Source organism: Microcaecilia unicolor, chromosome 4, assembly GCF_901765095.1.
Source record: "Microcaecilia unicolor chromosome 4, aMicUni1.1, whole genome shotgun sequence".
Taxonomy (NCBI): domain Eukaryota; kingdom Metazoa; phylum Chordata; class Amphibia; order Gymnophiona; family Siphonopidae; genus Microcaecilia; species Microcaecilia unicolor.
The window spans coordinates 219,016,314-219,264,337 of record NC_044034.1 but is presented as its reverse complement, the minus strand read 5'-3'; the positions used below and the strand labels follow the sequence as shown (position 1 = coordinate 219,264,337).

The following is a 248,024-nucleotide window of genomic DNA, read 5'->3' as shown; positions in this document are numbered from 1 at the left end:
ATGCTTCAAAACACGCATGTGGTAGAGGGTTTTGTGGAATATGGGTGGTGCACTTCCACCTAGAAACAAAAATCAATGGCAGCATGGATCACCAGTTTGCATATTAAATTTCTCCAGTCATTCTGCCTACTATCAACCATGAATGTTTTGCTGTTTAAGATAATTAGTGTTAGTCAATCATGATCAATGAATTAAAAACGGCTGCTTTTGTAGACAAATTATACTCCTGGGAGAATTGTACACAAATAAAAACCGTAAAAATTCTGCTCAAATTTTAGATTTCTGCAAAATTCTGCAGACTATTTGCCCACATAATATAACCATCACTTTTGAGTTACAAGTCATTGAGGATGCAATATAGAAAACATTACATCATAAAATATAGAACTTTGTACATTTTCATGCAAATTGTATCATGTGCTGACCTAGTCCACTGCCTTCAGCATTCATCTCATCCTTCCCTTAATTTGACCTTACTCAGCACACATACATAAGAGTTTTCCTCTCACCTTAGCTGTTTCTCCGTCCTCTCCAGACTCAATAGCCTCACCCCAGTTTTCTCTCTCCCAATCCCGCCAGCTCTCACTGCATACACCCCATCCACAAGGCTTTAACTCAGTGCAGTATTCTTTTTTTCCAGGTCCCTGAAAAATCCCCCAGTTTGCTTTGCATTGACCTGGCTGCTTCTCTGGCTCTTTTCATCCTCCCTAGCCAACTACCAGCCTATTTTTTTTTTTTTAGATTGCTTCTGAAAGCTGCACCTTTGCACCTTAGTGTTAAACCACCAGCAGGGAGACTGAATCAGCCCTTAAAGACAGGAAGAGGGAGGCCACTGTTGTACTTTAGTGAAAATACACCTATTCATCATCCAACCAGCTCTTTCAGCTCTCAGGAGCATTCAAATGGGGGGTGAGAAAGGTGCAGGAGGTTGCATTAGCCCCTCCAGCGAAACAAAAAAAACAGTAGATGAAGAACATATGGCCTATCCAGTCTACTCATCCATCTACTATCGCTTCCTCCAAGATCCTAAATGCTTAATTAATGCTTTCTCGAATTCCTAATTATCTGTTTCCACCACCTCCATCACCCTTTGTGTAGTATTTCCTTAAGAGTTACTCCTGAGACTATCCTCTTTCAGCTTCACCCAGAGTTTCCCTTTCAATTGAAATACCTGCCTCCTATGCATTTACACTATGGAGGTATTTAAATTTCTATCCTCTCTCTCATCTTTCTTCCAAAGTATACACAAGGATTGATACTGACATCTATCCTGTTCAATATCTACCTCGAGCCACTAGCCGAGCTGATTAGGTCAATGGACACTCAGTTCTACATCTACGAGGATGATGTGCAGCTATTCATACCCACTGAACCTGACTTACCTACAGATTACCTGTCTAACATTAATTCAAGAATGGGCTAAAACAACAAACAAACTGAACCCAAGTAAAACCGAGCTTCTCTGGATCCCTAACTCAAGAGGACACGTACATAAGTATTGCCATACTGGGAAAGACCAAAAGTCCATCAAGCCCAGCATCCTGTTTCCAACAGTGGCCAATCCAGGTCACAATATACCTGGCAAGATCCCAAAATCAGTTTTTAATTAATTGATCATGACTAACACAAATTATCTTAAGCAGCAAAACATTCATGGTTTGATAGTAGGCAGAATGACTGGAGAAATTTAATATGCAAATGGTGATCCATGCTGCCATTGATTTTGTTTCCAGGTGGAAGTGCACCACCCATATTCCACAAAACCCTCTACCACATGCGTGTTTTGAAGCATCTGTTCTTGAGGAACATATCTATTTTCATTTGCACCAAAACACAAATGCAATTAAGGATACTGATTCAAAAAGCCCTCAAGTGCTGTCAGTTATTCCACATGTAAAAACATGTTGGCACACAAAGCAGCACACAGGCAGTGGCATCCTTCATGGTGGTCAACGTCTTAAAGGATGACTGGGTGCCACACGGGGGGTACAGAGCTTTCCCACATGCATCACTTTGTACTTGCTCACATTAAATGTCATCTGCTATTTAGACGCCAGTCTCCCAGTCTTGTAAGGTCCTGTTGTAATGTTTTACAAACCTCCCGCGATTTAACGACTTTGAATAACTTTGTGTCGTAAGCAAATTTTATGATCTCACTAGATACTCCCAAATCTAGGTCATTTATAAATATGTTAAAAAGCAGCGGTCCCAGCAGACCCCTGGGGAACCCCACTAACTACCCTTCTCCATTGAGAATACTGACCATTAACCCTACTCTTTGTTTTCTATCTTTTAATCAGTTTTTAATCCATAATAGGACAGTACCTCCTATCCCATGACTCTCCAATTTCCTCTGGAGTGTTTCATGAGGTACTTTGTCAAACGCCGTCTGAAAATCCAGATACATATCAACCGGCTCAACTTTATTCACATGTTTGTTCACCTTCAAAGAAATGTAATATATTGGTGAGGCAAGATTTCCCTTCAGTAAATCCATATTGGCTTTGTCTCACTAATTCATGCTTTTGAATATGCTCTGTAATTTTGTTCTTTATAATAATCTCTACCATTTTGCCCAGCACCGACGTCAGACTCACCGGTTTATAATTTCCTGGATCTCCTCTGGAACCTTTTTTAAAAATCAGTGTTACATTGGCCACCCTCCAATCTTCCTGTACCACGCTCGATTTTAAGGATAAATTACATATTACTAAAAGCAGCTCCGCAAGTTCATTTTTCAGTTCTATCAGTACTCTGGGATGAATACCATCCAGTCCAGGAGATTTGCTACTCTTCAATTTGTAGCACTGCCCCCTTAACATCCTCCAGGTTTACAGAGAATTCATTCAGTTTCTCCGACTCGTCAACTTCGAACACCATTTCTGATATCGGTATCTTCCCAAATCTTCCTCGGTGAAGACAGAAGCAAAGAATTCATTTAATCTCTCCGCTATGGCTTTGTCTTCCCTGATCGCCTCTTTTACCCCTCGGTCATCCAGCAGTCCAACCGATTCTTTTGCTGGCTTCCTGCTTTTAATATACTTAAAATCTTTTTTACTAGTGTTCTTGCCTCCAATGCAATCTTTTTTTCAAAGTTCCTCTTAGCCTCCTTATCAGTGCTTTGCATTTGACTTGACATTCCTTATGCTATTTCTTATTAATTTCAGTCTGTTCTTTCTTCCATTTTCTGTAGGATTTTCTTTTAGCTCTAATAGCTTCCTTCACCTCACTTTTTAACCATACCGGCTGTTTGGTCTTCCGTCCTCCTCCTTTTTAATACGTGGAATATATTTGGCCTGGGCTTCCAGGATGGTGTTTTGAACAGCATCCACGCCCGATGTAAATTTTTGACCCTCTAAATAGTATCAGAGACTTACATAGAGACAGTAGCACCTAACATTCTATTTGCTTTTTTTTTTTTTTTTTTTTGCAGCTACATCATAATGTATTGTCCAGAGTGCTTGCATTAGGGGGGTGCAACTAGAGCAAATTGCCCTTTACCTGAGATCTAGCCTGCAAGTGGGTCCCCCCTAATAATTTCTGCCTTGGGCCCCATCATGTTTAACACTGGCCCCCAACTGTCCACAATAACTCCGTCTTGCTTGGGTGCAAACTCCTAATTCAGAACCCAGTATTTTTTTAAAACTTGTAGATGGGGTATTTTTCACCAACTGAGTGAAAACAGCCAGGCTGAATCACAACAGTTGCCATCTCCACCACCAAATAGAGGCATTTAAATGTGCTATTAAATGTCTTCTGAACTATTTTTTCCTGTTTTTTTTTTAATCACAGAGTTTATAAAAAGCAGTAAGGCATAAGTGGATAGTATTACTGAGCTTGCGTCATTATGGGGCCAGAATCAATGGTCTGAACAACTGCAAGGAACATAGCCATGGTGCATAATGAAGATATATAAAGTAAACATCTCTGTTTAATGTATCATTTTGTACTTCATATTCCCAGTCAAGCACACTGCTCTATCATCAAAACAGGACCTTTACTTAATAGAAACTATGTGGTTTTGTGTTAAACAAAAATATTGAAGAGTCCAGTTTCTTCCTGCCATAGAAGTGAAACGGAACTGGCCACCGTCGGGTGTTAGCTAAGTGCTCAAATTTTTTTTCTTCTAGAAATAAGATTAACATAAGCATTTTTGGAATAAATAATAAATGAAAGTTATTTGCAGAGGAAGAAACAAATAATTAAAAAATACATTTACGTTTTAAACTAAGGACTAAAATGTAATAAATAAAAACGGATTTAAAAAATATAGTACGACGTTTTAAGACCGATGACCACCATAACCCCAGTGAAAGATGCTAGAATTTAAGTTGGCGTTTGGGTGTATTGAGGTCTTTTCCTTGTGTTAGCAAGAAAAGTATATATCTTGCATCAACACTGGTCGTCAATTTTTGTCTAATTTGATTTTTAGAGCCACAGTTATTTTTCTCTTGTTTTTGTTTCTTGTGTTAAGCCATCAGTTTCCAAAATTGCTATGTGGGTTGGGGAATGATTAACTGAATAAAGACACCTATTCTAGGTAAAATAATTTAGATGTTAAGTGAATTTTGAAATTTCTTTAGAAAAGCCTCAGAGGAAAACCAGACATGCATAGCACTTACAATCTCTTCCCGGATGGAGTAATCAGCTGTCTCCAGGTAATTCAGCATCTCAGCCACAATTTGCTGGGCATTGCTTCGATCACACATGGCATACAGGAGATCCACTGCTCTCTGTCTTACGCTCACCTCTCTCCGTCTGCAAAAGCAATCAAAATCATTTGATGACCAGAGATAGCGTAGGGTCTTCCACACTATGGTTAGCTCAGAAGCATCTAGCAAATAAATAGAAAAAAATTGTCCCATATTGCTCTCTCCCATAAATACAAGCTTGAGACACCCATGATCAGTTTTCAGTGGAAGGTTTAGAATACAATTTCATACATCTAGACATGTCAAATAATTCATATATTCAATGGAACTACATTTATAGTAAAGGTCAACCCCAAAATTAAATATATATATATATATATATATATTATATATACATACTACACACATACATACACACGTCCCACTATTCATATAGTTTATACAACATAGAAAAACAATAGTAAATTGAGTGATCAGGCCAGAAGTATAAGCTGTGTGTACAGCAGCCGGAAATCAGTGCCTATACATATAGCTTAAACCAGTGGTTCTCAGCCAGGGTGTTGCAACACTATTGTTTTGCAAGGATCTGGGAGGGGCACTGAGGCTGCAGTGGCAGCAGGAAATGCAACAGCAGGAGACATGATCACAGAAGCCCCAGCATTTTGTTGTGAACTGCACTCCTTCCCTGAGTCACAGCAGCAAGTGGCACATAATATGCTTTCACTCAGTGGCGCAGGAAGGGGGGGGGCGGTCCGCCCCAGGTGCACGCGCTGGGGGGGGGGGGTGTCGGAGCCGCTGGTTACCTGCTCTCTTTGCCCCGGAACAGGTTACTTCCTGTTCGGGGCAGAGAAAGCAGGGAACCAACAAAGCCGACGCAGCTCCCAGAGACGACGTGCACTCGGCAGGGCAGAGCGCCAGCGGTAAAGATGCACTCCGGGGGGGGGGGGGGGGGGGGTGTGGAGCGGCGACCTGCCCTGGGTGTCAGCCGGCCTCGCTACGCCGCTGCTTTCAATTCCTATTAACTCGGCATTGGAACTGAAATCAAATTAAGTGTCACGTACTGCTGTTACCCAAGGAAGGAGCACAGCTCACAACAAATTAACAGAGAATGCTGGGGCTTGTATGGTTGGGTCTCTCCTACTGCACTAGAGGAGAGATGCTGGGCCGCAGAGCAGTGAACAGCAGAGATGACAGGAAGATGTTGAATCATAGGGGCAGAGAAGAGGAAAGAGAGAGAAATTCTGGGTCACAAGGGTAAAGGGATATGGAGGTGTAATGCTGGGAATGGTGGAACCATATATGGGAGAGATCATAGCAGGCTGCCAAGGAGATGAGTACATGGAGAGCAAGAAGAAAGAAGAAAACATGAGGCCAGTGAAGAGTGAGAGAGAAATAGAGAAGCTAGGGAATGAGAGAGAAGGGGACGGAAGTCACCTAAGTCACTAATGACATCGGAGCCACCACTTGCTAACAGTTTCTTGACAGAGTGGGATGATTACCATTGCCTTCCGCAGTCATCTTATCTCCCAGCCCCCCCCCCAACAAGATAAGGCAGTGTACTCATTTATTGACCAAGTGGATGGAGAGATGATATGGCCAGAGGCTATACTACTAACAGAAATCCCATGCAGGATTCAAGCTCAGGTCGTGGGCAAGCAACCTACCAGCTGCACCATGAGGGCTCATGAGGAGAAGGAGAGGAAGATGGAAAATTGATAGGTGAGTGAAAATTAAAAAGGGAAAGATAGATTAGAATGAAAGAGGGTGAAATTTGTGTGGACAGAGGAAGAAAAGGGAGGAAGAGAAAAAGAGGGACAGAAAAAAATCAGAGACTTGAGAAATGGAAAAAGAGAGGAGAAAATGGTAAATGGACAGCAGGCACTGGAAAGTATTAGCAGAAGACAGGCAGGAAAGCTAAAAAAGAGAAACTGGGACCAACATGTCTGAAAAATACAATGTCACAACAAAAGGAGAAAATCAACTGCAAAGTAATGCAGATAAAAAGCAGTAGTAGTGCGGCAGCTTAGAAAGGCTCAAAAAGGTGCTTTTGGTATCAGGTGAAAAATAGCCAGATTTCCACAAAAGTAGCTTAGCTTGACATATATCATCCACCTATAAAATAAACCAACCAAAAAAGCTACCTAAACATTCTGAAAAAAAACCACTAAGACCATAAGAACAAAAACACGGGGGGGGGGGGGGGGGTGAATATGTATGTACCTTACAAAGGTAAACACATATTCACCCTGTTTCTATTTATCTAAAAAATAAAATGTCTAAAGAGAAAAAGATTTATTTTGAATTTATTTTTAAAACTAACTAGTTATGTTAGAGCTTTGGGAAATGCACATCATGGATGTCTTTGTACTTGTTCAGTACAAGAGGAAATGCATTTCTATTATTTCTCCAGCGTTGTGTTACGTGCCACATTTGACTCCTCGGGGGTTCCTAGTTCAATTTTTGACTTCATATTTCTATGTCTTAATTTGTCATTCTGTATTTGGTGAGACTGCATGCAACTGAGGTGTGGTACTCTGTTGCATGCAGTTTTTGTGTAGAAATTTGTAGTAGTCTCACTTGTTTTGGTTCACCAGTAGTAGAGCTCAGTGTCATTTATAGTGCTGCCTATTCATAGGTAGGGTTCTTGCTGACTGAATCAAAGGAATTTGCGCTGTTGTATGGCAGATTTGCTACATCTATGTAGAGTTGAGATTTTTTTTTCAGGTTTTGTATTTCATAACATGCCTGGTTAGTGGAGAGATTTATATTGTTATTGCTCCAATGACAAGAGAATCAGAATAGTTTTTGTATGGTGACTTCCATGGACGCATGTCCTAGTTCTGATCTGCACCTGCTGATTTTTGTGCATGTAGAATCTTTACATTTACTTGTAAGAACTGCTATACTGTGTCAGACCAAAGGTCCTTGAGGGTCATGCACGCAATGTGTCATATATGAACATCTTCTGGCAGGGGTGTCCCAACTAAAAAGATGTTGAGAGCCACTGGTTTAAAAATATAAGACCTCTCTTACTAAACCGCAGTAGCGACGATTCCTGGTGCGGCAATGCAGACAAAGCCTATTCACTTTGAATGGCTTTGTCAGCATTGCCGGGCAGGAATCGCTAGCATGGTCTGGGTAAAAGAGGCCCATATTGCGCCCACCCCTGAATGCCCTGAACACACCCCTTTTGCTCTACCTATGATCACTCTTCTGGGTATTGGCTTTGCTGGGTTGTGTTCAAGATCGCCTTTATCCCCTATTTTGTTCAATATACTTGTACTCGGGTAAAATGTTGCAGAAATTGGGATTAAAATATTTCATATATGCAAATATTTATATTTTTCTATTCAATATTCCTTGGAAGACATTATCTACACAGGTTGGCAAGAATTCGTAAGATGGTACAGTGGGATGAGGACACATTCTTAATTTGAACACAATACACTGATTTTATGGGTAGGAAGGCAGGCTCATTCTACCCCTAAAAAGGGTCCTATTTGGAGAAAAGGAAATAGCATTAGAATCAGTAATTTGAATGGTAGGAATTCTGATTCATCACTGTACAGCGCTGCGTAACCTGAGTAGCGCTCTAGAAATGTTAAGTAGTAGTAGTAGTCATTTGAACAGTTTAACCTGATTATTGAATCTTGTTTTTGTAAACTGTAGTTATGTCAAATGTAAGATTGTAAATCATTCAGTGAAAAAATGATAATTCAGGCTCTGACCCATTGTAATAAACTTCTCTTTTTACCTAAAAAAAAACAACTTTTAGACAAAGCCACCAAAATCAACGTACTTAAGAACAAATACGATAGAGTAACAGCTCCACCTATAAACCTTGCATTGCTTACCTAAGGTTTTATGTTTGGCTTTTAAGATCATCAAAGGCCTTTGTCCTCTATTTATCCTGATATTTAACATTTCAATCTAGATTTTGTTCTTCCCATCAGATGTTTACATACCTTCAATTTCCTTTCGTTTCTTTGATGAGCAAACAATAGTGGAGTGGAGGAGTGGCCTAGTGGTTAAAGCACCGGTCTTGCAATCCAGAGGTGGCGGTTCAAATCCCACTGCTGCTCCTTGTGATCTTGGGCAAGTCACTTAACCCTCCATTGCCTCAGGTACAAACTTAGATTGTAAGCCTCCTGGGACAGAGAAATATTCAGAGTACCTGAATGTAACTCACCTTGAGCTACTACTGAAAAAGGCGTGAGCAAAATCTAAATAAATAAATACATCAAAGCTACTATTTATGGGAGCTATGCTTAGAATGTAGAATTTTCTCCCATTACTGATATGCACATGTTTTTTTCTATAATTTTAAAATGGGGATTTTTACTCAATACTATTCTCAGAAATGTTTAGTTTTGATAATCCCTTTGTTAGGATTAGACTATTTGTATTGTATTATATTTACAATACTATTTTAACTTTTTCCTTTTTTAAAAAATTGTTTGTATCCATTTTGCTGTTTTTGTAAACTGCTCTGAACTATACACAGTCATAACAATATATAATTATATGTATAATGGCATATGTATAATTCACATGCATAATGCTGACAATACACACAATTTTTTTTTTTTTTAAAGAAAGTCAGTTTTATGTTTGGTACAACTGCTTTCTGAATACCAGGCATGCTCAAGTTTAGCTTGCTATTAATGAATCTTCCCTCAAGAAAAATGTTCAAACCTTTTTCGAACTGTTATTCTAATTGGCCTTAAACCCATCTTCCAATAACCACCTGCAAACTAAGAATGCACTGACTAAAAACCACCATTAAATGTGTATTAAATCTGCTACCAGTTAGTACTAGGTCTAGGGAACACACCATGAAACTCTGATTTCCTAAACAGTTCCCTAGTTAACTAGTCCCACACTACATAATTTTACAAACCTCTGAATCAAACCCCAACTGATAGGTCCTAAGCTGTTTAGCCATTCTTCACATAGGAGTCCATCTATCCCAGTAATTATTTTGTTTCTAGCTCTGCTGCATTTTTCCTGTATTGCAACCATAATTGCATAGGTGTGGCTGCTTCATGGATCAATACAAAGGCACTATTGATTTTTAATTTTATGCCCAATTTTGGTCTGCATTCCTTACAAATAACATTTATTTACTTTTTTTGACCAATACTGCACAGTGAGCTAAGAATGTCAGTGTATTGTTCACAGTAACTCTAAGACAATTTTCCTGGTGGTAATTCCTAATTCAGATCCCAGTATTGTGTACACATACACTAATTCTGATCATTATCCTCCACCAAGGGAATAGGTCAGAATGTAAAATGTGTTATTAAAATTTCCTCATGCATATTGCTTTGCACAAATCCATATGAAATGTATATATTCCATTTGGTTGCATGGGTTCCCTGGTTCATAAAGCAACCAATTCCTCACAACCTGCCTTTGTTATTACCCTCCCTTGAATACTTGCCATCTGCAAGTTCAACCACTTTGCTCATTGCTCCTTTTTCCGGATCATTTACTTTAGGTAGTGAAGGTTTTTGGGGCCTCCACTATTCATTTCTTCACTCTGGAAAACTCATCATTGAGTCCTAGTTTAGTTTTAGTGTTTAACTACTTTTCTATAGATATCAAAGCAGTATACAATATTAAAAACCAAGAAAATGAGAAATGTAAACATTCTGAAGTTAGAAGAAGAAAAAAATTTGAGGAACGAGGAAGAAATGAGGTATTTATTTATATACTAGTAAAAAAGGCCCGTTTCTTAACGCAATGAAACAGGCGCTAGCAATGTCATGAGTTCCTGCCATTAATGTTTCCACGGTTGTATTCTGAATGTAATTGTTGTTTACATGTGTAAGATTTCTTTATATACAATAGTTTTTGTGTAAACTGTGTTACAATGTGGTAAAAGGTTTCCTTGTTCAGGCCCTTCAATCAGTTTAACAATCACATCAGAAGAGCTCCTTACTCGTGAGAATGCAACATACAGTTGCCCATGTGAGAGACAGAGTGACAGAGTGTTTTACAGACAGTATAAAAGAGAGATACACAGAGTGATTGTGTGTGGGTATGTGTGTGATGTCTGTGTATGTGTGTGTGTGTGTATGTGTGATGTGTGAGTGACAAAGTGATTAAATGTTTGTCTTCCCTTCCTTCCGTTCTGTGCACTTGCCTCCACTGATGTTCCTACCTCCCTGTATATGATTGTTAAGAGATTCAATCCACTCCACTTCCCTCCTCCAAGTTCCGTTCTGTCTGATTGGTTCTTCGATCCTGTGATGTTGCGTCTGTTTGCTTGGCAACTATGCAGCGTTCCGTTTCCTCGACGTGAGGGCGGGGACAGTGAAAGCCAATGAAACACTGAATGACAGACTTACGAACCCTACACTGCCACGGAGTCAGCTTCAGAATGTTGGAGGTGCTTTTTATTATATAGGATATTTGCTCACACATTTTTCAGTAGTAGCTCAAGGTGAGTTACATTCGGGTACACTGGATATTTCTCTGTCCCAGGAGGGCTCACAATCTAAGTTTGTCTGAGGCAATGGAGGGGAGGGTTAAGTGACTTGCCCAAGATCATAAGGAGCAGCAGTGGGATTTGAACTGGCCACCTCTGGATTGCAAGACTGGTGCTCTAACCACTAGGCCACTCCTCCACTCCAACAAATTGCCCTTCATCACCCTCATCTGGACTATAAGCCATTGTAGTATACCTCTAATTCTTGCTTAAATTTTAGAAATGAACTCTCATTTCTCAGGTAGAATGAAAGATAAGTTGCAAAACACAAGGGCCAGATAAGAGAAAGCAGGGCCCTCAGCAAGGCCACTATTACAGAAGTGAATTAAGGGCAACTGCCCTGGGCCCCAGGCTACAGAGGGCCCTCAAGTTTACCTGAAGCTGAAGGTACAAACCTGCTAGTAGGCTTTGGCAACCTCTGCTAAAATTACTGCCTGGGTCCCAGCATGTTTAACACTGGCCCTAGTCCTAGTCCTCACTGATTTGGAAGAGAATGAATAGGTAGGAGGGAAACAAGAGTACCTTCTGTCACGGTGGTGACTGTTTCCTTGTCTGTGCTCACCTCGCCCTCTGGTGGCCTGAACTGGTGGCTGCTATGAACTGTCACACGTTCAGCCCAATCAGATCCAGATCTTCCGGGCTGCCAGACTTGCTTTTCTTGTTTGTGCCTGAACAGCACCCGTAGCTGTCTTGTGATTCCTGCAGCTAAACTTCAGCTGCTGATGGGCTTTATTAGCCACCTGGAAACTTTTGTGTTTGCCTTTGCATCGTCTAAGGTCACTGGTATGTGGGTGTGTGCACTTCTGCCTAGTCCAGTTCTAGTCTGAGTTTCTTGCCTGGTTCTAGTTTGTTTGTGTGTAGTTAGCTTTGGTTTTATTGCTTAGTTCCTAGTCTTATTCTGGTCTGCATTTCCTTGTCTTGTGTCTGTGTTCCATTTTAGTGGCTGCTTGGCAGCTTTCAGTCCTGACTCTCACCTGTCTGTGTTTCTGTCTTAGTGGCTGCCTGGTAGCTTTTAGTCCTGACTCTGTTGTGTGTTCCTGTTGGTATCCAGTTCCTGCCCTGTAAGTCCTGCTGGCCGCCTGCACCCAGGGGCTCAACTCCTGGGGAAAGGCGGTCAAGCCAGGTGAAGTCTAGCTGTTCCTGCTCTGCCTGTCCCAGCTTGTTTGCCTCTGCTGCAACTCCAGTCCGGGGTTCCAGTCCTGTTCTGCCTTGCCTCTGGTTTGGGGGAGGTTTTGCCTGCCACTGCCACTCCACAGCAGTGGTCCAAGAGCACACAACCCCTGTGCTTCTGTGAGAAGCGTGACACCTTCATTCACTTTTGAAGTGTAAAATGAATTTTATCTGGGCTTCTAAGATGGTATTTTTAGATGGTCTCTAGCCCATGCAAATTTTTAGGTATTGCCACTTTACATTTTCGCCTAATTCCCTCATATCAGTCTTCCTTTTCAAACTACTGCAATAGTTTCTTATGAATGTTCCCTCTATTACAGTAAGGGAAAATTAGGTTCTTACCTTGGTAATTTTCTTTCCTTTAGTCATAGCAGATGAAGCCATTACGTATGGGTTGTGTCCATCAACCAGCAAGGGGAGATAGAGAGCACTCAACTTTTCACAGTGCCTCATGGCCAGCCAGCTCCACTACCTCTTCAGTATTTGAAGCTTCCAAAGCAGCATGGCAAACCGCAATGGGAATAACATGAACTTTCCTCACAGCAAACGATGGCCCTTAACAGGGCGATGAACTCAAAAGGAGGGAATGAACACATCCTCCTGGAGGGAATAAACTCATCCTCCAAAACATAAACTGGAGGAATGGACTCATCCTCCTATAAGTGAACATGAATCCTGAAGACTGTTTTTCCAACTTTCTCCCAAGGAAGGAACTTCAGGAAACAAGAACAGAACCTAAAACAAATTCACAGCATACAGACAATCATACAAGGAGGGCTCATGGCTTCATCTGCTATAACTAAAGGAAAGAAAATTACCAAGGTAAGAACCTAATTTTCCCTTCCTTGTCATCAAGCAGATGAAGCCATTACGTATGGGATGTAACAAAGCAATCCCTATATAGGGTGGGAACAGGTCACACCACGCGCTAGCACTTGTGCTTCAAAATGCGCATCCCTCCTAGCAGCCACATCCAGCCTGTAATATCGGGCAAAAGAGAGCTTAGAAGCCCATGTTGCTGCACTGCATATCTCTTGACGAGAGAGTAATCTAGTTTCAGCCCAAGAGGAAGAAATCGCTCTGGTAGAATGCGCCTTAAAGGCTACAGGCGGAGACCGGCCGGCAAGCAGATAAGCTGAAAAGATAGTTTCTTTGAGCCAGCGGGCAATAGTTGCTTTAGATGCTGGAGACCCTCTGGGAGGACCTGATAGCAAAACAAACAGATGATCATAGATCCTGAAAGAGATAGTAACTCGCAGATACTGCAGCAGAGTCCTGCGCACATCCAACAGGTGCAACTGCCCAAAAGATTCTGGAAACTCCTCCTTATCAAAGGAGGGCAAGAAAATAGGCTGGTTTAGGTGAAACGATGAAACCACCTCAAGCATGAAGGAAGGCACGGTCCGAACTGTGACCCCGGACTCTGAGAATTGCAGAAATGGGTCTCTACAGGACAGCGCCTGGAGCTCTGACACCCATCTCGCCGAAGTAATGGCCACAAGAAAAACTGCCTTTAGTGTCAAATCTTTCTCCGATGCTCGCCGAAGCGGCTCAAAAGGAGAAGCCTTCGGGGCCTTCAAAACTAGCCCCAGGTTCCAAGCTGGACAGGGTGCTCGTACGGAAGGCCGGAGCCAAAGCACCCCACTAAGAAACCGTGCCACATTTGGATGAGCAGCTAAAGACACGCCTTCAACCTTACACAGAAGGGAGGCCAACGCTGCCACTTGCACCCACAGGGAATTATAGGCCAAGCCTATTTGTACACCATCCTGCAAAAAGTCCAGAATCGGCGAGACAGGAGCCCGCATGGGTGTGATCGCTTTTGAAGCACACCAAGACTCAAACTGGCGCCAAATCCTGGCATAAGCCACGGAAGTGGAACGCTTGTGGGCCTGCATGAGAGTGGAAATGACTGTGTTTGAATAGCCTTTGTCCCTCAATTGTGCCCTCTCAATCGCCATGCCATAAGACCAAGCGGCAGGCGTCCTCCATGGCTACCGGGCCCTGTGACAACAGGTTCGGTACCAGAGGTAAAGGAAGGGGAGCCTCCATTAGCATCTGTTGGAGGTCCGCATACCAAGGCCTCCTGGGCCAATCCGGGGCGATGAGGACCACTTCTCCTGGGTGCAGCCGAATCCGCAGGAGCACGCGCCCTATCAAGGGCCACGGAGGGAACACATATAGTAGGCCCGGAGGCCAGGGCTGAGTCAAGGCATCCAACCCTGCCAAGCGAGGATCTCTCCGTCTGCTGAAGAAGCACGGGACTTTGGCATTTGAACTTGTCGCCATAAATCCATCACTGGCTTGCCCCATTTGGCACATATCTGCAGGAATACTTCATCTGCTAGTTCCCATTCTGCTGGATCGATCTGATGCCTGCTTAGATAATCAGCTTGCACGTTGCTCTGACCTGCAATGTGAGCTGCCAACAGAAACTAAAGATGCAGCTCGGCCCAGTGGCAAATCTGTTTCGCCTGTGCGGCTAGTGCTCAGCACTGAATGCTGCCTTGTCGATTTATGTAGGCCACTGCTGTCGTGTTGTCTGACATCACTCTGACAGCCAATCCTTCCAGGGTCACTTGAAAGGCCAGAAGCGCCTGAAACACCGCTTTCAACTCCAGGCGGTTGATGGACCACTCCGACTCCTCGGGTGTCCATAGACCCTGGGCATGCTTCCCCTTGCAATGTGCGCCCAGCCCTTCAGGCTGGCATCTGTCACTACTAGACACCAATCGGGGAGCTCCAGCGGCATTTCTCGCCGCAGCATGCTGAGAGCCACCACTCCATGCTGAGTCGGGCCGCAGGGAGCCAAGAAAGTCTGCATTGATAATCCTGAGAAACTGGAGACAATCTTTAAAGTAGGGAATACTGTAGAGGTCTCAGGTGCGCTCTCGCCCAGGGCACCACTTCCAATGTGGCTGTCATCGATCCCAGGAGCTGGACAATGTCCCAAGCTCGCGGGTGGGGCATCCTCAGGAGCAGACGGACCTGATTCTGAAGCTTGCACCGCCTTAGCTTGGGTAGGTATACATAGCCCGAGTCTGTGTTGAACCTGGCCCCCAAATATTCTAGAGATGCGAGGGGGTCAGGTGACTTTTGGCCATATTGATGACCCAGCCTAGAGATTGAAGTACTGAGACCACTCTAGCTGTAGCTTGATAGCTCTCTATTACAGAGTCTGCTCTGATGAGCCAGTCGTCTAGGTACGGGTGAACCCTGATACCTTCTCGCCTGAGCAAAGCAGCTACTACCACCATTACCTTCGAAAAGGTTCGGGGAGCTGTGGCGATGCCAAAAGGCAAGGCCCGGAACTGGAAATGTTTTCCCATCACCGCAAACCTCAGAAACCTCTGGTGCGGGGGCCAAATTGGTATGTGCAAGTAAGCTTCTTTCAGGTCTAGAGACGTGAGACACTCTCCTGGCTGTACCACAGCAATGACGGCGCACGCAGGGTTTCCATGTGGAAATGCCGGACTCTCAGGGACTTGTTTAATTATTTTAAGTCCAGAATAGGGCGAAAAGACCCACCGTTTCGCGGCACCACAAAGTAGATGGAGTATCGGCCGTAGCCGTGTTCGGCGGGAGGTACCGGGGACACGGCCCCTAACTGAATCAGACCTTGCAAAGTCTCCTCTACCGCCGCCCGTTTGGCGGCAGAACCGCATCGGGACTCCACAAGCACGTATCTTACTGGGGCGTTGAATTCTATTCTATAGCCATCTCTGATCAGGTCCAGAACCCACTGATCTGAGGAAATATTGGCCCACTCCTCGGCAAAGAGGGAAAGACGTCCTCTGACGACAGGAAGCGAGGAGGGGGCCGGCGCACCATCATTGAGAGGGTCGCCCCTGAACTCCAGGCCTAGTGGCTGCGGAACGCTTGTCCGAGCGAAAGGAGTTCCTCTGCTGAAAAACGGGCATGAGAAGTGAACCCAGCAGAACGCCCCGGGCGGTACCTTCTAGCTTCACGGAAGCGAGGTCTAAAAGAGGAGTGGACCGCCTGGCCCTTGGAGGAAGGCCTCGGCCTATCTTCGGGCAAGCGCTGGGGTTTAGGATCTTCCAGGCCTTTAACAATTTTTTTTTTCCCCAACTATTCACCAAATAGGAGAAGGCCTTGAAAGGGCAACTTCACCAACCTTTGCTTAGAGGCCATGTCTGCTGCCCAATGTCGTAGCCAAATAAGACGGTGAGTAGCCACTGCTACTGCCATTTGTTTAGCCGAAGCTCTGACAATATCATAAAGGGCATCAGCCAAAATGGACAAGGCCGACTCCACCAGCGGAGCCACATCCGAGAACGGATCTGCTCTATCTCCGGGCTGTTCCACTGCCTGTTGCAACCACGCCAGGCAGGCTCTAGCAGCATAACTACTACTATTTAGCATTTCTATAGCGCTACAAGGCGTATGCAGCGCTGCACAAACATAGAAGAAAGACAGTCCCTGCTCAAAGAGCTTACAATCTAATTGACAAAAAATAAATAAAGTAAGCAAATCAAATCAATTAATGTGAATGGGAAGGAAGAGAGGAGGGTAGGTGGAGGCAAGTGGTTACGAGTCAAAATCAATGTTAAAGAGGTGGGCTTTCAGTATAGATTTAAAGGTGGCCAAGGATGGGGCAAGACGTAGGGGCTCAGGAAGTTTATTCCAGGCGTAGGGTGCAGCGAGACAGAAGGCGCGAAGTCTGGAGTTGGCAGTAGTGGAGAAGGGAACAGATAAGAAAGATTTATCCATGGAGCGGAGTGCACGGGAAGGGGTGTAGGGAAGGACGAGTGTGGAGAGATACTGGGGAGCAGCAGAGTGAGTACATTTATAGGTTAGTAGAAGAAGTTTGAACAGGATGCGAAAACGGATAGGGAGCCAGTGAAGGGTCTTGAGGAGAGGGGTAGTATGAGTAAAGCGACCCTGGCGGAAGATGAGATGGGCAGCAGAGTTTTGAACCGACTGGAGAGGGGACAGGTGACTAAGTGGGAGGCCAGCAAGAAGCAGATTGCAGTAGTCTAAACGAGAGGTGACAAGGGTGTGAATGAGGGTTTTGGTAGAGTGCTCGGACAGAAAGGGGTGGATTTTATGGATGTTGTAAAGAAAGAAAAGACAGGTCTTGGCAATCTGCTGGATATGAGCAGAGAAGGAGAGAGAAGAGTCAAAAATGACCCCAAGGATTCGAGCTGAGGAGACAGGGAGAATGAGAGAGCCATCAACAGAAATAGAAAACGGGGGGAGGTGGGTTTGGGGGGGAAAATGAGAAGCTCGGTTTTGGTCATATTTAATTTCAGGTGGCATTGAGACATCCAGACAGCAATGTCAGACAAGCACGCTGAAACTTTGGTTTGGATGCAAGGTGAGATATCAGGGGTAGAAAGGTAGATTTGGGAGTCATCAGCATAGAGATGGTAGGAAAAGCCATGGGATGAGATTAATGAACCAAGGGAAGAAGTGTAGATAGAAAAGAGGAGGGGACCAAAAACAGAACCCTGAGGTACGCCGACAGGCAGAGGGATAGAAGTAGAAGAGGATCCACCAGAGTGAACACTAAAGGTGCGGAGGGAGAGGTAGGAAGAGAACCAGGAAAGGACAGAGCCCTGGAATCCAAGTGAGGACATAACAACTGCATGCAGACGCCTGAACAGTAAGACCTACAATTTCAAAGGACCGTTTAAGTGCTGCTTCCAGCCTACGGTCTTGTATATCCTTCAGGGCAACTCCTCCTTCCACAGGGAGGGTAGTTCTCTTTGTCACCGCAGTGACTAGGGCATCTACTTTAGGCATTGCAAGGCGAGCCAAATGCTCCTCACGCAGAGGGTATAATTGCCCCATAGCCCTGGAAAATTTCAAAGGTCCCTCGGGGTCAGCCCACTGAGTGGAAATAAGCTCTTGGATGGAGTCATGCAAAGAAAAGGCTCGAGAAGGCTTTTTGGTACTAGCCATCCCAGGATTCACAGAGGAGGCCGTGCCACTGTCAGGCTCTTCAATAGAAAGGACCTGTAGGGCATCTGAAATAAGCGCTGGCAGCTCATGGTGGAAATCCTCACCGCGGAGGGATCATCCAGATCCTGTGGTAATTCTGCACCTGACTCTGGCTCCTCAGACCACGAAGGCCTGCCAGAACTCTCCGAATCCTCACAGCCCGATCACGGAGGGGGGGGGGGGGGGGGGGAGAGGAGGTGCACCACAATCTGAAGGGGAATTAGCCCTTCTACGCTTTTCTTTATGCCAATTATCAGGGAAAATAGCCTCAGTGGGCAGTCCCAGGCCAGAATCCACCGGGGGGACAATAGAAAGGGCCTCAGACGACCCTTGAGGGAGAGCTCTTTTCAGCATGTATTCTTTTATGCCATAACAACACAAACTCAGGGGAGAAGAACTCGCCCTGGGCACCCAGATCCCGTCTGGGGCTAGCCGCTCCCTGAATAGCCTCAATTCGAGGTCCCCCCCCCCCCCCCCGGGCTCAGGGCTCTCCGTCTCTACGGAGGCCGCGCCATGCGGAGAATTCAAAATGGCGTCCGCTGCCAGCTCTGAGCAGGAAGAATCATCGCTCGCCATGCTCGGGCTGGCTCTTACACCTGTACAGCATGATTTACAGAGCCCCGCTGCTGATTTGCGTTTGCATACCGGGAACAGCGCTTTACATTCTCTGCAGCCATCGCCGAAAACGGCGGGGAAATTCAAAATGGCGGTTTCGCGCCAAAAACCCCCCGATCTCGGGCCCACCCCGGAGGAGTTAGAAAACACTCTTACCTCACCGGACCGAGTATCACAGCTCCGGTCCCATAGAAGAATCAAAGGAAAACCTCTTCCATTTTTTTTTAAACGCTGTGAGGAAAGCAGAGGTAATAAGAACTCCGGAGGCTCAGATGAGTGGGAAAGGCAGGGAAAGGCGAACCAATGTGCCTGCATCCACTGAGTGGGAAAGGACAAGGAAAAGCAAGCTAATATGTCCACATCCACGGAGGCATGGGTAAGGCAGGGAAAGGGCCAACCTATGTGCCTTCAAAGTGAAGCTCTAACACCCCGGCTAACAACTGGCAAGCCAGGAGCCACCCCCAGGCAGATTTTTCATGGAGCTCGAAGAAGCTGCAGCCACCCTGCTTGGGGAGGTAGAGAATACTGAAGAGGCAGTGGAGCTGGCTGGCTATGAGGCACTGTGAAAAGTTGAGTGCTCTCTATCTCCCCCTGCTGGTTGATGGACACAACCCATACGTAATGGCTTCATCTGCTTGATGACAAGGAAATGTGACTTCAAGTGACCCCTACCACCTTTATTCCTTGAACCAGGGCCCTGCAATCCATAAAACTAGATCTAAAATATCTAACCACGTCTCACCTCTTAAAACCAGTTGCTCTATGAAGCAGTAATTTGTCATTTAGAAATTTTATTTCCCTAGCATGCCCCAATAAGATATTCACCCAATCAATACTAAGTAAATGAAATACATTATTCTATTGTTTTTTTGTAATTTAGATTTTTAAGTTTTTCACAGTACAGTAGAAAATACGAAGACAACTTTTGCAAAGTCCAATAATCAGACAGAACCAACAATCCCTTTTCAGATATCTCCTTAAATCAATTGTTAATTTTATTAGTCTGTCTAATCTATAAACATTTTAGCATTTCATCATCCTGGCTAGGCAAAAAGTTTGTTTCCTTTATTACATTCATTCCCATCTTGCAAGCAATTTCTATCCACAGAGGGCAGTTTGCTACTGAATTACCTTTGACTCTGCCACCTACAGTGCTATCCCACCCAAATCAATCTGTCCTGCCATTGCCATATATTTTGTATACTGGCTTGACGAGTACCATACAGATTCTCTATGAAATTCCTTATTATGACTATCTTTATTTAACGCTACAAAATTTTAACTCTAATCTTTTTTATGGCATGCATATATACATTTTTTAAATCCCTATTCAGCACCTGTTTGTTAGCAATGATTCAGTTAAACTGGAAGCAATCATATTTGCTCTTCATTTCAATCCATCTAAGCTGCCTCAAATTTTACTTCACTTTTTATATTGGGACACTCTGGCCTCTTAACAGTATCCTTCAAAAACAGTCACATGACAGTATATGATTTCAAGTGAGAGCTGGTCTTCCCCCATAATGTAACAAACAATAAATGTGTGGTTTGCTCCCAGACAAGAATAGCCCAATGGTTAAGCACAGAGATGAGAACCAGAAAAAAGTTAAAATCCCACTGCTGCTCCTTGGGCAAGTCATTAACCCTACATTTTTTTCACGTACAAAACAGATTGTAAGCCCTCTGGAGACACATTTTATAAACAGGAAATTAGGAACAACTTGAATTCAAATCGTGTAGCTCTTTGCCCCCCCCCCCCCCCAACCACACCCAACAGAAGATCCTTCCATAACTGTACAGAATATTTTGGAAAAATGCTACAAGAATTGAGGACTGGTATTACAATTTCATATAATGGTTTTCTTCTACCAATTACCAGCAAATTCTATTTTTGCTAGAATTAGCTGTAACAAAGAAGCTTTTCTGACCAAAACCAAATCAAAGTGAACCAAATAACCTCTATAGATAGGAAAATGCTTACTTGCCTTGAGCTACAAAAAAGTATGCTAAATCCCATATCCCTTTCCTTCCCACAAAAACAACTCTCTCAAAACATCAGAGAAAGTTTTGCAAAAACACCTGAAGCAAATCACCAAGAGAATTTAACAGCCTACTTGACAAGTCCTGCCTTTTATGGTGCACATATTTGGTTTACCTTTAATGCGTTGATCACCGTTTCTATGTGTGTTTTGACAGCCTCGTGCGAGAACTCAGAGCTGGCAAGGGTGCACATGCTTTCAAGTGCCAAGTAACGGAGGTTAGTCTCTCTGTGTTGTAGAAACTGGCCCAGCTGGTTGCAAGCTCGAACCAATAGGTTGGGTTCACTGCATATCAATGGTTTGGGGGGGGGGGGGGGGGAGAAAAAAAAACAAACAAACATACCATAAGCGGCTCACTCTGGGAATGAGTGATCTTATTCGTTCTGTGAAAATCAGAGATCTGAACACATGCAAGGGTGCCTTTATCACAGATAGCAGGTATGCAAACTGTAGCCAGCTACCAAAGATTCCTCCTATATTAGCATCCTGGAGGATTATTAAATCTGTATGGTACAAAACACTAACACTGTCTCTTGTACGGAGATTCTGCAGAATAATGGGCAACATTTCTGAAGGCAAGCCACACAGTTCACAGGAAAATACCAATGTTCTATAAGCAGATCAGACATTTCCACAGATCTAACATTTTAGTATCATATATAACATCTGTGTGTGCCCCAAAAACAGTAAGAATTATACAGAAAAATGAACTGCAGCTATCAGAAAAATATGAAAATCACATCAATCTAGGGACAACAGACCATCCACTCCGATACAATGAAGTAAGACGTGGCCAACAAAAAATTATATCTTACCTGATAATTTCCTTTCCTTTAGTCATAGCAGATGAATCAAGAGACTTGTGGGTTGTGACCATCTACCAGCAGGGATGGGAGAACTCCAGTTTGTAACCCTGTTTTATTAGTTCCAAGACATAGTGGTCTGAGGTAAATTTTGGTTCACTCACAGAACCTGGAGGCGTGTCCTGCTATTATGAAACCCAAGGAGTGAACATAGACCCCATCATTAGGAGGTGCAGGAGGCATTAGTAGACCTGGAGTTTGAAGCAGAGTTCTTTTCGTCAGTATGACAGAAGGCTTGTCTTTGTTGAAGTGGGAACCCTGAAAGTTAAGATTTGCCTGATCTGTAGCACTTGGCCTCATGAAACCTAAGATGAGACAGAGGATTTAAGAGAATCTTTAGGCTTCTCCTCTGGCAATCTCTGAGACTTGGATTCCCCTAGGTCTTTAACCAACTTCTCTAGATTTTCTCCAAACAAAAGATACCTCTAAAAAAAGGTATCTTGCTAAATGTGACTTAGAAGGCTGATGCGGCTGTGCACTAGAACTAGCTGGCATGACTGACTGACTGCTAGAGCTAGATGGAGTAGAACATGGTTGTTTGTACCACTGTGCACTACTGATGGTAAGCTGCAGTGAGACTTGAACTAGCAACCTCTGGATCTCTGTGCTCACTCTCAGCTGGTTGCTTTAACCATTAAGCTATTTCTCTACACTGCCCCTGTATAAGTGGTTGGTGAGACCCCACCTGGAGTATTGTGTTCAGTTTTGGAGGCCGTATCTTGCTAAGGATGTAAAAAGAATTGAAGCGGTGCAAAGAAAAGCTATGAGAATGGTATGGGATTTGCGTTACAAGACATATGAGGAGCGACTTGCTGATCTGAACATGTATACCTTGGAGGAAAGGACAAACAGGGGTGATATGATACAGACGTTCAAATATTTGAAAGGTATTAATCCGCAAATGAACCTTTTCCGGAGATGGGAAGGCAGTAGAACTAGAGGACATGAAATGAGACTGAAGGGGGGCAGACTCAAGAAAAATGTCAGGAAGTACTTTTTCACAGAGAGAGTGGTGGATGCTTGGAATGCCCTCCCGTGGGAGGTGGTGGAGATGAAAACGGTAACAGAATTCAAAAATGCGTGGGATAAACAAAGGAATCCTGTTCAGAATTTTAGCGGAGATTAGGTGGAAGAGCCGGCGGTGGGGAGGGCTGGTGGCTGAGAGGCGGGGCTAGTGCTGGGCAGACTTCTACGGTCTGTGCCGTGAGGATGGCAGATACTAATCAAGGCCAGGTATACACAAAAGGTAGCATATATGAGTTTATCTTGTTGGGCAGACTGGATGGACCGTGCAGGTCTGTCTCTGTCGTCATCTACTATGTTACTATGAAGTAGCTCTGTAATATCACTAGCTGTCCAATACAATGAAAAGGTACAACAGAAGCTAGTGGTGGCTGGAGCTGGTATGCAATAGTTTTGAGAAATGTAAGTGCACAATACCAGAGAGCAGAACGTCTGTGGAAAAGCAACACAGCTAACCTTTAGCATTGTAGCTTAGTGTTAGCTGTCCAAGACATGCAATGAACTGCTTGTCAAAGCAAGCAATATAGGAGAGTGAAGTAAAATAAGCCCCCTTCAACACAGAGCTGAGCTCAACAGTTGCTAATATGTACAAACCAACCTTGAACCTGTGGCCTTCAGGTTGAAAGGCAACCACCTTCCAGAATAAACTATTCTGCTTTTCAAAGCACTGTAAACACTGCACCTAGAAGATGTTCTCACTGTTCTATGGTTGACAAGGAGAGACATGGGAACAGTGCTCTAGTCTCAGGAAAAAAAAAAAACCAAAAATCAAAGATGTAAAATTCTCACAGAAACATGGAGCCAACAGCACTAAGCCTGACTCCATATTAAACTCCTTTGTACAGATAAAGGAATACTTGTACTGCCAATATAAATAGAGTTCTGGTAACAAAAAACAAAATTCCACAAATGAAGTGAGGGAAGCTTTCAGGGTTTTATTTTTTTTTTAAAGTACCAAGGGGACTCCAAGCTCTCTAAATGAAAAGTATAGAAGAACATGAACGCTAAATAGACCGTTTTAGAAGACCTAACACATATGGTGCGTTGCCCTGCTGCTTGTTCGCTGCTCCCACACTAGAAACAGCATTTAACCAACTCTGGAACTGTAAGTAAAATCTTAACTGACCACAGGCAGCGTGGTTGTCTTTGGTGACTGCTGCCACCAATGAATCCACTTTAGGCAAATGTAGTTTTTCCAACTCAGGTGTGGAAACAGGATAAAGACGTGACACAGCCTTCGTCACCCAAACAGTAGTGTCCAGGATGACCCAATGAGCAGTGATTTCCTGCATAATCTCATGCACTGGAAAAGACTTAGGCAGTCTTCTAGTGCTCAACATTTTAGAATTAGCAGGCATAGTAGGGTCAGAAGAAATATTAAGACCCTGGACAGCCTTAGTTATAAAGGAAGGCAACTCTTTCTTATGAAACACCAGAATTATGGTGGGATCATCAAATTTTGTAAATAGCATTCCCTCCTCCAATTCTTCCTGCATCTGTGCAGAGACTACCCTGACATGACTCCCTAGATTGAGAGGGAGAAGTGGGAGCAATAGACCCTACTTCTGAGCTGGAGTACAACGGTCTCCCCTTCAGAGCAAGGTCCTTAAGTGGAGAAACTGAGGCAGGGAAGCAAGCCAGAAATCTCCAAAGTCTGAGCTAAAAGGAACTGTCAGTTTCCCTACCAACCTTCAACATATAGGCATTATGTAGCGGTAGAATGAAACGGGGTGAAAAATTTCAGACCTCCACCCCCAGAAAACCCCCTGGAGCGGCCGATATCTGTGTAAGGACTGCAGAAACAGTGCCGGGTAAAGAAGCCACCAGCAGTGCTGCTCCCGAATCACACCACTGTAAAATGGCTGCCAGATCACTTTCAGCACCATGAGAATAGGCCTGTGACTCTCCCGTGCAGGAAACTAATAAAGCCTCCCCAAACACCCAGACATTGCCCCGATGCTACTCTCCACTTCCCATAGTGGGAGCAGCATTTGATAACTTTGGCAGCCATTACAAAGAAAACAAAAATAAAACTGCAACTGACTGGAAGTTGAAAGATAATTTAAAGATAAACTCACCCTGGGAGAGCCATCCGTCAGGAGTCCTGCCTGTCATACTCAGTGCTGCTGGAAGCAAACTCACACCCTCTCCACTACTAAGCTCTCTATACTGGCCAAAGCCAGTATCTCCCCTGCAGCCAAGACAGTGGGCTTGAATTATGCACCAATTATTTTTTCAGTGAGGAAGGAGAATAGAGGAAGGGCTAGAGGGGGGATGGACCTGGTATCACCAGGTGTACCCCCTAAAAGCCAGCATCACTCAGCCACACACTGCAAAGCTCCACTGAACTGAGAACCCCAGAACAGGAGCCACCATCAGATGAGACCAGGAGTTTGTAAGAGACCAGCCATCCGCTTGCTCGAGATAGAGAATACTGACCAAGGAGCACTCCGTCCTATAAGACAGTTCAGTTCAGCACTCTCTTCACCTGCTGGTAGATGGTCACAACCCACGTTTTTGGTTTCACCTACTACGGACTCTAAGGAACTCCTGTTTGAAAGCTGTCCTACTGGAGTGCTTCAAAAATATTATATATATATATATTTTTTTTTCTAAGCTCAGAGAGATGGCTCACCTGTCATGATGGATAATTAAGCTTATGGCTTCAAACAGGACAGCATTCTTTGCATTAGAGTGTTGCACTTTTTTGGATTTGGGGGGCTCCTGAGCTTTATTCAAGATGGTCTCAAGGCACTCAGTGAGGCGGCCACGTACTGCAGGGTCCTCTGTAACAGGGAGATGGGGGTGGGGTAGGAGGACATGGAGAGATTAAAAAAAAAGTGACCACCATCATCACCTGAAAACTAATTATACATTGTGCTTTTTTGCATGAAGCAAATAAGTGCTGATAAACTCAAAACTTGGCAAAGTAATTCCCAGTAATATGAATCAAGAGGCACAGAGTTGAGTATTCCCCATCTCTCAGGAGCAGCTAACAGACCAAGATGTGGACTGAATAGAACAAAGTATATACTGGGGCATACAGAACAGAAGAAACCAATTCTTCTTCTTTGAGATTCATGCTCCTAGTTATGTGCCACTACCAGTTTACCCTTAAAGCAAGTAAAATTTTGAAGGACACACCAGTGTTTTCTTAAGAATTTTTAGTGTCAGTTGCCATGTGAGAACACTGAATAGTACATACTAATTCAGACTCATTGTTAAGCTTCTTGTTTGCTAGGTGACTTTATTGTTTCAGGCCCTTCTGTATGCATAACCTCCCTCTGAATCTGTTACTCATTTTTTTGCTTGCATTTTGAAATCTTTTCAGGTGGTACACAACCTTCTTAATCTTAAAAACTGTCATTTGTAAATATCCTTTATACCAGTGGTTTTCAACCCAGTCTTCAGGGATCACCTAATCTAATCTGCAGTTTATATACCAAACAAATCTCAGCTGGAGGTTTGATGTGGTTTAAAGAGTAGAAGTTACTCAGAAGCAGAAGAACAGAGACACAAACTAAGAATTACAGGAAGCAGAGGTTTCAGAATTACATAGCCACAAGAGATGGGTACTAGGGTATATAGGACAACGATTTAGAATGTCAAAGAGCAAAGTCTTCACTTTCTTTCGCAGTCTCATGTAGTTTGATTCTTTTCGGATTGCGATGGGAAAGGAATTCCATTCACTAATGGCACGGTGGAAGAACAGAGTTTACCTGACATTTGAATCTTATATTATTCAAAGCCAGGTATTTCAGTAGCATACTGTCACCCAGCCTATTCGATTTGTAGTAGCATTGAAAGAACAGTTGGATTCAGCAGTCTGGAAGAATTCCCGTGAAGAGCTTGGAATACAAAGCAGATTGATTTGAAGGCAATTCGTGCCCGGATGCGTAGCCAGTACAAGTTTCTCAGGTGGCCGGAGACGTTTTTGAAGTTCCTTAATCGGAAAAATCAGCCGCATCATTGTGTTCTGAATAAGCTGTAATTTAGTGAACAGTTTGTTACTTAAGCCGATATATAAGGAATTACAGTAATTTAAGTTAGAAATGATCAGCATCTGGACCAACAATGTGAAATGTGATTTTTGGAAAAAAGGAGCATATTAGCCTTAGTTGGCGCATTTGAAAGAGGGATTTCTTCCAGACTAGACTGATTTGAGCCTTGAAGCTTAGAGAAGAGTCTAATTTGATACCTAGGACCCTTGACTCTTTGGCTACTTTTAAAGTAGTAGGTTAGGTGGAATTCAGTCATAATAATTTGCCTTGGTCTGGTTCAGTTGGAGCATGTGATCTGAGACCCATTTATGGATTTTGCTCATAGCTCAGACAACTCTTTTCAGATGTGTCATGAAGTGTAGGTCTTACTGGTATTAGCATTAGGATATTGTCTACATATGACAGTATGCGCTCGCCATTACCCAGAGCATAGTAACATAGTAAATGACGGCAGTCCATCCAGTCTGCCCAACAAGATAAACTCATTTTACATGGTATGCAATACTTTATTTGCATACCTCAGTTTGATTTGTCCCTGCCTTTCTCAGGGCACAGACCGTAAAAGTCTGTCCAGCACTGTTCCTGTTGGAGAACCATATAGGCTCCCTGTTTCTCTTGTTTTTGTTTACTTTCCTTGCGTAAAGATCAGTCACCATATTTATAGCAGCCTTCAGCTTTGACCACTGATGTTCCACTTCTCCTAAGCCTTCCCACTCCAACAGCTCCTTTTTCAGGTATTCCCCCATTTTATCAAAATCAGTACGCCTGAAATCCAGTACTTCGAGTTTTGTGCGCCCATACTCCGCCTTCACCCTTATATCAAACCGTATCGTGTGATGATCACTATTACATTGGTGGGCACCCACCCAGATATTAGAAACACTTCCTCCATTCGTGAGCACTAGATCCAGCACTGACCCTTTCCTTGTGGGTTCCATCACCATTTGTCTGAGGCAAGGCACTTTGACAGGCATCCACAATCCCCCTACTTCTTTCCAATCCCGCAGACGGGACGTTTCAATCCACATCAGACAAGTTGAAATCTCCTAACAGTAGCACCTCCCCTTTCATACCAATCTTTTGAATATCCTCTATCAGATCCTTGTCTAGCTTCCCCATTTGTGCCGGAGGTCTGTAGATACCCCCGTGTGGATGCAGGTTCCATCTTCTCTTTCCAGGACGATCTATAAAGCTTCTTCCTTTCCCCAGGAGCCCCGTATTTCAGCCGCTCTGATATTGTCTCTCACATACAGCGCCACTCCTCCACTCCTTTGGCCTTCTCTATCCTTTCTAAAAAGATTATAGCCCGATATAGTCACATCCCATTCATGGGAATCATTGAACCACGTCTCTGTAATAGCAACAATATCCAAGTTTTCTTCAGACATTAGGGCTTGCAAGTCTTGAATCTTTTTACATAGACTACGAGCATTTGTGCTCATTGCTTTCCATCTACATAGTGAGTTTAGGTGTTTTTCTATATTTAGATGACCTTTCCCTCTGCCATCAAGTTTATTCTTGGGGTGACTTTCCAAATTCCCTTCTTTCCTTTTGTCACCCCCGCCTTCTAGTTTAAATGTCTAGAAACATACTGTCTGAATTTCTACCCAAGGTTCCTTTTTCCCCATCACAGAAAGATGTAGCCCATCATGACAGTACAGCCTGTAAGGGAGAGGGAGCTCGTGAACAGATTGAATAGCATGGGTGATAACAGGGAGCCCTGAAGCACGCTGCAGGTGGGTGTCCAGTTTTCTTGACATTACACCCACTTTCCAGACTGTACAGGATCTATTTTTCAGGAAGTCTTTGGACCAGCTTAGTATTGAACCAGATAGTCCCAGGTCACTAAGTCTACACAGCAATAGGTTATGCTCAACAGAATCAAAGGGTGCAGAAACATCACACTGAAGTAAAATAATCTGTTTATCCTTACCAGATAATCCCTGACAGTAGTAGTTAGCACCCCCCACCCCAATTAAATAGAAATATGTGTTTTAAAAGGTTTAAAAAATTCCAAAAAATACTTTCATAAAATGTCTATGATGGAGTAAAAATAGCACACTAGTCATCCAAATTTCAGTTCTAAGGCTTTTTTCTCCACCTTGGTTCCTTCTGCTTTGTCTGCACTGTTTGTAGATTTACATTGATGAGTATGTGTTTTGGTTAAGAGATTTGCATACCGAGAAGGCAGTGCATGCAAATTTCACACATATTCATTATGAATATCCTGAAAACCTGACTGGCCTGGTGGACCCTGAGGATTAGGTTGAAAACCACTGCTTTAAACTGTGTACATGGGAAGCTCTGATACTGCAGAAGTTTGTTCCCATCAGTGAACGTCCTTAAAACTGTAGTCTCAATACAATCACTCTTCGTTTTGATAATATCTAAAGGATATTTTGGAACCACCACAAGTCAATTGAAGTTTTAGATGTCACTATTCAGCCACTGAAAAACTGTCAAATTGCTGATGGATCCCCTGCCATGAAAATAATCTCTTCCACAGAAAGGCATATGCACAGAAAGTGAGAATTAAGGTCTCTTCAAAATAACACATAGTCGTTATCTGGGGCCATGGTAGCTCCCATAGCAATATCTTAATCTGCTGATAAAGCCTGCCATAAAATTTGTAAGTTTTTGTTGAAGGTTAAGCCAGTTAACCACATGATAAAATCAGCAGAACTGTGTGTGGATCTTATTGAGGACCGATTGGATCGCAGAAAGAGCATCTTGTGGAATGCTCATATAAAGGGATTTCATGTCTGATGGAGTTTGGTTTTGTGGGTTAACTGGCACTAGGACTGTTTATATTTTTCAGTATACCCTGTAAGGTTATTTTTCTTTTTCTGAGAAGATGGGCAGGGCTCTTCTACTAGTCTTCCTCCCTTTTTTTTCCTCCCTATTTGTTTTTCATGTCTGATGCAGATTCAGTTTCATAAATGTGTCAACTTAACTATGATTTGAACATTTTTTGTGTGTTTTTTCCTTTATATTTCTTCCTCTGTCTCCTGTGTTTTAGGTGGTCTTACTCTGTTTATTGTTTGGATTATAAAATGCTACTAACACAGGTGACCCTTGCTAAAACATGTGAAGCTGCTGAACTAAAGTAACATTAGACTTGCGAGTTCTATACCTGCTTGGTAACTGATAAAGGGCTTTGTTTTACTCAGTCAGCCTCTTGGTCGATTTCTGCTCCTCTGGAGTCCCTATTGACATTTACAGCTGCAGTGCCTCTGGTGTACTCCCCATCACTTACAAAACTAATCAGCACCTGCAAATTAGATGCATCTTAAGTCCATCAACAGGTCCTGCTTACTACATCACCACCATACATTGGCTACATATTAATGCCAAATACTTTTCAGACTTAAGTTTGCTTTGTGCTTTTATAGAGAACACTGCATGGATTTGGTACTAATATTTATAAAATATTACAACAAAAAAAACATTCTTTTTGTAGCAGATCTAAACATCAGCTACAAGAGGTTACTACTCACATTCGTTTTCACTTTAAACTCCATAAACCAAGAAATAAACACACGTTTGCATTCTAAACAGGTGTAATTTGAAATAGCAATAAATTCCTGTTGACAATCACCTATTCTCAATGAATTAATTTACCTGTGCCTGAAATGCATGTTTTATGCTTATTCTGTATCACCTTCTGCAATCAACAGTGCTGTTTACAATAGACTAAGCATACACAAAAGGGAGATAATTTTTATTTGTTCATCTTTGACTTTAACCAAGGGGTCCTTTTACAAAGGCACAGGAAAAAGTGGCCTTAGCACATTACATACCTTTGTTTTATTCAGTTGCTCCCTCCCATCCAACCCAGCCATTGCAGCTGTACACCATGAAGCGCAGATGGTACCTGGGGATCAGAATCCCATAGGACTCTTGTGCAGGTGGACAAATCTGCTGCAGTACCATCTGTCTCTTCCAGGCCAATGATTCAACCTAAGTCTTCCATATTAAGCAGATTGGGAACCTGTGTCCACCAGATTACGAGAGTATAAAATTGAATATGTTAAAATGGGGGGTGGGCGGAACAAGACACTTTTTTAGAATGGTTAGAAGTCTCACAATGCCACTTTTGCTCTAAGGTGAAAGGGAGGAATATGTACAAATTGATAAAGATACAGCGGAATTGCTTAAATTTCTGTTCTGTGTTCACAGCTGAAGGGTCAGCAGGAGGACTGCAGAAGACAAAAGCAAATAGGAATGGTGAGGTGGTAGTCCCTCAACGATTTTCAGAGGACTGTGTTTGTGAAGAGCTGGCTAAACTAAAGGTGGACAAAGCGATAGAGCTGGATGGCACACATCCAGGGTACTAAGGGAAGTTCTAGTGGTTCTGCTGGCTGAGCTTTTTCCATGCTTTTCTAGAGTGAGGAGTGGTCCCAGAGGACTGGAGAAGAGCAGATGATGTGCCTTCTCCACAAGAGAGAAATTAAGGAAGAGGTTTGGAACTATAGGCTGATAAGTCTGACTTCTAAAGAAAACACATAAAATAGTAAAGGTTTTGGAATCAATGAATTACAGGACCCAAGGCAACATGGTTTCACTAGAGGCACGTCTTGTTAGACAAATCTGATTAATTTCTTTGACTAGGTGACCGGAAAGTTGGATCAAGGGAGAGTGCTAGATTTGGTGTATTTGTATTTTAGCAAAGAGACACGGTTCCGAATAAACTAGTAAATAAACTGAGTGCCCTCAGTGTGGCCCTAAAGTGACTGGGTAAGAACTGGTTGAGTGGAAAGCGACAGAGAGTAGTGGTAAAGGAGCTCATTCTGAGGGAAGGGATGTTACCAGTAGTGTGCCACAAGGTTCAGTTCCTGGGTAGGTTCTTTAACATTTTTGAAAGCGATTAATGCTGAAAGGCTGTCTGGTAAGTTTTCCCTCTTTGTGGATGATACCAAAATCTGCAATAGGGTAGACACCTCTGATGGTGTGGATAACAAGAGGAAGGACTTAGTGAAGTTAGAGGAATGGTCTGGAACTTGACAGCTAAGATTTAATGCTAAAAAAACTTTTGTGTACGAAAGAGAAGCAGAACTTGGGTGTGAACATTTGTGATCTTAAAGTGGTAAAACAGGTAGAAAAGGTGATGGCAAAATCTAGAAGGATGCTTACACGTGTATAGGGAGGAGAATGGGCAGTAGGACCACCAAGGTAATCATACCCCTGTATAAGTTGCTGGTAATACCTCACTTAGAATACTGCGTACAATTCTGGAGACCGTACTTTGAAAAAGATACAAACAGGATTAAGTTGGTCCACAGAGCAGCTACTAAAATGGTCAGTCAAAATGGTCTTTGTCAAAAGCATATGGGGAAACTTAAAGATCTCAATACATATATTTTGGAAGAAAGGGGGAGAGGGGAGATATGATAAAGATATTTAAATACCTATGTGGCATAAATGCATAGGAGGAAAGTCTCTCAACTGAAAGGAAGATCTGAAATAAGGGGGCATAGACTACTACTACTACTATAAATCATTTCTATAGCGATAGACTCTGAAGTAACCTGAGGAAATTTCACAGAAAGTGTGGTGAATTCATGAGACAGCCTCCTGGTGGAAGTGGTAGCTACGAATACAATATCTGAAATCAAGAGAGCTTGGAACAAGTACATAGGATCTCTAAGGAGTAGATGGAATGGATAGGCAGACATTTTTCTTTGTTTCTATATGCTAAGGTCACTTTCTACCACAACACTAAAATAGCCAAATTTCCATTTTATTTTATTAATCACCACATGATGTTGACATTAGCATGTGAGCAGTTACCAACACCTATTTGTAGAGATTAAGGGTTTATTTGTAAAAAAAAAAAAAAAAAAAAGGCACTGCATTGTTAGACATTCATACAATAAGTGTAAGAATCAAACAAACACGCTAAAACAAAAAAACAGTTCAGCTGGAAACAAATTATACACCCAATGTATAATGGACAATAAAAGATTCTCATTGAACAACCAAGCAGAACTCAACTACAGATCTAAATATGCTGCCATAGAGAGACACATTTCCCAAGGAATTGCTAATAGTCACTTGATTTATATTATGCCTTTTACCCATACAGCATTCCTACATAAATTTACATAATGGTGCTCAGAAACCCGACCACAGAAACCTCCAGGACAGTGGTTCTCAAACCTGGTTCTGGTAGCACCTCAGACATCAGGTTTTCAATGAATGTTCATGAGATAGATGTGCATGCAGTGAAGCACGTGAATGCAAATCTCTCATGAATATTCATTGTGGATATCCTGAAAACCTAACTGACTGGGGTGCCTCCAGGACCAGGTTTGGAAACCACTATTCCAGGAGGAAGAATTAGCAATCAAAGGGGGCGAGGAAATAAGAAAAAAAACCCATTATCAAATTATGTACTGGAATGCAAAGAGATCTAGGAAAACGGAAAAGCCATGCCTCAGATCATGCAGATCACTGGCATGGTGACCAGATTAAGCGAGATGGGAATTACAAGCAAGGTCTTTAATTGGTTCATAGCATTTATGAAAAATACACCTATGTTAGAAAAAATGGGTAATCTAGTTTTTGGCCATCAACCTGTGGGGTCCCACAAGAATCTCCGTCACCTTTGCTGTTTAATGTATACTTGAGTTCTCTGGTTAGATATTTGCCTGAACAAAATATTTTTTTCCATTATCCTACCCAGAATAAAGCACTTTTGAAGATACTCTGCTTTACGTGAAGTGTTATTTTACCACAGTAAATAACATCTACTCATTCTACACCACTCAGGATTTTGTAGGTCTCAATCATATCTCCCCCTCAGCTGTCTTTTCCACGCTGAAGATCCCTAACCTCTTTAGCCTTTCCTCATACGTGAGGAGTTTCATCCCCTTTATCATTTTGGTCGCTCTTTGAACCTTTTCTAATTCTGCTATATCTTTTTTTGAGATACAGCGAAGAGAACTGAATGCAAAACTCAAGGTGAGGTTGCACCATGGAATGATACAGAGGTATTTAACCCTACTCTCTTTCTTCTGTCCAATAACCAATTCATAATCCACACCAGAACCTTGCCTCCACTCAGACTCTCTAATTTTCTCAGGAGTCTTTCACGAGCTTTCTGCCCCAGCTCCCATTCCCCAAGATCCAGCCTATCGTAGCTGAGAAAATCTACCTGAACTCTCGTTGCCACTTACAAAGACATGACAAGACCAGGTAGTTTGCTTCTGCCCAGTGATAAAGGGCTGCTGCTTCCAGGGCTACTAACTGACTTATGGTGTTTACCTGCTTGTTGATATAAGCTACTGCCACTCTCTTCGTGGTCGGCTTTTCAATCAAAGTCCCTTCTGTCATTGACTAAATCTATTCCTCTAGTATTGAGAAACTTGCATTGGTTGCTATTTTGAGCTCGTCTTGTATTGTTGCTTGTATGGTATTTAAAGTCTCACATGGTGGTTATTCCATTTTTCATATTCATTTATTAACACCTTCTGCTCTTTAGACCCGTTCCCCTTCTTCTTGGCTAAAAATCCCAGAATTTCAACTCCTACCACAGATTCTCTCTAGTTAACGCTAGCCTGTCATCTGGACAGATTTCAAGTTCTCGGAAATTTGCTGTAGTGTCGCCCATCCTGAAGAAACCCATGCTTGATCCCCAAGTCCTAGCAAATTACCAACCTGTTTTCAAATCTATGCTTTCTGTTTAAGATTTTAGAGAAGATGATATATTTACAATTATCCTCATTCTCTGATAAAACTCCAGCTCTTCATCCTAGACAATCTGGTTTTAGGGCCCACCATAGCATGGAAACTGTTTTAACAGCTATTTTCTCTGAAATATATGCTCATTTGGAAAAACAAAGTAGTAGTAGCCATTTCTTTAGATCTCTGCTGCATCTGACCTGGTTATCATAATTTATTACTCTCACAACTCTCCTCTCTTGGCATTTCTGGAGTATTTCTCACTTGGTTCCAATCTTTTCTTGTTGGCCGGGTCTATGAGGTTGTAACTCCTAACTCATCTGCTGCACCGCACTCTAACATGTGGTGTCCCCCAGGACTCAATATTGTCCCCTCTTCTTTTCAATATGTTCTTAAGCCCACTTGCTGCTCTTATACAACCAACTAGTATTTCTGTCCATTTTTATGGAAAATGATATCCTTTTAACTTTATCCCACAAGTTTCATCAGGCCATGAGGTAGATGACAGGCTGCCCCAACCGGTCCAGGAGGACATGAAAAAGAACATAAGAACATAAAAGTAGCCGTGGAGGGGCATAATCGAACGCCTATCTCCAAGGGCGTCTATGTCCGAAAACGGGTACGTGAAGAGGCGGAACAGACCGTATTTTCGAAAAAATGGACGTTTTTCAGCTGGGCGTTTGTTTTTTTTAGCGATAATGGAAACTAAAAACGCCTAGCTCAAAAACGTCCTAATCCGAGCCATTTGGTGGTGGGAGGGGCTACGATTCATAATACACTCGCCCCCCTGACATGCCAGGACACCAACTGGGCACCCTAGAGGTCAGTGCGGTGTACTTCAGACAACGTTCCCACATGCATAGCTCCCTTACCACGGGTGCTGAGCACCCAACCCCCCTCCCCCAAAACCCACTACCCACAAATGTACAACACTACCATAGCTCTTAGGGGTGAAGGGGGCACCTACATGTGGGTACAGTGGGTTTTGGAGGCCTCCCATTTACCAGCACAAGTGTTACAGGTAGGGGGGATGGGCCTGGGTCCACCTGGCTGAAGTGCACTGCGGTAACCACTAAAAGTGCTCCAGGGACCTGCATACACGCAGGCCTCTAGGACTTGTTGCTGCTATATAACATTGGCACAGCAGTTGACACCTGAAGACTAATCTCTCCGAAAACGTCCTTAATTGGAATAAGCACGCTTACTCACAGTTAACTGCAGATCAGAGGTTGTGCCCCACTGGCAATGAGTCTCCCTGGTATTGAGATTAGCAGTAGGTCAGAGCTGGCAGAATGGTGCAGCCACATCCAAGGTGAGAACTAAGTTCTGTAATGTGGCTAACACCTGAAAGGGATCCAAAACTGGCTTACAAAAATGGCCACTACCTCATGGACTACCGGAAACAAAACAGGGCACACTCTGACCCAGTAAGCAGGGGGAAAGCACCATGGGAGTAGAGCCTACCAACTACCAACATCGTGAGCATTTGCCACAAGCTAGTGGAATCACGGAGCCCAGTATCCTACACCCACCACAATGCATTGCTGACGTGACTCTGCAGTGCGCACAACAGAAAAGGTGTCACACTCACCCGAGAGCCATATCAGAACCAGGGAAAGGCTGTCACAGGATAGAACACATTCTGCTGTCATGGAGGTGGGTACGGCATTTGAGGCTGGCATAGAGGCTGGAAAAAAAGTTTTTAAAGTGGGGTTTTTTTTTGTGGGAGGGGGTTAGTGACCACTGGGGGAGTCCGGGGAGGTCATCCCCGATTCCCTCCAGTGGTCATCTGGTCAGTTGGGGCACTTTTTTGGGACCTGTTCGTGAAAAAAAGGGTCCAAAAAAAGTGACCCAAAATCGCGGTAAAACGCCTTTTTTTTCCGATTATCAGCTAAAGACGCCCATCTCTCCTCGGCCAATAACCACGCCCCAGTTCCGCCTTCACTACGCCTCTGACACGCCCCCATCAACTTTGCCCGTTTCCGCAACGGATTGCAGTTGGAAACGCCCAAAATCGGCTTTCGATTATATCGATTTGGGCGCCCACGGGAGAAAGACGCCCATCTCCCGATTTGGGTCGCAATACAGGCGTTTTTCTCTTTCGATTATAAGCAGGATAGTGGGTCAGACCAATGGTCCAAAGCCAGGTCACAAGTATGCTAGGCCCATTACAAAACTATTTAGATTTGGTCTCAATGGTTTTCACATCACAAATTGGTACACAGCAAAAGTCTGTGGCCCGTTGTTTTTCTGGTGGCTCGACTGTTCCTACCTACTTCTCCATTTTGTTTCTTTGGTACATCCATCTTACCAGTTGATTCCTTTCGGTATTTAGGAGACATCCTAGATTCTCCTCATCTGACTTTATCCTCTTATGTATCATATCTAAAATTAGTTTTTTTGTTCTCCGTCAATTACACACTATATGCCATTATACTGACCAGAATATCTTTCACTCCCTGGTCTTCTTTCTTCTAATCTCAAGATTACATTATTGTAATATCATTAACCTTGGTTGCTACCAAATGAACATTAAGAAATGCCAGTTCATTCAGAATGTAGCTGCTAAGCTGATCTGTTACTCTAAGAAATACGATCAAGTTCTCCCCCCGCCCCCTTTTGCAACACTTTTATTGGTTACCTATTGAACAGTGTATTATATTTAAACTCATATTGACTTTTATGGACTTTAGAGCTGGGACTCCAAACTATCCATTCCCTATTCTCCTGTATGCTTGATTAGTTCCATCAACGATTTTTGCCTGGTATTTCCAGGCCCTAAATCTGCCCAACTTGAATATACTCATCGCCGTGCTTTCTTATTGCCCCTTTTTCTGGAACACTCCCCCTCTGTTTGGGGCCCTTTTACAAAGCAGCGGTAAGGTCAATGCAGGCTTACCGCTCACTAAAAGGGAAGTACCTCCAGGTTACTTCAGCAGCCCGGCGGTAGCTCCCACTCCCAGCACGTGCCATTTCCGGCGCTACAAAACTATTTTTGTGGCCCCGGTGTGTACCCAGCGGTAATTGGGCAGCATGGAAGCCCATACTGTCACCTCAATGGATGGAGGTAAGAGTTCCCACCTGAAACGGGCACACAGCTTCACTTGTCGCACATCCATTTCTTTAAAAAAAAAAAAAAAAATCCGGCTTTTACCTGCTGAAGTAAAAGGGGGCCTGTGCTGGTGTTGGCACGTGTTTTTGACGTGCACCAAGGCCCCCTTTTACTGCAGCAGGTAAAAGCCAGATTTTTTTTTTTTTTTTTTTGAAGACATGGATGTGCGCCCGTTTCAGGTGAGAGCTCTTACCTCTACTGCTTTGTAAAAGGACCCCTTTTGTTAGGGCTGAACCTTCTTTTAAAAACTTTAAAACTGCATTGAAAAACCTGGCCATACCAACAAGCCTACAACAGAACCTTCTGAGTAGTGTTGTGCTCATGGCGCTTTCACCGACTTTCTCTATCTTCCCATTCCCCTCCATCTCCTAGTCTTTTAGGGTATTTGTTTGATTCTTGCACTTACTGTATGAATGAGGAGCATCTTTCCTGTCTAAAAACAGAGTTCCTTTCTTAATCTTGTTTTGTTTTTATTATTTTATGTACACCGTTCAGGTCTGCTAGTTAGAGTGGTATATTAAATTCTAATAAATAAATAAGTTATCGGTCATCACGCTGCAGGTACGTCCTTGGCAGTTCAGAGTGCCTGCTGATAAATTTGGCCGGATCTAGAAACAGGCTGACAACTAGATATCAACTATGTGAATATTCTTTCCTCTGCACCTTCTTCCAGCATGGCTAGAAATACAGGCCACTAAAGAGAGTCATACCAGCTCACCGTGTCTACTGCTGTATAAGGCCTAGTTAACTCTCACAGAGGATGAAACTGCACAACCAATTTGAGATTACCATGTGCCACGAAGCATTGGAGGCTCCCGAGAAGATGACCCCATCATGAACCAGTCCTGACCAGTCAACATGGAGGATCCAAGTAAAGGAGCTCCCACCACTGCATACCTCAATCATACATGAGTCCCCAGCAGTTAACATGTCCAGGAGCTGTTAGGTTCTCCATAGGGACATACAAGACATCTTATCTATGCATACTATTACCTGCAGGTGGTCAACATAGCCCCATCCAAGATACGCTGGACCTGACCCAAGAGGACTCAATCTGGAGCCACTGCATATAGCTGCTCTGAATAAGAAACATTTTATTTTTTTTTAAAGACTCAAATCTTTCTACCATGAAGGTCCCTGAAAGCTGTGCTTTTCTAAATTATGGTGTTACATAAGGACAACCCTCCCATACTGTGCCCTCCCCTCCCACCCCCTATTGGTATTGCAACATCTTATTTTCCACCAGGAAGAGAATATAGAACCAAAACTAGAATCAGATATTACAGCCCGAGATGTCATCTGTAGTTGTCAAATGCTTAGACTATTGCAACTTGCTTCTCACAGGTTTCCCACTAAGCCATCTCTCTCCAATCTGTTCAAAACTCTACTGCACAACTTATATTCCACCAATGTCGCTATGCTCGTATTAGCACTCTCCTCGTCACTTCATTGGCCCTCTATCCATTTCTGCATTCAATTCAAATGCCTCTTATTGACTTACAAGCTCCTCAGTACCTCTTCATTCTTATCTGCTTCTCAGTACCACTCCACTCTTCTCTCCCTATACTCCTTCCCAGGAAGTCCTTTCATTGGGTAAATCTCTTATCTGTACTCTTCTACTCCACTGCCAATTCCAGACTCTGTTCCTTTTATCTTGCTGCACCATATGCCTAGAATAGACTGAGCCAGTACATCAAGCTGGCTGTCTTCAAACCTAGGCTAAAAGCCCTCCTTTTTTAAGCTGCTTTTAACTCCTAACCCCTATTCACTTCTACAGTACCCATGTCACATCATTCCTTTCCTTAGTAATTCTCTTATTCCTTATTTGTCCTGTTTGTCCGTCTTGATTAGATGGTAAGCTTTTTCGAGCAGGGACTGTCTCTTCATGTTCAAATGTATAGTGCGCATACTTCTAGTAGCACTGTAGAAATAAGTAGTAGTAATAGTAGAAGCACTTTGGTGGGGGGGGGGGGGGGAGGTGAAAGAGAAGCATATGACCACCCAGAAATATAGGATCCTCCCACAGAATGATATTTGATGGCCGATTCAAGAGCTACTTGGAGATCAAGTCTTAGAAAATAAAGATCAGATTCTCTCCCCCATGTTAATCATTGATTTTTTTGATTGTATGACCAAAGAACATGTGCGCATGTGCTAGATGTAATCTACTTGGATTTCAGCAAAGTCTTTGATACGGTTCCTCACAAAAGACTCATGAATAAGCTAAGAGGGATGAACTTAGGACCCCCAAGTGGTGAACTGGACTGGAAACTGGTTGACTGACAGGTGACAGAGGGTGGTGGTAAATGGAATCCACTCAGAGGAAAGGAGAGTAGTGGAGTGCCTCAGGGATCAGTACTGGGGTCAACTCTGAGCAGAGTGCTTGAAAACACATTTCTTGGTTGCTTGTGTTACTGTTCTATTATACATTGTAGTTCTTTTGCTTTTAATTGTATTGTTAACTGTTTGCTCTGCTTGTCAGTTAAAGCTGCATATCAAATCATGAATAAATAAAACATATTTGAGAGAGACACTGCTGAAGGATTAGACAGTTTGCCTTTTTGCGGATGATACAAAGATTGCTAATATAGTGGATAGCCGAAAGGGAGTAGAAACCATGAGAAGAGATCTCCAAACATTAGAAGAATGATCAAAGGTCTGGTAGTTAAAATGTAATCAATATAAGACACATTGGTGTACCAATATATGTCCAGTTTCAAAAATATAAATATCTCAAAACATCCTATGAAACTCATCATTTTAAAAAAATTATCCTTTTATTTATTCAATCATATATTCAACTGATGTATGTAATTGAATGTTATAACTACGTGGTTAGTCCTCTTATTCAGCAATACTACTACTACTACTACTACTATTTAGCATTTCTATAGCGCTACAAGGCGTATGCAGCGCTGCACAAACATAGAAGAAAGACAGTCCCTGCTCAAAGAGCTTACAATCTAATAGACAAAAAATAAAGTAAGCAAATCAAATCAATTAATGTGTACAGGAAGGAGGAGAAGAGGGTAGGTGGAGGCGAGTGGATACAAGTGGTTACGAGTCAAAAGCAATGTTAAAGAGGTGGGCTTTCAGTCTAGATTTAAAGGTGGCCAAGGATGGGGCAAGACGTAGGGGCTCAGGAAGTTTATTCCAGGCGTAGTGTGCAGCGAGACAGAAGGCGCGAAGTCTGGAGTTGGCAGTAGTGGAGAAGGGAACAGATAAGAAGGATTTATCCATGGAGCGGAGTGCACGGGAAGGGGTGTAGGGAAGGACGAGTGTGGAGAGATACTGGGGAGCAGCAGAGTGAGTACATTTATAGGTTAGTAGAAGAAGTTTGAACAGGATGCGAAAACGGATAGGGAGCCAATGAAGCGACTTGAGGAGAGGGGTAGTAAGAGTAAAGCGACCCTGGCAGAAGACGAGACGGGCAGCAGAGTTTTGAACCGATTGGAGTGTTTAAAAAACATGCTGCTTCTCAACTGTTTACATAATGCGATACGAGAACGCTACTTGCAATAGGTACAGTATTCATCAAACATATAAATGACAAGTGACCGACTCACCTGCAAATGCACAGTACAGACTTCCATCTCTGTCCCGCCCTCGCGTCAAGACGTGATGACGTCAGAGGGCAGAACAGAGAGGGAAACGGAGTCGGACGCTGCCGCTGGAGCCTGAAAACGATCACGTGCACCAACCTCCACCCTCCCCCCATCCCCGCCGCCGCTCCTGCCCCACTCCGTATTGGGCCCCCTGCACTGACCTGACAGCGCCTCTCACCTCCGTGTGGAAGCGCTGCAGGCAGCAGCAGAGCGATCTGCTGCTGTCTGCAGTGCTTTCACACGGAGAGGCGCTGCCAGGTCAGTCCAGAGGGCCCGGCACGAAGGGGGGAGAGAGCGGCGGCAAGGAGGGTAGCTGGAAATCTCGCCTGTTTTAACGGGCTTAACGGCTAGTTTTCTATAAAATGTGCATTGACTGATGTTTATTTGCTAAGCTAGCATTTTAGGGACATCCTACAGAAAACTTCTGAGGCAGACCTCTGTGGCTGAAACACAATTTGTAAAAGTCTTTGAATACTTCAATAAACCATTGATACTCTGGACATCATCTAGTCTTCAGTCTTTTTTGTCGCCTTTGCTGTGTTGGACGCTCTCAATTGTTTAAACATCATTGACTCATTATTATATTCTGCTGTTAAAATTATAGAGAACAGAAATCATACCATATACTATCGGTTTATCTTGTTGGGCAGACTGGATGGACTGTACAAGTCTTTATGTGCTTTCATCGACTATGTTACTTCCTCAGATAGGCACCATCCCTTTCTGAAGAAGTAACCCCTATCTGTCTGTCAAACTGGCTTTCTCCTTCTCCTCTTACCCCAAATCAGTGGAATGATCTAGCACACTAAACATTGCCAAAAAGGTAATCTTTGGTTCTATTCACACAGGAACACAATTAGGGATGGGACCATACAGCATCATCAAACTCTCTACCTAAGCAACTAAGATGTACAGATGATTAAGATCTCACAAGCTACTAAAGCCATTTCTGTTCAGTACTCAACTCATAAACTAATACCTTATATTAATATCTGTTTCAACTAAGCTAATTCTCTAGACATCTTTACAGAGAAAATATGTAATCTTTCGTGATATATTAAAATTTATCTTGATTGTACTAGTTTTTCTTTCATGTAAGCCACATTGAACCTGATCCTGTTTGGGATACTTTTTCAGTTTCATTAACACTGGGCCATGCTTTAAAAGCATACTGCATGCATATATATATTCTGTACTTTCCACACAGCCCAAAGAATCATCTTTCACGCCATGAATGAAAATGTTATGCTTGGAAAGTAGTCCTTTATCCCATACCTGGAGGTGGATAACACTGTAAAAGTCTCAGCAGCTTCACTGATAGCCAGGGAGCAGGCACAAAGTAATAGGTATAGTCTTGAAGATCTGTTGATGCAGATGTCACAATCTAGAGCACAGAATACAGAAAAGAAGCAATTATTGCTTTTGTTTGTGGGGGGTTTTTTTTTGTTCTTTTAGTTGGATCTGTCTTTTGGACAGTCCAGGGTACAACTCATTCAATCCTATATTAAATTTTGTAAATTTCATGCACTATAAGCATAGGTTAAATTACTATGTATTAATACAGAGAATATTTTCGATTACCAATGCCACCAACTAAAACTATTTTTAAATATCATAATTCAGCAAGCAAATGTAACGAGCCACCATCCTAAGAGCCGAGAGACCAGCAATAAATGTTTTTAAAAACTATTACAATTTCAAAAGCTCTCTGTATGCTTACAGTAGAACTGATAATGCTGTGATATGGTTCATGAGAAATAAGCCAGAATAAAAAGCTTACTATAGCCAAAACATGTTTTAGTATGTGCTTATCTAACAAATTATTCCCTTAAATGCCACCTTTATCTTTCATTTTAGATATAAATTGACACATATACTGAACCCCTATGACTTTCAGGACTAGAAAAGATAGAGTTCTACAAACAACCTGTTCTGAAACCAATTACTGATCTACCTTTAATTTTAAACTGTTTGAGTACAAACAAGTAAACACTGACCACAGGTAACTGACTCAATTTTTACCTTCCCCCAATAATCAGTGCTTTTCAATTCAAATTTATTCACTGATTTGTTTTGGGGAAATCAGGACTTTCCCCACCTCCTTCCTGCAGTCACCTAAGCCATTGCTGCTGCTTCTCTAGAGCAGTGGCAGCCAAAGAAGTTACTCACCACAGGACCAGACTCGGAATTTGCGCAGGCTGCCAGCCACCCAATGGAGAGTCCAGTCCCAAGGTTAGTGGCTTCCTTTGCCATAGCTGCTCATCTAGAGAAGCAACAGCAGAAGTGGCAGGGTGTTAGGGGGTAAACATAGAAGGCAGCCACTGGACTGAGATGGGGGGGGGGTGGGGAGAAGAATAGAGGGCAGACACTAATATGAGACAGGATAGGGACAGAGATGCGGTGCTGCTGGACATGGCAAAAATAAAGATACAGAAAGGAGAGATGCTCAACATGGCTGGAGGACAGCGGCAGGGACATAGAGGGGAGTTGAATGATGGACATGGGTAGAGAACAAATGCTAAATGGACCAGGAGACTCAGCCTAAAGAATTAAAAGAGAAGAAAGTGGAAACCAGAGACTGGGACCAACATGATTACAAAAAACAAAGGTAGAAAAATGAGTTTTATTTTCTGCTTATTAATAGTAACCTTAAACAACTGAATTAAAAAAAAAATCAATTCATATTGAGTGAATCGATCAAGTGAATCAAATATCAATTTCAGCCAAATCAGACAGCACTACCCCCAGTCAGTCATTCATATTAGAATATTCTGCCTGCCATATCAGTAGTTTTCACTTTTAAATTTTTTTTACTTTTTCACTTCTTAGCTGAGCAACTGAAGAAAAAACATTTCACATCCTAAGACACTTTCTTGCTGTTTTTGCTCACCACAGCTGATTATTTTTCCATTCTCAGCAGCTCATGTATCTGCTGTCACCAGAAAACTAATATGACATGGATCTGTTAACTTAATATACTCTATAAGTGGTGTCGGTCCCACCGTATTTATCCAGTGGATTAAAATACATATTTTGGTCTCTAAACATGATTTCTGCTCAAGTATGATCTGAATCCCTCAAAGGTTGATTGGCCTCTTATCTAATACACACTTCTTCTGGTTTGTGTTTATCCCTTAGCATTTGTGACAAATGTACAAAAATCACTTCACAGAACTGTCATACATGTTTATCATGCCCATGTACAATGGAGATCAGTAACCTCAGCAACCCTAGTTACACACTTGTACTAATGTGATGGTGCAGATGAAAAGAATCTGTAATTATAGCTTGCGCCACGTCTTGAGATGAGCTATGACAAGGCTTCACCTTTGCACCTGAGATCTCTTGCCCCCGAATTTTTATTACTTATTTTTGTGTGCCTCAGAAAACATTTCCTACCTGCCTGCAGCAGTTTAGCTGTTGTTAGCTTGAGCCGTGCAGTACAGGAAGCTCGGGTGCTCTTATGGATTCAAGCCTCGTGGGACTTGAAACCATGAGAGTACTCAAACTTTCTGCACCATATGGCTCAATCTTATAACACTGAGCTGAACCGCTCCGGCTAAGCCAGAAGCTGCCCAATGGCAATATTTGAGAGAGAGACTGTACGAAGGCTTCGGGGAAGGGGGAGTAGTTATGAGAGAGAGACACACACAGACAGGGTGAAGGCTGGGGAGGGAGTATATGGAGAGACAGGTCAGGATCTAAGTCATGATATGTAAAACAGAGGCCATTACCTCTTTAATTCACCTACTGGGTAATGTCATACTGCCGACAATTTGCTTCCAGAAGGGAAACTTCTGGTTTTTGGCTGTGATGTGCAGTGGCACCTTAAGGGACTGATTTACTAAATTTTCAGTCACAGAATGGGAAAAGAGCCTCAGTAAATTAGTTTCTAAAGGAGCCGCTGCTGATCATAGAGGGGATTCCTTCCTCCCCAATATACACACTTCAATTTCACTGGAAACAACTTTAGGTATGGGGTGGAGGTCAAACAAAAGAAGTTTCAGTAACTGGCTCCTAAGTTTTGGAGCGGGCTCCTAGATTCAGTAAAAAAAAAAAAAAACCAACATTAAGGCTTAGGCTATGATGTTTAATAGAAAAGTAAACCAAAATGAGATTTCACTTAAATTACGAAGGCCAACATAATTTTTTATTTTTTTTATTTGTTACATTTGTATCCCACATTTTCCCACCCATTTGTAGGCTCAATGTAGCTTACATAGTACCGGAGAGGCCTTTGCAGGCTCCGGTGTGAACAAATACAGGGTGATGTTGTGGTAAGATCAAGTTCATGTGGCACGGTTAGGGAATAGGAGAACGGAAGAGTTGTGTTATGTCCATTACATGCTATAGTTTGGTTGTGTTGCAGAGACTGGGCATTTAAGTTGGATCGGTAGGGTATGCCTTTTTTAAACAGGTTGGTTTTTAGTGATTTCCGGAAGTTTAGGTGGTTGTACGTCGTTTTTTGTTTTTTTTTTCTTTATTAAATTTTACATTTATATCCATAAAACAAATGTGACGGAATTTCAGAAATAATTACTATGAGGTATAATAAATTACCCAGAATTTTAACACAAAATTTTCATACATTTGTCCACAACATTGTGAATCAAGAGCTAAGAAATTCTAACATAGGAAAAATATTAATTTATAATAATAAAGAGTGGACGGGAGATACGAGCATCTACAGCCAATTTTAACAGTATTATCATAATTACGGGTTCTGCTCCAGAGACAGAACATTCTTTTCCTTTGCTTCAATGAAATCTAGTAATTTCTTAGGATTAAAGAAAAGGTAGTTTACCAAATTCAAGGTAAAACAACACCTGCAAGGAAATTTCAAAATAAAGGTACCACCTAACTTTAAGATCCTAGGTTTGTACATCAAAAATTCTTTTCTTTTCCTTTGAGTGGCTCACGCCAGATCAGGGAAAACTTGTACTTTATGTCCCATGAATAAGTCATTTATATGCCTGAAATATAACCGTAAGATATTATTATGGTCCGGCTCAAGTGCGAATGTTACCAACAATGTGGTTCGTTCGGAAATAAATTCGAGAGAAGATTCCAAGAACTCTGTCAAGTTCAATTCAGTAGAAGGAGCTGCTTGAGATTTATCTTTAGGTAATGAAGATATCCTTGTAATATATTGGGTTCTCGTTATAGGAGGATATGCCTCCTCTGGAATCCCCAATACATCCTTGAAATATTTTTTTAGCATGTCCAGCGCATTTATTAAAGGAGACTTTGGGAAATTTAAAAATCTCAAGTTACTCCTTCGTCCATTGTTCTCAAGGTATTCCAATTTTCTATCCTGGATTTCCCGTTCTTTGATTAAAGCCTCTGTAAGATTTTGTAATTTCTCAACTTGTCCTTCAGTTTTTTGAAACTTAACATTCTGCTCTTGAATTTGTTCAGACATTAACTGATTAGATTTCTTTAAATCAATTATTTCATTTTTAAACGAAGTATTCAGCAAAAGTGTTGTTCACACCCTGGATAGCATCCCATAACACATTCATAGTAACCACTGCTGGTCTTTCTAAAGCTCCAGTACTCACGGTCCCGATCTCCAAGGCATTTGAAGCAGATCCTCGAGCAGAGTCCTGCATCGTTGTTCCTTTGCCCGGGGTGGATGTACTCGTGGGTCCTCCTTCAACAAATGCTGAAGGACCGGGAGATTCCACGGGTTCCAGACGCTGTGACCCCACGTGTAGCAAATCGCTTCCGGGTCACAGAGGTGCAGTGTAGGAGGGAGGGCTAAGCATTACTCCCTCAATGCTGCACTCGGTCCTCGGAGGGGCCGAGTCAATCGAGGTGGGTATCCGTTCTCCAGGGACCCCCACCCCAAAACTGCTCAAAGTTGTCTGGCGTGTGGTGGAAGTTGATTGTGGAGCCACGAAGGTAGGAACCGCTCTCTTTCCTTTTCTCTTCCCCATCGCTAGGTCAGAGAAAATTTTCCCTCGCCAAGGCATCTGTGAGAGTTTCAGGAGCTGTTGGACCCGACTTCTGCTCACGTCACCATCTTGATTCTCCGTTGTACGTCGCTGTCAAGGCTTTTGGTAATGCGTTCCACAGTTGTGTGCTTATTTAGAAAAAACTAGATGCGTCAGTTGCTTTGTATTTATTTATTTTGCTGCATTTGTATCCCACATTTTCCTACCTCTTTGCAGGCTCAATGTGGCTTACATTATGCCGCAATGGCGGTCGCCATTAACGGAATGAGAAGAACAAGTGATATTACAATTAAGATATATAAGATAACAAGAAAATTAGAAATAAAGAAATAATTATTACATATCAGATATTTAGGATGAGGATAACGTATAGTTTTAAAACATAACAGAAAATTAAGTAATCAACTTAGGTAGTTCAATATTAATTGTAATACAAATTTGATGGTAAGTCTTTTATGAAGGATTCTTTTTATAAGTTTCGTTGAATAAGTTGGTTTTCAGTGACTTCCGGAAGGTTGTCAGATCAAATGTTGATTTTAAGGCAGTTGGTAGTGCATTCCAACGCTGCGTGCACATGTAGGAGAAGCTGGATGCATATAATGATTTGTATTTTAGTCCCTTACAGTTGGGGTAATGGAGGTTCAAGAAACTGTGTGAAGAATTTTTTGTTTTTCTTGTTTAAGTCCTTTGCAGCTTGGGTAGTGCAGATTTAGACAAGATTGTGTTGACTCGGATGTATTTCTAATTGGTAAGTTGATCAAGTTTGTCATGTAACTCGGGGCTTCTCTGTGATTTTGTGAAGCAGGGTGCAGATTTTGAAGGCGATGCGATTGAGAGTCAGCCTAGTTTTTCGCGGAGGGGTTTTGCGCTTTCAAATCGCATTTTACCAAATATAAGCTTAGCTGCCGTGTTTTGAGCGGTCTGAAGTTTCTTTAAGGTTTGTTCTTTACATCCCACATAAATTCCATTGCAGTAATCTAAGTGGCTTAGTACCATTGATTGTATCAGGTTGCGAAATGCTTCCCTGGGGAAGAATTGCTTCTCGCGTTTGAGTTTCCACATTAAGTGGAACATTTTCTTTGTTGTGGATGCCACTTGGCTCTCTAGTGTTAAGTTATGGTCCATTGTAACGCAGAGGATTTTCAAGCTGTCTGAGATAGGAAGGGTGTGATCTGGGGTGTTGATACTTGTGCGGATGTCCGCGCTGTGTTGGGATGAGAGGATGAGACAATGAGTTTTTTCTTTATTGAGTTTTAGTTGAAATGCATTTTCAGGCATTCTAGAACAGTTACCAAGTAGCAGTGTAAAACGGGTATGTAATATGTAATAGATAAGTAATGTGTCTGATCCAGGTTTAGTGGCCAACAATGGAGTGGTGGGGGTGGGGTTGTGGAAGAGATACTGCACCCTAAGGGAAAGCACAATATCTCAAAAAGGGTAATTTTATCTATAACATACTAACAATGAACCCCTAGTCCAGTGATGGCGAACCTTTCAGAGACCGAGTGCCTAAACAGCAACCCAAAATCTAATTATTTATCGCAAAGTGCTGGTACTCATTATGGGCGGAGTCACCACATATGACTCCACCCCTATGATAGCCACACCCCTTACACCAGCCATGGCGCATATAAACAGACATCATTGAAAATATACTAGTATAGGAGAAAAAAATAACATGATTTTTTTTCATTATAAATCATTTCTTTAAGCTGTTACAGCTCCAATATACCCAGTGCAAAATAAGAGAGCAGATGTAAATTCTCAAATTGGACATATTCCAAACACTAAAATGAAAATAAAATGATTTTTTCTACCTTTGTTGTCTCTGATTCTGCTGCTCTCTTAACTCCGTTTCCAGGGCTTCCTTTCCATTTCTTTCTTTACTTTCCTCCTTTCTTCTTCATTTCTTGCCCTCCATCCATGTCCAGCCACCCTCCTTTCCCCTCCAGCCACAGATGTCCAGCCACCCTCCTCTCCCCTCCAGCCACCCATGTCCAGCCACCCTCCTCTCCCCTCCAGCCGCCCTCCCTCCCAGCACCAGGCAGGCCTCCCTCCCACCCAGCACCCAGTAGCACCCAGCTCCAGGCTTGCCTCCCTCCCTCCCAGCACCCAGTAGCTCCCAGCACCAGGTCTCCCTCCCACCCACCCACCACCAGGCCACCCACCCACCTAGCACCAGGCCACCCTCCCAGCATCAGGCCTCCCTTCCACCCACCCAGCACCAGGCCTGCCTCCCTCCCTCCCAGCACCAGGCCTCCCTCCCATCCAGCACCCAGTAGCACCCAGCCTGCCTCCCTCCCTCCCAGCACCAGGCCTGCCTGCCTCCCTCCCTCTTCCAAGCCAACGAAGCACCAGGCCGCCTACCCTCCCTCCCAGCACCAGCGCTCGCCCTCCCTCCCTCCTCCCAGCACCAGGCCTCCCTCCCATCCAGCACCCAGCACCAGGTCTGCCTGCCTGCCTCCCTCCCAGCACCAGGCCTGCTTCCCTCCCTCTTCCAAACCGACGAAGCACCAGGCCGCCCGCCTGCCCTCCCTCCCAGCACCAGCGCTCGCCCTCCCTCCCTCCCTCCCAGTACCTCCCAGTACCAGCGCTCGCCCTCCTCCTCCGAAATTGAAAAGGCGTCGGCAGCTGCAGCGAAACACGGCATGGTCTTTGCTCGGCGCACCTTTGCTTCGCTTCTATCAAGCTCTGGTCCCGAGCTTGATAGAAGCGAAGCAAAGGCGTGCCGAGCGAAGACCATGCAGCGTTTCGCTGCAGCTGCCGACGCCTTTTCAATTTCGGAGGAGGATGGCGAGCGCTGGTACTGGGAGGTGCTGGGAGGGAGGGCAAGCGCTGGTGCTGGGAGGGAGGGCGGGCGGCCTGGTGCTTCGTCGGTTTGGAAGAGGGAGTGAGGGCGGGCGGCCTGGTACTCGGCGGGAGGGAGAGTGGGCCGAGCGGACCGTTGGCACGCGTGCCATAGGTTCGCCATCGCTGCCCTAGTCTATAAGAACCCCCAAGTGGATATCTGTTTGATGGCAGTCACTGGGTTTACACAAACACAGGAAAATAATAGGGTCCTGTGGTGTGAGGGTGGGGGGGGGGGATTATCTCCAAGGCCTTCACACCCCTTTACAGATTTCCTGGTCTTTGGTTTTCATTCTCAGACAAGTATAGTGATAAATGAGTCTTACTTTATACATGGGCACCTAACAAACTTAAAATGTAGATATCAAGATGAATGCAAACAGGTAGTTACAGTCTTCTGTTACTCAGTAGTATTCACAAGAGCACTACTCTCCTCCTTCCACAGTCAAGAAGGATTAATTCTTCCTTGTACAGGTCCAACAGATAGCTCTGAGGATCTCTGCTGGACTAGACCCTCTACCCTTCAGATATGGAAGGAAACTCCTAGGGAATTATTTCAACTTACGGCTCTTAATTCTTCTCCATCTGTTCATATACACAGGGACCTCCAGTCACCCCTCTCATTTCCCGTGAGCTCACAGATGCTACTGGTTTGGGCTAGTCTAGAATTCAGGCTAGCTTATTAGAAAAAGGTATCCTATCAAATAGCTGCTTCCACATTGTACCTGGGGGAAAAGCTATCCTTTGTATCAGAGCCGAGTCAGATTCCAGGACAGCTTACAGTCTTAAGAAGCCACCTTTCTCTTCCCTCTCATTGGAAAGGGGACATTTCCCTATTCAAGCCTCTGCAACCTGAGTGAAGTAGACAAAGTGGTTAAGCTTGAGTTTAAATGGCAAGCTGTTCCCTTCTAGCTTTCGGGGTTCAAGGTGTGAAAAAAAAGTGTGTGCCTTCAAACCCATGAGTATGTATTGTCCCATCAATTACCCTCCCAGTCCCTCCTATAGGCCAGGCTTAATTGCTGCTCTGTGGAAAGAGTCTAGATGCGGCTTCATGCAGAATTCAGTGCAGACTTCCCTTGCCTAGCATGTCCAGAAACTAGGCGTTAAAACACCAAACACTGACACCCAAGTCACAGGTTTTGATGTTTTAGGTTCAATTTAATGAAAGCTCTGTATGCCACTGAAATAGATGAAAGTACTGGATCACTTTCTTTATGACATATGTGTTAGTCGTTTATTACTGATTACTGTTACTAGAGCTTGCACTTTACTACCGTGTTCTCCAAACACCTGATTTGAATCATACTGGACTTGATCTACAAGTTCTCAAGAACTGTTACATTTTTAATGCAGAAGACCTCTGTCTCATGCTTTTTTAAATGTAAGATGGTACCTTACCCTACTCAGTCTGGATACAGCCAAGGACACTGAGGTTTTGAACTCTTCAGGGTTCTTCTGTGCCAGAGTAGTGATGAGGCTTGTAGCAGCAGTTACAACTCCCTGGGAAGAGAAGACTGGCATTTAAATAGTTTTTCTTGTGCCACTGCAAATATTCACAGACAAGAGTCATCCAAATTTGCATTTTCTACAGCACAAGAGCCATTCTATTATATTCATATTTCCAGGGAAGTTAATGGCATTTTAAACTTGCAACAGAAAAGGGTCTGAAACAAATGGGATGCAAATTGTGCTCAAGAGAACAGACTGCAACTTTTGCAAATTACACTGGATATCACTGATCACTTTAGACGGGAGAAGGGGAAGGGAAAGGGATTTTGGCTCACTCCTTTTTCAGTTCTATCTTTAGATGAGTGACATTTGGGTACAGTAGGTATGTTCTGAACCCAGAGAGTATATTTACCTTAGGCAACGGAGGATTAAGCAACTTGCCCATAATCACAAGGAGCCGCAGCAGGATTTGAACTGGGCTTTCCTGGTTCTCGGCCCACTGCTCTAACCATTTACGCTAAATCATCCATTTTAGAGTGCCCATTCCAACTGGGAACAATATTTCTAGCATCTGTCTTTTCCCTCATTTATAAAATTTCCCACTCTTGAATGGTATGCCCATGCAACCTCAGTATCTTACTAGCTCCGACAATCTCAGACCTGCTACAGGAACAGCTACAAATTGCTCTCTCCCCCCCCCAAGATTCAACATCCCTGTGACACACCTGATCTCATCTGGTCCTGACAAACAGACTTGAATCAGTACACTGCACTACAGGACTACGAGCCTGGGCACATCACATTTTACCATGATGTAAATAATTAGCTTAACAAAGCTATAGGAAAGCTCCAACAGGAAATGGAGGGTAACTCCTTTTATCCATATATTTAGACCACTTCCAGCAAGAACAGTTCAGAAACTGGTGGCTACTCTGATTATTTCATTACTACTGCTTGGAACATGGTACACTCTTACCAAATGTTGGTCATTCAGGAGGTGAACCACTCTGGATATCCATTCTCCCATAGGAACAAGGTCAGGGGATGTTCTGTACAGACGCAGCAAGCAGAGTGCAGCACTCTCTTTCACACTGTCCATGGTGTCCCTGCAGGAAACAAAGAAAAGGCTTCTCATTGCTACACTTTCGAACTAAGAATTGTAGCCCATATCAGGAGAAAACAAACAACCTTTTGCAAACTTGTGGCTAATTCAGTCACAGGAAGGTTGACTGTTCAACAACCTGCCTAAATTGTGTAGTCATTACCTGCATACATTAATATTTAAAAAAAAAAAAACCTTCCCTTTTGGAAATTATCCCACCCAAAAAAATCCTGTATTTTACACCAGCTATTTAACATGCAGCAATGTGAAGAAAATTGCATACTTATGAAAATCTGAACGCATGCACTTAAAATCGAAAGTTGGACCCAACTCTACAACCCCCCCCCCCCCCCCCCCCGGGATGCCTCTGGACACAATATGCAAAAGTATGCATGGAATGCAATTATTCACCTGTTTACCCACATAAAATCCAAGCAGTTTTAAAGTAGCCATTTATGCACACAGTGGTTTACAGACAGAAATGGCCTTGAAAGTTATCCCTTCAGGAAACTATATCAAGTTTTCATGTGACAATCCGAAATGTGTAGGAGCAATATCTAAATAAAACAAAGGCCTTGCCATTAAAAATGAGAGAATAGTTAATACAGTACTGAAGTACACAGGCTGAGGAAATGAATGAGGCAAGGTGTTTTTTTTTTTTTTTTTTTTTTACCATGCTATACTGCCCAACAAAAGAAAAAGAGCAAAGTTTGTTTTCTTTTCTTTTAATTCGTCACCATATATATATTTTTTTTTTGGGGGGGGGGGGGGGGGGCGCGAACATTTTCAGTTTACAGAGAGCCTCACACACTTAATTTAAACTTTCTCCTTTAAAGACAATAATTTTTCTATTTGGTATCAACAAAACAAATGAGTTCCAAGAAAAGTCATCTATATGCTGTAATATCTTAGAAACTTAAAATCCCTTGCATTTTCCTTTTCAAGCATGTGACAAAAGAAACCATTACTTGCAAAATCTGGTATTACATAAATCTAGAAAGATCAACAGCTTCAAAAAGATTCTAATGTACACAGTAATGTACCATCTTTGTCTATGAACAAGTTCAGACCCTAACACAAATTAAGGCATTCTCTCATTAAAAATAATTAATGCAGAAAGTCAAGAACATAAGATGCTTCATTCTCTGAAATTGTGCAAATCAAAAGGTATGAATATATCAAAAGACAAAAGCTCAACTACAATGGCGATTCTCAACCTGGTAACCTCAATTAGCTGAAGATAAAAGCAAATGAACCTGTTTAGAAATGCCTAATCATGAATATTACAAACATCTTAAAAGCTATCAATCTGATAAGCTGCATACAAATTAACAGGGTAGCACCTACCCAGCTACTAGAATCTTCGGAATTTCACCAGCAAAGGCCTCTGCCATTTCACGGCTGCCCACATTGGCAATGCAGTGCAAGGCCAGACCCATGAAAGTGGGGTTGCGACTGGCCAGATCATTCTTTATCGCATTATTGATCAGTCGTATCAGCTCACTGTTGGAGTTCACCAGCACTGAGATGAAAAGGTATCCCTGCAGGACAAAAGCATGAAGGAGAAAAGGGTGAGACTAATATACTAAACTTCTAGAATCTAGTCTAGAGCACATTCTGCCTTTCAGCAAAGCTGGTAAGAAGAGTTTTTCAGAATCTAATGGACAAAACCTGAACAGCAGCTCATTCAAGTTACTAAAAATATTTTGGAATATAATTAAATAGGGGCTATCTTTGGATAGTTTTGATTTCCTCTAGGAGGCATTCCCATCATTTGCGGTTCACACTTTCAGATTCTTTGTTTAAAAGTCACAATAATATAATCCTTCAAAGATCTGTGAAAAGTTAACCAACTTCACAAAGAGCAGAACACTAGACCAAAGCAATACTTTGCTGTTACAGGTGTCATCCTACCTGGGATCATTACCTTTCCATGTCACTGCAACAGTGTAGAACTACTCACAATTTGTTTCTCGGTGTATTTGTTAGAGCTAAGCAAGTTCACCGCCTCCATGTGTCCAAAGTCAATGTCATGTCCCAAAAGGAAGATAAAGAGAAGCTTGCAGACATACTTCTTTTTACTGTAGCCGTCGAGAGCTTTGTCACCTGGTAAGCAAATGAACACAAACACTACAATATACCTTAACCTAAAAAGATTTTCTACATTCAGATCAGCATTTATACTTTGTCAGCAGGTAACCACATGCCCACCAAATTCAGACAGATTTGAAAAGTGTTGAGCGCTACCATTCAAAAGAGGAGGAAGCCTGATTTTAGATTTTCCTCAGATTACTGTGGTATGCCTGGTGAATTGTTGAAGTAGTATTTGTCACATATAGCTATATCAAATGCAGTGTTGCCCCCTTTGTTAAGTGCCATCAATTTTTTGTGTTGACACATGGCAACCCTGTGGATAATTACTCTGAATAGTATTCCATCAGGTGGCTAATTGATAGCATGGCATCCATAGCGTTATATCAATCGAATTACTGTCTTCCTCTTTTGCATTGACCAACCTTGTCAAGCACACACGTCTCTAAATAATCTGTCTACATGATGCATTTGAAGTACGGAAATTGAAGTCTTATCGATTTGAACTTCCAAGGAAAGCTTAGATTCAATCTCCTCCAATACCAACTGGTTTGTTCTTTCAGCAGTCCAAGGTATACGCAGTATTCTCCAGAACTATAATTCAAAGGCTTTGATTTTCTTCCTGTATTTTTTTTTTCTTCACTGTCCAAGTTTCACATTCATATGACAGTATTGAAAATACCATGGCTTGGACAAGTTGAATCTTTGTATGTAGAGATACATCCCTGCACTTGAAGATTTTGCCTAGGTCTTTCACAGCCATTCTGCCAAGATTGATACAGAATTTAATGTGTCTGCTTGTTGCTTCACTATTGATTATCGATCCAAGCAGGCTGAAGTTGTCCATTTCTATTACTTCTTCATCAAGGATGAAATTATTAATTTTATCAGTTGTCAGGATCTTTGTCATCTTCTGGTTAAGGTGCAAGCCCATTATGAGACTGTTCCTTCATCTTCATAAATCAGATGTTTCATATCATCTTAACTTTTAGCCAATAACATGGTATCAGCATAACAAATGCTGATGGATATTCCACCAATTCTTATGCCTCAGGTTTCTTCATACAGTTCTGCATCTACACTGATTAGCCCAGTGTTATAGTCTTAAACCGCATAGAGCTTTGTGGGGTATAAGTGTCTCATGTAAATGCAAAAAAAAAAAAAAAAAAAAAAAAAAAAGAGTAACTTTGGCAATGTTTAACAATTCTATTTCTTTGCGCCATTAAAACTATTGCTTCTTGACCAATGTAAAAGTTGTGCATGAGATCAGGTGTTCTGGTTTACCCATGCTTCTTAATGGGGTCCAGAGTTTTTCATGATTTATTTGGATAAGGGCCTTGCTCTAGTTAAAAGACATGTAGATATCCTTTTGGTCTTCATCTTTTCAAGGATCCATCTTTCATTTGTGATGTCATGTTCCTTACCTTTCCGGAACCCAGCTTGAACTTCAGGCAATTCTTGTTCCAGGTATGGTTGTAGTCTCCAATGTATGGCAGAAACTGGGTTCTGTCAGGTACTTGTGACCTCTGATTGGCCTCTGTTGGAAACAGGATACTGAGCTAGATGGACCATTGATCTGACCCAGTATGGCTATTCTTATGTTCTTGCTGTCATGTGAGATCAGAGCGACTGTACAATAATTCCACATCAGATCACCCTTCTTCATTTTGGATATGAACATAGATCTTTTTCAGTCAGTTATTATGTTGTCTTCAAAATTTCCTGGCAGAGCCTTGTAAGCACTTAACAACTGCATCTGATTGCTGTTAATACTTCAGTGGTGTGTCATCAATGCTCAGTACCTTAGTTTGGTCAAGCTTTCAATGTTCTGTCAACTTTTCATCCAGGGTTACTGACCACAAGGTACAGGTTGAAATGATAATCCACTTATCTTTATGGTACGATTCTGTGTATTCTCAGTGTTTTTCAATATGGCTCTGAGCTTTTTAGCATTCCAATTCAAGGTTGGAATTTTCTCTAACTCATATGGCTTTAGGAAAAGCACTCTTGTTCTTCCTCCTATTTTCTGTGTGTTAAAAACACCCTGGAATTGGGATTCAACAACTGAGGTCTCACCACTGATCTGTACAAAGGCATAATCAATTACGTTACCTATATTAAAGTACCTAGCATCCCTCCAGTTCTGCTACCACCCTAATGCATTTTTCACCACTTTTGAAATCATTTGTTAATCATGGATGTCTTTGTAATCATCAGTATCATTCTATTGTGTACCACACTTTTGGATTTTTGCTGTCAATTAGATTTTCTCTTCACTGGTTTCCACATGTATGCAGAATAAACATTTCTAGTGACAGCAGGGGAACAAGTTATTTGTGGGAACAAACTTCTCATGCTGGCTTCAGTATTTGTAACCTCTCTACAAGCATTTGTGCCATATTTACAATGACGTGTTCAGTCAGTAACCTTCGGCCATACTGTAGCTGAATCACCAATTTCAGATTCTGGAAAAAAATTTATACTGCCAAAACTTTACTTAAAAGCAGTTCCCCTGTCACCAAAGTAGCAAGGATTAAGCTCCCTTCCACTGGTAAATCTTAACTCCAGATCCTCTTACTGTACATCATTTTCAGAACAAAATTAGCCATCCTTTTGCTACCACAAGTATACAGGTCCTGCAGCTGTCACTTGGGTCACCCTACAATATCTAAGGTCGTTCTACTGCATGTTTTAGATAGATGAAATGGGACAAAACAGTAGTTATGTCTCTTTCTATTAACAGCACCATCTGCTTCTCCTGGCATTTTGCTGCATGTATTTCTTTGCAGGAGAACTAAAAGGGTCTAGAATGTGCATATTTAAGGTTTGATGTTGTATACAAGTGCATTCAGTTGGAAAATACAGGCAGAATCCAGGAACTTGAGTCAGCAGTTCAGAAAGCATAATAAGGTCAACAGAAGCTTCCTTTTCCTGACATCCTGTTAACCTCAACCTCACAGAGCTATCCCCTTTATGAACTACAGTCACACATTCAGGCAAAAACTAAGGTCTACTGGGTAGATCACTGAATTACAAATTAGAATTCTTAAGTTAAAATCCTCCAGCACCACCTATGGGTTAGTGTTCCTCTTAGAATCTTAAGAAACGTTTCTATTATTGTTTTAGTAAGTAATCTTCGACTCCTCCCTCTCCTTCTCTGCACATATTCAACAGACTGCTAAAACCTGTCATTTCTTTCTCTAGAATATCAGCAAAATGCACCCCTTCCTTTCTGAGCACACTACCAGAACCCTCATCCACACTTATCACCTTTCGCTTAGACTATTGCAACTTGCCATCTCTCTCCTCTTCAATCTGTTCAAAATTCTGCTGCACGACTAATATTCCACCAGTGTCGTTATGCTCATATTAGCCCTCTCCTCAAGTCACTTCACTGGCTTCCTATCCGTTTCCGCATACAGTTCAAACTCCTCTTATTGACCTATAAGTGCATTCACTCTGCAGCTGCTCAGTACCTCTCCACTCTCATCTCTCCCTACATTCCTCCCCGGGTACTCCGTTCACTGGGTAAATCTCTCTTATCTGCAACCCTTCTCCTCCACTGCTAACTCCAGACTCCGTTCCTTTTATCTTGCTGCACCATATGCCTGGAATAGACTTCCTGAGCTGGTACATCAAGCTCCATCTCTGGCCGTCTTCAAATCTAAACTAAAAGCCCACCTTTTTGATGCTGCTTTTAACTCCTAACCCTTATTCACTTTGTTCAGAACCCTTATTTTATCATCCTCACTTTAATATTCCCTTATCTCTTGTTTGTCCTAATTAGATTGTAAGCTCTGTCGAGCAGTGACTGTCTCTTCATGTTCAAGTGTACAGCGCTGCGTACGTCTAGTAGCGCTTTAGAAATGATAAGTAGTAGTAGTGAAGATAAAAACAAAGCAGACCAATTTAGAAAATCTTCTAGCTCAACATCCTGGTCAACAAGTTCACCAAGGCAGTATATAAAATCAAATACGAAACATAACATTTACAAACTAGATATACTGGAGAAGTTTTCCCCTACAAATACCTGCCAGAATACACTGATGCCCAACATTCGCCTTCTGCACCATCTCACAGCATTATCCCCAGCCTTCCTTTTTTTTCCCTCTGCTCTTTCTACACAAACAGCTTTGCAATCATTAATAGCCTGTCTGCACCATATATTATAGAAGTCTATAAAATCCTAAATGGTGTGGAATGGGTAAACTGGGACTGGGTGTTTATCCTGTCTAAACTAGGGGATACACCACAGAACTAACCGGTTGTACTTTTAAAAGTTTTGTTGTTTTTAGTTTTCCAGTGTTTACATCTTTTAAATTATATACAGTTGTTTCCCATGTTATAGACTTCCATTTAAACGAGCTCTCATTACTTTACAATGGAAGAAAAGACAACAAATTAGGCCATGTTGGCATTTAACTATAAATGAAAAAAAAAAAAAAAGACACAGGAAGATGTAAATGAAATTTTCTGTCTTCTTATGTGTATCTTCTTATATCCATTTGAATCACTAAACTATTAACATCAAGTAATCTGTGAACATTTTGTTAGCATTTTAGTGGTAGCGTTTATCCTTCCTGTGTTTTACACCTCATTGTGTGGTGTCCTTTGGTACTTCCCTTCCTTACGCTATCCTTTTCAGTCTGCATGGCTTGGCTTAACTTTACCTCTTTAGGAGTTTTAAGTAGCAATTGGCTGTTCGACGCATGCTCGGCAGACCCACTGGCTTTCTCCCCTACTAAGCCGCTCACTGTTTTTACGAGAAGCTCATTTGCATGCAATTTCCTTCATGTGTGGTCTGCTTTTTCCAAATCGGTAAGCTGCAACGGGGATCAGAAAGGTATGGGCTTTTTGCGTGGAGTTTAATTGATCTAGGCCTCAATCACTACAGCAATGGCTGCATTTCAGCAGTACTGGGTAAATATACTGGCTGTTGTGGTTTGCTATTTGGATGAATATTCTCTTTGGCATAGCTCAAAAAAAGCTACAATGAACGCAAAGATTATGCCTTTGTTCACAGATGAGTTTTATTCACTTAACACCTCCTCGAACACCTCCTTGCTAATCTCCCAGCTCCCAGGTATACTGCAACAAATGCAGACAGACCACTTTTAAGTCAGTTCATGAAGGTTAAATTTAGATCAGATGCAATGAGAGGAGCAGCGAGCAAGATGAGTGAAAAGTGGAATTTAAAAAATCTTAAATTGATGTGGGAAAAGCAAGACAAATATATCTTTGAGATCTGAACTCGTCAAGAGAGGTTTGCATCCTGAAGTATGAGTGAAAGATTATTCCAGAGGGTAGGTGCCACCTCACACAAAACACGAAGTCCTGTCACGTGTCTAGATACACCTGACTGAAAGAAGGGATGGAAGATGTTGAACATCAGAGAACCCTTTTAGCTAAGTAAGGAATGAAATGGGTAGTCAAAATAAGAGGAACACTCAAGATAGTCTGATGGGCGAGGATAAGAATCTTGAACGGGATCCAGTAAGGAACTGAAAGCCAGTGTTTGGTACTGGAAAGAGAAGTCTAGTTCTGTTCCCTACAAAGTGTTTACATTATTCTTGCTTATGTTCAAGTGCATTCTGTGCATACTGAGCACAGACTGGAGCACAAATATTATGCTTCTATGTCTAATTGTGTATAGAATGAACAACCATGTTGTTCTGCTCAGCTAGGTTCACTTGGCAGCAAGACAGATATTCAAGATAAAAAGTAAGGCAAACAATACGCACAACCTGTGCAAATCATTATCAGTGTAGTTTAGAGGTAGTGGGGGGTTTTTTTCATCCCAAGAATTTAAAGTTACAGCAATATCTAGGAAGAAAAAAAATTCTACATAATTTCCAAAAGCCAAACCTTGCGAAAAAAAAGGTTTTGAGGAACATTTGCCTTCATCTTATAATAATTTTCAGTAAATGTCCTTCAGTGCTTTCCGTAACAGTAGTTTTACTAACATTTCTTCCCCCTGCCAAAATTTACAAGAATTTACATCCTGATGTAAATAAAAAAAACCCTACCTATCCAAAATTATGCAAGCAAACTGATCTGCATTGGTTTGGCATCATTTGTCTCAAGCTCAAATCTGGACTAATGTTCTGAAAATTATATTTGACTCTAGAGATTGGCTGCTAATGGTTACATCACATAGCCTAACATGATTCTGTGCTGGCAGGAACCTACAAAGCCTCAGCTGATACTTCATATAAAAGTTCATGTACAAGATGACTGAACTTATGTCTCTTTTCATTTGAACACACACAAAAAAAATAATACAAACCCTAACTCCTCCCCAAAAAGGAAAAGTAGACTAGGCTATTCTATTAAAAAAATTGTTGAAGGGAGAGAAAGTGATGTCGGCTCCCTGAACGGCAGATTGAAACCAGACCTCCCGACCCATACTCGCTTAAATTGCTTAAGTCAGGTGGCATCAGAGTAATTCCTTCTACTAACTTTACGTTCAAAGTGTGTGCTGTGACAACAATGGCTAGCAAGGTGAAGCAGACTGACCTTATGGAAACTTTTCACTAGATTCATTGCAAGGAAGGCGACATGACCACATGCCTGTCTTCATGGCCTACTTCCCCTAAGCATAGCCAAGGCTGTGTGGCCTCTGATAGCTCGGCGAAGGAACAGGGGGAAATCACAAAATAAACCTGCAAAGCCTGGGGCATGAGTTCAGGTGATGCTTTAAGGAGCTCAGCTCAGAACTAAAGGGATACAAGAGGTGATCTTTCCTCAAGGACTAAGACTCTGCATAGGGATGTCTTGTGACATGGGCTCGAGGTATGAAGAGATGAGGTACATATGGAATAACAAGGTGACACAGTTATGTACTTACAAACTAAATACCCCTCTTTGTCAGCCCAATATGAGAAGTTGCAGTACAAAATCGATGACCTTGAAACAGAGGTTGATGCAAGAATTTGAGATTCAGGGAGGTGCTCGAGAAAAACCACCAGGAAGATGTTCTGCTGATTGTTCAACATTTGTGTCATTAGCTGCTAGGTGATGGTGCTCCTGATTTGGAACTGGACACAGCTCACAGGGCTTGGGCTTTCTTTTCACTAACTGCCCCAGAGACATCATGGTGTGCTTTACCAAATTTGGAGAAAAGTAGAGAATCCTCCACCGGGAAGTTATAGCAACTTTTTATCAGGACCTCTTCTCCTTTACTCTGGCTAAGTGCAGAGCTTTTAAGCCTATGCTGGAAGCCTTGGCGAAGGTCCAGATTAAACATAGTTGTTCTTACCCATTCACTCTCTACTCGTCAGAGGGAGGCAGACTAGCAAAAACACCAGATGAAGCTTGGAAATTACTTAGGGAAGCAGGTCTCGCTACAGAATCCCCACTGGCAAGCTGAAGCATCCCAGTGGGTAATATCTACAAATTGGCAAAGGATTCCTTCCTGTGGAAAGAGACTGACCAAGCATTGTGTAGAAGGTCGCACTTGATTGTATGCAAGTACTATGAGCATGGATCTTCTTTATGCTCTTTTAATACTCTGCATGCATCTGTAGCTATACTGTTTTTGTTGATTTTTTGAACTTTGACATCTTGGGACCTAACATGGTCCATTATATGTGTGACGCTCTAGTTTCACGAGAAGCCCCAAGTGTGTGGATATGGCGTATAGTTATAAATTAACTTAGTTTTGTTAGTGTTGGGGTCCAGATGGAGGGGAGTTTCTGCTTTCCTCTCCTTTTCCACCTCTACCGGGGACAATTAAGTTTCTGGAATATTGGGAAGATATGGATAAGTGGTTAAGAAACTGGAATTGGGTTCTTTAGGGTGGGAGATGGGATTAGGCAGGGAATTTGCTAGGGTGTTTATTTTTATTTTCTCTCTGCTTTTGGTTTTGCGTCATTGTGGATTGTTGGGGATGCGCCTTGATGAAAATAATGGCTCTGTGGTGTTTTATGGCTTCTGAGGTCAAAGTACTTACCCTCAATGTCCTGGAAAATATTTTCTGATATTTCAAGAGCCAACACGACGAAAAGTACAGTGTTTATTCAGGAAATACACCTAAGCAGCTGTCATAAGCCATCGCTTCGACACCAGCTTTATCCCCATATTTTGTTTGTATCAGCTCTAAGACAAAAGATGTGGCAATTATAATAGCCAAGGATCTCAGGCTGCAGATTCAGAAAGTTAAACATGATGCGACAGGTAGATACACTGTTGCTCATGTTCTGTTGGATTAGGTTAAACTGGCTCTTGCCGACGTATATGCGCCCAAATCTCTACGTGTAAAATTTTTCTCTAACCTTAAAGTCCAACTGGTAAGTTTTGCAAAGGATGCCCTGCTATTAAGGGGGGGGGGGGGGGGGGGGGACCTGCCAAACAAGTATGTCCTTAAGATTGGCACCCTAAGCCACACGCCCCCAAGCTCAACTGGTGGCAAAGCCCAGGAGCCCCCAAACAGAATCCAGGAGCTGGAAGGAATCCGTCCACCACCTGCTGAAGATAGAGATATACTGAAGTGGTAAGGAGCTGGACGTCCAGGGTCACTGCTTTGTCTTCAGTGTTCTCTATCTCCACCTGCTGGTAGGCGGATACAACCCACTAGTTCCTGGATTCATCTGCTGCTGAGGCTAAGGAATGCCGATTTTAAAATATTTGGCAAAGTCCTAGTGGACCGATTAAGGAAAGACCTTCCCTCCTTGGTCCATCCAGACCAGAAAAGGTTTGTACCCAAGAGACAAGCTGTTGACAATATCCGTAGAATGCTCAGTCTCAACTATAGGGCTCTTAGGGGTCTCATTCCTGCTTTCTTATTGGGAACAGATATAGAGAAGGCCTTTGATAACGTCAACTGGGACTTTTTAGATCAGATTTTAAAACAAATTAGGGATAGGAGAGGGATTTAGATACTTTGTTCAGGTCTTATATTCCTCTCCTCAGGCATGTCTAAAAGTAAACACGGGCCATTCAATGTTACCCCTCTCCTCTGGCACTAGGCAGGGATGCCCGCTGCCCCCGTTATTGTTTGCACTAGTGATGGAGCCTTTAGTATCTGCAATAAGATCCAACCCTGACAAAGGTGGAAGAGGTGGGAAATAAGAGAATATAAAATATATAATAAGCTTATTTGCTGATGACGTCCTGCCATCCCTAACTTCCCCTATTATGACAATACATCAACTGGGAAAACTGAACAAGCGAAATTACTACAGATTTCTATATAGAAAATCCACGCCAATAGAATATCTAGCCTTGGTCATGCATACACAACACAAATACCAAATAACACAAGGCTTCCAAGGGGACCAGCTTTTTAAGCGAGAGATTTAGGACATGCCCCCAGCCCCACCCATGGCATCAGCAGACTGCTTGTCATCTCCTGCTGCCGCAAGACCAGTCTTGCGATAAGAACTTTGAGACTGGTCCCACAGCAGGAGATGACACTTTATTAAGGTGTCTCCTTTTGCCACTGGAAGGGGAACTGCTCAGCAGAAGAGGAGTCTCCCATTGAAAGCAGGAGACTTGGCAGGTCTGAACACAGAATAAGTGACCGCAAACTAGAAATGCAAATATGTAGACAAATTAAACTGAAACCCTAAGTCAGTCTGACCTTGCATGTAGATCACCACCAGGGAAATAGAAAGATGCATTTCCCCTTATACTTGCAAAATATAAATATACCAGACGTCAGGTATATTGTTGGGAGCAGCATATTGTTGGGAACAGAATACAATCAGGGCAACTGTATGAGATTTCTTGGCCAGAGGGAACCCCAAGCCTGCCTGGATCTGAAGGTGGCATAGCCTGGTACAGAGCTTCGGCGGTCTCTCCCCAAATTTCTGCCATGGACCTCAACTATGTCTGATACCAGCTCTGGCAGTTGTACTTTCTAAGCACTAAATAGAAAATAATTCTACCTTTTGTATCTGGTCATTTAATTTTAAAACATTTTATTGGTCCTCGCTCTGGTTTGTCTTCTCTTAACTTTCTTGCCACAATCTCTTGTACATATATTTCTTTTCACTCCATATCCATCTTCCCTCTGGGCCCCTGTCCCTATTTTTCTCTTATGTTCAGCATCTCCATTCCCCTGCTCAATATCTTCACTCTTTCCTTGCCCTCCTCCCTTCTTCAGCATCACTCTTCTGTGTCCCTACCCCCCCCCCCCCCCAGTTCAGCATTGGTCCTCCATCTCTATCCCTCGCTGTCCAGCATTTCCCCTCCATCTCTATCCCCTCACTGTTCAGCATTGTTCCTCTATTTCCCCATCCCTATGCTCCCCCTAAGCCCTCTATCTCCCTTCTGTGTCCCTATCCCTCCCCATGTCCAGCTTCTCTCTACCCTCCCCACCCAACATGGTCCAGCATCTTTCCTAGTCTTCCCACATGGTCCAATATCTGTCTCTCTCCTCTCCACCCTCTATGGGACTGGAATCTCTTCACTTATCTTCCCTCTACCCCCTCACAGCATAGCATCTCTCCCTTTTATCCCACCCTCCCAAAACCCAGTACAGCATGTGCCCCTACCTCTGTGTATCCAGCATCTCCACCCTCCCCCATTCCCCCCCAGTCCAGCAGTTCTCCTGCCCCCTCCCCCATGAGTCCAGCACTATTCCTGCTCCTCTTCCCTGCCCCCTTGCAGGCCAAACATTTCTCCTGCTTCCACGCACCCCCCCCCCCCCCCCCCCCCACTCCTTCAAACCTCTCTCCTTTGCTGGTTGTAGCAGCGATAAGGGAAAATTAGGTTCTTACCATGATAATTTTCTTTCCTTTAGTCATAGCAGATGAAGCCATTACGTATGGGTTGTGTCCATCAACCAGCAAGGGGGGGGGGGGGATAGAGAGCACTCAATTTTTCACAGTGCCTCATGGCCAGCTAGCTCCACTGCCTCTTCAGTATTTGAAGCTTCCAAAGCAGTATGGCAAACCGCAATGGGAATAACATGAACTTTCCTCACAGCGAACAATGGCCCCTTAACATGGGCATAAACTCCAAAAAAGGAGGGAATGAACTCATCCTCCTGGAGGGAATAAACTCATCCTCCACTTTGTATAAACGGAGGGAATACTTGCATCCTCCTGGAGGGAATAAACTCATCCTCCCAAAACATGAACTGGAGGGAATGAACTCATCCTCCTATAACTGTAACAAGAATCCTGAAGACTGTTTTCCGACTCCCCAAGGAAGGAATATAACTTCAGGAAACAAGAACAGCACCTGAAATCAGAATCACTGCAATACAATCATACAAGGAGGGCTCATGGCTTCATCTGCTATGACTAAAGGAAAGAAAATTATCATGGTAAAAACCTAATTTTCCCTTCCTTATCATCAAGCAGATGAAGCCACTACATATGGGATGTAACAAAGCAATCCCTAAATAGGGTGGGAACAAGCCACACCACGCGCTAGCACCTGTGCTCCAAAACGCGCATCCCTCCTGGCAGCCACATCCAACCTGTAATGTCGGGCGAAAGAGAGCTTAGAAGCCCATGTTGCAGCACTGCAAATCTCATGAAGAGATAGTGCTCCAGTTTCCGCCCAGGAAGAGGAAATCGTGGAATGTGCCTTAAAGGCTTCAGGCGGAACCCGGCCAGACAGCAGATATGCTGAAAAGATAACTTCTTTCAGCCAACGGGCAATAGTGGCTTTAGACGCTGAAGACCCTCTGCGAGGACCAGCAAACAGCACAAAAAGATGATCAGAGGTCCTGAAAGAATTTGTAATTCGCAGATACTGCAACAGAGTCCTGCGCACATCCAAAAGGTGCAACTGCCCAAATGAATCTGGAAACTCCTCCTCAACAAAGGAGGGAAGAAAAATAGGCTGGTTTAGGTGAAACGCTGAAACCACCTTAGGCATGAAGGAAGGCATGGTCCGAACCGTGACCCCTGACTCTGAGAATTACAGAAAAGGGTCTCTACAGGACAGCGCCTGGAGCTCTGACACCCGTCTCGCTGAGGTAATGGCCACTAAAAAGACGGCCTTCAGTGTCAAATCTTTCTCTGAAGCACACCGAAGCGGTTCAAAGGGAGCCCCTTGAAGGGCCTTCAATACTAACCCCAGGTTCCAAGCTGGACAAGGTGCCCGCACGGGAGGACGGAGCCGAAGCACCCCTCTAAGAAACCGTGCCACATCTGGATGAGCAGCTAAGGACACGCCTTCAACCTTGCCACGCAGGGAGGCCAATGCTGCCACTTGCACCCGCAGAGAATTATAGGCCAAGCCTTTGTGTACACCATCCTGCAAAAAGTCCAGAATCGACGAGAGAGGAGCCCCCGCAATGGAGAAAGCGCTCTTGAAATACACCAGACTTCAAACTGGCGCCAAATCCTGGCATAAGTCACGGAAGTGGAGCGCTTATGGGCCTGCAGGAGAGTGGAAATTACCTTATTTGAGTAGCATTTCTCTCTCAATTGTGCCCTCTCAATCGCCATGCCATAAGACCAAAGCGACAGGCGTTCTCCATGGCCACCGGACCCTGTGACAACAGGTGCGGAACCAGAGGTAACGGAAAGGGAGCCTCCAACAGCATCTGTCGGAGGTCCGCATACCAAGGCCTCCTGGGCCAATCTGGGGCGATGAGCACCACTTCTCCTGGATGCAGCCAAATCCGCAGGAGCACTCGCCCTATCAAGGGCCACGGAGGGAAGACATACAGCAAGCCCAGGGGCCAGGGTTGAGCCAAGGCATCCAACCCGGCAGAGCGAGGATCCCTCCGTCTGCTGAAGAAGCACGGGATTTTGGCATTGGAACTGGTCGCCATAAGATCCATCACTGGCTTGCTCCATTTGGCACATATCTGCAGGAATACATCGTCTGCTAGTTCCCACTCTGCTGGATCTATCTGATGCCTGCTTAGATAGTCGGCTTGCACGTTGCTCTGACCTGCAATGTGAGTTGCTGACAGGGACTGTAGATGCAGCTCGGCTCAGTAGCAAATTTGTTCGGCCTGCGCGGCTAGAGCTCTGCACTAAGTGCCGCCTTTTCGATTTATGTAGGCCACTGCTGTCGTGTTGTCCGACATCACTCGGACAGCCAATCCTTCTAGGGTCACTTGAAAGGCCAGAAGAGCCAGAAACACCGCTTTCAACTCCAGACCACTCCGACTCGTCGGGCGTCCACAGACCCTGGGCATGCTTCCCTGGCAATGTGCGCCCCAGCCTTTCAGGCTAGCAATCTGTCACCACTAGGCACCAATCGGGGAGCACCAGCGGCATTCCCCGCCGCAACATGCTGTCCGAGAGCCACCACTCCATACTGAGGCGGGCCGCAGGGAGCCAAGAAAGTCTGCACTGATGATCCTGAGATACTGGAGACCATCTTTGAAGTAGAGAATACTGTAGAGGTCTCAGGTGCGCTCTCGCCCATGGCACCACTTCCAAGGTGGCCGTCATCGATCCCAACAGCTGGACAACGTCCCAAGCTCGCGGGCGGGGGCATCCTCAGGAGCTGACGGACCTGATTCTGAAGCTTGCACCGCCTTTGCTCGGGAAGAAACACATAGCCCGAGGCTGTGTCGAACCTGGCCCCCAAATATTCTAGAGATTGCGAGGGGGTCAGGTAACTTTTGGCCATATTGACGACCCAGCCCAGAGATTGAAAGACTGAAACCACTCTGGCTGTAGCTAGATGACTCTCTTTTTCTGAGTCTGCTCTGATGAGCCAGTCATCTAGGTACGGGTGAAACCGGATACCCTCTCGCCTGAGAAAGGCAGCTACTACCACCATTACCTTGGAGAAGGTTCAGGGAGCTGTGGCGAGGCCAAAGGCAAGGCCCGAAACTGGAAATGTTTTCCCAACACCGCAAACCGCAGAAACTTCTGGTGCGGGGGCCAAATTGGTATGTGCTAGTAAGCTTCTTTCAGGTCCAGAGCGTGAGAAACTCTCCTGGCTGTACAGCCGCAATGACGGAGCGCAGGGTTTCCACAAAGTAAATGGAGTAGCGGCCTAGACCTTGTTCGGCGGGAGGCACCGGGGTCACAGCCCCTATCTGGCACAGACTGAGCAAAGTCTCCTCTACCGCCGCCCGTTTGGCGGCAGAACCACATCAGGACTCCACAAACATGTCTCTCACCGGGGCATCGAATTCTATTCGGTATCCGCCTCTGATCAGGTCCAAGACCCACTGATCTGCGGAGATTTTGGCCCACTCCTCGAAAAAGAGGGAAAGTCTTCCTCCGATGACAGGAAACGAGGAGGGGGCCGGCGCACCATCATTGAGAGGGTCGCCCCTGAACTCCAGGCCTTGAACCGGCAGCTGCAGAACGTTTGTCCGAGCGAAAAGAGTTTCTCTGCTGAAAGCAGGCACGCGAAGTGAACCCAGCAGCACGCCCCGGGCGGTACCTTCTAGCTTCACGGAAGCGAGGTCTGTAAGAGGAGCAGACCGCCTGATCCTTAGAGGAAGGCTTCGGCCTACCTTCGGGCAAGCGCTGAGGTTTGGAATCCCCCAGGCCTTTAACAATGTTTTCCAGCTCCTCACCAAACAGGAGAAGGCCTTGAAAGGGCAACTTCACCAACCTTTGCTTAGAGGCCATGTCCGCCGCCCAATGTCGTAGCCAAAGAGTGCAGCGAGCCGCCACTGCTACAGCCATTTGTTTAGCCGAAGCTCTGACCATATCATAAAGGGCGTCAGCCAAAAAGGACAAGGCCGACTCCATCCGCGGAGCCACTTCAGATAAGGTCTCCGCTCCATCACCGGGCTGTTCCACTGCCTGCTGTAACCAAGCCAGGCAGGCTCTAGCAGCATAACAACTGCATGCAGACGCCCCAAACAGTGAGACCTGCGAAATCAAAGGACCGCTTCAGAGCTGAATCAAGCCTGCGGTCTTGAATATCCTTCAGGGCAACACCTCCTTCAACAGGGAGGGTAGTTCTCTTTGTCACAGCCGTGACCAGGGCATCCACTTTAGGCATTGCAAAGCGAGCCAAATGTTCCTCACTCAGAGGGTATAATTGCCCCATAGTCCTGGCAACCTCCAAAGGTCCCTCGGGGTCAGCCCATTGAGCCGAAATAAGCTCTTGGATGGAGTCATGCAAAGGAAAGGCTCGAGCAGGCTTTCTGGTACTAGCCATCCTTGGATTAACAGGGGAGGCTGTGCCACTCCCAGGATCTTCAATCGAGAGGGCTTGTAAGGCATCTGAAATAAGCGCCGGCAGCTCCTCACCGCAGACGGATCATCAAGCTCCTGTGGCAATTCTGCACCTGACTCTGGCTCCTCAGCCCAAGAAGTTCTGCCAGACCCCTCAGAATCCTCATAGCCCTACCACGGGGGGCGGGGGGGGGGGGGGGGGGGGAGTGGGAAGAGGGGTGCGCCACACTCAGAAGGGGAATTAGCCCTTCTGTGTTTTATCAGGAGGAAAAGAAACAGGCAAAGTCAAATCCGAAAGGCCAGGATCCACCGGGGGGGCAGGCAGAGGGTCCGAAGAACCCTGTGGAAGAGCTCTTTTAAGCATATACGCCCTATGGCGCATTAAAACAAAATCAGAGGAGAAAACCGCTCCCTGACCGCCCGGATCCTGCCCAGGGCTATCAGTTCTATTATTAGCCTCACTCAGAGGACCCCCCCCCCCCCCACGGATTCAGGGCTCTCCGTCGCAACGGAGGCCGCGCCATGTGGAAAATCCAAAATGGCGTTCGCTGCCTGCTCAGAGCGCAAAAGATTGCCACTCGCCATGCTAGGGACGGCTTTACCATCTGTACAGCATGAATTACAGAGCCCCGCTGCTGATTTGCGCTTGCCACATTTAGAACAGCGCGTTACAGTCTCCACAGCCAACGCCGAAAACGGCGATAAAATTCAAATATGGCGGTTCGCGCCAAAAACGTCCCGATCACGGGCCCACCCCGGAGGAGTCAGAAAACACTCTTACCTCACTAGACCGAGTACCACAGCTCCGGTCCTGCAGAAGAATCTCAAGAAAAAAAACCTCTTTTCCAAGATCGCTGCGCTAGCGCAACGCGACTTTAATTATTTATTTATTTTTAATGCTGTGAGGAAAGCAGAGGCAAAAGAGGTAAATAAAAACACTCCGGAGGCTCAGATAAGTGGGAAAGGCAGGGAAAGGCGAACCAATGTGCCTGCATCCACTGAGTGGGAAAGGACAGGGAAAAGCAAGTTAATATGTCCACATCCACGGGGGCATGAGTAAGGCAGGGAAAGAGCTGACCTATGTGCCTTCAAAGTGAAGCTGCTATAGCCTCTAACACCCCGGCTAACAACTGGCAAGCCAGGAGCCACCCCCAGGCAGATTTTTTGATGGAGCTCGAAGAAGCTGCAGCCACCCTGCTTGGGGAGATAGAGAATACTGAAGAGGCACTGTGAAAAATTGAGTGCTCTCTATCTCCCCCTGCTGGTTGATGGACACAACCCATACATAATGGCGTCATCTGCTTGATGACAAGGAAACACATGCTTTCCTCTATTACATCCCGCCCCTCGCTGAAGCAACTTCCTTTGCACAAGGGCAAGACACGGCAGAGGAAAGGTTCCAGGTTCAGCTGCGGATAGTGTGTGCATTGCTACAGCAGCTGCTGAAGGAGGCAGGTTTGAAGCACCATGGGGGGAGGGGGATTATTTTTATTAAGCAATCCATTATAAATATGTAATTTAAGTTTTCAGAGGTAATTACGTCACTTTCAATAGGAAAGAATGCCCAGTGTCAAACTTAACATTATATTGAGCACCCAGGAACTGAGATTCCTTGTTATAAATTACTCTTTCAAACACATGAATGAAAAGTAGACTGGGAACTCACCTTTAAACTTTGACCTGATATTGGCTAGCTCCTTGTTTATTCTCTTTATCTCTGCTTCTTTGCTTTTACCTGGGAAGGGGGAGGGAGTGGAAAAGAAAGATATTAGGAGCAATAGGCAAATTACATTTCCAGGTCTCTACTTTCTTTCTTACACAGAGCAGTCACTAAACTATCAAGGGGTAGGGACACAAGAGGGGGCAACACAATTGATCTAAACAAAGTTTACAACTGCAGGCATACTGCTAAATGATTTCTAGCTTCTTTGTTCTATATTTCAACTGTTTGGCTGTAGTTACTTTCAGATTTCTACTCTCTCCAGTTGCCTGTACTGCTTATTTCTTTTGAGTTTGGTAGACATCTAGTATAAGAAAAAAACCACCCATCTCTTTGACCTGCTTTTACGTAATGAGAGAACAAACCTTCTGTCATTTGCCCTCAGCACTGCAGACTGCTGGTGAACCGCTATTTTCTTGACTCTGGAACTTCTGAAAAAGTATCCAATATAATATCCTACTGGAAATCGTTGACAGATTTGCTTTCAGCTGAGAAATCCATCAATCTAGATTTTTCTTCCCAACGCATAAACAATTTGTTTTCAATTGGATCAGTTTATATTAGAAGAGAAATAGCTAGAGAATCACCGATCTTAAATCCACTGAAGATCTAGGATTTACTCAGGTGATCAAATCTCCAATCCATAGGCTAGATTTAGGGTTCTGCTAAGGGGTCAACATTTTTAAACACAGAGCTTGTGGTACCAAAATAACATTCCTATAATGGACAGATTTTTTTTTTAAATAAAGATCTTGTATAAAAGGACTACCTAAAACAGATGCACCTAAACAAAGTTTACAACAAAATTCAAGGCACGAGAAATTTGACTGCCGAGGGTAGGAAAAGGACTCTAGGAAATTCATATGGATGAAAATATGACCAGTGTCAGAACATATTGACATCTGGAATGCACATTTAGCAATTGCCTTAGGAAAAACAGTCCCATCGCCAAAAGGTTCTATGTACTACGTAGAGAATGACACGGGGACAAAGTTAGTCTCCAACCCTACCCCGTCCCCACAGGTTCTGTTCCCATCCCCACGGGCTCTGTCTTCAACTGCAGAAGCCTCGAACAATTATGATTTTATATTTAAATCTTATTAAAGTATAAAAAGGAACAATATGCTGTGCAACTATTGTGTATAAATTACAAACAGAAAGCAATACCAGTGAGCAGCAATAATAACCCTCCTCACCGCCACCCTCTACCCGTCCAACCCTAACAATAACTGATTTCTACTACCCCAAGGAATCCTAATCCACACTGTTAAAATGTCCAGCGGTACAAAATACAACCTGTTCTGTATGCCCTAGAGGGGAGAAATATGCCCTATGAAGCACTGTTATGATTTTTTAATCTGTGGATGAATAAGAAGTCATCAACAATCTCAGGATTCAGTCTAGCTCTCCTGTCTTCCACAGTCCTCCCTGCAATAGAAAATGTCTTCTTAGAAGATGTGCTGGTAGCAGGAATGTACAGGATTCACCATGCAAATGTTGCTAGTTGTGGCCAGTATGTTTGCTTGTTTTTCGGGAAAAAAAATCAAAATATCCTCTGCATCACTCAAACAAACAGTCCAGCTCATTAACAGGCTTCAAACTAGAAAATGACACAGACAAAATTTGTCCCCCTCCTCATGGGCTCTGTCCGCGTGTCATTCTCAAGTACTATGCACAAATGCTCCCTGTGGTTCTCCCTAGAACAATGGGTCCTTAAGTATCAAGGGCATAAGGTTCTATGTACTACACACAAATGCTCCCTGTGGTTCTCCCTAGAACAATGGGTCCTTAAGTATCAAGGGCATAAGGTTCTATGTACTACACACAAATGCTCCCTGTGGTTCTCCCTAGAATCATGGGTCCTTAAGTGTAATGGGCATAAGCTTGAAAGAAAATGACAGAAATGTCATCTAAATGAAAGCAGGTTCAACTGTAAGAAACATAGCAATGTGCTGCCATGCCTCAGCCAAAACAAACTCATACCCACTAAACCAAGTAGCTATTCACTCTACTGCAAACCACACAACAGAACCAGCTCTCCCAGTTACAAAATAAATCAGCAATGATTTTTGTCATACACATTGCCACCAAAATTAAAGATCTCTAACTTAAACAGTTCCATCGAGCCTCCCACCAACTAACAAGAACACTCCCTTCTCTCTCCCGCCCCCATGCACAGCCATCTGAAATACAATCAACCAGGTAACAGCCAAAAAAAATTCTTGAAAGGCCTACAGCCAATATCCCTCCCCCTTGATCTCTGTCCAGTAAAGACAGTACAGCTAGCAAACAAAAGGCGTTACTGAAAGAGCCACAACTAAAATTGTTAACTCCTCTCTTGTGGAATGGAAGCTGCGAACACCACAAAAAACAAAACAAAACAGAAAAACAAAAAAACCCCACACCCCACCTACTGTTGTGCAACCCCTACTGAAAAAGGGTCCCTCGACCAGGACAACTTCAAAAACACCCTTTCCTGGCAAAGTTCATAGAAGACTGTATTTTAAAACTGGCTGGTAAGAAATGGTCCAGGATATATTTTAAAGCTCAAAAATGGTCTAGCTGTAATGAGCAAACGTATCCATTCACATGTGTTTGTGATGTTTTTGTGTGTCGTGTGGGTGTGTGTGTCTTCTGTGTTTGTGTGTGGTGTTGAATGAACAGAAGTCAAGATGAAAACAAAAAAATAATGTAAGGGCCCTTTTAATAAACTGTGGTAAGATTTTGCACTTACTATGTATTAGGTGCATGGTAAATGCAAAACCTCTGTGGTAAATGCAGGGAATGTGCCCAGCATATACCCTGCCTTTACTGCACAGGTACCACACTACATGCAGTGGCATATAGCATGGGTGCTCCCGTGCTGTCTGGCACAGCATGTAATGTGGTGCCAGCCCATAAAACAGTACTACAATGGTATATTCCCTCAATACAATCTCTTGTGGCAGCTCCTCCTGTCCAGCCCATGCATTGATAAGAAGCCCCATCCCTTCTGCAAGATGCTCCCCTAACATGCCCTCTGAGAACTGCTGGGACTTATCAAAGGCTATTCCTGGTGATCTAGTGGGATGGGGCAGGAGCACATGGATGTGTATGTTATTGGGGGGGGGGGGGTTAAGAGGGGGCATTTTGAGCCCAGATTTCTTAGCCACTGGCTGCTGCCTGCCATTGTTTCATCCTTTCTGTTACTGCCTGCTCCAAAGAAAGCTCTTTTGGGTAATGCAAAAAATTACTATTCCCCCTTTAAAGCTTAGCCGAGATTGGGTGGCAGAGCCGGTGGGGGGAGGCGGGGCTGGTGGTTGGGAGGCGTGGCTAGTACTGGGCAGACACAAATCAAGGTAAGGTATACACAAAAAGTAGCACATATGAATTTATCTTGTTGGGCAGTGCAGGTCTTTTTCTGCCGTCATCTACTATGTTACTATGATAGAAACTGGTTAAACCCCTGTCAATCTGGCTTCAGGCCCGGATGCAGAATGGAGACAGCTATATCCCTTCTTGACAATTTCCACAGACTGACAGTGTCCACAGACCCTGGACATGCCTCTCCTGGCAATGAGCTCCCCAGCCCTTCAGGCTGGCATCGGTTACCACCAGGCACCAGTCGAGGAGTGCTAATGGCATTCCTCGCCACAGCTTGCTGTCTGAGAGCCACCACTCCATGCTGAGTCGGGCCGCAGGGAGCCAACTGAGTCTGCACTGATAATCCTGGGAAATGGGAGACCAACGTTGTAGCAGGGAACACTACCGCGGTCTCATGTGCGCTCTCGCCCAAGGCACCACTTCTAGGGTGGTCGTCATCGACCCAAAGAGCTGGACAATGTCCCAAGCTCACGGGCGAGGCATCCTCAGGAGCAGACTGACCTGGGACTGAAGCTTGCACATCCTTTGCTCGGGTAAAAAAAACAAAAAAAAAACCCCCGAGACCGTGTCGAACCGAACCCCCAAATACTCTAGAGATTGAGAGGGGGTCAGGTGACTTTTGGGTATATTGACGACCCAGCCCAGACACCACTCTGGCTGTTACATGACGACTCTCTTCTGCAGAGTCCGCTCTGATGAGCCAGTCTTCGAGGTACGGGTGAACCCGCATACCCTCTTGCCTGAGAAAGGCAACTACTAACACCATTACCTTGGAAAAGGTTCGGGGAGCTGTGGCGAGGCCAAAAGGCAAGACCCGAAACTGAAACTGTTTTCCCAACACCGCAAACCGGAGAAACCGTTGGTGCAGGGGCCAAATAGGGATGTGCAAGTAAGCTTCTTTCAGGTCCAGAGACGTGAGAAACTCTCCTGGCTGAACCGCCGCAATGATGGAGCGCAGGGTTTCCATGTGGAAATGCTGTACTTTGAGTGACTCTACTTTCTTCAAGTCGAGAATGGGCCGAAGAGACTCACCTTTTCACGGCACTACAAGATAAATGAAGTAACTACCGCAGCCGCGTTTGGCGGGAGGCACGGGGATCACCGCTGCCAGGTGCAACAAGCCTTGCAAGGTCTCCTCTACCTCCGCCAGTTTGACAGCAGTGACGCATCGGGACTCCAAAAACACGTCTCTCATCAGGGCAGTAAATTCCAATCTGTAGCCATCTCTGATCAGGTCCAAAACCCACTGATCTGAGGTAATCTTGACCCACTCCTCGAGAAAGAGGGAAAGACATCCTCCAACTGCAGGAATCGAGGAGTGGGCCGGCGCACCATCATTGAGAGGGTTGCCCATGAACTCCAGGCCTTGAACCGGCCTCTGCGGAGCGTTTGTCCGAGCGAAAGGAGTTCCTCTGCTGAAAACGGGCACGCGAAGTAAACACAGCAGAACGCTCCGGGCGGAACCTTCTAGCTTCACGGAAGCGAGGTCTGGAAGAGGAGGGAAACGCCTGACCTTTGGAAGAAGGCCGCGGCCTATCCTCGGGTAACCGCTGGGGTTTAGCATCCCCCAGGCCCTTGACAATTTTCTCCAACTCCTCAACAAATAGAAGGCCCTGGAAGGGCAACTTCACCAACCTTTGCTTAGAGACCATGTCAGCCGTCCAATGTCGTAGCCATAGAAGGCAGCGAGTGGCCACTGCCAGAGACATCTGTTTAGCCGAGGCTCTGACCAGATCATAAAGGGCGTCAGCCAAAAATGACAAGGTCGACTCCATCCACGGTGCCACCTTCTCAAGGGGCTCCGCTCCATCCCCGGGCTGTTCCACTGCCTGCTGCAACTAAGATAGGCAAGCTCAAGCAGCATAACAACTGCACACAGACGCCCGTAAGGCTAGGCCTGAAATTGCAAAGGACCATTTCATTGCTGATTCCAGCTGTCGGTCCTGCATGTCCTTCAGGGCGACCCCCTCCCTCTACTGGTAGGGTAGTCTTCTTCGTCACAGCCGTGACTAGGGCATCTACCCTCACTAAGAGGGTATAAGTGCCCCATTGCCCTGGCAACAAAGGCCCCTTGGGGTCAGCCCATTGAGCCGAAATAAGCTCTTGGATGGAGTCATGCAAAGGAAAGGCTCAAGCAAGCTTCTTAGTACTTGCCATCCTCGGATTACCAGAGGAGGCCTCACCAAGCGAAGGATCTTCAATAGAGAGAGCCTGCAAGGCATCAGAAATAAGCACTGGCAGCTCATTGCGGTGGAAAATGCTAACCGCAGTGGGATCATCTGGATCCAGTGGCAATCTGGCACCTTCCTCTGGCTCCTCAGACCACGAAGGCCTGCCAGACCCCTCAGAATCCCCACAGCCTGACCATGGGAGGGAAGGGAGGTGCGCCACTCTCTGAAGGGGAATTTACCCTTCTACGCTTGTCCTGCGGCCAACTGTCTGTGGAAAAAATGCCTGACGGCAATTCTGGGCCAGCCTCCACCGGAGGGGAACCAGGTAGCAACACAGAGTCAGACACCTGCGGCAGAGCCCTCTTTAACATGAACGCTTTATGTAAAAGCAACACAAACTCACGGGAGAAAGGCTCACCCTGGTCTCCCGGTTCCAATCCAGGGCAAGCAGCTCCTCTGGTAGCCTCCATCCGAGACTACACTCTGCCTCAGACCCCTCTGCTCCTGCGGGGGTCGGACCATGCGGCGCATTCAAGATGGCGCCCGCTGCCAGCTCCACCAAGCGCGAAGAGACATCGCTCACCACGCTCGTAACGGCCCTGACGTCTCAAGAGCACGATTTACAGAGCCCCGTTGCTGATCTTCGCTTGCCACAACGTGAACACTGCTTAACAACCTCTGCAGCCATCGCCAAAAACGGCGGAATATTTCAAAATGGCGGATTTGCACCAAAAACGCCCCGATCGCGGGCCCTTCCCGGAGGAGCTACAAGATGCTCTTACCTCAACAGACCGAGTCCCAGAGCTCCGGTCACTCTGCACAGACAGAAGATAGAATCGCAGCGCTAACAAGCGCGTCACGTTTTTTTTTTTTAACGCTGTGAGGAAAGTTAGAGGCAACAGCTACAGAGGCACTCCGGGGGTCCAGAAGAGTGGGAAAGGCAGGGAAAAGATGAACCAATGTGCCTGCATCCATATAGAAGAGAGTGGGAAAGGCAGAGACAGGGCAAACCTATATGCCTGCATCCACATAGGGGGGAAGGGTAAGGCAGGGAAAGGGCTAACCTATGTGCTTTTAAAGTGGAGCTGCAATCACCACAACACCCCTGCTACAACTGACAAAAGCACAGGAGCCACCCCAGGCAGATTCTTGAAGGAGCTGAATAAGCTGTGCCCAACCCTGCTGGGAGATAAAGAATACTGAGAGGCAGATGGAGCTAGCTGTCCAGGAGGCACTATGGTTTTCAGTGTTTTCTATCTCCCCCTGCTGGTAGATGGACACAACCCATTCGTAATGGATTCATCTGCTGCTGATGACAAGGAAGCAAATATTTAAATAGTCTATATGTGAATGATGTAAACATTAAAAATAAGACTGGAGAGTAACTGTATATGGCAAATAAAATACATTGGCATATTAGAAAAACTATGAATTGGGACACAGATACCAGGGTGCAAATATCAAAATTCAAATTGGTGGAGGGGTGGCATATGTTAAACAGAATAAAGCCCTGCAGTAAGCAAAATGCAATGTCACATCTTTATGGATAGAAATTCGATCTGCACTGAGAAGAGAATGAAGTGGTGAAGCATACTATTGTCCACTTAGGGGTAGATGCATCAAGCATCTTGCCCGTGCAGCGCCTTCGGACAGAGGAGAAAGGCGCTGCACGGGCCCGGTAAGAGGAAGGGGGGCCCGATGGAGGAGGGGAATGGCGGCGACGACCCCAAAAGGGGGCGGGGCACGGACGGAGGATGTCGGGAGGCGGAGCTGAGGTGAGAGAGTAGTGAGGAAGGGAGGGGGCAGGGGCTTCTAGAAGTTTGCTTTTTCGGGGTGGGGGGGAGCGGCGGAAAGTGGGGAGCAGCGGGGGGGGGGGGGGGCAAGGCCGTCCGTACAGGACGCTCCTGATGAGCGCCCTTGCCCCCTCCCGATCCTTTTTTTATTTTTATTTTTTTATGTGTTTTCTGAGGTCCTTTGGACCAATCACAGCGCTTTTAGCTCTGCTAATGCGCTGGGATTGGCTCAAAGTTTGTTTATTTTTTCACTTAACACTTTTTCCTGGCACAGAGCTGTCCTAACGAGAGGTCCAGACCTCTCGTTAGTTTTCCTGCCTTTTTCCTGCGTAAAGGCAATCGGAAAAGGTTAGTGCATGTCGTTTCAATGGGGTTTTCACACTAATTGCTCATCTCCATTCCGTTTTCGTTAGCTGCTACTACCGTCGAAAAATAGGCTTTAGTGCATGGAAAGGATCGGAAATTCTTCCTTAAGGGCTCATTTAACGATGAAAAACGTTTAGTGCATCTGGGCCTTAGACAGAATGAAGAGGCAGTGAAATACTAAAGAGAAATCAGGAAAGCATACTAATTTAGTTTAATTTCAGCGTTTTTGTCTGCACTTGACATGTAAATTCTAAGCATAATACAAAGCACAGTACAAAATGACTACTTATTCGATGCAATAAACCACATCATAAATGTCATAATACTGTAGAATCAGAATACATACAGTTGCAATTAATTTACTGGCAGGCTCGTTTTTGATTTTTGTTTTTATAATTTATAAAATGTCAGAACAGAACTTACACATGGTGCAACAAAAGCGGTACAAAAATAGCAATTAAAAGTCATAAACCTAAACACTCAGAAAATGAAGCAAGAGCTCCAGAGTCAGGTGTTGAACCTCCTCTACACACCAACCAACACTCCATATCACATCCAAACATTCCACCTACCCCATTCTTTCACTCTTCCCCTTCTGTAGATCATCATATACTGGGCTCTGAGGGGATAGGTGCACCAGATAGAAGTATATTGGCACAGCTCTAGCTTGCCAGTTTTGCAATAAGCAAAGACCTCAAATCTGGCCATTTCCCACATTTTTTGCTCCCGCCGTATTACCAGGGGTGCCTATCAGAGGCCCAGTATTGTAATATAATTTGCTTTAAGGTAAAGAAAAATATAAATGAACTTACGGTATGGGCATAAAATATTTTGTGCTATCCCCCCCCCCCCCCGGGCCCCTAATAAGGTCTCATAACCCACTCCAAGATAGCCAGGGCCTCGCTTCAGATGTCCAGAGACAGGAATTCCAGAAAGGAATGACAAAAAGTCACCCAACTCACCTTACAATGCAAGCAATGCCCATCAGCCCAAAGGCCACAGCGTTCTCCCTGGGCATAGGACAGGTAAGCACTTTAAGTATTTTAAGCCGAATCTCCTGCAAAGTCATGGATTTAACTAATTCATAAAGGATTGAGAAGAGCGTAAGAAATTGAGGGCAAACGCTATTCCCAAATCTTGGTTCCAAAGTTTGGAAAATCGGTCTATACCATTGAAGAAAATAGCAGTTTTAAGCAGTTTATACCAAGTGGAAAGATAGAGGCTGGAGGTTACCTTAAGGTGGGGATCCAGGTTCCCCCACTGCCATGCACCCTCATACTTCTCTTGAAGAGTACTCCAATAAATGTCTAGCTTGGAGATAAGGGTAGGAAGTGTTTGTGGGGAATATGTCAGTTCTCCTGCATTTCTGTGAAGGAAGGGAATGGGCCTTCCCCCAGATCCATCAATTTACCTAAGGAACCTCATCCACGCCTAGTCCAATCTCTAAAAGGTGTAGCTCCCAGACCTCAGGGAAAGTCCACATTACCCTCAAACAGTAGTAATGGGGAAGCGTCTGCCAACTTATTTTGGGTACCAGGCTAAATGCATCAGTCGTAAAACTTAGAGCCAAGAAGCTTATGAAGGTCTCTGCAAATGCAACGTTGTTCAAAGAAAACAGCGTTCCAGCTCTTCAACCACCCCTCTGGGGTAAATGTTAAGCTACCCATGACCCCCTCTGAAATCAAGTGCATCAGAGCTGCAACACTATAAAGGCGGATATTGGGAAGACCCAAGCCCCCATGTAAAAATGAAGGCTGAAAATGCAACTTCGGCCCTCTTACTAGGTCAAATAAAAGATTGAATAAACCTCCTAAACACTTCCTCATCTTTACGCACGAGTCATATTGGGACTGTTTGTAGGGGATACGGCAGTTTAGGGAAGTGTACCATTTTCACAAGAGCTACTCTACACATTAAAGACAAGGGTAGATCATTCCACGTGTGGCATAATTGTTCAAATTTTCTCCAAGGGATCTAATATATTACACCTATACAAGATATGCTTTAAATCAAGTTCATAGAGGCATAGCAACCTGTGAGAAAGCCAACCTGACCAGAATGGATGAGTTGGGGTAAACGGCGATTCAACCACTGCGCCATGATTGCTGCAAGAAGTTTGGCCATCTTGGTTCCAGAAGGAAATCAGCCTATATAAACCCACTTGCAAAGAGTCTTTGGTCTAGAGAGCAGGACAACATGAGCTAAATTGGACTGGTAGTCAAGCTCATGACCCACCAAATCATTGAACACAGCAGAGAGCTACCAGATCCCCCATAAGTTTATCAGTATTCTGGGCCAAATCTATCAGGTCCGGGAGCTTTTGCTAGTTTCAGGTACTTTATACCCAGCCTGATTTTAGCGTCACTAAGCGGTGAGTTCAAGGCATGTAGGTGATCCGGGGAAAAGCTAGGCAGAGGAAGGTTCTGAAAAAGAAAACACCTTATCGAAAGGTCACCTGGCATATAGAGTCTTATAAAGTTGGACAAATTGTTCCCCTATCTGGGCTTCACCTGTGTTACAGTTCCCCTGGCTACCTTTAATGGACAAAATCATCTGCTTCTTTCTGTAAGAGTGCACTAAATTGGCTAAAAGCTTGCCTATCTTCCAACCCCATCTATGAAGTTTATAACAATAAAAATAAAGGTTATGAGTGGCCCTCTCATTAAGAAGGATGTCAATTTGTTTCTAATCTCAGTAAGCTTTTGTTTGTTCTTGTCCTCTAAACAGGACACATGGGTGTGGAACAGGAAGCTAAGTTCACCTGACAGGCCAAACAACTCAGCTTCCAGCAGGTTTTCTAATTTGATCTATGTGCACCAGGAACAGAATATATTAAAACAGGCCTTATTTAATAATTTCTGAAATGCATCTTTATCAGCTTTTAATAATCACAATTTGCTTCCTTGCCCAAGCTCGAAGAGGAGAAGGTTCCATTCCCTTAATGCCTGAATGAAACCTAGCTTATGGACTCTTAAGTTTATAGATTACTAAAATTTGCTATACTGCTATTAGTCAACTGGCAGATCAGAGCCGTTAACAGTCTAAAACCAAACAAGAAAAAGAGAAAGGACTACAATTAAACTCATGAAAGAGCAACACATTCAGATAGGCTCAATCAAGCATGGAAATAGGGGATAGGAAATAACGGTGATATTTACAGAAAACAATCCTAAATGGAATTAAATGCTTTATGAAAAAGCCAAGTTTTCAGGGCAGATTTACATTTCTTAAAGGAGAGTTCAGCATGGATTGGAAGTGGCAAGGAGTTCCATTGGGAAGAAGCAGCAAAAAAAAAAAGGAAACATTAATATGGATTAACTGTCCTACTAGCCCACCACCATTAATATTACTTTCCCTCCATTAGTGAAGCAGCTAGGAGAGAAGGTCTTACTAGGTTAAATTTTGACAACTCTACTGCAATAATGGACATCCAGATGGAAAATGAAATTTAATGGACAAGTGATGCAAACAGGTATCAATCCAAAAATATGCTACTAGGTTCCATATTAGGAGGAGTCACCCATCCAAGGAAAAGATCTAGGTATCATTGTACACAGCAGGTTGAAAATCTGTGCTCAGTGTATGAAAAGTTCCCCCCCCCCCAAAAAAAAAAAACAATCTAAGAATTATTAGGCGAATAGAGAAAATCATAGTGGCTCTGTATCCCCTCTATGGTACGAGCACACCTTAATACTTTATGCAATTCTGGTCACCACATCTGAAGAAGATATAGTGGAATTAGACACAGGGAAGAGTGACCAAAATGAAAAAGGGGATGGAACTCCTACACAGGTTAGATGTCTTCAGTTTGTAAAAAGACGATACAGGTCAATAAAATGAATAATGCAATGCGTTAACATGAATCCGTTGTTATTCATACAAAAAGTACAAAAGACTAAGACATGCGCCATGAAGTTATGTAGTACATTTAATAAGAATCTGAGAAAATATTTCCAACTCATAAAATTAAACTCTGAAATTTGTTTCCAAAGGATGAAGTAAAAGCAAGTTAGTGGATGGGTTTACAAAAGGTTTTGACAAGTGTCTGGAGAAAAAACTCATAAACCATTAGCAAGTTAGACTTGGAGAAAGCTACTGCTTATTCCAGATGACAAACCGCAGAAAATGTATCTTCCTGGTATTCTTCCAGGTACTTCTGGTTAGTGTTTGAAACAGAATATTGGGCATGATAGTCCTTTGGTCTGAGCAAATATGGTAGCTCTTATGTTCAATTGTAGTTCCCTTTTTCCAAATTTAGAGTTTCAAATGTATTCCCAGCTCCCAAAGACAAAATCCATTTTGTTCTTTTGTGATTACAATTTGGGGTAATTCCACTTGAATGTCATTTCCATAATCTTTCCAATATATTTGTATGCAATTCTGCTATTTCTGAGTTGCAAAAAGATTATAGCAGAATTTTAAAAAAAAAAAAAAAAAAAGGTAGAGAAGGGCAACCTAAATGATAAAACATATACTAACAAACCATATGCTGCTATGGTTTGCAACAGACAAAAACAGTGCTTCCACAAATATAAACACTGTCCACTTTCCGTCTATCATTCACTTTTATCATATAAACAAATGCCAGACACATTTTGGTGTAATGCTTGCTTCACGGGCCTCCTAAACATTTAGATGATAGAACAATGTCAGGGCAGCGAGCCTTGATATCAAATTTCTTGCAATTTGATATACCACATCACTGGAATCTTTCTGAGCAGTTTACAAAATATTCTTAAAGAAAGGAACAGGAAAGAGTCAGTAAATATAAAACATATAAAGCTAAGAAAGAAACACAAACATGAACCACACAGAGTACCAGAGGAGGCCTGCCTACCATACCACAATAAACTATCATTCTGGAAAGTCTGTATTAAACAAATCTAAGCTTTCCTTAAACTTGTCTAAGGACTCTTGCAGATGGAGAGATAATGGAAGCTGATTCCAAACTTGGGAGCCCACAATATCAAAAAAGACTTTGCGAAAACACCTTACTCACAGTGCCCACATATGCTATCATACTTTTAGATTAGATGATCTTAAACGGCAAGGTACATAGGGCACAAAGATAAGTAGGTCTACGAAACAGTTCTCTGTACATTACCACAAATATTCAGGAGGGTGACATATCAGACAAATTCAAAAAAAGTAAATCTCCAACCCAGTCAGAGAACTATAAGGATTGATTTGTGTTTATGTTCTTATGTATAATTATTTTGGGTTTTTTTTTTACTTTGATACATGTTGTGTATTATACGTTCTCCTGACTGCTCTGTGCATTATACATTGATATTTTTGCATTTAGGCTCCCCCTTCTTCTCAAGATTTTACTGAAAATTTTCAGAATGTTAACAAAAAAATATAAAAAAAATCAAACAAATCATCGTAACAGGACAGCTCCGATACGTAATTAAGAGAACAGAAATGCATCCTTTTATTATAGTCAAGGTAGTTGGTGTAGACAAGAGGTTAAGTTATGAAATTATTAAACTTGTGAACAAGTAAAGCAAAACAAGTCCATAAGGACATTAAAGAGTGTACTGAATGCTGTTTATAAGCAAGTAATGTCTCATATTTCTTAATTGTGCAGACATAAGTTCAATAGTGAGCTGTCCTTCCATTTGCATATTATTAAGTACATAAGTACTTAAGCAATGCCACACTGGGAAAAGATCAAGGGTTCATCGAGCCCAGCATCCTGTCACCGGCAGCGGCCAATTCAGGCCAAGGGCACCTCGCAAGCTTCCCAAACATACAAACATTCTATACATGTTATTTCTGGAATTGTGGATATTTCCCAAACCGTCTAACCCCTTTTTAAACTGCCAAGCTAACCGCCTTCACCACGTTCTCCGGCAACGAATTCCAGAGTTTAATTATGCGTTGGGTGAAGAACAATTTTTTCTGATTTGTTTTAAATTTGCTACACTGTAGTTTCATCGCATGCCCCCTAGTCCTAGTATTTTTGGAAAGCGTGAACAGACGCTTCACATCCACCTGTTCAACTCCACTCATTATTTTATATAACTCTATCATGTCTCCCCTCAGCCGTCTCTTTTCCAAACTAAAAAGCCCTAGCCTCCTTAGTCTTTCTTCATAGGAAAGTCGTCCCATCCCCGCTATCATTTTAGTCGCCCTTCGCTGCACCTTTTCCAATTCTACTATATCTATCTTGAGATGCGGCGACCAGAACTGAACACAATACTCAAGGTGCGGTCACACCATGGAGCGATACAACGGCATTATAACATCCTCACACCTATTTTCCATACCTTTCCTAATAATACCCAACATTCTATTTGCTTTTCTAGCCGCAGCAGCACACTGAGCAGAAGGTTTCAGTGTATTATCAACGACGATACCCAGATCCCTTTCTTGGTCCGTAACTCCTAACGTGGAACCTTGCATGACGTAGCTATAATTCGGGTTCTTTTTTTCCCCACATGCATCACCTTGCACTTGCTCACATTAAATGCCATCTGCAATTTAGCCGCCCAGTCTCGTAAAGTCCTTCTGTAATTTTTCACAATCCTCTTGCTAATTAACGACTTTGAATAACTTTGCTTCATCAGCAAATTTAATTACCTCACTAGTTACTCCCATCTCTAAATCATTTATAAATATATAAAAAAGCAGCGGTCCTAGCACAGACCCCTGAGGAACCTCACTAACTACCCTTCTCCATTGTGAATACTGCCCATTTAACCCCACTCTGTTTCCTATCCTTCAACCAGTTTTTAATCCACAATAGGACATTTCCTCCTAGCCCATGACCCTCCAATTTCCTCTGTAGCCTTTCATGAGGTACCTTGTCAAACGCCTTTTGAACATCCAGATACACAATATCAACCGAGCCCTTTGTCCACGTTTGTTTACTCCTTCAAAGAATTGAAGTAAATTGGTCAGGCAAGATTTCCCCACACTAAAGCCGCACTGACTTGGTCTCAGTAATCCATGTCCTTGGATGTGCTCTATAATTTTGTTTTTAATAATAGCCTCTACCATTTTCTCCGGCACCGATGTCAGACTCACTGGTCTATAATTTCTCGGATCTCCTCTGGAACCTTTTTTAAAAATCGGCGTTACATTGGCCACCCTCCAATCTTCCGGTACCACGCTTGATTTTAAAGATAAATTGCATATCACTAACAGTAACTAAGCAAGCTCATTTTTCAGTTCTATCAGTACTCTAGGATGAATACCATCCGGTCCAGGAGATTTGCTACTCTTCAGTTTGCTGAACTGCCCCATTACTTCCTCCAGGTTTACTGTGAAGTCAGTAAGTTTCTCCGACTCGTCAGCTTGAAATACCATTTCCGAAACCGGTATCCCACCCAAATCTTCCTCGGTGAAGACCGAAGCAAAGAATTCATTCAATCTCTCCGCTACGTCTGTCTTCCTTGATCGCCCCTTTTACCCCTTTGTCATCCAGCGGCCCAACCGATTCTTTTGCCGGCTTCCTGCTTTTAATATACTGGAAAAAAAAAAAAAAAAAAACTTTACTATGTTTTTTTGCCTCTAATGCTATCTTTATGCTGCTTCTTGTTATTTTCAGACAGTTCCTTCTTCCATTTTCTGAAGGCCTTTCTTTTAGCCCTAACAGCTTCCTTCACCTCACTTTTCAACCAGGTCGGCTGTCTTTTGGACTTCCGTCTTTCTTTTCTAATTTGCGGAATATGTTTGGCCTGGGCCTCCTGTATGGTATTTCTGAACAGCGTCCATGCCTGTTGTACGGTTTTTACCCTCTCAGTTGCCCCCCTAAGTTTTTTTTTTTAACCGTTCTTCTCATTTTATCATAGTCTCCTTTTTTAAACGCTAACGTATTTGACTTCCTATGTATAGTTACATCAAGGTTGATATCAAAACTGATCATATTATGATCACTGTTATCAAGCGGCCCCCAGTACCATAACGTCCCTCACCAGATCATGCGCTCCACTAAGGACCAAGTCTAGAATTTTTCTCTCTCTCGTCAGCTCCTTCACCAGCTGCTCCATAAAGCTGTCCTTGATTTCATCAAGGAATTGTACCTCTCTAGTGTGTCCCGATGTTACATTTACCCAGTCTATATTTGGATAATTGAAGTCACCCATTATTATCACATTGCCCATTTTGTTTGCGTCTCTGATTTCTTTTATCATTTCTGCGTCTACCTGCTCATCCTGGCGAGGCGGACGGCAGTACACTCCTATCACCGTCCTTTTCCCTTTTATACATGGAATTTCAACCCACAATGATTCAAAGGTGTGATTTGTGTCCTGCTGAATTTGTAATCTGAGTCAAGGCTCTCGTTAATATACAATGCTACCCCTTCACCAGTCCGGTCCACCCTATCACTACGCTATACTTTGTACCCTGGTATGACGGTGCCCCACTGGTTATCCTCCTTCCACCACGTCTCAGTAATGCCTATTATATCCAATTTTTCATTTATTGCAATATATTCCAACTCTCCCACCTTATTTCTTACACTCCTAGCATCTGCATATAGACATTTCAGAGTATGTTTGTTGTTCCTATTTGAATGTTGCTTAGTACTTGACACTATTGATTTGTCATCTTTTGTCTGATCTTTAGTTGTATTTAAGTGTGTAGCAATAGCCAGTAATATATTAAACAGCTTATGAGAACATTCTGGTATGGAAGTTTCCAGAATGGAGGAGCATAGGATGACAATGTTGTAAGAGATTTGTTGGTCTGGAAGTAGATGAAAAATGTCAGAAACTCTAGACCAAATATAGTTCCAATATGCATGAACATTTTTACAGTAGATCATATGTGATAATGTACCTTCAATAGAGTGGCAGGACCAGCATGTAATTGGAGAGGTTTGTTTGGAGATCTCAATCTCATAGTGGTCCAGTAGGCTTGATGTAACATGAAGAATGAGGACCAAGATATAGCCACTGATTTAGTTGAGCGCGCAGAGTTTTAGCCCAGCAGATAATTTAATCAAAGTTTCCGGGTAGGTTCCAAGATCTTGTCCCCAAAAAGATTTTATTTATAGAACACATTTTCAAAAGTCCCCAAGCTTAAAAAGAATGGAGGCCCGTCTGTGGCCACCTTGCAATTTCTGGCAATAAGATGAAAAATCTGATGGGTTGTGTGTGATTGAATACCTCTATCATATCTTCCCTCAGCTGTCGCTTCTCCAAGCTGAACAGCCCTAGCCATTTCAGTCGTTCCTCATACGGAAGTCGCCCAACCCCTTTATCATTTTCAACATCCTTCTCTGTACCTTTTCTAATTCCACTTTATTTATTTTATTTGTTGTACTTGTATCCCACATTTTCCCACCTATTTGCAAGCTCAATGCGGCTTACAATGTTCCGTTATGGCGTTCGCCATACCAGAGTAAAAGATAACAATAGGAGTTACATAGATGACATGGATGACATAATAGAATTAAGCAAATAGATATCGGAAGAGAACAGTTCAGAATATAAGGTAAAGTGGTCATGTGTTACATTTACAGTTATTGATTGTTGTGGTATGCCTTTTTGAAGAGATAGGTCTTCAGAGACTTACAAAAGTTAATTAGTTCGTAAATTGTTTTTAAGTTGAGTGGCAATGCATTCCACAACTGCGTACTCATGTAGGAAAAGCTAGACACGTGTTAATCTGTATTTTAGACCTTTACAGCTGGGGAAGTGAAGATTAAGGAATGTGCGGGATGATCTGTTAGCGTTTCTGGGTGATAAGTCGACCAGGTCTGACATGTAGGTCGGGGCTTCTCCGTGAATGATTTTATGAACTAGAGTGCAGACCTTAAACATGATACGTTCTTTAAGTGGAAGCCAGTGCAGCTTTTCTCTTAGGGGTTTTGCACTTTCATATTTTGTTTTTCCAAATATGAGTCTGGCTGCAGTGTTCTGGGCTGTTTGAAGCTTCTTGATGAGTTGTTCTTTACAACCAGCATTGCATTGCAGTAGTCTAGGTAACTTAGCACCACTGATTGGTGTACCAGATTGTGAAAGATGATCCTTGGGAAGAAAGGTCTTACTCTTTTCAGTTTCCACATTGAGTGGAACATCTTCTTGGTTGTATTCTTCACATGACTTTCAAGTGTAAGATTTCGATCAATGGTAACTCCAAGAATTTTCAGAGTGTCTGAAACTGGAAGAGATACGGTTGGTGTGGTTATGGTGGTGAATTTGGTTGTGTTATGTTGTGAAGAGAGTAAAAGACATTGTGTTTTTTCAGCATTAAGTTTAAGCTGAAATGCATCCACCCATGAATGCATGGTTTGGAAGCTTTGGTTGATTTCCTTAGTGATTTCCTTTAAATCGTGTTTGAATGGGATGTAGATCGTGACATCGTCTGCGTATATATGTGGGTTAAGGTTTTGATTAGATAGTAACCTGGCCAAGGGTGTCAGCATTAGGTTGAAGAGGGTCGGCGAGATGGGAAATCCCTGAGGGACTCCACATTGGGGTATCCATGGGACTGATGTAGTCGAGTTAGATGTAACTTGGTATGACCTTGTGGTCAAGAAGCCTCTAAACCAATTAAGAACGTTACCTCCAACTCCAAAGTATTCTAGGATGTGTAGTAATATTCCATGGTCGACCATGTCGAAAGCGCTGGACATGTCGAATTGTAGGAGAAGTATGTTATTACCGGTTGCAATAGCTTGTTTACATTTAGTCAGGAGAGTAACTAGTATTGTATTGATGCTGTGGTTAGACCGAAATCCTGTTTGGGAGTCGTGAAGTATTGAGAATTTATTTAAGTAGTTGGTTGCTTGGTCACCATACCTTCCGTTAGTTTGGTTATCAGAGGGATTGATGCTACTGGGCGATAGTTGGTTAAGTCGCTTGTGTTTTTCTTTGTGTCTATAGGTATAGGGGTGAGTAGAATATTTCCTTTATCCTTTGGGAAGAGTCCATTTTGTAGCATATAGTTCAAATGCTTTGTGAAGTCTGATATGAGTTGTTGGGGGGCAAATTTTATAAGGTTATTAGGGCATATGTCTAGTTTGCTGTGGGATTTGGCGAATCTTTTGAGCGCTTGGGAGATGGTATCATCCGAGAGTGTGTCAAAGTTAGTCCAGGTTCTGTCAGCTGGGTGTTCGCCAGGGATTGGGTCTAGACAGTCAAGGAGTTTTACGAAGTCGGTGGTGTTGGCAGGTATCGTGAGTCGTCATTTTACAATTTTCTCTTTGAAGTATTTTGCAAGATTGTCTGCTGTTGGTGTATCTGTGCTGTTAGAAGTAACCAGTGTAGTATTTAGTAGTTTGTTCACGAGTTTGAAGAGTTTATGTGTATCCTTGTAGTCTGGTCCAATTTTGGTTTTATAATATGATCTTTTAGTTTGTCTAACGGTGTATTTGTATTTTCTTTGTAGTTGCTTCCATGCGTTGAGTGCGGAGTCTCTTTCTTTTTTTATTCCATGCTCGTTCTAACCGTCTGACTTGTGTTTTTAGTTTTTTCAGTTCTTCATTAAACCATGGTATTGATTTTTTTTCTATGTGAGGTTCTGGTTTGAAGTGGTGCTATGTTGTCTAATATGCTTCTGCATCTATTATCCCACTCTTGAAGAAATTGGTTAGAATCTGTTAGTGCTGTCCAATCATTATTATAGAATTGTTGCCAGAATGTTAACGGATCTATTTTGCCTCTCGTTCTTGTTTATGGTGTGAATCTTTCATTCACCATTGAAAGGAAAGGTATGTTTTGTAGTGGTCAGACCATGGTATAGATGTCCATTTTGTATCTGTTAGTACAAGATTTAAGTCAGAAGAGAATTTGTATGTGATGATGTCTAGTGTGTGTCCTTTAATATGGGTTGATTGCATATTTGGCCAGTGAAGATCCCATAGTTGGAAGAAATCTTTGCATTCACGCGTGTTTATTGAGTTGGGATCTTCAAGGTGAAGATTGATATCCCCTATTATGAGAAGGTTGGAGCTAGAAACACGTGTTCGATATAAAGTCCATAAAGTGTGTTTGGCAATCCTGCCAGTTACCTGGTGGCCTGTAGAACAGGACTACGATTAGGTGTTCAAGCAAGGTTAGATGATTGATTCTGAGGCAATTTCAAGTTGGGGAAGAATAGAGCGAATGCTACATACCTGTAGAAGGTATTCTCCGAGGACAGCAGGCTGATTGTTCTCACTGATGGGTGACGTCCACGGCAGCCCCTCCAATCGGAATCTTCACTAGCAAAGTCCTTTACTAGCCCTCGCGCGCACCGCGCATGCGCGGCCGTCTTCCCGCCCGAAACCGGCTCGAGCCGGCCAGTCTCATATGTAGCAAGACAAGAGAAGGGAAGACACAACTCTAAAGGGGAGGCGGGCGGGTTTGTGAGAACAATCAGCCTGCTGTCCTCGGAGAATACCTTCTACAGGTATGTAGCATTCGCTTTCTCCGAGGACAAGCAGGCTGCTTGTTCTCACTGATGGGGTATCCCTAGCCCCCAGGCTCACTCAAAACAACAACCATGGTCAATTGGGCCTCGCAACGGCGAGGACATAACTGAGATTGACCTAAAAAATTTACCAACTAACTGAGAGTGCAGCCTGGAACAGAACAAACAGGGCCCTCGGGGGGTGGAGTTGGATCCTAAAGCCCAAACAGGTTCTGAAGAACTGACTGCCCGAACCGACTGTCGCGTCGGGTATCCTGCTGCAGGCAGTAATGAGATGTGAATGTGTGGACAGATGACCACGTCGCAGCTTTGCAAATTTCTTCAATAGAGGCTGACTTCAAGTGGGCTACCGACGCAGCCATGGCTCTAACATTATGAGCCGTGACATGACCCTCAAGAGCCAGCCCCGCCTGGGCGTAAGTGAAGGAAATGCAATCTGCTAGCCAATTGGATATGGTGCGTTTCCCCACAGCCACTCCCCTCCTATTGGGATCAAAAGAAACAAACAATTGGGCGGACTGTCTGGTGGGCTGTGTCCGCTCCAGGTAGAAGGCCAATGCTCTCTTGCAGTCCAATGTGTGCAGCTGACGTTCAGCAGGGCAGGAATGAGGACGGGGAAAGAATGTTGGCAAGACAATTGACTGGTTCAGATGGAACTCCGACACGACCTTTGGCAGGAACTTAGGGTGAGTGCGGAGGACTACTCTGTTATGATGAAATTTGGTATAAGGGGCCTGGGCTACCAGGGCCTGAAGCTCACTGACTCTACGAGCTGAAGTAACTGCCACCAAGAAAATGACCTTCCAGGTCAAGTACTTCAGATGGCAGGAGTTCAGTGGCTCAAAAGGAGGTTTCATCAGCTGGGTGAGAACGACATTGAGATCCCATGACACTGTAGGAGGCTTGACAGGGGGCTTTGACAAAAGCAAACCTCTCATGAAGCGAACAACTAAAGGCTGTCCTGAGATCGGCTTACCTTCCACATGGTAATGGTATGCACTGATTGCACTAAGGTGAACCCTTACACAGTTGGTCTTGAGACCAGACTCAGACAAGTGCAGAAGGTATTCAAGCAGGGTCTGTGTAGGACAAGAGCGAGGATCTAGGGCCTTGCTGTCACACCAGACGGCAAACCTCCTCCATAGAAAGAAGTAACTCCTCTTAGTGGAATCTTTCCTGGAAGCAAGCAAGATGCGGGAGACACCCTCTGACAGACCCAAAGAGGCAAAGTCTACGCTCTCAACATCCAGGCCGTGAGAGCCAGGGACCGGAGGCTGGGATGCAGAAGAGCCCCTTCGTCCTGCGTGATGAGGGTCGGAAAACACTCCAATCTCCACGGTTCTTCGGAGGATAACTCCAGAAGAAGAGGGAACCAGATCTGACGCGGCCAAAAAGGAGCAATCAGAATCATGGTGCCTCGGTCTTGCTTGAGTTTCAACAAAGTCTTCCCCACCAGAGGAATGGGAGGATAAGCATACAGCAGGCCCTCCCCCCAATCCAGGAGGAAGGCATCCGATGCCAGTCTGCCGTGGGCCTGAAGCCTGGAACAGAACTGAGGGACTTTGTGGTTTGCTCGAGATGCAAAGAGATCCACCAAGGGGGTGCCCCACGCTTGGAAGATCTGGCGCACCACTCGGGAGTTGAGCGACCACTCGTGAGGTTGCATAATCCTGCTCAGTCTGTCGGCCAGACTGTTGTTTACGCCTGCCAGATATGTGGCTTGGAGCACCATGCCGTGACGGCGAGCCCAGAGCCACATGCTGACGGCTTCCTGACACAGGGGGCGAGATCCGGTGCCCCCCTGCTTGTTGACGTAGTACATGGCAACCTGGTTGTCTGTCTGAATTTGGATAATTTGGTGGGACAGCCGATCTCTGAAAGCCTTCAGAGCGTTCCAGATCGCTCGCAACTCCAGGAGATTGATCTGTAGATCGCGTTCCTGGAGGGACCAGCTTCCTTGGGTGTGAAGCCCATCGACATGAGCTCCCCATCCCAGGAGAGACGCATCCGTGGTCAGCACTTTTTGTGGCTGAGGAATTTGGAAAGGACGTCCCAGAGTCAAATTGGACCAAATCGTCCACCAATACAGGGATTCGAGAAAACTCGTGGACAGGTGGATCACGTCTTCTAGATCCCCAGCAGCCTGAAACCACTGGGAAGCTAGGGTCCATTGAGCAGATCTCATGTGAAGGCGGGCCATGGGAGTCACATGAACTGTGGAGGCCATGTGGCCCAGCAATCTCAACATCTGCCGAGCTGTGATCTGCTGGGACGCTCGCACCCGCGAGACGAGGGACAACAAGTTGTTGGCCCTCGCCTCTGGGAGATAGGTGCGAGCCGTCCGAGAATCCAGCAGAGCTCCTATGAATTCGAGTCTCTGTGCTGGGAGAAGATGGGACTTTGGGTAATTTATCACAAACCCCAGTAGCTCCAGGAGGCGAATAGTCATCTGCATGGACTGCAGGGCTCCTGCCTCGGACGTGTTCTTCACCAGCCAATCGTCGAGATATGGGAACACGTGCACCCCCAGCCTGCGAAGTGCTGCTGCTACTACAGCCAAGCACTTTGTGAACACCCTGGGCGCAGAGGCGAGCCCAAAGGGTAGCACACAGTACTGGAAGTGACGTGTGCCCAACTGAAATCGCAGATACTGTCTGTGAGCTGGCAGTATCGGGATGTGTGTGTAGGCATCCTTCAAGTCCAGAGAGCATAGCCAATCGTTTTCCTGAATCATGGGAAGTAGGGTGCCCAGGGAAAGCATCCTGAACTTTTCTTTGACCAGATATTTGTTCAGGGCCCTTAGGTCTAGGATGGGACGCATCCCCCGTTTTCTTTTCCACAAGGAAGTACCTGGAATAGAATCCCAGCCCTTCTTGCCCGGATGGCACGGGCTCGACCGCATTGGCGCTGAGAAGGGTGGAGAGTTCCTCTGCAAGTACCTGCTTGTGCTGGAAGCTGTAAGACTGAGCTCCCGGTGGACAATTTGGAGGTTTTGAGGCCAAATTGAGGGTGTATCCTTGCCGGACTATTTGGAGAACCCACTGATCGGAGGTTATGAGAGGCCACCTTTGGTGAAAAGCTTTCAACCTCCCTCCGACTGGCAGGTCGCCCGGCACTGACACTTGGATGTCGGCTATGCTCTGCTGGAGCCAGTCAAAAGCTCGTCCCTTGCTTCTGCTGGGGAGCCGAGGGGCCTTGCTAAGTCGCACGCTGCTGACGAGAGCGAGCGCGCTGGGGCTTAGCCTGGGCCGCAGGCTGTCGAGAAGGAGGATTGTACCTACGCTTGCCAGAAGAGTAGGGAACAGTCTTCCTTCCCCCGAAAAATCGTCTACCTGTAGAGGTAGAAGCTGAAGGCTGCCGGCGGGAGAACTTGTCGAATGCGGTGTCCCGCTGGTGGAGCTGCTCTACCACCTGTTCAACTTTCTCTCCAAAAATATTATCCGCACGGCAAGGCGAGTCCGCAATCAGCTGCTGGATTCTATTCTCCAGGTCGGAGGCACGCAGCCATGAGAGCCTGCGCATCACCACACCTTGAGCAGCGGCCCTGGACGCAACATCAAAGGTGTCACACTCCTCTGGCCAGGAATTTTCTGTACGCCTTCAGCTGCCTGACCACCTCCTGAAAAGGCTTGGCTTGCTCAGGGGGGAGAGCATCAACCAAGCTGCCAACTGCCGCACATTGTTCCGCATGTGTATGCTTGTGTAGAGCTGGTAAGACTGAATTTTGGCCACGAGCATAGAAGAATGGTAGGCCTTCCTCCCAAAGGAGTCTAAGGTTCTAGAGTCCTTGCCCGGGGGCGCCGAAGCATGCTCCCTAGAACTCTTAGCCTTCTTTAGGGCCAGATCCACAACTCCAGAATCATGAGGCAACTAAGTGCGCATCAGATCTGGGTTCCCATGGATCCGGTACTGGGACTCGATCTTCTTGGGGATGTGGGGATTAGTTAAGGGTTTTGTCCAGTTCGCAAGCAATGTCTTTTTTAGGACATGGTGCAAGGGAACAGTGGACGCTTCCTTAGGTGGAGAAGGATAGTCCAGGAGCTCAAACATTTCAGCCCTGGGCTCGTCCTCCACAACCACCGGGAAGGGGATGGCCGTAGACATCTCCCGGACAAAGGAAGCGAAAGACAGACTCTCAGGAGGAGAAAGCTGTCTTTCAGGAGAGGGAGTGGGATCGGAAGGAAGACCCTCAGACTTCTCGTCGGAGAAATATCTGGGGTCCTCTTCCTCTTCCCACGAGGCCTCACCCTCGGTGTCAGACACAAGTTCACGGACCTGTGTCTGCAACCGTGCCCGACTCGACTCCGTGGAGCCACGTCCACGATGGGGGCGTCGAGAGGTAGACTCCCTCGCCCGCATCGGCGAAGCTCCCTCCGCCGACGTAGTCGGGGAGCCTTCCTGGGAGGCGACAGCAGCCGGCACCGCACGCGGCACCGACGCCGGAGACCTCACCTCGGGCGATGGGCCAGCCGGCGCCACGCTCGACGGTACCGGTGGCGCAAGCACCGCCGGTACCGGAGGGGTAGGGCGCAACAGCTCTCCCAGGATCTCTGGGAGAACGGCCCGGAGGCTCTCGTTCAGAGCGGCTGCGGAGAAAGGCATGGAAGTCGATGCAGGCGTCGACGTCAGAACCTGTTCCGGGCGTGGAGGCTGTTCCGGGCTGTCCAGAGTGGAGCGCATCGACACCTCCTGAACAGAGGGTGAGCGGTCCTCTCGGTGCCGATGCCTACTGGGTGCCGACTCCCTCGGCGACCCAGAGCTCTCGGTACCGACACGGGAAGGGGACCGGTGACGATGCTTCTTCGATTTCTTGGAACGAAGCATGTCACCGGAGCTTCCCGGTACCGACGAGGAGGACGTAGAATCCAGCCGTCGCTTCCTCGGGGCCGAGGCCGAAGGTCGGTCGGTCTCGGGGGGGCTGTACCGCAGGAGCCCTCAGGGTAGGGGGAGACCCACCCGAAGGCTCACCGCCACCAGCAGGGGAATGGACAGCCCTCACCTGCACTCCCGACGATGCACCACCGTCCGACGACATCAGCAGACGAGGTCTCGGTACCACCGACGTCGATGCAGCTATCCGATGTCTCGGCGCCGATGCAGAGGGCCGATGCCTCGATGCACTCGATGCACTGGCGGCCGAGGATGAAGCTCTGGACGCTGAAGACGTCGATGCACTCGATACCCCCGGTGCCGATGCCGACGAAGAGCCCGAGAACAAAACGTTCCACTGGGCCAATCTCGCTACCTGAGTCCGCCTTTGCAAAAGGGAACACAGACTACAGGCCTGAGGGCGGTGCTCGGCCCCCAGACACTGAAGACACGACGCGTGCTTGTCAGTGAGCGAGATAACCCGGGCGCACTGGGTGCACTTCTTGAAGCCGCTGGAAGGCTTCGATGTCATGGGCGGAAAAATCACGCCGGCGAAATCAAAATCCGAAATGGCGAAAATGAGCACCAAAACTTTGAGGGAGAAAAATCTCAACCGAGGCCGAAAAGAGGCCTACCCCGACGACGAAAGAAAACTTACCGGGGCAAAGTCTGAAAATACGGGAAGGGGCAAAACGAAACCCGAGGGGGCTTCCGGAGCACTTCCCAACAATTTTGAAAGATTTTCCGAAGAAAAAACAACACGTCGAAGAAAAAGGACGCGCGAGGTCGACTTTCCGGGGCTCGACACGGCGAAAACACGACCGTACCGAGTGCGGACAAAAGAAGACTGGCCGGCTCGAGCCGGTTTCGGGCGGGAAGACGGCCGCGCGAGGGCTAGCAAAGGACTTTGCTAGTGAAGATTCCGATTGGAGGGGCTGCCGTGGACGTCACCCATCAGTGAGAACAAGCAGCCTGCTTGTCCTCGGAGAAATTCAGTTATAGTTGTGACGTTGAATTGGGATCTGTAGATTATAGCTATCCCTCCTCCTCTTTTTCCGTTCCTTGTCCAGTGGGTAATTCTGTAACCTGGGGGGGCATAGATCTAAAATTATGGGGTCTTTAAGGTCATGAATCCAGGTTTCACTTATGAATAAAAGATTGAGATTGTCTGTAGTGATCCAGTCTGTTATTGTTTTGTTAACTACTGATCTGGCATTTATGTAGCCTAGTTGGATTGATTGGTAGGAGTTGGTTGGGGACGAAGATGTGTTAATTTTTATTACTTGTCTATCCTCTTGGTGTCTGGATTTATTGTGTCCTTTCTTCTCTTTCTGTTGATTGTGCCCGTGTGTAGTAGGTTTTCCTTTTAGTTGGTTGTTATTTTTTTGAACAGCTGCATTGTATTTGAGTTGTCTGCAGGGTTTGTGTGCTGTGGGTAGATTGTTGTCTGGGAGAGGGGTTGTCAGTGCGTGGTAGATTAGGGGGAGAAAACAGATTATTAGGAGCAGTCTGTTAATATTCATAATGGCGTTGGTTTGTGTAAGGCAGTAGGCGCTGATTGAAAATAGTAGTCAATAGTACAGAACGGTTGTGACTGATGAAATTTTACGGACAGTAGTGAAGTTTAGTGTAGTGTAATAGATGCCTTGGAAGTGGTTGGAGGTAGGAGTCATCGATATGTGTCAGTATTACAATTCAGTACGATTCAGTACTTCAGACATTCTGTGATACAGTTCAGTGTGCTATGTGATGCAAGAAAGCAGTCGAAGGTCAGTAGCGAGTAAGATCAGTTAAAAGGAACATCTCGAACTGGTGGGTTAATTGGTCAGTCTCTGTTTCCATTCCCCCATGCGGTCATCATTGTCATTCATTCAACTCGTTGTTTAGTGTATTAATGGGCTGGAGTGGAGGTGACCTGTCTAGTCCTGTTGAACTGTGGGTTTCTCCTTGTCTAGTTAGTCTTTGGCTAATCTCTATTTCCAATCCCTCGCGTTGTCATCAGCTCCCAACACCCAGAACAAAAACAAACAAACAAACTTGTAAGTTGTTTGGTGCACGCCTTTTCCAGTCTGAGCTGAGCAAATAACCAGGACCAACTGCATCAAACAACTATTTCCAGTGCCTGGGTGTATTCCAATCAACAAACAAGCAGAATAAATAAAAACAAACAAGCAAACAAACAAATAAAAGATATCAAACTACAGTCCGCCCGCCACAGTCCGAGCTGAGCACTCACAGATGTCCAGGTGAGTCCTCGCGTTGGCGGCGTCAGCGGTGTGGCGCCGATGTTCACCTGCCTCCTTGATCTCGGCTCTCCCCGCTCATCTCCAGTCTCTGGGTCTGCAGCGCTGCCAGCCGTTCCTCTCCTCGATGCACCGTCCTGGGCAGGCGCTCGATCAGCTGGTGGCTTCGTCCAGTCGGGCGATGTCGTGGGGGGCGGCGCAACCCTTTTGAGATGCGATGACCAGAGTTGCACACAGTAGTCAAGGTGCAGTTACAAAGGCATTATAACATCCTCATTTTTATTTTCCATTCCTTTCCTAATAATATCTAACATTCTTTTTCCTTTCTTCACCATCGCAGCACACCGAGCAGAGGGTTTCAAAGTATCATCAACGATGACTCCTAGATCCGTTTCCTGGTCAGTGACTCCTAACGCGGAACCCTGCATCATGTAGCTATAGTTTGGGTTCCTCTTTCCCACATGCATCACTTTTTCACTTGCTCACATTAAACATCATCTGCCATTTGGATGCCCAGTCTCATAAGATCATGTTGCAATTTTTCACAATCCTCTTGCGATTTAACAACTTTGAATAACTTTGTGTTGTCGGCAAATTTAGTTACTTCACTAGTTATTCCCATACATAGATCATTTATAAATATGTTAAAAAGCAGCGGTCCCAACACAGACCCCTGCAGAATCCCATTATCTACCCTTCTCCATTGAGAATACTGATCATTTAACCCTACTCTGTTTTCTATCCTTTAACCAAATTTCTAATCCACAGTAGAACACTACCCTATCCATGACTTTCCAATTTCCTCTGGAAATTGTTGGAGTTGACTTAGTATAGTGGAGTCAAACAACGAGGAGTGCCAGAGTGGGATGTCTGACAAAGATTCTATTTTATGTTTAGTAACAGTGCGTAATTCTTTCAAGGAGCCAGCGAAAGGTTTTAGGATCCTCAGGGATTTCGTATAAGTTTGTGCATAAGAGGAAGGAGGCGTAAAGGGCATGGATGTACAAGAGAGGCCTCAAAGAAGGACCATCTCAGTACATCTCCGTTATGCTCATTTACAAACCAGAATACAATTTTGAGAGAGTCTAAAAGCTGTATGGTATGTTTTAAAATCAGAAAGTCCTACCTCACCTTTAGATTTAGGGATTTAAGGGTTTTTTTTTTTTAGAAGGTTATTTGAGGGGGGGTTGTTTCCAGATAAAATTTATTGAGCAAGGTATCAACTTTTTTTTATAACTATGAGGGAAGGGGAGAGGAGTCATACTGAAGATATAGTTTAATTTAGGGGCTAGGACCATTTTGATGACCTCTACTCTACCCCACCAAGTGAGAGATAAAGGGGACCATGAGTCTAGAATACAGGTGGTGATGGAGATAATAGAATCTCTTATTAGATTCAGTAATTTATCAATACAGTTGGAATAATGGATGCCTAAATATTTTATTTTCTTTGGGTTCCGGGAAAATGGCACATGGGCTAGGTGATGTTTGAGAGTACAAGGATAAGAGGCATTACTGCTGATTTAGACCAATTTATTTTGTATGCTGTTATGGGTATATTGCCTTTTTATCATTTTGAAGACCACAAACGACTGACTACTTATGAACAAAAACTAGAGCTTAGAGCACATATATTTGGAGAAGGAATGGCTACAGCGAAATATGGTAAGAGGTCTATAAGGAAGTGGAGTGGAATGAGTAAACATGATTATTTTATTCTTGTAAGTACAAAGAGGGATCTGGCAATGAAAAAGTACATTTAAAATAAATTGGAGAAAATCATTAAGCACTGACAGAAAAAAAAAAGTTTAGGAATGCATTGCCAGAGGATAGAGTAGAAACAGTGTAGCTGGGTTAAAAAAAAAAAAGGTTTGGGCAAGACCCTGGAGGAAAAGTCCATACATTAAGGTGGACTTCAGGAAATCCACTACTTATCCCTTGAAAAAGGGGATGGGATTTGATATGGGAAAATTAGGTTCTTACCGTGATAATTTTCTTTCCTTTAGTCATAGCAGATGCAGCCATTACAGATGGGTTGTGTCCATCAACCAGCAGAGGGAGATAGAGCGCACACTTTTTTCAGTGCCTACCAGCTTGCTCCACTGCCTCTCTTCAGTATTTGAACCTTCCAAAGCAGTATGGCAAACCGCAATGGGAATAACATGAGCTTTCCTCACAGAGAACGATGGCCCTACAACAAAGGGCATTAACTCAGAATGGAGGGAATGAAATCCTCCCAGAGGGCATAAACTCATCCTCCACTGAGACATAACTGGAGGGAATAAACTCCCTCCCAGAGGGCATAAACTCATCCTCCACTGAGACATAACTGGAGGGAATAAACTCATCTTCCAAAACATGAAACTGGAGGGAATTAAGTCAAGAATCCTGAAGACTGTTTTCCGATTTTCTTCCAAGGACGGAATCTCCAGGAAACATGAACAGAACCTGAAATAGATTTACAGCAGATAGCAATCAGACAGGGAGGGATCATGGCTGCATCTGCAATGACTAAAGGAAAGAAAATTATCACGGTAAGAACCTAATTTTCCCTTCCTTGTCATCAAGCAGATGCAGCCATTACAGATGGGATGTATCAAAGCAATCCCTAGATAGGGTGGGAACAAGCCACACCACGCACCCACACTTGCGCTCCACAATGTGCGTCCCTCCTGGCAGCCACATCCAGCCTGTAATGTCGGGCAAAAGAGCTTAGAAGCCCATGTTGCTGCACTACAAATCTCTTGAAGAGAGAGTGCTCCAGTTTCAGCCCAAGAAGAGGAAATTCCTCTAGTGGAATGCGCCTTAAAGGCATCAGGCGGAGGCCGGCCGGCAAGCAAATAAGCTGAAAAGATAGATTCTTTGAGCCAGCAGGCAATAGTGGCTTTAGACGCTGGAGACCCTCTGCGAGGACCTGATAGCAAAAACAGATGATCAGAGGTCCTGAAAGAGTTAGTAACTCGCAGATACTGCAGCAGAGTCCTGCGCACGTCCAACAGGTGCAATTGCCCAAAAGATTCTGGAAACTCCTCCTTGACAAAGGAGGGCAAGAAAATAGGTTGGTTTAGGTGAAACGCTGAAACCACCTTAGGCCAGAAGGAAGGCACGGTCCGAACCGTGACCCCAGACTCTGAAAATTGCAAAAAAGGGTCTCTACAGAACAGCGCCTAAAGCTCTGACACCCGTCTCGCCGAAGTAATGGCCACTAAAAAGATGGCCTTCAGTGTCAAATCTGTCTCTGAAGCACGCAGAAGCAGTTCAAAGGGAGCACTCTGAAGGGCTTTCAGCACTAGCCCCAGGTTCCAAGCTGGACAAGGTGCACGCATGGGAGGACGGAGCCGAAGCACCCCTCTAAGAAACCGTGCCACATCTGGATGAGCAGCTAAAGACCCGCCTTCAACCGTGCCACGCAGGGAGGCCAACGCTGCCACTTGCACCCGCAGGGAATTGTAGGCCAAGCCTTTTTGTACACCATCCTGCAAAAAGTCCAGAATCGGCGAGACAGGAGCCCGCAGGGGTGTGATCTCTTTGGAAGCACACTAGACTTCAAACTGGTGCCAAATCCTGGCATAAGCCACGGAAGTGGAACGCTTGCGGGCTTGCAGGAGAGTGGTAAAAACCTTATGGGAATAGCCTTTGTCTCTCAATTGCGCCCTCTCAATCGCCAGGCCATAAGACCAAATCGGCCGGCATCCTCCATGGTCACCGGACCCTGTGACAACAGGTTGGGAACGAGAGGTAACTGAAGGGGATCCTCTACGAGCATCTGTTGGAGATCCGCATACCAAGGCCTCCTGGGCCAATCCGGGGCGAAGAGAACCACCTCCTGGATGCAACCGAATCCGCAGGAGCACTCGCCCTATCAAGGGCCACGGAGGGAGCACATACAGTAGGCCCGGAGGCAAGGGTTGAGCCAAGGCATCCAACCCCGCCGAGCGAGGATCTCTCCGTCTGCTGAAAAAGCACGGGACTTTGCCATTGGTGCTTGTCGCCATTAGATCCATCACGGGCTTGCCCCACTTGGCACATATCTGCAGGAATACTTCGTCTGCAAGCTCCCACTCCGCTGGATCGATCTGATGCCTGCTTAGATAATCGTCTTGCACGTTGCTCTGACCTGCAATGTGAGCTGCCGACAAACTGTAGATGCAGCTCGGCCCAGTGGCAAATTTGTTCGGCCTGCGCGGCTAGAGCTCCACACTGAGTGCCGCCTTGTCGATTTATGTAGGCCACTGCTGTCGTGTTGTCCGACATCACTGACAGCCAATCCTTCCAGGGTCACTTGAAAAGCCTGAAACACCGCTTTCAACTCTAGGCGGTTGATGGACCACTCCGACTCCTCGGGTGTCCATAGACCCTGGGCATGCTTCCCCTTGCAATGAGCGCCCCAGCCTTTCAGGCTGGCATCTGTCACCACTAGGCACCAATCGGGGACCGCCAGCGGCATTCCTCACCGCAGCATGCTGTCTGAGAGCCACCATTCCATACTGAGTCGGGCCGCAGGGAGCAAAGAGAGTCTGCATTGATAATCCTGAGATACTGGTGACCATCTTTGGAGTAGAGCATACTGTAGAGGTCTCAGGTGCGCTCTCGCCCAGGGCACCAGTTCCATGATGGCCGTCATCGATCCAAGCAGCTGGACAATGTCCCAAGCTCGCGGGCAGGGCATCCTCAGGAGCAGACGGACCTGATTCTAAAGCTTGCACCACCGTTGCTCGGGTAGGTACACATACCCCGAGGCTGTGTCTAACCTGGCCCCCAAATATTCTAGAGACTGCGAGGGGGTCAGGTGACGTTTGGCCAAATTGACGACCCAGCCCAGAGATTGAAGTACTGAGACCACTCTAGCTGTTACATGCTGACTCTCTGCAGCAGAGTTTGCTCGAATGAGCCAGTCGTCCAGGTACGGGTGAACCCGAATACCCTGTCGCCTTAGAAAGGCAGCTACTACCACCATTACCTTCGAAAAGGTGCGGGGAGCTGTGGCGAGGCCAAAAGGCAAGGCCCGGAACTGGAAATGCTTTCCCATCACCGCAAACCTCAGAAACTTCTGGTGCGGGGGCCAAATTGGTATGTGCAAGTAAGCTTCTTTCAGGTCTAGAGACGTGAGAAACTCTCCTGGCTGTACCGCCGCAATGACGGAGCACAGGGTTTCCATGTGGAAATGCCGCACTCTCAGGGACTTGTTTAATTCTTTTAAGTCCAGAATAGGGCGAAAAGACCCACCTTTTCGCGGCACCACAAAGTAGATGGAGTATCGGCCGTAGCCGTGTTCGGCGGGAGGTACCGGGGACACGGCCCCTAACTGAATCAGACCTTGCAAAGTCTCCTCTACCGCCGCCCGTTTGGCGGCAGAACCGCATCGAGACTCCACAAACACATCTCTTACAGGGGCGTTGAATTCTATTCTGTAACCATCCCTGATCAGGTCCAGAACCCACTGATCTGAGGAAATATTGGCCCACTCCTCGGCAAAGAGGGAAAGACGTCCTCCGATGACAGGAAGCGAGGAGGGGGCCGGCGCACCACCATTGAGAGGGTCGCCCCTGAACTCCAGGCCTAGAGCCGGTGGCTGCGGAACGCTTGTCCGAGCGAAAGGAGTTCCTCTGCTGAAAAACGGGCACGAGAAGTGAACCCAGCAGAATGCCCCGGGCGGTACCTTCTAGCTTCACGGAAGCGAGATCTGTAAGAGGAGTGGACCGCCTGGCCCTTGGAGGAAGGCCTCGGCCTATCTTCGGGCAAGCGCTGGGGTTTAGGATCTCCCAGGCCTTTAACAATTTTTTTTTTACAACTCCTCACCAAATAGGAGAAGGCCTTGAAAGGGCAACTTCACCAACCTTTGCTTAGAGGCCATGTCCGCTGCCCAATGTCGTTGCCAAATAAGACGGCGAGCCGCCACTGCTACTGCCATTTGTTTAGCCGAAGCTCTGACAATATCATAAAGGGCATCAGCAAGAAAGGACAAGGCCGACTCCAGCCGTGGAGCCACATCCGAGAAGTGCTCCGCTCCATCACTGGGCTGTTCCACTGCCTGTTGCAACCAAGCCAGGCAGGCTCTATCAGCATAACAACTGCATGCAGACGCCCGAACAGTAAGCCCTGCAATTTCAAAGGACCGTTTAAGTGCTGCTTCCAGCCTACGGTCTTGTATATCCTTCAGGGCAACTCCTCCTTCCACAGGGAGGGTAGTTCTCTTTGTCACAGCTGTGACTAGGGCATCCACTTTAGGCATAGCAAAGCGAGCCATATGCTCCTCACTCAGAGGGTATAATTGCCCCATAGCCCTGGAAACTTTCAAAGGTCCCTCGGGGTCAGCCCATTGAGCCGAAATAAGCTCTTGGATGGAGTCATGCAAAGGAAAGGCTCGAGCAGGCATTTTGGTATTAGCCATCCTAGGATTCACAGAGGAGGCTATGCCACTGGCAGGGTCCTCAATAGAGAGAGCCTGCAGGGCATCAGAAATAAGCGCTTGCAGCTCATCACGGTGGAAAATCCTCACCGTGGAGGGATCATCCAGATCCTGTGGTAATTCTGCACCTGACTCTGGCTCCTCAGACCACGAAGGCCTGCCAGAACTCTCCGAATCCTCACAGCCCGACCACGGGGGGGGGGAAGGAGGTGCACCACAATCTGATGGGGAATTAGCCCTTCTACACTTTTCTTTATGCCAATTTTCAGGGAAAATAGCCTCAGCGGGCAGTCCCAGGCCAGAATCCACCAGGGGGGACAATAGAAGGGGCCTCAGATGACCCTTGAGGGAGAGCTCTTTTCAGCATGTATGCTTTATGCAATAACAACACAAAATCAGGGGAGAAAAACTCACCCTGGGCACCCAGATCCCGTCCGGGGCTAGCCGCTCCATGAATAGCCTCAATTCGAGGTCGTCCCTCCCGGGCTCAGGGCTCTTCGTCTTTACGGAGGCTGCGCCATGCGGAAAATTCAAAATAGCGTCCGCTGCCAGCTCTGAGCGGGAAGAATCATCGCTCGCCATGCTCAGGCCGGCTCTTACACCTGTACAGCACGATTTACAGAGCTCCGCTGCTGATTTGCGCTTGCCACACTGGGAACAGCGCTTTACATTCTCTGCAGCCATCGCCGAAAACGGCGGGAAAATTCAAAATGGCAGTTTCGCGCCAAAAACGCCCCGATTGCGGGCCCACCCCGGAGGAGTTAGAAAACACTCTTACCTCACCGGACCGAGTATCACAACTCCGGTCCCACAGAAGAATCAAAGGAAAACCTCCGTTCCTTTTTTTTTTTTAAACGCTGTGAGGAAAGCAGAGGTAATAAGAACTTCGGAGGCTCAGATGAGTGGGAAAGGACAGGGAAAAGCAAGCTAATATTTCCACATCCACGGGGGCATGGGTAAGGCAGGGAAAGGGCTAACCTATGTGCCTTCAAAGTGAAGCTGCTATAGCCTCTAACACCCCGGCTAACAACTGGCAAGCCACCCACAGGCAGATTTTTGATGGAGCTCGAAGAAGCTGCCAGCCACCGTGCTTGGGGAGATAGAGAATACTGAAGAGGCAGTGGAGCTGGCTGGCCATGAGGCACTGTGAAAAGTTGAGTGCTCTCTATCTCCCCCTGCTGGTTGAGTGACACAACCCATACGTAATGGCTTCATCTGCTTGATGACAAGGAACCTCCGATTCCTTAATTTCCCCAAGTCTCCTTTAATTCCTCCAATTCAGATGGTGAAAAAATATATGATTGACATTCTGGGAATGGACAAAGATTCATTGCCTCCCATAACTCGGGCCCATTACATCTGGACCATTAGAGGGACATTGGGAGACCCCCCTAGACGAGAAATGGGTGAAGAAATGAACCTTACTTCCTTCCTGGAAAGGTCGCTGAAAGTGATTACCCATAGGACTACAATGTTAGTCACTTTTGTGCCGGAGCCAGATCGAAACGCTGTATTAAGATTTTCCCTGAGGCATTTATGGGCTCCAAGGTTAGGATCTTTCCTGATCTTTCCAGACCGACACAAGCGAGACGTAGGGTGTTGTCTACAGACCCCCGACACAATTGGAGGAACTGGATAAAGCTCTGATCGTTGATATTCAAAAGTTGGGGAAGAAAAGAGAGGTGCTGTTGTTGGGAGATTTTAATCTGCCGGATGTAGATTGGAAGGTTCCTTCTGCGAAATCAGAAAGAAGTAGAGAGATTATGGATGCTTTCCAAAGTGCTCTGCTCAGACAAATGGTGACGGAACCCACAAGGGAGGGAGCGGCGCTGGATCTGGTGCTCACAAATGGGGATAGTGTGTCAAATGTCCGAGTGGTTGCGCACCTGGGAAGCAGTGACCATCAAACGGTTTGTTTTGATATAACGGCTCATGTGGTTAGCGGCCACTCTAAACTCAAAGTCCTGGACTTCAAGCGAACTGACTAACAAAATGGGGGAATACCTGAGGAAGGAGCTGATGGGCTGCGAGAACGCACAACACGTGGAAGGACAGTGGTCCAAGCTGAAAGAAGTAATAAACAGGGCCACAGACCTTTATGTAAGGAGAGTAAATAAAAGCAAGAGAAAAAGGAAACCGATATGGTTTTCAAAGCAAGTGGCTGAGAAAATAAAGGCTAAAGAGTTAGCATTCCAGTAACACAAAAAATCTCAAGTAGAGGAACACGGGGAGGAATACCGGATGAAACTGAAAGAAGCCAAGAGAGAGGTACGTCTGGCGAAGGCGCAAGCGGAAGAACAAATGGCTAGAAATGTACGGAGGGGAGACAAAAACTTCTTCAGGTATATTAGTGAAAGGAGAAAGACTAAAAGATACAGCAAAACGCTATGTAGAAAATGATGAAGAAAAAGCCAATTTGTTAAATAGATACTTTTGTTCTGTTTTTACTGAAGAAAATCCTGGGGAAGGACCGAGAGGGACTGACAAAAATACACCTGAGAATGAGGTGGATAGAGCATCGTTCATGGAAGAGAGTGTGTATGAACAACTTGGAAAGCTAAAGGTGGACAAAGCCATGGGGCCGGACGGGATCCACCCCAGAATACTGAGGGAGCTCAGAGAGGTTCTGGCGGGTCCTCTTAAAGATTTGTTTAATAAATCCTTGGAGACGGGAGAGGTTCCGAGGGATTGGAGAACGGCGGAGGTGGTCCCTCTTCAACAAAAGTGGTGATAGGGAAGAAGCTGGAAACTACAGGCCGGTAAGCCTCACCGGTTATTGGAAAAGTAATGGAAGCCATGCTGAAGGAAAGGATAGTGAATTTCCTGGAAGCCAATAAGTTGCAAGATCCGAGACAACATGGTTTCACCAAAGGGAAATCGTGCCAAACGAATCTCATTGAATTCTTTGACTGGGTGACAGGAGAATTAAATCAAGGACGTGCTATGGACGTCATCTACTTAGATTTCAGCAAGGCTTTTGACACGGTTCCCCACAGGAGGCTCTTGAATAAACTAGAAGGGCTGAAGATAGGACCTGAAGTGGTGAACTGGATTAGGAACTGGTTGACGGGCAGACGCCAGAGGGTGGCGGTAAATGGAGTTCGCTCGGAGGAGGGAAAGGTGAGTAGTGGAGTGCCTCAGGGATCGGTGCTGGGGCCCATTCTGTTCAATATATTTGTGAGTGACATTGCCGAAGCGTTAGAAGGTAAAGTTTGCCTTTTGCGGATGACACCAAGATTTGCAACAGAGTGGACACCCCGGAGGGAGTGGAAAACATGAAAAAAGATCTGAAGAAGCTGGAAGAATGGTCTAACGTTTGGCAATTAAAATTCAATGCGAAGAAATGCAAAGTGATGCACTTAGGGAGTAGAAATCCAAGGGAGGCGTATGTGTTAGGTGGGGAGAACCTGATAGACACGGACGGGGAGAGGGATCTTGGGGTGATAGTATCTGAGGACCTGAAGGCGATGAAACAGTGCGACAAGGCGGTGGCCGTAGCGAGAAGGTTGCTAGGCTGTATAGAGAGAGGTGTGACCAGCAGAAGAAAGGAGGTTTTAATGCCCCTGTATAAGACGTTGGTGAGGCCCCACCTGGAGTATTGTGTTCAGTTTTGGAGGCCGTACCTTGCGAAGGATGTTAAAAAAATGGAAGCGGTGCAAAGAAAAGCTACGAGGATGGTATGGGAGTTGCGTTCCAAGACGTATGAAGAGAGACTTGCTGACCTGAACATGTATACTCTGGAGGAAAGGAGGAACAGGGGTGATATGATACAGACGTTCAAATATTTGAAAGGTATTAATCCGCAAACGAATCTTTTCCGGAGATGGGAAGGCGGTAGAACGAGAGGGCATGAAATGAGATTGAAGGGGGGCAGACTCAGGAAAGATGTCAGGAAGTATTTCTTCACAGAGAGGGTGGTGAACGCTTGGAATGCCCTCCCACGGGAGGTGGTGGAGATGAAAACGGTAACGGAATTCAAACATGCGTGGGATAGGCATAAAGGAATCCTGTGCAGAAGGAATGGATCCACAGAAGCTTAGCTGAAATTGGGTGGCAGGGTGAAGAGGGGTTGGTGTTTGAGAGGCTAGGATAGGGGAGGGCAGACTTATACGGGGTCTGTGCCGGAGCCGGTGATGGGAGGCAGGACTGGTGGTTGGGAGGCGGGAAATACTGCTGGACAGACTTATACGGTCTGTGCCCTGAAAAAGACAGGTACAAATCAAGGTAAGGTACACATATGAGTTTATCGTGGGCAGACTAGATGAACCGTGCAGGTCTTTTTCTGCCGTCATCTACTATGTTACTATGTTTTGGAACTACGTCCCAGAGTAGAAGCCTTGAAAGCAAATTTTGTATTACGTTTTCCTTGCTTATGTACTGTATTGCTTGAGGGCAAACAATTTCAATTTGTAGACCCTAAACAGCTTAAAGATTTCCTAGAAGCTAGAGCTGAAGTGACTGTTACATGCCCTCCTACATAGCAGGCTGGAGTCTGAACTTAGAGGTAGCAATTGTGTAATAATAATTTAAATATTTTTGCTTTTTTCCTTTTCTTGGAATCGCTTTTCTTTTTATTGTGGACTGAAAATAGTTCTTATTGTTTCCTCATATTTTTATGCAAAGAGATTTTCTTGTTATTTGAATGTGAATTGCATAATCACATTGCTGTGTGAATTGTTAAATGATTAATAAAGGATTAAAAAAAAAAAAAAGGAAATGCCATTAGCACAGACAAATGTTTGGGAAGAGGTATAAAGCAACCTAATCATACTTATAAAGGGATCATTAAAGCCGAACCAGGAGAGAGTTTTAAATAGATAAGCCCATTCAATGTGATCAAATGCTTTTTCAGCATCTAAGGATAGTGCAGTTAACGGGGAATCATTATCAATAGAATGTGCCAGTATATTCCAAAATAATCTAGTTATCAGAAGGTAATCTTCCAGTTACAAAACCGTACTGATCACGATGCATAAGAGAAGGTAGAACCTTTCGTAATCGGTTCGCTAACACTTTGGCATAAATATTATCCACATTTATTAAAGAAATAGGGCGATAGTTTGAAACAATTTCCTGCTCTCTCTCCCCGGCTTAGGTACAACTATAATTTTTGATTCCAAAAGAGAACCCATCTCTCCGTTATGCTGAATCATACGCTCATATAACAGGAGTATGGGACTTAGATCTGGTGCCAAGGCATTATAGAATTCAATGGTAAAACCATCATTACCTGGGGATTTGTTTTTGAGCAAATCTTTAATAGCAGTTAAAATTTCTGACAATGTAATATTTGCATCAAGAGATGCTCTTTGCTCAGGGGAAAGTGAAAGGGTGAGCAGTATTGTTTAAAAAGGTCTGGAAAAGTGAGCCACTTGGAGATATTTCAGAATTGTACAATTGCTGAAAAAACTTCAAAAACTGCTGGGCTATCTCTATGTCATTATAGAGTGCTACACCGTCAGCATCCTTGATACAAGAAATCTTGGAACAATTTGTTTTAGTTTTAAGATATTGTGCAAGCATATGCCCTGCTTTATGATGTTCTTTTTTTATTTAATTATGAATTATTAAATTTACATTTATGCAATAATACATAGATGCACACTTCACACAATAAAGTATTAAACTTAATATCTCAAAAAGGCAAAAACATCCTCTTATTTAGTCCACAAATTTTGACCCAAGATCTAGGAAATTAAAGAAAAGGTAAAAAAAAAAAAAAAAAGAGCAGAGAGGACTACAATATCACAGCCAGGATAAGCGCTAGCAATCAAAGACTTTCACAGCAATTATTGTTTAGCTGAAATAAACTCTGTTAACTTCCCTGGATCAAAAAAAATGTAATTAACTGCATTCAAAGAAACATAACACTTGCATGGAAACTTTAACATAAAGAATCCTCCTATTCGGAGGACTGTCTCTTTTAACACCAAAAACTGCTTTCTTCTTCTTTGAGTCTCTCTACAAAAATCCAGAAATATCTGTATTTTTGATCCAAGAAAAGGAGAGTTAATGTGTCTGAAATAAAGTTTGAATATATTGTCCCGATCCAGTTGTAAGGCAAATGTAACCAGCAGTGTAGTTCTTTCAGTCACTCTGCTTTATTATGTTCTGTGTAATAAAAGGATTTTTGTAAAAAGATAGATGAAACTGCCTCTTTACTTAATATTGTGTTGAAGCTATACTTAACTTTAAGCAGCTCTTGGTAGACTTTATAATCTTGTGACTGCAGGTAAGTGTTCTCTAGAGATCTAATAATCTGCTCAAGGTCATCTAATTCTTTTTTTCTTTTTTTTGCAACCCCTGCAGTGTAATTAATTATAACTGCAAGCATGGTAGCTTTAAAAGTATCCCACCATATATTTATAGGATAATTAGCAAGATTATTATTAGTACAGTAGTCTGCAGTGGATTGTTTTAACAAAGTGAGGAAAGACTCCTCCTTGAGCAGAGAGGCATCAAATCTCCAAGAACAGCCCCTACCTGGTAGGGTAACTCCTGAGACAGTAACTGAAATGGCAGAGTGGTCTGAGATATGAGTACCCAAAATAGAGGATTCAGTGACAAAAGGAGGGTTTACTCTGCTTTTAAACCATGGAAATCTTGCTCTAACACACAAGGCTTAGATAATGTTCTTTTTCCAGTGACTAATGATAGCTAATGAATAAGGTGAATATTTCTAGAAGAACCACGTGTGTTTCATGAATACCAAGCAGGATTTTAATAAGGGCATTGTCAAACGAGGTACTGTATTGTTTGAATTTAAAAAATGGGCAATGGGTTTAAATGGCAAATGTGACAGTATCTGACTGTACATCATGATTTGTTGCTGCCACATGAAAATTTGTTTTTTTTAGAGGGGCAGTTTTGTTTTTCTTTCTACAAAAAGAAATGTTTCAGTTAGTGAGAGAACTCAAATCTGCACCATGTTATTTGTGATTGTAGGGTACCAAAGAGGTTGGCCCTTTCATCTTTGCTTTCTAATATCCTCTTGCAGCCTTTGGGAGCACTGATTTAGTTTTTTGGGGATGCTAGGCAGTTTTTTTGTATGCAAATCTTTAGCTAGGGATTCTAATGGGACAGGACCCAAGATTCTGACAGTTAATGAAAGCTTAAACATTATCATTATGGGTAGAGATAAGTGGCCTAATTTTAAATAATGTCTTAAGACAAAAGTTTTGGGGATTAATGGTGGTTGTCATGAAATGTTGAAGAGAAAGTGGTGGTCGAGATCTTGCAGGTGAAGTTTGGGGAGTTCAGTTTCATGGGACCCGTTTGAAACTACAAGAATTGCACAAAGTCTATTTATGGATTACTCTCTCTGCTTGACTACTGTAATGTGCTTTTCTAAAGCTAGCCATGAAGAATGCAATCATCTTCTAATACAGAAAACAGAGGACAAAATGGCTGTAGCTACAATGGCTACCAATTAGAGAATGGGTTTATTTTTTTTAAAGATACTGGTTCTACTCTTTTGGGCCCTACAAGGGAAACCATGTTTTAACCAAGCAGCTTACCTGGTACCAGCTTGGGTGGGTGCTTCAATCAAGTCAGTGTCACTAGAGATTCTAGGACATCAGTCATTTTGGAAAACTAGGTTAAGTGGCCATGCCTTCTCTTTAGAGAGACTGGGTTTGTGTAACTGTCTTAGATTATCAGGTTGTATCTAAATCTGATGAGGTTTTTTGAAGGGGGGAGGGGAGAGACCTGACTTTCTCCAGGGGATTATTGAAAAACTATGTGATTTGAATTGCTTTACTAAGAATGAGTTTGAGGTATGGAGTCAGTACACCAAACCTTCAACTCTATTTTTCTACTGTCTGACTCTTAATATATGTACAGTAAATCTAAGAGAACTTTGATTAGTAACAAACACAGGATATTTCTTTATATATATTAAATAGGACTAACAGACCACAAAATATATTTGAGCAAAGAACTTGAACAAAATGTATGTGTGTGTAAAATGATAAGTTTTATTTTGAAGTTGGAGTCTGAGTCAGTCAGAACATTTTCACCAACTGACTCCACCCAAAATTGATTCCGACTCCAACTCCACAGCCCTGTTGGATTTTAAAATTTTGTAGTAAGTGTAAGAAAAGGGTGAATTTGGTTTGCTTTTAATGCTGTTGTACATTTTGTTTTTAAATAAACCATACTGTGCCGTTTTGTTGCTGAGAGGGCTGTATATAAATTTATATGAACGTTATGGTACACCTGTCCAAACACCTCCCAGCACAATCACTTGTTTTTGTACATTAATAAAAACATATGAAATTCATAATTTCTTACCCTTTAAATTGACCCTGGAACATTCTGGCTACAGATCTATATCAATAAATGGACAGCACAAATGGACTTGGCACACTATCTCCTAGACTGGTACAACAGATGTAGAAGCACACTAGACAAAATAGCATCACTACAAACAAGAACCTCACGAAGACACAACTCGTTACCATGGTTTAACGAAGAATTGACAAAACTAAAAACACAAGTTAGGAGGCTTGAACGAGCATGGAATAAAATAAAAGATGAATACACACAACGCATGGAAACAAACGCAAAGAAAATACAAATATGCAATAAGACAAACCAAAAGGTCATACTACAAAACCAAAATAGGGCCAGACTACAAAGACACGCATAAACAAACTACTAGATACCACACCGGTTACCACAACCAACATAGACACCCCATCAGCAGACAACCTTGCTAAATACTTCAACAAAAAAATTATAAAGCTACGAAGCACGCTACCACTTAATATCAATGACCATGAAAAATTCATTGATTGTCTGGACCCAATTTCCGATGAATAACCGGCAGACCGAATCTGGACTAACTTCGCTCTACTCACGGATGAAACCGTTACCCAAGCGATCAACAGGTTCGCCAATCCCACTACAAACTGGACACGTCACAACATGGACTCTTCCCTAAAGATAAAGGAAACATACTACTCACCACAATACCTAAAGATTCAAAGAAAAAAAGCAAACGACATAACCAACTACCACCCAGTAACATCCATCCCTCTGGTAGTTAAAATAATGGAAAGTATGGTAACCAAGCAGCTTACCTACTACTTAAACAATTTCTCTATACTACATGAGTCACAGTCAGGATTTTGATCCAACCACAGCACCAAAACAGTACTGGTCACTCTCCTAACCAAATTCAAACAAGCAATTGCAACTGGCAATAGTGTACTCCTCCTACAATTCCACATGTCCAGCAAGTTCGACATGGTAAATCATAAAATAGTACTAAACATCCAAGAATACTTTGGGATTGGTGGATATATACTTAGCTGGATAAAGGGCTACTTAACCGAAAGATCTTACCAAGTAATATCAAATTCAAACACATCATCACCATGGAAACCAGAATGTGGAGTACCCCAAGGTTCACCGCTTTCACCGACCCTTTTCAACTTAATGAGAACACCTCTAGCCAAATCGCTATCCAATCAAGGCCTTAATCCCTACATCTACGCAGACGATGTCACGATCTATATCCCGTTCAAACATAATATAACAGAAATTACAAATGAAATCAAACACAGCCTCCAGATCATGAATTCTTGGGCAGACGCATTTCAATTAAAACAACGCAGAAAAAACACGTCTCATCCACTGATTACAATACAACACGAGCAAACCCACCACTATAAACACCCTTCCTATTTCAGATAGCCTGAAAATTCTCGGAGTCACAATCGACCGAAATCACACACTTAGAAAGCCATGTGAAAAACACAACAAAGAAAATGTTCAATGTGTAAACTCAAAAGAGTAAATAAAACCTTTCTCCCCAAGGGAAATATTCCGCAGCCTGGTACAATCAATGGCACTAAGCCACCTAGATTACTGCAATGCAATTTATGCCAGATGCAAAGAACAAATCAAGAAACTCCAAACTGCCCAAAACACTGCGGCTAGACTCATATTTGGAAAAAGAAAATATGAAAACGCCAAACCCCTAAGAGAAAAACTACACTGGCTCCCACTTAAAGAACATATTGCGTTCAAACTTTGCACCTTGACTCATAAAATTATTCACGGCGAGGCCACGGCCTACATGTCAGACCTCATAGACCTACCAACCAGGAACACAAAAAGATCAGAACGCACATTATTGAATCTCCAATACCTCAGCTGCAAAGGACTAAAATATAAATCAACATATGCATCCAGCTTCTCATACATAAGCACCCAACTATGGAATGCACTACCAAACGCCATAAAAACAATACACGACCTAACAAACTTCCGAAAATCACTAAAAACCAACCTGTTCAAAAAGGCATACCACAATGACCCAACCTAAATACCAAAACAACGAAACGTATATCGGATCTGGACAAAACTGAACTCTCTACACTTGACTGCTTCATTCACTCTGTCACTAAGGATCATGAATGCAATTCCACTTTAGTTCTCATTCCGGAAATGAACTCTTTATACTTGAATGCTTAATCTACTCTGTCACTTATGAACTTTGTATTTCTCACCCCGGAAATGACAAGCGCCATTATGGCATAATGTAAGCCACATTGAGCGTGCAAATAGGAGGGAAAATGTGGGATACAAATGCAACAAATAAACAAGGAACCCTAAAAATGAGGTAGCAAAGATCAATAGAAAAAGAGAGCCATTATGTTAAAACCAATGTGACGGTTAACCACGTTCACAGGTTAAACCCTGCTTTCAGACATGCTACAGCAAGAATCCCCAAATATTTCAAGAGAAGAGCCATACAGGATACTTCAAACCACTGCAAGAGCCAATTTGGGGGTAGGGTGGTTCCAGTCAAATGCATGTTATTACTATGTCAATCCCACTAGCATTGCTGCTTTAGCTACTGTTGCACATGGGAATGAAGATAATTTTCTCCACAGGCCAGATGGAATCATTTATTTGGGCATGGGCAGAGCTCTTACTTAAAAACCCTTACATAAAAATTGGAGTAAAATGCTACTTGGCTCCCAAGTTAACAATGTTCCTTTAATGTGACCCTAAATTTTGAATGTGCCCTGTAAGGTGTTTCAAGACACATGCTCTTTGAACCACCTTTTCCTGCAGAACACTGACATACTGGATTTTTTAGAAAAAAGTAGTAGCTGTCACAGCAGAGAGCCACACTTCAGACGCACAAAGGCAAAACCAGCTAGTAAAGGGGCAAGAGAAGCCAAGCCATACAGGAAAGTACTACTTAGGTAGTGCCTACCCCTGCACAGAGACTGTACTGTGCAGGGGCCATGGGTCAGAAGAATGAAGTCTTGCTGTGAGCTCTTCTCTCAACACCCCTTCCCCTCTCTGGGTGGGCAGATGGGAACTATTTCTTCCCAGCTGTGAGCCTGTGGCTAAGTGATTCATCACCTGATCTGACTAGACCTCTACATTGCAATAAGTTTTTGTCAGCGTTGGGAGTCAATGCCCTGACTGGGAGAGAAAGGTCTGGTAGGGACTTGTGGAGGGGGAAAGAGATGCCCAGTAAGAACAGAAGAAACTTTCTAATTAGAGAACTGCACAGGAAAGGGGATTCCAGGAATCCCACAGGTATGGAAGACATTGCCACGGGATTCCCGTGGGAGTGTAGTCAAAATCTCTGGTGACTCCAGAATGAGGCTTGGAATGCACTAAAGAGGCAACTGGAACACAAGACTGAGACTTGGAATATATGGAGACAGACAGCTGGAGTGTCAGACTAATGATTGGAATACCCAGAGAGGCAGCTGGAATGACCGAGGCTTGGAACACTGAGTGACTGAATAATGAATACTATTCAAAACAGAGGGCTGCAAGTAAACAGCAGTGTAGACTCCTGCGGGTCTGGATGGGGATGGAATGGATTTTAGCGGGTACGGCTGGGTATGGGTTAGATTCCACCGAGGACAGTTGAAATTTATGTCCCCATGCAACTTTCTACTTCAAATTGGGTGAGAAGAGAAGAGTCATGAAAGGGAGAGAGAGAACTTGGGGATGGAGAAAATATGCATATGTGGGGAGGAGGAAGAACGAGCGGGCATGAACTGAAAAGTCTGGCTGATAAATGCTGCTCTCTCCATTTTGTGTTAACAACTGGAATGTGAATCGGCAGCAGACTGTACCAGATGCATCCAGGCGAAATAGTGATTTCCAAAAAACCGCAAGAAACCACTATTATGCCTGGATGCATCTGATACAATCTGCTGCCGATTCTGATGTGTTATTAAAATATGTGGATGTGTGGATATTTATTTTCCACTAAAAGAATATTGGTTTGACCCCTGAGGCAGGCGCTCTTCTGTGCCGAACACGGCCCGTGTCTGCTCCATTTCATTAAAGACTGTACCATTGTTCCAGTTTTGGAGGCCCTTTTGTGCTTTTTCTTGCTGCTATATCCTCATTCAGGCATGCAAATCACCAGTTTAACACAAGTGTATAGTGATCCAAAAATAAGCGAGGATTTTAATTGTTTTTATATGCAAGCTGAACATGTTTGTTCCTGTAAAACTGTATTGTTTTGTACTTTTCAGATTTGATCTTTGTGCCTTTCGGTACCAGCTCTGGGAACCCCCATCTTCAAGAGAGACCAGTGAAAGGGAAAGGACCTAGACAGCTTGAACAGACCCTTACAAGATAGGATCCACATTCATTTCATTATGGAGGATCTTTGCCACCTGAAGCAAAGTGGTAAATTTAGAAATTAGAGAATGTAGTTCAGGTATTCACCTGTTCCATCAAGCCAAGGACTCTTCCACTTCCTCAGGTTCCAAGGAGATGTTTCCTTGAGGGCTCACTCCATGACCTCTTTCCTCTATAGAAGCAGCCAGGATTGGAACCCAAATGTCCCTCAGCACCCACTGGTCACACAGGGGCATTCCCTGCCTGATCACTCTCTAAAAGGGGCACTGGAGGAGGGGAGCCCAATGGGCTCCAAAACTGCTCCCAACTAGGTCAGAACATAAAGACAGACAGGGCACTGTGCAAGCAAACTAAGGCCTACAGAAACTAGGGGCCCAAAACTATGGGAGAACCCTCTAACACAGCCCCCATGAGATTGCCTTGCTTTAGGGACAGGCCAGAGAACTCCCTCAAAGCTGTTGCATAGGGTAAGCTGTCTTGGTCCCACTGAGGGAGAGCCAGTCAGGCTTCAATATTGCCACCACTATTAGTCATAAAACAAGTAGATAGCTTATCTAATTAAACTTTATTCTGAATGATCAGCATCCAATTCATTTAAGCAGAACTGAAAAAATGATCCTAAGAACTTAAGATATTAGAGGTTTTTTCTGGTCATCTTTTCAACAAAAATAGCCGCTGCAAAATCAAATGACTCGATATCCTGACTGGGAGACAAGAGGTCCTCAATGAGGCTTACAATAGGTGATACAAAAACATACATTAAGGAAACTTGGACACAATTGAAAAACCCACCAAGATGCTAACAGGAAAGAGTACCACATGACAACAAAAGGACATTAGGGGGCGGGAGAAGGGGAAGACGACATACCCTTACAGAAAGCAGAATTTTAAAAAGGAAAATCTTGAGGTGAACTTCAGTGATGCACATCTAACTGCCTCTGTGTAAAGCCAAAGACCAATGTGATCCCACTGATAGCAGCAGGCAGGAACTGACACAACTTAAAAGCTTTGAGCATATTTTAAGCTGGAGAAACTTCTTCTGCAGGCTCCAGCTGACATTACCCATGATGTGATGACATGCTATCCTACTTGTCCTTGGTTAATCATAATCCCTCCTCATTCTGTAAATGGCACCCAGTTAGGTACGCATTTATAGATAAGGGTCAGTTACACATGTAAACTGGCTATTTGGTGCGAAATTGGCAATTAACTTGTGCTACGTATCAATAACTGGTCTTAAGAGATAACTGGAGCCAACTCGTATATACAAACCCCTATTCTATGAACATCTTGCCTAATTTCTATAGTATGCAACTCCAGTGGGAATGGAACTGGGAGGGCCACAGGCATGTCAGGGGCGTGTCAAGCAATTAGGTGCCGTGTTCTAGAACACTATCCTTTACATACCTAAATGCCAGTACTTAGGCATTAACATTTACAACAGCCTTTGCTTGGCATAAATGCTCATGCCTAAAGTTAGAATACTAACCTAAGTCTGCATTTTTACACAAAGAGCTGTTCTAGAAATCACATTTAGTGCCCATTTTGGAGCCATTTACTGGCTCTACCCCAATATGCCCAAATTTCATTAGCCATTTTAAATAGGACTATAAACAAAAACAAAAAAAAACAGCACATGAGAAAATTCCTAGATAATGAGTTGGTATATATGGATGGTTATCCAACATAATGGCTTTTTAATCTGTCTTCTAAAACAGTCTACTCTTTTGTTGATCCAGCACTATAGTTAAAACATCTTGGCATGGAGACAAATGGCTTACAGCATCTCTGTTAATTCTTTAAGATGTTAAGTCTGTGGTTTGGAGTATATACAATAAGGCAAGCCCTGCAGTCTCTTAGCTCTTGCATCTGTCAGAGTTCTAAACTTTTTTCTCCCCTAAACAGAATTGCAAATCAACTCCTTAAGTTAAATCAGGGATTACTATGTGTACGTCTAGTAGCACTTTAATGCTAAGTAGTAGACCTCCAAGCAACAGGCAGTACAGAAAGAAGTACCGGTGGGCTCAGTAAGCAAGCACACACTTACCCTTAAAGCTACACTGAAGCTATTTCCATGCTGCTAGCTAGGAGGCACTATGCTGCTGACAATACATATTCCACGCCCATGTCAAACCAAGGATTTCCAAACCTGTCCTAGGGACCCCAAAGATTGCTGGGTTTTCAATATATCCACAGTAAACATGCATAACGATTTACATACGTTGAAATAGCAAACAGGAGGAAATAATTTTTCATTTAACGCTAGTTAAGCTCTAGAACTTGTTACCAGATGACATGGTAACAAAAGTTAGCATATCTGGGTTTTAAAAAGGTCAGGACAAGAAGTCCATAGTCTGCTATTGAGATGGACATAGGGAATCCACAGCTTTCCATGCTATCAATCCCAGGGTATGTTGCTACTATTTGGATTTCTGTCAGGTACTTGTGACCTGATTGGCCACTGCTGGAAACAGGATACTGGGCTAGATGACCACCGGCCTGACCCAGTATGGCTATTTTTATACTTCCCTCCTTTCTTCTTCGTTTCTTGCCCTACATTCATACGTAAAAGCTGGGTCCTCCGTGGACTTGACTTGAGGAGATATAGAGTGGATCCAGCTTTTCCTCATTTTCGCCATCCATGTGCAGTTTTTCTCCTCTTCCCTTTCCCTCATCTCCATGTGCATCTCCTTCCTCTGTCTTCCCTTCCCTCCATCCATGTCCAGCATTTCTTCTTCCTTCCCCTCCACCCATTTGCTTCTCCTTCCTCTGTCTTCCCTACCCTCCATCCATGTCTAGCATGTCTCCTCTCTCTCCCCTCCATCCACGTGCATCTTCTTCTTTAGTCTTCCCTCTCCTCCATGTCCAGTGATTCTCCTCTCACCCCTGTCATCCCCTCCATTCATGTCCAGCAAGTCTCCTCTCCCTCCAGCAGCTGGGGCTGGAACTGTGAGCCACTGCCGGCGGTAAACATGGCCTGTGGTGCCCTCCAGAGGTCGGCGCCCCCCTGCCATGCTTACCACGCTTACCAGGTTGTGCCAGCCCTGCCTATAACTACTGCTAGACATTTGATGACCTGAACTGAGAGGGGAGATTCCCAGTTCTTTGTCAGTACATCTTTAAGGATAGGGTGCAATGGTACCGCGACTCCTTCCTTTTCATTTCTGTCATGGGCTCCTCTTCCGTCTCTAACTTGAACGAAATGGCCAAAGCTTAACAAAAACAAGTGAAAGAGACCCTCGGGTGGATATTTACATCTCTCCAGAGGCAGGGAGGGATCATAAGGGACCCCCATAAAATGACTCCTCAAAGAAGTAATGGGGGGGGGGGGGGTCTTCTGAGTCCCGTGAGTGGTCCCAGTCAGACTCCTCACTGTGCTCAGACTTGATCGAGTGAGATGGTTCCACTAAGCCGGGGCTGGCACAAAGTCCACACCCCAAATGATGCCAAGGTATAGTCCTATCCCCAGGGAAGCTTCCTACCCCGACGTTGAGAGTGGTAGTGCAAGGGTCTATGTCAACACCCTTCAAGGTGCTGGAGAAAAGGGTCTCTACAGGCATGGCAGGAGATTTAGGAAGAATCTAAAGCTGATCTACAGTTGATGCAAGTGCTCCTGATGCCTGACTAGAGTGCAACCAGTATCTGCGCCGGGACTCGGTAACACTCTTCGAAGATAAGCAAAGGCGGGGGGCTGGGACAGAACCCTGAGAAGTCCGTGCTGAACTGAAAGTGGGAATCTGGATGCTCGGAGACTTGCGTACCAGCACCTTTACCAGAGAGGGGAGCACTCCTCTGGTACTGGCATAATAATGCCCCGACACAGTGCGTCGAACAGGACCAATGCTTATACTTCTTGAGCTTCCTCCAATACTCAGCACCACGGTCCTTCATCGAACCCGTATGCATCCTGTGTTAGTTCCAATGCTGACTGGTCCCGGGGCCTACTTTTGGTATCCAATCTCAAGAGGTGGAGACCTCCTCAATACCGGTGCACTCCCAGTTATAGTTAAGTCTGAGTAACCAATTTAGGTCGACGCTTCCAGTGCCAATGTTGACGGATCGGACTTCGAGGAACCAAAAGTCTCTCCTGCTGGACTTGCCACACTCTCTGTCCCCAGAACTGCACTTGCAAACAGAGAGAAGAGTTAGGTTCACAGTCAGGCTCAAGGCACCCGATGTGCCAAGAGTGCGGGTCCATCACAGAAATTACCCGATTACATTGGGCGCACATTTTGAAGCCACTGGGGGTCATCTTAGACATTAAGAAAAAAAAAGAATTGTAGCCAAATTAAACTCAATTGTGGACTGTAAAAAGGGGCAGTGTTCAAACTGAGGTCGGTGCTCAACCCTAAGTGGGACTAGCAACTCATGAAAGATTGTTGCCAAATTAAACTCAATCGTGGACTGTAAAAAGGGGCCATATTCAAACTGAGGTTGGTGCTCATGCCTAAGCAATGCACGAAAAAGAAAGAAAAAACACCAAACTAAAAAGGAAACAAAAAGAACAAGAGAACTGTGAAAAGGGACAAATACCCATATGGGAAGGTAGTGCAATAGTACAGAAAAAAAAAAATTAATCACACTGAGGAGAACACAAAGACGTGTCCTCCCTGCTCCACGAAAAAACAACAAAGACCAAGGAACTCATGCTTGCACATTGGGCAGGAAGGCACCAGCAACATACTCTTGCTTTAAAAGAATTTTGAAGACCATGTCTGTACATACAGGATTAGCAAAAGACAATGGATCAGAATAAATGAAAAGCAATTTTTTTTTTAAATAGCCCAACCTGGCCAAATTTCGCCTATGGCATTCCGCTTCAATAGTAGCAACTAAAGGGTATTCTAAAGACACATTTCCCCCCAAGTGGAGGGGGTTCTGCTGGCACTAGCCATAATACTCCATCCCAATAACAGCTTTACATATAGGCTTTTCATGCTGGTAAATATTCTTAAGCAATCCTTTAAAGAAAAAGAAAACAAATACACCCAACACCCCCACCTTCCTTGGCTACAGCTTTTGGTTGACTTCTGAATTAGTTGAATTCACATGTTTGAATACAGTTGTTACATTATGATAAGAATATTTGCTCTTTTACTGATTACAGTTTCATTTTTATCAGATTTTCTGAAGATTGTGTTACAGTTTACTGCTAGTTTAGCTACCTTCACAAAGTTACTGAGACAGATGGGATATATCCAAGGATACCGAGAAAACTTAAAGAAGTTCTCACAGTTTCTGCTGTCTGACCTTCGACGCTTCCTTAAAGTTGGAGATTTATCTGGAAGATAGGAGAGAGGAATGGAAATAAGGAGGAGGCTGGGAACCACAAGCAGTTTAGTCTGACCAATGTAGTCAGTAAATTAATGAAATCACTGTGAAACAGGACAACCAAATTTCTGTAATTAAATGGTTTACAGGATCTAAGAGAGTGAATAGGTTGAGGTAACTCTAGATGGCTATATCAAGTTTTTTTTTGGGATTGGGTAAGTCAGCAGGGGATAGCACTAGCTGTGGAGTACTTGGATTTCAGCAAGCCCTTTGACATGACTCCTTACACAAACAAAATAAAACAATGTCCTTGGTATGGGCCCCATACAGACTACCTGTGTTACATACTGGTTGAATGTGGGTGGTGTTAAATAGTGTCCACTCCAAGGGAAGAGATATTATCAGTGTTGTGCCACCAACATCACTCCTTGGCCTAAGATTTTTGTAAGCAACAGTGCAGAAGGGCCATCAGGAAACGACCTGCCTTTGGCAGCTTTTCTAGATACCTTTCCATTTTGTCCACACCTTCCAGGTTAACAAAACCTGCAATAGGCAATCCATCCCCAATACGTACATACAGGGTAATGCACTGGAACAGCAAACAAACAAAGAAGCAGTACAATAACATCAGGTGGAGTTCTGTGAACAAGACCATATCTGATTATTTTTAACATGGCCAATCAGATAATAGCAAATGTCAGAAGGATTCTTGGGTACACAGGAAAAGAATGATTAGCGGAAAAAAAGCTACAATATTGCCTCTGCATAAGTGCCTGGAGAAACCTCATTTGAAATATTGTGTGCAATTCTGGAAACCACTTCTTTTAAAAGAAACCTGGTGGGAACCAGTAGAGGACAGCTACTAAAATGACCAACATTTCATAAAGCATATGGAGACAGGAAAAAAAAAAAAAAGAAAAAGAAGATCTCAATACCAATACCCTGTAGAAGAGGAGGAACAGTAACATCGTACGTGACAGCAGATAAAGACCTGTACGGTTCATCCAATCTGCCCAACAAGATAAACGTATTTATTTGTTACATTTGTACCCCACATTTTCCCACCTATTTGCAGGTTCAATGTGGCTTACATAGTGCCGTGAGGTGACAGCCACCTACGGTACAGAAACAAATATAGTGAAGTTATTTACAATGAAATAAATATGGACACATTGGGGAATCATAGAGAGGGAAGTTATATAACAATCATAAAGGTCAATACAAGTTTGGATATCTTTGTGTTGCTGGATTTAGGTAATTAAGTTTGGTCAGTAGGATATGCTCTTCCGAACAGGTAGATCTTTAGTAATTTCTGGAAGTTGAGGTGGTCGTACGTAGATCTCATGGTTTTCGGGAGAACATTCCAAGTCTTGTACCTATAAATGAGAAGCTGGATCCATGAATTGATTTATACTTCAGACCTTTGCAATTAGGGTAGCGGAGATTTAAATAATATCACATAGTATGTAATATTTCACATGTATACCTGGTCTTGATTTGTCCTTGCCATTTTCAGGGCACAGACTATAGAAGTCTGCCCAGTACTGTCCTTCTTTTAAAATTTCCTTTGTGTTTATTCAATGCATTTTTGAATTCCGTTACTGTTTTCATCTCTACCACCTCCCGGCAGGAGGGCATTCCAGGTATCTATCATCCTCTCCTGAAAAACATACTTCCTGATATTATTCCTGTGTCTGTTTAAATTTATTTAAAATGTCACTGTGGTGACATTTAAATACATCCAAAGTATAGGAGGAGGATTTGGGGGGGGGGACACCGGTGCCGGAAAGAATATTTGAAGCGGGGGAGTCGGAGAAACTAAACAAATTCTCTGTAACCTTGGAGGATGTAATGGGTCAGTTCAGCAAGCTGAAGAGTAGTAAATCACCGGGACCTGATGGTATTCATCCCAGAGTATTAATAGAACTAAAAAATGAACTTGCGGAGCTACTGTTAGAAATATGCAATCTGTCCCTAAAATCGAGTGTAGTACCGGAAGACTGGAGGGTAGCCAATGTTACTCCGATTTTTAAGAAGGGTTCCAGAGGAGATCCGGGAAATTATAGACCGGTGAGTCTGACGTCAGTGCCGGGCAAGATGGTGGAGGCTATTATTAAGAATAAAATTGCAGAGCATATACAAAAACATGGACTGATGAGACAAAGTCAGCACGGATTTAGTGAAGGGAAGTCTTGCCTCACCAATCTAATGCATTTTTTTTGAGGGGGTAAGCAAACATGTGGACAATGGGGAGCCGGTTGATATTGTATATCTGGATTTTCAGAAGGCGTTTGACAAAGTGCCGCACGAAAGACTCCTGAAGAAATTGCAGAGTCATGGAATCGGAGGTAGGGTATTATTATGGATTAAGAACTGGTTGAAAGATAGGAAGCAGAGAGTAGGATTGCGTGGCCAGTATTCTCAGTGGAGGAGGGTAGTTAGTGGGGTCCCGCAGGGGTCTGTGCTGGGTCCGTTGCTTTTTAATGTATTTATAAATGACCTAGAGATGGGAATAACTAGTGAGGTAATTAAATTCGCCGATGACACAAAATTATTCAGGGTCGTCAAGTCGCAGGAGGAATGTGAACGATTACAGGAGGACCTTGCGAGACTGGGAGAATGGGCGTGCAAGTGGCAGATGAAGTTCAATGTTGACAAGTGCAAAGTGATGCATGTGGGTAAGAGGAACCCGAATTATAGCTACGTCTTGCAAGGTTCCACGTTAGGAGTTACGGATCAAGAAAGGGATCTGGGTGTCGTCGTCGATGATACGCTGAAACCTTCTGCTCAGTGTGCTGCTGCGGCTAGGAAAGCGAATAGAATGTTGGGTGTTATTAGGAAGGGTATGGAGTCCAGGTGTGCGGATGTTATAATGCCGTTGTATCGCTCCATGGTGCGACCGCACCTGGAGTATTGTGTTCAGTACTGGTCTCCGTATCTCAAAAAAGATATAGTAGAATTGGAAAAGGTACAGCGAAGGGCGACAAAAATGATAGTGGGGATGGGACGACTTTCCTATGAAGAGAGGCTGAGAAGGCTAGGGCTTTTCAGCTTGGAGAAGAGACGGCTGAGGGGAGATATGATAGAAGTGTATAAAATAATGAGTGGAATGGATCGGGTGGATGTGAAGCGACTGTTCACGCTATCCAAAAATACTAGGACTAGAGGGCATGAGTTGAAGCTACAGTGTGGTAAATTTAAAACGAATCGGAGAAAATTTTTCTTCACCCAACGTGTAATTAGACTCTGGAATTCGTTGCCGGAGAACGTGGTACGGGCGGTTAGCTTGACGGAGTTTAAAAAGGGGTTAGATAGATTCCTAAAGGACAAGTCCATAGACCGCTATTAAATGGACTTGGAAAAATTCTGCATTTTTAGGTATAACTTGTCTGGAATGTTTTTACGTTTGGGGAGCGTGCCAGGTGCCCTTGACCTGGATTGGCCACTGTCGGTGACAGGATGCTGGGCTAGATGGACCTTTGGTCTTTCCCAGTATGGCACTACTTATGTACTTATGTACTTATAAATGCACAAGAGGTGGGCCTCTTAACAGAAAGGAGGCAATGGAATGAAGGGTCATAGGATAAGAGTGATGAAAAGCGGTAGATTATAGTGCACTGATGGGCCGATGATCAGAAGCAAAAGCAGGCGCTAGAGGCTGTTAGCGCCATACTAGCGCCTGCGTTTGCTACTGCCCCATGATCAGAGCCCCCGAGCACGTGAAAACGCGCTCGCGGGCTGTGAACGCAACTAGTATGCAAATGAATGCTAAACCTATTCATCCACAATGATCAGCAACCAGCGCGCCAAAGATTGTACTGGTGACCGCGGCAAACCCTAGGCCAGCTCGGAGCTGGAGTCAGGGTTTGCAGACCATTGGGGAGAAATGGTGAGCCCTGTCCAGAATGCATTTGCATGCTAGTAGGCCCCCATTCCCGCCAATGCAGCAACCCCCCCCCCCCCCAGGAACTGATGATCCCCCCCCCCAGACAGGTTCGGGGGGGGCTGGAGATCCGGTGTGTCTCCAGCCCCCCCAACCCCCTCCCAACATTGGTAAGAAGTCTCTGTTGGCCCAGTGGGCCACGGTCAATCCCCCCACCCCCCTACCTTAAGTTGGAGAAGGGAGGTGGCCTCTCTCCTCTTCCTTCGGTGCTGCCTGCAAAATGGTGGCGCCCAGCCCTGCCCAGTGTATTTTGGGATGCGTTGGGTGGGGCATCACACCATATAAGGATACACTGGGCAGGGGGTGGGAGGATTAACCGCAGCCCATTGGGCCACCAGGGACTTCTTACAAATGCTTGGGGGGAGGGTTAGGGGGCTGGATACCCACCAGATCGCCAGCCCCCCCCCCCAAACCTGGGGGGGTCGGGGGAACCAGAGGTTCGCCGAAGCTCCAGCCCCGTCACTGGAGGGGGGGGTCGTAGGTCGCCCACTGGGCAACCAGGGACGTCTTACAAATGCTGGGGGGGGTTAGGGGGGCTTGAGTCCCACTGGATCCCCAGACCTCCCTGAACCTGTGTCGTGGGGGGGGGGGGGGGGTCGGGGGGGACCGGAGGTCCGCCGGTCCTCCAGCTCCCATTTCACCTTGCTCGGGGCAGAGGTAGTTGGGGTCTGGTGGTCCAACGGACCTCCAGCCCCTACGTCTCACGGGACGGGGCTTTTGACAGCCCAGACCTGTCAAACAAGTGGGGGAGGATTGTGCCTGAGTAATCCTCCTGCACGTCTACCCCATGATCAGAGAGAACTGCATGCTTAAATTTGCATGCAATTATCTCTGATCATAGATGCAGTAAAGCCCTGCACTGTTTCAGAACTATTTTGTAGCGCTATAGAAATGATAAGTAGTAGGAGTGGGAGTATTTTTAGAGCGCTGTTTGGAAAAGCAGGGGTTTTTGATCATCTGCTCATGAATGTATTAAAAAGTCCTCCCAGTGGAGGTGGAGACTAGGACAGTATCCAAATTCAAGACAGTATAGGGCAAGTACAGATAATATCTAAGGAATATACTGTACAGAATTTGTTTGGATGGACACACTGCATAGTCAACCATCATGTTCTGTGCTATGCTTCTATGCTTAACTGCAAAGCTTATTAATATGCTCAACTATCCAAGCTGCAAACTCCAGGAATTCTGCCACAGAAATATACCTCTGAGCTGCTGCACAGTAAACTAGAGGATGTGAATATGATGACACAAATAACTAGGCGGTTACAGCTGAAGCACAGAATGTTTTAAAAATTAGGCTGCAGAAATCTTGTACATCCTTCTGAAGTACAGGTGCTGTAACTGCAATCTTTTTTGCTGCTTCATTAGATTAGATAAGTATGTTGCACAATGTAGTAGCCTCACAGACTAGTTAATGTTATGTTCTCTAACTTATAGTTCATTCCTATTCAGAGGTAAACGCATGTAATTTAGACCACAAAAAAAAGTGTTTGTTAGCTTTATATACTTTTATCTCAAATCTCAGTGGTAGTATCTAGTATTGATGACTGTTATGCATTAAGATACTTGGAGTACAGGGGATTTTTATTTTTTTGCATTAGTTAAAAACTACAAAAATACGCAGAAATCTTCTGCCCAGTGGGCGGCAGTAGCCAAAAAAAGCAAACAGGATGCTAGGAATTATTAGGGATGCAAAATAAGCCCAAGAATATTGTAATGCTTCTGTATCGCTCCATGGTGCAACCTCACCTTTGAGTATTGCAGTCAACTCTGGTCTCCATAGCTCAAAAATAGGAAAAAAAAAAAAAAAAAGATACAGTAGAATTAGAAAGGTTCAAAGAAGAGTGACCAAAATGACAAAGGGGATGGAACTCCTCTCATATGAGGAAAGGCTTAAGAGGGTAGGACTCTTCAGCTTAGAAAAGAGAGAGCTCTGGGGGGGGGGGGGGGGGGGGGAGAGAGATGATTAAGGTCTATTAAATTCTGAGTAGTGTAGAACAAATAGAAGCAAAGTTTTCACTCTTTCAAAAAGCACAAAGACCAGGGGACACTCAATGAAGCTACATAGAAATACTTTTAAAACAAATAGGAGGAAATATTTTTTCACTCAAAGAATAGTTAAGCTCTGGAACTCACTGCCAGAGGATGTGGTAATAGTGGTCAGTCTATCTAGGTTTAAAAAAGGTTTGGACAAGTTCCTAAAGGAAAAGTCCATAGTCTGTTATTGAGATGGACATGGGGGAAGCCACTGCTTGCCCTGGGATTGGTAGCATAGAATGTTACTATTAATTGAGTTTCTGCCAGTACTCGTGACCTGGATTGGCCTCTGCCGGAAGCAGGATACTGGGCTATATGTCCATTTATCTAACCCAGTATGGCGACTATGAAATAGAAATAGAAATAGTACACTGGGTGTGACCAAATGCATTTTGACTCAAATATAAATAGATTTCTCTATATGCTTAGCTTTGGCCAATTACACAAGTAGAGAAGAAAAGCTTCTAAGGAAAAAGGTTAGGAAACTTTATACTGCTATAATGTAACAGAGCATACTAATAAAAACCTACTGTACTTTTGAGCATATAGCCACACTTCATAGTAAACACCACGCTCTCCACTAGTTGAATCATACAAGTGGAGTCCTTCATATCAGTTTCAAATATTTTCTACCAAAAAGGTCTGAGATTAAACACACGCCTTTTTTTTTTAAACTGATTTTTACCTTAATTTTAAAATTGCTGCATAACCCTCCCCCGTCTCCCAACAGGATCCCCATTCCTTTCCACATGCCTTCACCATTCACAAGAGAACAAACTGAGCATCATTTTATGTTTGTCTACCTGAATATACTTTTATTTTTGCCCTATTTACTCCTGCTTGTTGCTGTAATTTTAAATTATTGGGAAAATAAAGAAAATCCAAGAATGAATACCCTTGTATATACAATAAGCACTAAATATCTAATAATAAACAATCAGCTAATGAACCAATAAAACAAAATCCCAACATTTTTCGACAATGTCTAAAGTCAGATTGATTTTTAACTTTGTATAATTTAGATAACACACACAAAGCAAAAACAAAACTAGAAGTAGTAATACTAATCAAGACATTTATTATCCCTGCATTAGAAACCATTTTGGAAAACTGAAAGGCAAGAGAAAATTCTTTAAACTGCATTCAGAACACCTTCACTGTTAGAATAAAATTTGTTTTTTTTTTTCTTTCCTGATATTTCCCTATTAACCCCGGAGATAAAACTCCTCTCACATTTAAGTCTAGGTTTAAATATTTTCAAAATAACATGCAAAAAATTAAAGAATCATCTCCCCATCCCAAAAACATTGTAAGAGAACATCTGGGAGGCATTCCACTTCCACAGAGTTCATTCCTAGAATGGTCTTTATATCTTAAAGATAGGATGTGATATGCCAATCTAAAGTTTACCTTTTGACAAATAAAGCATTTTAAACTGAAATATAAATGTGAAAGACAAAATTGATGAAGTGACAGTTTTATTTAGTTTAAATGTACTTAAATTCCGCCTGTATCTAAGCAGAGCACAGTACTTTAAGTATACTTTGGGTAATAGATTTTGAGGTGCAGGGGTCTTACACTGTCAGAACAGAAACTATTTCATGGTCTAGGCAGCCATACTGCCGGAACAGAATTTATTTCATGGTCTGAAATACTTTACAAACAAAAAAACTCTTCTGGTATAAACATAAAGAAAATATCTTCTAGCCTACAATCGAAGTAGGAAGAAAGGGAGACTTCTACCATAATCATGGTTAAGTCTCGCTTCAGCTGATTCTGTTGGGCCAGTCTCCTTAATCACATCTAAGCACCAAACAGTCACATAACCTGCCTTAGGAGCAAGGTTCATTCCTGTCATGCTATGCGCAAAATTAACCTATTTGGAGACACTAATAATAAATAACCAAGAACACCACCACTAGGCACTAAATCTGGCTACTTTACTAAAAGATCTTGTTAAACTACATCCTTCTAAAGTTCTAGCGCAGCAATAGACAACCCATGCAGAAACATGTATAAAGAAAAGAAAGAAAGCCCTTAGGTCAGCATTTCCCAAACTGTGCGCCGCAGCAAATTCACAGGTGTGCTGTGGTGCAGATGGGAGGTTCACAGGCAAGTGCCGGGACATCACTTAATGTCAACATATTTAAACAAAGTTGTATGGAGCTCCAGGAAATCTACATGGCTGGGGCAAGCTACCGATCACAGCTCAGCTGTGATTGGTCATGGAGCCTGCCTGGCTCCTAAAAGGGCGATCCTGATTGGGAAGCAAGGAGTGAGGCTCTGTTTCCAAATCAGGATCGCCCTTTTAGGCGCCAGGCAGGCTTCAGTAACCAATCACAGCTGAGCTGTGATCGGTAGCTTGCCCCAGCCACATGGGCCAGGAAAACAGCAGTCCTCCGTCAGTGGAAAGATTTTGTACGCAGCAGGCAGAGAGAAAGAGAAAGGTAAGCACAATTAATCCTGACCCTGTAAGAACGGCAAGTTAAAAAAAATCACAAAACCAAGGGGAGTCTTCTGGGTTAGCGACAGGCACCATGCGGGAATCGCTGTTGCTGCCAGGGACCCGTTCAAACAGTGGGAGAATTGTGGGTGAGGTGGTGGAGGGAAGGAGACATGCTGCAGGAGGAATGAGAGGCTTAAGTGTTGGACATGAGCTGAGGGGGAGGAAGGGGTGAAATCTTGTATGAGGAGGTCAAGCGGAGGGTGAGAGGCTGATGGAGAGGGGAGATGGGCCAGAGAGGGAGACATGCTGGACAAAGGGGTGGAGGGAAGAGAGAGATGGTGCAGGGGGGGAGAGAGGGAGAAATACTGGATATGATGTGTAACGGGGGGGGGGGGGGGGTTTGACAAAAAATTGCTCAAACACTAAGGGTGCCTTGAACCGAAAATGTTTGGGAACCACTGCCTTAGGTGGCTCAGAGCTTGCCTACTGTTCAGTGGCAGTGCTACTATGCAGAGGTCTAGGTTTGTTTTACAGGCCAGGTTTCTGTTCCTCTGGTTGACTTAGGGATGCTGTGGAGCTAAAGGAAATGAGAGAAAGTCTCAGCCATTGCTCATACTGACTGGACTCACCATGCCTACATTTAGTGGGCCTTCTGAGAGAGCTGTCAACAAGGGCTGTCATTTCAATAGATGAGGCTACCAAGGGAAGGATAACACAGGAAAATCTCAGATATCAGACACTGAATTCTCAATTACATCATAACCCAAGTTGGGATGTTTGAAGGATAAAGAAGAAACCACCTGACAAAAACAAAAGGGCTCTTAGATGATCTATACTAAGAAGTGTATGCCCTCAAGTCTTAATGGCACTGTGGAAACAGTGATGTATTTATTTGTTACATTTGTACCCCACATTTTCCCACCTATCTGCAGGCTCAATGTGGCTTACATAGTAACGTAGAGGCAGTTGTCCATACGGTTGATAAATACAAAGATATGTTAAGGTCAAATGAGGTAGATGTGAATCAGGCATTATGGCGTCGAGAGGAGTGAGTATAGTAGATTGTCCAGTACGATCATTGGTTACGCTGTGTTGCTGGGTATGGGGATTTACGTTGGATTGGTGGAATAGGCCTTTTTGAAGAGGTGAGGTTTTAGTGATTTCCTGAAGTTTAGGTGGTCTTGGATTGTTTTCACAGCATTTGGGAGTCCATTCCATAGTTGTGTGCTTATGTAGGAGAAGCTACATGCGTATGTTTTGTATTTTAGTCCTTTGCAGTTTGGGCAATGTAGGTTTAGGTAAGATCATGATGATCCGATTCTATTTCTGGCTGCTAGATCTATGAGGTCTGTCATGTATCCTGGGACTACACCATAGATAATTTTGTGGACCAAAGTGCAGATTTTGAAGATGATCCATTCTTTGACTGGGAAGCTTTTCTCGAAGGAGTTTAGCACTTTCGAATCGTGTTTTACCATATGTATAATATACATCTAAAAATGTTTATTAAAGTTACTAAACAATTTCATGGATCTCCTAGGACATGTCATAAAAAGGACACATTATAAAATAAAAATCTAATAAAAAGCAGAGTTACATATTATAATTTAAATTTAACTATAGTTACTGCTTTATGGATTTGCCTGTCTACTGTTTGCTTTATTTGTCCCTCACTTCTCAAAAAATTGTAAAAGTATGATGTTAAACAAACTAGAAGTGTCTTACATATCCAAAAGACATTGCAATCACAAATGTAGAAAAATTAAATACCATCAGTATGTATGAACACAAAAATAAAACTAGCTTAAAGACCAGGTTTAAAGACATAAGCAACCTTGTTCAGCATCTTCAGAAAGAGGGTGTGGTGACCAAGAAAGCTGTCCTGCCAGCTGTGGCTAGATAAGGAATAGAAACAGTGACTAGATAAGGAATAGAAACAGTGACAAAGAACAAGGTGGCATGGATAGAGAGGAGGAATAGGGCTACTGCAAAAGGTAAAAAGACGGCACACATTTTTAAGTGCACTCTAAGGAGTTAGCAGAATATCCAGACTACTGCAGTAATATGGTTAACTGGTATACATCCACCACTATGAAATTCAATAATTAAAAAAAAGAGTAGCTTACAAACTTACCTAAAATCAAATGTGTGGAAAAATGAACCACTTGCATGAAACTACCATACATAACTTTGCCTAAAATGGAGTTCTTATGTCTACAGTAACAAATTTATTAAGAAAAAATACTAATCCATAGGGCATAATTAGCCAACCAAAGTTTTCCACCAGGTTAACCCTAATAAACAATACACGTGAAAGAAAAGTGCCAACCTCTCAAGCACTGCTCTATAAATACAGCTGCAACTGTGAAATAAATTTAACTTTGTATTCAAGACTAAATTGGGGGGCTTATTTCCAAACCCCGAAAATTTCCTACCCTTTCTTCCACCCAACACTTAATTCCATAAGTTGTCTGAATTCCCTGAAACCCTTTTGTGGTTAAAATGAATGTTAACACAAAGAACCACGTAAAGAATGCAGAGAATTTAATCTGGCGTTTCCCATTTTCTCCTATGCTCTAGTCACATATACAAGCAATACCACCAAGACAAATCCAGGGTACCAGAAATAACATAACGCTTTTAACAGGCGGTCAAAATATTGCCACTGTCCTTGATCAAACGATACAATTAAGTTATTTCATACTACACTCTTTAAATTGTTTTTAAATCTGCAAAAATTGTGTTTCTTTTTGCGTCTCAGGCAGAACACCTAACGAGTATCCGGCCAAGGCAGCTTCACAAATGGAAATAGTTGCTTGGATTACAATGTATTCTGCCAGAGAGCTCCAAGTCGTTTCATCCCCTTAAAAGCATATTATCTTGCTGGCAGTCGGACATGAGGGGTGCAGAAAAGAGTATTCCTAAAACCGTTTTGTTTTGCAGCAAGATATTTCTTGAATACTGCTTTTGGAAATAGCTGCCTTCCCTCAGTTAACGGATACAAATTAAATATTCGTATGTCCTCTCAAACAACTATAGTTAAGGATGACGGTTCTGGATTAGAAAAGGTTTTTAAAAGTCTTCTTTTACAGCCACACAGAGAAGGGAAAGGAGGACCTCGGTATAAACTGGCAACAGAGTAACGGAGAGAGGCTAGCCCATAGGAAAGAGAGAGAGAGAGGGGCGTACTGCCGTTACTGAAGCTTCGGATGCCGGTGGCCTCCTCGCCCCAGACCACGCCGACACTACGGGAAAAGGCAGAGTAAAGCGGCGCCGAGTTAGCGGACACTCACAGTTTCTGATATCGGAGATGAAGACCGCCAGGCCCCGCATCCCGTCTCCCTTGGACACAGCCGGCATGGTGCACCGCTGTACACAGAAGCCGGAGCCGCTATTTCTCTCGAGTCGACACTTTCCGCAGCTACAGCTGCACCGAGTCCTCCTCGCTGGCGCGCGTACTCGACCCTGGCCTCGGCGAGCAATGGTGCCTGAGCGAGCACGCACGCACGACGCACGAAGCGGCGGCAGGGGAGGAGGGCGGTAGAGGGACGCTGCCGCGAGCCCACGGTTGCCATAGAAACAGCGCTGGCCGCTGCCTGCGGACTGCGGTGCTGGCGGGAAAAAGGGAAGCATGTAGCAGGGACTCGAGGATCACTTCCAAAGCCAGACATTCGTCCCCCAAATACAGGTGTACAGAGGTGGGCATAGTGCGGCCCTGTCAGTTTACGTGTTTCCATTCTAGTCCCCTGCAAATCTATTTGCATGGAATTACTTTATACCATCTAAACTAACTTTCAGTGTTTTCCTGTTATATTTATCAGTTTTTGAGGTATTTGCTTCATCTTTTCGTTTATTTTGCTTACTTCCCCATTATAATTTTTGTCCATGAGTTCTTTCCTCCAGTCCTCTTATAGTTGTGTTTTTATTTAACCAAGCTATCTATTTATTTATTAGGATTTATTTACCGCCTTTTTGAAGGAATTCACTGAAGGCGGTGTACAGTAAGAATAGATCAAACATGAGCAATAGGCAATTACAACAGTAAAAATATTCAAATAACAATACAAAGTATGGCATGGTATACTACTTACAATGGCAACACAATACATAATAGAACATTTTCATTGATAGTGAAGGGTAAAGCAAAGATGTAACATATAGACCCCCTTTTACTAAGGTGCACTCACATTTTTAGCACATGATAAAATTCGGCACGCGCTAAATGTTAGAGACACCAATGCATTCGTTTAGCATGTGCCCAATTTGCATGCACTAAAAACTTGAGCGTGCCTTAATAAAAGACCCCTATAGATAGGTAAGAGAGTAAGAAGAGTTAGAAAGTAAGGTGACTGATTTAAAGAAAGTTGCACACAGGGCCGGTCAAACCCAGTAAGCGGGGTAAGCACCGCAGGGGGGCGCCTGCCTTCAAGGGCACCGCCATACCGCGCCACCCTTGGTGCTTTAAATCTTTAATTTACCTCAGTTCCAGCAGCCGCATCATTTGAAAGCCCTGCCCTGTCTCTAGCCTTCCCTCCCTTCGTTAGTTCGTTCCGCAGTCCCGCCTTCTGATGTCATTTCCTCGAGGGCGGGATTCTGAGGGAACGAACTCACGAAGGAAGGCTAGAGACAGGGCAGGGCTTTCAAATGAGGTGGCTGCTGGAACGGAGGTAAATTAAAGATTTAAAGTACCAAGGGCGGCGCGGTATGGCGGGGGATGGGGCAAAGGAGAATTGCTGGACAGGGGCAGGGTGGGAGAAGAGAGAAAGGAGATTGGGGGGGCGCCAACTCATAGTCTGCTGGAGGGCGCCAGAGACCCTAGGACCAGCTCTGGTTGCACATGAGGTCAGAAAGATGGTTAAATATTATCTTAGGGTAGGAGGGGATAAACGTTCTGCTGCAGTATGTGCAGCCTGAGTCACTCCTTGTGTGTGTGAGTGAGACTAACAGGTTAGTTACTTCTTCCATTAACGGCTTGGTTGAAGTGTCATGCTTTTACCTGCTTTCTGAGGTAGAGATAGTCTTCTGTTAAGCGGAGCCTTTCAGGCAGTGCATTCCAGAGTGTAGGGGCTACTCCGGAGAAGGCTCGCTTGCGGGTATCACATCGTGTAATGTCTTTTGGAGAGGATGTGGTTAGTGATTGTCCTTGGGATGACCTTAGTGTCCTTGGCAGTGTGTGGAGGATCATCCTATTCTTCAGGTACTCAAGGCCATTCCCTTTCAGGGCCTTGAAGATCAGACATAAAGTTTTAAATTTAGCCCTGTATTGTAATGGTAGCCAATTAAGTATTTGCAAAAATGGTGTGATGTGGTCACGTCATTTGCAACCTTCTGTGAGTCTTGCTGCTGCATTCTGAATCAAATGGAGCTGGTGCAGGCCCTTTGTAGTCAGACCATTGTATAGTGCATTGCAGTAAGCCAGTCTTGATATTATCATGGCATGCACAACTGGGATAAGACTTACCTTCTCAATGTAAGGAGAGAGGCAGCCTAGCTGTCAGAAATACTAGAAGCAGCCTTGAAGGTTGCTTGGATTTGGGGAATCAGAGTAAGTGTTAAATCTAACTGTATTCCAAGTCTTATCTCTGGTTTTCTGTTCTGCTTCTTGTTTTACCCCACCAAGCTTTCCTTTGCTGTCAGGCTTCTTCCATGGAAGCACTGGGTTTGCGAGCCCTTGGACCACTACCGTGGAGCAGCAGTGGCAGGCAAGGTCACCTTCAAAGCAGAGATGAGGCAAGGCTGGACTGGAACCCTGGACTGGTGTTCTACACTGGAATACACAGGACTGGAACGCACCGGATGGATGCCCACTGGACTGGAACCCACTGGACTGGTACACACTGGAGTGGAGCCCACTGGACTGGAACACACGGGACCGGAACCCGCTGGACAGGAACACACTGGACCTAGGCTTCACCTACGCTTAGCCACCGTTCCCCGAGGGTTGAGCCCTCAGGTTCGGGCAGCCGGCAGGGCTTACAGGAAAACCGGAACTGGAACTAGCAAGCAGGAACAACAGGAATCAGGATACAGAAGTGCCCCCAGGCACCTAGGTGAAAGCAAGGCAGACAGGCAGGGAATGTCTGGGTTCCGGCAATAGTCAGGTCTGGCCACAGGCAGCAAGTATCGGGGTTCAGGCAGAGAGTAGTCAGATTCAGGCAATGGTCAGGTCAAGTAGCAAGACTATGGCTGGAGCTCCAGTAACAAGGAGTACTGGCAGTGGACAGGACTAGGGCTGAAGCTCCAGAAGCAAAGGAAAACACACACGGGAAAACCAGAAAGCTAAACACAAGAAAACTAGTAAAGCTGTACAAAAGCTAACAAGTAAGCTATGCCCAAGCTAACTAGTCACAAGCTAGAAACTCACACTAAGCAAAACACAGGAGAACTAGTAAAGCTGTACACAAGCTAACAAGCAAAGCTATGCCCAAGCTAACTAGTCACACGCTAGGAACTCACACAACACACAGGAGAACTAGTAAAGCTGTACACAAGCCAACAAGAAAAGCTATGCCCAAGCTACTAGTAACAAGCTAGAAACTCACACTGAACTGGACAAGGTAGCAGTGCACAGAGCACTCAAACATACCAGGGACCTTAGACGATGCAAAGGCAAAGGCTGCAGTCTCTAAGTGATTAATAAAGCCCTTCAACACCTGAGGAGCAACTGCAGCCATCAGTAAGCAACTACGGAGGCTGTCCAGGCACAAACAAGAGAGACAAGTCCGGCAGCCTGGAAGAACCGGACCGGACTGGGCTAAAGTCTGGAACGGGTAGGAACAGCAAGACAAACTATGGCAGCCACTGGCTCAGGCCACCAGCGAGTGAGAGGAGCACCAACCAAGGAGCAGGCAGAGCGCACACAGAACACAGGTGCAGCACAGAGGAGCAAACAGAGCCAGGCTGGAGACAGAGATAGAGCTAACTCAGGCAGCACCCCCAGGTGCAGTAGAGTGGAGTAATTAGAGCCATGCTGGAAGCAGCCAGCACACAGAAGGAAAACTACTCCAGAAAGGATAGGCAGAAGCCAGCTTAGAAGCTGACCCCCAGAAATAAGGTAAGTCTGAGGGTGGTCACGGCCACAGACGTGACATTTGCCTCTTCCCTAGGATGGTAAAAGCCTATTGACTGCCTTAGGCAAACCTTCAGCCCTGCACCCCCCTCCCCCACCACCAAAAGATTTTGATAAACTCGTAAATCATGATCATCTGAACACCATGAGGGGCATAATCGAACGGGACACCCAAATTTTCCTGAGGACGTCCTCGCAGGACGTCCCGGCAAAGGAGCGGGGAAACCGGTATTATCGAAACAAGATGGGCGTCCATCTTTCGTTTCGATAATACGGTCGGGGATGTCCAAATCTCAACATTTAGGTCGACCTTAGAGATGGTCGTCCTTAGAGATGGTCGTCCCCGGTTTTCGGCGATAATGGAAACTGAGGACGCATCTCAAAAACGACCAATTGCAAGCCCTTTGGTCGTGGGAGGAGCCAGCATTCGTAGTGCACTGGTCCCCCTCACATGCCAAGACACCAACCGGGCACCCTAGGGGGCACTGCAGTGGACTTCACAAATTGCTCCCAGGTACATAGCTACCTTACCTTGGGTGCTGAGCCCCCCAAAACCCACTCCCCACAACTTATACCACTACAATAGCCCTAAGGGGTGAAGGGGGGCACCTAGATTTGGGTACAGTGGGTTTCTGGTGGGTTTTGAAGGGCTCACATTTACTACCACGAGTGTAACAGGTAGGGGGTTGGGCCTGGGTCCGCCTGCCTGAAGTGCACTGCACCCACTAAAACTGCTCCAGGGACCTGCATACTGCTGTGATGGAGCTGGGTATTACATTTGAGGCTGGCATAGAGGCTGGCAAAAAATATTTTTTGAGGGTGGGAGGGGGTTAGTGACCACTGGGTGAGTAAGGGGAGGTCATCCCCGATTCCCTCCGGTGGTCATCTGGTCAGTTCGGGCACCTTTTTGAGGTTTGGTCGCAAGAAAAAATGGACCAAGTAAAGTTGGCCAAGTGCTCGTCAGGGACGCCCTTCTTTTTTCCATTATCGGCCGAGGACGCCCATGTGTTAAGCACGCCCCAGTCCCGCCTTCGCTATGCTTCCAACATGCCCCCGGGAACTTTGATCGTCCCCGCAACGGAAATCAGTTGGGGATGCCCAAAATCGGCTTTCGATTATGCCGATTTGGGCGACCCTGGGAGAAGGACGCCCATCTCCTGATTTGTATCGAAAGATGGGCGCCCTTCTCTTTCTAAAATAAGCCTGCATGCCTCCCAGAACAGTCCTGTAAAATAATTGGCCAGTTGGTCAATATTAAATTGGCCCCTGCCATCCTGACCTATACACAAAGAAAGGGAACTTTATAAAAAGTCATTTACCAATGCAAATGGACTAATGAAAACTGCCCACTCTATCTGCATGTATAAGTATGTCCTGGTAGTTTCTGCCCCTAGAAGAATGACTGGTCTTGAATGAATGTTAATAGGTCTTTCCTATTATGAAATGGAAAGTGATTTTGTATTTTATGCATTTTATTATTGTGAAGCAGTATATCAAAATTTTAAAACATTTAAAACATTGGAAGCTGCCACTCTAGGTGACCACCTAATCTGCCTAGTTGGTTCTGTTCTTCCCTGTTCCATCTTAGTCTATTTCCCCACCCCAATAATTCCTTTTTCTTTCAAATTAATTTCTCTTGCACCTTGAACCACTCAGTATACCTGCTGCTTTCTTGTACTGTTAGAAAAAGTTTGCTTAATTTAACAACAACTCAGAAAAGCATGAGCATAAATGTACTACCACACAGGTCAGAACCATTTTGTTGTTATTATTATTGTAAACTCCCATTCAAATATTTTGATATGATTAGTCCTGCATTTCATTATTATAAGAGGATTATTTACTTTTGAGTATTCCTGTGTTTTATATGGACTCCTCGTATACTTTGGGAAGAAATAGCAGAAAGGGCTCAATAATACCAAGATTGGTCCTTTAACAAAAATAAAAGGTCCAATATTTAAAGGATTTATGATCTTAACTTTAGGGTCCTTTTACTAAGCTGCAGTAAAAACTGGCCTTTGCACAGCCTTGTGTAAGTCTGTGTGCAAAGGCCATTTTTACCGCTGTCATAAAACCCCCACTTGCGCTAATCAGTTAGTGCACAGTAATGTAGATGCACTAACTGGTTAGTGTAGGAATGCCCACTCTGTGCCCTTGACACACCCCTAAAAAATACAAAATAAATAATCACCACACAGTTAGTGCACGCATACTGCAAAATTAATGTGGAATGTTTTAAGCGCATCCCGTGTTAGGCCATTTTTGCTGCATGAGACACATGTTAGCGCCCAACGCAACTTAGTAAAAGGGCCCTTTTTTGAGTTATGTCTCTAAATTGGCCTCTTTGAAAATTTACTAGGGCATAAGTGCCTACATTTATAGGTAAAATGTCATTAATAGGTCCGTATTCAGTGCTTATAGCCTGTTAAATCACCTATTCGGAGCTAACCAGAATCAGTTCTGTGGAAAAGCAAATACAAAGTGGCAGGGGGAAAGGCAAGAGGCAACAAATAGCAACTTAATTATTTACAGTGCCTCTGGTACTTGATATGCCTAAATCCAAATAGAAAAAAAAGTCAAACTCTCCCTCTCATAAGTCCTACTGCGGTAGGTAGCAGGGCAGTACAAGTCACTATAATACTCATTGACAGTTATAGTTGCTGCTGCACAGAGGCTCAGGGACCCAGGCTTTGACACACTCTCTTTCCTTTCAGGTTCAGCTGGGATGTTGTTTATTCCTCAAGAACCTTGTAGATAAGAATTTCCAGTAGATGTTTTGGGACCAGCAATGGATGGAAAAAGTACAGATCACCCTTCTGTTAGATACACATGTAGTGTCAAGCAGGTACAGTGAAGATGACAGTGATGCCACACAAAAGTCAATAATGGTGCTATTAAAACTTTTAATCAAAGCAAGGCACGACTCGACATGGGCCTGTGTTTCGGCCAACCGGCCTGCATCAGGATTCTATAAAACATAAAATATATAGATACATGTTCCTTAACAATCATAATAAGTACCTATGCAAAAGATTAACATACAAAAAAATAAAAATATAAAACAATAAAACAATCATAGATAATCATAAAAAGTGGAGTGTGTGTAAAAAAGAAACATTGCAATTGAGACCTTTAAATAGTCAATAACAAACTGACATGTGAAAGATGGATTTTAATATAAAAAGAGTAGAAGTATTTTCTCAACTCAAGAAATCCACAACTTAAACCTCAAGTGTGTACAAGCAAAAGCTGGATACTGGAAACACTGTGCTCAAATATTGATTCCTTTAATCAACCTCACAATGGTGAAGAAAAATAGATCAACATCCCAGAGATCTGAAGTAGATTTTTCTTTTTTTATTTAATGAATTTTAACAACATCACAAGTACAACACTTCTTCTATGAAATACAGCCAAGAATTTTTTCAGGTACAAAAAGAAAAATCATAATATATATTCATATCTTTTAAATTGGCTTCCTTAGACCACAAAATCACAAGGGGGGCATTAATGCCATAAAGAGATATATAGGAGTATTTTAAGAATAGGTTACAATTACAAGGCTGCTTAATATTCCTCTATCTTTATATCTTTATATCTAACATTTATTTAAGCCTTTTCATATCTATAAAAACTTTTAGTTGATCAGGGGTATGAAATGTATATTTAGTCCCTTCAAATCAGATCAAACATTTGCATGGGTATGCTAAGAAGAATATACCACCGAGTTCTGTAACATCTTTTCTTAGATTCAAGAAAGCCTTCCTCCTTTCTTGCGTTGTTTTTGTAACGTCTGGAGAAATCCAGACCTTCTCAGAGCAAAAAAGTTCTTTTGAATGTTTAAAGTAAATTCTGAGAATAGCGTTCAGATCTTGCTCGAAGACGAAAGAAACCAACAACGTGGCTCTCTCTGAAGCGCCTTCTATCGTTTGTTCTAGAATGGCTGAGATATTATTCAAGTCCAAATCATTTTTTACTTCAGGTATCCCACTTTCACCAGCATTTCCGGTTCTTTTAGGTAGATAATAGATCTTATTAATAGGAGAAATAGAGTCATTAGGAATTTTCAAAATTTCCAATAAGTATCATTTAAATAAGTCCAAAGGTAACTGGCCCGGTATTTTAGGAAAATTTAAGTCGGAGATTTAACCTTCTGTTATAGTTTTCGATCTGTTCTATTCTTCTATGCATAGCTGTTTTATCTTTAATTATAACTGAGTTAAGTTCTTGCAATTGCTTAGTATCAGTTTGAATCGAGTTAAATTTAGTAGATGATTCTTCTTTCACCATTTCAACATTTTTAACCAATTCTTTGAATTTAGTAAATAACGCAGTAACCTCACCTGAAGATCTTTGCAATGTTTCATCCATTTGGTTCAATTTTTGCCAGATTTTCTCAAGGCTGACCTCTGCTGTCATTTCTAAAGCCCATTTCGATTCTCGGACCTCCTCACGCTCGTTCTTATGTAGCGGTAATCCCTCGTCTGTGAGTTCAAACGCTTCACTCGTGGTGTGTTGAATACTCACAACTGCCACTGCCTTTAGCACCGGGCAGAGAGGAGTGTTAGATTCAGAGGGATGTGATAGTGATATTTCCAAACCCAGCTGAGGTTCCGCTCCTCCAGAAACGGTCCAAGCTTTACTGGTTTGTTAAAGGGGTTGAGGTTGGCGGGGGAAGAAACCTCACCGAACCTTTTCTTTTTGAATGAGGCATATTATTTCAGGAATACAAGGTTTCTTCCGTCAAGCAGAGACACAGCGTTTCATCTCACCAGGCCAGTGCCATCTTGACATGCCCCATTTTCATGGACTCTTTTGTGGACCCCCTGAAGTAGATTTCAAAGAAACTTGCAGAGAAAAAACATATGTATAGAGAGTTGTCAATATTGTGCCCTTCGGCAGATGAAAAAATGGGACAAAGTGTACTGAGTGAAACATTAGTACCGTACTATAAATCCCAAAGCAGTGATCAGTGAATATACGGTGCAGAGTGTACTATAACGCCATCCTGTGTAGTCGGTGTGAACTACGTACCCAGTGCCGTTGATGATACTGAGCTCAGATTGCTATACACCAATAACACTAAAAGCTTGACGGCAGAAATGAACATACTACAGTCACTCTTGTTTCCACAATCTGCCAGAACATGAGCAGTAATACTTGGCATTAAAAACTATGTTGCTAACACCCACGGAGGCTTGATGCCAACACAGTATCATAAAAAACACACGCACATAGGACCAATAATTTGGTTCTGAATGAATAAAAAATATATGAAATTTACCACTTGTTGACTGACAATTGAATGATCCCAGTAGAGCACAATGAAAAACATGGCTGCGTTCAGTGTCTTCCTTATGAGAACCCCCTAACATGTACTAGTTAGAAACACAGAAATATGACAGCAGATAAGGGCCGTATGGCTCATCCAGTCTGCCCATCCTCAATAACCACTAACGCCTCCTTTTCCTAAGAGATCCCACGTGTCTGTCCCATGCCTTCTTAAACTCTGACACAGTCCTCATCTCCAAGACCTCCACCGGGAGGCTATTCTACGCATTCACCACCCTTTCAGTGAAAGAGGATTCCTGAGATTTGTCCTATGCCTATTTCCTCTTAACTTCATCTTATGCCCTCTCGTTCCAGAGGTTTCCTTCATTTGAAAAAGGCTTACCTCCTGTACAATAACATCACTGAGGTATTTAAACTTCTCTATCATATCCCCTCTCTCCCGCCTCTCTTCCAGCATATACATGTTGAGGTTCATGAGCCTGTCCCTATATGTTTTATGACTGAGACTGCTGATCAGTTTTGTAGCCGCCCTCTGGACTGACTCCATCCTATTTATATCTTTCCGTAAGTGCAATCTCCAGAATTGCACACAGTATTCTAAATGGGGCCTCACCAGGGCTTATACAAGGGCACATCACCTCTTTTTTCCAGCTGGTCATCCCTCTCCTTATGTGCCCGAACATCTTTCTGGCTTTGACTGTTGCCTTTTCTACCTGCTTGGCCACCTTAAGGTCATCAGACACAGTCACCCCTAAGTCCCACTCTTCTTTCGTACACAGACACTCTTCACCCCTATACTGTACCTTTCCGTCAAGATTTTGTGACCCAAATGCATGAGCCTGCATTTCTTAGCATTAAGGCTTAGTTGCCAATTTTTGGACCATTCTTCAAGCTTTGCTAGATCCTTCCTCATGCTAACCGCATCCTCTGGGGTGTCCACCTTATTACAGAGTTTGGTATCTTCCACAAAGAGAAAAACCTTACCAGACAGCCCCTCCATAATATCACTCACAAAGATGTTAAAAAGAGCCGGCCCAAGGACCAACCCCTGTGGTACACCACTTGTAACATCCTTTTCCTCAGAATAAACTCCATTTACCACTACCCTCTGTCTCCTTCTATTTAACCAGTTTTTAACCCAGTCAGTCACTTTAGGTCCCATACCAAGGGCACTCAATTTACTTATCAGTCTTCTATGCAGAACCATGTCAAAGGCTTTGCTAAAATCTAAGGTTATCAATAGAAATCAAACAAAATAAAACATGGAAAAGAAAATAAGATGATACCTTTTTTATTGGACATAACTTAATACATTTCTTGATTAGCTTTCGAAGGTTGCCCTTCTTCGTCAGATCAGAAATAAGCAAATGTGGTAGATGACAGTATATTTATAAGTGAAACATCCAAGCATTTCATTGACAGTCTAACTTGGTGGGGGTGGGTAAGAGGTATGCATGGGAACATCAAAGCATTGCATTGATAGTCTAACAGGATGGGTGTGGATAGGAGAGAGGAGGGTGATAAACAGAGAAATACAACTTTATGGTCTATAATGGGCTAGAAAACCCAGATCCTTGTTAAGTCCTGTCTGTTGGGTGTCAAAATATTCAGTCATTCTGACTTCAAAGGTCTTACGTTCCTGTATTGTTTTAAAGTTACCTTTCAGGATTCTTACTGTAAGAATTCTTACTGTAAGAATCCTGAAAGGTAACTTTAAAACAATACAGGGATGTAAGACCTTTGAAGTCAGAATGATTAAATATTTTGACACCCAACAGACAGGACTTAACAAGGATCTGGGTTTTCTAGCCCATTATAGACCATAAAGTTGTATTTTTCTATTTATCACCCTCCTCTCTCCTATCCACACCCATCCTGTTAGACTATCAATGCAATGCTTTGATGTTCCCATGCATACGTCTTACCCACCCCCACCCTGTTAGACTGTCAATGAAATGCTTGGATGTTTCACTTATAAATATACTGTCATCTACCACATTTGCTTATTTCCGATCTGACAAAGAAGGGCAACCTTCGAAAGCTAATCAAGAAATGTATTAAGTTATGTCCAATAAAAAAGGTATCATCTTATTTTCTTTTCCATGTTTTATTTTGTTTGATTTCTATTGATAACCTTTAAGAGTGGACTAACACGGCTACCACACCTCTCTACTAAAATCTAAGTACACCGCATCTAGCGCCCCTTCCACATCCAGCTGTTTGGTCACCCATTCAAAGAAGTCAATCAGATTTGTCTGACAAGATCTACCTCTAGTGAAACTATGCTGCCTTGTGTCATGCAGTTCATTCAGTTCGAGAAACCTCACAATCCTCTATTTTAGAAGCGTTTCCATTAGTTTACTCACCAGACCTCCTCCTTGCTTCTGCTGTTGTGCAGAGGGACCACGTTCACCCTTCTCCAGTCCTCCTGGACCACTCCAGAATCTAGGAAAGCACTGAACAGGTCAGACAGCAGAGCTGGCAGGCCGGAAAATCCGGACTGGACTGGGCTGAAGTCTGGAACGGGAAACAGCACACAGACAATCCAATGCAGCCACCAGGCCTGGCCACCAGGGGGCGAGATGACTGAGAGCCTGAAACCAGGGCACAACCGTGACATTCCTGTAGAGAATCTAAGATCCCTTTTCTTCTAGACGACCTTGCAGCAGGGACCCTCCAATCGATGTTCTGCATTTAGTTGATGTCATAGTAGATGTCATTGGCATGGGAAATTTTCTAATGATGAAACTAAATATACAATTCCATATCATCAAGCTGATCAATCCATAGACTGGTGGGTTGTGTCCATCTACCAGCAGGTGGAGATAGAGAGCAAACTTTTGCCTCCCTATATGTGGTCATGTGCTGCCGGAAACTCCTCAGTATGTTCTCTATCTCAGCAGGTGGTGGTCACACACAGCAGCAGCTCTGGCTAGGCCTCCAAGCCTAATTTTTAGGTTTTGTTGAGTGCCTGGGGTTGAGGGCTCTTTTGAGCAAGTGCAAACCTGGTGGTGCCAGGTCCCTCCTTTTCTCCCCCCTCCCGCTGGCTCCGTTTAAAAAAAAAAAAAAATTTAAACGTCTTTAAAGGCGTTTAATTCGACGTTTCTTTAAACGTTCATTGCAGCTGCTCACTGGGACACCAGTTCGTTACAGCTCGGAGCGGCAAGCAGGTAATTTTACCTTTTTATAGCGGGCAGGGGGTTCCCCGATTCTTCTCCTCGTGGCAATGGCGTCGGAGGGCGAGGGCGCAAAGGGTCGCTCCCCGGATCGCTGGAGCGCTTCTAGAGGGGATGCGGGGGTTTTACAACCTGATTCGCCCTTGATGGGTGATAGTTTAGTGACCGATGAATGTCCCGGTCGTTCCTCCGGCGTGGCGGTTTTTTTCCCGCCATAAACGCCCATCCCCCGCTCCTCGCCTCCGCCATCTTGGCCGGCCACGCGGCTCGGACGGCTTCTTCGGGGCCGCCCTTGAGGTTGGAGACATTAATGCCATGAACGCCCTTAATTTGGGCGACGGCACAAAAGCGGCTAAAGTTAAGCGCCGTTCTTCCCGCGCGGCTCCTTCACGGAGTTTCGCGCCGGACACCATTTTGGATGCGCAGCATGTCTCTCCCCCGCTATTGCGAGCGCCGGTTGAGAGTGCGTCTAGGGCTGTTGCCCAGGCTGCGGAAGTGCACAGTCTGGGGGGTTTCTCCCCCGAGTTTGTTTTGCTGCTGCATCAGGCTTTCCTCATGCAAACGCTGCCCCTGCTCCCTCTTCTGATAAAGAGGTTGAGGTTCCCAGAGGTAAACGCCCTCGGGTTGATTTCCAGGCCTTGGAGGACTTTTGTCTCCTCCGATGTAGATGAGGGCAGCGTGTCTGAGGTCTCCCAACGATCCTTGGAGGAGATAGATCCCCGCTCGGATGGAGCGGATGACCCCTCTGCAGCACGGCTTTTTAGCCCAGAGGATTTGCCCAACCTGTTGTTACAGGCCATGGACACTTTGAAGATTTCCTCTCCGGAGGACGTCTCTCCCTCAGCCCCTGTTGGCTCTGCCATTATGCTGGGGACGAAGCGCCCGCCTAGAACCTTCCACGTGCATGATGCCATGCACACCTTAATTGCGGCTCAATGGGATGTCCCGGAAACGAGCCTTAAAGTGGCTAGGGCTATGTCCCGCCTCTATCCTTTGGCTGTGAGTGAACGTGAGGCCTATCTGTGGCCTACCGTGGATTCTTTAATCACTGCGGTGACTAAGAAAACGGCGTTGCCGGTGGAAGGTGGCACGGCCCTAAAGGACGCCCAAGACAGAAGATTGGAGGCGGCCTTAAGGTCGTCCTTTGAGGCAGCTGCTTTAAGTTTGCAGGCCTCAGTTTGCGGCTCCTATGTGGCCAGGGCGTGCCGGACTATGGTGCAGCGGGCTTCCCCCTCGGATCATTCCTTGAGGGCTGATTGGCCGGCCCTGGAATCGGGCTTAGCCTATTTGGCAGACTTGCTGTATGATGTCTGGAGAGCCTCAGCTAAAGGCATGGCTCAGACAGTCTCTGCGCGGCGGTGGCTTTGGCTGAAACATTGGTCTGCTGACCACGCCTCTAAATCCCGCCTGGCTAGATTGCCTTTTAAAGGCAAGCTGCTCTTTGGGGTCGAGCTGGACAAAATCGTGACCGATCTCGGCACGTCTAAGGGCAAGAAATTACCAGAGGTCAGGGCTCGGGTTAGTACTCGTCCCGATACCTCCAGAGGACGATTGCAGGAAGCCCATCGGTACCGCCCGGGCAAGTCGGGTTCCTCTGCCCCCTCTTCCTTCAAGAGGAATTTCTCCCCCAAGCAGCATTCCTTTCGCAGAGACCGCCGTCCCGGAGGTGCTCCCTCCGGTCCTCCCCCAGGGTCTCGTACCCTATGACGGGGCCTTGGTCCACGCCCCAGTGCAGATTGGAGGACGGCTGTCCTCGTTTCTGGGCGAGTGGACCACTATAACTTCAGACGCGTGGGTGTTGGAAGTCATCAGAGGCGGCTACAAGCTAGAGTTCTGCCAACCCTTAAGAGACGGGTTTGTACTCTCTCCCTGCAAGTCTCCGGTCAAGCTGTGGTAGTGCAGCAGACCTTGGACAACCTGATCCGCCTGGGTGCGGTCGTTCCGGTGCCAAAAAATCAGATTGGCAAGGGACGTTACTCCATTTACTTTGTGGTTCCAAAGAAAGGAGGTTCTGTCCGGCCTATCCTCGACCTCAAAGGGGTCAATCGGGCCTGGAAAGTGAGGCACTTTCGCATGGAGACTCTCCGCTCTGTTATAGCGGCAGTGAAGGCAGGAGAGTTCTTGGCTTCCTTGGACATCAAGGAAGCGTACCTGCATATTCCCATCTGGCCTCCTCTCCAACGCTTTCTGCGTTTTACAGTCCTGAGACGACACTTTCCAGTTCAGAGCCCTCCCTTTCGGGTTGGCTACTGCTCCGCGGACCTTTTCCAAAGTAATGGGGGTCATAGCGGCCTTCCTGCTAAAGGAAGGAGTACAAGTCCATCCTTATCTGGACGACTGGTTGATCCGAGCCCCCTCTTATGCAGAGTGCGGCAAAGCTATGGACCGGGTAGTTGCTCTTTTGAGCTCCCTGGGATGGATCATCAACTGGAAGAAGAGCCAGCTGCGCCCGACTCAGTCCCTGGTGTATCTGGGAGTTCGATTCGACACCCAAGTGGGCAGAGTGTTCCTGCCAGACAATCAGATTGTCAAGCTTCAGGCTCAGGTGGACTAGTTCCTAGTAGCCTCTCCTATTCGGGCTTGGGACTACGTGCAGCTGTTTGGCTCTATGACGGCCACGATGGAAGTAGTGCCCTGGGCCAGGGCTCATATGAGACCACTACAGCTATCTCTGCTGCTGCGCTGGACTCCGATGTCGGAGGATTATGCTGTGCGCCTTCCCGTGGACCCAGCAGTGCGCAAGGCGCTGAGCTGGTGGACGCAGACAGACAAGTTGTCTGCAGGATTGTCTCTGGTGACCCCGGAGTGGATTGTCGTCACGACAGACGCCTCTTTGATGGGCTGGGGAGCCCACTGCTTGGGAAGGACAGCGCAGGGGCTCTAGTCTCCTGCAGAGGCAAGTGGTCTATCAACCTCCTGGAACTCAGAGCCATTCGGTTGGTGTTATTGGAGTTCATCCCGGTACTGGTGTTGAAGCCTGTACGGGTCCTGTCGGACAATGCCACGGCTGTGGCCTATATCAACCGCCAGGGAGGTACCAAGAGCGCCCCTCTAGCCAGGAGGCTATGAGTCTTTGCCAGTGGGCGGAAGCGAACCTGGAGCAGCTTTCAGCGGCCCACATTGCGGAGTCATGAATGTCAAGGCGGACTTTCTCAGTCGCCATACCTTGGAGCCCGGAGAGTGGCAACTATCTGCTCAGGCGTTCTTGGACATCACGAAGCGCTGGGGCCAGCCGAGCCTAGATCTGATGGCGTCATCGGCCAATGGCCAAGTGCCGCGCTTTTTCAGCAGAGGACGGGACCCTCGATCCCTGGGAGTAGATGCTCTTCTCCAACAGTGGCCGACACAAGAGCTCCTCTATGTGTTCCCGCCCTGGCCCATGTTGGGCAGGGTGCTAGACCGGGTGGCAAAGCATCCCGGCAGGGTAATCCTGGTGGGTCCGGATTGGCCCAGACGTCCCTGGTATGCGGACTTGTTCAGGCTCTCAGTCGACGATCCTCTGCGGCTGTCAGTGGAGCAGGGCCTGTTACATCAGGGTCCCGTGGTGATGGAGGATCCCTCTCCCTTTGGTCTTACGGCCTGGCTATTGAGCGGCAGCGTCTGAGGAAGAAGGGCTTCTCAGACAAGGTCATCGCCACTATGCTGAGAGCGAGGAAGCGCTCTACTTCTACTGCTTACGCCAGGGTCTGGCGTATCTTTGCAGCATGGTGTGAAGCAGGCTCACTTTCTCCATTCACTGCTCCAATTTCTTCAGTGTTGGTGTTCCTGCAAGAAGGTCTGGAGAAAGGCCTGTCGCTCAGTTCCCTTAAAGTCCAGGTAGCGGCTCTGGCTTGCTTCAGGGGCCGCCTGAAGGGTGCTTCCCTGGCTTCGCAGCCAGATGTGGTGCGCTTTCTCAAGGGAGTTAATCACCTGCGCCCTCCTCTGCACTCAGTGGTGCCTGCGTGGAATCTCAACCTGGTGCTAAGAGCATTGCAGAAGCCGCCTTTGGAACCCTTGTCGAGGGCATCTCTGAAAGACCTGACGTTGAAAGCAGTCTTTTTGGTGGCTATCACTTCAGCCAGAAGAGTTTCCGAGCTCCAGGCGCTCTCATGTCGAGAGCCTTTTCTGCAGTTCACTGAGGCAGGAGTGACTATGCGCACAGTGCCTGCCTTCCTGCCCAAGATTGGTTCTCGCTTCCATGTGAATCAGCAGCTCTGTCTCCCTTCCTTTCGTAGGGAGGACTAATCAGAGGAGTACTCCGCTCTTGAATATCTGGATGTGAGACGAGTCATCATCAGATACTTGGAAGTGACCAATGATTTCCGGAAATCGGATCATCTGTTTGTCCTGTTTGCAGGTCCTCGTAAGGGTCTGCAGGCTGCTAAGCCTACAGTGGCAAGATGGGTCAAGGAAGCCATTGCAGCGGCTTATGTGGCCGCGGGGAAGGTGCCGCCTATCCAGCTGAAGGCTCACTCCACGAGAGCTCAGGCGGCCTCGATGGCAGAGGCCGGATCCGTCTCCCTGGAAGAGATATGCAAGGCGGCAACGTGGGCTTCGGCTCATACATTCTCCAAGCATTACCGTTTGACTGTGGCTGCACGGGCGGAGGCCCGGTTTGGAGCTTCAGTGTTGAGGTCAGGGATTTCTATGTCCCGCCCTGGGTGAGTACTGCTTCGGTACATCCCACCAGTCTATGGATTGATCAGCTTGATGATATGGAAGGTAAAATTATGTATAATCATACCTGATAATTTTCTTTCCATTAATCATAGCTGATCAATCCATAGCCCCTCCCAGATATCTGTACTGTTTATATTCTGGTTGAATTTTAGGTTCAAGTTTAGCCTTCAGTTACTTCAGGAGGACTTCGTGTTCAAGTTCTTCTTTCACTTGGATTCTTCAAGAATTGAGACGAGTTTGTGTTACAGTGAGCTGCTGCATTCCTCTCCCCTCCGTTTTACGGGGCTGGATTGAGACATAAATTCTGCCGGCACTCCCTCCCGCTTCGTGCGGCTGTAGGGCAGCTTTGTACCCCTCCCGCTTCGGCGGTGTTAGGGTCAGTCAGCTCCTCCCGCGGTTGCGGTTGCAGGATAAGCCAGATCCCCCCGCATCGGCGGGTGTGGTGTCCCTCCCCCGCTCCGCGGGGATGAGCTGGACGGATTCCCCTCCCCCACTTGTGTGGGGATGAGCTGGGTTAATTCCCCTCCCCCGTTTCGGCGGTGGTGAGCTGGGCAGAGTGTCCCTTCGTGGGTGTAATTCTCTAAGTGCTGAGTCCTGCGGATGGAGCTTTGATATCGACATACTGAGGAGTTTCCGGCAGCACATGACCACATATAGGGAGGCAAAAGTTTGCTCTCTATCTCCACCTGCTGGTAGATGGACACAACCCACCAGTCTATGGATTGATCAGCTATGATTAATGGAAAGAAAATTATCAGGTATGATTATACATAATTTTACCATCCATTATATTGTTTACAGCTTCTAATCTCAAAGTTTGACACATGGCTATCAAAAATATATATGTTAAAATAATGTGTAATACCAAATGAACTGATTTGACTATATCCAATAAATATATTTAAATCCTCTCTGCATACAGGTACCCGTGCCAACTGGTAACTAACGTTTATCCATTTGTGCGTTTCATGCCACTGAATCTCCTCCACAGAACAAATGCAAATATGATTATAAATATAAACAAATCGCACCACAACTAATACAAGACTACACTAAAAATCTGACATTCTCTTGTAAGCTACCCTCACTGAGTTTGTTCCTGAAAACATGTGAAATGATTTAAAGACAAGGGAAAGGATTGCTAGCTACTCACTTTCGCCAACAACTGAACTTAGATGACTAGTGTCTAATTCTTTGAACACTGGTCACCATATTGTTTAAAAAAAAAAGTACACGTAACCTATCAGTAACATAAAATTCAGCCTTTAAACTGAATAAACCTAAAGAATATATAGTAAAACCTATTATACAAAAAATAAAGATGTATCAAGCCTCAATGTTCATTTCCTGTATTCAATCATACCGGCCGTACACGAGCCTGTACTTGCAGTACTTGGTTTGCAATATGTTAGACTCTTCAGATACTGTCCCTCAGGAATAGGTGGAGTCACTTCGGAGTTGGCCAAGAAGCAGAATGCCTGTTATAAGTTTCTGGCCAGGGGCACTTTTGACACCTTTGACATAGTGTCCAGATCTATGCTCAGAGCATAGCAATGTGCAGACTTTCATGGCAGTGTGTCTCTGACTTGGACCCCACAGTCCAGCAGAGGTTTGCGGATGCTACTTGCCATGGAGATAACCTTTTTGGGGAAAAGGTGGAAGAGGTTGCTGATGTGATCAAAAAACAAACTGATACCATCAACACCCTCTCCCAATGGACACCTTCTGCGCCCACCTCTTCTGGAAAGTTGAAGCAAGGTCCCTACTTCTCTCAAAAGCATAGGTACACTCTTTCTTCTCACCCCAGCCAGCTCCTCAGTCAAAACAGGGGACAAGTTTTTGACTGGCTCCAGGATAGCATAGCTGCCGTCAAAGTGACCATTCCAGATGACATTCCTGTCAGGGGGAGACTGAGTTTTTATCAAGAAAGGTGGCCCTTTTTTAACGTCCGATTGGTGGGTTCTTCAAATAGTTTGTCTCAATTATGCTCTGCATTGACAAAAGAAATCTCCAAATTGTCCACCAAGAGCATCTTGCCTCAACTCTCCACACAAGGCAGTACTTGTAGAGGAACTCTCTGCCCTTCTCAAGGCCCATGCGGTCAAACCCATTCCACCAGGGGAAGAAAGGAAGGGATTCTAAGACTAGCCATACTGGGTCAGACCAGAGGTCCATCTAGCCCAGTATCCTGTTTCCAACAGTGGCCAATCTAGGGCAAAATTACCTGGCAGAAACCCAAATAGTAGCAACATTTCATGCTACAAATCCCAGGGCAAGCAGTACTTTCCCCCATGTCTATCTCAATAGCAAACTATGGACTTTTCCTCCAGGAACTTGTCCAAACCTTTTTTAAACCCAGATACGCTAACCGCTGTTACCACATCCTCCGGCAATGAGTTCCAGAGTTTAACTATTCTTTGAAAAAACATTTCCTCCTGTTTGTTTTACAAGTATTTCCATGAAATTTCATTGAGTGTCCCCTAGCGTTTGTACTTTTTGAAAGAGTGAAAAATCGATTCACTTTTACCCGTTCTACACCACTTAGGATTTTGTAGAGCTCAATCATATCCCCCCTCATCCATCTCTTTTCCAGCTAAAGAGCCCTAACCTCTTTAGCCTTTCCTCATGTGAGAGGAGTTTCATCCGCTTTATCATTTTGGTCACTCTTCTTTGAACCTTTTCTAATTCCACTATATATTTTTTGAGATACAGCGACCAGAACTGAATGCAATACTTAAGGTGAGGTCACACCATGGAGCGATACAGAGGCATTATAATATTTTTGGTCTTATTTGCCATCCCTTTCCTAATAATTTTTAGCATCCTGTTTGCTTTTTTGGCCTTTTCCGCACACTGGACAGAAGATTTCAGCATATTGTCTACAATGACACCTAGATCTTTTTCTTGGGTACTGACTCCTATGGTGGACCCTGGCATCAGTTGTGTTATAAAATTAAAATTTTAGGATTCCAACCTGCTTATTTTCGAAAGGAGAAAAACGCCCATGTTCGGGAGATGGGCGTCCATTTCCCGTGGGCGTCCAAATCGGTATAATCGAAACCCAATTTTGGTCGTCTTCAACTGCACTCCGTCATGGGATTGAGTAAAGTTGATGGGGGCGTGTCGGAGGCGTGGTGAAGGCGGGACTGGGGCGTGGTTATCGGCCGAGTAGAGATGGGCGCGCTCGGCCGATAATGGAAAAAAGAAAGGCGTTTTTAGCGAGAATTTAGGACACTTTTTTTGGACCCTTTTTTCTCACGAACGGTCCCAAAAAAGTGCCCTAAATGACCAGATGACCATCGGAGGGAATCGGGAATCACCTCCCCTGACTCCCCCAGTGGTCACTAACCCCCTCCCACCAAAAAAAACCCACTTGAAAAATCCTTATTTCCCAGCCTCTATGCCACCCTCAAATTCTGTACCCACCTCCATGACAGCAGAATGTACATAAGTACATAAGTAATGCCATATTGGGAAAAGACCAAGGGTCCATCGAGCCCAGCATCTTGTCCACGACAGCGGCCAATCCAGACCAAGGGCACCTGGCAAGCTTCTCAAACGTACAAACATTCTATACATGTTATTCCTGGAATTTTGGATTTTTCCAAGTCCGTTTAGTAGCGGTTTGTGGACTTGTCCTTTAGGAAACCGTCCAACCCCTTTTTAAACTCTGCTAAGCTAACCGCCTTCACCACATTTTCCGGCAATGAATTCCAGAGTTTAATTACACGTTAGGTGAAGAAAAAGTTTCTCCGATTTGTTTTAAATTTACTACACTGTAGTTTAATCGCATGCCCCCTAGTCCTAGTATTTTTGGAAAGTGTGAACAGATGCTTCACATTCACCTGTTCCACTCCACTCATTATTTTATATACCTCTATCATGTCTCCCCTCAGCCGTCTCTTCTCCAAGCTGAATAGCCCTAGCCTCCTTAGTCTTTCTTCATAGGGAAGTCGTCCCATCCCCACTATCATTTTAGTCGCCCTTCGCTGCACCTTTTCCAATTCTACTATATCTTTCTTGAGATGCAGCGATCCTCTCACAGCCTTTCCCTGGGTCAGATGTGGCTCTCGGGTGCACTGCAGGGTCACATCAGCATTGCATTGTGGTGGGTGTAGGGTATTGGGCTCCGTGATTTCACTAGCTTGTGTTACAGTCTCACGATGTTGGTAGTTGGTAGGCTTTTCTCCCATGGTGCTTTTCCCTCTGCTTACTGGGTCAGAGTGTGCCCTGATTTGTTTCCGGTAGTCCACGAGGTAGTGGCCATTTTTGTAAGTCCCTTTTAGAGCCCTTTCGTGTGTTAGCCACGTTACAGAACTTAGTTCTTACCTTGAATGTTGCTGAAAGAGGGCATTGTACACCATTCTGCCAGCTCTGACCTACTGCTAATCTTAGTACCAGGGAGACTCGTTGCCAGTGGGGCACAACCTCTGATCTGCAGTTAACTGTGAGTAAATGCAGTTATTGAAATAAAGGACGTTTTCAGCGAGATTAGTCTTACGGTGTGAACTACTGTGCCAAGGTTATACAGCAGCAACAAGTCCTGTCCCTGGAGCAGTTTTAGTGGGTAATGCAGTGCACTTCAGGCAGGCGGACCCAGGCCCATCCCCCCCTACCTGTACCACTTGTGGTGGTAAATGGGAGCCCTCTAACCCCCCCCAAAACCCACTGTACCCACATGTAGGTGCCCCCCTTCACCATTAATTGCTATGGTAATGGTGTTGAGTTGTGGGGAGTGGGTTTTGGGGGTCTCAGCACCCAAGGTAAAGGAGCTATGCACCTGGGAGATAATTTAATGTTTTTTCCTATTTTTTAAAAGTGCCCTCTAGGGTGCCCGGTTGGTGTCCTGGCATGTGAGGGGGACCAGTGTACTACGAATCCTGGCCAATCCCACGACCCAAAGCCTTGGATTTGGTTGTTTTTGAGCTGGGACGCTTCGGTTTCGATTATCGCTGAAAAACGAAAACGCCCAGCTCAAACAAATGCCCACATCTCAACAACGCCCACATCCAATGGATTTGTCTGGCACAAAACGTATTTTCGAGACTAAAGATAAACGTCCATCTTTTTCGAAAATACGATTTGGCCCACCCCTTCACGACCCGTTCTCGGAGATGGACGTTCTTACACATGGGCGTTTGCGTTCGATTATGCCCCTCTATGTGTGCCTCTTTCACACAAGTTAATTTTATTTAAGAAGCACATGTGGAAAATCTGAATCCAGTTACTGAGCCTAGCTGCTTCTCCTTGAACTGGCTGGAGATGTTGCAGCAGAGACAGATTTCATAATTCTTGCATCGAAAGAATCTCAGGCATCATGGCTCCACCTAGTGGCCAAGCTCAGGGCACTTTTTTTTTTTTTTTTTAATTTCAGTCATTCGTCAGCTAGGTTACAGTTCACCATCTCAAGTACATCAACGTTATTACCATATTTGGAACAATAGCACAATATAACCCTTAGTTGTCAATATAATCATTGGTTCACTCTTCCCCTCTGATGGGTCTCTTATCCAGTAGGTTGTCTTCATGACCTGGTTATCTTTTTGGCTTTTTCTTTTCTTTTTGCCCCCTAACCACCATACGTTTCATTTGAATCTTGTCCCTTCACCCCCTTCCATTTTCTTCCCCTGCCTTTCCAGCCCTACACTCATACATCATCCTCTGGTATCCCCTCCCATGTTCTTTCCCTTCCCCTTCCCTTACCCTTCAGACTGTAGGTTTAACCCCAGCTCTCTCTGTTTGTGAAGTCAAATCAAAGCTCTGTAAGCCTTCTCCATCACACTCCCTGAAGGCTTCTACATGTCTCTGTGTAAAATTAAACCATATCTTCTTGTATTGCACACTCATTGTCTTATCATTGGTTTTATACATCTGTGCCTCAAAGGAGAGAACTTTCTCCATTTAGATAAACCATGACTTATGCATGGGTGCTTCTAGTGCCAACCACTTCAGAATTACTTTTTTTTTTTACCAACAGTAAAGTGTGAAGCACAAATGTCTTCACTGCTTTAGATACTGCCATCCCTCCCTGCTGCTCGCCCCAGTCCACCAAGAATAATAAATTATAAGCACATACCAGCTCACCATAGACATCAGAATGGGGTGGACCATATGGGTCATGTCCCCACCACTATTTTGTCCAACACAGCATCAGCAACTAGGGAGTTTGGAGGTGGGACTATAAATTGGTTGGTTGCCCTCTCAAACCAAGGGTGATCTGCTGCCCCTCAGCTACCCCAGTGGTGTACATCCACAATTCTTATAGTTCATAGGAGCCAACTTTTCAAAATGATTGGGGGAGCTGTTTGGTGTGATGGAAAGTCCCTAGACCCTTTTTCTTGCCCTGCACCAAAACTGCTTGAATACCTTGTGTGTCTTTTAGCCTGATCTCAAAACCAATTCTGTTAGGGTATACCTTGGTATAATTAGAGCTTACAATCTTTTTTGTTCACTTTTTGCAGGACTTGCTTCTATTGAAGACTTCCATCAAGCTACACCCAGTGTCATGAGACCTCAGTGTTGTTCTTACCCAGTTACATCAGCTCGCAGAGTAAGTGAGCTCCATGCTCTAGTGAGTGATCTACCTTACGTCAGGGGCGTATCTGCGTGGGGCCACAGGGGCCTGGGCCCCCGCAGATTTCGCCCTGGCCCCCCTCCCCGCCGTCAACCCTCCCCCGCTGCTTACTTTTGCTGGCGCCGAGGTCCGACCCGCAATCTCCGTTTTTCGTCTTCCTCCGTGGCCATGCTTCCAGGAAGTAACGCTGCAGTGCTGATTCGTTGAATCCAGTTCGGCGTCTGACGTCAGACGTCGAACTGGATTCAACGAATCAGCACTGCAGCGTTACTTCCTGGAAGCATGGCCACGGAGGAAGACGAAAAACGGAGATTGCGGGTCGGACCTCGGCGCCAGCAAAAGTAAGCAGCGGGGGAGGGTTGACGGCGGGGAGGCGGCGGCGGCGGGGGGGGAGGGAGGCAAAAATGTGCCCCCCCTCTCTGGCTGTGGCCCCCCCTACCGCCGGATTCCAGATACGCCCCTGCCTTACGTCAAGTTTTTCAACAATAGAGTGGATCTACACACCTATCCGAAGCTCCTGCCAAAGGTAGTGTCGGATTTCCATCTTAACTAGTTAATTGTCCTGCCAAACTTATTTCTGAAAACTCATTCCCACAAAGGTGAAAGTGCACTGCAGACATTGGACTTCCAGCGAGCTGGCCTTTTATCTTAGATCAGACTGACATCTGTCAAAAATTCAGCCACCTTTTTGTTTCTTTTGGCACTAAAAGGATGGTGGCTGCTATCGGCAAACACACACTTTCAAATTGGTTGGCAGATGGCAATGGAGTTCTTTTTCTTTTAAATTTGTGATTTTAAATTGTTAACCACCGTGACCTGTTAAAGCCAGTTGGTATATTAAATTTTGATAATAAACATAAACATTTCCATCACTTATGCCCAGATAGGCCCGATGCTAGAAGTCATGTCATAGCTCACAATGTCAGAGCCATGATGGCATTGGTAGCCCACTTGAGGTCAGTCTCCATAGAAGAGATTTGCAGAGCTGCAATATGAACTTCTCTCCATATATTAACCTTGCATTACTGTCTAGAACAAGACTCCTGATTTGACAGTAGGTTTGGTCATACAGTCCTCCAGAATTTATTTGGGGTTTACAATCTCACCCCATTTGGCCTAGACCCATTACTTTCAGTTCCAGGCTACCTCCCAAAACATAAAACATTTTTTTAAAAGTATAAAGCTTGTTGCCACAAAAAAAACTTGATATTTGCCTGTTGCAGTATTTGTGTCTGTTATTTGTTGTATTCCACCTTGGACATAGGACGAACTATAAATAAAAAAGTATTTTCCCTTTTTTCTGTTTAAAGTAGCCTATAGTTAGGGAGTCCCATAAGGAAGGATTCCACTCTTCTGCTAATCCTTGCAGAAAACATAGTTACTTACATGTGGCAAGTGTCCTTTGAGGCCTACAGGAAATAAATCCTCACAATTGTGTCACCTCCCAGAAAAGTTGTATTGTACTAAACTTGTAATAGACTGAGGTGATCGTGCACAACAGGAGCAGGCGGGAAGAGGTGCACATGTGTAGTTGAATGTTCTCAAAAATTCTGTCCCAATGATGGAGAAAGTGCCCACGCAGGCCTTTATCGGATGACATCACCCCATGTCCTCCTGTCCTTGGAGAACACTTGCTAAAGATAAGTAATTGTGTTTTCTCCCATTCCAGATTCAAATTCTGAATTTCTTCTCAGTGCTAGAATGGTGATACTCTTGTGGAGATCTTCCATGATCTTCTCAATCAACACTAGGTTTTCCTGAATGTTATTGCCAGTGTATGTGCCCCCTCTGCTTATGCATTCCTTTCTGAAGTAGCAGAGTCATAAAATCATGTGTCCCTGCTATAGTTTCCCCCATTCCCTGTGCAAACATTTTGCCTCAGTATGCTTTCTGGATCCATCTTATCAACCCCAGCACATTGTATAGTCATAAATCTGGCATGCCCAGTCCTTCCTTTTCTTTCCCCATGGTCAACTTGTGATAACTAAATCTAGGATTTCTGCCTGTCCATAAAAACTGTTGAATTAGGCTCCTGAAAAAGGAGTAAGCATAAGCTAGCTGATATACAGCGCTATTTAACTGACCAGGAATGGTTCTTGGCCGGTTAAATATAATTTAACTGGCTAGCCACAAATATTCAGTGGGAGATAGCTAGCTATCTTCTACTGAATATTTGCAGTCAGTGCATAGTGGCTAACCAGCTATATCACATGATATAGCTGGCTAACTGTGAATATTCAGCGCATTGACAGCTAAGTTTGGCAGCCAATTCGGGTCACTCAAATAGCAGGCCTGTCTTTGGCCACTATAAACTTAACCAGCCAGCGCTGAATATTGATTTGGCTGGTTACGTTTAAACAGGCTAAAATAAACTAGATTCAATGCCTGTCACCAGAAACGGCCTGTGATAGAATATCTGAGCTCCCTGCCTACTGTGGTTTGAACGTCAGCCCCAAAATCATTGTCAGGGCTACCATCTTAAATGAAGCATTTCTCCCCATCAGAAACAGACAGTCATTTCATTTCTCACACAATTTCTTAATATTCTCCAGTTTGCCTCTAACATTCCTCTTGTACATCATTCTCACATTGGCATTTAATTGCATTCCCAAGTACTTCAAACTACCAAGGTTAAGGCTCTGCTCCTCCCCCTTCCCCGTGCTTGCAGGGCTTTTGTCTTTTTATTTGGAGTCCTGAGAACCTGCCAAATTGTTCTATTAGTTGTATTACTTTGTGTACAATTTTCTATGGGTCTCTGAGAAACAGCAGCTTATCATCTGCAAACAAGCAGATTTTTTTGCTCTTTATTTCCTAAGGGGCTCTTTTACAGAGCGGCAGTAAGCCTAACACAGGCTTACCGCTCACTATTCCGGGACTAACGCCAGCCCAACACGGCCGCTGTAGGTCGAGCACCTCCCTCCCGGAAATGGTTAGCACAGTGATAACCTGGCAGTAATCAAGCATTGTTGCACGCTGCCCGGTCACCACCGGGTTACCGCAGGAGCCCTTACCACCACCTCAGTGGGTGGCGGTAAGGGATCCCTGCCGCATGGCCATGCAATAACAGTTTTTTTACCACATGGCCATTTTTTTTTTGGGGGGGGGGGGTTACCCGCTGCGATAAAAAGGACCCTGGCACATGAGAAAAATGGCCCCCACCACTACCACAGGACCCTTTTTCCCGCAGCTTAGTAAAAGGACCCCTAAGTATATTCCTGTAATTTCTGTGGTTTCTCATATTTTAATTGCCAGTAGTTCTCACGTCAGTATAAATTAGTAAATACAGATGGAGGATACATCTAGCGTATTCCCCTTTGGAGTTCAAAAGGCTGTGCTAATTTCTCATTAATCATCAGTTGTGCTTTTGGTTGATTAATTGTACACAAATCTTTACCAATTTCAGAAAACCTTCTCCAACTCCAAATTTGCCAATAACCCACTACATGCACTCCCAATGTACCCAGACAAATGCTTTTTCAGCATCTAAAGTCACTAGTATTGCTCTTTTCTTTCCTTGACCCTTCATCCTTAGTGTCATTATTGCTTTAATTATATTTGTAGAAGCATGTCTTCAGGGCACATATGTACTGGATGTCATAAAGAACTATGGTCTGTAAACCTGGTCAAGTACTGTCACTGCAATAAATGGAGTAGGGGAGGGGTTAGAGAATGGGAACCCCCTCCCCCAATTGTTGCAAATGAAATTTCATGGTTCCATAGCTCAATAAAAGCTGGGGGGGGGGGGGGGATTGTTATGATTTTGTTTGTTTTTATTAAACTCGAATCCAAAGGAATATGAGGAAAATTGGTCAGGACAAAACTGCTAAATAAAAATAAAGATCACAGAATAAAATTTATGTATTTAGATTTTGCTCACACCTTTTTCAGTAGTAGCTCAAGGTGAGTTACATTCAGGTACTCTGGATATTTCTCTGTCCCAGGAGGGCTCACAATCTAAGTTTGTACCTGAGGCAATGGAGGGTTAAGTGACTTGCCCAAGATCACAAGGAGCAGCAGTAGGATTTGAACTGGCCACCTCTGGATGCAAGACTGGTGCTCTAACCACTAGGCCACTCCTCCACTCCAAATGTTCTTGATCTATCGGGGACAGCTTTCAATATGGTGCTTAAAGTTGATTCAGCTTGATATATTATATCCATTCAAACTTAGGATGATTTTCAGTTACAATCTAGGCAGGGGGACCAAGATGGCATCAGCAAGATAGGACACTGAGTTGCGCTCCTACCAGCTCTTCTTGTTTTTTTTCTTTGCTAACTTGTGAAGAGAAAGAGGAAAACTAGGGTTTTTCCCTAGTAAACCTTTACTGATGAACCAGCCAACTATTCCCCACCTGGTTGGAGCATCAAGAGCAGCAGTAGTGTCAGGATCTGTCCTTGCTATCGGGGTAGATGAGGAAGTGCCTGTCCGACTTGAGGCAACATTGAACTTCGACAATAATGAACCTCTTCTGGGGCAGTCACTTCAATCAACGGCGAACCAAGCAACACTCTTAGCGCAAGTGGAGGTAGTGCTGGCTATTGCTTTGCCTGATCCTGGAAACACTGACAGTTCCCTGAGAGGTCAGTTTCAACATGAGAAGGGAATGGACGTGGCAGTGTATGTGGAAGGAATTCCCAAAGGTATGCACAACATTCTAGCCTGGTGAGTTCATCCAGATGCCAGAAAACATAATCTCTGGTGAAACCTACCACTGTGACTCTAGAGACCATTTGGTCAACTTTAGTATTATTGGAACAAACAGTGAGTGGCAGAGTTGCTGGTTTGGAGGATACCTTGCAGAGACTGGAAAATTGCCCCAACACCCTGGAGAGAGTTGTATCAACACATTCTGAACAACTAAGGGATCTAACTTCTAAAATTGCCCTCGATGAGGGATAAGTTGGAGTCTATGTAGAATAGACTGTGGAATTTAAATTTGAGGCGTTGAACTTTCCCCAAAGTCCCTCCATGTCTCCTAGGGAACTTTTTTAAAGGTTTCTTAAGGAGGTCCTTGGATTAGTAGAGGAAGCAGTACCTCCAATACAGTAGTCTTTCCATCTTCCTTTTCGGCAGAAGGCTGAGAGTCAAGGACCTGTAGGTGAAGGATCTGGAATATTACCAGATAGTTTAAATCTTTTAGTTTTCCAAGACCCATCTCAGGAAGAAATCCAAGAGAGGGCAACTTTGCTGGTGACATTTGTGTTTGAGCCTGATAAAAATTCTGAGACTTTACTTTCACTTGTGTCAAGTGCAATTCATGGTTCAATGAGTATGAATTTTTCCTGATGTATCTAAACAGATTCAGGAAAGACGTAAGTCATTCCTCTTGTTGCATCAAGAAGTTTAGTCCACGGATCGACAATTTTTCTTGAGATTTCCTGCAAAGTGTATTATTAAATTTGATGGATAAATGTATATTTTCTGGGACCCCAAACGAGAGTTTTTCTGGATTCAAAAAAGAATGCCAGTTTTTCAGTCCAAGTTGCTAACTCACCTACTCACCAGTGTTGCAATCACAGTATAGTTAATGGAACATTGTCTAGCCATTTTCTTTAGTAATTTACTTATAAAATAATCTCCTTTGATTTTCTAGGAACTCTCTCTTTTTGTTGGGGGCTTGTTGTAAATAAATTCTAGTTACTTCTAGTTTATTATATTTCTTTTCATTCTGTTTTCTTTATTTTCTAGACAAAGTATACGCTTTGTGTTTTTCATATTGTGAATTGATAATATTAAAAATAAAACAATCTAGGTTGGTATAATATACTTGAATAAGGGGTCCTTTTACAAAGCTATGGTAGAAAATAGCTGTAGTGTGCCCTTATATGGATCTTTCCCACGCACTAAAGCCATTTTTACAGTTTAAAATGGCTGATTTTCCAATTTATGAATTAATGGTCATGTGCTAATGTTGCCATTAGCCCTTACCACCACCTAGTTTGTAGGCTTATTCACGAATCCCACTCTAATCAGTTAGCGTGCAGCAATGTAGATGCGTTGATTAGTGCAGAAACATCCAGTCTCTACCCCAGGCACCACCCTCCCAGGAAAATTAAAACTTTTTTAAAAAGTTTATATGGATTATAAATTTTACATTCAAAGAGCAAAAAAAGATTTTAGCACCATGAGCATCCCTAATTCCTGAAGCTGTCATTGAGCACATATCCCTTACTAGATCACTCCAGTGAATAGCTACTCAATCAGAGCACTTTTCTGTAACCTGCATCTGTCAAGTACCAGATCTAATAACAATATGTATCTTTTTGGACATAGATGTCCCTTCCCCTTCTGAAACTGGAATTGGACAGTCATATTTTGACCTCTCCCTAGTTCCACCTAAAACAGTCAAGACCACACCCCCTTGCCATAAGGACTGCAGTTTTAGACATCCATATTCTGGCTTTGTAAAATCAGGATTTGAGCATCCATGCAATATGGATGTCTAAATGCCAGTTCTCCAGGGACAAGCAGGACGTTGTTTCTCACATATGGGTGATGTCATCCAACGGAGCTCGGTGTGAATGCTGCCCAGAATAATATCTCTTTAAGAGGCCTTAGGCAGTGCCCCACTATGCATGCGCAGGTGGTGCCTTCCCTCCCAACATGTGAGTGTGGGACCAGCAGTATTTCATTTTCGTGGATCATTGAGGTCGAATCTGTGATCTCTCAGTGCATCAAACATTTTCTTTTTGTGGTGCCCTCCCTTGTAGGCTTTTGTACTCTTTCTTCACATCTTTTTTATTTTCTCTATTTCAGTATGTTCCCTAGCAAATTTTTTGTATTTCTGACATTTTTTTTAATTTTTTTGGCCCTAAGGTCTTCTTAGGCCCAGGTTGCATCAATAGTTTTCGGGCGTAGATTAAATTTACTCCCCTCACCTATTAAGCCCTTTGATTTGAGCCATTTTCCACTACATGCCCCAGAAGGCACCAAGCAGATCTAAGCATTGTGCTTGGTTCATCAGGGTTATTTTGGGCACTGACCCCTGTATCTGATGTGTTTGCTGCTTGGGACCAAACCACCAGGGTCTCAATTGTGTTCTCCATCACAAAAGAGCCTAGGGAGCTCAGTATGAAAATCTTTTTGGCTCTCAGTCCAGTCCTTCGACGTTGGCATCAGTGACTTCGGGTCTGATTGCTGCTGAGTCTATTCCAGACACAGGGACTGTGGGCATCAGCATCGACATCGGTCACTGAACCAGCACCCCGAGATCAACTTCCCTTCTTTGGCAATGACAGATCTGCAGGCTGTTGCATTCTCGAGGGCCTTGGCATTCTGTCAGGTCCTCGAGGCAGGACTGGAGTTTGTGAGCCCTTGGGCCACTGCCCAGGAGCGGCAGTGGCAGGCAAGACCACCTCGGGACTGGAAACACAGAAGAGCAGTACTGGAACTCTGGACTGGAGTAATACAAGGCAGGCAACCAGAACAAATGAGACAGGAACAGCTTCACCTGCCCCTATCCACCGTTCCTCCGGAGTTGAGCTCCGAAGTGCAGGTGGCCGGCAGGACTTGCAGGATAAGGCAGGAACTGAAGATCCAGAGGACCCACCCTGGGTCTGGGATACACGAGGGCAACAGGGCACGGAACTAGACTCAGGCAGTGTGCTGCTGCACAGCCACTAGCAAGACCCAGAAGACAGACCAAGGAACCCAAGGCGTACAGAAGCTAGCAGGAGCAAGGACTAGGGCAGCAACACACTAGGCAGAACGCGGATACGGGAATACCCACAGGGTAAACCTTCTAGGTAGGTGGAGACAGGATACAGGAATAAACACCCAGGAAATACACACTAGCCAGACAGATACAGGATTCAGAATAAACCCTCAGGATATACAAGCAGGGTAGGCACACAGGCTAGACAAGGCAGGGTTCAGGGTAAAGACAGCAAACCAGGAATAACAGGCCAAGGGTCTTGGGCAGGCAGCACAGCAAACAGAGTAACCAGGAAGAACAGGCCAAGGGTCTGAAGCCACAGCCGTTCCACACACTGGGGAACCCACAAAGGCTGAGGCTTCGCATACAGACAGAGAACAAACCCGGACAAAGGCTTCACCCCAACCCAGGGTAAGCCAGGAACAGAGGCTTCACCCCAACACAGGGTAAGCCTGGAGCAGAGGCTTCACCCCAAACACAGGGTAAGCCAGGAAGGACCTGCAGTCCACAGACAGAGGCTTCACCCCAACTCAGGGTAAGCCAGGAAGGACCCGCAGTCCACAGACAGACAGTGGCAGGGAAGACCCCCCATGGAAGGACAACAGACATACAGATACAGAAAGAAGCTGGGCTGGAACCCAGAGAGAGGCTAAGCAGTAGTGCAGCAGACACTTACTAACCTGTCCTGGCCTAAGAGCATAACACTTCTGCAAAGGCCCAGACTGCAAGCACAGCACTTCCTTATGAAGGCTCTCACTGATGAGTCAAAAGCAGTAGGGCAGAAGCAGGAAGTACACAGACCCCAAAGAGAGGCTTGACACACATAAGAAGTGGGCCCACAGGAAAGACAAGCAGGAGCCATCTTGGAAGCTGGCACAGAGCCAGTGGCAGCCATCTTAGATGCTGGCTCCCCAGAGAGGCATAGCACACACAGGTGAGGTCTAGTGAAGTAATCAGCACACAGATCCAGAGACAAGACTAACACAAAGACAGACAGAAGCCAGCAGAGCTGCTGGCCCCCAGAAATGCGGTAAGTCTGAGGGTGGTCACGGCCACAGACGTGACAGTACCTCCTCCTCAAGACCTCCCTCCCGGTCTCCATGGAGAGTTCAGGTGTCCAGGGGTAACAGTGGTGAAACTTCCTGATGGGTTTCAAAACCCAGACATGGATCACTGGACTGGAAGCAACAAAGAAGTCCAGCACTGGCAGGCAGGAACGGAGCTTGTAAACAGGAGGCTCCTTCGACTCACTGCTGGACCAACCCAGGAACTTGGATGCAGCAAGAGGAACAAAGTTCAAGAGGAACCCTTCTCTGAGGGAACCCAGACGGAACTCAGGAAGCAAACCGGGACTGGGACCCGGACTGGAGTCAAAAATCAAACCTGGACTGGGACCCGGATGGGCGTCAGGAGCTTGACTGGAACTGGAACTCAGTGCCGCCTCAGCATCTTGGCTGGAACTGGAACTCGGAACGGACTCAGCATATTGGCTGGAAGTGGAACTTGGAACGGACTCAGCATCTTGGCTGGAACTGGAGCTCGGAGCAGGCTCAGCATCTTGGCTGGAACTGGAACTTGGAACGGACTCAGCATCTTGGCTGATCCTGGAACTCGGAACGGACTCAGCATCTTGGCTAGCACTGGAACTCAGAGCGAACTCCGCATCTTGGCTGGAACTGGAACTCTGAACAGGAGCTGAACCGGGACTGGGACCCGGACTGGCATCAAAGTCTTGACTGGAACAGGAACTCTGAACAGGAGTTGAACCGGGACTGGGACCCGGACTGGAATCAGAGTCTTGACTGGAACAGGAACTCGAGGCACCATCTGCCTCCTGGCAGGGACAGAACTTTAACTGAGGCTTGGCAGCAAACAGCCTTTGGACAGGAATCTGAGGCTTGATCTGAAGCGCCACTCAAACTGGCCTTAGGAGCTTGATTGGAGGTGCCCTCTGGACTGGAAGCGGAGGCTCCACCTGAACCACCCTTCGGACTGGCACCGGAGGCTTGGTTAGAAGCCCCCCTCAAACTGGACTCAGTGGCTTGACTGGATAGGTCACTTGGACAAGAACCGGAGGCTCGACCCAAAGTGCCACTTGCATAGGCCTCGGAGACTCCGTCAGAATGTTAATAATAATGAAATATAATGAGAAACTGTTGAGCAGTGTGAAGTTCCTATGGTCAAAGAGTTAAGGCAAACGAGATATGAGTCACAAGCCTGTGAAAGCAATAAGGGAGTCATAGAATTAACCTTGAGAAGCAGCCTGGTGCAAAGCGGAGACAGGAGACTGTGTAAAAGGGGGAGGGGAGAAAAGTCTGTGCTGGACAGAAAGAATGTGTTTGTAGATAAGAAATGTGAAAACAAGCTTCAAAGAGAGAGGGTTGATGACGTGCACACATTGGGTGCAGTGTTAATATAAGTGTATTTAAACTGAGGGAGAGATAGGTATCTTAAGCAAAGCAAGAGCAAAGCTGAGCAAGCATATATTTCTGTATTACTGCTAAGCAAATATATATCTCTGTATTATTGCTAAAAATATAGATTTTGCTTCCAGCTGGGTGTTCCCCCGCTGCCTCTGTTCGACGGAGAACAGTTGATAAAAATAAAAAATTTTTGATTATTCTTTTTATAACAGGTGTCAGTTTCTTTGTTTACACACATATAGGGTGTAAATCAACAAATTGGCGACCTGCGGCAGGACGCGGCTGCTGTCGTTTGGATTAAGTTTTTGGATTTGTTATCGTGTGACTTTCTTTCCTATGATTTCCAGAAATGGCCAGCCTGGATTGAGTAGGTTATAGACTGTCAGTCAGCTGAACCGTGAGTATATCTTGAAGCAAAGTCTTTTGAAAAATTGCTTCTTTATTTTTATTCTTGTATTTTCATTATTTATATTATTGTTTGCTGTGTATTTTGCTAGCTTAGGCATTGTTTGTTATTATATCATGAGACCTTTTCAGTCTAAGAACAAACCTTCCCCTAAACCCGCTGCAGAGGGTCAGGGAGAAACATCTATCACTCCTTATGTTTTGTATGTAGATAGCCGAAAGAATTGCTCACCCCTTGTGCATGTTAAAGATACTTTTCCCTTTGAAGCACCCGTTATTCAAAAGGTCTGTGAGAAATGGGCAGGATATGCAACTAAAGACCCATTCCTGGCATGGCCAGGCACGGGATCTTTTGCTCGTCCCCAAATATTGTCAGTTCAAAAGTACATTCAACAGCACAAAAAGGGTAAATCCCTTCAGAAACATCTGCATGTCCTTAATCTCTTTATGGTAACAGCAGATTTGTTTCACTCTGATAAAATGAAAATAGATACACAAGCACGTGAAACCGCACGCATGCAGGCAAACGAGGACAGCCATAAGCTGCCCCCACCTTATCAAACTTCGCTGACTACACATCTTTTCTATCCCTTTACATGAGGATTCTCGTGATCTTACCTCCTTTGTTTTTCAAAACCAAGCATACCGCTGGACGCGTATGCCTCAGGGTTTTACTGATAGCCCTATTGTCTTTTCAAAACAGCTCATGTCTGATCTCACTGACTTCATTTCACTTTTACCTTCAAATGTTTCCCTGTTTGTCTATGTTGATGATATTTTATTATCTGCGCCAACTCGAGAATTGTGTATCAAATATACACTTGATCTTTTTCTTTTACTGTATTCTCTCGGGTATAAGTGCAACAGATCTAAATGTCAGCTAGCCTCTCCAGTAGTTACTTTCCTCGGTCAACAAATTGGCAAAGATAGACACATGTTAGACAAAGAATTGTTAACTAATGTACAGGCTGTCACAATGCCCACTTGTCTCAAATCCCTAAGATCCATTCTTGGTTTACTAAACTATTGCAGACATTGGATACCAAATTATTCAGCACAAATTATGCCTCTTTACTCTTATCTCCAAGTACCTGCTGGTTTCTGTTCACATACCCCAATTGTTCTTACCCCTGAGCACCAATCTCTGTTATCCTCCATCATTGCTACTATTTCTGCTTGTGATCCCTTATCCACTGTTGATCCATCTCAGCCCGTGCATGTCTGGGTTACTGACCATACAAATACTTGGGCTGCTTTTATCAATCAAGAAAATGATCTGACTTTCCCAGTCTGCTTTTTGTCAGGGACTTTCTCAGCAGTTGAAAGGGGTTTTCCTCCCTTTTCCAAACATTTAGTTGCGGTTTGTGCTGCCATTTCCAAATGGAGATCTATTATGCCACATTCATCTATCATTCTTCACACCCAACATTCAGTTCATCATATGATGTCTGCTAGTCAGGCCGCACTCACTAGTACCCGGTATGGAAAATATCAGGCTATTTTACTAGGTCAAGATATTACTACAAAACCAGTAACAGAGCAACAGTCAAAACAATTAGCATTGTTGTTTCCCCCCTCAGTACTGTTAACTCATCCCGACACTAAGCCACCGTGGCTCACTTTACAGTTTACCCCGGTGGAGGGAGGATTTATATGGTTTACAGATGGTGCCAGCCATGAAGGTATTTCTGCACTTGCAGCATTACAAATCAACACTGATTTAAAAATAGTACAGAAACACCAACTACTGTGTCCACCTCAGCACACAGCACAGCATGCAGAATTACTAGCAGTTATAACCGCCATACAACACACGCCGCGGCAAACATCAGCTACAATATATTCTGACAGTTCTTATGTTATTAGCTCATTGCAGTACCATCTCCTGAAATGGCAACGTAGAGGTTTTATTACATCTAATGGTAAAACTTTACAGCACCTCCGTTATTGGGAATTGCGTTTTGATTTACTTCAGGCTCGTGAGGCTTTAGGGGTTAAGACAGCTTTTATTTGGGTCCCTGCACATACAGGAGCTAACAGTTTTGAAGCCCGTGGTAATCAGCTTGCTGATACAGCGGCTATGGAAGTTGTTAGTTCTCAGGCTATTCCCTTATGCATGGTTGTTACACGCACTGGTAAAAGTACTGCCCAGACTATTTTACCCCCCACACCATTGGAGCAAGCAATCTGGAAAAATACAGGGTGTATCTCTACTTCTACCGGATGGATACATCCTTCTGGAAAAGTTTGTTTGTCCACAGCTGAAGCTATTACTAAACTTACTGCAATACATGGTGAGCACCATGATTCTATTTCAGCTTTGGTTGATTCTTTATCTTTACTGTATTGGAACCCCAATCTTAGAGAATTGGCGGAATCTATTGTTAAAACATGTCTTTCTTGTGCTGTGACCATTCCCCGTAGAGGTCCAGCCATACCCACGGGATGCTTGCCTACTCCAACAGGACCAGGTATTGAATGGCATATTGACTTTACTGATATGATTCACCCCATCCAAGGTAAACGCTATATCCTTTTATGGGTCGATGCTTTCTCAAGATGGGTGGAAGCATTTCCCTGTACTAAGGAGACAGCTCATGTGGTTGTACAATCTTTAATTCGACATATCATGCCAGCACATGGTTGTCCACATAAAATTGTTTCAGATAATGGTTCACATTTTAATAATGTACTTATGCAGGAATTGCAGACTATCTTGAATATTACTCACCTCAAGGTGTCAGTATATAGCCCGACCTCTAATGGTCTGGTTGAACGATACAATGGTATACTGAAAACTAAATTGAGAACATTGTTGCATGACTTGGAGTCTGTGGCTCCACATAATAAGTACAATTGGTATGATCTACTTCCAGTGGCTCTCATGTCTATACGTAGCTCGCCACTGAGTAAATTGAAAATTTCACCTTTTCAATTACAAACAGGCAGACATATGAGAACGCCTGTTGTTACTCCGTTGCATACGCCTCAAGTCTACTGGCAGCAATTGCAACCTGTTATGGAACTGGTTCAGTCTTTAGCTAACCCAACTCAGAAACAGTCTCGTTGGAACAGAGGTGATGATCTCTCTCTTTCCTTTTCCATAGGACAGCAGGTCTTAAGAAAAAACTTCACTCACAAAACCTGGAAGGATCCAGTTTATGTGGGACCATTCACTATCACTGATTTAACTCGCACAGCAGCAAAGTTGTCAGACCATACCACCTGGATACATCTATCTGATTTATGCAAGGCTCCTGATCCAGGACCACCTGAGCAAATAGAAACCACCATTGTACCCCCAGAAGGCATTGATTAACAACATCATCAGTGCAAAAGAATTATGAAGGTTTTTGTAATCTGTCTGCTGGTAGGACTTACTTATGGACTCAATACATATGTTGAAAGAATTCAACATGCCTTAAAGACTCTTAATCTGACTAACTGTATTGTTTGCACTCCACGTCACTTCTGTAACTACCATTCCAGCACATGTTCACCCTTATTCTATGATTAAGTTGCAAGGTCTTCATAACTGTTTCAGTAATGGTACCTGCTATTTGGGTCAGGGTCATGAGCACAGGCAATATTGGATCAATGTTACTGGTCAACGCCTGCCTTCTTTATTTGCTCATACTATTCCTGTACTAAACTATTGGTGTCTGATAAATTCTAGTTCACTTCAGGGTGAGAAACCTAATGTTTTATGTAATTATACTTATGACATACAATCCCGGAATTGGACTGTGTTACAGGGATCCTATGTCATAAATCAGACTGCAACATCTATGGCCTGTGCTAACAAAACAACTTGTAACCGGACACTGACAACCTCTTATGTTACCTCTACTAACCTTACTCTCACAAATTTGACTTTCTTCTTTTCATTATGTCAATTTAATGCCTCTTCCATGCAAGCCATTACTGCTGTGCCTACTGCTTGTTCTTCAGTTAAGGAACCAAATAATCCTATTTTTCCTTTTTTCTCAAACATATGCTTTATATCATAACCTAACTTCTCTACAGTCTTTACGGTTAGGGGATTATTTGTTATGTGATAATATCCTGTACACTTATCTTCCATCATGTTATAAGTTCTGCACTCTTGTTCAACTAAATTTATTTGATTTGATCATTCCATTAAATGCCACATCACATGGTTCTAATAGTCAGAAACGACGTAAAAGAGATGTTTCCAGTACCTCCTTTAGTGCTTTAACAGGAGATGATCAAGCTTTACAATTAGCATTAGATTATATTAACAGTACATATCCTATGACCAAGAAACGTCTAGATGCCTTGTCAGCCACTGGATGGATTCCATTTGCAGGATCTGCCATTGCAGCTGAAATGGGTATGTCAATTAGACGCTTACAATCACTATTACATGTTGTAACACATGAATTAGACATAGCTATAACAGCAATTCAAGAGGAAATTGATGATACAGCGAGATATGCAATGCACACACGCATGGCAGTTGATTTTATGTTAGCCCAATCTGGAGGAGTATGCGGCATAGTGAATGATACATCATGTTGTTCAGTTATTAGAAATCAATCAATAATTGTTAAAAATGCAATGCAGCGCATTCTTTCTTTAGCAAGAATTCAAGTAAGTGATTATGAAGGGATATTGGACACGTCATGGTGGGATACCATAAAAAATTGGTTTGGAGGATTAGGTCCATGGTTAAGAGGGATTGTGACTGGATGTATTGTTTTCATATGTGTTGCAGGACTCTTATTATGTTGTTTGCCTTGTTTACTTAGTTGCTGGAGACGAACATGTCAAGATTCATTGAAAATGACCATGGTAACTCAGATACAAAATATAATGCCTGACACCAGTGACTATGAACCAAACTGTCCTGGGTTACTGATGACTCCCGAAAGTTCTGTGGTTTGATAGAAAATGTTTGTCATTGCCATGACGGCCTGAGGTGTTACCTATTTATAGGATGATGCCCAGTCTAACAGTGATGAAAACTATAACCATGAAATTTTTGGTGAGCCTTGCTCTACAAGGTTCAAGGGAGGATTTGTTAATAATAATGAAATATAATGAGAAACTGTTGAGCAGTGTGAAGTTCCTATGGTCAAAGAGTTAAGGCAAACGAGATATGAGTCACAAGCCTGTGAAAGCAATAAGGGAGTCATAGAATTAACCTTGAGAAGCAGCCTGGTGCAAAGCGGAGACAGGAGACTGTGTAAAAGGGGGAGGGGAGAAAAGTCTGTGCTGGACAGAAAGAATGTGTTTGTAGATAAGAAATGTGAAAACAAGCTTCAAAGAGAGAGGGTTGATGACGTGCACACATTGGGTGCAGTGTTAATATAAGTGTATTTAAACTGAGGGAGAGATAGGTATCTTAAGCAAAGCAAGAGCAAAGCTGAGCAAGCATATATTTCTGTATTACTGCTAAGCAAATATATATCTCTGTATTATTGCTAAAAATATAGATTTTGCTTCCAGCTGGGTGTTCCCCCGCTGCCTCTGTTCGACGGAGAACAGTTGATAAAAATAAAAAATTTTTGATTATTCTTTTTATAACAGGTGTCAGTTTCTTTGTTTACACACATATAGGGTGTAAATCAACAAGAAGCACCCCTCGGACTGGACTCAGGGGTTTCAAAGGGCGTGCCACTTGAATGAGGACTGGAGGCTCGGCCCAGAGCGCCACTCGAGCAGGAATCAGAGGCTCAATCGAAAGCTTCCCTCGAACTGGACTCGGAGGCTTAAGTGGAAGCGTTACTTGAACTGGAAGCGGGGACTCGGTATGAAGCACCCCCTGGACTGGACTCAGGCGCCAAGGTGGCGGCACTACTTGGACTGGAATCAGAGGCTTGGTCCGACGTCTCACTCGGCCTGACCTCCGAGACTGCTGAGGAGCCCTGAGCGGAGAAATCCCACAGCGCCTTCTTTCGGCCTTAGCCTCAGGAGCTGGACTGGAACTGGAACTCTGACCCGGAGCTGGACCGGACCACTCATCCACCTCCTTGCCGCATGGGCCTCAGGAGTATTCCGCAGAGCTGGATCCAAGAGAAGTTGGAAGCGGTAAAGGAAGAGCTTCGTAGAGGGATCCATAGCAGAAACTGGGTCTTCAAAAAAACCCTCGCCCAGAAACGCGCTCTCTCACCGCTGCTGCCTCAGGAGTATCTTTCAGGGCTGGATCAGACAAAAGTTGTACCCGGTAATCCTGGAGGGTCATTAACAAATCCAAAGAAAAAATCAGGTCGGAACTGGGATCTGAACTGGAATCAGGAGCTACACCGGGGTCGGAACCCGGATTGTCCATAGGGAATGAAGTCATGGGCAGGCAACCCACCTGGACCGATGATCTTGCCGGACTCATGGCCTTTGCATTCTGTTGCGTTCTCGAGGGCCTTGGCGTTCTGTCAGGTCCTCGAGGCAGGACTGGAGTTTGTGAGCCCTTGGGCCACTGCCGAGGAGCGGCAGCGGCAGGCAAGACCACCTCGGGACTGGAAACACAGAAGAGCAGTACTGGAACTCTGGACTGGAGTAGTACAAGGCAGGCAACTAGAACAGATGAGACAGGAACAGCTTCACCTGCACCTAGCCACCGTTCCTCTGGAGTTGAGCTCCGAAGTGCAGGTGGCCGGCAGGACTTGCAGGATAAGGCAGGAACTGAAGATCCAGAGGACCCACCCTGGGTCTGGGATACACAAAGGCAACAGGGCACGGAACTAGACTCAGACAGTGTGCTGCTGCACAGCCACTAGCAAGACCCAGAAGACAGACCAAGGAACCCAAGGCTTACAGAAGCTAGCAGAAGCAAGGACTAGGGCAGCAACACACTAGGCAGAATGGGGATCCGGGAATACCCACAGGGTAAACCCTCTAGCTAGGTGGAGACAGGATACAGGAATAAACACCCAGGAAATACACACTAGCCAGACAGATACAGGATTCAGGATAAACCCTCAGGATATACAAGCAGGGTAGGCACACAGGCTAGGCAAGGCAGGGTTCAGGGTAAAGAGAGCAAACCAGGAATAACAGGCCAAGGGTCTTGGGCAGGCAGCACAGCAAACAGAGTAACCAGGAAGAACAGGCCAAGGATCTGAAGCCACAGCCATTCCACACACTGACTAGGGAACCCACAAAGGCTGAGGCTTCGCATACAGACAGAGAACAAACCCGGACAAAGGCTTCACCCCAACCCAGGGTAAGCCAGGAACAGAGGCTTCACCCCAACACAGGGTAAGCCTGGAGCAGAGGCTTCACCCCAAACACAGGGTAAGCCAGGAAGGACCCGCAGTCCACAGACAGAGGCTTCACCCCAACTCAGGGTAAGCCAGGAAGGACCCGCAGTCCACAGACAGACAGTGGCAGGGAAGACCCCCCCACGGAAGGACAACAGACACACAGACACAGAAAGAAGCTGGGCTGGAACCCAGAGAGAGGCTAAGCAGTAGTGCAGCAGACACTTACTAACCTGACCTGGCCTAAGAGCATAACACTTCTGCAAAGGCCCAGACTGCAAGCACAGCACTTCCTTATGAAGGCTCTCACTAATGAGTCACCAGCAGTAGGGCAGAAGCAGGAAGTACACAGACCCCAAAGAGAGGCTTGACACACATAGGAAGTGAGCCCACAGGAAAGACAAGCAGGAGCCATCTTGGAAGTTGGAACAGAGCCGGTGGCAGCCATCTTAGATGCTGGCTCCCCAGAGAGGCATAGCACACACAGGTGAGGTCTAGTGAAGTAATCAGCACACAGAGCCAGAGACAAGACTAACACAAAGACAGACAGAAGCCAGCAGAGCTGCTGGCCCCCAGAAATGAGGTAAGTCTGAGGGTGGTCACGGCCACAGAATTGACACAGGCTTTCTTCATGCCGACTACCCAGTCTTTACTAATGCCTGCCCTTCATGAGGAGATCTGGGCCATGCTCATGGAAGATAGGGAGGCTTCTGCAGATGCAGAGTGCTTAGACATTGAGGGCACTTGCACCAGCCATGCCATAGGCCCAACTGCCCAAGGAGACTTAATCTAAAGAAAGGTCTGGTGCAGCCCTCAACGTCGGGAGGAAATTTCTCTGGGGTCTGAAGGCAGACCTGTACATTACATTTCTTTGAAGGGGTGAACAAACGTGGATAAAGGTGAGCTGGTCAATATTGTGTATCTGGATTTTCAAAAGGCTTTTGAAAACGTACCTCATGAAAGACTCCAGAAGAAATTGGAGAGTCATGGGATAGGAGGTAGTGTCCTATTGTGGATTAAAAACTGGTTAAAAGATAGAAAACAGAGAGTAAGGTTAAATGGTCAGTATTCACAATGGAGAAGATTAGATAGTGGGGTTCCCCAGGGGTCTGTGCTGGGACCACTGTTTTTAACATATTTATAAATGACCTAGAGATGGGAGTAACTAGTGAGGTAATTAAATTTGCTGATGACACAAAGTTATTTAAAGTTCTTAAATCGCAAAAATTCCAAGAGGACCTTACGAGATTGGGCATCCAAATGGCAGATGACGTTTAATGTGAGCAAGTGCAAAGTGATTTGTGTGGGAAAGAAGATCCCGAATTATAGTTATGTAATGCAAGGTTCCACATTAGGAGTCACCAACCAGGAAAGGGATCTAGGCATCATCGTTGATGATACGTTGAAACCCTCTGCTCAGTGTGCGGCGGCGGCGGCTAAGAAAGCAAATAGAAACATAGAAACATGATGGCAGATAAAGGCCATATGACCCATCCAGTCTGCCCATCCTCTGTAACCCCTAATTCTTCCTATTCCTAAGCAATCCCACATGCTTAGCCCATGCCCAGGGGCATAGCCAGACACCCAACGTTGAGTGGGCCTGGACCCAAGATGGGTGGGCAGAAGAACCCCTCCCTGTCCCACAGGTGATTTGGTCTTTCCTTGTCTCACCTGCATGCCATCTGCTATTTACAAGGTCTGCAGGAGGGACAGTTGTTGGGAGTTTTCAGCTGATGGGGCTTGGGAATCCCTGCCAGCCACACCATAGGTGTGCTGCTACTGGGTGGGCCTGAGCCCAAAGTGGGTGGGTCTGGGCCCACTCAGGCCCACCCTTGGCTACGCCATGCTTTTCTAAATTCTGGAACAGTCGTCGACTCCACCACCGGGAGGCTATTCCACGCCTCCACCACTCTTTCTGTGAAATAATACTTCCTTAGGTTACTCCTAAGCCTATTCCCTCTTAACTTTGTCATATGCCCCCTCATTCCAGAGCTCTCCTTCATTTGAAAAAGGCTCTCTTCCTGTACATAAATGCCCTTGAGATATTTAAACGTTTCTATCATGTCTCCTCTCTCCCTCCTCTCTTCCAGAGTATACATGTTGAGGTTCATAAACCTGTCCCTATAATTTTTGCATTCAAGACCGCTTACTAATTTCGTAGCCGCCCTCTGGACTGACTCTATCCTGTTCATATCTTTCCGTAGGTACGGTCTCCAGAACTGCACGCAGTACTCCAAATGAGGCCTCACCAGAGACTTATATAACGGCACTATCGCCTCCTTTTTCCTGCTGGTCATGCCTCTCTTTATGCCCCCAAACATCCTTCTGGCTTTGGCCGTCGCTTTTTCTACCTGTTTGAAAGCTTTAAGGTCATCAGACACAATCACCCCCAACTCCCACTCTTCCTTCGCACACTGAAGCACTACACCCCCTATACTGTACCGTTCCCTCGGATTTTTGTGACCCAAGTGCATGACCCTGCATTTTTTGGGATTAAATCTTAGTTGCCAAATATCGGTTCATTCCTCTAGCTTCGCTAGGTACTTCCTCATGTCATTCACACCCTCCAGGGTGTCCACCCTGTTGCAGAGTTTAGTATCATCTGCAAAGAGACAAACCTTACCAGACAGACCTTCCGCAATATCGCTCACAAAGATGTTAAAAAGAACCAGCCCTAGGACCGATCCCTGCGGTACTCCACTTACAACATCCTTTTCTTCAGAGCAAGCTCCATTTATCTCCACTCTCTGTCTTCTACCATTCAACCAATTTTTTATCTAATCAGTTAATCTAGGTCCCACACCAAGGGCACTCAATTTATTTATCAGTCGCCTGTGCGGAACTGTGTCAAAGGCTTTGCTGAAATCCAAGTATACCACATCAAGCGCCCCTCCCACAGTCAGATTCGTCTGAAAAGACCTGCCACTCATGAAGCCATGCTGCCTCGGGTCCAGCATTCCATGTAGTTCAAGAAATGTCACAATCCTCCTCTTTAGCAGTGTTTCCATTAGCTTACTCACCACCGAGGTCAGACTGACAGGTCTGTAATTCCCTACCTCCTCCTTACTTCCACTCTTGTGCAAAGGAACCACATCTGCCCTTCTCCAGTCCACTGGCAAATAGAATGTTAGGTACTATTAGGAAAGGAATGAAAAACAAAAATGAGGACGTTATAATGCCTTTTATCGCTCCATGGTGCGACCACACCTCGAATATTGTGTTTAGTTCTGGTCATCGCATCTCAAAAAAAGATATAGTAGAATTAGAAAAAGTACAGAGAAGGGCGACGAAAATGATAAAGGGGATGGGATGACTTCCGTATGAGGAAAGGCTAAAGCGGCTAGGGCTCTTCAGCTTGAAGAAAAGACAAATGAGTGGAGATATGATAGAGGTCTATAAAATAATGAGTGGAGTGGAATGGGTAGACGTGAATCACATGTTTACTCTCTCCAAAAATACTAGGATTAGGGGGCACGCAATGAAGCTACAAAGTAGTAAATTTAAAATGAATCAGAGAAAATATTTCTTCACTCAATGTGTAATTAAACTCTGGAATTCGTTGCCAGAGAATTTAGTAAAAGCGGTTAGCTTAGCAGGGTTTAAAAAGGTTTGGATAGCTTCCTAAAAGAAAAGTCCATAAGCCATTATTAAAATAGACTTGGGGAAGTCTACTGCTTATTTCTGCGATAAGCAGCATAAAATGTATTGTACTGTTTGGGGATCTTGCCAGGTACTTGTGACCTGGATTGGCCACTGTTGGAAATAGGGTGCTGGGCTTGATGGACCTTTGGTCTGCCCCAGTATGGCATTTAGATTGTAAGCTCTTTGAGCAGGGACCGTCCTTCTATGTTTAAATTGTACAGCGCTGCGTAACCCTAGTAGCGCTTTAGAAATGCTAGTTAGTAGTAGTAGTATGTTCTTCAATGCATGACCATCAGTCTGGTAGGAAAGTGTACTTCCCATAAGGGTTGCTTTGCTCAGTCTAATTCAGGCCTTTTCTGGGAATGTGAGGAGGATCCACAGTACTCCTCTGTAGGGGTCCTATGATTTACCATATAACCCCTCCCCATCACAAGAAAGGTGCAAGTTTCCTCTTGAGGCCATATCTTTTATGAGCTTTATACAGGAAATGGCAGAGCCCATTCCTTTCAAATTGAAGACTGAGGGTCAGCCTAGAGCTGCGTTGCTTACTATTTTAGACTATGAGTCTCCACCTAGGCACCTCTGTCTGTCCATCTCATAAAGTTGACACTTTGTACAAAAGTCAGAAAGGTCCAGTTACCACACCATGCCTTGGTGGTTGAGTCTGCTTTCTAGAGAGCGCAGAGTTCAATGTCTTTTACCTCTGCTCTTCTGGGCAAGGTGGCCCGAACCCTAAACTTCATTGGGAGACAGCTTTATCAGGCCTCGATGCTTGTCAACCACATTCGGACCTATCAGCTCTAAACTGCTATCTATTGAGGTGCAGGCTGTGCTCTTGTTCTCAGACTGTCTCCCTGTGGATAAGGCTGCTGAGTTCGCAAACTGAACCAGAAACAGGTTTGTAGATAATATCTGACCAGAGACATCTTTGATGTTTGACATTACATCCAGACTGTCCACTCTCATGTGGAAATGCACACATCTTCCTGGCTGCGTGTCTCGGATCTTGATATTCCCTACTGAGGAAATAATCATTTGGGGACAGGTGAAAGAAGTCACTGACCACATTAAGAATCACATAGACATAATAAAGTCCCTCTTTTGGCCACCTCTAGTTACATCTTCTTCTGGGAGGTCTTTGGGCAGGCCTAGAAGCAATAGTTACTATTCTCACGGTGTATATTTACCCCTTTTTCCCATACTCCTCAGCAGGCCTAGGTCGAATGCTTCCTTCCATGTCGACAGCGTACCCAGGAGGCCCTGTCTGATTCCCCAGTCATAGCAGGGAACAAACTTTTGACTGCCTCCTGAAAAGCATAGCCGCATTCGAAGTAGCAGTCTTGGAAGATCTGCCAGTAGGGAGGAAGTTGATTTTTTTCCAGAGAAGGTGAGCCTTTGTAACCTCGGATTGGTGGGTTCTTCAGATAATACTAGCCTGGCTACATTGGCAAAGGAGACCACCAACTTGCCTGCAAAGACCTTCATACCTCAGCTTACTACACAAAGAGGTATTATTTGAATGCTAGACTTGATTACTGTAATATAATTTATTTATGTTGTCCCAGTTTCCAGATGAAAAAATTACAGTCTTTATAAAATACTGTAATTAGACTTCTTTGTCATGCCTATCGTTATGACCGCCCCTCTCCTTTTTTGAATTCCCACCATTGGCTCCCTGTCGAAAAGAGAGTCATGTTTAAGCTTCTCACCCTCACCTTTAAGGCTAGGCCTTCTGCAGTATCTTTCAAATATTTACTATTCCCCACACTCTTGCTCGCTCTCTCCATGATCATAAGTTAGTATTAACAAAGGTAAAATTATGTATCATACCTGATAATTTTCTTTCCATTAATCATAGCTGATCAATCCATAGACTGGTGGGTTATGTCCATCTACCAGCAGGTGGAGATAGAGAGCAATCCTTTTGCCTCCCTATATGTGGTCATGTGCTGCCGGAAACTCCTCAGTATGTCGATATCCAAGCTCCATCCGCAGGACTCAGCACTTAGAGAATTACACCCACAAAGGGACACTCTGCCCAGCTCACCACCGCCAAAATGGGGGAGGGGAATTAACCCAGCTTATCCCCACACAAGTGGGGGAGGGGAATCCGTCCAGCTCATCCCCGCGGAGCGGGGGAGGGACACCACACCCGCCGATGCGGGGGGATCTGGCTTATCCTGCAACCGCAACCGCGGGAGGAGCTGACTGACCCTAACATCGCCGAAGCGGAAGGGGTACAAAGCTGCCCTACTGCCGCACGAAGCGGGAGGGAGCGCCGGCAGAATTTATGTCTCAATCCAGCCCCGTAAAACGGAGGGGAGAGGAATGCAGCAGCTCACTGTAACACAAATTCGTCTCAACTCTTGAAGAATCCATTGAAAAACTTGAACACGAAGTCCTCCTGAACAGGAACTGAAGACTAAACTTGAACCTGAAATGCAACCAGAATATAAACAATACAGATATCTGGGAGGGGCTATGGATTGATCAGCTATGATTAATGGAAAGAAAATTATCAGGTATGATACATAATTTTACCTTCCATATCATCATGCTGATCAATCCATAGACTGGTGGGATGTACCGAAGCAGTACTCACCCAAGGCGGGACATTGAAATCCCTGACCGCAACACTGAAGCTCCAAACCGGGCCTCCGCCCGAGCAGCCACAGCCAAGCGGTAATGCCTGGAGAAGGTATGGGCCGATGCCCAAGTTGCCACCTTGCAAATCTCTTCCAAGGAGACGGACCCGGCCTCTGCCATCGAGGCCGCCTGAGCTCTAGTGGAGTGAGTCTTCAGCTGGATAGGCGGCACCTTCCCCGCGGCCACATAAGCCGCTGCAATGGCTTCCTTGACCCATCTTGCCACTGTAGGCTTAGCAGCCTGCAGACCCTTACGAGGACCTGCAAACAGGACAAACAGATGATCCGATTTCCGGAAATCATTGGTCACTTCCAAGTATCTGATGATGACTCGTCTCACATCCAGATATTTGAGAGCAGAGTATTCCTCTGGGTAGTCCTCCCTACGAAAGGAAGGGAGACAGAGCTGCTGATTCACATGGAAGCGAGAAACAATCTTGGGCAGGAAGGAAGGCACTGTGCGAATAGTCACTCCTGCCTCAGTGAACTGCAGAAAAGGCTCTCGACATGAGAGTGCCTGGAGCTCGGAAACTCTTCTGGCTGAAGTGATAGCCACCAAAAAGACTGCTTTCAACGTCAGGTCTTTCAGAGATGCCCTCGACAAGGGTTCAAAAGGCGGCTTCTGCAAGGCTCTTAGCACCAGGTTGAGATTCCACGCAGACACCACTGAGTGCAGAGGAGGGCGCAGGTGATTAACTCCCTTGAGAAAGCGCACCACATCTGGCTGCGAAGCCAGGGAAGCACCCTTCAGGCGGCCCCTGAAGCAAGCCAGAGCCGCTACCTGGACTTTAAGGGAACTGAGCGACAGGCCTTTCTCCAGACCTTCTTGCAGGAACGCCAACACTGAAGAAATTGGAGCAGTGAAGGGAGAAAGTGAGCCTGCTTCACACCACTCTGCAAAGGTACGCCAAACCCTGGCGTAAGCAGTAGAAGTAGAGCACTTCCTCGCTCTCAGCATAGTGGCGATGACCTTGTCTGAGAAGCCCTTCTTTCTCAGACGCTGCCGTTCAATAGCCAGGCCGTAAGACCAAAGGGGTAGGGATCCTCCATCACCACGGGACCCTGATGTAACAGGCCCTGCTCCACTGGCAGCCGCAGAGGATCGTCGACTGAGAGCCTGATCAAGTCCGCATACCAGGGACGTCTGGGCCAGTCCGGACCCACCAGGATTATCCGGCCCGGATGCTTTGCCACCCGGTCTAGCACCCTGCCCAACATGGGCCAGGGCGGGAACACATAGAGAAGCTCTTGTGTCGGCCACTGTTGGAGAAGAGCATCTACTCCCAGGGATCGAGGGTCCCATCCTCTGCTGAAAAAGCGCGGCACTTGGCAATTGGCCGATGATGCCATCAGATCTAGGCTCGGCTGGCCCCAGTGCTTCGTGATGTCCAAGAACGCCTGAGCAGATAGCTGCCACTCTCCGGGCTCCAAGGTATGGCGACTGAGAAAGTCCGCCTTGACATTCATGACTCCGGCAATGTGGGCCGCTGACAGCTGTTCCAGGTTCGCTTCCGCCCACTGGCATAGATTCCTGGCCTCCTTGGCTAGAGGCGCGCTCTTGGTACCTCCCTCGCGGTTGACATAGGCCACAGCCGTGGCATTGTCCGACAGGACCCGTACTGGCTTCAACGCCAGTACCGGGATGAACTCCAAAAGCGCCAACCGAATGGCTCTGAGTTCCAGGAGGTTGATAGACCACTTTGCCTCTGCAGGAGACCAGAGCCCCTGCGCTGTCCTTCCCAAGCAGTGGGCTCCCCAGCCCGACAAAGAGGCGTCCGTCGTGACGACAATCCACTCCGGGGTCACCAGAGGCATTCCTGCAGACAACTTGTCTGTCTGCATCCACCAGCTCAGCGCCTTGCGCACTGCTGGGTCCAAGGGAAGGCGCACAGCATAATCCTCCGACATCGGAGTCCAGCGCTGCAAGCAGAGAGTGTTGTAGTGGTCTCATATGAGCCCTGGCCCAGGGCACTACTTCCATCGTGGCCGTCATAGAGCCCAACAGCTGCACATAGTCCCAAGCCCGAAGAGGAGAGGCTACTAGGAACTGGTCCACCTGAGCCTGAAGTTTGACAATCCGATTGTCTGGCAGGAACACTCTGCCCACTTGGGTGTCGAATCGAACTCCCAGATACTCCAGGGACTGAGTCGGGCGCAGCTGGCTCTTCTCCCAGTTGATGATCCACCCCAGGGAGCTCAAAAGAGCAACCACCCGGTCCACAGCTTTGCCGCACTCTGCATAAGAGGGGGCTCGGATCAACCAGTCGTCCAGATAAGGATGGACTTGTACTCCTTCCTTTCGCAGGAAGGCCGCGATGACCACCATTACTTTGGAGAAGGTCCGCGGAGCAGTAGCCAACCCGAAAGGGAGGGCTCTGAACTGGAAGTGTCGGCCCAGGACTGCAAAACGCAGAAAGCGTTGATGAGGAGGCCAGATGGGAATATGCAGGTACGCTTCCTTGATGTCCAAGGAAGCCAAGAACTCTCCTGCCTTCACTGCCGCTATAACAGAGCGGAGAGTCTCCATGCGAAAGTGCCGCACTTTCAAGGCCCGATTGACCCCTTTGAGGTCGAGGATAGGCCGGACAGAACCTCCTTTCTTTGGTACCACAAAGTAAATGGAGTAACGTCCCTTGCCAATCTGATTTTCTGGCACCGGAACGACCGCACCCAGGCGTATCAGGTTGTCCAAGGTCTGCTGCACTGCCACAGCTTTGACCGGAGACTTGCAGGGAGAGAGTACAAACCCGTCTCTTAAGGGTCGGCAGAACTCTAACTTGTAGCCGTCTCTGATGACTTCCAGCACCCAAGCGTCTGAAGTTACTCTGGTCCACTCGCCCAGAAACGAGGACAGGCGTCCTCCAATCTGCACTGAGCCATGGACCAGGACCCCGTCATTGGGTACGAGACCCTGGGGGAGGACCGGAGGGCGTACCTCCGGGACGGCGGTCTCTGCGAAAGGAATGCTGCTTGGGGGAGAAGTTCCTTTTGAAGGAAGAGGGGGCAGAGGAGCCCGACTTGCCCGGGCGGTACCGACGGGCTTCCTGAAACCGTCCTCTGGAGATACCGGGGCGAGCACTGGCCCGAGTCCTGACTTCTGGTAACCTCTTGCCCTTAGACGTGCCGAGATCGGTCACGATTTTGTCCAGCTCGACCCCAAAGAGCAGCTTGCCTTTAAAAGGCAACTTAGCCAGGCGGGACTTAGAGGCGTGGTCCGCAGACCAATGTTTCAGCCAAAGCCAGCGCCGCACAGAGACTGTCTGAGCCATGCCTTTAGCCGAGGCTCTCAAGACATCATACAGTAAGTCTGCCAAATAAGCCAAGCCCGATTCCAGGGCCGGCCAGTCAGCCCTCAAGGAAGGATCCGAGGGGGAAGCCCGCTGCACCATCGTCAGGCACGCCCTGGCCACATAGGAGCCGCAAACTGAGGCCTGCAAACTTAAGACAGCCGCCTCGAAGGACGACCTTAAAGCCGCTTCCAATCTTCTGTCTTGGGCGTCCTTTAGTGCCGTGCCACCTTCCACCGGCAACGCCGTTTTCTTAGTCACCGCAGTGATTAAAGAATCCACGGTAGGCCAAATAAAGGCCTCACGTTCACTTTCAGGCAAAGGATAGAGGCGGGACATAGCCCTAGCCACTTTGAGTCTCGCTTCCGGGACATCCCATTGAGCCGAAATTAAGGTGTGCATGGCATCATGCACGTGGAAGGTTCTAGGCGGGCGCTTCGTCCCCTGCATAATGGCAGAGCCAACAGGGGCTGAGGGAGAGACGTCCTCTGGCGAGGAAATCTTCAAAATGCTCATGGCCTGCAGTAACAGGTTGGGCAAATCCTCTGAGCGAAAGATCCGCGCTGCAGAGGGGTCATCCGCTCCATCCGAGCGGGAATCCGTCTCCTCCAAGGAATCCCCAAAGGACCGTTGGGAGAACTCAGATACGCTGCCCTCATCTACATCAGAGGAAACAGCGTCCTCTAAGGCCTGGGAATCCACCCGAGGGCGTTTACTTCCGGGGGCCTCAACCCCGTTATCGGACAAAGGAGAAGGGGCAGCGTTTTGCATAAGGAAGGCCTGATGCAGCAGCAAAACAAACTCGGGGGAGAAACCCCCCAGACTGTGTATTTCAGCAGCCTGGGCCACAGCCCTAGATGCACCCTCAATCGGCGCTCGCAAGAGCAGGGGAGCAACATGCTGCGCATCCAAGATAGTGTCCGGCGCGACACTCCGCGAAGGAGCCGCGCGGGACGAACGGTGCTTAACTTTAGCCGCTTTTTTGCCGTCGCCCAAATCAAGGGCGGCCATGGCATGAACGTCTCCCAGCTCAAGGGCGGCCCAAGAAGAAGCCATCCGAGCAGAGTGGCTGGCCAAGATGGCGGAGGCGAGCAGCGGGGGATGGGCGTTTATGGCGGGAAAAACCGCCGCGCCGGAGGAAGACCCGGGACACTGACCGGCCTCCAAACTGACACCCAACAAGGGCGAATCAGACTTTAAACCCCCCGCATCCCCGCTAGAAGCGCACACGCGGTCCGGGGAGCGATTCTTCGCGCCCTCGCCCTCCGACGCCATAGGCCACGCGGAGATCAATCGGGGAACCCCCTGCCCGCTATAAAAAAGGTAAAAATTACCTGCTTCTCGCTCCGAGCTGTAACGACCTGGTGTCCCAGTGAGTAGCTGCAATAAACGTTTAAATAAACGTCGAAATAAACGCCTTTAAGGACGTCCAAAATTTTTTTTTTTTTTTAACGGAGCCAGCGGGAGGGGGGAGAAAAGGAGGGACCTGGCGCTACCAGGTTTGCACTTGCTCAAGAAGAGCCCTCAACCCCAGGCACTCAACAAAACCTAAAAATTAGGCTTGGAGGCCTAGCCAGAGCTGCTGCTGTGTATGACCACCACCTGCTGAGATAGAGAACATACTGAGGAGTTTCCGGCAGCACATGACCACATATAGAGAGGCAAAAGGATTGCTCTCTATCTCCACCTGCTGGTAGATGGACACAACCCACCAGTCTATGGATTGATCAGCATGATGATATGGAATAATATATTCAAGTTTGGAGGAGATATAAAGATAACATCATCGGCTTAATTTTCTGACAAAAAGTGATACATTCAATTAATTTAAGGAGATGTTGCCTCAAGAAGCCCCCGGCTCAATTATATTACGAGCTCATGAGGGCTGGACCGCTTCATCATTGGCAACACCCCCACATTCATAGAGCAGCCTATCCCAAACGTATGTTCTAATACTCTTTTTTTCTTTTTGTATAATTTTTTTCTTTTTTCTAACATATGATGGGCAGTCATAAAGTTAAACGTAACAGCTACTTAGCTTTTGCAAGGTCCAATCCTTCTTTAGTTAGTTACATGCTGAACGCGACCAAGACCAACAATGGCCAGCGTTTCGTCGCCTGCTTCAGGGTCAAATGGTCTGCGTCTAACTAAAAAAGAAAAATGTATATATTATGATATTGAAACCTTCATACAACTCTACATTACTTGTTTCTCTTGAGATATACTTTACAAAAACACCTCAGCTGAAGGATCAAACATTTCCAACGAACCAGCTTAGAATAAAGATGACTTCTCAAATTTAAAGGTTCTCTTACGTCAGACGCCAATGATTGGCTCGACCAATCAGCTTGTATCCTCACCTTTCATTCTTTCAACACGGAGCACACAATTTTTCTAAACTTCAAAAAGACTTCAAAAAAACTTATGATCAGTAATCTGAACACTCTAAATAGAGAAGTGTGTTTCAAACAATGTTATCAGTTGGAAAAAATGTTCCAAATTAGAAAAAATGTCCCCATTCGATTTTTGCATTCAAACCCATTGGGGTTAATGAGTTCAGATGGTATATCCACTTTTGTTCACACTGGAACAGGATCTTCCTTCTGTCAACTCCAATACGGGTTCGAGATACCTCTATTTGTTGTAAGACAAAACATCTTAATTCAGCAAAGGAGTGTTGTACTGTATTGCAATGTTGTACCAAAGGTGTAGACATTCTTTGTGTATTTAACACACTGCGGTGCTCGATCAATCGGACATATAGCGTCCGTGAGGTTTGTCCCACATACAGTAAACCGCACGGGCAAACTAGGCAATAGATGACATGATCTGATTTACAGTTAGTGTTGACTCTTAAATCGAATTCTCGAAAGGATTTTGGATGGATAAAAATCTTTTTCTCTAACATCATCTCACACATACAGCAGTTAGTATTCCCAGGCCCCAAACAAGGGAAAGGGAAATGGGACTTGATATACAGCCTTTCTGAGGTTTTTGCAACTACATTCAAAGTGGTTTACATATATTCAGGTACTTATTTTGTACTGGTGGTAATGGAGGGTTAAGTGACTTGCCCAGAGTCACAAGGAGCTGCAGTGGGAATTGAACTTAGTTCCCCAGGATCAAAGTTCACTGCACTAACCACTAGGTTACTCCTCCATTGTGCATTTTTCTTTGCTGCAACCTCCTCCTGGAATTCACTCCTATTAGAAATTTGTCCTGAAACTTCCTTTGACAAATTTAAATCTGCTTTAAAGATCTGTTTTTTTAAATTAGCTTTTGACTGAAACTTTTCGTTGCTGGAGTCCTACCTCCCTTACCTTTTGTCTTCCTGATTCCACCCCATTTTCCCTTACCCTTCCACCTCCTTTGCTTCTGTCCCTTCCTCTATTACTCCCTCTCCTGTCTCCCTCAATTTTTGTTTGAAATGTGCTGACTTGTTTGAGTGGTCCCTCGTTTCCTATTTTTGAATTTGTAATTCCTTTCAATATTCTTTGTTTGGTTTTATGTTAACCACTTTGATCTGTTTAGTTAACAAAGGCAGTATAGCAAATGCTAATAAATAAATAATAAATAATTAGCAGAGCAGCTGTCTGCCCTTCTCCAGACTAATGTGGTAGAATACATTCCACCAGGGCACGAAAGGGATGGGATTCTATTCCAGGTATTTCCTTGTGACAATGAACACAGGGAGGATTTCTCTCATCTTGGGCTTAAGGGCCATGAACAATTATCTAGTCAAAGAGAACTCCAGGATGATTTCCTTGAGCACCCTTCTTCTTATGATTCAGGTGACTGATTGGCTATGCTCGCTAGAATTTAAGGCCTCATGCATTCACATTCAGATTCTGCTGAGCCACAGGAAGTAACTCAGATGTTGGGTGGGACAATATCACTACCAGTACCACATTCAGCCATTTAGTACCCTACCTGGGTGAGCAGAAAGTCAAGAACACATCAAGGAAAGGTGTGCAGAGAATTATTTTAGTGCTGGACCTCCTGGAGTTTCTCATCAACTACCTCGAGTCCCACCTGTGCATTGGAGCCTTGCTGGACATGGTGCAAACTCAGGGCTTCCTGCCTCGAACTAGGACGGATGTCCTCATCAACACTGTCACTTAAGTCCGCAGCAGCTAGCGGGTCACAGCTCAACAGATGTTGAAGTTCCTTGGCCACAGGGCTTCCACAGTACATGTTATGCGCCTACTCTTCAGAGTCACCCGTTGGACCCTAGCATCCCAATCGTAGCAAGTTGAGGAGAACCTAGCTGATATCGTCCAGATCTCCCCAGAGCTGACTCAGTCATTACACTAGAGCACATTCTGGACTGCTTTGATCCTGGGATTACCACTGAAACACTGTGATAGTTTTTAGAGATCAACTGTCCAACCAAATTATACTTACTCAATCAGATAGCCATGCAGTATGTGGACAAGCGGGGGAGTACAGGATCCTACCCCTTGAGTCAGGAAGCATTTGGAATGTGGACTGGGGCCACCAGCCATGTTGCTCCGGGCCACATACCTGGCAGGGAAGGAGAACAGCCTGGTGAGTAAACTGAACAGGATGATACAACTCCATGAGTGGTCTCTAAATATAAGCATTGCCCGTCAGCACCTCTGAGAGTGGAAATTTTCCTTGATGAAATTTTTGGCTACTCATCTCACCAACAAAGTACCTAAGTTTTGCTCCAGGCTCAGGTCACATAGCAGGCTTGTGTCAGCTGCCTTTCTCCTCATTGGGGAATCAGACTTCTGTATATATTACCTTGCATTACAATTTATAGCTCACATGTACCTGACTAGTTCTAAGCGGATTACAATAATGACAGACCAGTCACTATATGGGAACCATATTAAATCAATGATTATATATCAGAACTACTGTCAGCTTAATTTAACATGATTTCAAAACAAACTTATGGAATAGTAAAGTTTTTAGCCATTTTCTGAAATCCAGATAATTAAAAGAAGCCCAAATAATTTCAGCAAATTCTCTTCCATGCTTGGCAGCTTGATACAAGAAGAGAAAACCAACAATTTTTTTTAGACATGGCAAATGCTTTATAAAAATACCTCCTTAAAGATAAATGGCAGCTTTGCCACTGAATATTAATCTCTTTTTGTAGGACTATATGCTGCCAACTGATGAAACAAAATCGCTCTTGTTCAGGACAGATTTCTCTATCAATCCACCAGGTGGCGCTGTTCACACAAAGTAAATCTCATTTCCAGTTTTATTGCCTGCTTGCTCTGTCTGGATTCAGTGTATGTTGTTATATTCAGATTCTCATCTAAATTAATGTGATAATAAAGTTTCAACAAGTAACTAACTACATTAGAACTAAACTTGTGATAACATATATTAACATAATCTGAAGTACACAGACAGGGTCATGTCAGAGATGTCATTGCTTCTAACTACTAATACCTGAAGAGAAAAAGACTAAGGGGGTTGTTTACTAAAGCTTAGCTTGAGTTATCTGAAGCACAGCCCATAGGAATAAAATGGACCCTTCTGCAGGTAACACAAGCTAAGCTTTTGTAAATAACCCCTGAGAAGTTAAACACAATAAACCAAGAGTTGTTAAAATGTAACTGTAGAACTGCTAACAGTCTGAACTTTTAGAAGTTAAAATGAATCCATCTTTGCTTACCCATGACTGGCTGTTGGAAGCCTTCTTTTATGGTCTCTTCCAGATTGAATGACAGCTAATATAGCCTTTGAACACAAGCTATAAGATCATAAGAACAGCCATACTTGGTCCATCCAGTCCAGTATCCTGCTTCCAATAGTGGCCAATTCAGGTCACAAGAATCTGGAGAAACCCAAATAATAAATTAAAAATGCGACAATAGGAGTAGTAAATACATGGCAAACATAAGTAACACATATATAATCAAAGCATTTGAGACCCAGAGGCATCAGATAGTTACAAATATGAGCTATCAGACCTCTTATATCACATTCTATTCCACATTCAAGCTCCTGTATATATCATCAATCATTTGCCTCATCGATCTTACTACATTCAATTTTTTATTTAAACAGTTTGTTTTCTTTTACCAAAAACCCAAAACAAAATCATTATATAGCTTCACTAAGGGCCCCTTTTACTAAGCCATGTAGGCACCTACACGTGCCAAATGCGTGCCAATTTACACGGTACCGCCCAGTTACCGTGTGACTACTACTACTTAACATTTCTAAAGCACTACTAGGGTTACGCAGCGCTGTACAGTTTAACAAAGAAGGTCAGTCCCTGCTCAAAGGAGCTTACAATCTAAAAGACAACATGTGCAGTCAGCTTACAATCTAATGGACAACATGTGCAGACAGTCATTTGGGGCAGTCTAGATTTCCTGGATAGAGGTAAAACGATTAGGTGCCGAAGGTGACGTTGAAGAGATGGCCTTTGAGTAAGGATTTGAAGATGGGCAGAGAGGGGGCTGCGTATGGGCTCAGGGAGTTTGTTCCAAGCATAGGGAGAGGCAAGGCAGAAAGGGCGGAGCCTGGAGTTGGCGATGGTGGAGAAGGGAGCAGAGAGGAGGGATTTGTCCTGTGAGCGGAGGTTTCGGGTAGGAGCGTAAGGGGAGATAAGGGTAGAGAGGTAGTGAGGGGCTGCAGATTGAGTGCATCTGTAGGTTAGTAGGAGAAGTTTGAACTGTATGCGGTACCTGACTGGAAGCCAGTGAAGTGACTTGAGGAGAGGGGTGATATGAGCATATCGGTCCAGGCGGAAGATAAGACATGCAGCAGAGTTCTGAACGGATTGAAGGGGGGATAGGTGGCTAAGTGGGAGGCCAGTGAGGAGTAGGTTGCAATAGTCAAGGCGAGAGGTAATAAGAGAGTGGACGAAAGTTCGGGTGGTGTGCTCAGAGAAGAAATTTACACGGTACCACCCAGTTACCGCGTGACCCTTGCAGTAATTTTAGTTTTAGCGTGCGTCCACTACGCACATCTGAAAAATATTTTTTATTTTCTGCTGCGCATAAAGGACGCGCGCCAAGTGGCATTTGATGCACGTAGGTCATTACCCCCAGATTCTTTACCACTAGGTCTATGGCTGGCAGTAAGGTCTCAGACCCAAAATGGATGCATGGCAATTTTGATTTTGCCGCACGTCCATTTTCAGCAAAAAAAGAGGCCTTTTCTACACGCGCGCTAAAAAATGAATTGGCGCGCGCCCAAAACCCACGCCTACACTACTGCAAGCCATTTTTCAGCCCACCTTTTTAAAAGGACCCCTAAAAGTAAGTAATAAAATAAGCGACTAATTTGGTCCCATCCCATCTATCATTTTCATCGCTCTTCTCTGTATCTTTTCTAATTCCACATAAGTACATAAGTATTGCCATACTGGGACAGACCGAAGGTCCATCAAGCCCAGCATCCTGTTTCCAACAGTGTCCAATCCAAGTCACAAATACCTGGCAAGATCTCAAAAAAGTACAAAACATTTTATGCTGCTTATCCCAGAAATAGTGGATTTTCCCCAAGTCCAGTTTAATAATGGTCTATTTTTTAAACTCTGCTAAGCTAACTGCCTTTACCACAGTCTCTGGCAACAAATTCCAGAGTTTAGTTACACGTTGAGTGAAGAAAAAGTTTCTCCGATTTGTTTTAAATTTACTACTTTGTAGCTTCATCACAAGCCCCCTAGTCCTAGTATTTTTGGAAAGAGTAAACAAACGATTCATGTCTATCCATTCCACTCCACTCATTATTTTATAGACCTCTATCATATCTCCCCTCAGCCATCTTTTCTCCAAGATGAAGATCCCTAGCCACTTTATCCTTTCCTCATAGGGAAGTCATCCCATCCCCTTTATCATTTTCATCGCATTTCTCTGCACTTTACTAATTCCACTATATCTTTTTTGAGATGCGGCAACCAGAATTGAACACAGTATTTGAAGTGCGGTCGCACCATGGAGCGATACGAAGGCATTATAACATCCTCATTTTTGTTTTCCATTCCTTTCCTAATAATACCTAGCGTTCTATTTGCTTTCTTAGCCACAGCAGCACACTGAGCAGAAGGTTTCAACGTATCATCAACCACGACACCGAGATCCCTTTCTTGGTCGGTGACTCCTAACGTGGAACCTTGCATGATGTAGCTATAATTCAGGTTCTTCTTTCCCACATGCATTACTTTGCACTTGTTCACATTAAACATCATCTGCCATTTAGACGCCCAGTCTCCTAGTCTTGTAAGGTCCTCTTGTAATTTTTCACAATCCTCCCGCGATTTAACGACTTTGAATAACTATGTGTCGTCAGCAATTTTAATTACCTCACTAGTTACTCCCATCTCTAGGTCATTTATAAATATGTTAAAAAGCAGCAGTCTCAGCACAGACCCCTGGGGAACCCCACTAACTACCCTTCTCCATTGAGAACACTGACCATTTAACCCAACTCTCTGTTTTCTATCTTTTAACCAGTTTTTAATCCACAATTGGACACTACCTCCTATCCCATGATTTCCTCTGAAGTCTTTCATGAGGTACTTTGTCAAACGCCTTCTGAAATTCCAGATACACAATATCAACCGGCTCACCTTTAACCACACGTTTGTTCACCCCTTCAAAGAAATGTAATAGTTTGGTGAGGCAAGATTTCCCTTCACTAAATCCATGTTGGCTTTGTCTCATTAATCCATGCTTTTGAATATGCTCTGTAATTTTGTTCTTTATAATAGTCTCTACCATTTTGCCCAGCACCAATTTCAGACTCACCAGTCTATAATTTCCCGGATCTCCTCTGGAACCTTTTTAAAAAATCGGTGTTACATTGGGCACCCTCCAATCTTCCGGTACCATGCTCGATTTTAAGGATAAATTACATATTACTAACAATAGTTCATTTTTCAGTTCTATCAGTACTCTAAGATGAATACCATCCAGTCCAGGAAATTTGCTACTCTTTAGTTTGTAGAACTGCCCCATTACATCCTCCAGGTTTATAGAGATTTTATTCAGTTTCTCCAAATCGTCAGTGTTGAATACCATTTCTGGAACTTGTTTCTCTCCCAAATCTTCCTTGGTGAAGACCGAAGCAAAGAATTCATTTAATCTCTCCACTATGGCTTTGTCCTCCCCGATTGCCCCTTTTACCCCTCGGTCATCTAGCGGTCCAACCGATTCTTTTGCCGGCTTCCTGCTTTTACTATACCTAACAAAATGTTTACTATCCTGCTTATAATCGAAAGAGAAAAACGCCTATATTGCGACCCAAATCGGGAGATGGGCATCTTTCTCACGTGGGCGCCCAAATCGGTATAATTGAATGCTGATTTTGGGCGTTTCTGACTGCAATCCGTCGCGGAAACGGGTAAAGTTGACTGGGGCGTGTCGGAGGCGTGGTGAAGGCGGAACTGGGACGTGGTTATCGGCCGCGGAGAGATGGCGTCTTTAGCTGATAATCAAAAAAAAAGGCGTTTTTACCACGATTTTGGGTCACTTTTTGTGGACCCTTTTTTTTCACGAACAAGTCCCAAAAAAGTGCCCCAACTGCCCAGATGACCACTGGGGGGAATCGGGGATGACCTCCCCGGACTCCCCCAGTGGTCACTAGCCCCCTCCCACCAAAAAAACCCACTTTAAAAACTTTTTTTCCAGCCTCTATGCCAGCCTCAAATGTCGTACCCACCTCCATGACAGCAGAATGTGTTCTATCCTGTGACAGCCTTTCCCTGGTTCTGCTGTGGCTCTCGGGTGAGTGTGACACCTTTTCTGTTATGCGCACTGCAGAGTCACATCAGCAATTCATTGTGGTGGATGTAGGGTATTGGGCTCCGTGATTCCACTAGCTTGTGGCAAATGCTCACGATGTTAGTAGTTGGTAGGCTCTACTCCCATGGTGCTTTTCCCCCTGCTTACTGGGTCAGAGTGTGCCATGTTTTGTTTCCGGTAGTCCATGAGGTAGTGGCCATTTTTGTAAGCCAGTTTTAGATCCCTTTCTCGTGTTAGCCACGTTACAGAACTTAGTTCTTACCTTGAATGTGGCTGAAAGAGGGCATTGTACAGCATTCTGCCAGCTCTGACCTACTGCTAATCTCAGTACCAGGGAGACTCTTTGCCACTGGGGCACAACCTCTGATCTGCAGTTAACTGTGAGTAAGCGTGCTTATTCCAATAAAGGACGTTTTCGGAGAGATTAGTCTTCAGGTGTCAACTGCTGTGCCAATGTTATATAGCAGCAACAAGTCCTAGAGGCCTGCGTGTATGCAGGTCCCTGGAGCACTTTTAGTGGGTACCGCAGTGCACTTCAGGCAGGTGGACCCAGGCCCATCCCCCCCTCCCACCTGTAACACTTGTACTGGTAAATGGGAGGCCTCCAAAACCCACTGTACCCACATGTAGGTGCCCCCTTCAACCCTAAGAGCTATGGTAGTGTTGTACATTTGTGGGTAGTGGGTTTTGGGGGAGGGGGGTTGGGTGCTCAGCACCCGTGGTAAGGGAGCTATGCATGTGGGAGCGTTGTCTGAAGTCCACCGCACTGACCTCTAGAGTGCCCTGGCATGTCAGGGGGGGCGAGTGTACTACGAATCCTGGCCCCTCCCAGGACCAAATGGCTCGGATTAGGACGTTTTTGAGCTGGGCGTTTTTAGTTTCCATTATCGCAAAAAAAAAAAAAAAAAAACGCCCAGCTGAAAAACGTCCATTTTTTTGAAAATACGGTCTGTCCCACCTCTTCACGTATCCGTTTTCGGACATAGACGCCCATGGAGATAGGTTATGCCCCTCCACATGTTTTCACCTCCAACGCAATCTTTTTTCAAAGTCCCTCTTTGCCTTCCTTATCAGCGCTTTGCATTTTACTTGACATTCCTTATACTGTTTCTTACTGTTTTCAGTCGGTTCCTTCTTCCATTTTCTGAAGGATTTTCTTTTAGCTCTAATAGCTTCCTTCACCTCACTTTTTAACCATTCCAGCTGTCGTTTGGTCTTCCATCCTCCTTTTTTAATATGCGGAATATATTTGGCCTGGACTTCCAGGATGGTGTTTTTGAACAGCATCCACGTCTGATGTAAATTTTTGACCCTCGCAACCACTCCTCTAAGTATTTTTTTCACCGTTCCTCTCATTTTATCATAGTCTCTTTTTTTAAAGTTAAACGCTAACGTATTGGATTTCCTGTGTATGCTTACTTCAAAGCTAATATCAAATCTGTTCATATTATGATCACTGTTATCAAGCGGCCCCAGCACCATTACCTCCTGCACCAGATCATGCGCTCCACTAAGGACTAGGTCTAGAATTTTTCCTTCTCTCGTCGGCTCCTGTACCAGCTGCTCCATAAAGCAGTCCTTGATTTTATTAAGGAATTTTACCTCCATAGCATGCCCTGATGTTACATTTACCCAGTCAATATCGGGGTAATTGAAATCACCCATTATTATTGTGTTGCCCAGTTTGTTTGTGTCCCTAATTTCCTTTAACATTTTTATATCTGTCTGTTTATCCTGGCCTGGTGGACGGTAGTACACTCCTATCACTATCTTTTTTCCCTTTACACATGAAATTTCAATCCATAGGGATTCCAAGATATGTTTTGTTTACTGCAGAATTTTCAATCTATTTCATTCAAGGCCCTCCTTAACATACAATGCTACCACTCCACCAATTCGATCCACCCTATCACTATGATATAATTTGTACCCTGGTATGACAGTGTCCCACTGGTTATTCTTCTTCCACCAGGTCTCAGAGATACCTATTATATTTAATTTTTCATTTAGTGCAATATATTCTAACTCTGCCATCTTATTTCGTAGGCTTCTGGCATTCGCATATAGACATTTCAAACTATGTTTGTTCCTATTTACATCATGCTCAGTAGTTGAAAGTATTAATTTGCAATCTTTTGTCTGATTTTAATTTTATTTAAGGACACCTAATCTACTATGGCCTTTTTTGCAACCTCACTATCGGGATACCCTATCTTCCTTATTTTGGTGATATCTTTGAAACGTACCTTATTCCAAACCATGCGCTTTTGAGCGACTGTCGGCCTTCCCCCAGTTTCTAGTTTAAAAGCTGCTCTATCTCTTTTTGAAATGCCAATGCCAGCAGCCTGGTCCCACCCTGGTTAAGGTGGAGCCCATCCTTTCTAGTTTAAAAGCTGCTGTATCTAATGTTAATGCCAGCTGCCTAGTTCCATCCCAGTTACAGTGGAACCCATCTTTTTAGAATAGGCTCCACCTTCTCCAGAACGTTAACCAGTTCCTAACAAATCTAAATCCTTCTTCCCTGCACCATCATCTCATCCATGTATTGAGACTCTGGAGCTCTGCCTGCCTCTTGAATCCTGTGCATGAAATGGGGAGCACTTCTGAACATGCTACCCTGGAAGTTCTGGATTTCAGCTTTCTACCAAAAAGCCTAAATTTAGCTTCCAGAACCTCACTCCCTCATTTTCTTATGTTGTTGATATCCATATGTACCAAGACAGCCAACTCCTCCCCAGCACTGTCTAAAAATCTTATCTAGGTGATGCGTGAGGTCTGTCCCTTCGCATCAGGTAGGCAAATGACCAATCAATCCTTATGTCCACTAGCCACTCAGCTATCTTCATGCAGGATTGTCTGAGGCAAGCTTAAAGAGATTACAAAGAGTACAGAATACTGCCATTCGCCTTCTAGGAAGAGCATATAGATTTGATCATGTGCTCAAATGATGCACTATCACTGGCTTCTAATATGTTTCCATTATAAATATAAACTGCTGTTGCTCACTCATAGGGCTTTTTATGATAAATCTCCACCTTCTCTTGCAAGACTTCTAGTGCCCTCTTCACCTGGAAGAGCATTGCAATCTGCCACTGACTTTAGATTGACAGTTCCCACTTTATCTAGAGCTAGGAAGACACTCACAAGATGTGGAGCTCTCTCCCATTATCATTGGAAGCTGAAGGTTCATTGAAGCAGTTTGGAAAGCTGCTGAAGGCACATTATTTTGTTGAGGCCTTTGTGGTTTCCACCCCAGAGGAATTAGCTTAAAGATTTCCTGGGTCCATACTTGAATCATGTTTGTATTATTGGATGCTTGGCTCTGGTTAAATGGGCTTTCCTATTGATATATGGCATTCCTTTCTAACTTTTTGTATTTGTATTGTATACCCTTTTGTTCTTGTCCGAGGTTAAGTAGTATAGCAAATGGAATAAACTAATTGTAAATTGTAAAACAACCATCCCAACCGTTCCCTCCTGGACAGCGGGCTGTATATTAACCCCTTTATATTCAAAAGAATGTTAAAACCTCTTCCCTTCATAGGTATGATAAACTAAGAATTAAAGTCTCTTGGAATGTGAATATAATCTTCCTGTAGGCCTGACTCCGTTCACTTCCACCCAGAATAAGGATACATGACCTTTAGTGGTAGTAGCATGAGAATACCACTAGAGGCGTCATTTAGGTGGCGGTGCTGGAGGGCAGGAGCAACTGGGGTTTTATGGTAGGCCATCTAAGATGGTGGGGGGCCCTTTGGGGGATGGTGGTGTGATTGGGGAAGAGAGGAAAGTTATTGGTGGATGGAGGTATGATTGGGGTTGGGGTGAAGTGATCTAGATGTGTGTGATCAGGAGGTTGGGGGGAACAACACAGGCCCTTCAAGTTCCAGTCCAGAGCATTGGGCTGTGGCTTTGAGGCCCAGAGGGGCATAATCGAACGGGGCGCCCAAGTTTTCCTGGGGCCATCCTCGCAGGACGGCTCTGTGAAGGGGTGGAGAAACTCGTATTATCGAAAAAAGATAGGTGTCCATCTTTCGTTTCGATAATACGGTTGGGAACGCCCAAATCTCAACATTTAGGTCGACTTTAGAGATGGTCGTCCTTAGGTCATCCTTAGAGATGGTCGTCCCCAGTTTTCGGCAATAATGGAAACCGAGGACGCCCATCTCAGAAACGACTAAATCCAAGCCATTTGGTCATGGGAGGAGCCAGCATTCGTAGTGCACTGGTCTCCCTCACATGCCAGGACACCAACCGGGCACCCTAGGGAGCACTGTAGTGGACTTCAGAAATTGTTCCCAGGTGCATAGCTCCCTTACCTTGTGTGCTGATCCCCCCAACCCCCCCCAAAAAAAAAACCCCACTCCCCACAACTGTACACCACTACCATAGCCCTAAGGGGTGAAGGGAGTCACCTACATGTGGGTACAGTGGGTTTCTGGTGGGTTTTGAAGGGCTCACATTTACCACCACAAGTGTAACAGGTGGGGGGGATGGGCCTGGGTATGCCTGTCTGAAGTGCACTGCACCCACTAAAACTGCTCCAGGGACCTGCATACTGCTGTCATGGAGCTGGGTATGGCATTTGAGGCTGGCATAGAGGCTGGCAAAAAATATTTTTAAAGGTTTTTTTTTTTGGGTGGGAGGGGGTTGGTGACCACTGGGGAAGTAAGGGGAGGTCATCCCCGATTCCCTCCAGTGGTCATCTGGTCAGTTTGGGCACCTTTTTGAGTCTTGGTCACAAGAAAAATTGGACCAAGTAAAGTCGCCCAAGTGCTCGTCAGGGATGCCCTTCTTTTTTCTATTATCGGCAGAGGACGCCCATCTCTTAAGCACCCCCAGTCCCGCCTTTGCTACGCTGCTGACATGCCCCCATGAACTTTGGTCGTCCCCGCGATGGAAAGTAGTTGAGGGCGCCCAAAATCGGCTTTCGATTAAGCCAATTTGGGCGACCCTGAGAGAAGGACACCCATCTCCCGATTTGTTTCGGAAGATGGGCGCCCTTCTCTTTCGAAAATAAGCCTGCCAGTGTTCTCGGCATGGGAAAATAACTCCAGCTTTTGGCTGGGGTTGTTTTACCATGATTTTATGTACACCACAAGTCACATTTTGGATTTTACATAGTAACAATAGTTTAAAATGCTTAATATACCACCTTTCTTACATAGTCAAATTGGTTTACAATATAAAATATAAGATATATATGGAAAAGAATGCCATCAGTAATAGGAAAGACACATTCATCCTAGTACAGTCACCTTCGACACATGCATAATATATAGATAAAGTGCTAATATCTACAGCTGCAGATCTCTCAGAATTCCTTCAGTTCTGCCTAATGAGTTGCTTTACATGTATTTGCATGTTTTACATATTAGTACATAACTCCTCCCCCCATCTTAGTCTCTCTGCTATGGATTTTTCCTCCCTGAGTGCCCCTTTCTTTCCTTGATCATCTAAAGGTCTGAATGACTCCATCATAGGCTTCTCACTTTGAACGTAGCTGAAAAAGTTTTTATTATGAAATTTTGCCTCTATAGCAAGCTTCTTTTTCTCTTTGTGCTTTCCTTATCAATACTTTGCAGTGCTTATGATTTTTTCCTGTTTTCCTATTTTCTTCATTTGGATCCATTTTCCATTTCTGAAAGATGTTATTTTGGCTATAGTAGCATTTATCACCTCTCCTTTTAACCATGCTATCAGTTATAAAATTACTCCCCCAATGACTATGCTACCCTGTCTTCCCTGATTTGTGTGTAATAAGATCCAAAATCCAGGATATCAAAATGCAGTTTTTGGTTCTGTGCCCATTTCACACCAAAGAAGGAATGTCCCAATGCTGAACCAGTCAAACAAGCACACCTCCATGGCAAACAGTCATGAAGGAGGATCACTTAGAAGGACATTGAGTGTTAAATCCTCTGTTTTAATGCCCAATTGCCAGCTAAGTCTGCTGGAAAAATATTGAGGTTCTGTTTGCTTTGTGATCTGCATAATGCAAGTTAAACATGCTAGAAATGGCAGGAGAATTTTACAGTGTGGTTAATAGGAGGATTTATTTCCCATCAAGATAAGCATATGTTAAAAAGAAAATAGTTACACTTTATACACTTTTGTTCCTTCCATTTTCCTATTTGAACTTTTTATAGAATCTGTGTAAACTGATAATTGTTTTAAGTCTATATTTACATTCTAGGTATAATAGGATTTATTTTTATTTCAACAGAGTTTCACACCTTATTAAAAGGAAGCATATGCTAGTTGGAGAAACATGATGTGTATCAGTTGTGGGAGCAATATTTAGCCGGTGGTAGTAGTCAGTATTTCTTTAAATGCTGGCCTCTGGTGGCTGAATTAAACCCGGATATTCCATGCCAGCTTCTTCCTGGATACCAGCCCTGAATATCCAGGTATTTGGCAGCCTCCCGGTAGTTCCCCTGATACAACCAATATTCAGAGACAGTATCCAGATAGTTATCCAATTAACTTAGGACAGCCTGGCTCTGCCCACAGACCACCCCAGCACTAACCAGATAGTGCCGTGGCATTCAATGGAATATTCAGCAGTATTATCCAGTTACGTGGTACTGAATATCCTGAGGGACCCAATCAGCGCTAGTTAACCGGGCAGGAGCCTCTCCTACTTGATTAACGAGCACTGAATACTAAGCAGAGGAGTAGCCTAATGGTTAGTGCAGTGGCCTGAGAACTTGGGGAACCGGGTGTGATTCCCACTTCAGCTCCTTGTGACTCTGGGCAAGTCACGTAATCCTCCATTGCCCCAGGTATAAAATAAGTTCCTGTATATAACATGCAAACTGTTTTGATTGTAGCCACAGAAAGGCAGTATATCAAGCCCCATCCCCTTTCCCATTTATTTGCCTGGTATGGTTCAGAAATCCAACTAGTTCAGCTTTGCAGACTATTACCTTTCTCAACAGTCATCGACTTTCATCACTTTCAGTACTAAAACAGTTGGGGGCAATTTATCCATTTAGGGGTGGAAAGAAGACTGTAATGAATATTTATCTGAGAGGGATGGACAGGGTGAATACCTTATATGCTATCATATGTTTGAAAAGAGGCTGTTTAGGATTTGTTTCAGCTTGGAAATAGATTACCAAAGAACATAGAAATTCTTTCGCTCTATTGAAAAGTAAAATGGATCTTTGGTAGGAATTTGAATAAAGATTTCTACATCAACAGAAAGCATTAACCAAAGCTGCAAAAATCCTATTAAAGTTATCTTCCTCTATTTTACCATAATGCAAAACAAAAAAAAAAAGATAAATACATATGAAGTCAAATCTTTTTTCATTGAACCAGTAGGAAAGGCTAGACCCCAGAAACACAGGCCATGTAGCAATATGTAGTGAGGGTGAATCAGCAGTGGAGATCAAGCTGTAAAAATGATGTTTCTGAAGTGACGGGATTCATGCCTTCCATAAACTAGCATACATATGAAGAACTGTATTCAGCTCATTAGCCTTTAAAAACCCTTATTGGATCAAAGTTTGAGTTTCACCCCCCCCCCCCCCCCCCCCCAAGACTTTCCTAATTGTGAGAAACTAAGAAGACTTTGGAAACAATGAGTAGGATATACTGTGTGTCACTTCAGAGGCCTGATGCAGAATGTAGATAGCTGGGTGACTGAAGGGTATGCAGCCCTACCATATATATTCAACTCAGAAGCGGAGCCAGGTTGACGGTGCAGGGGGAGCGAAAGCTGCACGAGAGCAGACTTCCATCGGCGCCAGTGCACATTTTCTATGCAACACGATAGGCGCCGGCAGAACTCCATTTGGGGGAGCGGCCGCTCCCCTGGTGCCCCACCTAGCTATGCCACTGATTCAACTATAAGTTGAGAGGTGTGGTAGCCGTGTTAGTCCACTCTTAAAGGTTATCAATAGAAATCAAACAAAATAAAACATGGAAAAGTAAATAAGATGATACCTTTTTTGTTGGACATAACTTAATACATTTCTTGATTAGCTTTCTTCGTCAGATCGGAAATAAGCAACTCACCTACCAACACCCATCCTGTTAGAATATCAATGAAATGCTTTGATGTCCCCATGCATACCCCACCCTCCCACTCTGTCAGACTGTCAAAGTAATGCTTTGATGTTTCTCTTATATATACTATCTGCTAACACATCTGCTTATTTCCGATCTGATGAAGAAGGGCAACCTTCGAAAGCTAATCAAGAAATGTATTAAGTTATGTCCAATAAAAAAAGGTATAATCTTATTTTCTTTTCCATATTTTATTTTGTTTGATTTCTATTGATAAACTATGTTGAGAAATTTTTTGTGCTAGAAAAATTATCTGAAAAACCAGGATCATCATATCTACAGGTAACACCCGTAGCACCAATATAATCCTAGGTTAAATATATGAATTTGTATCTTGGGAGAGGGTGTGAGGTATGCAGAGGCTCTGAGAGTAGCTGCGGGTGATGGTCACAGTTCTTGCACAGACCGCATGAGTGCTGACATTATGTGGTTTCCTCACAGTGCAGGGAGCCTGGGAAGAGTGCTGCAGGAAAGGCCCTGGAGCCTTGGAACTGACTGGGCTGCATTACCACACGTGTGTGTAATGCTACTGCATATGCGTGGCAATGCAGCCCAGTCGGCCCTGAGACTCCAGCAGAGCCAGGGCTGTTCCTGCAGCACTCTTCCTGGGCTCCCTGCACTGTGAGGCAGCCACAGAACGTCAGCACTCATGCGGTCTGCATAAAAACTGCAACCATCACCCGAGCTACCCTAGAGCCGCTCCATACCTTGGACCCCCTCCCAAGATACAAATTCATATATTTATTTGTAAACAATTTTATTTGACATTAGGAAAATATACATCACAAGTTAAAGCAAACAACCCATGGAGGGGCATAATCGAAAGGGACGCCCAATTTTTTCTGAGGACGTCCTCGCAGGACGTCCCATGAAGGGGCGGGGAAACCCGTATTATCGAAACAAGATGGGCGTCCATCTTTTGTTTCGATAATATGGTCAGGGACGCCCAAATTGTGAAATTTAGGTCGACCTTAGAGATGGTCGTCCTTAGACTTGGTCGTTTCTGATTTTCAGCGATAATGGAAACTGAGGACGCCCATCTCAGAAATGACCAAATCCAAGCCCTTTGGTCATGGGAGGAGCCAGCATTCGTAGTGCACTGGCCCCCCCCCCTCACATGCCAGGACACCAACCGGGCACCCTAGGGGGCACTGCAGTGGACTTCAGAAATTGCTCCCAGGTGCATAGCTCCCTTACCGTGTGTGCTGAGCCCCCAACCTCGGGCTCTGGCCCCCTCCCACTGTGAGGTCTGCCTACGCCCCTGGGTTTATTACCAATTTCATGTCTTAATGGACAGATTGAATCAGTCCTAAGGTTCAGTGGTTGTATGCATATAAATGTGGAAGCTGCTTTTCTTAAGGAAATGAAAACTTTAAGTTCCCTTGCATGTAGTGGGCAAAAAAAGAATTAGATTAATCTATCCCTTATGACACAGTGGTAATTCAAAGTAATTGAAGAGTTTCACTCTCTTCAAATAATTTAAAGGTAATTCTGTAGTTACATACATCTGGTATATGTAACTATTGAATAGGCGCCACTTATACGTACTTCTGCAAGCCTGCAAAACGTGGCATAGCATGCAACAATCCAGTATCTAATGTACAGTTTGCAATTAATCATGACTACATTGTATTCTATCCCTGTTCATTAAAATATTTTTTCTCATAATTTAATTGTATTATTGATGTTATTTGGATTTGATACCATATGTTCTGTGTAACTAGGATTAGTTATCAAATGTTCTGTTCAACTATGAGCCACATAGAACCTGAACTTGTTTGGGATAATGTGGGATATAAATGTCATAAATAAATAAGTAAATAAATAAATTGTGAAAGGGGCATACACATGGGAGGAGCATGGACAGGAAAATAAAATGAAAAAAAATGGGGGAAGACCAATCAAATTTCAACTCAAGGGTATAAATGTTTAATATTAAAAAAGCAAACAAATAGAACTCTGTAGACATTAAGGGCCCTGTTTAATAAGGCACATTACTATTTTTAACGCACCTACAATTAGCGTGCACGCTATCCAAGTAGGCGCCTATAGGGATATGGTAGGCATGTACACGGTTAATGCGCATTCATGTTTAATGTGCGTTAAAGACGTTAACGCATCTATAACCAACAGGATAAACTCATTACATATGGTATAATGTGATACATCACATGTATTCCTGCTCTTGATTTATCTTTGCCATTTTTAGGGCATAGACTGTAGAAGTCTTCCCAGCACTGGCCTTGTCCTAATATTTCTGAAGTTGTTGTCAAAGCTCCTGAAAAACTCCACCCAGCCCATCCAAATCTATTCATCCTGGGCACAGATCATAGAAGTCTGCCCTTTACTGGCTTTCCTACCTAATCTCCGCTAATCTTCTTTGGATCCTTTCCTTTTAAATAGGATTCCTTTGTGTTTGTCCCACATATTTTTGAACTCTGTTACTGTTTGCATCTCCACCACCTCCCGCGGGAGGGCATTCCAGGCATCTACAACGCTCTCAGTGAAAAAAATACTTCCTGACATTATTCCTAAGTCGGCCCCTTTTCAACTTCAATTCATGTCCTCTAGTTCACAAAGGAGATAACAAATTCTAAATCAATCCAGGTACATTCAGATTTTAAAACATCTGAGCAGATTTGGGATAAAAAGTATTCTGATTGTCTGTGTGCCTGTACAGTATTGCATATGCCAAGCAGTGCTTTAGAAAGAAGTAGTGGTAGTAGTAGTAGTAGATGGCTGTCTATCTGTCTCTGCTTATCTTTGCTCTTTATGCTTAATGGGTCCTTTTTCGCTATGATTTGAATATAGAGTCTTTCTGCTTTGGACCCACAGAGCCTGAAAGTTTAAGATTCACTTTTTCTGTTACTGACACAGCAATTAAACCCTTTCTCTGCTCTCTGGATTATCTCTTCTGTTTTTTGTTTTTTTTAATGACAACACCAAACTTTCTAAAGCTACCACCTTTCTGCCATCTTCTTTCTCTAAGTGACCAATGCAAAAAGCCATGGGACTTCTACCACAAAATTAGTGATTCAAATACTGTGTGAGGGGTTACTGAGAGGACGGTGGCAGGGAAAGTGAGAGCGGCCCTAGAAAGAGCGAAAGAGGCAAGCGCATGTCCTGTATGAGCAAGAAGCTCGCCCCCTGGTAGATAAAGGATTGGGGGAAGGGAGGAATAAGGCTAGGAACTACTGTTCCCATAATGCATCTGACCCGAGGCAGCACTGGCAAGCAGTGAGGGAGGAGGAACAGGATTGGGAGATGATCTCCATTCAGGGTGATGATGAGCAGCTGGGGGAGCCTGAGGTGGAGGAGGAGGTGATGGAATGGGATAAATTGGAAGAGCCAGGGGAGAGGGAGGAGGAAGGAGGAAGGAATGGAGATGGCTGCATGGGCTCAGACTAGAGGAGCCAAGGTGAGGGGTTTATTGGCTGCTATCTTTCATAAACTAAGGGGAATTGGAAGAGGTGAATTGAGGCAGCTGGGGAAGAAGCTGTGGCAGAAAGTAATCCAGAACCTGAGGTGGAGGAAAGAGTGAAACTGCCTGCTGGGTGAAAGTTGTCATCAGGTTGGCATGAATACTGCTGGGGGAGAAGGGAAGATAGCCTTGAATTGCTGTGAGTTATATGCAATAAGCTGGAGGGTAAACCCAGCCGGATCACTGTGAACATTAACAAAAGTCAATGATTGAAATGTGAACTCTATGTTGCAAGCTAGAGGAGGAACCCTTATGGAAACCTGTGAATGTTAACAAGGGTTAATGATAAAGGGTGGAATAGTGTCAAGTATTGCAAGAAAGATGAACTCTGATATGTCAGAAATAAAGAGGAATTCTTTTAATGATATGACTGGAATCTTTGGTCATCCTTTGGGGAAATACTATCTATAAACCCCGTGGGAGAATCCCCTAGCTGAAGGAGGCTACGGAGGTGGAGGCCAGAACAGAGAGTTACACAGTGGCAGACGGAGCAGGAGCCGGTGTTGGAATAACCTGGCTAAGCAGGGTCAGCCGTGGCCAAGGAGTGGAAGGGAGACCTGCTGACAACTGACATATGCAGTAATAAGCAAATTACTGCCATGTTACAAATGCCTGAGTGTGATTGGCTCGAGCACTGAAAGAAAGGGTGGCATTTACAAAAAAAAAAAGTCACCGGTGGTCTGCATCATCCTCATTCTTCTCACCCTCCTATCTACCCTGACCCAACCTTCTTTCCTCATGACTTAAAATAAACATCTCCCTGGTGTCTAGTGCATCCTCCATCCCCCAGCTGACCCCCTTCCCTTCCCTTCCCCTAATTACTTAAAATAATAAGCATGTCCCTGTCTAGTGCACACTCCCAAACCCATGACCTGGCCTAATCCCCCTGACTTAAAATAAACATGTCCCTGGTGTCTAATGCACCCCCACTTTCCTATAACTTACTCAAAATTAAATGATCCTGGTGTCTAGTGTACCCTCACCAACCTGACCCACCCCTCAGGCCCCTCTGAGGTGTACATTAAAGAGGAAGGAGTTCCTGTGTCCAGCATTGCCATCTTGAAAAACAGTGCAACACAGAACAACAAAAATAGGGGAAAAAGGTTTTATCCACTACAAAGTAATATCAACAAAGGAAACTTGGGTAAAAACATGCACTTTCCCTGATCACCATAAAATATTCTACTACTACTACTTATCATTTCTATAGCGCTACTAGATGTACGCAGCGCTGTATTTATTTATTTATTTACGAACATTTATACCCCACTTTTTTCCACATTAAGCAGACTCAAAGTGGCTTACAATGTACAGGAATCAAATACAATTAATTAGATATGGTAAAAGGAACAGGGTAGGAAGTAAAAGGGAAAGGGTAAGAGAGTCTAAAATGGACTGTGGAAGACCAGATGCTGAGACGGATCAGGATGGCTTGAACAGCTCTCGGCAAGATAATCCATAATTGGGAACTGTAGTAATACCTCATGCATGCGATTGTCTTTTATGTGACGATGCAACGATAGCCTGTAACTCAAATAAATATTGATAGCGTATTTTTCAATGCTGTCCTCCACCCGTTTCTTTTCCTCTTCAGTTAGCTGTAGATGAGCAGATTTGCCCCACTCTCCTGGAAGATTAAAGGACCTATGTACAGAGAGACTGGTATTTAGCTGTCCTACAAGTCTTTTGAAAGGGAAACATCCTTCCCTGGCAGGGCTTACAGGTAAGGTTGCCAACTAGATCCAGATTCACTCGACAGGGTTATCCCACTGCATGCAGGCACTTGTGGCCCTGCTTTTCCTAAGGAATTCAATGGGGAAATCAGAACCACAACTCCCTGCATGCAATGGAGTAGACCCAGGACTGATCAACCCTGTCGGGCAATATCTGAATCTAGCTGGCTGTACACTTATCACATCCACATTTCATTTTTACATACACATATGTTTCATCAAGTTACTATGGACCCTTTCAACATGTTATGGGGCTTCTTATGGGCCATCTTATTTCAAGCCCTCAACCTCCAGGCCTCAAATTTAGGGCCCCTTTTACCACGCTGCGGTAAAAGGGGGACGGTGCTAGCATCAGTGCATGTTTTACGCAGGAGCCAAGGTCCCCTTTTACCGCATCTGGTAAAAGGGAAGTCTTGCTTACCTACAGGAAACGGCCTGGTGGAAAGTAAAGCACTTTCCACGCAGCCATTTCGGGAGGGGAGCCCTTGCTGCCACCCATTGAGGTGGCAGTAGGGGTTTCCACGTTAACCCAGTGGTAACCGGGCAGCGCGCGGCACTGCCCGATTACTGCTGGGTAGACTCTGACGCCGGCACGCTAGGGATGGGAAGTACTGCCAGGCTGGTGCGGTAGCATGGTGGTGCTTCCTGTATAACGAGCAGTAAGCCCGTGTTGGACTTACCACCACTTAGTAAAAGGAGCCCTGATGGTGCACTAGGGGTGGGAATTACTACAGGGCTGCTGCGGTAGCATGGTGGTACTTCCTGTATAGCGAGCAGTAAGCCCATGTTGGGTTTACAGCAACTTAGTAAAAGGAGCCCTCAATCATTTACTCTCCAAAATGTGTGCTTCAGTGAAAAGTTTTTACTGTTTGACCAGAGAACATTTTTAATCATAAATAATCAACTTCAAACACCATAGAAATGTCATAGAAATATATTCTTAACCCGATCTAATCTAAAGAAGCAGTCTAAAAAAAGCACTTAGCTTAATCCTTGCAGCTGCCACTCACTCATATGGACTAGTCTAGGTTATATTTCATGTAACATAGTAGATGGTCTCCATTTGAGTGAGTGGCAGCTGCAAGAATAAGCTGAGTGTTTACTTTGTAATTCCCGCTCCTGTGTAATGGTCAGCAGTGGGTTGAGATCCTGGGGAACCAGGTTTAATTCCCTCTGAAGCTCCTTGTGACCAATGGTGTGCTGGAGCCGGCTCGCACCGGCTCGCAAGAGCCGTTTGTTAAATTTTCTGGCATCTTGCGAGCCGGTTGTTGGCCCGTGCGAGCCGGCTCGCCTCCGCTCCCCCGCCCCGCTAATCCATCTTCCGTCTGCCCTCTGCTCCCCGATAGTAGCCCTGCTGGTTTCCTTTCTGCGCTGCCGCCGCCGTCCTGCCTTTAAAAAATTAATTTTCCCTCGAGGTGCGCCAGCGTTGAAGTGAAGGCAGCAGGCTCAGCTCGGTTCCTGCCTTCGTTCCGTTTCTTCGCATCATGGCTCCGCCCTTGCGCAAACAGGAAATATGTCAGGCAAGGGCGGAGCCATGATGTGAAGAAACGGAACGAAGGCAGGAACCGAGCTGAGCCTGCTGCCTTCGCTTCAACGCTGGCGCGCCTCGAGGGAAAATTAATTTTTTAAAGGCAGGACGGCGGCGGCAGCAGCGCAGAAAGGAAACCAGCAGGGCTACTATCAGGGAGCAGAGGGCAGACAGAAGATGGACGACCAGGGGAGTGGAGAGGGCTGGAAGATGGCGGAGAGGAGGGCGGGGGGAGACGAGGATTGCTGGACATGGGTGGGTGGATGGAGGGCAGGGGGAGGAGGGTTGCTGGACATGGGTGGGTGGGTGGATGGAGAGGAGGGCAGGGGAGAGAGGAGGGTTGCTGGACATTGGTGGATGGAGGGGAGAGGAGGGTTGCTGGACATGGGTGCATGGAGAAGAGGGTTGCTGGACATGGGTGCATGGAGGGCAGGGGGGAGAGGAGGGTCGCTGGACATTGGTGTATGGAGGGGAGAGGAGGGTTGCTGGACATTGGTGGATGGAGGGGAGAGGAGGGTTGCTGGACATGGGTGCATGGAGGGCAGGGGGGAGAGGAGGGTCGCTGGACATTGGTGGATGGAGGGGAGAGGAGGGTTCCTGGACGGGTGCATGGAGGGCAGGGGGGGAGAGGAGGGTCGCTGGACATTGGTGGATGGAGGGGAGAGGATGGTTGCTGGACATGGGTGGGTGGATGGAGGGCAGGGAAGAGGAGGGTTGCTGGACATTGGTGGATGGAGGGGAGAGGAGGGTTGCTGGACATGGGTGCATGGAGGGGAGAGGAGGGTTGCTGGACATGGGTGCATGGAGGGCAGGGGAGAGAAGGGTTGCTGGGCATGGGTGGATGGAGAGCAGGGGGGGAGAGGAGGGTCGCTGGACATTGGTGGATGGAGGGGAGAGGAGGGTTGCTGGACATGGATGCATGGAGGGCAGGAGAGAGGAGGGTTGCTGGACATGGGTGCATGGAGGGGAGAGGAGAGTTGCTGGACATGGGTGCATGGAGGGCAGGGGGGAGAGGAGGGTCGCTGGACATTGGTGTATGGAGGGGAGAGGAGGGTTGCTGGACATGGGTGCATGCAGGGGAGAGGAGGGTTGCTGGACATGGGTGGAGGAGAGGGAAGGGAGAGAGAAGAAATGCTGGATATGGGTGGAGGGGAAGGAAGAGTGAGGAATGAGATGAGAAGAGGGAAAAGGAAGAGAGGAGAATAACTGCAAATGGATGGAGAAAATAGGCAGAAGCTGAGGACCAGAAATGAAGAAGAAAGGAGGAAAGAAATAAATGGAAAGGAAGCCCTGGAAACGGAGTTAAGAGGACAGATAGCAGCAGAATCAGATACTGGGCCAGCATGAGCAGAAAAACAGTCACCAGACAACAAAGGTAGAAAAAAACTCATTTTATTTTCATTATAGTGTTTGGAATATGTTCACCTTGAGAATCAGGTGCTCAACATTAAAAGTTTATATTTATTTACTTATTTATGGCATTTTATCCCACATTAAACATGAATTAGATTGGAACCTGGGATCATTTAATAGTTTTTTTCCTGGAGAGAGTAATGCATTGCCCCCCCCCCCCCCCGGCTATAGCCAGCTCTGCAATTTGGGGGGGGCGCAGAGGTGGATGGGGGGGGGGGGGGCGCAGAGGTGGACGGGGGGGGGGGGCACCGAGGTGGACCGGGGAGAGAGCCTGTTGTTAAAAATTTACCAGCACACCACTGCTTGTGACCCTGGGCAAGTCACTTAGCCTTGCATTGCCCCAGGTACAAAATATAACTTAGACTGTGAGCCCTTTAGGGATAGTGCAAAGTACCTGTAATAGAAATTGTAACCCACTTGCCCTGTTTGTCTGTCCTAATTAGATTGTAAGCTCTTTCGAGCAGGGACTGTCTCTTTATGTTCAAGTGTACAGCACTGCGTACATCTAGTAGTGTTATAGAAATGATAAGTAGTAGTACTTGGATGGGCATTTTCAAAAGAAAAGTCTAAGGGGAGGGAGGGGGAGGGAGGGGGGAAAAATGTTGAAAAACTGGTACTTGCATGAGAAAGGACTGGTTAGATCCGCATTGTAACGTTTTATACATTGCTTGTGTCCTGTTACTGTGCTTTATGTTAATAAACATGAGTTAAAAAAAAAGAAAAGTCTAAGTTGGAATTTGGATGTCTTTGTAGAACGTCCAATTTCGGAGGCAGGGAAAAGGTCATTTTCAAAAAAAGATGGACGTCCATCTTTGTGTTCGAAAATACCTTGGACGTCCTTGGATTTGGACGTCTTTGATTTTTGGCCATTTTCAAAACCAAAGACGTCCAAGTCTAAAATGGCCAAATTCAAGCCACTTGGATGGGGAGGAGACAGCATTTTTAGTACACTGGTCCCCCTGACATGCCAGGATAGCAGTCGGGCACTCTAGGGGGCGAAGCAGTGGACTTCATAAACTGTTCTCAGGTACACAGCTCCCTTACCTTGTGTGTTGAGCCCTCCTAAACCCACTACCCCCAACTGTACACCACTAACATAGCCCTTAAGGGTGAAGGGGGGCACCTATATGTGGGTATAGAGGGTTTCTGGTGGGTTTTGGAGGGCTCGCTGTTTCCTCCACAAATGTAACAGGTAGGGGGGCTGTGGGCCTGGGTCCACCTGTCTGAAGTGCACTGCACCTGCTACTAAACTACTCCAGGAACTTGCATGCGCTATCACGGACCTGAGTATGACATCTGAGGCTGGCACGACATATTTTTAAAGATGTTTTTTGAGGGTGGGAAGGGGTTAATGACCACTGGGGGAGTAACGGGAGGTCATCCCCGATTCCCTCCAGTGGTCATCGGGTCATTTCGGGCACCTTTTTGTGCCTTATTTGTAATAAAAACAGGTCTGGGTGAAAGCGTCCAAGTTTTAGTCCTGGACATCTTTGCTTTTTTCCATTATGACTCAAAGACCTTCAAGTCTTAGGAACGCCCAAGTCCCACCTCGACCACGCCTCTGATACACCCCCTTGAGATTTGGACGTCCTTGCGACGGACTTCTGAGAAAGATGTCCAAAATTGGGTTTTGATTATACCGATTTGGACATCTCTGTGGGATGGACGTCCAAGTGCCAATTTATGTCACTTTTTGGATGTTCATCTCTTTCGAAAATGAGCCTGATAGTCACCTGAGGGATCACCTGCAGTTTATTAAGTTTTGAAAATTAAAAAAAAAAAAGCCGGATATAGCTCTGTTGGAGATAGTGTTGGTCTTGATGGACCATTGATCTGGCCCAGCATGGCACTTCTTATGTTTACCTTTTGTCCCATGACAAATATAGGGGCCCTTTTACTAATCCACGTAGGTGCCTATGCGCGTCCTATGCGCATCAGTTTTGAACTACTGCCTGGCTACACCGTGGTCCTGGCGGTAATTTTATTTTTTACGCTCGCCCACTAAGTGCATTGGAAATTTTCTGGTATGCGGCACTAACCGGGTGGTAATCGGCATTGTATGCACATAGCCCATTACCACCTGGTTAATGCATGAGACTTTACCAGTAGGTCAATGGGTGGCGGTAAGGTCTCAGGCCCAAAATGAACGCGCGTCAATTTTAATTTTGCGGCACATCCATTTTCGGACAAAATAGGCCTTTTTTTGCATGTTCACTGAAAAAAGGACCTCCACTCATCCAATACACATGTTTATATGAGCGCGGGCCACCTTTCGGCACAACTTAGTAAAAGGACCCTATACACATTATTCTTGCATAACTCCAAGAGAACAAATATCTCCAATCTTAGGAAATGTATATGGTGCTTCAAAAAGAGGAGAGAGATGATTGATTACCATACCCTATTGTGCATAGCCACATTTAAAAATCCATCACAGATCCAAAATTCCTTTTGTTCCAGCCATGCCATTAAAGTTCAGAAATTCCAGATAATGATTTACAGTGTTTGATGTTTCTGGGTTAGAAGGTTCAGTGGGACATGTCATCCTTCAAATATTTTGAAACAGTAGCAAAGGTAAGGTCTAACAAGAATGTGTTCTCATGCAGGAAAAAGTAACTTCAAAGCTTTTTGATTCCAGCAATATAATCCATTAGCAAATACAATTATATTTACTTTGTGGGTTTCCATAGTATTTGCCCATACAAAATGCAAAAGGGGTTCGGCTTGAAGTAAACAGAAATCGTTATTTGTCTTTGATTTATTGAATTGAAGCACATATCCTGAAGGTACTATAAATTATTGTATAATGTTATAAATGTTGTTATTCTTTTGTGTAACCTTACTTCATTAGAAAAACAGCATTTTCTCCACAATCTGTTGTTCACCAATACATGTAGAAGCTAACCACTATGACTGTACCGACAAACTCCCCTGTCTACTAAGCCGTGCTAGCGGCTGCCATACGCTAATGCCAACACAGCCCATTCACTTTGAATGGATTGTATCGGCATTACTGCATGGCTTAGTACATGGGGAAAGTGTTTTGTTTTGTTTTTATAATCTTGTTGTGCATGTGCGTTTACATGTTGTGAGCACTCTGGAGGGCTGGTACGAGGGAAAGGGGATAGTGGTTCTTTCAGCCGGCATCATCCCCGGTCATTCAGCCCAGCTAGGAGAGCAGGGCGCCCACTAGGGATCAAACTGCCAAGGAAAGCTGTAATGCAGGAGAAAAACTACACTCCCCAGAAGCCAGTGCAGGCTCAGCTGAACTCTCAGGAGGGGGAGGGTGGAATGACTGATTGGGAGATGAGGTCTGATCCTGGAGATGGGGAACAGCTGGTGGAGCTTGGGGAGGAGGAGGAGGAGATGGAGTGGAATAAAGAAGAGGTAGAAGGAGAAGGTAAGGGGGAATGTATGGAGGTGGGTGGTTTGGCTCTAACCCGTGCAGACAGGGTGAGAGCTTTTGTGGCCTCAGCATTGCCCCGGTTGTGGAGTTGGGGGAAGCTGGGAGCAAAGCAGTAGGGGAGCAACTGGAAAGCACAACTTGCTACCATATTGGCTGTTCCCAAGAGGTAGTGCTGTGGAAGGGGGGGAAGGGTTTTAAGTCAGAAAGGCATGTGCATTTTGGGAACTTAAAACTGTAGGAGGTGAGAGAGGAGGTGGTGCCAGCTAAATCTCCAAAACTATCTGCGGTGAAGATAGTGTGGCTGGAGGTTTGGGAGGGAGAATTTAAAACAAAAGCCTGTAATTGAAAATGGATTAAAGTTTGCTGATAGTTAGAGGTGTTTAGACAAGGCTGACATCTGTAACAATAAAGAACTTGGATTGCTCTTACTGCTGGAGTGGGACTGATTTTCTCAGCAGCTGGCAAGGTGGAGAGAGAGAGAGAGCGAGCAAAAGTGCGGTGACTGGCTAGGAAAGCAGACCTCAAGCTAGTGAAAGCTAGCAGGGTCAACCCCGGCTCCCACCTGGAAGGGAGACCTGGTTACATGTTTACCAATCTGGTCTTTCTCAGTCAGCTATCTGAGTAAGGAACTTAACACAGCCTTCCTTCACTTTCCCATATTTGAGGCAATGTGATATAAAATACAGATTCATGATCCTGATCTCTCTTTTTCTGTATCTCAAAAATGGCAAAGAGAGATCAGGATCAAGTATACAAATTTTATACCACATTCATGTTGGTTTAATCATGAATTGGTTAATGAGTATGATTGCTGGGCAGACTGGATATACCATTCAGGTTTTATCGGCTGTCATCCACTATGTTACTGTGTATGTTACTACTTACATGCTTTATTTACAAACTTGCAGCCAGATGATCAGAAGCCCTGCGCTGTTCCAAACAGCGCTCTAAAAATAGCGCTAGAACAGCATGGGAGCATACCGCCCCTATGATCAGAGCTAATAGCATGCAAATATAGGCACACTATTAGCTCTGATCCAGGCTGCCAAAAGCCCAGACATGACAAATGAGGAGATGTAGGTCCGTGGGACCCCCAGACCTCCACCAGCCACCACCCAACCCCCGCCCCCACCCAGACAGTAGCACAGGAGTCCCCCTACCCCCCCCCCCCCCCCCCCTACATGAGGGCCCAAGTGACTGGAGATCCCATGTGCATTTTTTTACTTCCCCTGACCCAAATACATTCTTAGGAACACCTCTTCCTTTTGTAGCTGGATTAAGAACCATTCTCCTTTTACAATTCTCCTTTTCATTTAATCCTTTTATCTGGATAAATCAGTACTTACCTTGTAAATTGCTTTTGATAATTTCCTCTGTGTGCAAGGTGGTTTTGTTATACCTATCATTCTGCACAGAGTTAATTCATGCAGACCAAGACATGGCATGGGAATGGTGAAAAAGAAAGTGAACGTAAAGATGTGCGACCGATAATTGCAGTTCAAAACAGAAGTCTATGCACTTTACAGTTTACAGTAAGCATTGAAAAAACATACAGAAATCTTATAAAATAGAGATTCTGTGTCATAGAACTGGTTTTCCACCTCATAATTTGTGCAACATGCTGATGTTAGAAAGGCTGTAAATAAAATTATGTAAACAGTGCAACATTTGGGTACCAGAGAAACAGAGGGATCAATTTCCAGGCAGATCTACAGAGCAGGGCAGGGTTAATGCATAGGCAAACTAAGCACTTGCCTAAGGCTCAAATGTTTAGGAGGGCCCTCTCAGATGTGCTAATTAAACGGCTCCCAAGGGAATTTTTTTTGCCCCTGATAGGGAACAAAGAAAGCCATTTTATTGTAGTTAAAATGATGCAATGGAAATGTAAACTATTCTTAACATTATGAACTTGTTTTATAAGGACATATGGTGAGAAGAACAGTGGTGACGCTATAAGTGCTAAACAGTGGAAAGCCACAAAACTTCCACGATTGTTTTGTAAATTTTGTGTGGATGACATCTACAATGCTGGCGAAACAGGGCTATTCTACCCTGCCACACCTGATGGATCCCTGACCTATAAACACATAATGCTGTCAGGCTTAATGAAAGAAACTGATAAACGTAAGCTGCTGTTTAAAGGAAAAAGTGTAAAGCCACAGTGTTTTAAAGGGATCAGTATGGAAAGTTTACCTATTCTGTATCATGCTAACAAAAATGCATGGATGATGTCAGAAATTTTTAAGAACTAGTTAATGAGCTGGGACATTGATTACAGAAGAGGTCTAGAGGATTGTGCTAGATAATTGTGCAGTACACACACATATTCCCCCCTGTTTACTAAGCCGTGTGACTAATGCCAACACTGCCCGTTCACTTTGAATGCTGTGTCTGCATTGCCATGCGGCTTAGTAAACAGGGGGGGAGTGACTGTTTGAAAATATCCAGGTGGAGTTTCTGTGTCCCAACACTACATCTCTGGTCCAACCAATGGACATGGAAATCATACAAAATTTGAAGACTTTATATCGTGCCAAACTGGTAACTCATGTCCTTGAAGCGATAAAAAAATATTTGCTCACATCATCTTCAAACAGCAAAAGAAATCAATGCAAAGATTGATCTTTTACAAAGCAATGTAGTTTGTTGCTGATAGCTGGTGAAATGTTGCTCATTGTTGCCCATTCAATGTGAAAACTTAAAAGAGTAAAGCCTTTCTTCCCAGGGCCATTTTTCGCAACCTGGTACAGTCAATGGTGCTGAGTCCCCTAGATTACTGCAATGCACTCTATGCTGGCTGCAAAGACATATAATCAAGACACCTCAAACAGCCCAGAACACTGCAGCCAGACTCATATTTGGAAAACAAATACGAAAGTGCTAAACCCCTAAGAGAAAAGCTACACTGGCTTCCACTTAAAGAACGTATCGCGTTCAAGATCTGCACTCTAGTTCATAAAATCATTCACGAGATGCCCCGGCCTACATGTTGACCTTGTTGACTTGCCACCCAGGAACGCTAAAAGATCAGCCTGCACATTACTTAATCTACACTTCCCCAACTGCAAAGGACTAAAATACAGACTAACACGTGCGTCCAGCTTTTCCTACATGGGCACGCAGTTGTAGAATGCATTGCCATGTAACTTAAAAATAATTTACGAACTAATTAACTTTTTTATATCTCTGAAGACCTATCTCTTCAACAAGGCATACACAACAACCAATAATCATAATTGTAACACATCACCACGCTACCTTACATTCTGACTGGTTCTTTTTATGCCTGTTTGCTTAATTTCTATTAGGTCATCCTACTCTCTATGTTACACCAAATATATCTTATGCTTTGGAATGGCGAATGCCATAAGGAATATTGTAAGCCACATTGAGCTTGTTTGCTCAATTCTATTATGTCACCCTATTCTCTATGTAACACTCAAATATATCTTTTACTCTGGAATGGCGAATGCTATAACGGAACATTGTAAGCCACATTGAGCCTCCAAATAGGTGGGAAAATGTGGGATACAAATGCAATCTGAGGAAAGGGGGGAGTAGGAGGAGTAGGCTCTTGAGCAACACCAGTAGGCGACGTAGATAGGAACAATCTCTTTATTTAAATATACACTCGACTCAACACAGCCGTGTTTCGGCGCTACAGACGCCTTCTTCAGGAGTCTATGAAATAAAACCAAACAATGGTATATAACAAACATGCAAAAACATAAATAAATAAATAAATTGTACTCATTTAATACCTTGGAACGTACATACAGGATAAGACTGAAAATGAAAATGCTTAGGTAATGAAATTATGTTATGGATTCACACCGGTGGAAAACTATGAAGAGTTTTCATCCATTGACAACAATCTTCAATGATACATGAAAATGAGGGGAGTGAAGATGAAATCATTGAGCAAATTTCAGCAAACAGATGAAAGAATTCAGAAAAATCAGGAAACTGAAGAGGATGACACAACTAAGCATGAACAAGTGACAAACCAGGATGCTAGGAGATTTATGTCTCGATTTAAAACTTTTTTTCATGCAGAAAGGTGATGAAGGCATTCATTTTACTGCTCTAGAATCTGTGCTGATTTTGTCCAGCTGTAATTAATGAAGAGATCTCGTCAAGGTACGCTTGATCGATACCTCCAACATTAGTGCTGTTTTGAATGAGAAAATGTTCTTTTAATTATGCAATTTAAATGTTTTCTTTTCCTTTATTTCAACTTTTGGTGTTACCGAACAAATGTAAAATTTTAAATTAGACTGTACTGGACTGTTTTTCTTTCTTCCACTTTTGTGGTTGGACAATAATAATTGTTCTGATTTTTATCTGTCATGCTACTGACTCTTTTTTTCAATGGTAATATGTCAACTTTGTTTTTTCAGGGCAGCCAGTTAATTGGGGAGTGTACTATAATCCCAAGTGGCCCAATTAACCGGAATCTACTACTTGCAAGCCTGAAGGCTATTGAGGTGGTGTACAGTCAGGTATAGTACATATTTCCCAGTTTCTGGAGGGCTCAGCATTTCAAATAAGAGTTGTAGGGGGCTATGAGTCTGGGTGCCCTGGTTTACAATCCACTGCACTGACTCCTAGCCTGCCTCTCTGCTCTGCAAGGACATCTACGTGGCCATTTTTGAAAATGATATTTGGGTGTTCATAATCTGGATGTTTAAGTTTGTAAAATGGCTATTCATTTTAGATGCTCTCACGTATTTTTGAACAGAAAACCCCAAAGTATTTCCTGTTCAAAAAATGGCTGTGAGATGGACTTGTTTTGGACATTGTGAGTGGGATGTCCCAATTTTGACATGGACGCCCTTTCGAAAATGTCCCTCCATGATGTCAGAAATGCACATGTCCGGAACTGATTTTTTCCAGTCACTTAAAACTGAAAATAAAATTCTTTCATTTTCACCACAGTTATGTAGGTGACATTTTTTCTAACTGAGTGGTCAGGCTTTGTTCCATTCTCCTTTTGTCAGTCTTCTCCTAAATCTTTATCCAAACTCTCTTTTTTATTTCTCCTCTGTCTTTTCTTCTCCTTCCATACATCTGTGTAACATTGATCTACTGTTTCATCTTTTTTCTCCAGTTTCCTCTTCCATTTAGCATTGCCACTGTCAGACCTCTTCAATGCTTCCTTAGAGTCTGGAGTGGTCCTGGAGGACTGGAGAAGGACGGATGTGGTCCCTCTGCACAAGAGTGGAAGTAAAGAGGAGGATGGGAATTACAGACCTATCAGTCTGACTTCAGTGGTGAGTAAACTAATGGTGATGCTTCTAAAGCGGAAGATCGTGAGGTTCTCGAACTGAATGGCCAGCAGGACCCGAGGCAGCATGGCTTCACTAGAGGCAGATCATGTCAGACAAATCTGATTGGTTTTCTTTGACTGGGTGACCAAACAAATGGATGTGGGAGGGGCATTAGATGTGGTGTACTTCGATTTTAGCAAAACCTTTGACATGGTTCTGCACAGGCGACTGATTAATAAACTGAGTGCCCTCAGTATGGGACCTAAAGTGACTGACTGGGTTAAAAACTGTTTAAATGGGAGGAGACAGAGGTAGTGGTAAATGGAGCTTGTTCCGAGGAAGGGATGTTATCAGTGGTGAACCTCAAGGATTGGTCCTCGGGTCAGCTCTTTTTAACATCTTTGTGAGTGATATTGCGGAAGGCCTGTTGTCATGGTTTCAGAGATGAAGAGCCCTTGGGCCACAGCCTCTGCTGCAGTAGACAAGTCCTCTGGCACAGGGCTGGAGTAACAAGATACAACAAGCAAGACAAGGACTGGATCCAGACAAGGCAAGGAAAGCAAGGTCAAGGGCAGAACTAGAACCCAGGCAGAACAAGGCAAGACTTGGAACTAGGTTAAAACTGGGTTCAGAATAGGCAAGACAGAACAAGGCAATATACAGAACTAGGTTAAAACTGGATCCAGAAAAACAAGACAAGAGCAAGGCAAGAACTGGATCCGGACAGAACTGGACAAGACAAGGCTAGGCACAACTGGACAAAGCAGACAGGCAAGACAGAAGCTGGATCCAGATGAGGCAAGGAGAGCAAGGCAACAGGACTAGAACTGAACCCAGACAGGAACAAGACAAGACACAGAAACAAGGCTAGAACTGGGTTCAGACAAGACAAGGCTAGGCAGGGGCAAGAACTAGATCAAGACATGAGAAAGAGCAGTACAAGACAAGGCACAAGAAATGGTAGACAAAGCAGGGCTGGAGCTAGGCATAAATAGGACAAGGCTGGAGCTAGGCAACAGGAACAAACAGAATCAAGATTAAAGACAAGGCAAGAATGGAGCTTGGCTGTAACAGGAGCCAGGAACAAAGCTTGGCTGTAACAGGAACCAGGAACAAAGCTTGGCTGTAACAGGAACCAGGAACAGAGCTAGGTTGTAGCAAAAACCAGGAACGGAGCTTGGCTGTAGCACAAACCAGGAGCAGAGCTTGGCTGAAACCAGTTGTGTGCTGGTAAATGTTTAACAACAGGCTCTTTCCCCGGTCCCCTCTGCGCCCCCCTCAAATTGCAGAGCTGTCTATAGCTGGGGAGAGAGCCTGGGGGGGGGGGGGGGGGGTGGCAATGCATTACTCCAGGAAAAAAAAATTAAATGATCCCAGGTTCCAATCTAATTCATGTTTAATGTGCGATAAAATGCCATAGATAAGTAAATAAATATAAATTTTAATGTTGAGCACCTGATTCTCAAAGTGAACATATTCCAAACACTATAATGAAAATAAAATGATTTTTTTCTACCTTTGTTGTCTGGTGACTGTTTTTTCTGATCATGCTGGCCCAGTATCCGATTCTGCTGCTATCTGTCCTCTTAACTCCGTTTCCAGGGCTTCCTTTCCATTTATTTCTTTCCTTTCCTCCTTTCTTCTTCATTTTTGGTCCTCAGCTTCTGCCTATTTTCTTCATCCATGTGCAGTTTTTCTCCTCTTTTCCTTTTCCCTCATCTCATCTTCCTCACTCTTCCCTCCCCTCCATCCATGTCCAGCATTTCTTTTCTCTTCCCTCCTTTCCCCTTCCCTCCATCCACCCATGTCCAGCAATGACCCTCCTCTCCCCTGCCCTGCATGCACCCATACCCAGAGACCCTTCTCTCCCCTGCCCTGCATGCACCCATACCCAGTGACCCTCCTTTCCCCTGCCCTCCATCCAACCATGTCCAGCAGTGACCCTCCTCTCCCCTGCCCTGCATGCCGCATACCCAGTGACCCTCCTTTCCCCTGTCCTCCATCCCCCATGTCCAGCAGTGACCCTCCTCTCCCCTGCCCTCCATCCACCCATGTCCAGCAGTGACCCTCCTCTCCCTTGCCCTGCATGCACCCATACCCAGCGACCCTTCTCTCCCCTGCCCTGCATGCACCAATACCCAGTGACCCTCTTTTCCCCTGCCCTCCATCCACCCATGTCCACAGTGACCCTCCTCTCCCCTGCCCTGCATGCACCCATACCCAGAGACCCTTCTCTCCCCTGCCCTGCATGCACCATACCCAATGACCCTCCTTTCCCCTGCCCTCCATCCACCCATGTCCAGCAGTGACCCTCCTCTCCCCTGCCCTGCATGCACCCATACCCAGTGACCCTCCTTTCACCTGTCCTCCATCCCCATGTCCAGCAGTGACCCTCCTCTCCCCTGCCCTCCATCCACCCATACCCAGCGACCCTTCTTTCCCCTCTATCCACCCATGCCCAACGACTCCCTTCTCTCCCCTGCCACCCCTCCCGAGTTGTTCACCAGCAACTTCTCCTCCCTCCCTCCGGATCCGTCCCTCACCGACCTGTCCTTCGAATTCTTCGGGGCAGGCAGTCTTTCCTGCCTGCTACCAGCGCTGACTCTCCTCTGCCCGTTCACGCTTCAAAATGGCCACCTCACGGGGCCGCCTCTGGAAGTCTCAGCGGCCATTTTTAAAGTGCAAACTGGCAGGGAAGAGTCAGCGCTGGTAGCGGGCAGGCAAGACTGCCTGCCCCAAAGAATTAGAAGAGTCAGGTCGGTGACGTGAGGGATCGGGCGGGAGGGAGGAGAGCCAGCTCGTACTAGGGAACAACCGGCTCGCAAGTCGGTACAAAATTTAACAACCGGCTCTTGCGAGCCGGCTCCAGCACACCACTGGCTGAAACAGAAACCAGGAATGGAGCTTGGCTGAAGCAGGAGCCAGGAATTGAGCTTTGCTGTAGCAGGAGCCAGGAACAGAGCTTGGCTCTAGCAGGAATCAGGGACAGAGCTTGGCTGTACCAGGAGCCAGGAATAGGGCTTGGTTGTAGAAGGAGCCAGGAGCAGGGTTTAGCTATAGCATGAGCCAGGACACAGGAACAAGGCTACAGGACCAAGATTCACAGGAACAAAGTTCAGGGACATGACACAAATGAACAGACTAAGCAGACAACAAGGCAGGAACTCAGGAGCAAGGCTTTGAGGACAAGGTTTGCATAAGCAAGGCTTTGAGGTACAAGACTCACAGGAACGCAGTTAGGCAGAAACAAGGCTACACAGGAGCAAGGCATCAGGAACAAGATCTGTAGGAGCAAGGCTTTTATGTACAAGGTTTGCAGGAGCAAGGCTTTCAGGAACAAGGTTCAGAAACAAGACACAAGGATCAAAGATTCAGGGACAAGACTCACAGGAACAAAGCTAGGCAGGAAACAAGCATACAGGAACAGAATCTGAACAGGAAACACAAAGACAATGCTAAGAGACCTCTGCAAAGGCAAAGCATGAAAGTCCCAGAGTTCCTTATAAAGATCCTCACTGAATGATGTCAGAACCTCTGGTGCCCTGGTATGAGGCTTAGACACAGGAACACCCGTGAGGCTTGGATAGACTCTGGAGTGAGGCTTGGATGCAGGAACCCCAGAGTAAGGTTTGATAGATTCTGAAGTGAGGCTTGAATGCAGGAACACCAGAGTGAGACTTGATAGACTGGCATGAAGCTTGGATGCAGGAACACCAGAGTGAGGCTTGGATAACAGGAAAACAGACAGCAGATACATCAATTTAGGGACAACACAGTCTGGAAAAAGCTGCAGACCCCGACCACTGGAAAAGGTGAGTCTGGATGCAGGGGCACAGCCATGAGCTGGCTGGTAAGGTTTCTCTCTTTGCGGATGATACCAAACTCTGTAATAATGTGGACACCCTGGAGTGTGTGATGGCATGAAGAAGGATCTAGCAAAGCTTGAAGAATGGTCCAATAATTGGCAACTAAGATTTAGTGCTAAGAAATGCAGGGTCATGCACTTGGGTTACAATAATCCAAGGGCATGATACCATATAGGGAGTGAAGTGCTTCTGTGTATGAAAGAAGAGTGGAATTTGGGGGTGATTGTGTATGATGACCTTAAGGTGGCCAAACAGAAAAGGTGATGGTCAAAACCAGAAGGATGCTTGGGTGCATAAGGATGACCATCAGGAAAAAAGAGGTGATAGTGCCCTTGTGTAAGTCTCTGATGAGGCCCCATTTAGAGTACTGCATGCAATTCTGGAGACTGCACCTACAGAAAGATATAAACAGGATGGAGTTCGCCCAGAGGGCAGCTACTAAATTGGTAAGTGGTCTCTGTCATAAAACATATATGTACAGGCTCATGAACCTCAACATGTATACGCTGGAAGAGAGGCGGGAGAGAGTGGATATGATAGAGACGTTTAAATACCTCAGTGGCATTAATGTACAGGAGATGAGCCTTTTTTAAATGAAGAAAATCTCTGGAATGAGAGGGCATAAGATGAAGTTAAGAGGAATTAGGCTTAGGAGGAATCTAAGAAAATATTCTTTCACGGAAAGGGTGGTGGTTGCATGGAATGGCCTCCTGGTGGAAGTCGTGGAAATGAGGACTGTGTCAGAATTTAAGAAAACATAGGATAGGCATGTGGGATCCCTTAGGAAAAGGAGGCTTTAATGGTTACTGAGGATGGGCAGACTGGATGGGCCATTTGGCCCTTATCTGCCGTCATGTTTCTATGAAAACTGCTTTTACACCAGCAGTATTGCTCCAATTTTAATGTACTTTAATAGAAATCTTTATCTTGTCTACTATGATTCAACAGGTGGGCCACTAGTAGCATGATTCCTTGTTCGTTACCTTCTCCATTTTTCTCATGCATTCCCCCTCATATTAAAAAAGGTGTCTGTGTTTCCTGAGATCTTCAGATATGCAGGTTTTTAGGTCATGCGAGTAAAGAGTATATATTAGAATTACTGCTTCATTAACTCTAGTTTTATTTAGATAAGTACACCCTAAGAGTCAACAGCAGACTGGTGGAAAGATCAACAGAATTCGTAACACATTTTGTTTGGGGATACTTTTGTGCTTCAGTTGTTTGATTTCTAAACCACTGTACTGTTTTTATGGCCTTATATAGCAAATATTTTTAATACTGTTTCACTGACAATGTAACTAATGTTAAATCAGGAGCTTCAGAATCAGCATAGGATAGGGAATGTAAAGCACATACCACAGATTGAATTTCAGACTCAGAGGGAAGTGCAGTTTAGGAAACATTTTTCCAAGAGTGTTCAACAATCAAGTAGTGAGCAAAAACCAGTGAGGATATCTGAAGTTAATGGACCTTTAATGTTCTCACAAATTCAACAAATTTTAGACCTGACACAACTATGGTTTGACATGTAAGCCTGCCTCAGAGGTCAACAAACTTTATGAAAACAAAAATAAATACATGTAAATTAAATTATGTATAAAACAATCTTGAACAACTTAATAAAAACATAGCACCCAAATGAAACTAAGAATGTGTCATAATAAAATATATAAACAAACATTTCTATAGGTACTATTAATAACTAGTTAAAAGTTACAAATGAGATTAAAAATTACAAATAAAAATTTGCATATGGTGTGACAGATAAAATCTATCTGTATTAAACATTAAAAAATAAATTGAAACCAAATCAACATTAAAAAGTGAACATTTAATAAAAAAGATGGATGAATCTAGTGAAAAAAGTGCAAGATAAAGAAACATGCTCATTGGATACCTGTAAACATATATTAATATAGATACGTCAATCATTTGTTGAAAAAGTATGGTCCAATACTAAACATTCATTGTACCCTAAGGAAAAAAGATTAGATATCATAAAGCTCTACCCATTGCTGCAGAAATAATGAAGTTAATAGTGTCTGTAATTAGTTATCTGCCTAAATAATGCTAGTATCATGATTAAAACTACATCAAGAACAACAAAGAAGAGTGAACCGTGTGCCACATGTACTAATACAAATAAAAACAAAAAGGGGGGGATTAGTAAAAGTAGAGGTAAATCTGTACAATAGGAAAAAACATTCCTCATAAGTTACTATGACCATAAAGGGTATAAGTATAAACATTACAAAATAAACTATCAAGCTGAATACCCTCTCTTATGGTAAATACACAATATGTATGAATAAAGATAACTTGGTTTCAGCAAACTGTGCCGTAAAAAAACACAAAGCATGTCAGGATTAGCCAAATCATACGTTTAGACAGGAAGAAACAATAAACGATCTGAAAGAACTAAAGCAGAGAGACTGCCCTCTGTCCTTAAAAAGAGAGACGAAACAAGAACAGGGAGAACCTCTATGTCAGGAAGTCCAAACAGAAAAAGTAGAGGCTGACCAAAGGACAAATCCAACATTGGAGTTGTTATGATGTAGGCATTGTGATACGCCGAAACACGGACCTTGTCAGGTCCCCAGATAGCATCAATAATGAACAGAAAGAGGAAAAACTATTTCCTGTTTAGAACGGGAACACGTGGTGAAAACATTGTCTTATATCAAAATAACAAACATCGCTAGCATATCCCCATTTTGAATAAATACAAATGATCATAGACAAAAATCATATATAAAATAAATAAATAATAAAAAGATGTGGTGCCAAAGCTAAAAATCATATAAAATATATACTGTATAATTGAGAAAAAATGAGGTAATGTAATAGATATAGGAAATCCTTAAAGATGTAAATACAAACAATAATGTACATAAGGATGGAAAACACGAAATGCCAAGTCTGTGATAAAAAGTGCGTAGAGGTCGCATAAACAGATGGACACACATGAGACAAAAACAAAAGAGTCATCCAAGTAATGTATCTTTGAATAAATACCTCGATAATACAATCGCTTTTTATTGATAAGAATAAGACTTCCGGTGGGGGCATGGAGCTGTGAGGACGTGAGGAAGGGTAGCTCCGGGGCGCCAGCATAAATCAGCATTAGTAGCAGCTTAACCCCATTGAAAATGACCCACAGACCTCGAAGGGAGCAAACCGCGAACATTTTCTGAAAAACGCGGAGCTCAAAAAGCACCGGATGGCAACAAAAACAGCTCGGAAAGAGCTCAAAGAAAAGACTCGTGCCGCAGACAAAATGGCGGACAAGACCGCGCCGGCGTCGCCACCGCCTAGCTCACAATGGGCAGCTGAAATTACCGAGGAGGTAAAGGCGGCGGTGGAGCAGGCGGTGGGAGTCAAACTACAGCTTATTTTAGACAAGCTTGAAGGGCTGACCGAAAGAAACACACAGCTGATTAACGAACTGCAGGCGGTCCAGCAGCGAGTTGGGCAGGCAGAGGAGGACATAATAAAAGTCTCGGAGGAGCAGCCAAGAATTCGCACGCGCCTCGCGGAGGTGGAGGTGAAGCTCGATGACCTCGAGAACCGCTCGAGGAGGAATAATCTTCGCCTCGTGGGGCTGCCTGAAGCGTTACCCGAGCGGAATTTAAGTACATTCTTAGAAAAATGGCTGCCAGAAGCGCTAGGAAACGAGGAGATGGTGGCAGCTCTGAGGGTTGAAAGAGCGCACAAGCTTGGTCAGAGAAGAGATGAAGCAGGTCAACCCAGAGTGGTAATATTCAAGATTTTAAATTATGCCCACAAAATGCTTATTCTTCAAGAGCTGCGTAAGGGGAAACACTTTGAATATAAAGGCAAAAAAATATTGTGCTTTCAAGACTACTCCACAGCAGTGTCTGCGGCAAGGAAAAGTTTTGCGCCATTGTGTACGAAGTTGTTTGGGCTCAAATACAGATTTAGCCTCCTGTACCCGGCCAAGCTCAAATTGATGGAAAATGGGCAGGCGGTGTATTTTGAGAAGGTGGAGGAGGCGAATACATATGTGGAGAGGATGCTTGCCACGGGCCGTGAAGGATGAGATCTCAGTGGCAATGGAATCAAGGGAGCAAACCCCACAGAGCAATATTGGTGGGCTCAGAGACTAATGTTTCGCACTGTTGGATTATAAGTTAAAAGACATAGCGGAGACAAATTGGAACTGAGAGTGGAGAGCCTTAAGGGCATACTGAAGGAATTTTCAAAGAGGTTTGAGTTGCTGTTGTTTGGTTACTGTGAGTTTACAGCAGGACCAGTTGTCGGCTGGAGCAGGGATCACAGGGCGCAGAATCCAGAAAAGTCAAGAGGTTAATCCGGGAAGAATAAAGAACTCTGGCGAAGGGCAGAAAAAAAAGAATGGACCTTTTTTCTGGACTTTATTTTCATCTAGAGGTCTGGTGAGCAAAGGGGGGCAGGAAGAACAAGAGGGTTTGGATAGCCGAGGGTTTTTAGAGGCGCCCTAGCCTCGGTACAGAAGGAAGTTATGCTTAGTGGCATGAGGGGATGGAAAGTGGGAATGGAAGGGGGGCTGTAGGGGGTGAGATGGGGGGGGGGGGAGGGAGAGGGAGGGGAACTTCCTGTATGGCTGTTGTGGTATGGTGAGAATGAGAAAGAACTGGGGGGTAGGCCGAATAAGGTTGAAGAGGGACTTATATCGGGCTGAGAGGGTGGAGGCTGGGACACTCTCTCGGAACATATTGCAGGGAAACAGACATGCAGTGGAGTGGTGCAATACAGAAAGAGGGGTGACATGACAACCTTACAGATAATAACATGGAATGTGGGGGGTATATCCTCTCCGATCAAAAGACAAAAAATACTAAAAACACTGAATGATAAGAAAGTGTCCATAGCATTTTTGCAAGAAACACACCTCACCCGGGAAGAGCATAAAAAGCTGAAAACCTGGTGGGTGGGGGAAGTGTACGAAGCAGCAGCAGTCAAAAAAAAGAGAGGAATAGTGATCCTAATTAGGAAAAACATTAATGTGGAGGTCAAAAGAGTGGTGGCAGATCCAGGGGGGAGGTACGTCCTCGCATCAGTGGTGGTGGAACACCAGCCATTAGTGCTGTGTAATATATATGCTCCAAACACTTATGATAAGCAGTTTGTAATGCAGCTTATTCGCAAAATTAATGCAATGGGTGAAATACCACTGGTGGTGGGAGGGGACTTGAATGATGTAATGGACCCAATATGGGATAGATCTAAACCGACAGGGAAGGAACTGACCAGAAGAGAAAGGGGTCCTACGAGGGTATGTGATGCATTAGAGTTGGTAGATGTTTGGAGATTGTTACATCTGATAGATAAGGACTTTACACACCTCTCCAGAGCCCATCATACACTATCTAGAATAGATTACATAATGCTTTCAAGGGAGCTTATCACCAAAGTGGAGGAAGCTCAAATAGGCCCAATCATGGTCTCTGATCATGCTTGGGTGAGAATGCAGATCCGGTTGGGAGGGGGGAGATCCACACTGGGAACTTGGCGCTTTCCCGCATACCTGTATCGGGACGCTCAATTTTGGCCTTTCCTGGTGGAGAAATGGAGGGAATATAGTGCTCACAATGAACAGCATAGGTCAGATCCAGTCCTCTTTTGGGAGACGGCTAAGGTCGTCCTCAGGGGGGACATAATCTCTTATCTGGCCTTCAAAAAGAGAGCAAGGAATAGGGAGGTGCATAGATTGGAGAAGCAGGTGGTGGCATTGAGAAAGAAGTACGGAAAGGGTCATGATCTGGGCGTGAGAAGGCGACTGCTAGAGACACAACAGGCCTTAAATGAACTTCTGCAGGAGAAGACTCAGAAAGCAAACATATATTATAAGTATCAGTTATATAGGTTTGCCAACAAAAGTGGGAGGTTTTTGGCCCGACTCGCCTCCCAGAGGCTTAGTGCTAAGAAAATCCTCACAATGGAGGATAGCGCAGGAATACGGGTAAATACAGACGAGGGCATAGTGGCCATCCTAAGGGATTTCTTTGGCAGGCTATACACAAAACAGGAAGATTTAGTACGCCCCAGTGGGACGTACCTACATAGCATGGACCTACCAAAGGTATCTACGGAAGAAGCAGAGGTGCTGAACACACCCATTACTGAGGAGGAAGTAGAATTAGTGATTAAGGGGAGTAAACTAGGGAAGGCTCCGGGGCCGGATGGCTGGAGAAGTGAATTTTCAAAATATTGAATGCTGAGGTGAGCCCATTGCTTGCGGCAGTATTTAATGCAGCCATTCAGCAGGGGCAGTTGCCACGGCATCTGAATAGGGCACAAATCAGCGTGCTGCCCAAGGCAGGTAAACCAGCAGATAGACCAGACTCGTATAGACCAATTTCACTACTAAATGTTGAGTTAAAACTCCTGGCAAAGATTTTAGCAAATCGATTAGCGAGGTATCTGCCAACTTTGGTTATAGACTCCCAAGTGGGATTTACATGTGGGAGGGTGATAGCTAAGAATATGAGGCGAATATGGGTTGCGTTAGAGAGAGTCAGAATGGAACAGACCCCGGCTCTGCTCATCAGCTTCGACGCTGAGAAAGCGTTCGACAGAGTGGACTGGGGATACCTGTTTGGAGCGCTGCGAGCTTATGGGATCACAGGATTGTTTGAGAAGGCGGTGAGAACACTATACGCAGACCCTCAGGCGCAGATACATGCGAATGGTCTGCAGTCTGAATGGTTCCCGATAGGGAGAGGGACAAGACAAGGTTGTCCACTGTCACCGCTTCTATTTATTCTAGCGTTAGACCCCCTTCTGAGGGAGATTCAAAATAATGTAGATATTCGAGGGGTGGTGATTCGAGAGCATACCTTCAAGACAGCTGCATTTGCGGATGATCTATTGGTGCTAATCACGGACCCGAGGCGCTCCCTGCCATATCTTATGGAAAGCTTAGAGGAGTATGGGGACTTTTCGGGGTTCCGGTTAAATCTTTCGAAGTCAGAGGCCCTAGCCAGCTCTGAAGAACTACAAAGGGGGTGGGGGGATGGTTTTCCATTGAGATGGGCGCAGGGTTCTTTTAAATATCTGGGAATACAACTTCCAATGGATACCAGGCAGATTTACGACCTTAATATTGCCAAATTGCTAAGTGACACCAAAGAGCAGTTGGCAAGATGGTCTATGCTCCCTGTGTCGTTAACGGGGCGGATACAGTTGTTCCGTATGATAGTATTTCCACGATGGCTCTATGTATTACAGGCCCTTCCTTTGTGGTTGGCAAGGCGGGAACTGGGGACACTCAGAAGAATAGTGATGAAGTTCTGTTGGGCTGGCAAGAAACCTAAGATGAAGTGGCAACAGCTATTAGGGAACTGGAGGGTGGGGGGGTTAGGATTGCCGGATATGTGGGCGTACAACCAGGCATGCCTCCTACGACATCTGCGGGACTGGCTCCTGGGCTCGACCACATACACGGATGTAGGATTGGAAAGGGCATATTTCTTCCCGTGGCATATGAACAATTTACTCCATGTTAAACGGCTAGGGCAGTTACCTGTTAGACTTAGAGAAAGCATGTTGCTGGGGCCGTTGAGGAAGGTGTGGCGGGAGCTACTGCAAAGGTGGGGACAGGACCCGGGTTCCAGTGTATTCCTTTCACTGGCTGGGAATGACGATTTCACCCCAGGCAGGGAAAATGCTGTGTTTCGTAGATTGCAGGAACAGGGCGTAGAGCTAGTAGAGAGTTTTCTTCAAGAGGATGGCACCTTGATTTCATTGGCTGATTTCCAACAAAGATGTTCGGGGGGATTGGCGGTGCTCTTTGCCTATCAACAATTAGCACATTATGTGCGTAGCCTAGTGAAGGAGGGGTTGTCCCTTAGATTTGGGAGACAACAAAGGGAATTTATGGAGGGGGATGCATTGGGGCAGGTTTCAGTCTCCTGGTTCCGCAAAGAGTTAGAGAAAGGGCAACCAGAAAAGCAAGTATCAGAGGTGGCAACGAGGTGGAGCGCGGAAGCGCAACAACAAATTTCTGAGCATCATATAAAGCAAGCACTGATGGGTATACCGAAGGTGGTCTATAGTGCAGAACTGCAAGATTGTCAGTTTAGAATTTTACACAGAGCGTACTTTTCTCCTAGAAGGGCTTTCCATGCTAAAGTAGTGTCTTCAGACAGCTGCCCGAAATGTAAACAGAACAGTGCAACACTGGTGCATTGCCTATGGCAGTGTAGAGCTCTCAAAGCCTTCTGGTGGAAACTAGGCAGATACATGGGAGAGGTGCTGGGGTACCCAATTGCTCTCACCTTTGCGAAAATGATACTGGGTATCCCTGGGCAGTGGGGGGTTGGGATTCAAGGGGAGCAGATGTTTATGAGCAAAGCATGCATAGTAGGGAAAAAGTGCATTCTCAACCACTGGGTGGTGGACATGCCTCCCTCTCATTGGTACTGGAGGAACAGACTACATCAACTGATGCTTTGGGAGGCAAGAGGGGCATGCCTGACACCAAAGAGAAGGACACGGTTCCTAAGTATCTGGGGGAAATACATAAACAAGATATCGCCCCGAGCGCGTAGTGAAGTGCTCAACGGGCTGCCCTGAGGTTTGGAGAAAAATGGATGAGCACATGTACAAGAGACACATACAGGAAGGGGGGAGGGGGAGGGATGTAGGGGGGTGAAGAACACACAGGAATGAGCATGGGGGTTAGAGAAGAGGGAGGGAAGGGTGGGGAAGGAATCTAGTAAAAAAGAAAAAGCAAATCACATGGGACATGTAACTGTTTTGGATAGATGTTATAAACATTGATTGTAACATAGCAGGCTGGGTTCAGCAAACAGAAAATTGTGTATGTTGTACATGTTATTAGTGTAATTGCAGTTTCAATAAAAATGATTTAAACATATTGATAAGAATAAAACTCACCCATATTGAAGTTTCACAGTAGTATTTTGCTAGCTACAACAGCTCTGAAAAAGACTGGTGACGTACAGCATTCAAATAGGGTATCATCAGATGTATGTCCAGTTTAAATCACAGTTTTAGTGTCCAAAAAAACAGTCGATAAGTGAATAATATAAACAAAGAGTCAGCAGCGGATCTACTGAGTATAGATGCTATAAAGGCAATGTGACAAGAAGAAAGGGGGAGGGTAAATATTGAATCGTTGTTAAGGCATAACAACAGTGGTATAGTGAATAAAATGCTTTTGAGTCTAAACAAAGTAAGAACTTGCCAAGGAATGAAATGGCATTACAAAAGCCACCCAACATAAAAATAACTGTCTGAATCCCAGTAACCACCTTAATTAACATCTGTTTTGAAGGATGTAGAAAATAATTAAGCAGATTACTTTTATGTGAAATTCTAATAGGTTTGGCTAAAATCTGGCCTTGTGAATATTTGGAACTGGAAATATTTTCTGCAGCTGATTCTAATAGTGCTCTTCACTCAGTTATGATGTACCGGACCATACCTGCTATTATAATACTTCACATCTATAAACCTTTATAAGTATTGACCCAACTCTACTCATTTTGGGGCCATTTTACAAAAGGGCAGTAGGGGTTGTGCAGGCTTGGCGCGCAGCGATTTGGCCCTACTACCAGGCTCTCATGGGAGCCCAGTGGTAGTTACAACTCCTGCCACATGCCAATTCCGGTGCTAAATTGTTTTCCCACCGCTGTAGCTCCTACCGCCTCCTAAATAGGAGGTAGTAAGGGATCCCCCAGGAAATGGCTGCGCGGCAAATGTTTAACTTACTGCAAGGCCATTTCCTTCCTTAAAAGAAAAAAAACCTTTTACTGGAAGTGGTAAAAAGGGGCCTCAGCACACAGCAAACCTGTGTGACAATACCGCTGCAGGGCCCCCTTTACCGCCGTTTGGTAAAAGGACCCCTTTATGTGTAAGATGAATGGGTTTTGTTTTATTCTTTTTAGCTGTATAGGATGTGATTTATGATTATGTATGTGATTTTTGTTCTCTGCATAGTAAATTATGCAGAATATAAATTAATTAACTTTCCAAGTCATGGTATTAAAATATACTCTGAAACTATTTCTAGTAAAAAGGAACAAAATATTAGGGTTAGGAAGGTGGTTATGGATGAGGTCCCCTTTTCAGACCATTCAACTATATTCTTTGACATTTTGAGGGCAACTCTGTAACTGGACACTGCCATTTAGGTGCCCTGAGAGCAAGTAGTAGAAGCCTTAGTTCAGTTATAGACTACTAGCGTAACCCAGTTTCGCTATGCGTATCATATAGGCATGCGCACTAGTGGCATAGAATTGGTGTAAGTGTGAGCTCCTAAATGCAGCAGCTACTTGTGTAGCTTATAGTGTTCTATCTCGCTCATGCTCCATCCCTGTGTAGATCCCCTTGCAAATGTGCACCATGTAAGGTAAGCTGGTATTTGAAGAATAATTCTTAGTTGGCAATGCTAGCATATATGCATGTATGTTCACACATACATGCGTATTGTGATAAGGTGGGAGAATTCAAGCCAGGCAGGATGAGGTGCGGGGCCAAACTACACATCCCAGAAGGTAGTGGGAAAGGGAAGCAGGAAGGTGAATTCAAAAACCTGTCAGGGACTTCACATTGGGGAGGTGGAGGGAAAGACTGGCGGGAGCAGCAGCTATGGCGCTCAATGACCAGGAGGGGGAGCAGTAATGGGAAGACTCAATTTCCCTGGTTCAAAAATCAATACAAGATGCCTTCCACCTGGGAGGCAGAGGGGGAAGCTAACCGACAGGCTGGGAAGGAGCCAGAGTTAATGGAGTGTGTGGAAGCAGGAGAAGGAGAGAGTGCAGGACTGCCAGGTTTGGATGAACAAATGGATGTGGACTGTAATTGTACTCTGGTGGAGGATTGCAAGGGTTTGAAGGCAGTGGGGTGGTCACAGGAGTCCAGTTGCTGTGTAGAGGCAGGTGTGCTGCCATCCTACAACCACTCAGGAGGAAAGACTTTAACAGTGAAAAACTAGGAAGTTTGAACTTTGGAACTGGAATTCACACAGGGGGAGTTTTGCTGAGATTTTGAATGTTTTTTTTAATTACTGCGTTGGGGGCAGTGCTTTACATAAACTGCTTATGCGAACTGTGTTGGGGGAAGGGGACGTGGGTGCAGAGGAATAAACAGGCTTTCACTAACTGCCTGAGTGCCTTGAGAGACTTTGTGATCGGACCACTGAAGGGGAGAAAGCTGGATTGCTAATCACCCGGTTTCCGGCAGTCCTGCAGGGAGAAGCACTAGTGAGCTGACCACCATCCCAGTGGGATTACTATCAGGTTATTACAGTGGCACCACAGATGAGACCTGATTGAAGCAACCATGGAGCAGCCGGAGTGAAACTGACAAGGCCACCCTTAGCAAAGTGAAGACCAGCGGTTACCCCAGGTAAGAGGTACCTGAGGGGGGATCAATGCTGGATTGAAGTGTGCTGCTAACGGGGGAACTCGGGTCAGACAGGGGAACTCAGGCTGAGAGGGGTAAAGGGGGGCGGTAAAAGGAATTAGAAAAGGTGCAGGGAAGGGCGACGAAAATGATAAAGCGAATGGAATGACTTCCCTATGAGGAAAGGCTGAGAAGGTTAGGGCTCTTCAGCTTGGAGAAAAGGTGGCTGAGGGGTGATATGATAGAAGTCTACAAGATAATGAGCGGAGTAGAGCGGACAGATGTGAAGCATTTGTTTACACTTTGAAACAACAACAAAACCAGGGGACACAAGATGAAGCTAGAATATGGTAGATTTAAAACAAATAGGAGAAAGTTTTTCTTTACTCAGCGTGTTGTTAGACTCTGGAACTCGTTGCCGGAGAATGTGGTGACAGCAGCTGGCCTTATGGAATTTAAAGGGGGTTTAAACAGATTCCTGAGGGAAAAGTCCATTGAACATTATTAATTTTTTTTTTTTTTTTTTTTTGGGGGGGGGGGGGGGGGGGGGGTTGCCGGGTTCTTGAAGCCTGGATTGGCCACTGACGGAGACAGGATGCTGGACTTGATGGACCCTTGGTCTTTTCCCAGTATGGCGGTGCTTATGTACTTATGTAAGGGGATCCGGTTATTGGGGGCTTTCTATCGCATAGGCAACATATGTTGGTTAGGGAAATGCTAGGGGAGTACAGGGATGTTATCAATGCCCTCCCAAGAGAGACCCACCTGGTTTCCCATGACATCCTTACTGAACCGGGGAAGATTATAAGGCAAAGAACCTATAGGATACCTGAGCATAAGAGGAAAGAAATTGTGAGGCAAGTACAGGAAATGCTAGACCTGGGGGTGATCGAGGAATCGAGTAGTCCATGGTCTAGTCCGGTGGTCCTGGTACCAAAGAGTGATGGGTCTCAGAGGTTCTGCATAGACTTTAGGAGGTTTAATGCCATATCCCAATTCGATGCTTACCCCATGCCATGTATAGACGATTTACTCGACAAATTGGGCAGGGCCCACTTTTTGACCACATTAGACCTCACGAAAGGGTATTGGCAGGTACCACTGACTGAGGGCTCTAAGCCAAAGGCAGCATTCAGTACTCCTATTGGGTTATTTCACTTCAAGAAAATGCCGTTTGGACTTAATGGGGCAGCTGCGTGCTGCCAACGGTTGGCTGACCAGCTGTTGAGGTGGCACGCTGATTATGCAGCAGCCTACATGGACGATATTATCATTTTCAGTCCTGATTGGGAGTCCCATTTGCCCAAAGTCAGAGTAGTACTAGAATCCCTTAGGTGGGCAGGCCTAACCATGAACCCGAAAAGTGTGTGCTAGCGAAGAGGTGAAATATTTAGGGTACATTGTAGGAGGGGGGATGATCAAGCCCATGACAGATAAGGTGCAGGGTGTACGTGAGTTTCCCTTGCCACACACCAAAAAACAATAGAGAGGGTTCTTAGGGCTGATTGGATACTACCGCAGATTCATCCCCAGATTTGCAGAGAGGTCAAGCACCTTAACGGATATGCTTAGGAAATGTTGTCCTAACATCCTAAGTTGGACTGAAACAGGGCGGCTAGAATTCCAGAGGTTGAAAGACCTTTTATGTCAGGAACCAGACTTAAAGGGGATAGATTTTGAAAAACCCTCTTACAAACAGATGCCTCAGAGATAGGTCTAGGAGCGGTGTTGTCCCAAGAGTTTAGAGGCGAGGAGCACCCGGTCCTTTTCCTAAGTAGGAAGTTGCACCCGGCAGAACAGCATTATGCTGTTATTGAGAAAGAGTGTTTAGCCATAAAATGGGCCATAGAAGCGTTGAAATACTACCTTCAGGGTAACCCATTTATTTTGATTACTGACCACGCTCCCTTAAAATGGCTCCAACAAATGCAGGGTCAGAACGCCAGGCTTACCTGCTGGTATTTAGCCTTGCAAGCTTTCTCTTTTGAGATTTAGCATCGAGCGGGGAAATTACACGGGAATGCGGATGCCCTGTCCCGAATTGCGGACTCTTCCATGTGTACGCATGGAGAGAGGTGAGTCCATCATTTGCATTTGTGTGTTCATGCATGCACATCAATGTGACCACGCAGGCACACGTGACCCAGATGTGCTTCACAGGGACTTTTCTCTACCCACAGTAGCGGCAGGGGTCGCTGGATATGAGGGTCACAAAAATGGATGGCGGGAGTCGTGTGTTGGAGACCACTAGCCTAGGTTAAGAGATCTGACAACCCATCTCATGTCACTAGCAGAGTCTTGCTTTGTGAGCTCTTGTACTACCCTGGACCCTAAGGAGGTAATTTTATAAACCCTTCTCACACGTAAAAGCATGTTTTACTAGTGGTGTGTACTTGTACACAACTTTAGAGAATGGCTATTCAGGGGAGGAATTTCAGCAAAGTGTGAGTAGAATCATAATTTGCATGTGCACTTTACACGTTAACATTTACGCTTGTTCTGGATCAATATAAGAATTTTTTCTGCTGGATTTGGGCTATATAAAATAGGCTAAAAACCGATTCTTTTTCCACCTCCAAACCTAGGCAACTTGATTTAAAATTAGCCTTCACATGTGTGGGTGAGGTGTTGGGCCCTTTCTACGATAACTTTCCATCCATTATGATAGAAGGTATGGTAGAGATATTGGATAGTGATTGGAGGACCATGCTGGATAAAGTGGTATCCATCAGATCTTCCCCTTGATACTGCGGATTTTAAGGTATACCCAAAGGAAGGAGCATTTATGGGCGACATATATGATTATGGAAGCATTGAGTGCACATATGTCCAAGCTACTCAATATGTGAGAGCTATGAAGCATGCAATAAATAAATGCATATAGGTATGTTTGACTCAGTGTAAAGCTAATAGATATTAGAAGTATTTAGAGGGTTAGATCTCTGGCATTCCCTGGAATGAAGATATAGCAGGAAGCTTTAGGAATAAAATCATCTATGTTAGATAATAGAAAATGATAGAATCAGCTGTATGGACTGTTCTAGGGATTCACTTGACGGGATGCTATACAACGAATCAAAGCAGCAGAAATTTGGAAGAGATGAAAGCTGCTAGTGGCTTTTGCCCATGTATCCAGGGATGATTTGGAAAGTGCACTGAAACCACTGTGATACATCTATCTCTTGTCACTTTGATCCATGTCCAACTTGATTGATAAAAGGAGCTGGTGAGCCTTTCTTAGATAGATTACAAATTAAAATAAATGTTTTTCTGTAGACAGGGGTTTTCCATTCCTCTCTGAAAAACATGGTTATCCAACCACTACTGGTGGGATAATTTAAATTCTTCTTCTTCTTCTTCTTCTTCTTCTTATTATTATTATTATTAATAATTTCCAATTACAAATTATCAAGAATAACTTGAATGGATATAATATTACAATATCAATTCTTATCTCAAAAGTAGAATAACCATAGGAAAGCAAATTATTGCAATATTACATAATACAGGAAATATAAGAGGGAGGAGAAGAAAAAGGGCTTTTGTCAGAGAACACACAGACGCTCTAATAAAAAGGAAAAAATACAGAGAAACTTATCAATAGGGAGTATCACATAGTACTGGAGGTGGAATATCCATTCATTGTACCTATGATGGAGTATAGTGACCACTAGATTAGATGAAGATTTCTTGCCATCAATGAAACTCTTCAATTGCTTCGAGTCAAAGATGACATAACTATTACCCTCAAATTTAATACAACATTTACAGGGAAACTGTAGGAAAAAAGTAGCCCCCAATGCCAACACCTGCGATCTTAAGGCTAAAAAAGCCTTACGTCTTGCCTATGTGGCACGGGAGAAATCAAGAAATATAAAAATTCTACGGCCCAGAAACAAATCATCCTTATGATGAAAATAAAGTCTCAAAACCTAGTTACTGTCAGGCTCGAGGGTAAACGTTGATATTATAGTTGCTTGGGAAAGCACCTCCTGTTGGGAGCTTTCAAGAAAGTTAGTGAATTCCAAACTGTCCTCAGAAACATCTGTCTGCTGATTCCCAGATGATATATAATATGCCCTTGAGATAGGAGGCATAGAGGTGTATTTTCAAAGCACTTAGACTTACAAAGTTGCATGGTAACCTATGGAACTTTGTAAGTCTGAGTGCTTTGAAAGTGAGCCCCATAGAGGGGTATAATTGAAAGGGGCATCCAAGTTTTCCTGAGGACATCCTCGCAGGACGTACTGGTGAAGGAGCGGGGAAACCCATATTATCAAAACAAAATGGGCGTCCATATTTCGTTTCGATAATACATTCGGGGATGCCCAAATCTTGACATTTAGGTCGTCCCTAGAGATGGTCATCCTTAGCCTTGGTCGTTTTTGATTTTCGGCGATAATGGAAACTAAGGACGCCCATCTCAGAAACGACAAAATGCAAGGCCTTTGGTCGTGGAAGGAGCCAGCATTCGTAGTGCACTGGTCCCCCTGACATGCCAGGACATCAACCGGGCACCCTAGGGGGTACTGCAGTGGACTTCAGAAATTGCTCCCAGGTACATAGCTCCCTTACCTTGTGTGCTGAGCCCCCAACCCCCCCCCCCCAAAACCCACTACCCACCATTGTACACCACTACCATAGCCCTTACAGGTGAAGGGGCACCTAGATGTGGGTACAGTGGGTTTCTGGTGGGTTTTGGAGGGCTCACATTTACCACCACTAGTGTAACAGGTAGTGGGGGATGGGCCTGGGTCCGCCTGCCTGAAGTGCACTGTACCCACTAAAACTGCTCCAGGGACCTGCATACTGCTGTCATGGAGCTGGGTATGATATTTGAGGCTGGCAAAAAATATTTTTTGAGGGTGGGAGGGGGTTAGTGACCACTGGGGGCGTAAGGGGAGGTCATCTGGTCAGTTCGGGCACCTTTTCGTGGTTTAGTCGTAAGAAAAAAAGGACCAAGTCAAGTCATCCAAGTGCTCGTCAGGGACGCCCTTTTTTTTCGATTATGGGTCGAGGACGCCCATGTGTTAGGCACGCCCAAGACCCGCCTTCGCTACGCCTCCAACACGCCCCTGGGAACTTTGGTCGTCCCCGCGACAGAAAGCAGTTGGGGACACCCAAAATCTCCTGGTTTGTATCAAAAGATGGGCATCCTTCTCTTTCGAAAATAACCCTGATAGTGTCTGCTGTGAATTGTACCTCTTCTCTTAGATATTTTTGGACCATCTCTACAGGTGACAGTAGAAGAGATTTGGGGAAATCCACAAATCTTAAATTTAAACACCTCAACTGATTCTCAATGGACTCCAATTTACCATGTATCAAGAATTTGTCCTTAATAAGGGGTCTTTGAACAGTCTATAATTCTCCAACTTGCTTTTCCAAGCCCCCCAAAGCAGCAGCAGATTGATTTAACTCCTCCTTAGTCTCCGTCACTGGGATTGCAACAATTCAACTTTCTCACCAAGGGATAATTTAGATTCAATGGATGTGAGCAATTACCACCCAATGGCTAATCTCCAGTTTGAGGGGAAAATTATAGAAAACCAGTGACACAATGGCTGGTGGATTTTATGGATTGGGAGATGCTATTAGATGATGTCATATCCCCTCCCCACATCTATTTCTTTCATTCTGCTCATGGCAGTTGCACTGATTGCTTGTTACCCCTACCTGGGTAGGTTGCATATCTGGCTCTTTACTCCCATCTCTAGGGGGGCCAAGGGAAAGAAATCCACACAAACACACACACAACACTGATAAAGGCCTTTGCCACATAACACTGATAAAGGCCTTTGCGGAGAGAGACCCATGTCTTACTTAATCAGTGAATTCATACAGCTCCACTCAGGCTCCTTGCCCTTTTAATGAAAACATTATAGCATGGATTAATTGGACAGCAGGTTTACATCACAAATCATGGGACACAAACTCTGAAAAATCATTGGTTAGGTTCTGATACTTAGTCTCTGGATTGTGGGGTTCCCCAAGGTTCTATCCTGGCCCCTATACTATTGAATTTCTTAATGGCTCCCTGCCTGATTGTTGTTCAAGCACTAGGCTTATTGGCCTGTGTGTATTCCAATGACATCCACATCATTGCAGTATTACCTAATGGAAGTACTCAAGAAATTTCTGATCTGAATGGTAGAGGAGTGTGGTAGCCGTGTTAGTCCACTCTTAAGGTTATCAATAGAAATCAAACAAAATAAAACATGGAAAAGAAAATAAGATGATACCTTTTTTATTGGACATAACTTAATACATTTCTTGATTAGCTTTCGAAGGTTGCCCTTCTTTGTCAGATCGGAAATAAGCAAATGTGCTAGCTGACAGTGTATATAAGTGAAAACATTCAAGCATTACTATGACAGTCTGACAGGGTGGGAGGATGGGGGTGGGTAGGAGGTATGCATGGGGACATCAAAGCATATCATTGATATTCTAACAGGATGGGTGTGGATAGGTGAGGGGTGGGGTGATCAACAGAGAAATACAGCTTTATGGTTTATAATGGGCTAGGAACCCCAGATCCTTGTTAAGTCCTTTCTGTTGGGTGTTAAAATATTCAATCATTCTGACTTCAAAGGTCTTACATTCTTGTGTGGTTTTAAAGTTACCTTTCAGGATTCTTACTGTGAAGTCACTGAATGGGAAACTATCCACAATAGCGAACCGGCTCTCCAGTCCTTGCAGAAAGTTAAACTCAACCTAGATAAATGAAAGGGACTTCTGATTTCCCCAGAAAGGAGATGCCACCCTGAAGTACTATAGAGAACAAAATGGGCACCGTATAATGGACGCAGGAGCCGTTGGCTGCTGATGCCATCGCCGCGACGGACCGTTGCCGGAGCTCTGATCGTCTTTGGGTCGGTTCCTGCTTGCTTTTCTATCACCGCCAGCGACACTGAAGGAGGCCAATGTCGGGAGGGTCGGCGTTGAGGCCCGCAGCGCCGTGGGGAGATTCATCTGCAGCAGACTTGAGTGAGGAAGTGCTGCTGGTGGAGGAGATGGGCAGTGGGTGCTGTCGGGCACAGTGCAGGGTTCATAAGCCGCGCTTAATGCTACAGTCCCGTCGCAGGAAGGCCTGGTGTCCACGTTGCGGGAGGAGCCCCGGCGGCCATGGAACCGTGATCTTGTCAGCGGGAGTGGCACACGGGGCGGTGGTACAGAAGGAGGGCTGTGTGATCCCAGAACCAACCCATACCATGGCAGCAGTGTAAAGCCCAGGCGACCAACTACTCCGCATAACCAGCTCTGTGGAAAAAGAGTCACCAGACTCTTTCAACTTCTTCTGCAGCCTGCTTTTTCGCCTTGGTCTGTCCAATCGTTCTCATCTCATCCCTTCTCTACCATCAGAGACTGGCACAGGCAGCAAAAGGGGGTTCTGCCTACACCTTGGCCTCTAGATGTCTCCTGAAGTCCATTCCTTCCAGCATATTTGGACCATTTTGGACTTTTTCCACTTTTTCTTAATTCACTGTACTTGTATCTCCCCTGATCTGGCCAAAGTCTTATAGTGCATTTTCCCTTCCCTTCCCTTCCCATCTACCTCTGATCTTTCAGCCTTTTATACTGACATTGTAATTGTAGTTGCTTCCTCAGTTCATTGTAAGCCGCTTTGAGGCTGCTTTAAGTGGTATTAAGCGGGGTATAAATGTTCTGAATAAATAAATATTACCATGACTGATACTCCCATCACATTTCTTCCTATAGTTGAGTGATGTGGTAGCCGTGTTAGTCCACTTTTAAAGGTAATCAATAGAAGTAAAATATAACATAGAAAAGAAAATAAGATTATACCTTTTTTATTAAGTTAGTCTAATTAAAAAGGTATCATCTTATTTTCTTTTCTATGTTTTATTTTACTTCTATTGATTACCTTTCTATAGTTAAAATCCTCCTAGGTATCATGTTTGACCAAACTTTAAACTTCCAGGTCCATATCTCACAAGTTGTCTGACAGTGTTTCTTTAAGCTCTACTCGGTCTACGGGCTTTTTATTAAATCTGCCTTAAGAATTGTAATTCATTCACTTGTGATTACCAAACTACACTACTTCAATAGTCTCCTTCATGACCTCCAAGTCACTGACCTCCGTCATCTCCAAAGAATCCAATATTCATATTTCACCCCTCTTACATAAAGAACATTGGTTACCAGTAACTCACAGAGTAGAGACATGTGGTAGCCATGTTAGTCCACTTTTAAAGGTAATCAATAGAAATAGAATAAAATAAAACGTAGAAAAGAAAATAAGATACCTTTTTTATTGGACTAACAATACATTTTTAGATTCTCCGAAGACAAGCAGGCTGCTTGTTCTCACTGATGGGTGACGTCCACAGCAGCCCCTCCAATCAGAAACTTCTCTAGCAAAGGCCTTTGCTAGTCCTCGTGCCCCGATGCGCACCGCGCATGCGCGGCCATCTTCCCGCCCGAACCGGCTCGTGTTCGCCAGTCTTCTTTTGTCCATGCTCGGGACGGTCGTGTTTGCGCCGTTCGCGCCCCTTAAGTTGACCCTCGCGCGTCTTTTGGCTTTTCGCTACAGTAAAAAAAAAAAAAAAGGGAATTTTGGAGAAAGACCTTTTCGGTCTTTTTTCCCTTCCCGTATTTCCAGTTTTTTGCCCTGTTAAGTTTACTTTCGTTTCGGGGTAGACCCTTTTGAGGCCTCGGTTTGAGTTTTTTTCTCTCTCTCTCTTTTTGGTGCCGTTACCGCAATTACGAGTTTTGATTTTGCCGGCGTGATTTTTCCACCCATGTCATCGAAGTCTCCCAGCGGCTTCAAGAAGTGCACCCAGTGCGCCCGGGTAATCTCGCTCACTGATAGACACGCGTCGTGTCTTCAGTGTCTGGGGGCTGGGCACCGCCCGCAGGCCTGTAGTCTTTGCGCCCTTTTACAGAAAAGGACTCAGGTAGCGAGATTGGCCCAGTGGAACGTGTTGTTCTCGGGCTCTTCGTCGGCAACAGCACCAGGGGTATCGAGTGCATCGACGTCGACAGCGTCAAGACCTCCGACCTCGGTATCGACTGCATCGAGGCATCGACCCTCTGCATCGTCGTTACCGAGACATCGGAAGGCTGCGTCGGCGTCGGTGGTACTGGGACCTCCACTAGTGCTGATGTCGTCGGACGGTGGTGCTTCGACCGGAGTGCAGGTGAGGGCTGTCCATTCCCCTGCTGGTGGCGGTGAGCCTTCGGGTGGGTCTCCCCCTACCCTGAGGGCTCCTGCGGTACAGCCCCCCGAGACCGACCTTCTTCGGCCTCGGCCCCGAGGAAGTGACGGTTGGATTCTACGTCCTCCTCGTCGGTACCGGGAAGTTCCGGTGACATGCTTCGTTTGAAAAAGTCAAAGAAGCATCGACACCGGTCTCCTTCCCGCATCGGTACCGAGAGCTCTGGATCGCTGAGGGAGTCGGCACCCAGTAGGCATCGGCACCGGGAGGACCGCTCACCCTCTGTTCAGGAGGTGTCGATGCGCTCCACCATGGACAGCCCGGAGAAGCCTCCACGCCCGGAACAGACTCTGACTTCGACGCCTGCATTGGCTTCTATGTCTTTCTCCACAGCCACCCTGCAAGAGAGTCTCCGGGCCGTTCTTCCAGAGATCCTGGGAGAGCTGTTGTGCCCTTCCCCTCCGGTACCGGGGGTGCTTGCGCCACCGGTACCATCGAGTGAGGCGCCGGCTGGCCCCTTGCCCGGAGTGAGGTCTCCGACATCGACTGCGGTCGCCTCCCAGGAAGGCTCCCCGACTATTTCGGCGGAGGGAGCTTCGCCGGTGCTGGCGAGGGAGTCTACCTCTCGACGCTCACACCGTGGCCGTGTTTCCACGGAGTCGAGCCGGGCATGGCTTCAGACACAGGTTCATGAACTTGTGTCTGATACCGATGGTGAGGCCTCGTGGGAGGAGGAGGAGGACATCAGATATTTCTCTGACGAGGAGTCTGATGGCCTTCCTTCTGATCCCACTCCCTCCCCTGAAAGGCAGCTTTCTCCTCCCGAGAGTCTGTCTTTTGCGGCCTTTGTCCGGGAGATGTCTACGGCCATCCCCTTCCCGGTGGTTGTGGAGGACGAGCCCAGGGCTGAAATGTTTGAGCTCCTGGACTATCCTTCTCCACCTAAGCAAGCATCCACAGTGCCCATGCATCATGTCCTAAAAAAGACATTGCTGGCGAACTGGACCAAGCCTCTAAGTAATCCCCACATTCCCAAGAAGATCAAGTCCTAGTACCGGATCCATGGGGACCCAGAGCTGATGCACACTCAGTTGCCTCACGACTCTGGAGTTGTGGATCTGGCCCTAAAGAAGGCTAAGAGTTCTAGGGAGCATGCTTCGGCGCCCCCAGGCAAAGACTCTAGAACCTTAGACTCCTTTGGGAGGAAGGCCTACCATTCCTCTATGCTCGTGGCCAAAATCCAGTCTTACCAGCTCTACACGAGCATACACATGCGGAACAATGTGCGGCAGTTGGCGGGCTTGGTGGACAAGCTCCCTCCTGAGCAAGCCAAGCCATTTCAGGAGGTGGTCAGGCAGCTGAAGGCGTGCAGAAAATTCCTGGCCAGAGGGGTATATGATACCTTTGATGTGGCATCCAGGGCCGCTGCTCAAGGTGTGGTGATGCACAGACTCTCATGGCTGCGTGCCTCCCACCTGGAGAATAGGATCCAGCAGCGGATTGCGGACTCGCCTTCCCGTGCGGACAATATTTTTGGAGAGAAAGTCGAACAGGTGGTAGAGCAGCTCCACCAGCGGGATACCGCTTTCGACAAATTCTCCCGCCGGCAGCCTTCAGCTTCTACCTCACAGGTAGACGTTTTTATGGGGGAAGGAAGACTGTTCCCTACTCTTCTGGTAAGCGTAGGTACAATCCTCCTTCTCGACAGCCTGCGGCCCAGGCTAAGCCCCAGCGCGCTCGCTCTCGTCAGCAGCGTGCGCCTCAGCAAGGCCCCTCGGCTCCCCAGCAAAAGCAAGGGGCGAGCTTTTGACTGGCTCCAGCAGAGCATAGCCGACATCAACGTGTCAGTGCCGGGTGACCTTCCGGTCGGGGGGAGGTTGAAAGTTTTTCACCAAAGGTGGCCTCTCATAACCTCCGACCAGTGGGTTCTCCAAATAGTCCGGCAAGGATACACCCTCAATTTGGCCTCCAAACCTCCAAATTGCCCACCGGGAGCTCAGTCTTACAGCTTCCAGCACAAGCAGGTACTTGCAGAGGAACTCTCCGCCCTTCTCAGCGCCAATGCGGTCGAGCCCATGCCATCCGGGCAAGAAGGGCTGGGATTCTATTCCAGGTACTTCCTTGTGGAAAAGAAAACAGGGGGGATGCGTCCCATCCTAGACCTAAGGGCCCTGAACAAATATCTGGTCAAGGAAAAGTTCAGGATGCTTTCCCTGGGCACCCTTCTCCCCATGATACAGGAAAACGATTGGCTATGCTCTCTGGACTTGAAGGACGCCTACACGCACATCCCGATACTGCCAGCTCACAGACAGTATCTGCGATTTCAGCTGGGCACACGTCACTTCCAGTACTGTGTGCTACCCTTTGGGCTCGCCTCTGCGCCCAGAGTGTTCACGAAGTGCTTGGCTGTAGTAGCAGCGGCACTTCGCAGGCTGGGAGTACACGTGTTTCCCTATCTCGACGATTGGCTGGTGAAGAACACATCCGAGGCAGGAGCTCTACAGTCCATGCAGATGACTATTCGCCTCCTGGAGCTACTGGGGCTTGTGATAAATTACCCAAAGTCCCATCTTCTCCCAGTACAGAGACTCGAATTCATAGGAGCTCTGCTGGATTCTCGGACGGCTCGTGCCTATCTCCCAGAGACGAGAGCCAACAACTTGTTGTCCCTCGTCTCGCGGGTGCGAGCGTCCCAGCAGATCACAGCTCGGCAGATGTTGAGATTGTTGGGCCACATGGCCTCCACAGTTCATGTGACTCCCATGGCCCGCCTTCACATGCGATCTGCTCAATGGACCCTAGCTTCCCAGTGGTTTCACGCTGCTGGGGATCTAGAAGACATGATCCACCTGTCCATGAGTTTTCTCAAATCCCCAGTATTGGTGGACGATTTGGTCCAATTTGACTCTCGGACACCCTTTACAAATTCCTCAGCCACAAAAAGTGCTGACTACGGATGCGTCTCTCCTGGGGTGGGGGGCTCATGTCGATGGGCTTCACACCCAGGGAAGCTGGTCCCTCCAGGAACGCGATCTGCAGATCAATCTCCTGGAGTTACGAGTGGTCTGGAACTCTCTGAAGGCTTTCAGAGATCGGCTGTCCCACCAAATTATCCAAATTCAGACAGACAACCAGGTTGCCATGTATTACATCAACAACCAGGGAGGCACCGTATCTTGCCCCCTGTGTCAGGAAGCCGTCAGCATGTGGCTGTGGGCTCGCTGTCACGGCATGGTGCTCCAAACCACATATCTGGCAGGCGTAAACAACAGTCTGGCCGACAGGTTGAGCAGGATTATGCAACCTCACGAGTGGTTGCTCAATTCCCGAGTAGTGCGCCAGATCTTCCAGGTGTGGGGCACCCCCTTGGTAGATCTCTTTGCATCTCAAGCCAACCACAAAGTCCCTCAGTTCTGTTCCAGGCAGGCCCACGGCAGACTGGCATCGGATGCCTTCCTCCTGGACTGGGGAGAAGGTCTGCTGTATGCTTATCCTCCCATACCTCTGGTGGGGAAGACTTTGTTGAAACTCAAGCAAGACCGA

At 44.9% G+C, this 248,024-nt stretch overlaps 1 protein-coding gene across 1 annotated transcript; it reads right to left on the bottom strand.

The window, feature by feature from the left end:
- Positions 1 to 4,626: 4,626 nt before the first annotated feature.
- On the bottom strand, positions 4,627 to 134,848 carry LOC115469011 (AP-2 complex subunit alpha-2-like). Its single transcript, XM_030201246.1, has 10 exons — positions 134,658 to 134,848; positions 71,395 to 71,463; positions 54,539 to 54,681; positions 53,923 to 54,116; positions 52,450 to 52,579; positions 51,423 to 51,524; positions 42,496 to 42,604; positions 25,455 to 25,605; positions 21,050 to 21,218; positions 4,627 to 4,758 (listed from the first exon to the last, which is right to left on the bottom strand). Exons 1-10 carry the CDS (start codon positions 134,722 to 134,724, stop codon positions 4,702 to 4,704), a joined length of 1,191 nt encoding a protein of 396 aa, XP_030057106.1. The 5' UTR covers positions 134,725 to 134,848; the 3' UTR covers positions 4,627 to 4,701.
- Positions 134,849 to 248,024: the final 113,176 nt, after the last annotated feature.

Bases quoted from the DNA above. Each gene is read 5' to 3' on its own strand.
- LOC115469011 (XM_030201246.1), bottom strand. From the start codon at position 134,724: ATGCCGGCTGTGTCCAAGGGAGACGGGATGCGGGGCCTGGCGGTCTTC. The intron at 42,605-51,422 runs GTAAGGTACCAT...TCTGTGCTCTAG, and splicing joins CTGTATCCAGACTGAGTAGG to ATTGTGACATCTGCATCAAC. The intron at 25,606-42,495 runs GTATGGGATAAA...TCCCTGTTACAG, and splicing joins ACAGTGTTATCCACCTCCAG to AGGACCCTGCAGTACGTGGC.